This window comes from Elephas maximus, chromosome 24 (assembly GCF_024166365.1).
Source record: "Elephas maximus indicus isolate mEleMax1 chromosome 24, mEleMax1 primary haplotype, whole genome shotgun sequence".
Classification (NCBI taxonomy): Eukaryota; Metazoa; Chordata; class Mammalia; order Proboscidea; family Elephantidae; genus Elephas; species Elephas maximus.
The window spans coordinates 35360618-35648975 of NC_064842.1; the positions used below are offsets into that span (position 1 = coordinate 35360618).

The following is a 288358-nucleotide window of genomic DNA, read 5'->3' on the forward strand; positions in this document are numbered from 1 at the left end:
GATTTTATATTTGGCAAGAAGAAAAGCACACAGACATAGTTATGGCATTGGACTAGCAATTAAAAAAAAAAAATGAAAGGCCGGGAAATAGAGACCTTAGGGGAATATTTCAGGAAAGCATCAAGTGTGGGGATGCAGGTGAGCTGGAGCTTTTTAGGAAGGTTACTAATAAGAAAAAGAGTTGGAAGTGGATGGTACAGATGCAAATAAAGAAATATAAAACCTTGACAATATTTATCTTGGCTCACATATCTTAATCATCATAGAATAAAATTCCATTTTTTAAATTTATATTGATTAAGGTACATGTAAATTAGAAAAAAAAAATTAGAAGTGAAGAAAATTCTATAACAATGTAGAGAATTATATAAATGCTTTCATGACAATTTTACAAGTGATTGTTCTTTATGTTAAAAAAGGTTGGGGCATATAGATAGAAGGAGTGTGGCAGATTCATCAATGAGTAGACTGTGAGGACATTCTCTGGGGTGCATCTCTGTTTAGATGAACTAGATACCATGGCAATAGAAAAATCATTTATCCAAAGTTGCACACTCTTGGATCTTCAAGACTCTGGCAAGCAAGCTAGCTTCTCCCCGTTAGCTATAGACTCAAATGAAATGTGTGAACACTATGCTCATTAAATTTGCTCATTTCCCTCTGCCTAAGCTCTAAGTCACTGCTGATCTTCCCAGAGACCTACACCATAACTACCGACAAATGAGAAGAGCAAATGTTGACTGTATTCTGCTTTAAGATGGTTTAATACATGCTGAAGGAGTCCTGGTTGTGTAATGGCTGCTAACCAAAATTTTGGCAATTCAAAGCCAACAGTGGCTCTGTGGGAGAAAAGAACCATGATCTGCTCCTGTAAAGATTACAGCCTAGGAATCCCTATGGCACAGTTCTACCCTGTCATATATGAGTTGGAATTGACTCAATGACACACAACAACAGTACTTGCTGGGACAAGGTTCATTTTTTTTTGTTGTTGTCAGCGTTCACAAACTACCATTTCCTTTTCTACCTGCAAGGCCTAACAATCACTTTTAAAACCATTGTTTCCTTCATGTATTCACCACACATCCTGCCCTCAGATGTAGGGTCTGAAAGCTTGCTGAGAACCTGCCTCCAATTTTACTCCCTTGACTCTCGCTGTGGAAAAATCTTCAAGAAATTGACTGATACTCTTTGATGGAAGGACAAAGAACTAGGTAAATTTCTTGCCCTTAATAAGCCTTCAGATTTTTTTACTTTACTGACATCCTAGAAAGATAAAAATGAGAAAGAGGATTGCACAAAGTTTCTTATGTTATTGAAGGTTTTTTTTTTTTTTTTTTGCCGTAATCATTTTCCTTTATATACTTACCAAAATGTCTCTGTTGTGGCTTGGCAGATCCCCAGGATTTTCCTAGGTAGTTTCTGTTCTGGCTTTCTGGTGGGAATAAATTTTAACTGGGGCTGGGGCTTTTAACTCAAGTCCAGATTACAAAATGTATGTAGAGCTGGAAACTGTTGGTGGTGCAAGGCGGCGGACAGGAGGATGTGGAAAATAGAAAGGGAGACTGCTAATCTTGGTTCAGTATCTCAATCAGAGTGCGAATACAGAGGGTTTAATTTTCACTGACAGCAAACATCCTAAAGCTATAATTCACTGAGGATCAGCAAAACTGTTAATTCAAGCCAGGAGTGGCTCCTCACAAAAATGTAATTTGTCTTGACTTGATCTAGAGTTGTTGGAAAGGCCTACCCTCAAGGATCCAGACTTGATTATTTTGGACAGAATAGGACTGAACCCCACAAAACCCAAGAAAAGGATAAGTGTAAATTGCCCTGTCCAATGACTCTGCAGGGACTTTCAAAATTTGTAATTGAATGCATTTGCCAGAGCTGTGAGCAAAGTTGCCATGATTTATGCCAGAACCTCAAATGCAGCATTGCCCTTCCTAAACTTCCATGGAAACCCCCTCTCATCAACCTTGGTCTTTGTTTTATTCATATGTTCAGAGGTCAGAATCCTTTCCTCACTCTTCATGTTTTCCCTGTAAACTAAGGTCACGTTTGGCACCAGAGAGACTGTTGGTCCCAAAACTGCCCATGATGGAGGATTAATGGCTCCAGGGCTATCCCACCTACATCAGTGCAAAGGGTAGCACAGCTGACCTGCAGGCTGGGGTATGGCTAGAGCTTGCTGTAGAAAACACCAAGAAGTCCACCCTGCCTAGGGAAGGACTGCAGGCAGCTGCAGACAGAGCCCTTCTACTTCTTGTCCCAGGTTTCCATCAGCCTGATCTCTGAGCTATGCTTGGAGAAGCCTGTTGCTTCTTAGAATGGTCACAAAGTACAGCACCTATTGCTGTTTTTATTACTTTAGTATGGAAAGTCTTACCAAATTATCTACCTACTAGAAACCACAGGTTGTCAATTCATAGTTGGGCATGTAACTCTTCAAGTGCATCACAATTAGCTTCACTCACGGAAGGGGACCAACAAACTGTTACACTTGGAGGAGTGGACATGGTTCTGGGCCTCTCAGCTAAAACAAAGTGAGCCAGTAAACAATTAATAGTGTCCACTTGTTCCCTAATGCACAACCTTTTTTCCTCCTCACTCTGGCTCTCATACTTCATGCTTAATCATTTTGTTCATCTTTTTGGCATTGTTTATGCTGTTTCTTCATATTATACAGTAAAAACTATGAAAGCAGAAACTGTGTAAGGTGGAAACCCTCCAGAGAAGGAAAACGTAAATGTTTTCCATTAAAACAAGTGATAGAAAAGTGGTAAGACTGCACCCTGTCATTGAGGGAAACTTGCAAGACCCAAAAAAACAAGGCAGTCCCATTGAGTTCTGGCTGTCATAGATTTCACTGTACTAATTTCCATGAGTATTTAGGTCTATCTCTAGATTCTGTATGCTATTCCATAGACTTTTCTATCTCCATCAGAATCAAATAGTTTTCATCATTCTGGTTTATAGTTCATTCGTTTATGCCCTTATCTACCATACTGGAGTACCTGCTGTGGCATTCTTCTCTGTGTTGGTAATATAGCAGTGACCACAATGCATTTTAGTGTCTGACAGTGCTACTTTCCCTCATAATTTCTGTGGATCAGAACTCTCCCAGTGGATCACTTTTTGTTTGTGTTCATATAACTTTTAGAATCAATTTGCCATGTTAAAGAAACTCTTCTTGGTATTTTTATTGGAAATGTTTTATATTTACACATTAAGGTAGGGAAGAGTTGCATATTCCAGTCCAAAAGTGAATTCCTTCCTGCCAATTCAAGTCCTCTCGTATGTACCTCTGTAAAGATTAAAGCTTTCTTTAGGTAGGTCCTACATTTTCCTTGTTAGGTTTATTTTTAGGATTAATCTCATTTGTTTTTGTAATAGATGGTATCTTATTCCCATTGTATTTTATTGTTTATTTTTATTTTGGAAAGCCACTGATTGTTGTGAATCAATTGCCTGACAAGACACTATGCTGATTTCTTTCGTTTGAAGTAATAGTTTCTTAATCAATTCTAAGATTTTCCAGATATATACACCTATCTATCAACTGCAACCCCCACGTGTCTGTCAGTTTGTCGTACTGTGGGGGCTTGTGTGTTGCTATGATGCTGGAAGCTATGCCACTGGTATTCAGATACCAGCAGGGTCACCCATGGAGGACAGGTTTCAGCTGAGCTTCCAGACTAAGACAGACTAAGAAGAAGGACTCAGCAGTCTACTTCTGAAAAACATTAGACAGTGAAAACCTTATGAATAGCAGCAGAACATTGTCTGATATACTGCTGGAAGATGAGTCCCCCAGGTCGGAAGGCACTCAAAAGATGACTGGGGAAGAGCTACCTCCTCAAAGTAAAGTCGATCTTAATGACGTGAATGGAGTAAAGTTTTCGGGACCTTCATTTGCTGATGTGGCACGACTCAAAATGAGAAGAAACAGCTGCAAACACCCATTAATAGTCGGAACCTGGAATGTACGAAGTATGAATCTAGGAAAATTGGAAATCATCAAAAATGAAATGGAATGCATAAACATCGATATCCTAGGCATTAGTGAGCTGAAATGGACTGGTATTGGCCACTTTGAATCAGACAACCATATAGTCTACTATGCTGGGAATGACAACTTGAACAAGAATGGTATTGCATTCATTGTCAAAAAGAACGTTTCAAAATCTATCCTGAGGTACAACACTATCAGTGATAGGATAATATCCATACGCCTACAAAGAAGACCAGTTAATACGAATATTATTCAAATTTATGCACCAACCACTAGGGCCAAAGATGAAGAAATAGAAGTTTTTTATCAGCTGCTACAGTCTGAAATTGATCGAGCATGCAATCAAGATGCATTGATAATTACTGTCGATTGAAATGCGAAAGTTGGAAACAAAGAAGAAGGATCGGTAGTTGGAAAACATGGCCTTGGTGATAGAAACAATGCCGGAGATGGAATGATAGAATTTTGCAAGACCAATGACTTCTTCATTGCAAATACCTTCTTTCACCAACATAAACGGTGACTATACACAGGGACCTAGCCAGATGGAACACACAGGAATCAAACTGCCTACATCTCTGGAAAGAGACTATGGAAAAGCTCAATATCATCAGTCAGAACAAGGCCAGGGGCCTACTGTGGAACAGACCATCAATTGCTCATATTCAAGTTCAAGGTGAAACTGAAGAAAATCAGAGCAAGTCCACGAGAGCCAAAATACGACCTTGAGTATATCCCACCTGAGTTTAGAGACCATCTGAAGAATAGATTTGATGCATTGAACACTAGTGACCGAAGACCAGACATGTTGTGGAATGACATCGAGGACATCATCCATGAAGAAAGCAAGAGGTCACCGAAAAGACAGGAAAGAAAGAAAAGACCAAGGTGGATGTCAGAGGAGACTCTGAAACTTGCTGTTGAGCATTGAGCAGCTAAAGCAAAAGGAAGAATTGATGAAGTAAAAGAACTGAACAGAAGATTTCAAAGGGCCTCTCGAGAAGACAAAGTAAAATATTTTAATGACATGTGCAAAGAGCTGGAGATGGAAAACCAAAAGGGAAGAACACGCTCGGCATTTCTCAAGCTGAAAGAACTGAAGGAAAAATTCAAGCCTCGAGTTGCAATAGTGAAGGATTCCATGGGGAAAATATTAAATGATGCAGGAAGCATCAAAAGAAGATGGAAGGAATACACAGAGTCATTATACCAAAAAGAATTAGTCGATGTTCAACCATTTCAAGAGGTGGCATATGATCAAGAACCAGTGGTACTGAAGGAAGAAGTCCAAGCTGCTCTGAAGGCATTGGTGAAAAACAAGGCTCCAGGAATTGATGGAATATCAACTGAGATATTTCAACAAACAGATGCAGCGCTAGAAGTGCTCACTCATCTATGCCAAAAAATATGAAAGACAGCTTCCTGGCCAACTGACTGGGAGAGATTCATATTTATGCCTGTTCCCAAGAAAGTTGATCCAACTGAATGTGGAAATTATAGAACAATATCATTAATATCACACGCAAGCAAAATTCTGCTGAAGATCATTCAAAAAAGGCTGCAGCAGTATATCAACAAGGACCTGCCAGAAATTCAGGCCGGTTTCAGAAGAGGACGTGGAACCAGGGATATCATTGCTGATGCCAGATGGATCCTGGCTGAAAGCAGAGAATACCAGAAGGATGTTTACCTGTGTTTTATTGACTATGCAAAGGCATTTGACTGTGTGGATCATAACAAACTATGGATAACACTGCAAAGAATGGGAATTCCAGAACACTTAAGTGTGCTCATGAGGAACCTTTACATGGGTCAAGAGGCACTTGTTCAGACAGAACAAGGGGATACTAATTAGTTTAAAGTCAGGAAAGGTGTGCATCAGTGCTGTATTCTTTCACCATACCTATTTAATCTGTATGCTGAACAAATAATCTGAGAAGCTGGACTATATGAAGAAGAATGGGGCATCAGGATTGGAGGAAGACTCATTAACAACCTGCGTTATGCAGATGACACAACCTTGCTTGCTGAAAGTGAAGAGGACTTGGAGCACTTACTAATGAAGATCATAGACCACAGCCTTCAGTATGGATTACACCTCAACATAAAGAAAACAAAAGTCCTCACAAATGGACCAATGAGCAACATCGTGATAAACAGAGAAAAGATTGAAGTTGTCAAGGATTTCATTTTACTTGGATCCACAATTAACAGCCATGGAAGCAGCAGTCAAGAAATCAAAAGACGCATTGCATTGGCCAAATCTGCTGCAAAGGACCTCTTCAAAGTGTTGAAGAGCAAAGGTGTCACCCTGAAGACTAAGGTGCTTCTGACCCAAGCCGTGGTATTTTCAATTGCATCATATGCATGTGAAAGCTGGACAATGAATAAGGAAGACCGAAGAAGAGTTGACGCCTTTGAGTTGTGATGGTGCCAAAGAATATTGAATATACCATGGACTGCCAAAAGAACAAACAAATCTGTCTTGGAAGAAGTGTGGCCAGAATGCTCCTTAGAAGCAAGGATGGCGAGACTGCGTCTTACATACTTTGGACATGTTGTCAGGAGGGATGAGTCCCTGGAGAAGGACATCATCCTTGGCAGAGTACAGGGTTAGCGGAAAAGAGGAAGACCCTCAACGAGGTGGATTGACACGGTGGCTGCAACAATGAGCTCAAGCATAACAACAATTGTGAGGATGTCGCAGGACCGTGCAGTGTTTCATTCTGTTGTGCATAGGGTCCTATGAGTCAGAACCGACTGACGGCACCTAACAACAACAACAACATCATCTGGAAATAATTGTAATTTTATCTCATCTTTGATGCTTTTTTTTTTTTAATTTATTTCTTTTGCCTAGTCACATGAGTTAGTAATTCTAGAATAATCTTAAGTAATGTTGATGATAATAGTTACATTTGTCCAGTTCCTAATTATAACGGGAATACTTTTTAGTGCCTCACCATGATGGTGGTTCTAGATGTTAGTTGTAAAACTTTTTCTCACATAAGGAACTAACCCATCAATTTCTATTTTGAATTTTATTAACATGAAGTTGAGCTAATTATTTTTCCTTTTTTAGTTATGAGTATAGTGGACTATATTCATAGATTTCATATTTAAACCACCTAACATTTCTGGAAATAAATCTCACTTTATTGTGATGTATTGTTTTCTAATAGGTGTCTGAATTTTATTTGCAGATATCTCAATTTGAATTTTTTGCACTGTTATTCACATATCATTGCATCAAAATTAATCAGAAAGATTTTCCTTTCTTTGTGAGGTTTGGTATCAGTGTTTCCGTGGCTTTCCAAAAATAAATTGCAAGTTTTTTTTTTCTATTTTAAAGTTCTCAAATAACGTTAGAATCTTCTACTATCATGATTTCAAATTATCATACTTAGCCTTGTATCTTAACTAAAATTTTCAGGCAAGTCACATTTTTTAAATATATTCTGAAATAAGAATGAATATTAATCTATTACCAGTACTACATATTATCATATTAAAATGTGAATTAAAGAACTATTAAATGTAAAGGAATTTAAGAATTATCTGCTACGGTGCAATGAGAGGAGTCTTATATTCTTATTCTGACGACTTAGTTCTGTGACTTTGGGAAAGTCATTTAACTTCTCTGGACCTCAATATTTTCATAGGCAGTATAAATATTAGATAATCTCTAAGTTTTTTCACAACTGCAATATGTCTAGTTTTAAAAGGTCGTATCTGTAGACTTTCATTTATAATGATATTTTAGGTTAAATCATCGGGGAAGTAAATCTTTGGACTCATTCATCTAGATTTGAGTTTCTCAAAACCGAGCTTAAAAAATTGGCCAGGTAGTCTAATATTGTTCCTCACCTCATTTGGCTTTCCCAATGCCCGGAATTGGAGAAAGAGGAGTATGGTGGAAAAATAAGAGAGTAGGTCTAAATAAGAAAAAAAAAAGTACTTTTCATATGTACATATACACGCACACACACACACATAAAGTATTAAAATTGTTTTAATTATTATTTTAAAATAATTATTTAATTAAACTTATTTTAATTCAGACTTCAAAAGTCACAGTAAAAAAAAAAAATCTCATGAGGGAAAATTATTATTTCCACTGGAGAAAATGTCATGAGAGAGAATTCTACAAGAATTCTCTGGTTCAGAGCTGACTGCCCAACAACTGAGAATCACTCGTTGAGAGTAGGCATTTCAAATGTGTTTACTCTTCTTGGGCTTGGATCAGAAAGTAAATTTGGTTTGAATGATTATTTAACCAGTGTAAAAACAGACCAGTTGTCTTGGCCCTTGAGCCAAATCACTATAGGCGTCACTTATAAAGAATCATCATCCAACTCCTACAACCTTAAAAATATCTTACAACTTCACTGAAGCCTGGAACCGTGGCTGCTAATCAAAAATTTGGTGGTTTGAACCCACCGAATGGCTCTGTGAGACAAAGACCTGGAAATCTGCTTCCATAAAGATTATAGCCTGGAAAACTCTATGATGCAGTCTTACTTTGTCACATGGAGTCACTATGAGTCAGAACCAACTCAACAGCACTCACAACAACTATCACATCCACACTTCTCAGGACTTAATGAGGAAAATGATGAACTTCCACCTCATAGGAGGAACTTATCAAAGGGGAAAAAATGCTTAGTATCATGAAGGGAAGGAAGAATTCTGTACAAACACCTATTCTTGCTCCTTTCTCAAAGCACCAAGAGTTTTTGGAGGTGATTTTTCAAGAGGTTATTTGTACAGGTATTATTCTGATTACATAAAACTATTGCTTCTATATGCTGCCCACACTGCGGCAAAGATATAGCTTTATAAGGTACCATTTTACTTACTGATATTCTTATTACTCATTGATGAAGCCTCTGCGATCCCAAATACGACTTTTATGCAAATAAATATATTATTGTCCTAACATTTATGCATAGTCTATTTTGGAAATTCTTAGTGGAGACCTCTAAATTCTACATGGAAGGTGTAGTATGTGAGACTGTTTGAACTCTTTGGCATGTAATCAACTGACTTGCTTTCTCATCATGAATTTATAATCAAATATATAAAAAATTGCAGAAGAAAGACAACTTGGATTTTTTTGGTCACATCTCCTCAAAAACAGAACAAAAAAGAGCATTTTTCCCCCCAACACTTCTTTACTTTAGGGTTTCTACTGCAGAGCAGAAAGATGACAACTAAGCTGGAAAAAATAATGCTTTAATGAGAAGCTGGGCTGGAAAGGATGACGAAGCTATTTGGATAGTTGAGCTCCCCTTTAGAGAAACTGCTTCTAAACCCAAGGTCCTTCCTTTTCTTCTCACTAGAGTTTGGTTTTTTAAGGAAAGAGGCTTCCTATGCAAGTAACTCACCCTCCCCCTTGCCATGAGTGACCTCATTACAGGAAAGGCCTTCCATTATGTCATTCAGGGTTACCAGGCAAAGCAGTACCAAGAAATGGTTGATTGCAAAATGAAAACTGAGGTATTCTGAGGTAGAGCAGGGGACCTCTGGGTGCAGACTTGGCTGTTCTCCCAGACACTTTGTTTATTTCCCAGATGGGGAGCATCTATTTCTGTAGCTCCATCAAGGAAGTGAGAACTCTAAATATTGCTGTTCTTACAGGTTTAAAAATAGAATCATAGGAATTGAAAGGATTTCCCGGGGTTTTTTCTTTTTTTTTTTTTTTTTTTTGGACATCCCCCTATTTCATGGTGGCTACACTTCCCCAAGTGTCTCCTGTTTGTGAAGACCTTGAGAAAGAGATGTCCCAGTCTATTTCAGAGTTGGTCATTGTCCAGTCAGAAAACTCCGCTTCCCAGCCAACCCAAGGGCATTCAGCCCAAGTCTGTAATTTTTCTACCTCAGTGACACAATGTGAGATTAAGTACATTAATCTTAAGTCATAAAGTCTTAGAGTAAAAGAAAAAAAACCTTCAAATATCACGCAGGCCAATTAATCCCAACCAGAATTACACTCCAGACTGGAGTGTGTAGTAAGAATCTGATGGGAATTCCTAAAAGGTGTACCTCATTCTCTTCAAAGTGTGGTTTGATACTTGTAAAAGCATTTGTGCAAAATCATGAGGGAACTTTTCCCGAGAGATTATATGCCTACAAAAGATGCAAAATCTACTTTGCCCCTGCTCAGCCGGTGTAAGAACCCCAAGAGGAATCTAAGGAAGAATAGGAACATTGCTTAAGGTGAGAGTTGGAGAAGGTGAGGGGGTCTGGTCACATTCTTTACAAAGACTCATTTCATAGCCACAAAATTTGGTGTGCGCTTTTCAATGCAAATTCTAATTTTCACACGTATCTAATCTACTGTCAGGGGAAACTGTCAGGTGATTAGATATCACTGAGTCAGAACTTAAAAAAAAGAACTCCATTAACATAACATGCATTTGGTCGAGTTGTTTTCCAAAGTCATGCACTTATTTTAAGAAGATACCGTTTCTGGGAGTGTGTTAGGAACCTTCCTTTTGGATTTCCGTCAGAGTCAGTTTATGAAACAGGAAGGGTTATCTTACTATTTCATAACTTAAACCTTGTTTTGGTCTAAAAGACCTTGCTCATCTCTCGGACCTTGCTCATCATTTTAGGCTCCAAATGACTTTCAGCTTCTTTTAACCATCACGTTTAAAAACCAAAGATTTGCCATCTGTGGAGGAAGTCAAAATAATATTCCACAAATTTCAACCACCATTTAACAGACCTTACTCAGTCTTTCCCCGCCTAACCCTCTCCCTCATCTTGCTTCACTCTTCCCCTATGCTCTATAATGTGTCCTCTGCCTTTGCATGTGGTGTTTGCTATACTTGGAATTCTCATCTCTATTCTCTTTATCCACCTAATTTCCTAATCTTTTAGGTCCTGGTCTAAACACCACCTGTCAAGGGAAGAATTTTATTATCTGGCTCCAACTTTCATCGTTGAATGTATAATTTCAGATTATCTACTGAAAACACTTGTGTCAATGCATGTTCCCTTAGATCAGCACCCTCATTGCTTTGGGGTTAAGTGGACTGTAAAGCCCCATGAAGCCTCTTGCTTCTGCAGAGTCCACTGGGACCTGAGCCGAGTTACATCTCCACCAGTTGTAATTTTTGCCCAGCGATGAACAGCACATCCTTGTTTTATCTCAATATTATTCCTTCTTGTCTCTCCTCTCCATTACCCCCTTTATATCCTAGCATGGATATTATTTCTTTAAGAAACTTACCCTTACCCCACACTGGGTGAGGTTCCCCACAGCATCATGTGTTCCCATAGCAGCCACCACATAGCATAGAAAGTGCTGGAGTAGTTGTTTGGCTGCTTGTTAAATTATAAATTAACTCATTGAGACAGGAACTGTGTCTTGCTGACCTGTGAGCCATAGCCAGACCCATAGTAATTGCTCAGGAAATGATGCTAAATGCATAATTAGGTGGATGAATGGATGGATGGACAGATGGACGGAGGGATGGATGGATGGATAGATTAGACAGGCCCTCTAAAGAAACTTGGAGGATTCTGGATGAACACTCTGATTTGAACATTTACCTTTTGGGTCATTTCTTAGTTTTTTCTCAAAATGATCACATTATTTGTTTCCATCCTTGCTTTCAGGGGATGTTATTTGATTTCTTTTTTTTTTTTTTCTCCAGACCCAGAGACTACCAGGGAAGACTGACAGTACAGTTCACAAGCTGAGCTGGGAAAGGGGCCCCATTGATGCTATTAGTTTCTTACCCTTGATACTGAAAGTTGTCCTATTTTTCAGTTGATATATCAGTTGGGAAATTTTAAAACTTTATTCAAAGCCTTGATCTTGGCATTCCTGGCCTTAATAAAATTCTACAAAGGCCCCTGTCTCCTGGAAAAATGTGTTCTCTGGAAGCAGCACCACTTTTCTGTGATAAAGTCAGGTATGCAATATTTATTCCAATCCTACTTTGCCTTCTCCCCAGCTGCACAAAGAAATCTGGTATTTTGTCATTGGCAAGTACTTTCCCATCAGTCCTTTTTACTAGAGGGTTGCATTCTTCTTTTATGAGTCAAACATTCTTTTGATTATGTTTTGCTGGTGAATCACAGGGACCCCATACAGCAGAGGGGAGCAGTATAGAACTGAAGTTGAGCATGTTATTTCCAAATATCTGGATTTATGTTTTACTTTGTGACTAAATAGACTCAGGGCACATTCCAGCAGAAGGTATTTCTGCATTCTATTATGGGCAACTTTCCACCTCCTCCACCCAGCGAAAAGAAATGGGACTTGGGCCTTTCTCATTTATTTATACCTGGTGTCTCCTTTCCAAAGTGACTTCCACACAGCATTTTCTCATGTTGAAATGATGGTGTAAATTACAGTTTAATTCAAGAGAAGGATTATATACAAGCAGGAAAATGACACATACATGGAATTTATGATTAAGAGTTAAGGAGTAATTTCTCAAGTGAGTTTTGGGGATCACTCCCATTACTTCACAATCTCACCTCAATCAGTCTCATTACTTAATTGAGAAAATAACCAAATCTTGACAAACATTCCTAGCTTTGCTCTTGGGGCAGGCAACACCATGTACTTGAAATAATATAGACTTTGGCTTGGGTCTACTTCATTATGAATCCTGATTTTGCCACACTAGCTTGGAAAATTTAGGCAACTGTTCAACTTCATTAAGTTTTCCTCCCTGTCACCTATAAAACAGACTTAATAATGCCTTATTATGAAGAACTCTTGGAAGTTGCTATAAAGTACTCTATTATATGACCTTATAGCACCCTATTCTTAGTCTTTACACTCATTGTCACAATTGGATATTATGTGTTTTGGAGTTTGTTTATTTCTTAAATATCTCCTCACTAAACTGTAAGGTTCATGAGGACAGCTGCTCTCTTTGTTTACCCAGAGCTTAGCACAGTCCTCTGTTCATTGTAGGTGTTCCATAGATAATCGATGAGTGAATAAAATTAATTATTGATTAGCATCTATTTGATTGGAAGGCAGCCCCTAAAGCTTCTTGTGAACTTCTTCAGTTGTCCCACAGCAGAATTGAAAGGAGGCTCACAGAGCTCTGTACACTTCTGTTGAGGACCCCATTATCCCTTTCAATCCCTGTAATCTCTTCACTCAATACTCCTCATCTCACTACAACAAACTGCCTAAAGACTAAACACAAAAAGACACTGAGTCAGACTTGCCCTTGTGTTATTCCACCTCTCTCCTCACATTGCTCCGTATATTCCCTCCTTTGATCCCACCTCCCATCTCTTCCCCTGGCTCTCTGGTTCTCACAGTTGAGCCTCAGCAAAATCTCCTATATACTCGACCTTTTTTCTCATTGCTGTCTTCATTAGATTGTCCTAACTGAAACCAGGATATCCTTTAATACACTGCTTCTTTCACAGCTCTTTCAAGTGAATTTTTTTCTTTCACAACCCTTGTACCATAGGCCTGGAGGTGAGGTGTGTCCTTGATTCTCATTGTGTTTTCTAAACACTGCTAACCCCTCTTTAAAAAATATCCCCAATTTCTGGAATACAACCGAACGCCTTGAAGACCAGAGCAGAAGGGACTCAGGTCTGGGGACCATGGCTTCAGGGGACATCTAGGTCAATTGGCATAACAAAATATATTAAGAAAATGTTCTGCATCCCATTTTGGTGAGAAGCGTCTGGGGTCTTAAATGCTAGCAAGAGGCCATCCAAGATGCAACAATTGGTCTCAACCTACCTGGAGCAAAGGAGAATGAAGAACACCAAAAATACAAGGTAAATATGAGCCCAAGAGACAGAAAGGGCCACATAAACCAGAGCCTACATCAGCCTGAGACTGGAAGAGCTAGATGGTGCCTGGCTACAACAAATGACTGCCCTGACAAGGAACACAACAGAGAATTCCTAATGGAGCAGGACAACAGTGGGATGCAGACTTCAAATCGTCCTAAAAAGAACAGACTTAATGGTCTGACTGAGACTAGAGGCATCCTGGAGGTCACGGTCCCCAGACCTTCTGTTAGCCTAAGACTGGAACCATTCCTGAAGCCAGCTCTTCAGATAGGGATTGGACTGGACGATAAGACAGAAAATGATGCTGGTGAGGAGTGAACTTCTTGGTCAAGTAGACACACGAGACTATGTGAGAAGCTCTTGTCTGGAGGCAAAATGAGAAGGCAGAGGGGGACAGGAGCTGGTTGAATGGACATGTGGAATACAGGGTGGAGAGGAGGAGTATGCTGTCTTGTTAGGGGGAAAGCAGCTAGGAGTACACAGCAAGGTGTGTATAAGTTTTTGTATGAGAGACTGACTTGATTTGTAAACTTTCACTTAAAGTACTATAAATATATTTAAAAAAAAATTCTGAAAACCCCTGCCAAAAGATTCTATTACATCATCCACCTACCTCCTAACCTCTAGGTCTTCCCTCTCTTTTCAATTACATTTTCAACCTCTAGCTTACCATCTTTCTCCTGCACCCATGACTTGTTGAATTTTTCATGACCTCAGTATTCACACAGGTGATCCATCCTGTACTTCGTCTCTCAGTTCCTGGTTCTCCTTTCCAATGCTCTTGTCCTCCACCCCACCTCATCTCAGTCATCTACTCCTATGATTATACTCTAAACTATATCATTTACAATAACTGGACCTCTCTCGGAACTCTCTGATCATTACTCCTATGTTTCCAGTTCTGTTCCTTTAGTAACCACGTCCCTGCCCCACTCCACTCCCCAAGGGGTCTTTTCCCATTCACCCTTCCTCTTTTCACTGCCTGATTTCTTCCGCATGGTTTCTTTTCCCTCCTTATTCAGCTTGCTTTTTTTTCCCATTCTATAGTTACTCCCTTGCATACACTCTTAAAGCCCATGTGCCTTTATATGTTCACTATATTCACCTGGTTAAACTCAATTCTTCACCCACTTTTCTTTGCACTTGAGCAGCTGAGTGGGGTTGCAGAAAAACATACAACTAGGCAGACTGGTATATTAGAATCTCATGAGTACTTACTCCAAGACGTAGCAATCACAGTGCACCTACCAGCTAGTCCCTCTTGAACTTTCTGAGGTGGAGTTCACACCTTTTCCTCTTCCTTCTCACCTTCAACAACTCATTTTTTTTTTTTAATTTTTTATTGTACTTTAGATGAAGGTTTACAGAGCAAATAAGTTTCTCATTAAACAATTAATACACTTCTTGTTTTTTTTTTTTTTGACATTTGTTGCCAATCCCATGACATGTCAACATCTCCCCTTCTCAACCTTGGGTTCTGCATTACCAGCTTTCGTGTCCACTCTTGCCTCTTGTCCTTGCCCCTAGGCTGGTGTGTCCATTTAGTCTGGTTTTGTTTTATGGGCCTGTCTAATCTTTGGCTGAAGGGTGAGCCTCAGGAGTGATTTCATTACTGAGCTATAAGTGTGTCCAGGGGCTATGCTCTCAGGTTTTCTCCAGTCTTTGTCCATCCAGTAAGTCTGGTTTTTTTTTCAAGTTAGAATTTTGTTCTACATTTTTCTCCAGCTCTGGCTGGGTCCCTCTATTGTGATTCCTGTCAGAGCAGTTGGTGGTAGTAACCAGGAACCATCTAGTTGTGCTGGAATTAGTCTGGTAGAGGCTGTGGTAGTCGTAGTCCATTATTCCTTTGGACTAATCTTCACCCTTTGTCTTTGGTTTTCTTCTTTCTCCTTCTCAACTGATTACTTTGCTTAGTATTTCATTGAGAAAATAAGATCAATCAGAAAAGCACTTCATCATCCTTTCACCACCAAATCTCCTACCTCCTTGTGCCTGTGTTCCTACCATCTGACTCCCTCTCTATTGAAATGGATGAATTTTCTGTGTCCTTTTGAGAAGTCAACCCCTTTGCTGTGCCTTGGACCTTGTCCCCTCCTCCCTCCTCAAGGACATTGGACAAGAGTGGGAGCAGGGAGACCACTTATGGAGACCACTTATAAAGACTTCGTAGTGGCCAGAGTGGCCATTAAAAATATCTTAGATCACAACACTGACTCACTGAAAACCCTCCTCTAGTTCCCCTCTCTCCTAGAATAAAATTAAATGTCATTATCATGACCTATAAACCCTATAGTTTTGATCTATGTTTATTTATCTGACCTTCTGCTTTCCTACTCTGTTCTAGGCATGTCAGTCTTCTTGCTGTTCCTTGACCATGCCAAATAGACTTCCACCTTGTCTTAGTTATATAATGCTGCTATAACAGAACTACCACAAGTGGGTGGCTTTAACACAGAGAAGTTTATTTCCTCACAGTTTAAGAGGCTAGAAGTCCAAATTCAGGGTGCTGGCTCTAGGGGAAGACTCATTCTTTCTGTTGGCTCTGGGGGAAGATCCTTATTCCTTGACTCCTTGGTAATCTTCATGTAGCATGGCCATCTCTACTTGCTTATTTAACCTCTTTTATATCTCAAAAGAAATTGACTCAAGAACACAGTACACAAATTCTGTTTTATTAACATTAAAAAGAAAACTCATTCCCAAATGGAATTATAACCACAAGCATAGAGGCTAGGATTTACAACACATATTTTTTGGGGACACAATTCAATCCATAAACTACCGCATAGCATTTTTACCCTCTATTGCCTCACTCCTACAGACATTTGTGTGATACTCTGTGGCTTCATTCAGCTTTCTGTTGCAAGTGTCATTTCCTCAGAGAGGACTTCTTGACCCCCTGACCAAAAGAGACCCCTTGCTCACTTATACTTTATCTCCCTACCCTGCTTTATTTTTCTTCATTGTACTTATTACAATCTGACATTATGTTTTATTTTTTGGCTGTTTGTTGTTTCTCTCCCCAACATGAGTGCAGACTTTATGAGGGCAAGACTTTGCATGATAATGTTGTTGCTGTTGTTAGCTGCAATCGAGTAGGTTCTGACTCATGGTGAGTTACCCTATGTACAAGAGAGGGAGACGCAGCCCAGCTCTGCACCATCCTTGCCTGATAATAGTAGACTCCTAATTAAATAATTTTATATAAATAAATCTATTATCAGAAATATTGTCAAAAGATGATTACAGTGTGATACACCAAATATATTTGGGAACAGGAACCTTTATTACACAGTTTGATTAAGGATGTATATTTCTAAAACAATTCTAGAAATTTTCTTGGCTTTATGTCTGTACGGTTTTTAAAATGGACAAGAATGATGCCATTTTCAGGTACTTTTAATTTATCAAATGTTATCTGTCATATGCTTTCTAAGACAAAAAAAAGGTTTAATCCCTTGAAGATTGGTGAGAGACATAGTTCTGATTAGAAGAGGAACAGAATAAAATATTTTCATGTTACCAAGCATCAGTGACACCAGAAAAATAATGGTAAATATAAAACAGAAAGGACATTTGTTCTTACGTTTTCCAAATACCATTGTTCCAGTCACATTGTGTCAGACCAATTGAAGCTTTGCTGCCTTTAGAGGGAACAGCCTTAATTCTGAGATGAGGATACCAAATCTTGGAGATGATTAATGTTATTTAAAGAGCTTGAACTTTATTCTGCATGCAATGAGGCAATTCTGAAGGTTTTTAAATGTTACAGTTTATATTTATGACAGTTTTCTGTGAAGGGAGTCCATTTAGCAAGTCTAAGAAAGAGAAGGTGAGGCTCTAACCTAAAGCAGTGGGAGTGGGGAGTGGTAGTAGAGACGGAGATCTCTTTCAAGTAGGTACTAAGGAGGATAAATCATTAGGTCTTAATGACCAATTAGATGAAGAAAGGAGATGGAATCAAGGATGACTTTTATGTTTCTTATTTGGTTGACTAGCTAGATGGGAAAGAAACATAACTGAAAGGAATGAACAATGAGTTTTAATTCTGGAATGTTCAGTGGGAAGTGTTTAGACTACATCCTTTTTTTTTTTTTTAAGATTAATATTAGAGGTTAACTCTTCCCTGAAAAATATTCCTTTGTGGCCTTTTTTCTAAACTAGATTGATGACTGGTATGACCCAACATTCATAGTGTGTGTCATAATGATTTTTTAAAAAGTAAATAAAACTGTTTTCTGGAAACAAGTCTATTTCCACCATATCCTAGCAGTTAGTGAAGATGTGTCCTGAAGAATCTTTTCAGAGCTCACACCCAGACAAATATGCTTGGAAAAATTACATTCAAATTCTTTCTTACTTCTATTAGCCTAATAACATTGACTGTTTAACTCAATATTCCAGCAAAGATACCATAGTCAGGTTTATGAGAACATGGTGAAATAAGAAATACCAAATAATGTCAGTCTTTCTGAATTATCAATTAGAGAGTTCTATGATCTCAGGACTATTATTTCCAATGGGGAAAATCGAACTATCTAAAAGATTTTAGTTGTATCTACAGCGATTGTCTAGATTTAGCCCACATAATTGGTCCTATGACTACTGGTTTTGAGTCATATAACTTGAATTGATAATCAAGTGTATCATCTTCCTATCCATTTATGCCATTATTCTTTATTAGGAAGATAGAAGGTAACACATAAATGATAATCTCCATATGAATTGGTTAGGTGTATGAATAAGATGAGAAAATGAAGCAGTTATGAAGTTATTTGGGATTTAAAGACAGTGAAAATTAGAACAATAACACTAATAATAGTGTCGACTATATTCCAGGCAGCGTTGAACACTATGCATGTGTGATCTCACTTAATCCTTACAATAATCCCATGAGCTAAGTATTATAACATCAGTTTTAAACACAGAGCTGCTAGGTTTAGGGACATTAAGTAATTCATCCAAGGAAATAGATCCAGTAAGTGGCAGAACTGGAATTTGACTGAAAGGTCAGTGGAAACCCCTAGAACTTAAGTAATGTGGCTAACCCTGGACTTGCACCTAAAAAAAAAAAAAAAAAAAAAAATGCACCTAGGTCTTCTGTAAATTAAGTCTTTCTTCTGGGCTTACAGTGGTGAGTTATACCTAAGGCTAATCTTAGGATGGAAACCCTGGTGGCGTAGTGGTTAAGTGCTACAGCTGCTAACCAAGGGGCCGGCAATTCGAATCTGCCAGGCGCTCCTTGGAAACTCTATGGGGCAGTTCTGCTCTGTCCTATAGGGTCACTATGAGTCAGAATCGACTTGACGGCACTGGGAAAATCTTAGGACAATGAAGTTAGTCCCCAGGAAGCACAGCAGAGATGAAAGACGCAGAGATGTTATTTAGCATTCTTTAAGAAGTACAAAAATATATACGTAACATGATAGCTTTTATTCTAGGAAGTATGGCAACCCTAAATGCTGGCCATTTATCATCCCACAGCATCCAAGTGCTGGTCTTGAGTTGTTTACTAATATACAGAAAGGTGCTTAAGTACAGTAGTCTTCAAGCATTTTGCCCACATAACACCTGAAAGACTTTTGTAAAATCATGTAAAACTATGTATCCCCTCTCACACTTTTAACTTCTCCGCTAAAATTTTTCACCATAAGTTCAAATAGTTACAGAATATGTAATTTCCAGCATATTGTAAATACTGGCATTGTCAAAGTGTCAAATCATTCTTTTGAATATATCCAATGGAACCCAAACATCATAATAATTTGATACAATCACCAAATAAATAAATAAAATAGATGAACATGCTGTCATGTACTATTCGAAAATTTTGTTATTCATTTTCTTCTTTGAATTAATATTTCCATTCCTACAGAATTTTATCCTAATGTAATATATTTTAGTCCATTATTTTTCTCTTTGTTGTAAATTAACCACTACCCACTGCCGTCAAGTCAATTCCGAATCATTGCGATCCTATAGGACAGAGTAGGACTGCCCCATAGAGTTTCCAAGGAGCACCTGGCGGATTCAAACTGCCGACCTCTTGGTTAGCAGCCATAGCACTTAACCACTATGGCACCAGTGTCTCCTTTGTTGTAAATATATGTATATAAATTGAAATTTTAATATTTAAAATTTTTTCTGAATTTCATTACCATATACACTTTCCCCATTTGCATTCATGACACTAGTGAAAAATCTACTGACTATTTTTTGCATTAATGGCTTCTGGCAGTAAAGAGCACCTAGTTGCGAGGCAAAAATAAAGCAGATTGTGTGTCAACTTGGCTGACCATGATTCTCAGTGGTTTGGCAATTATGTAATTGTCACAGATTGACTTGTGTCCCTCAAAAATGTCTGTCAACTTGGCTAGGCCATGAGTCCCAGTATTGTGTGATTGTCTGCCATTTTGTCATCTGATTGCTTTTCCTGTGTGTTGTAAATCCTATCTCTATGATGTTGATGAGTTGGGATTAGTGGAAGTTATCCTAATGAGGCGGAACTCTATCTAAAGATTAGGTTGTGTCTTAAGTCAACCTCTTTTGAGATAAAGAGAGAAGCAAGTAGAGACAGGGGACCTCATACCACCAAGAAAGAAGCAATGGTAGCATAGCCCATCCTTTGGAACCTGAGTCCTCATGCGGAGAATCTCCTCAACTGGAAAAGATTGATGACAAGGACCTTCCTCCAGAGAGAGAGAGAGAGACTTCTCTTGGAGTTGGTGCCCTGAATTCGGACTTTTAGCCTACTAGACTATGAGAGAATAAACTTCTTTTTGTTAAAGCCATCTACTTGTGGTATTTCTGTTATAGTAACACTAGATAACTAAGACAGTTATCATATAATTTGGCAGTTATATAATGATGTCACTTGGCAGTTATGTAATGATGTAGTCATTCTCCATTTTATGATCTGATGTGGTCATCCTTCATTTTAGCATAACACCAATTATGCATAACGACCTGGTCTTTGGACACTAACCATGTCAATGAGTGAGGAGAGGGTGTAATTTATTAGTACACAATGGATCAAACATGAACATACAACATGTGTAGAGTAATGTAATTTGATAAATTTTTAAACTTAAAAAAGTAAACAGGACTTTTTTTCAATTACTTCAAGTATCCATGGATGAATATTTCTTATTAAAAGAATAAGATAAAGTTAAACATCAATTTTGTTCATATTTTTTCATTTTTGTACATCTACCAAATAAACTCACTCTGCCATTGAGTTGATTCTGACTCATAGTGACCCTACAGGAGAGAGTAGAACTGCCCCACAGGGTTTCCAAGTCTGTAATCTTTACAGAAGCAAACTGCCACATCTTTCTCCCACAGAGTGGCTGATGAGTTCAAACCACTGACCTTTCAGTTAGCAGCCAAGCGCTTCAGTACTGTGCCACATATAGACACTGAGAGACCTTATTCACGTAATTAAATAGATGGAGTGAGAATGGATTGTCAATTAATCACTCTCCTTTTGTGTTAAGTGCCACACTCACATCAGGAGTTTGAATAATAATGAGTTTGTTTAATGATGTCAATGGAAAAATCAATTAGATCCTCCCTCAATATTTTTTGACAGCAAAGAGCTGGAAACCACCTGACTTGCAACAAATTTCCAATTAGTAAAGTCATTTGCCTTCTCAACACCAATATTAATATTTTGAAATGGCTGTGTCACTCAATAGATTTTTACAGTCTAGAACAATGAACCAAAACAAGTGTAGGATAGTTTGGAAGTGGCCCTTTCCTTTGTAAAGGAGGAGAAAAATTACTGTGAAAGGGCAGATGGGAAAGAAGAAGCTGTGCTCCATCTCAAGGATCTCCTCTAGATTTTTATGGAAGCTGAGGATCTGGAAATTTAGTCCCTTAAAGTCATTCACGTATGCATATCTCCTAGGAAGTTTTTACACACCACCAGAATTTGTACGACAATTTGAACACCACTGCTTTATTGCCCTTGCTTATGTACATGGAACTTACAGAGGTCACCTGGGATGCTGTTATTCCTAAGTGATAGATAAGTGACTAATTCTACTGACTTAAAGGGCACCAGAAAGGAACACTGGTGGTACAATGGTTAAGTGCTCAGCTGCTAACTGAAAGGCCATCAGTTCAAACCCACCAGTGGCTCTGCAGTAGAAAAGATCTAGTGATCTGCTTCCGTAAAGATTACAGCCTAGGAAACTCTATGGGATATTTCTGTTCTGTCCTATAGGGTCACTTTGAGTTAGAATTGACTCATACACAAAAGGTTTGGTTTTGGGTTTGAAGAGCACCAGAAGATTTTTCCAGATTTCTTATTTCTGCCAAAGCAGTGGTTTCTGGAATTCTTACCATTACTCATCTGAACGAAGGTCTCTAAAGTGTTTAATTGGTAGAGTTGACTGAAATGAGTAATACTTAGTGTTTACTGAGCATATATTATGTGTCAGATACTTTTTAAAGTGTTTTACATAAATTTAATATTCATAATGACCCTACAAAATAGATATTATTAGCCTTATTTTATAGATGAGAAAACTGAGCACAGAAAGTTTGACTAACTTGCCCATGATTTCACTAGTAGATAGTGGAACTGGGCTTCAAACCCAGACAGTTAGTTCCAAAAGCTGGTATTCTTAACTAGTAGGATAACAAGCTATTACTGTTTTTCCTGTTGTTGAACAACTAGATTTCTTGGATTAGTCTTTTAGACATATTTTGGGGTGCTGAAAGCGAGGGATACAGGATGGATAGGTTTATTTGGGGGGGGGAGGGGCCGTAGGTAATGCTGTGTAATGCAATTCTGAGTGGGGAGTCCTATAGCACAAAGACTGAAGGCATTGCAGTCCCTAAAGGGGAAGGCAGGAGACTCAGAAACAGGGAAGGCAGACGTCAAAGAGAAAAAAGGATATGACTTCATTATGATGGCCCTCTGCCAGGCCCCTTCAGGGATTCTATGGACAGGGCACAGAATTGGTCCATTTTGTCAGTGGTGAATTTTGAGTATCCTGAACACCTAGGCCCCTCCAGAATCTGAAAGAAGTTTATACTGCCAATTGCTTCATTCACTGGGCACACGCCTATTGATTACATTCTTTGTGGATAAACAGCACCATGCAAAGGATATGCAGAAGTGATTTGTTGTTAGTTGCCCTTGAGTAGATGCTAACTCATGGCGACCTCACGTGTGCAGAGAAGAACTGTGATCCACGTGGTCCTCAAGGCTGTAAACTTTTGGAAGTAGATCACCAGGCCTGTCTTCCAAGGCACTCCTGGGTGGGGTTGAACTGCCAAACTTTCAGCTAGCGTTTGAGCACTTAATCATTTGTGCCACCCAGGGACTCCACAGACACAACCAGGGCTCTAAATACCCTAGATAGTAAAGTGCTATAATCTTAGTACATCACAGTACATGCCCAAGTTAGGAATGTTCCCAGCCTTAGTTTCACATTATTTCCCATCTTACTTGCCAAAGGCAAGTTTAATGTAAGGCAGAAAGGATCCAGGTTGATTACTACATCGTGTAGCATCTTTGGATGAATATTGAAAACCATGAACCTAGACATGCCTTGAAGGTCAGACAGTCAGTACTTGTTAGAACAAGAGGAGTGGGGAATTCCCAGGAAGCAGGGTTTTGGCAGAAAATAAATTAAGGCATCTGAACTACTACAATTCTTTCTTTGCTCCTGAGCACGTTTTTCTGAAAGCCAGCAATAGTGTAAGACTATTTGCTGATAAAGACTAAGGCTTAAATTCAAGAGTAAACCCTTCAGTCCACATGAAAAGCATTAAGTAAGAAGAATTTCTTGTCCTATCTTCGTAACTACACTGAAAATATTAAAAGTCTAGGAAATCCTAAACTGTAACAGCACTAATTCTTCCCTTGGTATTGTATATCCTCTTATAATATCTGGCAGAGAATTTGGGACATCTGTAAAGCAGGAAAATCTTTTTAAAAATTTCTAAAAATGAGTGAACTGTGATACAGCTGCCAAAACACTAACTCAATCTTAGGCTGGGCACAGAACCAAAATAAAGGAAATATTAGCCATAGTGTGCTATGAGCCAGTCAAGCCACTTGCTAACTGTTGTGTTCAGCTCAGGAGTTTACATTTTGAAGTGGGGCACTGATATATTGGAGCATATACAGAGGAATGTAACCAGAATGATCAGCATTCTGGAAATAATTCATAAACAACTAAACACAATGAGAAAAGTTGGCAACAAAAGAGAAAAGGGAAGAAATGTTTCTTCTTTTTTGAAGAAAAATTCCATGTTTGAAGGAATGTCATCTAGGATAGGGAACGGCCTCATTTTGTGTTGGTCTATAGGGCAGATGTATGGTGGAAATTTTAGGGAGGCATAGTTAGACACAGTATTAGATAGAATTTTCTAATAATTCAGGTGTTTCAAATGTAGAGCCTACCGCCTTATGAGATAACTGGTTAGAAATGACCAAGGAAGCTGTTGTGGATGTTACAGAGTGGTTTCGACACTCGATGGAAGTTTGGGGCAGGTGACTTCTACAGTTCTATATCTCGAATTCTGGAATCTTCTCTTTTGAACCACTTAACTCTGGCACGTGTCTCTAAAATGGAAGTTGCACTTGGAAATTCCCACCCCCCCTTTTTTTTTTCTTAAAGATATATCCACCTTGTAAGCTAAATATGGTAACCCACCTACTTACTGAGTTACAATAATTTGTTAGAAAACATGACCATGGTTTTCAATGTAGCATCTGTGGTAAACTCTTTGGAGGAGTGGTCTGAATGTGAATATGGCTGTCATACTATATTCCAGCATTCCAGGTGCCAGAGATTTGATTGTGGACAGAAGGACAAGGTCCATGATTTTCCTCAAAAAGCAAAAGACATTTTTTAATTTGATGGTTGAAAAACATTCCTGTCCTGAGAAAAGGGTGTGACCCAGATACACTTTTAATACCTCTTTGAGTGCCAATACTTTATGTTGAAAATATATCTATGTTTCCTGCTTACTTTTTCCTAAGTAATTCAGATATTATAGTAGGATACTATATAATAATTCAAGCTTACCTTTGTAGAATCTTAAAAATGATGGATTAGTTTTTGTTATTGTTTTACTTTTTAAGAAAACTTCTTATACTACTATTCTTCTAAATATTCTGTATGGCATATACATTTATTCACTAATTCATTCAGAAAATTGTTATTATCCAAGTATATCTGAAAACACAGGATGGATTAAGACACAAAAAGTCCCTTTTTTTAATGAAACTTAGATCCTAAGTGAGAGAAGATAGACAAAAAATCAAAGTACTGTACAAAAGACACAAAAATAAGTAAATAAGTAACTATGTTCATTTAGCTGGTGATGAGTTCTGTAAAAAAAGGAATGAGATAGTAACGATGTAGTGATTGCTAATGTAGAGTAGATGTTCACATTCCCTCAAGGTGGTAATATTTGACCTGAGACCTGAAAGACCAAGAGAAGCCAGCCATGTGAAAACGGGGGAAGATCCTTCTAGGCAAAGGGAAGAGCAAGTGCGAAGTCCTTATGGTGAGAAGGAGACTCACTTGTTGAACAGCAGCAGGGCCTCGGTGATAGTGATCAGAGCCTGGTGAGTATGAAAGGGGAGGAAGTAGGCAAGCACAATTGACCAGATCATGAAGACTCTCACAGGCTATATAGAAAGAGATCTGGGTTTTAGTTCCAGTGCAATTTGAAGCCACTGGAGAGTTTTAAGGAAGGACGTAATGGAATGGCATTTCCTTTTTTGAATGATCTCTTTGGCTTCTGTGTAGTAGGCGGATTGGAAGGAGGCAAGTGAAAGCTAGGAGAAGGGTTACTAGGTCATTGCTGGACACAGACTTTTAAAAGTAAAACTAAATCCAAATAACTTAATGAACACGTTAGGCCAGTTGTTAACAACATCTACCATAATACTTGTACTCACAGAATAAATAAGTATTTGTTGATGGATTAAAAGTGTCGATGAAAAAAAAAAAAGTTTTTTTTTTTTTTTAATGGACTGAAGCCAAGCTTCTTTTTCTTTCTGTGAACTATGCTAATTTATTTGGCTCTAAGGTAATGAAATTAAAAGCACTTTGTTCATATTTTGGATTCATATTTTGAAAGACTTGAGAGAGAGTTACTGCCTCATGGGAGGAACAATGTTCTACAGGTCTTAGGGACATGAATATTCCCACAGGTTTCCAACCTACTGAAACAAAATCCCCACACACAGAGGAGACATAGAAGTTAGTTGCCTTCAGTGGCCCTGTTAATAGACTGACTCTCACCTGATTGGAATAAAAAACAAACCAAACCTGTTGCCATCAAGTCAATTCCAACTCATAGTTACCTTAAAAGACAGGGTAGAACTGCCCCATAGGGTTTCCAAGCAGCCCCTGGTAGGTTTGAACTGCTGACCTTTTGGTTAACAGACATACCTCTTAAGCACTATGCCAACAGGGTTTCCCCTAATTGGAATAAAGATAGCATAAAGAGACTCAAGGGTTATGGTCCTGCTTAGGTTGCTACAGTTATTTAACCTAAATGGGTCTTTTGTGTTCTATCCCAATATCAGTTGTAGATCCTTTGCCCTCATCCTAAAGGCTCTGTGCTATCTGGTTGGCTTTGAGCTTCATAGTAGGAGGCATAAGGTGTTATCCGATGGATTCCCAGAGCAGTGGTTCTCAAGGTTTAGCATGCATCAGAATCACCTTAAGGATTTGTTAAACCACAGATTGCTGAACCCCATCCTCAGAGATGATAATTCAGAAGGTCTGGGATGAGGCCCAAGAATCTGCACGTCTACGTATTCCCAGGAGATGCGGATACCACAGGCCTAGGAATCACATTTTGAGAATCATTGACCTATAGAAATAGAATGATAGGTAAGAACTGGGAAAGGAGGTGCTAGTGATCAAATACCTGTCTGTTAAACTTATGTTTTAGTTGTATAAATATAAAATTCAGTTAACTTGAACTTTAAAGGCATCTTAAATGAGGAAATGTCAAAAGGAGGAGTTAAAGCTTAAAGAATGGGATACAGGGAAGGGCAATTCCACTCTCTGCTTGTGTATGGTGGCAGGGCTGGGAAGTTGGAAGTTCTGGGATGATAGCGTGGAATCAAATCTCATGTGACTTCGAGTTCTGGATATGAAGAGTGCTCTTCTGATTCCTCTGATCCAGTTGTTCTCAACCTTGCTGTTCATTGGAACCCCTTAAGGAGGTTTTTTTTTTTTTTTTTTAATACTGATTCTTGGATCCCACACCCAGAGATTTTTGTTTAATTGGCCAAGAAGTGGCTGGGGCATCAGGATGTTCAAGTGCATCTGAGGTCATTCTATGGTGCAGCCAATGCTCTAGCCCTTGCTTCATTTTGGTTGAAATCACTAGCTTTTTTTTACCCTGAGACCAATTCTTCAGTTTCCAATGTGGGACACAGAGGGCTGAGTGGAACAGACAAAGGTAGATTTCTCAGGACTCCTGGGGGAATTTATTGTCAGCCTAAGATCAGGAGAAAACAGCCAGGGAGAAAAAGTTGGGTACAAGTGGACAACTGGACCAGAAGTGGCTCCCAGACAGTGGCTCTAGGAAAAAAGATACTTTTAGATATTGGTAGGGGGTGGGGGATTTCACTCTTTTTTCTTTTAACATTGCAAAATTTAATTTTTAAAGAAATCCTTGTTATTTTGTGAAAATGGTAGAAGCTTAGATTTCAGGTCATTCAAAAATTAAAAAGCTTTCAGTAACCTTGTTTTCTGACTGGTTCTCACCTAACTGGAACAGAGACAGGAGGCTTGGCACATGCTTTTGAATCTTGTTTCCCCTGTGACATCACTTTTTACAGCTGCCCATTGGGAACATTTAAAGTTTTGTTAGCCTGTCCTTGTCAGATCTCAGGCTGCTTGAGGGATAGGGGGTAACGGACAGAAGGGGTGTTGTAAAGTCCTGGTAACTCTCATGGACTCTGGCTAACATTAAGGTGAAAATATATATATATATATATATATTTTTTTTACTAGCTGGAAATACACCAGGGAATGGAAGGTGAGTCATAGCCATGCTAAGACATGTTAGCAGAAGAATTTCCTGATTGTCACTGAGGAACACAGAAGATAAAATATTTTTTTTTCTCTGATTTGACCCATTTGTGTTGCAAAGATGGTTTATCCTTTGATGCTCCTTCAGGACTATCTTGCTTTGTTCTTCCAAATACAGAAGGAAAGATGAGCATCAGGGTCCATGAGCGAGTTTGTATCTTAATGGGTGAGCTTGGCACAAGAAGCTTTGTCCCCAAGTAGAAAGGATGGCCGTATCTTTCACATGGAGTGCCTGGAATGGGGCTGGAAGACTTCTTTGTGTACATCCCCTGGTACTGGAGCATCTAGATGGTCACTAAGAGACTAGGGTTAAATTGTATCTGGGGAGAAGAAAGCACAGCCACAAAGGGAACAAAGTTAATGGTAAATTCAGAAGTCTAGGGAAGGTGACTCTAGACCATGATTATCGTAACTGAGTGAATAAGCAAAGGACCTACACCAAGTCTTGCTCGATCCCTAGAATTGGGGTTCTCAAACTTGGGTGTGCCTAAGAGTCTCCTGGTATATCTGTCAACAAGGCAGATTCCCAGTTTAGATGCATAGGCCTGTAACATGCACTTTCTAAAAGCATCACCCCAACTCAGTGACCCAGTAACTTGGAAATATCTTGAAAAACATGGCCTTGGATTCTGGGCTTAGCCACTGAACACGTTGAATAAGAATATTTAGAATATGGAAATGTAAAACTAAAATTTATACTAAGAATTACTTGTATATGTGGTAGAGGAAAAAGGTGTAGACAGGAAAAAAGGAAGAGAGGAGAAGAAGAGCACCCTGAAATAAAAGAATATTTTTAAGGTACCGGGAGAAGAATTATCATGGCTTGCTGCTTCAAATCACAAGTACGTCTATGGCCAGCAGACACGTTCATCATACCTGTGCCTAAACCCTGGTGGAGTAGTGGTTAAGTGCTACGGCTGCTAACCAAAAGGTTGGCAGTTCGAATCCTCCAGGCGCTCCTTGGAAACTCTATAGGGTCGCTTTGAGTTGGAATTGACTTGATGGCAACCATTTGTATTCTTCTATCAGGGAAAATTTAGATGATTTAGACTACTCTTGATATTTTTAATGAGATATTTTTTTAACTCACACATCATAAAATTCACTGTCTTAAAGTGTAGAATTCAATACTTTTTAGTATATTCACAAAGTATATTCACAACTATCACCACTACCTAATTTCAAAAAATTTCTATCACCCCAAAAACAAACCCCCTGCTTCTTAGCAGTCATTCATTCCCCCTTCTCTGCTTCCCCACCCCCTGGAAACCATTAATCTATTTTCTGTCTCTATGAATTTGCATATTGTAGACATGGGTTTTTTTGGGTTTAGACATGTCATATAAATAGTTTCATATAGTATGTGGTCTTTTGTGGCTGGCTTCTTTTCACTTAGCATACTGTTTTCAAGATTTACGTTATTTATCTATGTTGTAGCATATATTAGTACTTCATTCCTTTTTATGGCTGAATAATACTTCATTGCATGGATATAGAGATTTTATTTATCCATTCATATGTTTGTGGGCATTCGAGTTTTTTCCATTTTTTGGATATTATGAATAATACTGCTATGAACACCGGTGTACAAGTTTTGTGTAGACATACATTTTCATTTCTCTTGAATACATAGTAGGAGTGGAATTGTTGGGTCATATCATAATTCTATGTTTAAATTTGTGGAGAACTGCTAATCTATTTTGTAAAGTAGCTGCACGCTTCTACATTCCCACCAGCAATATATGAGTGTTCCAATTTTTTTGTCATATTTTTCTAACACTTGTTATTGTCATCTTTTGATTAGAACCTAAATCAAAAACCTGCTGCTGTCAATATGATTCCAACTCATGGCGACCCTATCGGACAGAGTAGAACTTCCCCAGAGAGCTTCCAAAGAGTGCCTGGTGGATTTGAACTGCCGACCTTTTGGTTAGCAGCCGCAGCACTTAACCACTGCACCACCAGGGTTTCCACAGGGTTTCCAAGGCTGTAATAGTTGTAGAGGCAGACTGCCACATCTTTCTCTCCCAGAGCGGCTAGTAGGTTTGAACTGCCAATCTTTCAGTTAGCAGCCGAGCACTAACCATTGTACAGCCAGGGCTCCTTGCTTATTGCTTACAGCCTAGTGGGTGTTAAATCTCATTGTGGTTTGATTTGCATTTCGCTAATGACAAATGATGCTGAAAATGTTTTCATGTGCTTGTTGGCCATTTGTATATCTTACGGAGAAATGTCTATTCAAAGCCTTTGCCCATTGTTTTAGTTCTCTAGTGCTGCTATAACAGAAATACCACAAGAGGATGGCTTTAATAAACAGTTTATTCTCTCACTATTTAGGAGGCTAGAAGTTTGAATTCAGGGCACCAGCTCAAGGGGAAGGCTTTCTCTCTCTGTTGCCTCTGGAAGAAGGTCCTTGTCATCAATCTCCCCCTGGTCTAGGAGCTTCTCAGCACAGTGACCCCTAGTCCAAAGGACATGGTCTGCTCCTGCCTCTGCTTTCTTTGTGGTGGGACATTCCACTCTTCTCTGCTTGATTCTCTCTTTCATATCTCAAATGAGACTGACTCAAGATACAACTTAATCCTGTAGATTGAGTCCTGTCTCATTAACGTAACTGCCTCTAATCCTGCCTCATCAACATAACAGAGGTTGGGATTTACAGCACAGGATAAATACATCAGATCACACAATGGAGAACAACCACACAATTCTGGGAATCATGGCCTAGCCAAGTTGACACTTATTTTGGGGGGACACAATTCAATCCATAACACTTATTTTTAAATTTTTATTTTTTTGAGTTATAAGAGTTCTTTATACAAACTGAGAAACCCTGGAGGTGCAGTGGGTAAGAGCTTGGGTGCTAACCAAAAGTTTAGCAGGTCAGATCCACCAGGTGACCCTTGGAAACCCTACGGGGCAGTTCTACTCTGTCCTATAGGGTTGCTATGAGTCAGAATCAACTTGACGGCAATGTGTCTGTTTTTTTTTTTGTTTGTTTGTTTATACTAAAGAGAGAATATATCCTCTCTTTATCAGATATATGATTTGCAAATATTTTCTCCCATTTGGTGGGTTGTCTTTTCAATGTCTTAATGGTCTTGTTAGCAGCACAAAGGCTTTTACTTTTGATGTGGTCCAATTAATCTATTTTTTTCTTTTGTCGCTTGTGATTTCAGTGTAGTATTTGAGAAACTATTGCCTAACACAAGGTTTAATCCCATTTTTATTCTAAAAGTATTACAGTTTTAGCTTTTACACATAGATCTATGACCCATTTTTAGTTAATTTTTACGTATGGTGTGAGGAAAGGGTCCAACTTCATTTTTAATTATGTGGCTATCCGTGTGGCTATCTAGTTGTCCCAGCACCATTTGTTGAAAAGACTATTCTTTCCCCCACTGAATTGTCTTGGCACATTTGTCAAGAATCAACTGACCATGGCTGTGGGTTTATTTCTGGGTCTTTTGCATTGCTATATGAATTTTAGGCTCAGTTTTTCAGTTTCTTCAAAAAAAAACTCAGCTGGAATTTTGATAGGGATTGCATTGAATCTGTAGACCAATTTGAGGTGGTTGCTGTCGTTATTGTTGTCAGGCGCCGTCGAGTTTGTTCCGACTCATAGAGACCCTATGCACAACTGAATGAAACAGTGCCTGGTCCTGTGCCATTCTTACAATCGTTGTTATGCTTGAGCCCGTTGTTGCAGCCACTGTGTCATTGAGGGTCTTCCTCTTTTCCGCAGACCCAGTACTTTGTCAAGCATGATGTCCTTCTCCAGGCACTGATCCCTCCTGACAACAAGTCCAAAGTATGTAAGACACAGTTTCACCATCCTTGCTTCTAAGGAGCATCCTGGTTGTACTTCTTCCAAGACAGATTTGTTTGTTCTTTTAGCAGTCCATGGTATATTCAATATTCTTTGCCAATACCACAATTCAAAGGTGTCAATTCTTCTTCAGTCTTCCTTATTCATTGGCCAGCTTTCAGTTTGAGGACTATTACCATATTAACAATATTGTCCTCTAATCCATGAACATAGGATATCTTTCCATTTGTTTAGGCTTTCTTTAAACTTTCCACAATTTGCAGGTTTTAGTTTACAAAGCTTACTCTTCTTTTGTTAAATTTATTCTTAAGTACAGTAAATCCTGCAAAAGCCAGAATGTGTGTAAGGTGGAAACCTATCAAAAAAGAAAAACTCAAATATTTTTCACTAATAGACAGTGAAAAAAAAGTGGTAAGACTGCACCCTGTCAAAGGCAGAAAACTTGGGAGACCTGGAAAAACAAGACAGTCCTGTTGAATGCTGGCTCTCACAGGTTTCACTGTATTTTATTATCTGGACATGCACACAACCCTAAACATAAGCGTGGCTTTTTAGATTTTCAGGAATATGTTGGAGTGTTTCAAAACCCCCTATGAACATCTTATTCTCCAGTTTTTGCTTTCAAGCTTTTGGTTAGCCGATCATTTGCTCCAACTGTTATTCACAGCTCAGTCAGCTATGACTGTAAATAATTACTGTCGTATGTTTTTGAAAACTGCCACTGCAGAAAAGACTGTTTATACTGAGCAATCTCCAAGTCAGGTCAAATAAAAACAAGTTTTGTGAGTGGAGTCTTCCTGAGGACCGCCAGACAGGTCAAATAGTGACAATTCTTTCAGAATGAGATGTGAAGAAGCTCCACCCTCTTTCTGCCCTTGCAGTGGAGGCCAACCTTCTGGTTTTCACTATGATTGCAGCCCACCATGACTATGTGCTGTCGAAGGGGGAGATGGCAATAGAGAAAATTTAAATGCCACAAAGGTCATTGTTTTTACTAAGGCTAAGCCACTTTTCTTGAATAAACACACCCTACATTGCTGTGAGCATTTGATTAACTCCAGAATTCTGAAAAACTTGGTTCTGACAATTTTCCTCAGTGTTCTCATTGCTTTTATGGAGAAGAAGATTTTTTGAGGCTCTTTCTCTACCATTCCTGTTGAGGTCACCTTGGTTTTAATTTTTATAACACAAGAAACCAGTTTTTTTTGGTAAATGCATTATTTCCTTTGTAATAATTCTATGATTATGGGATAAAATAATTATTCATTTCATTAATCATTCCTTTATTAATCTCATAAATACTTATGAGTACCTACTACATGACATAGGAGGGTTGGTGGTGCAATGGTAAAGTGCTCAGTTGATAACTGAAAGGTTGGCAGTTTGAACCCATCAGCGGCTTCATGGGAGAAAAGACTTGATGATCTGCTGCCATAAAGATTATAGCCTAGGAAACCCTATGGGGCAGTTCTACTCTGTCCTATACGGTCACCACGAGTCAAAATCGACTCGAGGGCACACAACAGCAACTACATGACTTGTACTTTTTAGGCATTTTCTATTCAGCAATAACAAGACATATAACCCTGGTGGCATAGTGGTTATGAGCTATGGCTGCTAACCAAAAGGTCAGCAGTTCAGATCCACCAGGCACTCCTTGGAAACTGTATGGGGCAGTTATACCCTGTCCTATAGGGTTGCTATGAGTCAGAATTGACTCAATGACAACAGGTTTTGGTTTTTTTTGAAATAAGATCCTTTGCTCCCCACCCCGGACCTTACATTTTAGTAGGGAGAGGCAGAAAATGGACATGTAAATAAATAACTAAATTAGTTTCAGATAGTGATTAAAGCTATCCAGAAAACAAAACAGTTTTAAGACAGAGAGTTATCGGAGGTGATCTAAAGGTTGAACCTGAAAGTCTTTCTGACAGGTTTGAACTGAGATCTAAAAAATGAGATGTAATCAGCCATGGGAAGATCTGAAGTAATATCATTTCATGCAGGTGCCCTTGAACAGGAAAAAGATCAATGCGTTTCAGTAATGGAGAAAGGCTTCTATGGCTGTATGGTATGCAAATGAGAAGGCATAGGAAACGAAACTGAAGAAATAGAAAGGGGCCAGATTAAAGAAGGAATTTTGATTTAAAGTAAGGAATTTAATTTTTATTTCAAAGAGATTATGTTGAATGGCTCTAAGCATCTGAGTGGTATAATCTTGTTTGTATGTTTAAAAGATCATCCTGGCCCACAGTATAGCAAATGGACTGTGGGTTACATGAGGCAAGCATGAAAGCACAGAGATTCATTAGATGTCCATTGCAGTAATCCTGGTGAGAGCAGAACATAGCATGGACTACAGAGGTCAAAGTATGAAAATTGATTGAATTTAAGATTGATTTTGATTGGTAGGCTACAGGACCCGCTGACTGATTAGAATTGAGTTAGTAAGAAGTCATGGATGACACTTGGATTTCTTTAATTAAGTAACTGAGTGGATGGTAGTGTTATTCACTGAAATATGGAATCTTGAGGTAGTAGCAGGTTGGGGTGGGGTCTATTTTGGACATGTTAAGTGTGAGTACGTTGTACATACAAGTGTGAATCGTATATTCAAGTCTGAAGCTGAGAGGAGGAGGTTGGAGCTAGGAATATAAACTTGTGACTCGTGAGTACAAAGATGGTATTTGAAGACATGTGACTGGATGAGATCATGTAGAATAAAATATAAGCAGAGAAGAGAAGAGGGTTGAGGGCAAGACTGGGAGGATAGATAACAGAGTTCAGGATGACATCACAGTATGGATCAGCCTGAATGATAACTGTTCTGGAAACTTTCTTAGTTCTCTAGCGCTGCTATAACAGAAAGACCACAAGTGGATGGCTTTAACAAATGGAAATTTATTCTTTCCAGTTTAGGAGGCTAGAAGTCTGCATTCAGTGTGCTAGGGAAAGGGTTTCTCTCTCTGTTGGTTCTGGAGGAAGATCCTTGTCATCAAACTTTTGCTGGTCTAGTAGGAGTTTTTCCATGCAGTGACCCTGGGTCCAAAGGACTTACCCCACTCCCAGCCCTTCTTTTTTGGTGGTATGAGGTCCTTCTCCTCTCTGCTTGCTTCTCCTTTTTTTATCTTAAAAGAGATTGACTAAAGATACAACCTACTCTTGTAGATTGAGTCCTGCCTCATTAGCATAACTGCCTCTACTCCTGCCTCATTAACATCATAGAGGTATGATTTACAACACGTAGGATAAATACATCAGGTCATAAAATGGAGGACAACCACACAATACTGAGAATCCTAGCCTAGCCAAGTTGACACACATTTTTGGGGGACACAATTTAATCCATAACACTTTCACAGAGCTTCCTTGCCCACCTAGCTCAAATAGTTCTACCCATCCAAGTCTTCCAGTCACTGTCTACCCTATTATATGTATTATGTATTATTTTTGTAGTAGCACTTCTCATAGTGGTCTTCCAGTGAAGAGCATTTTCCATATAACTTTTAGTATTTTTCTTTTTGATACTTCACCAAAGTGGTATTATATATGTGTGTGTGTGTGTCTTAATCGCTAATCTATATATATATATGTATGTATATGGTTGCTATGAGTCAGAACCAACTCAAAACCACTTAAGAACAACACACACACACAGATACATATATATACATATACATACAGAATTTTTATAAATTAAGCAAATCTATGTAACCACTACCTGGATCAAGAAATAGAAACAGATTATAACCAGTGTCCCAGAAGCCTCCTTGGTGGTCTCTTTCAGAAACTACTCCTCCACTTTTAACATCTAAGTTAGTTCAGTATGTTTTGTAATTTCTATAAATGAAAATATATGGTATGTACTTCTTTTGCTCAACATTTTGTTTCTGAAATTCATCCATAATTTTAATGCAGCTGTAGATCATTTAAGTTTTTTTGTCGTATGTTATTCTGTTGTGGCATAGTGGTTAAGTGCTACAGCTGCTAACCAAAAGGTTGGCAGTTTGAACCCGCCAGGCGCTCCTTGGAAGCTTTACGGGGCAGTTCTACTCTGTCCTATAGGGTCGCTATGAGTTGGAATTGACTCGACGGCAGTGGGTTTTATTCCGTTGTGTATGTGGTAGGCTCAACAATGGTTTTTCAGTTGTCTGTGTCCTAATTTCCACAACCTAGGTTACACGGCAAAGACAAATTAAGGTTGAAGCTGAGATTGTTGTTGCTGTTGTCAGGTGCCGTCAGGTGGTTTCAGTTCATATCTACGTACATACGACAGAACAAAACACTGCCCACCCTGTACCATCCTCACAATTGTTGCTATATTTGAGCCAAATGTTGCAACTGCTGTGTCAGTCCATCTCCTTGAGAGTCTTCTTCTTTTTCGCTGATCTTCTACTTTTTTTTTTTTCAATTTTATTGTACTTTAGGTGAAAGTTTACAGCTCAAGCTAATTTCTCATTCAAAAATTTATACACGTATTCTTTTGTGACCTTGGTTGCAAGCTCCACAATGTGACAATGTGACAGCACGCCCCCTTTCTATCCTGGATTCCCCGTGTCCATTCATCCAGTTCCCATCCCTTCCTGCCTTTTCATCTTGCTTTTGGACAAGATTTGCTCATTTGGTCTCATATATTTGATTGAGCTAAGAAGAACTTTCCTGCGTGTGTTAGCTTTGTCTGAAAAGTGGGCTTTGAGAATGGTTTCATTTCTGAATTAGCAGAGTGTCTGGGTGCCATAGTCTCGGAGGTTCTTCCAGTTTTTGTCAGACCAGTAAGTCTCGTCTTTCTTCATGAATTTGAATTCTGTTCTACATTTTTCTCCCATTCTGTCCAGGACTCCCTGTTGTGATCCCTATTAGAGCAGTCATTGGTGGTAGCCAGGCACCATCCAGTTCTTCTGGTCTTAGGCTGGTAGAGTCTCTGGTTCATGTGGTCCTTTAGTCCTTTGGGCTAATATTCTCCTTGTACTTTTGGTTTTCTTCATTCTCCTTTGCTCCAGATGGATGGGACAAATGGATATGTCTTAGATGGCTGCTTGCAAGCTTTTAAGACCTCTAACACTACTCACCAAAGTGGGATGTAGAACGTTTTCTTTACGAACTACTGATCTAGATCTCCCCTGAGACTATGGTCCTCAGCCCCCAGCCCCAGCTACTCAGTCCCTCAAAGTATTTGGATGCGTCTAGGAAACTTCAATGCTTTTGCTCTGAAAGACAGTTGTGCTGACTTTCCCTATATTGTGTGTTGTTCTTGCCTACACTGAAGTTGACACTTGTCTACTATCTAGTTAGTGATTTTCCCTTTTTCTCCCCCCAGCATCGTGTAAAAGAATTTTTTTTTTTTCTGTGTGTAAACCTCTTCTGGAGTTCTTATAATAGCGGCCTCATACAATATTTGTCCTTTTGTGATTGATTTATCTCACTCAGCATGATGCCCTCCAGATTCATCCATACTGTGAGATGTTTCACAGATTCATCATTATTATTTATTGTTGAGTAGTACTCCATTGTGTTTATGTACCATAATTTCTTTATCCATTCATCTGCTGATGGGCATTTAGGTTCTTTCCATTTTTTGCTATTGTGAATATTGCTGTAATGAACATGGGTGTGCATATGTCTATGGGTATATTCCTAGGAGTGGGATTGCTGGATGGTATAGTATTTCTATTTCTACCTTTTTAAGGAAGTGCCATATCATTTTCCAAAGTGGTTGTACCATTTTAGATTACCACCAGCAGTGCTTGAGAGTTCCATTCTTACCAAAATCTCTCTAACATTTAATATTTTGTGTTTTTTGGGTTAGTACCAGTATTATCAGAGTGAGATGGCATCTCGTTGTAGATTTGATTGGCATTTCTCTAATGGCTAATGATAGAGGGCACTTCCTCATGTGTCTGTTGCCTGAATGTCTTATTTGGTGAATTGTGTATTCATATCCTTTGTCCATTTTTAGTTGCGTTTTCTCTTTGTTATTGAGGGGCTGAAGTATTTTGTAGATTTTAGAGATTAGACTCTTGTTGGGTATGTCATAACCAAACAATTTTTCCCAGTCCATTGTTGTTGTTGTTCTTGTTGTTAGGTGCTGTTGAGTCGGCTCGGACCAACAGCGACCCTATGCACAACAGAATGAAACACTGCCCGGTCCTGAGCCCTCCTTACAATCATTGTTATGCTTGAGCTCATAGTTGCAGCCACTATGTCAATCCACCTCATTAAGGGTCTTCCTCTTTTCTGCCAACCCTGTACTCTGCCAAGCATGATGTCCTTCTCCAGGGACTGATCCCTCCTGAGAACATGTCCAAAGTATGTAAGACACAGTCTCGCCGTCCTTACCTCTAAGGAGCATTTTGGCTGTACTTCTTCTAAGACAGATTTGTTCATTCTTTTGGCAGCCCATGGTATATTCAATATTCTTCGCCAACACCATAATTCAAAGACGTCAATTCTTCTTCGGTCTTCCTCATTCATTGTCCAGCTTTCACATGCATACGATAGGATTGAAAACATCATGGATTGGGTCACGTGCACCTTAGTCTTCAGGGTGACATCTTTGTTCTTCGACACTTTGAAGAGGTCCTTTGCAGCAGATTTGGCCAATGCAATGCGTCTTTTGATTTCTTGACTGCTGCTTCCATGGCTGTTAATTGTGGATCCAAGTAAAATGAAATCCTTGACAACTTCAATCTTTTCTCTGTTTATCATGATGTTGCTCATTGGTCCAGTTGTGAGGATTTTTGTTTTCTTTATGTTGAGGTGCAATCCATACTGAAGGCTGTGGTCTTTGATCTTCATTAGTAAGTGCTTCAAGTCCTCTTCACTTTCAGCAAGCAAGGCTGCGTCATCTGCATAACGCAGGTTGTTAATGAGTCTTCCTCCAATTCTGACGCCCCATTCTTCTTCATATAGTCCAGCTTCTCGTATTATTTGCTCAGCATACAGATTAAATACGTATGGTGAAAGAATACAACCCTGGTGCACACCTTTCCTGACTTTAAACCAATCAGTATCCCCTTGTTCTGTCCAAAAAACTGCCTCTTGATCTATGTAAAGGTTCCTCATGAGCACAATTAAGTGTTCTGGAATTCCCATTCTTTGCAATGTCATCCATAGTTTGTTCTGATCCACACAGTTGAATGCCTTTGCATAGTCAATAAAACACAGGTAAACATCCTTCTGGTATTCTCTGCTTTCAGCCAGGATCTATCTGACATCAGCGATGATATCCCTGGTTCCTCATCGTCTTCTGAATCTGACCTGAATTTCTGGCAGTTCCCTGTCGATATACTGATGCAGCCTTTTTTCAATGATCTTCAGCAAAATTTGCTTGTGTGTGATATTAATGATATTGCTGTATAATTTCCACATTTGGTTGGATCAACTTTCTTGGGAATAGGGATAAATATGGGTCTCTTCCAGTTAATTGGCCAGAAAGCTGTCTTCCATATTTCTTGGCATAGACGAGTGAGCACCTCCAGCGCTGCATCTGTTTGTTGAAACATCTCAGTTGCTATTCCATCAATTCCTGAAGCCTTGTTTTTCGCCAATGCCTTCAGAGCAGCTTGGACTTCTACCTTCAGTACCATCGGTTCCTGATCATATGCCACCTCTTGAAATGGTTGAACATCGACTAGTTCTTTTTGGTGTAATGACTCTGTATATTCCTTCCATCTTCTTTTTTTTTTTTTTAATAAAATAAAGTTTATTTTCAGAGATTTAAAAACCCTCATCTTTCTAGGAAAAAGGACATGTGCCGAAAAGCTGATGAATAGTCTGCAGTGATATGATTCTGAGTCTTGACCCCAAGTACTTGAGATTTTCTTCCAGCTGCTGCTAACTCCAGTCATCCACAGGATGGGGCTGGGGAGGGAAAAGGATCTGGTTCTCCCAAGAGTATCTGTGAAAGTAGCCATTGGTGCCCTTTAGGCAGCTATCACATTAGGAGACTGAGGGGTTGCGGTTTCTGCCGTGAAACCAGCTGTTTGGAGTAAAAATCCTCAGTGGCTCTGATGTCCGATTTTCATCTTGCTTTCAGATTTGGAATTTCTTTCTTTTTTTTTTTTTATTAACTTTTATTGAGCTTCAAGTGAACGTTTACTAATCAAGTCAGACTGTCACATATAAGTTTATATACACCGTACTCTGTACTCCCGCTTGCTCTCCCCCTAATGAGTCAGCCCTTCCAGTCTCTCATTTCATGGCATTTTTGCAAGCTTCTAACTCTCTCTATCCTCCCATCCCCCCTCCACACAGGAGATGCCATCACAGTCTCAAGTGTCCACCTGATACAAATAGCTCACTCTTCATCAGCATCTCTCTCCTACCCACTGTCCAGTCCCTTTCATGTCTGATGAGTTGTCTTCGGGAATGGTTCCTGTCCTGTACCAAGAGAAGGTTTGGGGACCATGACTGCCGGGATTCCTCTAGTCTCAGTCAGACCATTAAGTATGGTCTTTTTGTGAGAATTTGGGGTCTGCATCCCACTGATCTCCTGCTCCCTCAGGGGTTCTCTGTTGTGCTCCCTGTCAGGGCAGTCATCGGTTGTGGCCGGGCACCAACTAGTTCTTCTGGTCTCAGGATGATGTAGGTCTCTGGTTCATGTGGCCCTTTCTGTCTCTTGGGCTCTTAGTTATCGTGTGACCTTGGTGTTCTTCATTCTCCTTTGATCCAGGTGGGTTGAGACCAATGGATGCATCTTAGATGGCCGCTTGTTAGCATTTAAGACCCCAGACACCACATTTCAAAGTGGGACGTAGAATGTTTTCAGAATAGAATAATTTTGCCAATTGACTTAGAAGTCCCCTTAAACCATGGTCCCCAAACCCCCGCCCTTGCTCCGCTGACCTTTGAAGCATTCAGTTTATCCCGGAAACTTCTTTGCTTTTGGTCCAGTCCAGTTGAGCGGACCTTCCGTGTATTGAGTATTGTCCTTTCCTTAACCTAAAGTAGTTCTTATTTACTAACTAATCAGTAAAAAAACCCTCTCCCACCCTCCCTCCCTCCCCGCCTCGTAACCACAAAAGTATGTGTTCTTCTCAGTTTATACTGTTTCTCAAGATCTTACAATAGTGGTCTTATACAATATTTGTCCTTTTGCCTCTGACTAATTTCACTCAGCATAATGACTTCCAGGTTCCTCCATGTAATGAAATGTTTCACAGATTCGTCACTGTTCTTTATCGATGCGTAGTATTCCATTGTGTGAATATACCACAATTTATTTACCCATTCATCCGTTGATGGACACCTTGGTTGCTTCCAGCTTTTTGCTATTGTAAACTGAGCTGCAATAAACATGGGTGTGCATATATCTGTTTGTGTGAAGGCTCTTGTATCTCTAGGGTATATTCCGAGGAGTGGGATTTCTGGGTTGTATGGTAGTTCTATTTCTAACTGTTTAAGATAACGCCAGATGGATTTCCAAAGTGGTTGTACCATTTTACATTCCCACCAGCGGTGTATAAGTGTTCCAATCTCTCCGCAGCCTCTCCAACATTTATTATTTTGTGTTTTTTGGATTAATGCCAGCCTTGTTGGAGTGAGATGGGATCTCATCGTAGTTTTAATTTGCATTTCTCTAATGGCTAATGATCGAGAGCATTTTCTCATGTATCTGTTAGCTGCCTGAATATCTTCTTTAGTGAAGTGTGTGTTCATATCCTTTGCCCACTTCTTGATTGGGTTGTTTGTCTTTTTGTGGTTGAGTTTTGACAGGATCATATAGATTTCAGAGATCAGGTGCTGGTCAGAGATGTCATAGCTGAAAATTCTTTCCCAGTCTGTAGGTGGTCTTTTTACTCTTTTGGTGAAGTCTTTAGATGAGCATAGGTGTTTGATTTTTAGGAGCTCCCAGTTATCTGGTTTCTCTTCGTCATTTTTTTTTTTTAATTAATTTTTATTAAGCTTCAAGTGAACATTTACCATTCCAATCAGTCTGTCACATGTAAGTTTACATACATCTTACTCCCTTCTCCCGCTTGCTCTCCCCCATTGAGTCAGCCCTTTCAGTCTCTCTTTTCGTGCCAATTTTGCCGTCTTCCCTCTTTCTCTATCTTCCCATCCCCCCTCCCCTCAAGAGTTGCCAACACACTCTCCAGTGTCCACCTGATTTAATTAGCTCGCTCTTCATCAGCATCTCTCTCCCCCCCACTGACCAGTCGTTTTCATGCCTGATGAGTTGTCTTCGGGGATGGTTCCTGTCCTGTGCCATCAGAAGGTCTGGGGAGCATTGCCTCCGGGACTCCTCTAGTCGCAGTCATACCATTAAGTATGGTCTTTTTATGAGAATTTGGGGTCTGTATCCCATTGGTCTCCTGCTCCCTCAGGAGTTGTCTGTTGTGCTCCCTGACAGGGCAGACATCAATTGTGGCCGGGCACCAACTAGTTCTTCTGGTCTCAGGATAATGTAGGTCTCTGGTTCATGTGGCCCTTTCTGTCTCTTGGGTTCTTGGTTGTCACGTGACCTTGGAGTTCTTCCTTTGCCTTTGCTCCAGGTGGGTTGAGACCAATTGATGTATCTTAGATGGCCGCTTCTTAGCATTTAAGACCCCAGACGCCACATTTCAAAGTGGGATGCAGAATGTTTTCATAATAGAATTGTTTTGCCCATTGACTTAGAAGTCCCCTCAAACCATGTTCCCCAGACCCCCGCCCCTGCTCCGCTGACCTTTGAAGCATTCATTTTATCCCGGAAACCTCTTTGCTTTTAGTCCAGTCCAATTAGGCTGACCTTCCTTGTATTGAGTGTTGTCTTTCCCTTCACCCAAAGCAGTTCTTATCTACTGATTGATCAATAAAAAACCCTCTCCCTCCCTCCCTCCCTCCCCACTTTGTAACCACAAAAGTATGTGTTCTTCTCAGTTTTTTCTATTTCTCAAGATCTTATAATAGAGGTCTTATACAATATTTGTCCTTTTGCCTCTGACTCATTTCGCTCAGCATAATGCCTTCCAGATTCCTCCATGTTATGAAATGTTTCAGAGATTCGTCACTGTTCTTTATCAATGCGTAGTATTCCATTGTGTGAATATACCACAATTTATTTACCCATTCATCCGTTGATGGACACCTTGGTTGCTTCCAGCTTTTTGCTATTGTAAACTGAGCTGCAATAAACATGGGTGTGCATATATCTGTTTGTGTGAAGGCTCTTGTATCTCTAGGGTATATTCCGAGGAGTGGGATTTCTGGGTTGTATGGTAGTTCTATTTCTAACTGTTTAAGATAACGCCAGATGGATTTCCAAAGTGGTTGTACCATTTTACAATTCCACCAGCAGTGTATGAGAGTTCCAATCTCTCCGCAGCCTCTCCAACATTTATTATTTTGTGTTTTTTGGATTAATGCCAGTCTGGTTGGTGTGAGATGGAATCTCATTGTAGTTTTAATTTGCATTTCTCTAATGGCTAATGATCGAGAGCATTTTCTCATGTATCTGTTAGCTGCCTGAATATCTTCTTTAGTGAAGTGTGTGTTCATATCCTTTGCCCACTTCTTGATTGGGTTGTTTGTCTTTTTGTGGTTGAGTTTTGACAGGATCATATAGATTTCAGAGATCAGGCGCTGGTCAGAGATGTCATAGCTGAAAATTCTTTCCCAGTCTGTAGGTGGTCTTTTTATTCTTTTGGTGAAGTCTTTAGATGAGCATAGGTGTTTGATTTTTAGGAGCTCCCAGTTATCTGGTTTCTCTTTGTCATTTTTGGTAATGTTTTGTATTCTGTTTATGCCTTGCATTAGGGCTCCTAGGGTTGTCCCTGTATTTTCTTCCATGATCTTTATCGTTTTAGTCTTTATGTTTAGGTCTTTGATCCACTTGGAGTTAGTTTTTGTGCATGGTGTGAGGTATGGTTCCTGTTTCATTTTTTTGCAAATGGATATCCAGTTATGCCAGCACCATTTGTTAAGAAGGCTATCTTTTCCCCAATTAACTGACACTGGGCCTTTGTCAAACATCAGCTCCTCATATGTGGATGGATTTATATCTGGGTTCTCAAGTCTGTTCCATTGGTCTATGTGCCTGTTGTTGTACCAGTACCAGGCTGTTTTGACTACTGTGGCTGTATAATAGGTTCTGAAATCAGGTAGAGTGAGGCCTCCCACTTTCTTCTTCTTTTTCAGTGATGCTTTGCTTATCCGAGGCTTCTTTCCCTTCCATATGAAGATGGTGATTTGTTTCTCTATCACATTAAAAAATGACATTGGAATTTGGATCGAAAGTGCATTGTATGTATAGATGGCTTTTGGTAGAATAGACATTTTTGCTAAGTTAAGTCTTCCTATCCATGAGCAAGGTGTGTTTTTCCACTTAAGTAGGTCCTTTTTAATTTCTTGTAGTAGTGCTTTGTAGTTTTCTTTGTATAGGTCTTTTACATCTTTGGTAAGATTTATTCCCAAGTATTTTATCTTCTTGGGGGCTACTGTGAATGGTATTGATTTGGTGAATTCCTCTTCGATGTTCTTTTTGTTGATGTAGAGGAATCCAAGTGATTTTTGTATGTTTACCTTATAACCTGAGACTCTGCCAAACTCTTCTATTAGTTTCAGTAGTTTTCTGGAGGATTCCTTAGGGTTTTCTGTGTATAAGATCATGTCATCTGCAAATAGAGATAATTTTACTTCCTCCTTGCCAATCCGGATGCCCTTTATTTCTTTGTGTAGCCTAATTGCTCTGGCTAGGACCTCTAGCACTATGTTGAATAAGAGCAGTGAGAAAGGGCATCCTTGTCTGGTTCCTGTTCTCAAGGGAAATGCTTTCAGGTTCTCTCCATTTAGAGTGACGTTGGCTGTTGGCTTTGCATAATTTTTTTTTTTTTTTTAGATGCCCTTTATTATGTTGAGGAACTTTCCTTCAATTCCTATTTTGCTGAGAGTTTTTATCATAAATGGGTGTTGGACTTTGTCAAATGCCTTTTCTGCATCAATTGATAAGATCATGTGGTTTTTGTCTTTTGTTTTATTTATATGGTGGATTACATTAATGGTTTTTCTAATATTAAACCAGCCTTGCATACCTGGTATAAATCCAACTTGGTCATGGTGGATTAATTTTTTGATATGTTGTTGAATTCTATTGGCTAGAATTTTGTTGAGGATTTTTGCATCTATGTTCATGAGGGATATAGGTCTGTAATTTTCTTTTTTTGTGATGTCTTTACCTGGTTTTCGTATCAGGGAGATGGTGGCTTCATAGAATGAGTTAGGTAGTATTCCGTCATTTTCTATGCTTTGAAATACCTTTAGTAGTAGTGGTGTTAACTCTTCTCTGAAAGTTTGGTAGAACTCTGCAGTAAAGCCAGCCGGGCCAGGGCTTTTTTTTTGTTGGGAGTTTTTTGATTACCGTTTCAATCTCTTTTTTTGTTATGGGTCTATTTAGTTGTTCTATTTCTGATTGTGTTAGTTTAGGTAGGTAGTGTTTTTCCAGGAATTCATCCATTTCTTCTAGGTTTGCAAGTTTGTTAGAGTACAATTTTTCATAATAATCTGATATGATTCTTTTAATTTCAGTTGGTCTGTTGTGATGTGGCCCATCTCGTTTCTTATTCGAGTTATTTGTTTCCTTTCCTGTATTTCTTTAGTCAGTCTGGCCAATGGTTTATCAATTTTGTTAATTTTTTCAAAGAACCAGCTTTTGGCTTTGTTAATTCTTTCAATTGTTTTTCTGTTCTCTAATTCATTTAGTTCAGCTCTAATTTTTATTATTTGTTTTCTTCTGGTGCCTGAAGGATTCTTTTGTTGCTCTTTTTCTATTTGTTCAAGTTGTAGGGACAGTTCTCTGATTCTGGCTCTTTCTTCTTTTTGTATGTGTGCATTTATCGATATAAATTGGCCTCTGAGCACTGGTTTTGCTGTGTTCCAGAGGTTTTGATAGAAAGTATTTTCATTCTCGTTGCATTCTATGAATTTCCTTATTCCCTCCTTAATGTCTTCTATAACCCAGTCTTTTTTGAGCAGGGTATTGTTCAGTTTCCAAGTATTTGATTTCTTTCCCTAATTTTTCTGTTATTGATTTCCACTTTTATGGCATTGTGGTCTGAAAAGATGCTTTGTAATATTTCGATGTTTTGGATTCTGCAAAGGTTTGTTTTATGACCTAATATGTGGTCTATTTAGAGAATGTTCCATGTGCGCTAGAAAAAAAAGTATACTTTGCAGCAGTTGGGTGGAGAGTTCTGTGTAAGTGAATCAGGTTAAGTTGGTTGATTGTTGTAATTAGGTCTTCCGTGTCTCTATTGAGCTTCTTACCGGATGTCCTGTCCTTCTCCGAAAGTGGTGTGTTGAAGTCTCCTACTATATATGTGGAGGTGTCTATCTCACTTTTCAATTCTGTTAAAATTTGATTTATGTATCTTGCAGCCCTGTCATTAGGTGCATAAATATTTAATATGGTTATGTCTTCCTGATCAATTGTCCCTTTTATCATTACATAGTGTCCTTCTTTATCCTTTGTGGCGGATTTAAGTCTAAAGTCTATTTTGTCAGAAATTAATATTGCTACTCCTCTTCTTTTTTGCTTATTGTTTGCTTGATAGATTTATTTCCATCCTTTGAGTTTTAGTTTGTTTGTGTCTCTAAGTCTAAGGTGTGTCTCTTGTAGGCAGCATATAGACGGATCGTGTTTCTTTATCCAGTCTGAGACTCTCTGTCTCTTTATTGGTGCTTTTAGTCCATGTACATTCAGTGTAGTTATAGATAAGTGTTTAGTGTTGTTATTTTGATGCCTTTTTATGTGTGTTGTTGACAATTTCATTTTTCCACTTACTTTTTTGTGCTGAGATGTTTTTCTTTGTAGATTGTGTGATCCCCATTTTCATAGTATTTGACTTGATGTTTGCTGAGTCATTACATTTTTCTTGGTTTTTAATTTGAGTTATGGAATTGTTATACCTCTTTGTGGTTACCTTAATATATACCCCTATTTTTCTAAGTAAAAACCTAACTTGCATTGTCCTATATCGCCTTGTATCCCTCTCCATATGGTAGTTGTATGCCACCTGTATTTAGTCCCTCTTTTTGATTGTTGTGATCTTTTACATATTGACTTCAATGATTCCCTGTTTTGAGCATTTTTTTTTTAATTAATCTTAATTTGTTTTTGTGATTTCCCTATTTGGGTTGTTATCAGGATGTTCTGTTCTGTGACCTTGTGTTGTGCTGGTATCTGATGTTTATTGGTTTTCTGACCAAACAGTTTCCTTTTGTATTTCTTGTAGCTTTGGTTTGGTTTTTGCAAATTCTCTAAGCTTGTGTTTATCTGCAAATATCTTAATTTCGCCTTCATATTTCAGAGAGAGTTTTGCTGGATATATGATACTTGGCTGGCAGTTTTTCTCCTTCAGTGCTGTGTATATGTCATCCCATTGCCTTCTTGCCTGCATGGTGTCTGCTGAGTCGTCTGAACTTATTCTTATTGGTTCTGCCTTGTAGGAGACCTTTCTTTTATCCCTGGCTGCTTTAAAAATTTTCTCTTTATCTTTGGTTTTGGCAAGTTTGATAATAATATGTCTTGGTGTTTTTCTTTTTGGATGAATTTTAAATGGGGTTTGATGAGCATCTTGTGTAGATATCCTTTCGTCTTTCATGATGTCAGGGAAGTTTTCTGTCAGCAGATCTTCAACTATTCTCTCTGTGTTTTCTGTCATCCCTCCTTGTTCTGGGACTCCAATCACATGCAAGTTATCCTTCTTGATAGAGTCCCACATGATTCTTAGGGTTTCTTCATTTTTTTTTAATTCTTTTATCTTTCTTTTTCAGCTATGTTGGTGTTAATTTCCTGGTCCTCCAGATTTCCCAGTCTGCATTCTAATTGCTTGAGTCTGCTCCTCTGACTTCCTATTGTGTTGTCTAATTCTGTAATTGTATTGTTAATCTTTTGGATTTCTGAATGCTATCTCTCTATGGATTCTTGCAACTTGTTAATTTTTCCACTATGTTCTTGAATAATCTTTTTGAGTTCTTTAACTGTTTTATGAGTGTGTTCCTTGGCTTTTTCTGCAGTTTGCCTTATTTCATTTCTGAGGTCATCCCTGATGTCTTGAAGCATTCTGTAAATTAGTTTTTTATATTCTGTTTCTGATAATTCCAGGATTGTATCTTCATTTGGGAAAGATTTTGATTCTTTCGCTTGGGGGGTTGTAGAAGCTGTCATGGTCTGCTTCTTTATGTGGTTTGATATTGACTGCTGTCTCCAAGCCATCACTAAGATATTGTAGTGATTTATTCTATATTTTCTCACTGAGTCTTATCTTGTTTTGTTTTCTTTCAATATACGTGGATGGGCTACTAGATTGTGCTGTCTTGATTGTTGTAGCCCTTGACTTACTTATGACCTATTATCAGCTGATTTGGGCTGTTACCAGATATATATGCCTGAGTCCATTGACTATTCTTGAGTAGAATCTGATTTTGGGTCATCTAAAAAAAAAAAAATTTTTTTTTTTTTTAGTGTGTGATGCCCCCTAACACCTATCCACTTCGAGAAGTAGTGGTGATAGTTGTGTGCTCCAGATTCTATTAGCAGCTGGGGTTCACACTCCGGGGGGGGCAGGATGCTGACAGGCTTCCCCCAAGTGTCAGTGAGGTAGGTGTGTCTCTATTCCTAAAGCACCTTGGTGGGAGGGCTCTGCAGCTGTACCTTAGGCCCCCAATGCAAGTACCTCTACAGATTGGTAGGTGTCACCCTCCTTAGACCCCTAAGGCAGGAGGTTAGGTGGTCTGGGGGGAGCTTCAGCCCTCAGTTCCCTGTTGTGGGTCAGTGATGGCTCTGTTGAATACACAGAGATATCAGACCTGGGAAACTTGTTTTTCCAGTAAATCCGCTAAAAAAAATGCAGTCAGATCCCTATCAGAAATGGCTTTGCATTATACTAGCCACCTTGTTCCCTGTAGGAATGAAAGCCCAAGATATGGATCACATATGCTTGGCTGGAGCTGGGTCTGTGTTTTTAGTCCAATTAGGGAAGGATTTTTGGTCCCTGGGTTTTTTGTGGTTGCTTCTCTCAGGCCAGAAGAATGGGTTAGGAAAAGACCAAAAAAAAGGGGGGGGGGGGAAGAAAAGCCGCAGAGCATTTCTCCCTCTGGCTCAGGAAATTCCAATGTTAATGAAGCCACCTGGGAAGGGGAGGGGAGGGTTCAGAAAAACAGGAGAGAGTAGCACCCCGGAATACAGACAAAGTTACTTATCTTGCTTGGGATGACTATTTTATCTGAGATTCCCGAGGGGCGTGTGGCCTATGTGTGCTGGCTGGGTAGAGATTGCCCCCAAGGGTCAGGCCCGCAGAAGCTGCGGTCAGTTCCTCCGCTGCCAGTCCAAAGCCCAGCATCAAGGTTCCCCAGCTGGAACTCTGCACTCCCGTCTCCAAAACCAGTCGCTACCTCCCGGGGACTTCTCCTCCCTCCAGCCACGTCACCGCGCCGCCTGTGCGGACTGCCTGGACCCCCTCCCGGGGTCAGTTCAGGGGCGTAGGGCTGTGCCCCTTGTTTGCACTGTCACAGGATGTGGTGCTCAGCTCCCCTGAGCCCAATCCAAAGCCCCGCGCCAAGGTTCCCGGCTGGGACGCCGCACTCCCATCTCCAAAACCAGTCGCTGCCTCCCGGGGACTTCTCCTCCCTCCAGCTGCGTCGCCGCGTCGCCGCGCCGCCCGCCGTGACCAGCTGGGCCCCCTCTGGAGGTCAGTTTAGGGGGGTAGGGCTGTGCCCCGTGTTTGCGCCGTCACAGGATGTTGTGTTCAGCTCCCCTGCGTCCAGTCCTAAGCCCGGCGCCAAGGTTACCTGACTGGGACGCTGGCTCCAGGCTCTGAAAACAGTCTCTCCTTCCCTGTAGTTGTTCATTCTCCATCTCTGTCGCTCAGGTCAACTCTTTAAATTTGTGTTTGTTGTTCAGGGTTCCTAGATTGTCATGTATGTGATCGATTCACTTGTTTTTCCGAGTCTTTGTTGCAAGAGGGATCCGAGGTAGCGTCCACCTAGTCAGCCATCTTGGCCCCCCCATCTTCTTTTGATGCTTCCTGCATCTTTTAATATTTTCCCCATGAAATCCTTCACTATTGCAATTCAAGGCTTGAATTTTTTCTTCAGGCCTTTCAGCTTGAGAAATGCTGAGTGTGTTCTTCCCTTTTGGCTTTCCATCTCCAGCTCTTTGCATATGTGATTATAACACTTTACTTTGTCTTCTCGAGGCGTCCTTTGAAATCTCCTGTTCAGTTCTTTTACTTCATCAATTCTTCCTTTTGCTTTAGCTGCTCGACGTTCAAGGGCAGGTTTCAGAGCCTCCTCCGACATCCACTTTGGTCTTTTCTTTCTTTCCTGTCTTTTCACTGACCTCTTGCTTTCTTCATGGATGATGTCCTCGATGTCATTACACAACTCATCTGGTCTTCTGTCACTAGTGTTCAATGCATCAAATCTATTCTTCAGATGGCCTTTAAATTCAGGTGGGATATACTCAAGGTCATATTTTGGCTCTCGTGGACTTGCTCTGATTTTCTTCAGTTTCAGCTTGAACTTGCATATGAGCAATTGATGGTCTGTTCCACAGTCGGCCCCTGACCTTGTTCTGACTGATGATATTGAGCTTTTCCATCATCTCTTTCCACAGATGTAGTCACTTTGATTTCTGTGTGTTCCATCTGGAGAGGTCCATGTGTATAGTCACCGTTTATGTTGGTGAAAGAAGGTATTTGCAATGAAGAAGTCATTGGTCTTGCAGAATTCTCTCATTCGATCTCCGGCATTGTTTCTATCACCAAGCCCGTATTTTCCAACTACTGATCCTTCTCCTTTGTTTCCAACTTTTGCATTCCAATTGCCAGTAATTATCAATGCGTCTTGATTGCATGTTTGACCAATTTCAGACTGCAGCAGGTGATAAAAATCTTCTATTTCTTCTTCTTTGGCCCTAGTGGTTGGTGCATAAATTTGAATAATAGTCATATTAACTGGTCTTCCTTATAGGCATAGGTTCATAGGTTCTGTTTTTAATCTTTTAGTGAAGTCTTTTGATGAGCATGTGTTTAATTTTCAGGAGCTCCTAGTTATCTAGTTTCTCTTCTGGTGTTTGTGCATTGTTCATATGGTTTGTTACTATTTATGCCATGTATTAGGGCTCCTGGCATTGTTCGTATTTTTTCTTCCATGGGCTTTATCGTTTTAGTTTACATTTAGGTCTTTGATCCATTTTGTGTGTGGTGTGAGGTATGGATCTGGTTTCATTTTTTTACAGGATGACATCCAGTTATGCCAGCACCATCTTTTAAACAGACTGTCTTTTCCCCATTTAATGGACTTTGGCCTTTTGTCAAATATCAGCTGCTAATAGATGGATAGATTTATGCCTGGGTTCTCAAATCTGTTCCATTGGTCTATGTGTCTATTGTTGTACCAGCAGCAGACTGTTTTGACTACCTGGCTGAAAAATAGGTTTAAAATCAGGTAGTGTGAGGCCTCCCACTTCACTCTTTTTTAGTAATGCTTTATTTTTCTGAGAACTCTACTTTTACATGTAAAGTTGGGGATTTATTTCTCCATTTCATTAAAGAATGCTGTTGGAATTTAGATCTAGATTGCAATATATCTGTAGATCACTTTAGGTTGGGGATTTATTTCTCCATTTCATTAAAGAATGCTGTTGGAATTTAGATCTAGATTGCAATATATCTGTAGATCACTTTAGGTAGAATTGACATTTTCACAATGTTGAGTTTACGTACCCATGAGCATGACATGTTTTTCCACTAATGTAGGTCTCTTTGGGTTTTTGCTGTAGTGTCTTGCAGTTTTCTTTGTATAGGTCTGTTAAATCTCTGGTTAGATTTATTCCTAAGCACTTTATCTTCTTGGGGACTATTGTAAATGGAATTGATTTGGTGGTTTCCTTTCTGAATTTGTCTTTTGTTGATGTAGAGGAATCCAACTGAATTTGTATGTTAATCTTGTATCCTGCTACTTTGCTGAAATCTTCTATTAGTTCCAGTAGTTTTCTTGTGGATTCTTTGGGGCTTTCTGTGTATAAGTTTGTATTACCTGCAAATAGCAGGTTTTACCTCTTCCTTACAAATTTGGGTACTCTTTATTTCTTTTTCTTGCCTTATTGCTTTAGCTAGAACTTCCAGCATAATGTTGAAAAAGAGTGGTGATAAAGGGCATCCTTGTCTGGTCCCCATTCTCAAGGGGAATGCTTTCAGTCTCTCTCTGTTTAGAATGATGTTGGCTGTTTGTTGTGTATAAATGCCCTTTATTTTGTCGAGGAATTTCCCTTCTATTCCAATTTTGCTGAGAGTTTTATTTATCAGGAATGGATGTTAGACTTTCCAAATGTCTTTTCTGTGTAGATTGGTAGCACTTAACCACTACACCACCAGGGTGTCCACACTCTTAAATAGCTTGAGTAATGTTGGTGTTAGCTCTTCTCTGAAAGTTTTGTAGAATTCTCCAGTGAAGCCGTCTGAACCAGGGCTTTTTTTTTTTTTTAATTACCTCTTCAATTTCTTCTTTTTTTGTGGGTCTGTTTAGTTTTTCTATCTCAGTTTGTGTTAGTTTAGGTAGGTAGTGTGTTTCTAGAAATTTGTCTATTTCCTCTAGGTTTTCAAATTTATTGGAGTACAATTTTTCATGGTATTTTGTTACAATCCTTTTTATTTCAGTTGAGTCTTTTGTGATATCACCTGTCTCATTTCTTATTCAGGATGTTTGCTTCCTTTCCTGTTGTTCTCTTGTCGGTTTGGCTAATGGCTTGTTGATTTTGTTGATGTTTTCGAAGAACTAACTTTTGGCCTTGTTGATTTGTTCAATTGTTTTTCTATTCTCTATTTCATTTCTTTCTGGTCTGATCTTTATTATTTCTTTTTTCTGGTGCCTGAGCCTTGCTTTTGCTGCTCTGTTTCTAGTTGTTCAAGTTGTAGTGTTAATGTTTTGATTTTGGCCCCCTCTTCTTTTTTGATGTGTGATTTTATTGCTATAAATTGACCTCTAAGCACTGCTGTTGCTGTATCCCAAAGGTTTTGATAAGATGTGTTTTCATTCTTATTTGATTCTATGATTTTTTTTTTTTATTCTATCCTTGATTTTTTCTGTAACCTAGTAGTTTTTAAGCAAGGTGTTGTTCAGTTTCCATGTATTTGATTTTTTTTCCTTGCTGCTTCGGTTATTGATTTCTACTTTTACGGCATTATGATCAGAGAAGATGCTTTGTAATATTTCAATGTTTTGGATTTTACTAAGGTTTGTTTTGTGGCCTAAAATATGGTGTATTCAGGAGATTGTTCCATGTGCATTGGAAAAGAATGTACGCTTTGCTGCTGTCGGGTGGAGTGTTTTGCATACATCTACGAGGTCCAGTTGGTTGATTGTGGCATTTAGTTCCTCTGTATCTTTATTGAGTTTCTTTCTAGGTGTTTTCTCCTTCACCAAAAGTGGTGTACTGAAGTCCCCTAAAATTATTGTGGAACTATTTCTCTTTTCATTGCTGTTAGAGTTTGTTTTATGTATTTTGGAGCCCTGTCATTGGGTGCGTATACATTTATTATAGTTACGTCCTCCTTGTGTATTGACCCTTTAACCAATATATAGTGTCCTTCCTTATCCTTTATAGTGGATTTTGCTTCAAAGTCTATTTTATCAGAGATTAATATTGCCACTCCTGCTCTTTTTTGATTATTGTTTGTTTGATATATATCTTTCTTTCTTTGAGTTTAGTTTGTTTACGTCTTTGTATCTAAGGTGTGTCTCTTGTACACAGCATATAAATGGGTCATGTTTTTTTATCCTTTCTTCCTGTCTCTTTGCTAGTGCATTAGGCCATTTACATTCAGTGTAATTATTGATAGGTATGAGTTTACTGCTGTCGTTTTGCTGTTGTTGCTGTTGTTTTTGGTTGTCTCTCTTTGTTCTGCTTAATTTTCTGTGCTGGGTTCTTTTTGTTTATGTATTTTCTTTTCACGTCTTTCATTATCATTGATATTGTGTTTGCTGAGTCTTTATGTTTTTCTTCTTTTTTATTTTGATGGGTAGGTTTGTTAGCTTCCTTTGTGGTTACCTTGAAATTTACTTTTATTTTTCTAAATTTAAACCAGTTTTGTATTTCTTGATATTGGCTTGACTTCCTCTCCACATGGAAGTTCTAACTACACTGTTTATTCCCTCTTTTTTGTCTTGACATTGTCTTCATTTACATATTGATGTCTCTAGCTCCCTATTTTCAGGATTTTAGCTTTGTTCTGTTTTATGAATTCCAAATCCGAGTTGTATCTTGTTGATCTGCCCTGTGTCCTAGTCTTGGGTCGTTGTCTGATGTTGGTTCTCTAACTAGAAGACTCCCTTTCATATTTATTTTAGTTTTGGTCTGGTTTTTACAAATTTTTGTTTATCTGGAAATGGCTTAATTTCACCATCCTACTTGAGAGACAGTTTTGCTGGATATATAATTCTTGGCTGGCAATTATTTTCCTTCAAGCCTTTATATATGTCATCTCAATGCCTTCCTTCTTGCCTGCATGGTTTCTGCTGAGTAATCAGAACTTAGATATTGGTTCTACTTTATATGTGACTTTTTCATTTATCTATAGCCACTCTCAGGATTCTTTCTTTGTCTTTGGTTTTGGAAAATTTTGTTATATGTGTTGGTGACTTTCTTTTGGGGCATATCCTGTGTGGGATTCGTTGACCTTCTTGGATGGATATCATCTTGTGTTTCATGATATTAGGGAAGTTTTCTGCCAGCAAATCTTCAACAGTTCTCTCTGTGTTATCCATTATCCCCTCCTGTTCTGCTACTCTGCTCACTTGTAGATTTTTCCTCTTGATACTACACCACAAAATTCTTAGGCTTTCTTCATTTTTCTTCGTTCTTTTTTCTGAAATCTCTCAAATTGTTGTTAAGGGATTTATCTTCAGTCTCAGTAATTCTGACTTCCATTGTCTCAATTCTGCTCCTATGGGTTTTCTAATTCTGAAATTTTGTTTTTAATCTTTTGAATTTCTAATTGATTTTTTGAATGGCTTTTAGAAACCTGTTTATTCTGTTGTTTAGTTCTTGTATTGTTTTCCTGAATTCTTCTATTGCTTTTGCCTATGGGCTCCTTGGTTTGTTCTGTGTTTTGTCTGAGCCCTTCTTGATGTCTTGGAGAGTTCTGTATATTAGTCTTTTGAATGCTTCATCAGGTAGTTCCATTGTCTTATCCCCTGGAAAGTTTTCTGGCCCTTTATTTTGGTCACTTGCTGGAGCCATCTTGTTTTGCTTCTTTATGTGATCTGACATTGTTGTCTCTGAGGCATCAGTAAGTTACTATATTTATTTGTTGTATTTTTGTTTTGTTTTGATACATTCAAGTAGGCCAGGTGTGTATGCTACTGTGGTTGTTGGCATCCTTGAAGCTCTCACCTCCTGTCTCCAGGTGTTTGGAGCGGCTACTAGATGTGTGAGCCTGGGAATCTGATCACTGCTATTGCAGGGATGCTGAAAATGTAGGCAAAACTGGTGGCACAGCTTCCAGCACCACAGCAACACACAAGCCACTATGGTTTGACAAACTTAAAGAGGGATTTTAGTAACAAAGAATTTAACAAAGGTAATATGAATATAACCACGAGAATGTGCCTCTTCTGCTCTTGTTGTTGTTGTTAGGTGCAGTTGAGTTGGTTGTATGCAAAAGAACTTAGCACTACCCAATCCTGCGCCATCCTCATAATCATTATTATGTTTGAGCTCATTGTTGAGGCAACTGCGTTAGTCCGTCTTGTTGAAGGTCTTCCTCTTTTTTCGACCACACTTTACCAAGTGTCATGGATTGAATTTTGTCCCCCCCCAAAATATCTATTACTTTGGCTAGACCATCATGCCCAGTATTGTGTGATTGTCCACCATTTTGCCAGCTGATATGATTTTCCAATATGATGTTAATGAGGCAGGATTAGAGGCAGTTATGTTAATGAGGCAGGACTCAGTCTACAAGATTAGATTGTGTCTTGAGTCAATCACTTTTGAGATATTAAAGAGAAAATCAAGCAGAGAGATGGGGATTTTATACCACCAAGAAACAAGAACCAGGAGAATAACACATCCTTTGGACCCAGGGTCCTTGTGCTGAGAAGCTCCTAGACCAGGGGAGGATTGATGACAAGGAACTTCCTCCAGAGCTGACAGAGAGAGAAAGCCTTCCCCTGGAGCTGTCGCCCTGAATTGGAACTTCTAGCCTTCTAGGCTGTGAGAGAATAAATTTCTCTTTGTTAAAAGCCATCCACTTGTGGTATTTCTGTTATAGCAGCACTACATAACTAAGACAGAATTTGGTACTGGTTGTAGAGTGCTGCTCTAACAGATACCTAAAATGCAATAGTGGTTGCCTTGAAGAGGCTGTTGATGGAATTATGGACATCATACCGTTCCAGTGAGGGCTCAGAAGGAAGTGAAGAGAGCTGTTACACTGGAGATGGCACAGACTTCGACAAGCAGCAGCAGAGGAACAGCAGCAGCAAAACCAGGAGACCAGCTAAAGATGGCACTGGAGCTAACCCATGGAGCAAGGCAGCTGAGTGTCTTTTTGAAGCAGGCTTCCTGTTGGAGTGGGGTGCCTCTGGGCACTTATCATTGGAGCTAGGCTTGCCAACCCACTGAGCAGGAGAACTTACCTTCCAGCTGAAGTTTATTGGCAGAGTGGCGTGCCTAGCAGCACTTACCAATGGAGCTAAAGAGTTTTGGAACACTTGCCCAAGCAGGGCAAATGCAGGTGGCAAAGCCTGAAGGGCCAAGAGGCCAACGAAGCAGAAAGTGAACAGACAAGGAACACAGGAAACAAAGCTTCCTCAGTCTCAAAGGATATGGCCATGAATTCTGGGGCCTCAAAGGGTAAAATTATCACTCAGACGGACTAAGAGAATGGGGTCACCCAAAGCCAAGGGAACAGAGTTGCTGTTCCCGTGGGTCTGGAAGGCAGAGCTGAAGCCCAGGGCTGAGGGACCTCCACTCAAAATCCAGAGAGAGTAGCCAATACCCAGAGTCAGGAGTTCAGAGCCATTACCTAAATAGTCTCAGAGAACAGAGGATTATTTTCAAGATTTGAGGGCTAAAGTAATGCGTCCTTTTGACTTACTTGGTGCCTGTTACCCCTTCTTTCCCTCCAATTTCTCTTGTGCCTGTTCCACCATTGTACTTTGGAAGTGGATAACCTATATTCTAGAATTCACAGATGAAGAGGAATTTTTGAATTTTGGACTTGGAGTTGATTTAAGACTTTTGCTATGATATGATGGGGTGAATGTGTTTTGCATGTGGCAAGGAGATGAATTATTGGGGACCAAAGTGTGTGGAATGTCATGGATGGAATTGTGTCTCCCCAAAATATCTGTTAACTTGGCTAGGTCATGATTCCCAGTACTGTATGATTGTCTGCCATTTTGTCATCTGATATGATTTTCATATGTATTGTAAATTCTACCTCTATGATGTTAATGAGGCAGAATTCAGTCTACAAGATTAGATTATGCCTTGAGTCACTCTCTTTTGAGATACAAAAGAATCAAGTAGAGACAGGTGGACTTCATACCACCAAGAAACAAGAGCCAGGAGAATGATGCATCCTTTGAACCCAGAGACCCTGTGCTAAGAAGCTCCTAGTCCAAGAGAAGATTGACGATGAGGACCTTCCCCCAGAGCCAACAGAGAGAGAAAGCTTTCTTCTGGAGCTGGCGCCCTGAATTCTAACTTCTAACTTCCTAGACTGTGAGAGAATAAATTTCTCTTTGTTAAAGCCCCCCCCCCAAAAAAAAAGATGTAGGCAAAATTTTTGGTGAGGCGGTGAATCTGTCCTGCTGGTCACCTGGCCATGAGTGCAGGAGGTGTTCTCCTGGTCATTGGATTGGGTGTTCTGTGCATGCTCCACTGTTTACTGGTTGGTTGGAGCACAGGCACACAGGTCGTTGATCACCAAGTGTATGGTGTGGAGACTCTCACCTACAGTCCTGGGCAGGCAGGGCTGTGTGGGGTTTTTGGAGCAGGCACAGGCCTCTGGTTGCAGTGGGGGGAGATGTAGGGAGTAAGGCAGGGGGCTCTTGGCTTCCCCTTGGTGCCTGGATGTAGGGCTTGCCCTTGTCCACTACAGCGAAGTTGATGGGGTAGCGTAGCAAGTTCTTGGGTGCCCAGTGCCATTGGCTGGAGGGATTGGGGGGGTCCCACTAATTCTCAGGTACCTGTCATGGGCAGCTAGCTGGAATGGATTTTACCACCAGCCCTCAGGCCCCCCGTGAGGTGTCAAATGTCGCAATTCTGCAGCTCCCTCTTGGCTGCTGCAGGTGAAAATGGGATTTAGGTGGATACACTGCCCATTTTGTCCTGATGAGGGCATGCCATGTGGAGTCTGCCCACAAGGCACTGTTGCGGGTGGTCAGTGGGGGTAAAGGGTGCTGCAGTCTGTGGGCCCCATATGCCAGTGGCTGGGCAAAGGAGCAGGTGCCTCCAGGCCTTACTATGAGTTCCCAACTTAGGGGGATTATCAGCATTGAATGCCACTGGACTGGTGTCAGAGTAGGGAGGGGAATGGATGAGGAGAAGGATGTGCTCCTTGGCCATGGAACTCTGGTGAGGAAAGGGTCATGGTACGCACGCAGTTTTTTGGGAGGTTGCTCTTAACTTTCGTAGGTCTGGTGTCACCCCTGTTTAGTTCTGGAGGTACCTGCCGGTTCACTGTTGCTTGGCAGCACCAGATGGGGTGGATTTCGCCTTGGGATGTTGCTGCTTGCCTGTACAGATTCAGCTAGCAGGACACCAGCAATCCTATTACCCATAATTCCTCTTTTCTGGTGCTTTTGAATTTTCTCTCCATCCACCTATTAATCAGTCCGATTCTTCATCTTTGTCTTTGATGATTAGGGTTCCTAGATAGTCATCTATATCTGATTCACTTTTTTCGAGTCTTTGTTTTAAGAGGAATGACACGAAGTGTCTGACTATTCTGCCGTCTTGCCCCCTCCTCCTGACCGTCTACTTTACTAAGCATGATGTCCTTCTTCTGGGACTGGTCACTCCTGATAACACATCCATAACTACATGGGACAAAGTCTCGCCATCCTTGCTTCTAAGGAGCGTTCTGGATGTACTTCTTCTGAGACAGATTTGTTCATTCTTCTAGCAATCCATGGTTATTCAGTATTCTTCACCAACACCATAATTCAAAGACATCAGTTCTTCTTTTGTCTTCCTTATTCATTTTCCAGCTTTCATATGTGTATGAGGTGACTGAAAAAACACGGCTTGTGTCAAGCTCACCTTAGTCCTCAACGTGACATCTTTGCTTTTCAATAGTTTAAAGAGGTCTTTGGCAGCAGATTTGCCCAATGCAATATGTCATTTGATTTCTTGACTGCTGCTTCCATGGGTGTTGATTATGGATCCAGGAAAAATGAAGTCCTTGACAACTTTAATATTTTTTCTGTTTATCATGATGTTGCTTATTGGCCCAGTTGTGAGGATTTTTTTGTGTGTGTGCGCGTGTTGAGGTGTAATCCATACTGAAGGCTGTAGTCTTTGATCTTCATCAGTAAGTGCTTCAAGTCCTTTTCACTTTCACCAAGCTAGGTTGTGTCATCTGCATATCACAGGTTGTTAATGAGTCATTCTCCAATCCTGATGCCGTGTTCTTCTTCATATAGTCCAGCTTCTTGAACTATTCGCTCAGCATACAGATTGAATAAGTAGATTAAAAGAACACAACCCTGATGCCACTTTTTCTGATTTTAAGCCATATGGTATACCCTTGTTCTGTTCAAACAACTGTCTCTTGATCTATGTACAGGTTCCTCACGAGCACAATTAAATGTTCCAGAATTCCCATTCTTCACAATGTTGTCTATAATTTGTTATGATCCACACAGCCGAATGCCTTTGTGTACTCAATAAAACACAGGTAAACATCTTTCTGATATTCACTGCTTTCAGCCAGGATTCACCTTACATTTACAATGATATCCCTCATTCCGTGTTCTCTCCTGAATCCAGTTTGAATTTCTGGCAGTTCTTGTCAATGTACTGCAGCAATCGTTTTTTAAATTATCTTCAGCAAAACATTACTTGTGTTTGACATTAATGATATTGTTTGATGGGCACAAATATGGACTCTTCCAACCATTTGGCCAGAGAGCTATCTTCCAAATTTTTTGGCATAGATGAGTGAGCGGTTCCAGTATTGCATTCATTTGTTGAAGCACCTCAATTGGTATCCCTTCAATTCCTTGAGCCTTGTTTTTTGCCAATGCCTTCAGTGCAGCTTTTACTTCTTCTTTCAGTATCATTGGTTCTTGATCATATGGTACCTCCTGAAATAGTTGAAGGTCAACCAATTCTTTTGGTACAGTGACTCTGTTTTCTTCCATCTTCTTTTGATGCTTCCTGCATCGTTCAATATCTTGCCCATAGAATCCTTCAGTGTGCAACTTGAGGCTTGAATTTTTTTCTTCAGTTCTTTCAGCTTGAGGAATGCCACATCCTGTAACGGTTGAAAATCAAACAATTCTTTTTGGAACAGTGACTCCATATATTTCTTGTCTTCTTTTGATGCTTACTGCATCATTCAATTTTTTGCCATAGAATCCTTCAGTAATGCACTTGTAGTTTTGAATTTTCTGTTCAATTAATTCAGTTTTAGAAATGTTAATTGTGTTCTTTCTTTTTGGTTTTTTAAACTCTAAGTTAAAAGAACCATACATAGATAGTCCAGCCCATATATTTCACCAGAGAGAGTTCCTCCTTTTATTCTGTTACGCAGTGATTTTTAAGGTAGTAGCACCTTAATACGGTCATGGATTGAACTGCTTCACTCTTAGGTTTTAATTTTAGAAAATCTCAGTGTACCTTTCTGGCTTAGCCCTGTTCCTAAGGCAATGCCCAATTTTCATTGGCAGCCACGTGGGTCCCCATCTCCCCATAATGGAAATATTTCAAGGGATCAGAGTTTCTGAATCCAGTTTTCCAGGTTCCCATCCCTTCTAGCTTTAAAACCCAGTAAATGTCCCAAGGGGGGAGCTCTTCCATGTGTTTGAGTCAGGCCTGCATCCCTTTGGTGGGGCTTTTTTTTTTTTTCCCTAAATTCCATGAGACTGTGGAAGATTTAACTCTGCCCCAGATCAGTAAATGTCTTGTGGGGAAAGCAAGCTGTACATTTGAAATCCTTTGAATTTTACAAATTGTCATTCTAGCCCTCTGGGACTGTCATGGATTGAATTGTGCCCCCCAAAAATATTTGTCAACTTGGCTAGATCATGATCTCAGTATTGCATGATTGTCTACCATTTTGTCATTTGAAGTGATTTCCCTATACGTTGTAAATCCTATCACTGTGATGTAATGAGACAGATTAGTGGCAGCTATATTGATGAAATCTACAAGACTAAAGAGTGCCATAAGCCAATCTTTTTTGAGATATAAAAGAGAGAAGCCAGCAGAGAGACATGGGGACCTCATACCACCAAGAAAGCAGTGCCGGGAGCACAGTGCGTCCTTTGGACCTGAGGTTCCTACACGGCGAAGCTCGTAGACCAAGAGAAGACTGATGCATCACAAGGACCTTCCTCCAGATCTGACAGAGAGAGAAAACTTTCCCCTGCAGCTGGCGCCCTGAATTTAGATTTCTAGCCTACTGGACAGTGAGAGAATAAAATTCTCCTTGTTAAAGCCATCCACTTGTGGTATTTCTGTTATAGCAGCACTAGATGACTAAGGCAGGGACCAATAAACATTTTTCTGGGTTCTTTTCACCTGCAGTAGAGGTTTTCTGCCTGGGCTAAGTCTGATTCCCAGCCCAGCACCCCAAATTGGCAAATGTCCTTAGAGGGAAGACAGTTGGCAAACATCACATTACCATGAAATGAAATGAATTCTCCCTCTCTGGAATCTTAACACATTTTCTCCTCTTTGCTTCCATAGCTCCCTGATGTTTACAATGTTTGTTTTGTATCCTATTCAGTTTTTCTAAATTGTTACAGTGGAGGTTTTTTTCTGCCTTTACCCACTGCATCCTTGGAAGTAGAAGTTCTAAGTTCACTTTTGAGGTTGTATCAGTATCTCTCATGTGCAATGATCAACGAGCCAGTAGACTTTTAATTTCAAATATAAATATTCTGTTCTATTTTAAGCTGATGTCTGGAGGTGGCACAAATGGTTAAGTGCTCGCTGCAACCAAAAGGTTGGTGGTTCAAGTCCACTCAGAGGTGCCTTGGAAGAAAGGCTTGGTGATCTACTTCCAAAAAATCAGCCGTTGAAAATCCATGGCGTACAGCTCTGCTCTGGCACACATGTGGGTGCTATGAGTCTGAATTGACTCCATGGCAGTTGGTTGATTTTTTTTCTTTTTTAAAATCATGTGTCTTCATCTAGGGCATGAAAAATGTGTTCTACATTTTGCAGGCAAGCCTTTCCTCTTATCAAGAAGATATAGCAATTAATAGATACTTCCTCTTCTCACTTAAAGACATATGATTTAATCATTCTTCATATTTTTCCCTTTGGGCTATAAAACCACATTCCCTAGGCTATCCAAAAAATAATCATGTTTTCTTAGTGGGAAAAGAAGTTAGAGGAGCTAAATTTTTGAGAGGGGAACCATTGCTGGTTTCAGGCTTTGAAAGTCATTTTCATCCTGAGATTAAGATTTCTTAAACCCTAGATTTTCTTCTACTTTTCCCCCCATGAGGGAATCACAACTCAACAACATGCTTTGCACAGTACTATTTAATATGTGTGGATAATGTGCAGTGTTCTAGGTATCGGTGAATCCTCCCAGTCCTCATAACACCCTCAAATGTACTATTAAAGAGGTTAAATTCTGGAAAATTCCACAGAAGGAACAAACCCCTAATTATTTCTTACTTGTTATTATTTGAGCTTTGCTTTTGAGTTCAAGTATTTTCTCCACAAATCCCTTTATAACATGCAAATAATATATCAAAGACAGGTACTATATTTATTCAGTGGAATTGTTAATTTATTCTGTTGTCAAATTCATTCATTCATGCATGCAATAAAATATTTATTGAGTGTCAGGCACTGAGTTAGGCACATATAGTTTGAAGATGAATAAAGTTTAGCTCATTCCCACAAAGAGTTCATGATTTATTAGGGGGAATAGACAAATAAACATGCAATTTTAAAGTAACAGTAAAATCAATAATAGTACAAGGCACTCATAGATCATTGATGAGTGACAAGAGTACCAAGGAGAAAAATAGAAGCATAAGGCAATGTGACATGGAAAGGTAAATTTTGATTGGCAGGAAGGAATAGAAGCAAGAGAGAAAGGATCAAAACATTCTTAGAGATAGAACTTGATAGGGAAGCAGGTTATGTTATCATGGATGCCTGGTGAGAGCCAAGTAACAGAAAAAAAAAAAAATCACCCATTATTTTTTCAACTTCTTCACAAGATTTTCCTGGGCCCATTTATTAGTCAAGTCTCTCTCTTTCTTTGACCAAATCTTTCCAACGCCAAGTGCACAATTCTCTGATGCAGGGGGACATCCCTTATTTGTAGCAGTGATTGACAATAAATTATTATAATGAAAAAGAAGAAAGGAAGGAAAGAAGGGACTCCTCTTTGTTGAATCATTCTTACCTTACATCATTCTCAGTGTATGTGACTTCTCTTCTGCCACTAGGGGGAAATGTCAACATTTTTCTTCCTACAACGCGAAGCAATCTTCCTAAAGAAGAGGCCCTGCCCCCACCCAGCTAGAGCCGATTTCTCCTGGAGAGCATGGAGCATGAATCACATTTTCAGTCTTCCTTTGGCTAGGCTCTTAAAAAGCTAAAGCAGCATCTTAATCTTAATAATGTGTGGAATTTCCTGAAGAGACTCAAAGCTCTGCTGTTGATAGAGCCCATTTTCTCCCATTAGTCCTTAGAATCCAAATCCTATTATAGCTACTCTCCCTGTACTCAAACATACACACACACCACATTACAGGCTAATGAAAAGATATTTCCCGTGTGATATTCTCTCTTTAAAAATAATGATAATAAGCTGGGAACTCTAGGGTTAAGAATGGAAAGTTTTCTCTGGGACTGGCGAAACCCCAAGAGAACGGCCCCCCACCCATACCCTTTTAACTTAGTACTGAAGTCACTCTTGAGTTTCACCCTTCAGCCAAAGATTAGACAGGCCCACAAAACAAAACAAGACTTAATGGGCACACCAGCCCAGGGGCAAGGACAAGAAGGCAGGAGCGGACAGGAGAGCTGGTAATGAGAAACCTGAAGTTGAGAAGTGGAGAGTGTTGACACGTCGTGGGGTTGGCAACCAATGTCACAAAACAATATATGTATTAATTGTTCAATAAGAAACTAACTTGCCCTGTAAACCTTCATCTAAAAACTCACTGCCGTCGAGTCATTCTGACTCATAGTGACCCTATAGGGCAGAGTAGAACTGCCCCATAGAGTTTCCAAGGAGCGCCTGGCAAATTGGAACTGCTGACCTTTTGGTTCGCACTTATCCACTACACTACCAGAGTTTCATCTAAAGCACCATTAAAAAGAATGGAAAGTTTTCTTTTCCATGTATTACTACTTAAAATGAACAGATTTTAAAATAAGTCAACCTAAGTTTTAAGAGTTCCATTTCTTAAGAATTTCTTAAGAATTATCCTATGCAGTAACTGGGGTAGTATTTGCAGCAAGGATAGGAAGGGAAGGGCTCTTCCTCAAAAAAAGGGATCCCCACTGTTTGAAATTGAGTGCTATTGTTTCCCCACCCCTAGCATCATCAGGCCTCCCAGGGGCAAGAGTAGCCATTCCCCTTCTAGTAGAATGGGCTGTGTTCAACAAGATACCACAGTCCCAGGCAAAATTGTTGGTTGACCAGATGTCTCAAGTCAAGGCAAACCTGGAATACCCATCTCTGGGAAATACATAGTTTTAAATACGTTTTGGTGGTGTAGTGGTTAAGTGCTATGGCTGCTAACCAAAAGGTCAGTGGTTCAAACCCACCAGGTGCCCCTTGGAAACTCTATGAGGCAGTTCTGCTGTGTCCAATAGGGTCGCTATGGGTCGGAAATTGACTTGACAGCAATGGGTCAATGGGTAAATATGTTTTAGAGGCCACTGTCTTAGAGACAAATCACAGAATCTGTCTCCCTACTTTGCTGAATCTATTCTGTAGTAACAGGAATATCTGTTATATGTAATGCTGGGTTATAATAAATAAAACAGTGAGAAACCATCACCTTGTTAGAAAACTGAAATCTAAAACAAAGGTAAATGAAAGAAAAGATCTTACTGGTGATAAGTTGGCATTGCACTACTGAGCAGAAGGAAGAGAAATGCCTGAAAGGTCAACATGTTCACTCTTTTTCTACCATTAATGAATGTTTGTATTTGCTATACACTGGCCTAAGTTTATATGCATTATTTCAATACTTACAATCACCCTGTGAAGTAAGAACTACTGTTTTCTCTTGGGAGCTGAGGCTAAGATATGTTAAAGTAATTCAGGTAAGTTTCCACACCTAATAATTTAGTGAGCTGAGATATGACTTCAACTAATCTGAGACCATTAGCCATGTTCCTATCACTATGTGTATTGTCTTCTATTTACAAAGAAATTTTTTGGATCTAAATTAAAGGAACTTCTGACCGGACTGCAAAAGTGCTCCCAACTGAATCATTTTCTTTACTCCAGCGAATGGGTGGAGGGGAGGGGAAGGTCAGGTGTGCTTGCATGCTACCATTTTCTTATCAAGCCTTTAATCTTTGACTATGATATGGTCATGGAAACCCTAGTGGCACAGCGGTTAAGTGCTATGGCTGCTAACAAAAAGGTCAGCAGCTCCAGTCTACCAGGTACTCCTTAGAAACCCAATGGGGCAGTTCTACTCTGCCCTATAGGGTCACTATGAGTCAGAATTGACTTGACAGCAATTTTTTTCTTTTTTAATGAGCTGGTCAAAGCAACCAGTTACTTTAATGTCTGATCCTCAGTTTTCTAAGCCATAAAAATTTGGTTTAATGCCTACCATTAATTGGATTGCTGTTAGGCACAAATAAGAGAATTTAGGTAAAATACTAATACAGTTTCTTTTTCTTCTGTCCCACGTGCCCCCCCAACACCCAAGTAACATTAGAAAGCCTCCAAGTAGGTTAGATAGAATTCCCATGGTGCTCAATCAAAACTAAGATATCTGACAGCACATTAAACCTCTCTATTTAGGTTTAGATACTTCCCAGGAGTGGAATGCCCCAGAAAATACCACAGACTAGGATACCCACCCACAGCCGTCGAGTCAATTCGGACTCATAGCGACCCTATAGGGCAGAGTAGAACCGCCCCATAGAGTTTCCAAGGAGCACCTGACGGATTCAAACTGCCAACCTTTTGGTTAGCAGCTGTAGCAATTAACCACTACGCCACCAGGGTTTCCACACACTAGGATACTGGGGTAAAATCCTACCTGTCTCTTAAAACACTGTCCAGTCCTTCCCTGTCTATCCTACCTGGTGTTGGTTGCTCCCTTATAACTATGCAAACCTTTATTTTACAATTTGATGGTGATCTTTTAAGGATCTAGTTCTCAAGATGGGAATTTTTCAACTTTAAAGGTATCATCATTTCCTATTATTGTGGTTTCATTTTGCGATGCCCAAAATTTTCACATACAAATATTGTAAAAAAAATTAGGTATTGAATTCTAAACAACTAAATCTTATCTATGGGATCTTTGAAAGCTTTATGGCGACCTGCCCACATTTCTGATCACTGAAAACACCCTAGTATGCGCCTCAGAAATGAGGATGGCAAGTCTTCATCTTATGTACTGTGGACGTGTTATCAGGAGGGACCAGACCCTGGAGAAGGATATCATGCTTGGTAATGTAGAAGGTCAATGAAAAAGAGGAAGACCCTCAATGTGATGGATTGACCCAGTGGCTACAACAACTGGCTCAAACATAGCAAGGATTGTGAGGATGGTGCAGGACGGAGCAGTGCTTCGTTCTGTTCTACATAGGGTCACTTTGACCTGGAATCAACTAAATGGCACCTAACGACAACATACTGCAACACCATTGGAGCCCATTGCTTTGGAGTCCCAATCAAAGAAGGTCCCTCACCGTTCTCCATGGCAAAGTTACAGTCAGCAAGAAAAAGACATGTCAACTAAGAATTATTACTTAGACTCTTAACATAGACTACAAATGGGATTGCTGACATTCTAGGATGAAGTAGAAATTTATGGAGTAGGTTTTTCTTTTATTAATAATTTCAGGAACTTTTGATTACTCTGGCTTTACATTCCTAAGCATCTCTCCCTATCTCACTGTCAGATTTCCTTATTTGATCCCCAAGCAGAAATTGGATTATTTAGTAGGGTATTTCCCTAGGAACCTATGGGAAAAATCTATGGTTAGGCATTATTTATTTGTTTCACCTGAGTGGGGTTATTGTATCTTGATCTGAGGGGATAGCTGGCAAGTCCATAGCAGAATGAATTTTTGTTGGGGTAGAGGTTGTGACTCAGGGGGTGCTTTTTAATGCGGCCCAACTGCAGAGGTGTCAGGCTGGACTAAGTGACCTGTCTTCTTCAAACAGAAACAAAGAATTTGAATTTACCTAGTTTCTGTAGTGGGAGCCAGAGATGAATCTATTCAGTGACTAGTAATTGTCTTAGGTCAAGTTCCCTAGGAGTGGGGCCTGAAACAGGAATTTTTGTGAAGACAATTTAACAAGGAAGCACTCTCAGGAGAAGGAGAGGGAGGGAAGCTAAATAGAGGAGGAAAGACAGTAAGAATATGTTCTCAGCTGAGCCTAGCTTCAGCTTGTGTCCTATGGGGGAATTTTGGAGCATGAATTATACATTAAAGTTAGTCCCGGTTTGAGGCAAGGGAGCTGGCATTCTATATCCCCTAAGTCAGTCACTAGTAACTGGCTGCCTGGGGGCAGAGCAACCTCTCAAGTGAGGCAGCTTCTCTCAAGCTCTCCAGCTCTCTGGAGAAGGGGCAGCTGTGGGCCCTCAGCAGTGACACTCAATGCTGTTTGGGGGATGGACATGCTCTGTCAGTGAAGGGGATCTGGGTAGGATACCAATATCACTCACTACAGTAAGAAATGTCTTCCTCTTTTCACTCCATCGTAAGAATCAAGGAAAAAAAAAGGAAAGTAAGTCAGTTTCCTTCTTTTATATAAGGGAAAAAGAAAATGAAACTGAATAAACAGTTTTCTTAGTTGGCAGCCAGAGAAAGTTTTGGTTTTCAACTGCATTTGGAATCTTTTGGTTTGCTTGTAATTTGTGGTGAGATACTTACTTGTGAGACTTCCCAAAGCTTTCATGTAGGCTGCTTTCCACAAAACCATAGCAAGAATTAGTTGTATGCCAAAAATGTTAAAACAAACTTGCCCTGTGATATTTAACTTTGAACCTGCCAATCTGCATTTTTCATTTATCATTTCTCACTCATATGATCAGCATAGATTTTAGTTAAAACTTGCTTGGTTCAGAGAGGTCAGCAGGTAACCAAAGGCTGAAATTGGCTTGGAATGGAATGATAAATACCAACAGATACTCAGAGGATGATCAGCCTGTGGCTGACTCCAACAGGTAAAGAAAAGCCACCTCTCAGCTTTAGCCCCTATGTTGCCAGGAGAAGAGGAGCCCTGTGGCACAGTCATTAAAGTGCTGGGTTGCTAACTAAAGGGTTGGCATTTGGAACCCACCAGACAGTCCTCATGAGAAAGATGTGGCAATCTGCTTCCGTAAAGATTTATAGCCTTGGAAACACTGTGTGGGCAGTTCTCCGCTGTCCGGTAAGTAGCTATGAGTCAGAACCGACTAGATTGTAGTGAGTTTGTTTTGGTTTTGTCATATGAGAGTGCAAACCAGTGATATTAGTCTTCAGTTTTTTAAGAGAAGATGGAAATTTGGGTTTTCTATATTAATAATGCAATTTGAAAATGTTAGAATAAATTCAACTTTAAAATACTGTGAAGGCCAGGGCAATTTTAAGGCAGTGAAACTACCCTGTAGTATATTATGATAGTGGACATACAACATTACGCATTTGTCAAAACCCATAAACCAAAACCCAAACCAAACCCAGTGCCGTTGAGTCAATTCCGACTCATAGTGACCCTATAGGACAGAGTAGAACTGCAAAACAAAAAGCAAACCTAATGCAAACTATGGACTTTAACAATAATGTGTCAATATTGGTTCATCAATTATGGTATATGTGCCACAGGAATGGATGATGCTAATAGTAGGGGAAACTGGGCAGGGGAGAAGGAGCACACGGGAACTCTCCGTATTTTCTGCTCAATTTTTCTGTAAACTAAAACTGCCCTTAAAAAAAAAAAAGTGTATTGGATAGCCCCAAGCCACTGGATTTCCTTTGGAGGTGTGGATACATGCACGTTAGTAGACGTTAGGCTCCTGGAATACAAAACTTATTCTTATTTATCTTTTTATCATGCAGAGAGGAGAGCCTTGAATTTAATAGAAACTCAATAAATATATTAAATGGTTGACTGAAAAATTGTGAAGGCAGTTAGTATTAAAACCCAGTGCCGTCGAGTTGATTCCTACTCATAGCGACCCTATAGGACAGGGTAGAACTGCCCCATAGAGTTTCCAAGGAGCGCCTGGCAGATTAGAACTGCCGACCCTTTGGTTAGCAGCCATTTAGTAATTTTTAAAAAGAGGTACAATTGATTTGGAGTTCCTGGATAATGCGAACAGTTAATGCGCTCCTCTGATAACCAAGTTGGAGGTCCGCCTAGAGTCACCTTGAAAGAAGGGCCTAGCAATTTACTTCCAAAAAGCCAACCACTGAAAACTCTTTGGAGCACAGCTCTGCTCTGACACACATGGGGTTTCCATGAATTGGATTTGACTCAGTGGCAACTGATACAATTGTGCCAGTACAGATCACTATACTAGGGCTGGGGTAGGAGGGACAGTTAGCATGATTCATTCAGGGGGAGTACATTTTAAAAGGAATTAAAATGTATGTAAATAATAGAGTAGACAATAAGAAAAATGAAATGTTACCTTTCCTACAGAGTTGCTCGCTAGTCCATAATGTCTTTGAGATGAGAATATTTGCCCCTGTCGGATTCGGCTTTCCTATAACTCCTCGTGTGTTGGGCACCACTACCACCGCTTTTTTTTTCTTTTTTTAATATAAGCAAATTGTCTGGGGTCAATTTGAGTAAAAAACCAAACAAAATAAAACTTTTATTTGGTCTTTAAAAATTAAAGATGCTTAAAAAAAAAAAAAAAATTTTTTTTTTTATGTGACTGTTGTATCAGTCACATAATGTATACACAATATGTGACTGATACAACAGAATACAACTCAGGGCAGCAACATGAATACGGGAATTACGCAGGATAACAAACTTAGTGAACTATGAAAGGGCCTAACTTGTCAACGAGGCTGAGTTTTGACTAAATGACATGTTGTTGTGAAACCCATCTACAAGTTAAGCAAGAAAATTTCCCCGGGAGTCAAACCTGTTTACAGATGACAATTTTATAAAACTGTGCCAGTCATGTGCAGCAGAAATGATATGTCCTGATGGGAAATGACCATTCAAAATAGAAGTCTAAAATAGACATAATGTTGCTTTGCATTTTGAAGACATAGCTAAGAACCTATAAAACAAACTTTGTGAAAAAATATAATCATTTGGAGTATTTTCTGTTGCAGCTGAGGACAGCAGAGGTTTAAATAGTACCTTCTTACTGCTTTCGTGGTGTTGATGAATATTTTAACACTACTGAATAACTTTTGGACTTAGTGCCCAATAGAGACATAACCACAGGAAATGACTCATTTTTATGTGTTGAAAAATTCTTGAAAATTTTAATGCAGACTAGTCGCAAATAGTAAGTGTGACTTCAAATGGTTCTCTTGTGAGTACAACTGGTACTTGGTGTTAACAGTAGTTTAGGATGAAGTTTAAATCCAGGGTGGCGTTGCTTTTCCGGAACCTGGAACTCTACTCTTCCCATTATATCATTCACAGAAATCACATTGCGCTCGGAAGTTAAAAATTTAGCCTAACATAAATGTCGTAATTAGCTCCAGGGAACCAGTCATCCTCCTGTGCCTGAACCACAGACAGTGCAATACTTTGCTTAATGAAAAAAATGGCCAATATCTAGAGTGCTATAGAAAATACAAATGAGGCATCTTAGCCATTCATTACTTGGTGCAAAAGATATTTTTTCATTTGTTGAAAAAAAAAAATGGACTGGACTATGTTATTCAAAGGGAAATTCTAGTAATAGCTTGTGGTAAAGATTAGATCAAAAGTTAGCCTTTTTGTTTGTTATTATAACCCATCTAAATACTTTAAATATTCCTTTATAGCAGTATTCATTTGTAGGTTCCCAAATAAGTTATTTAATTTTCTCTTAAAAAAAAATAATGTCTTTGAAAAACTGATTTGGCAAGGAATAGTATGACCCACTTTCGTAAACTCAGATTGGTCTCTGTCCCCCTAAGTAAAAATATGGCCTAAACTACTGCCCCAAAATTAGGGAACTAAAGACTGAATTTCAAAAATAGTTTTCTGGTTTCAGACGGTTTGAAAATGAACTAAAATTGTTTAAGATGCTACTTCTAATTAATATTACTGGCCTGAGTACAGAAATGAGGAGCAATTGTCCTGATGATAAAAAACAGTTATGAAAATTCTGTTTGGAAGAACACATGTTTGTGACCAGCTATGATTATGAGTTAAACATCATTCCCAGTTAAAAAAAGTACACACACACACACACACACGACTGACATCTTTATACCGTACACCACAAACATGATACAAGATCTGACATTGCCAAGTTTCTGGTTCCTAATCAGAGAACTCAATTAACGTACTTGTTTGTCATGTAACACACAATGTAGGTTAGTAAAAATAGGTATACTTTAATTATATTTCAGGCAACTGATTTTCCTTACTCCAAATGGCTTCTTTGTTGTTGTTGTTATTGTTGGCTTCCTGGCTCCTCTCAACATCTGAGTTGCGATGCTCGGTCCAAATTACGTGTCTTTAATTGGTCCTATAAAACTGCCTTAGGTTCTTTCTGGAAAAAGATGAAGTATGAATAAATGGATAAGTGGGTAGACTGGAGAAAAAGACTCTCAAAAAATTCTCAAGCAGGAATGACTCTCAAACCACAAAAAGATGTTCAGGAAATGTAAATTATTTGTATATTTGTTAATCCCCACTTAATTTCTATTTTTAGTTTACAATTCTATCATTGTAAAGGATGCTTAAACTCAGTCAGCTTAAGATTTCCCCTTTTCTGCAGGGCTTGTGACTAAGTTCTGAAGAGCTTACTTAGAGCCAGGCATTGAGTTGGAAAAACACATCCAGTTCTCACATCATTTGTCCTTACAGATTTTTACCAAGACCTTTATGGTCCAGCCTCAATGTCAGTCATTCATTGAGTGAACTGCCTCTTACCTAAAGACTGGTGGATCTTCTCACAGATTCTGGGCCCCATCTGAGTCATTTTTCTGCTTCTGGGTCATCATGGGTTATGGTAATCTTGTAAGTTGTCCATGGCCCTCTCTTGTCTTAACTACCACATTGTCATTCCTTCTCTGTGGTTCTGTTCCTTCCCCTGCAGGGTACAGGTTCTTTCTACTCCCCTAAATCTTTCTGGACTGTTTTCACCTCATTATCATTCTTCCCAGGAAGCAGGGCATAGAGCCCCTCTTTCTGGAATACCCACTTAGCTATTTTCATCATATCTTCTCTTTCTTACATCTTCCTCAGCCTGGAGAAACATTTTCTAGTGTATAGAAAGTGTTCTCCTCCAACATTGTTCTTCATACATTTTGGACGAGCCCCAAACTATCTCTTTCACCTACATCACTGAGGATTTCAGAACTAAAGCAATAGCTCTCAGGATATTTCAACATTCTACCAAGCCACATTTCCCCCCTCCGCCCCAAAGGCAATAAACACAGAGTTGTAATTGCTTAAATGAGGTACAGATATGAGGATACAGGAATGACAGTTTGGAAGAAACACCATGAGAGTAAAAAGAGAAATCTGCTAATATTTCAAATATATCAGTGGGGCATGGGAAAGAAGAGAGAAATCGAGAGGGAGTTGTAGGACAAAAGGCAAAGCTGAGAACCATTTTTCTAGGAAAGAGCATTTAAAAATCACTCCGAACCAAACCCATTGCCATCGAGTCGTTTCTGACTCATAGCAATCCTATAAAACAGAGTAGAACTGTCCCCCAGGGTTTCCAAGGAACAACTGGTGGATTTGAACTGCCGACCTTTTAGTTAGCAGCCAAGCTCTTTATCCGTTGCATCACCAGGGCTCAAAAAAAAAAAAAAAAAATCACTCCAGGTGGTTTAAATAACTAATCAAAGGGCACATTTTCCAAATATTCTGGATGCTGATCTTTCGTTGGCCTTTTCTGGGACACCTGCATATCCAGAGCTTAACTCATTCTACAGTATTGTTACAATTACAAGTCAAAGGATGTAATTGTGACTTGTCTTCCTTGAAAAAATTTTTTTCTAAAACCTCGTAAGTACTTTCTCAGTGAATTACTCATTTGATTGCCAACACACACTCCCTAGTCAGTGTACCTGAGATGCCTCATGGAAATGAATTCCTTTGGTGACTTCCTTCTACTGCCAGGTTTTTGTTGCTTAAGTGGTGAGTGTGATGATTTCTCTCTACCCATCTACCTACCCACCTACCGATTTACCCACCCAGCATATGAGGGCATCTACTATGTGCAAGGCAGTAGGAATATAAATAGTAATAAAATACTATCACCACCTCTAATTACTCAGTCTATTGGGGTTGGCAGACCTGCACATGGACAAAAAATTACAATACAGTATGGTAAGGGCTCTAATAGAACACCGGCAAAGGGTCTTAGAAAATCTTTGGGAAGTGGTACCTACCTCTGTTTTCCCTACTTAAAAGATACCAAAAGAACCAAAATAGCCAATTATTCTATCTCTAGCCACCAGTAGGGCCCCTATACTCATTGCCCTGGCAATTGCAGCCTTTCTAACAGTATTTTATCCTTGTCAACTTCCTAGCATTTTTCCTTCCTTCCTTTTTTCTTTCTTTCCTTCCTTCCTTCCTTCTTTCTTTCTTTCCTTCCTTCCTTCTTTAAGTTTGAATTTCAGATGCAGGAGATTGAGTTACTCATGCCCCTCAGTTTACAACTCATAATCACCTTAAGTTCCTGCAATTAACTGCCTAGTCACTTGGTGAGGCTAGGCCTGAGTAGGAGCCAGGAGCACATGGAAATTGGAACAGTAACTCTATATGAGAAAATTAGTCTCTTCCATTGCATATTGCTTACTTGCTTGATTCTGTTGATTTACAACTTTATTCCATAAAGGATCAGAGACAAATGAGAGTAAATTATATCAGCAACGATCCTTCGTGGGTTTTCCTTTTTGCCTTGGTTTGAAAAACCTGAAAAGAATACATACCTTACAAAGACCATGAATGTTGAACTGCTTTTGACAGAAACTTCCATTTCTGAAAATCTGGAATGTTTCTAACTGTAAGAAGATTATCAGCTTAATTAGTAGATTTTGAAGTTAAGTAGCTCTGCCTTTCCTTTCCTTTCTAGGTCCCCATTCTCCCTCTCTCTCTCTTTTTTTTTTTTTTTTTTAGGGGGGAGGCATTTCTTCACCTTCAGAAATTGCCAGTCTGTGCTTTGAACAGGATTATGTCACTACTACCTCTGTCTTTGAAAAAATAACACGCCCATGTGAGTTCCTTTAGTGACTTCAGTTCAGGAAGTGGATATTTTTCTAGAAAGTGATGTTGCTTCCTTTTTTTGAGGTGTCATGGAAAGTCCAACTAAAGGAAAATGAAAAGTAATGGAACAGCTTTCAATTTAACAAACATTTGTTATATCATAGTTACTTGTTTACATGCCTATGACTCTTATGAACTTGTAAGACAGAGGACTGTGGGAAAAGGAAAGTAAGCTTTGGTGTCAAGTAGCTTATAACCTAAAACAAGTTAGTTGGACTATCTGAGCCTCAGTTTTCTTATCTGTGAAAACCAGGAGTAATAGTGACCTTGTGCCTTCCTGTTTCATTTGTACATGGCGTTTCCCTCCACCCAGCAAATGCCTCCTTTCCTTTCTCTCTCCTTTCCACTTAATCTGAACCCTAGTCACCCAAGACCAAGTTCTAGTCACCACTTTCAGGGTTGTTCCAATCCACTGTGGTTGTGAACTCTTTATAGTAATTACTCTCTATACTACTCAGAAGGTCTCTGGGTGGTACAAACAGTTTACATACAACTATTAACTTAAGGGTTGGTGGTTTGAACTCAGCCAGTGGCACCGCAGAAGAATAAAAAGCCTGGTAATTTGCTTCCATAAAGATTACAGCCAAGAACCTATGGAGCACAGTTCTATGCTGTAACATATGGGGTCACCATAAGTCAGAAGTGACTCAATAGCAACGGGGTTATATAACTCAGTCAACACTTAATCATTCACTATTTTTGTGAGACATTGTTCTCCAGGAGAAAGAAAGAAAAAAAAAAGCCAAAGAAGTAGGTTTAAACCAAACCATGTTGATTTACCAAATCTCTGGTTCAAGCCTCCATTTAAGCTTTCATCCTTCATCAGGAAAATAGACTCCCTTGGAACTTCTTAGATATTCATTTGTACATTCTCTGTCCATTCATCTAGTTTCGGTTTAGGAGAATAAATAAACACAGGTGAAAATGCTACTGGACACTACTATTTCCCCTGGGGCATGACCCTGCTGACTCCGACCATTTTCCTCCCCTCCCACTGGGCCAGAAGAAGCATGGCTTTTCCTCAAACAACTGAGATCAGCACCCTCCTTCTTGCTGAATGACAAATCGTTACAGGGATTTCTCACTAGCAGTGCAGAGTGTTTGGCTAACACAAGGCCCAAGTTGAAATCTCTTGCTTAGAGTGTTTTCAACAGATCACTTGCCTCCAGCAATAACCTTCTCCAAATCATGCCTAACACTATGACCAACATTGTTTCTTGCTTCTAATACTTTCACCAGACTCTGATTCCAATGTTCTATCTCATATTTACATGTATATTCTTATTTATAGGTCCCACTTTGAGGTTTAGAAAATAGAATTCTTAGAATATGGTTCCAGCTTTCAAGGAAACTTCCATTCTTTTAAGAAGGCAGAACCACAAAATAAAAAGTACCAGTAACTAGTTGCTGTCAAGATGGCCCCAACTCATGGCGACCCCATGTGTGTCAGAGTAGAACTGTCAATTTTCAGCGGCTGACTTTTTGGAAATAGATCACTAGGTCTTTCTTCTGAGGCATTTCTGGGTAGACTTGCACCACAAACCTTTCAGTTAGCAGCCAAGGGTGTTAACCTTTTGAACTACTGAGAGATCCTTAACAAAACCTATACCCATTACAACAACCTAGAAGACTGTAAATAAAAAATGCCAGGCTGATTAATACAAATAAATGCATTGTATCATTTCAGAGCAATTTAGGGCCAGGAAGGCAGCGAAATCTCTGACATCATATAACATGTTTGACCTTAGCAGACAATTCTACCCATTCTCATTTTTAAAATAATATATTTGCTAAAGTCCTAAGGAATATATTATCTGGAGTTGGGCGGAAGGAGGGGAGGACTTGATAGGCCTGCAGGAGAATGTTCTGAGTGTGGTGAGTCAACTTTCTGCAACTCTGCAGGTTGTGAGTCCATGGTTACGGTGTTGCATAGTTTAGTCCATGTGGGCATGCACAGAGCGTCATCAGTATAGAGTCATGTGCTTCCAGCTCACGATAAGTCCCAAGTAAAGTGGAAGCAACAACAGAGATGGTAAAGCCCCAAAGATGGCTCACTCATCAGGAGAGTGAAATTGAGGTCAGTCAGTTTCCTTTATCTCACTCCCCCCGCCCCCAACTTCCTCTTGGCTAATAGAATCGCATAACATATAGGGTTTGAGCAGGGAAAGGACTGGAAATGTTGGCATAGAAGAAAGAATACTGGAAAGGGGGTTAAAAGGAATAGGTTCTGATTCTGGTCTTGATGTATACTGAGATTCCTGGCCAATCTCTTTATTTCACTGGACCTTAGCTTTGCCACCTGCAAAATAGATGATTGGGTGAGATGGGTGAGAAAATTCTTACAGGCTATACTTAAGATAAAAGGAAATTTTAACATTCAAGAATATCTCCTAATAGAAGAGAACTAGAATACATAATTCTAAATCAGTAGGGAGGAGAAAAGAAATGCAGAAAATCAGTGCAACAGAGGCAGGAAAGGATTGTTTTAAAAATTATAGAAAAAGCAGAACAAATAAAACAAGATGTAAAACTCTAAATTATTAATAATAACAGTAAGCATAAATAGCATAAAGTTGCCAGTTAAAAAGCAGGCATTCTTATATTGGACAAAGAAAATGAGCAAAAAACCCACAGAAAGGTTGGCAGCAAAAATTTGGAATATAAGTATATTTCTCACAAATCTAGCCAAAAAAACTGGTGTCACTGTATTGACATTAAACAAATAATGCAAAGGCATTATTTGCAATAAAGAGGATCACTAGATAATATTCAATCAATTAATAAAAAATGACAGCAATTTGAAAAGTACCTACCTGATAACATAGCTTCAAAATATGCAAAGAAAAATTGACAGAACTGCAGAGAGATTGACAAATCTACAACTTCAGTGAGAAATTTTTAACAACCTATTCTGTTATTAAGGAGCCCTGGTGACACAGTGGCTAAAGCATTCAACTGCTAACTGAAAGGTTGGTGCTTAGAAGCCACCACAGGCTCCAGGAGACAAAAATGTTGCGGTCCACTTCCAAAAAAGATTTACAGCTTTGGAAGCCCTATGGGATGGCTATGAGTTGGAATTGACTTGATGGCAGTGGGTTTGGTTTTTGGTTTAATTCTGTTGTTTATAAACAAGGAAGAAAAAGATTAGTAAAAATATATACATTTATTCAATAGTCAACAAATGATTATGAAGAATCTGTCATATGCCAGACACTCTTCAATGAAATACATCATTGAAAAAAATAGAGACAAAGATCCTTGTTCTCATTTAATTTACATTATAATGAGAGTTAAGGGCCAGACATAATGAAAATAATAAATACTTTACGTAGTATGTTAAAAGAACCAGAGGAGGGGGAAAAGATGAAGAGCAGAATAAAAGGGATAGGGAGTATCAGGGCCATAGAATAAGATCATAATATTAATTAAATGGAGTGGCCAAGTATTGCTTTCATTGAAAAGATGAGATTTGCGGAGGAAAATAAGACAGTAAGTCAAGAAAACGTCTAGCCCAAGGGGCAGCAAACTTTTTCAGTAAAGGATCATATAGTAAATATTTTAGGTTTTATGAGCGATATTGCAACTGCTCAACTCTGCAATTGTAGTGCAAAAGTGACCATAGGCAATAAGTTAAAAAATGGGCATGGCTGGGTCCAAATAAAACATTACTTACAAAAATAGTTTGAGGGGCATAGTTTGCTGATCCCTGATTTAGAAGAAGGGTATTCCAAATGTGGGGACATAGACAGTGGAGAATCCCAAAGGAGGGAGTGTGCTGGTATCATCTGGGGGACAGGAAGACATGAAGTCATTGCGAGTCTGGTCATGTAGACCCTGGAAACAAATTTTACTTTTACTATGAACAAAAGGGAGAGCCATTGCATGGTTTTAGAATGACACGATCTGACTTACGTTTTAAAAGGATCACTTGACTGCTGGATTGAGAATAAATTGTATAGGTGATAAGGACAGTAGTAGAAAGACCATTAGAAAACTGTGGAAATAATCCAAGTGAGAGATAATGGTAGCTTGAACAAGGTGGTAGTATTGTAGACAGTTACAAGTGGTCTGATTCTGAATACAATTTGAAGGCATAGCCAAAAGTGTTTTCTGATGGATTAGATGTTAAGGTATAAAATAAAGAAGTCAAGGATGACTACAAAGTTTTTGCCTTGAACAACTAGAAGAATGGGGTTTTTATCAACTGAGATGAGTAGGTTATGTGTGAAACATGTTTCGTGAGGTTAAGTATAGGGGGAAGTGACAGAGTTCAACTTTGAATATGTTAAGTTTATATATTAGATATCTAAGTGGATGTGTTGAGTAAACAGTTGAGTATATGAGCCTGGGATTTGGAAGAGTGGTTTTGGCTACAGATTTGAGAGTCATTGACATACAGATGGAATGTAAAGTCTTGAGACTGGATATAATTAATAAGGAATGACAATAGATAGGGAATAGAAGAGGACCACAAATAGAGACTTGGGACACTCCAATGTTAAGAAGTTATACAGAAAAGGAGGGACCAGAAAATGATATTAAGAAGGAGATACTGAGCTAGGTAGAAATAAAAGCAAGACAGTGTGATATTCAGCAAGCCATGTGAAGAAAGTATATCAAAGAGAATCAATTGTGTCAAATGCTGCTGATAAGTAAGATGAGAATTCAAGTTTGTCCATTGGATTTATTAATGTGGAGATCACTGGTGACCTTTACATAAGCAGTTTCAGTGGAATGGTAAGGGTAAATCCTAACTGAAGTAATTTAAGAGGAAAGGAATTAGGGAGGAGAACAGATAACTATTTTAAGGAATTTTGCTACAGAGGGAAGCAAATGAATGGAGGTATAGCTGAAAGAGGAATCTGAAGATTTGTTTTAAAAATCAGTAATAGAAAAATAACAGCATATTTGTATGCAAAATGACTGACCCATCACACATTTTGCAAATATCGATTATTTGAACGAGAGAAGGGAGAAACCCTGGATCAATGTCCATGAAGCTAGGATCAAGTGTACAAGTAAAGAAATTAGTCTTTTATAGGAACATAGATAATTCACATATGGTAACAACAGAAGGAAAAAGGAAATGCTGCATATGATCACAAGTGGGTAGATGTGGAAGTTCTCTTCCTACTGATGCAACTTTCTCAGTGATAGGAAGTAAGGTCATCAGCCTAGAGTGAGAACGGGGGAGGAAATGTTAGAACGCCTGATGAGAGGAGATAGCGTGAAACAGTCCGGTCATCTCGGAGAGTGGGAATATATTATGAATATAAAGTACTTTTGATGGCAACATTAAGGGCCCATGTGAGGCTCATGGTCGTACATTTGAAAGGATATTAATAACATGATCATGAGTTTTTCTCAGCCATATTAAGCTACATGGGTGTTGATAGAGAATAGACAGAAACTTGTATTTAAATGGGATTGCGGTTTTGCCAGGTGAACATGACAACAAGAAGGAGGGCTAGGTAATCAATCAATGCTGTACAAAGCAATTATGATGATTGACCATGGGCACAGAGGGAGTAATAATTCTAGAATCCCAAAGAACAGTGAAAGGGTGGTAAGATCAAGGGATTAGAGGTTCTTGTATAAAGCCCAAGCATTGTTGGGTACTATTGACGATGAGCAGGAAACACAGGAGATGATGGTTAGATACTGGCTTGCATGAAATTGAGATTATGAAAGGGCTGCGGCTGCTGTCACTGCTAATGAAAAGGTGAGTGATTTGGCTGTCGCAATGAAAGGTTGATTTAGGGTGGAAGACAAGATAATTTCCTTGGAAGAGAGGAGCTCAAAATCCTGAGAGGCAAAAGAATTGTAAGGATCATCTATGTTCATATTGAAATTTCTAAGAATTAAGGTAGAACTAGTAATACTGGAAAGAATGGCATTGATCCACTCATCGTGAATGAAAGGACCTGGAGATTGATAAATTATAACAACAATGACGATTACTTTAAGATATAATCTAATGATGTTTCTAGTTATCAATTGCTGGTATAACAAGCTATGCCAAAATCTAGTAGTTTAAAATGACAATCCTTTATGTCACTTGTGAACCTGAAATTTGGGCAGGACTTGGTGGGGAAGGCTCCTCTCTGCTTCATGTGGCATCAGCTGGGGCTTCTTGACTGGGGGCTGGAGAATTCACTTTCAAGATGGGTCATTCACATGGCTGGCAAGTAGATACTGGCTGGCATATTGGCTGGGGGCTCAGCTGGGCTAAAGGCTGGGAGTCTCTGTTCCTCTCTATTTGGCCCCCTCTCTATTGGCTGCATATTGGCTGGGTTCTAAAAGTCAGAGTCCCAAGAAAGAAAAAGTGAAATCTGCTGGTTTCATAAGACCTTGATATGGAAACAATCACAGCATCACATCCACTGAATTCTATTGGTCAAACCATCTCAGAAGCATAATTCAAGGGAGAGGACATAGACTCCGCCTCTCAATAAAAGGAATATCAAAGAATTTTGGAACTACATTTTATAACTGTTATAACATGAGATACAGAGTTGGTGGGTGTCTTAGTTATCTAGTGCTGCTATAACAGAAATATCACAAGTGGGTGGCTTTAACAAAGAGAAATTTATTCTCTTGCAGTAGTTTAGGAGGCTAGAAGTCTGAATTCAGGGTGCCAGTTCCAGGGGAAGGCTTTCTCTTTCTGTCGGCTCTGGGGGAAAGTCCTTGCCATCAATCGTCCCCTGATCTAAGAGCTTCTCAGCACAGGGACCCTGGGTCCAAAGGACATGTTCCCCTCCTGGTTCTTCGCTCTTGGTGGTATGAGGTCCCCTTATCTCTCTGCTCCATTATCTCTTTTATATCTCAAAAGAGATTGACTCAAGACATGGTCTAATCTTGTAGATTGAGTCCTCCTCCTTAACATAACTGCCTCTAATTCGGCCTCATTAATTATAGAGGTAGGATTTATAAAACATAGGAAAATCACATCAGATGACAAAATGACAATCACACAATACTGGGAATCATGGCCTAACCAAGTTGACACATATTTTGGGGGGATACAATTCAATCCATAACAGAGGGATTGTTAGAGAAAGGATAATAATTATCTGAAAGCAACAAGGGGGAGCCTTGTGGACACATACCTGCCTCTATCCCAGTGTATGAAAACAGCAAAAGATAAGACAGCTACCACTTGAATGGGCTTCCGGGGAAGCAGTGTCCTCAGGGTGAGCCAAATTGCTCTTAGAAGAAAGTAAAAGGAATATTCAGGGAAGAAATTTAAGAATATAAGGAATTTTGCAGATCATGACTATGAATTACATAGGACACAGTGGAAGGATTTTGAGATTTGGGAAAAAGTAGGAAAAAGAGACAAATTAGGTAATATGTGTAGCCTAGTGGGGATTGGAGCCCTGGTGGTGCAGTGGCTAAGAGCTATGGCTGCTGATTAAAAAAAAAGTCGGCAGTTCGAACCCAACAGCCATTCCTTGGAAACCTTATGGGGCAGTTCTACTCTGTCCTATAGGGTCGCTGTGAGGGCAGTGGATTTGACTTGGGTTTGGTTTCATGGGGATTAGAAGGAGCCATGGTGGGGCACTAAGTGCTTGGCTGCTAATCAAAAGGTCGGCAGTTCCAACCCACCAGCCTCTCTGCAGGAGAAAGATTAGCAGTCTGCTTCCACAAAGACTACAGCCAACCTTGGAAAGCCTATAGGCCAGTTTCAGAAGAGGGCATGGAACCAGGGATATCACTGCTGATGTCCGATGGGTCCTGGCTGAAAGCAGAGAATACCAGAAGGATGTTTACCTGTGTTTTATTGACTATGCAAAGGCATTCGACTGTGTGGATCATAACAAATTATGGATAACATTGCAAAGAATGTGAATTCCAGAACACTCAATTGTGCTCATGAGGAACCTTTACATAGATCAAGAGGCAGTTGTTCATACAGAACAAGGGGATACTGATTGGTTTAAAGTCAGGAAAGGTGTGCATCAGGGTTGTATTTTTTCACCATACCTATTCAATCTGTATGCTGAGCAAATAATTGAAAAGCTGGACTATATGAAGAACAGGGCATCAGGATTGGAGGAAGACTCATTAACAACCTGCACTATGCAGATGACGCAGCCTTGCTTGCTGAAAGTGAAGAGGACTTGAAGCACTTACGAATGAAGATCAAAGGCCACAGCCTGCAGTATGGATTACACCTCAACATAAAGAAAACAAAAATCCTCACAACTGGACCAATGAGCAATGTCATGATAAACAGAGAAAAGATTGAAGTTGTCACGGATTTCATTTTACTTGGATCCACAATCAACAGCTATGGAAGCAGCAGTCAAGAAATCAAAAGACGCATTGCATTGGCCAAATCTGCTGCAAAAGACCTCTTCAAAGTGTTGAAGAGCAAAGATGTCACCCTGAAGACTAAGGTGCACCTGACCCAGGGCATGGTATTTTCAATCGCATCATATGCATGTGAAAGCTGGACAATTAATAAGGAAGACCAAAGAAAAACTGACCCCTTTGAATTGTGGTGTTGGCAAAGAATATCGAATATACCATGGACTGCCAAAAGAATGAACAAATCTGTCTTAGAAGAAGTATGACCAGAATGCTCCTTAGAAGCAAGGATGGCGAGACTGCATCTTACATACTTTGGATAGGTTGTCAGGAGGGATGAGTCCCTGGAGAAGGACATCATGCTTGGCAGAGTACAGGGTCGGCAGAAAAGATGAAGACACTCAATGAGGTGGATTGACACAGTGGCTGCAACGATGAGCTCAAGCATAACAACAATTGTAAGCATGGCTCGCAGGACGGGGCAGTGTTTTGTTCTGTTGTGCACAGGGTCGCTATGAGTCGGAACTGACTCAACGGCACCTAACAACAACAACAGCATAGGGTCGCTATGAGTTGGAATAACTTGACAGCAGCGGGTTTAGTGGGGATTACAGTACAGGAGATATAGAGTGATTTGAGAATCTGGGAATGTATTAGCCGCTACTGAACAGGAATAAAGAGCACAATGAGATTGTTGTTGTTGTTGTTAGGGTCGCTGAGGGTCTTCCTCTTTTCCGCTGACCCTGTACTCTGCCAAGCATGATGTCCTTCTCCAGGGACTGATCCCTCCTGACAACCTATCCAAAGTATGCATAGCATAAGGTCTACAAGTGTTACTTATTTATTGTTGTTGATATTATTGTTGACATATATAAAATTGGCACAGGAATGGTAAAAACCTATCAACCTATCTCATGATTGTGATTGTCTTTGGAGAGGGCTGCACAGAACATTTCAACTGGACCCGTAATATTTTATTTCTTTAAAAAAATGCTTGAATCTAGCATGCTGAATCTCAGAGGGGGATACACAGACACTGTGGATACAAATACTCCTAGCATTCCATGCTAACATTTGTGACACCCTCCAATGTTGTAAAGAACAGAATTCAACCCCAGGACTTTTCCTGTTTCTTAAGAAATGGCTTCGTGTCCTCCTTCTTGCTTTCTAAAAATTGGAGAAGCAATTACATCACATGTTTGGCTGATCAGCAAATAAGTAACCAGGGACCATTTTGAGCGGCAGTCTTTCAATTCAGTAGAAATTATAAAATTTACATAATCTCCTCTTCCCCCCAAAATGTAAGATCATCAGATTAGTCGTAGGGACCATAGGTGCTTATACCACCATATTATAAAGGAACAGCTTCTAAGCTCCCCTTCTGGGTCTCATTCCCAGAAACAGATGTTGAACTCATAGTGATCTGGGTAGCACTGTTCAGAATCTCAGAAGGAAAACTGACAGCAAGGTGCTACCCTAAATGGGACCATCTCTGTGGAAGCTTTTAGTAGTCCTGCTATAACGAGAATCCTTTTAGTTAAGAAAAATGGGGCCTGTCTTGGTTAGGATTGTGACATTTGCTTTTGGAATGTTCACTGGAGAAAAAGTAAACAGTCACAGTCTGACAGGAGAAATTAGGTCAAATACTGAGAATTTGGCTTAATCCCTCAGCAACAGGAACAAACTTTCCTCCTTTGCACTTGGGTTCAGAGCCCACTCTATGCCCAACTCAACCTTGAGTCCTGACCAGTGTCCTCCCTGAGAGGATGACTGTTGTCAATAGACACAGGCTTGGGTGTCAAGTAGGCCGGGCCTTGAGGCCATCCCCAAGCCCTTTCCAAAGGGCCCACAAATATCCTGTTGTCACAATCCTCGGGTTGGGCCTGAACCAAGGGGGAGAAACAAAGAAAGTCATGGTGCAACTTAGAGTGGCTTCCTACATGGTTTCCCCTCCCACACACCAGCTTCACTCGCCTCCAGAGAGCATGATTCATTTCCTCTGGTTCCCGCCTGAGGGAGTGAAAGAGGATCAGTCTGTATATCTACTGCCCAAAGGTACTCCTGCTTCATTGCAGTGAAAAGCAAATTATTAAGACACGAGGTTTACTCTGAGCAAAGTGTGTACACTATTTCCAGTGCTGGTTTTATCCTCTCCTGTAGTTCCTCCTTCTTAGCCCATTTCTCTTCATCTTCCAAAGAACACTGTTAAGTTAACCTTTATTGAGTGTGTAAACATGGCCTTTATATGTTTTAATTCATTTAGTCCCCAAAACAACCCTATGCAATAGATACTATTATTATCAGCTCCATTTTAAAGATGGATAGATGTCTTGGAGAGATAATAAAACTGTCCATAGTTACATAGGATGTGGTAGAGTGAGTGTTTGAAGTTGAGGGTGTTGGTCTCATTCTAAAACTTGTGTTTTTTTTGTGTAATTTCTTTGTGGCTAAGTATATAAGTAACAAAAATTTGCCATTTCAACAATCTTCACATGTATAGTTCAGTGACGTTAAGTATGTTCATCATGTTGTTCAGCCATCACCATTAGCCATTCCCAGATTTTCCCACCACCCTTCACAGAAGTTCAATGTCTCCTAAGCACTACGTCTTCCTTTTCCCCTCCCTCCTCCTGCTCCTGGCAAACACTAATAAAACATGATCTCTATACACTTTCCTATTCTAGCTATTTTATATAAGTGGAATCATACAATATTTGTCCTTTTAAGACTGTGCTCTTAATGACTAAATTGCACTCTTTAGTCACAACTGTCCTATGAAGCTTTCCCTAGTTACTCTGAGGAGTGGAAATTACAGAAAGAAGGAACAGAGGAAAGTACTTCATCAATGCATAAGCAGTTACAATCCATTTTATATCATGTGCCAGACCTATAGGGAAAAAAAAGTCATTGTCAGAAATTATTTGCCTGGTCAGGAAGAGATGAAGAAAGGGATGTGAGCAAGATTAGGGGAAAGTAAAGCTGAGACCTGCTTTATTTCCAGGGTTTCTAAGAAATTTTTTGTAAATGTTGTTTCCCAATCTTTTCAACAATGTGTCACTGCTTATCTTGCACAAAAAGGTCATGATAACTGTCAGGATGTGGCTTCCAAACAATACCATTGAGAATTCCTGGTATTGTAGCAGCCTGGGATTGGGAGCAACCACAACAGAGAAGATAAACACAATGGCTACACAGAAAACGAATCAGGAAGGTGAGCAATTTGGTGATGCCCATGCTGGGTCTCGAAAGATGCTTAAGAGTCAGAGAAAAGGTGAAGAGCATTCTAGACTTGGTGGAACAGCATGGGCAAATACATGGGAAACAAGAAACAGCCTGGTGTTGTGGATAACTACAGGTAGCTTGGTTTTTCTGCAGCATAATATTCAAGGTGGAAAGTGAAAAAACCTGAGGACGGAAAGACAGACCAGGACCAGAAAAAGGATAAATATTTGTAAAGGAGTTTGGATTTTAGCTTGCAGGTAGTGGGATATCGTCAAATGGTCATAAACAGGCAAGTGATATGGCCAACTTTGCATATTTTAGGCAGATTGCTCTGAGAGATGAGCAAGATATTTTGGTAGAAAACCAGTATAGAGACTATTGCGACAGTCCAGGTGAAAGATGATGAGGAACTGACTCAAATCAGTGACAATGAAATTGAAAGAGCAGACAGGATAACAGGAGTTATTTGAAAGTTGGAATCATCAGGATCGAGTACCTGACAGGAAATAAGAAGTAAGAAAAGATGTTTACTCTTTCCCCCCTGGAAGAACTCAGGGATCCTTAGGCAAGTTGCCATACCTCCTACCCAAGAGGACTGAATCCTGTGAGGCTGGGACAACTTCAATAAGTCAAATGAAGAGGGGCATAACACCTTTTCCCAGGGCAGGAAACTTCCTGCTATACATCTGCATACCCAAGAAGATACTCAAGATCTGTTTCACGGTGACCTTTTAACACCGCCAGTAGACAAAGTAATTGTACTTTATTTAAAAAGGAAAAAAAAATGTTACATCAGGTATATCAGCTTCTAGGTAACAGCTAAAACCATGAAAGTGGATGAGATTGCCCAGGGAAATAACATAGAATGAGAAAAGTAGGATGAGGACAGACCCCAGGGAAATACCAGTTTTAAAAGATGGGTGGAAATGAAAGCTAACATTAAAACTGAAGTAAACAGAAAAACAACAGAATCTTTTACCATACAAATCCAGGGGTAGAGCATTTTAAGGATGGAGTGGTAATGAACTGTGAAACACATCAGAGTTCTTATAAGACAATGTCGCTATGATATCTCTACTGGAATTAGAACCCATCCAGAGGTGCCTTGAAAGACAGGCCTGAGGATGTATTACCAAAAGGTTACAGCCTTGAAAACCCTGTGGAGAAGTTCTACTCTGCACACATGGGTTGCCATGAGTCAAAATTGACAACAACTAACAAAATTGGAATTAGATAGTGACGTACTTAACAGGAGCTGTTTCCAAGGATTTGGGGGTATAGAAATCAGATTATAGTGAACTGAAGTTTGAACTGGAAGTAAGTGGCTGAAAAGAAAATGAATTGTGAGGTAAATAAAGGGAGAGAGGTTCTTTATAAGCATGGGTATATGCTGAAGGAAATGAGCCAGTGAAAAGGGCAGATGGAAGACAGGAGGGATTAATGGAGCTTGGTCCTGCAGGAGATGGGAGGAGCTGGGATCCAAAATACAAAGGAAAGTGTTTTGCTTTGAACCAGAGAGAGAACAATTCATTTTATTCTACAAATGAAGAAGAGGAGAAGATGAAATGTGTGACTATAGACATTATGTGGATAGAAAGACAGAAAGTTAAGATATTTCATGACTGATGTCCTCAAATTTCTCAGATAAGTAAGTAGTAAAGTTATCCATTGACATGGGCTGGAAAGAGGTGAAGCTTTGATATCAAATATGAGGATTTGGGATCAAAGACAAATCAAAGAGCCAATGTTACATATTGAGCATCCCATTGATATTTTATAGCGGCCCCCATTCATGGAATTGGGGGGTTCTCTCCAGTGATGTCCAGACCCCTGGTGCAGGAACAAGGTAACCTCAAGCCTTGATCCAGGGTTGTCAAATGGATGCAGCAGCAGACATGTGAACGTGGTCAGTTTGTCATATTGTGGTGGCTTTCATGTTGCTATGATGCAAGGAGCTATACCACTGGTATTTCAAATATGGTCACCCATACTGGACAGATTTCAAGTAGAGCTTCCAGACTAAGACAGACTAGGAAGGCCTGGCAATCTACTTCCAAAAGTTAGCCCATGAAAACTTTATAAATCCCAACAGAATTTTGTTTGATATAGTGTTGGAAGATGAGCCTCCTATGTTGGAAGGAGCTACATTAATAGCCACAACAATGGACTTGAGCTTACCAACTATCATGATGATGATACAGGACCGGGCAATATTTTGTTCTGTTACACATAAGATCGCCATAGGTCAGAGCCTACTTGAGGGCAACTTACAACAAAGTTGCTGATTCCATACCCTCAAAATAAATCACATGGTGGCCCATCACTTATACTCTTTACACTTTACATACATGTGATATCTTAGTATTTTTTATGCGTGTGTATGCTCATTTTATGATGTCATAGACCATAATTCAATCATTCTTATTTTCACATGTTCTCATATGAAAACAAAACATAAAGCAGAAAAAAACATGATGAAAAGTAAAATACAAGAAGAGTATTCGAGGTCTGGAAGATAGTTTTATTTTAAATAAGTTTATGCTTGCTGTTGAGTTTCAGCAAGCTAATCTAGGATATTGTCGAGAACACACTCCTTTTAGTGTATAGCTGCTTGTAGTCATTTCTGGGTCAAAGACCAACTCACAAAAGAGGGGTTGGCAACCTCTAGGATGTGATCCACCTGGTTTCTGACCTTGTCCTTCTGGGGTGTTAGAAATGTTGTAGGGAGAGTGGTGACCTGAGATAACCCCTGCAAGGCTCAGAGGAAGGGAAGGGAGAATGCGTGGACAGGTTTTAGTGACTTGTCTTGTTAGTTGCTGTTGAGTTAGCTCTAACTCATAGCGACTTATGTATAACAGAATAAAACATTGCATGATCCTGTGTCACCTTCATGATATTTGTCTCATTTGAGCCCATTGTTGTAGCTATTGCATAGTGCCTTCCAACCTAGGAAAATTCATCTTCCAACACTATAAAAAATCAAGGCTGTAGCCATTGAGTCAATTCTGACTCACAGCAACCCTATACGATAAAGTAGAACTGGCCCTTAGGGTTTCTAAGGAGCAGGTGGTGGATTCAAACTGCCAACCTTTTGGTTAGTAGCTGTAGCTCTTAACCAATGTGCCACCAGGGCTCCTTCAACAGTGTATCTAACAATATTCTGTTGTGATCCATAAGGTTTTCACTGGCTAATTTTTGGAAGTAGATCGCCAGGACTTTCATTTTGGTCTGTCTTAGTCTGGAAGCTCCACTGAAACCTGTCCACCATGGGGGGCCTATGGTGGTATCTGAAATACCAGTGGCATAGCTTTCAGCATCATAGCAACATGCATGCCACCACAAAAAGACAAACTGACAGATGGGGGGGAGGGAGATGGAGTGACTTGCCTAGGCACCAATTATTTGAAACCCCAGGTAGGGGGATTATAATCTTGATGGTCTGATGCAGAGCAGGAGGAAGCATCGTGGGGAAAGTGCTGACAGATGTCAGAGAGTGAACTGACAAAGTTTGGGGCAGCAGTCCAACTGGCATCATCAGGGGAACATGTTTTCTGGCCCTCGTTTTTAACATATGTCTGCCTAGACTAGGTTAGGTGTTAACTTGTCTGGTGATATCTTTCAAGGACTTTTCCAAGAACCAGATGTCTTTCGAGGTCTTTTCCAGCTCCGAGATTCTTCCCGTGACTTTCTGCCAAGAGAAACCACAGTATGAGCATACTCGTCATCTTCTGACCATTACAGTAAGCATACCGGTAGCTTACTTGCCGATATGAACAATCATCAGATTGGAGTTTGAGGAATGCCGTAGAACTAAAACATAAAGAGTTCCCTAGGAAAGTTGCCTTGGCTCCTTCAGAGAGAAAAATTGTTTCAATACTTCATATTTTAGAATACCTAAAAGGATACATGTGTCAAGGATTGAATTATGTCCCCCCCAAAATGTATGTATCAATTTGGCTGGGCCATGATTCTCGTTATTATGTGATTTTCCTGTATGTTGTAAATCCTGCCTCTATGATGTTAATGAGGAAGGATGGGCGGCAGTTGTGTTAGTGAGGCAGGACTCAATCTACAAGGTTGGATTGTGTCTTGAGGCAATTTCCTGAGATATAAGAGAAGCTAGCAGAGAGACAGAGGGACTTGCAAGCCACCAAGAAAGTAGTGCCGGGAGCAGAGTGCATCCTTTGGACTCAGGGTCCCTGCGTGGAAAAGCTTCTAGTCTGGCGGAAGATTGATGAGTAAGCCAACAGAGAGAGAAAGCCTTCCCCTGGAGCTGATGCCCTGAATTTGGACTTTTAGGCTACTTTACTGTGAGGAAGGAAATAAGCTTCTCTTTTTTAAAGCCACCCACTTGTGGTATTTGTGTTATAGCAGCACTAGCCTGGGTGTCACATTAAGGGAAGTCAGTTTCAATGGAATTCAAATCAGGTCAGGCTTCTCTCACTGAAGTGGAAAATTGTATAAGCCACCATGAGGCTAGGACACTGGGATAGGAGTTGGTTTTCAGTCCTGGCAGATCTGGGAACACAATGGGAGTGCACCCTCAGGGCAAATGGAACACACATAAGCCTACTCTAACTTCCTTGCCCTGGTTATTACTTCATCCAAAGCGGCAGCTTTTTCTCACTCAGCATTCTCCACATGGCACCATTTAAATTCATCTTTACAGCCCTCGACTGTCTCTCACACATCACTCTCGCTTTCCCTTCTACAACATATATTCAAATCATTCCTCTTGGTTCTATTTCCCTTGGGCACTTTGGAACATGCCTTGCCAGGGAAATACACCAAGACAAACTCTTCCTTTTAGAAAAATCCATTTAAATGGTTTAATAAGCAATTCAAATATTCACACATGAAACTATATCATAGTAACACCCTATTCTTCTCAACCAAGATAAATCTCATAGAGTTTCTTTCTTTTTTCAAGATTAACGATTTGCATCTTCCCTACTTTCCCTTTATTGCAATCATGATGGCAGGCTTCCCTTGCCAAATCACTAGAGGCCTGGGGAAAGCTGTTGACGTTCAGTGTTACATAATCCTCAGGTAAACTTGGAGAAATTGGTATGGTAAAAACAGAGTGAAGAGAAATACATGATTTCCTTTCAGATGTACATGAATCCAAGAATTCCCTGAAATAGAGTTGGCAAGAGACTGCCTGAAGAACCTTCTAATCTCATTCACATTTGGATAAACGGAAGTCTCTTGAACTTTGGGCACTTAGTCCTCTAATTCTCAGACCTACTAACCCACTAAAGGTTATACTTCTTTGAAAGGAAGTTCCCTCTAAACACTGATTTCATTCCTAGTGTGTGCCTAATACAAATTATTATGAGGCTATATAGATGAACTAGAGTTATATAGATGAACTAGAGTTTAACCAATACAGATTAAGTGCATAGGTCTCTGGAGAGTCATGGTGTTTCTCTCCCAGAAACTCTTCATTTCAGCAAAATGAATTCAAATTTTGGCTTTTCTTTGCCAAGATCTTACCTCTTAAGACATTGCTTCTTTTTTTTTTTTTTTACATTGCTGAAGAAAAAAATATAAGTAAGCACTTTTCTCAACCAAGTCTTTTCTTCCTCAGAATTGAAGCCCTGTGAGTATATGGCAGCAAATTCAGTGACATTTGTATTATTACTATTAATACTATTAACATTATTGACAGGGAGAAAGGTGGATTATACACTTGCCCACAATGCTGGCAACTGGCACGTAGTAAGTGCTCATATAAAGCAATTAGAATAAGTGAAAATAATACCATGGAAATAAGGTATGCAACTTCTTTGGTGGTGACAACCTTCAGGACTCTAGAAACTAGGTAACTACAGCTTTCTCTGTTGTTCTATTTGTGCTCCTGTCCTTCTGGGCTTAGCTATAAGACCACGTTCTAAGTTTGTTTGGGTTTAAATTTACTGTTTATTGTTAAGTTTTCTTTCTTTAGGGGAGACAAAGTAGCTGAATGGAAAAGTGATTTCAAATATTATACCAACTAATATAAGAAAGCATGATTTAAGATACTTGTAATCTTGCAAAAAGAGCAAATTAAAACTTGGATTATAAGTGGCCAGGTATGAACATTGAAGTGCCTCCTGAACATTGCATGGGCTGTAAACTACAAGGTACAAAGCTTAACTCTAAACGTACTAGCTTTATGACTACAGACAAGTTATTTAATCTCTTTAAACCTTCAGTTCCTTATCTGTAAAATTCAATAATACCAGTACCTGTGGTGAATACCTATAAGCCCTCAATGTAGGTACAGAGTACATTTCCAAAAAATGTTAACTATGTACACCCTTTCTTCAACTTTCTAGGAAATTCAAACAAAAACCGGTATGTTTTCCTGAATTCTCAAGATAATTGTGGCTATTTAGATGTAGCCACAGAATATAGGAAAGAGGGAAGCAATGAAAAAGAAGTGAGAAACTGGAGAGAATGATATTATTCTCAGAATTCCCTTGTAGCTTCTTCAGAGCAGTAGATACAGAGAAGATTTGAAAGCAACCCACCAGGTGTATTAGTTTCCTAGGGCTGCTGTGACAAAACACCATTATATGGGTGGTTTGAAATAACAGAAATTTATTGGCTCATAGTTCTGGAGGCTAGAAGTCTGAACTCAGGGCATCAGCAGGGCCATATTCTCTCCGAAGACTCTAGGAGAAGATCTTTTCTTGTCTCTCACAACCTGTGATAGTTCCAGGCTTTCCTTAGCATGTACAAACATCTTCACATGGCTGTCTTCCCTCTGTGTGCCCCTCCTCCTCTTTTATAAGGACACCACTTAGATAGGATTAGGACCCCCCTTCAGGTTGCCTTAACTGATAACATCTTTAAAGCCCCTATTTCCAAACAAGGCCACGTTCATAGGTATACAGATTAGCACTTCGACATATCTTTTTGGAGGACACAATCTATAACACCAAGTCTTCCGGGCTGAGGTGAAGGGCTTGGTTTGGATGAGCTGTCAGTCTGTTTTATTAAAGAAGCTTCCATGGTGAAAAGCATTGCCTGGAGCTCTGGAAAGGTGAGACTAGCACTGACTGCAGAACTTCCTCAAGTAGCTTAAGCAGCACTTTTCTATGAGGAAGATACCTCCTTTGAGCCTGTACAAATGCCGCCTTCCCTAATCACCCTTTTTGAAACTGCAGTTCTTACCTCCTCCTTCCTACCACCGTTTTCACTCTCAATCTCCATTTCTTGCTGTAGTATTTTCTCCATAGTACTTACTGCCTCCTGTGTGCGTTTATTATTTAAGGTCATTATGCCTCTGCTAGAATTTCTACAAGGGCAGGGAAATTTGCCTATTTTGTTCACTGACGTATTGCAAATACCTAGAACAGTCCCTAGCCCCATTGCCATCGAGTCAATTACAACTCATAGTGACCCTATAGGACAGAGTAGAACTGTCCCATAGGGCTTCCAAGGAGTGGCTGATTTGAACTGTCGACCTTTTGGTTAGCAGCCTGAGCTCTTAACTTCTATGCCACCAGGGTGGAGCTCCCTGAATATTTGTTGAAAGAATGAAGGAATGAAAGTATGCATGATTCATTAAATAAATAGAATGGAGAGAAGTAGACACAGTTCCTTACTTATTCTAATTACTTGGACCACCCCTGTTTCCAAGACTTACCCTGATACAGTAGCTCATAGAGAGAGAAAGGAGAAAACTGAAATAAACAACAACAACAGAAAGAAGATAAGTAGAAGTTCTGGTGTATACTGTTTTTAGTCTCATTTGAAAGCTGCTGCTTGGATTTGGACCCTAAAGAAAAGCCTTGCGTCCCAGCCTCACCCTTGAAATCCCTGGACCAAGTAGGATAAAAGGCATTGTGGCCATCTCTTGTTGCTGACAGCATTCAAAATGCCTGTACAAGAATGTGTGGGAAGAGAGCCTGAGGAAAAAATTCCTCTCCTGCACACCACTTCCTTTGGGTGGGGATTGGTGTACATGGTGAAATCTTTATACCTCATTGAACAGAGATGTGTGGGCACTGCTACAGTACGCTCTCATATTATCAGAGTCCTGTCTTAGCACGCTTTACTCATTGACTCTATCAACCTACAAGTAGGTTTCAACCATAGTTTCAATTGTGTTAAGTGGTGACAGAAAAGCCTAGGATAGATCAGTCTGGTTGTTTCCAGAAGATGGGGTCTGCCCACCTCTGACTAATGGAAAAACCATAGCCAGGAAACAGTATCTGTTTAAGACATGCGGCCCTAAACTAACCAACTAACTGACTGACTAACCCTTCATCTAAATACCTAGTTAATAAACCACTTATGATAACCAGAATAGAGTGATAGATAGTAGTGATTTAGAGTAAAAATGTTGTTAACTCAAGAGTCATATTTATCTTTACAGGCCCTATTGCCTTCTAGTCCCTAAACCATGGCCAGCACACACACATACACACACACACAGTAATTTGCCTATGACTTTCACTGTTTTAGCTCCTGCTTAGAATGCCTTCTCTTTCTTTCAGCCTATTCAAAGACCTTGAATCTTTTTAACCAGCTCAATCCTTCCTTCATCCATGATTCCATTCTGAGTAACTCTGGTTTCTCTAGTCTCACCTTCTTTAAACTGCACTTACACCCATATCCTATAACTTTAAATTCAATAGTCTTGTCGTGCTCCACAATTGTGTAGTAATGGGATGATGACTGGCTAGCCCCGTGATATTGTACAAGTTACTCTATCTTCCTGGATCTCTTTCCTCTTCTTTGTTTCTCCTCTTTAACGCCAGCTTCCTCCATTCCAGTCAGCCATTCCAGTCCTCCATGCCACTCCTATAGTAGAATAATCCCGCAGAGAGAATAAAAGTGATCATTTCATTCCTTATCTTAAAAAACCTCTGTTAATCCTATGTTGTCTATGGGATAGAATCCAAACATTTTTACCTTAGCAGTAAAATCCTTCAAATTCTAACCAAATTCCACCTTTCTACACTCTTCTTCTGATACCTGATCCCTTACATTTTGCTCTTTGAAATGTCCCTTACTTCTCCGTAAACAACAGGTCTTTTTAGATGCAGTTCACTATTCTTTTGGTATCCTTCTCACCATCTTCACTTGGAGAACTTCTATTCATCCTTTAGAACCCAGTTCAAAACTCACATTCTCAGTATTTCTATACCATTTTTTCATAGCTCCCTAATAATACTTAATGCGTATTTTGTTCATTTATAGAAATGTGTTGGGCATCTATTATCTTTTAGGGACTAGTGCTAGGTGCTGGAGACAGAAGTAAAAAAAAAAAAATACCTCAAGAAACTCTTAGTCTAGTAGAGAAAGTGACAAGAAATGGATAAACACAATGCCACAAAGTAAACAAAATGTAGGAGCTATGTATAGGGTGCTACAGGAACACAGAGGGAGTCCACAAGTCTATTTTAAGTGCAGAATGAAGAAGTTAAGCCGTGATGAATAAAATAATGATTATTAACATGTCTGTTTCCCAATTTAACTTCGAACTCATCAAGGGCAGGAACTATGTCTTAATCATCTTTCTATCCCACATGACTAGAGGTATACCTGAATATAGTGCGTGCTCAATACATGTTTATTGAATGAATGAAGTAATTTATTAATATGTAAATTGAGAGGGCTGGACTAAAGGGACTTAAAGTAACTTTCAAACTCTAAGACCATAAACTTCATAAATTTCATCTTTGTGGAAGTCACTGAATATTACAAAAACAATATTTTAAAATTTGGGAAGTAAAATCAAAGACTACTAAATAAAATAGATCTTTTAGAGAATGTTTTCTTCCCTAATTCAAAGTAATCTTGAAAATAAGGGTATTAAGACTATACTGTAGGGATGCAGAACTAAAAGGTAGAACCTGGAGAAAAGACCAGTGGGCCTAGGAAGTGACTGGGTAAGAAAAGTAAAGGGGAGAGAAAGGAGAAAAAGATGTCCTCTGCCATAACTAAGTTCATCTCCTTTTAAAAAAAAAAAAAAAAACCAAACATGGTACTTCAGGGATATTTAGCCCTAACTTTCACTTTACAAGAAATACAGGGTTTAGAGCTACAAGAAAAACATTGCCACAATGAAACAAGCAGATAAATCCAGAATGTGGATTTAGCCTACCTTCTCTTCTGTTCAGACTATCCAAAAATCTTGAATCTTTTTAACCAGCTTAATTCCATCCTCATTCAGGATTCCATTCTAAGTAACTTGTTTCTCTTGTCTCATCCTCTCTGAACTGCACTTACACCCACATACCATAACCTTAAATTCAAGACAATGTACCTGGTTTCGTCAAATGTCATAAAAAGTCAACTGTCATAAAAACAAAGCTAAAATGGCATAGGACTGTTCTAAATGAGAAAAAATTGAATTTCTAGTAAAAAATACATTTTGGAGATAACTGGGTTGATTTCAATATTGATTAGATATAAGAAGATATTAGGAAATTACTGTAAATATTTTAGGTGTGCTAACAATATTCTGTTTATGTAGGAGAATGTTCTTATTTTTTAGAAATGCCAGCAGAATTAGTTATGTTGAAGAGTCATGATGTCTGCAATTTACAACTCGCTTTCAAATATCAAATGGGTTTAGGAGAGAGAAAAACGGAGAGAGAGAGAGGGAGAGAGAGAGCCCCCGAAAAAGTGAATTTTCCAGAATCTGAATAATTATTGAATCTAGATGGTTTAAACCAAAAATAAACCAGTTGCCATCGAGCTGGTTTTGACTCATAGCAACCCTAAATGACAGAGTAAAACTGCCCCATAGGATTTCCAAGGAGTGCCTGATGGATTCGAACTGCCAACCTTTTGGTTAGCAGTCGTAGCTTTTAACTACTATGCCACCCGTGGTTTCCCTATATGATATATGGTACATGTAAGAGTAATCTCTGTATTAGCCTTTCATATTTTTGGTATTTTTCATAGTTAAAAGATGGGATAAAAAGGGAAAATTTGTAAAGAATATTTCTTAATTCAAAAAAGAAAAGCCAAGTACGCAACCCACTAAAAAAAAAAAAACTAGCTCCACCTTAATCCATGGCGTCTTAGAAGGTAATGGTAATAACTCTAGCTGCCGAAACTCAAGCCTCCAGGAATTCTCTGGCACTAAATAGAAAGGACGTTTTGGTGGTCAGGACTAAACTGAGCAAATTCTGTGGAGTTTCACAAATGGGTAAACTCTGAGCCCTAAATTATAAAGACATATCTCCAGTTCTGGCTGATGAGTAAGGTAAATAGGTTTTGCAGACTCAAGTAACCTAAGAACTTTCTGTCTGTATATACAGTTTCATCAAACCGTAAGTTGGTATATGTTATATGGTATTTTCTTATTAGTTAAGCTACTTAATATAACTTGGTGGAGGAATGCTTATTCTAGAAATCCCTAGGAGTCCTGAAAAGTTAGGAAAGGTGAGATATGCCAGCCAGCAATATTCTCTGAAAGCAGTTACCTTGAAAAAGTTACAGAAATGTGTTTGAATGCTACTTAATCTAGGCTCCCACAACCTAAGAAAAATTGAGTCTGCTTAATGAAAATTTATATTACCTTTAATTGGGTTTGGTTTTTCCTTCAGGGGACTGATCATGTATGCTGTCAGAGACACTTATGACACTTATGATTCCTTAGTCTTGGAATTACGATACTAGGACGAGTTTCACTCTGGAATGTCCTTCCATCTGACCTTGGAACTGGCCTTGATAAAACGGGTGTTGGAATCCCTACCCCCATAGAAAGCCACCAAGACTCTCTGCTAACCTCACATGTTCTCTAGAACTGAAGTTTTTTGGGCCTGCCCAGCTCAGTCAATGATCCGTCTACCCAAGGGACATTCATTCTGTGGAAACAATCAAGGGAACTGCCATAGATGCTTTTCTTAGACCAAAGATACATATATGTTAGCATTATCATTCTGTCATGAGAAACTGGCAGATCAATATGTCCCTTTAGAACTGTAATGTTCAAGAAATAGATTAATGCGCATACGACATAATCCAATCCAGAAAGCTAATTCCTTCTCATGAAAGCTAATCCACTTTCCTATCATTTTGAATTTACCGTCAAGATAAAATGCTTGTGGTTCTGTATATATGAAAAAGAAGCCCTTGCAAATAGTCAAGCACTCGACTACTAGCCGAAAGGTTGGCAAGCCTCTGCCAGATCCCCACCCACTCTACCTCGAGCAGCCCACAACTTACCCTGTGTTCATTTTCCATAGCTTCTTTTAACCACTCTATTTTCTTTTCCTGCTTTCCATAGGACAAATTGAGTTTTTCCTTACTATTTAAAAAGTTATATATTCTCTTTTTTCTTATAGAACCATACTTACGTTTATATACTCCTGTTATCTGCTTAAGGAGCCCTGATGGTACAGTGGTTAAGAACTTAGCAGCTAACCAAAAAGTTTGGCGGTTCGAACCCACCAACCACTCTGCAGGAGAATGATGTGACAATCTGCTTTGGTAAAGATTTGCAGACTTCAGAACCCTATGGGGCAGCTCTGCTCTGTCATATACGGTCCCTATGAGTTGAAATCAACTCGACAGCAAAGGGTTTTGGTATTGATTGCTTAAATGTATCACTACCTTTATCTTGCCTTTAAAAAAAATGTTTATGTTTGGTCTCCATATTCATGTTCATATTTATATTGTCTAAGTTTTAATTCTGAATTAAATACTATACCTTTTGCTCTTCTTTTGTCCTAGATTTTTTAAGAGAATAATAAACTTCACAAAGATATTTGATCACTCTTATTTTCTCATCTTTTGCAGCAGCTCCTAGATATGTTTCTCTTATTTAGAACTTTGTCTTAATATATATTAAATGTAGTACCTTTATGAGGCAAACTTGAGGCCTTATGGGCCTAAGAATATTTCTTACTAAGCCCCCCTTTTGAATGAAAATGTAATTGAATGTAAATTTCTTAGTCCAAAGTTCTTTTCCTTCAGTGCTTTAAAAATAGAAGTTCATTGTCTTTTACATCCACTATTGCTGTTGAGAAGTCTGATCACCCCTTCGGGGAGAACTCATGTTGTTTTTCTTGCAACATGATACATCCAGCCACCCCCTGACTCTCAACTGAATTGGGCTGCCAATATGACCCATGTCATTAGTCACTTAGGCGAATGCTTTGCTCTCACAACAAATCCCTCCATACACATTAACTACCTATTTTGACTTCAGCTAGGCATTGTCCTGGTCTATAGGTGAAAGTTTTAAGCTTGTTGAAACAAGCTCAGACAAGAGCAACTGATGAGCAGAGACTGCTAATATGATGCCAGAAAGCAGCACATGGTTCACATCCAATCCACTGTGGCAAAGCTAGTGTGTACATGCCAATAGAGACAGTTACAGGTAAGATAAACACTTGACTTCTAGCTCAGTTTTCTCCCTCAAACCAATTTCAAGACTGAGACTGAGGGGATACACTTTTCAGAATGTCTTGTTTTCCTTCCTATAAGACTATGTGGATCTTGAACAAGGAAGTATGGATGATGAGGTGCAAATCAATGACTACTGCCAACTACTTAAATAGCAGGAAGGCCTACTAATGTGGCCAAACTGCCATTCATTCATGAAAATTGTTCTTGAGCCCTTGCTGCATACCAGGCCTGTGCCAAGTGCATACCACGATTATAATGGAGAACTTGCCAATATGGACCTGATCAAATGGTGGGAGAAGATAGGTATTAGTCAGAGTCCCACAGATAACTACAAGGCTGTATCTAGGAGGAGAGTTCTAAAAAAGAGTATTTTGCTCTTCTAATCTATATAAAGGGAAGCCCTGGTGGTCAAGAGCTACACTGCTAACCAAAAGGTTGACAGTTCGAATCCACCAGGTGCTCCTTGGAAACCCTATGAGGTAGCGCTACTCTGTCCTTAGGGTCACCATGAGTCGGAATCGACTCGATGGCAACAGGTTTTTTCTTTTTTAAATCTATATAAGTAAGATATGACCTGCTCAGGGAAGTCTTCCTTGAGGAGGTGATGACTGAGCTGAGCTTTGAAGGATAAGCAGGAATTAACTAGACAAAGCTGAAGAAGGAAGAGTGTTCTAGGCAGAGGGAACAGTGTATAAAAAGAGTTGTGGCAGGAGGGATGGTTGGAAATATATGGAACTGAAAGAAGGCTAACATGGCCGAAGTACAGAACTCATCAGGGAGCACGATCTGACACAAAGATGGAGAGACAGGTGGGGGCCAGGATGTATGGGGCCTCCTAACCACATTAGAAATTTTGGTCTTTGGCCTAAGAGTAGGAGTGACACAATCAGTGCTGCCTGTGAAAAATTTTCCTTTGGCTGCAAAGTAGTGGACCAATCACTGTGGGAAAGGACTACCAACTGCAGCAGCTGAATAACATTTCCAGGAATTAGGAACATGGAATCATGTGCTCAAGTGGAAGCAAACCTTTTAACACATGACAGGCTAGCTTGCTTTGGGAATGTGGAATGGTCTCTGAGAACACTAATTTAATCTAAAAATAGATTCATGGCTCAGAGCTGGCTCATCCAAATTCTGTTTACCAGCAGTCTACAGATGTGCAGCAGCACCAAGAAAATTTTCTTTCTGTATTCACTTTTTAAAATTTCAGAAGCTTTTGATTACTTTGACTTCTAGAATACCATACCTGTTGCCATCGAGTCGATCCTGACTCATAGCAACCCTACAGGACAGAGTAGAACTGCTCCATAGGGTTTCCAAGGAGCACCTGGTGGATTTGAACTGCTGACCTTTTGGTTAGCAGCCATAGCTTTTAACCACTACACCTCCAGGGTTTCTGACTTCTAGGTCAGTCTGATAGCATATGGAGCTCTGAGTAGGGCTTTTTAAGTAAGTTTCCTGTGATTCATCACCTGAAAACTGATGGGGTTGTTTCCGATGAGTTCCTGGTGTACTATTTCTTAAACTTTAGACTGCATCAAAAATCACCTGGAGGACTTGTTAAAACACAGACTGCTGGGCTTTATTCCCAGAGTTTCTAATTAAGAAGATCTAAGGTGAGGCCCTGAGAGTTTGCCTTTCTAACAAGGTTCACAGGTGATGCTGATGTTGCTGGCCAAGGAACCCCAGTGAGAAACATCACCCTTCGGGCATTAGACCGCCTCTGTAGCTGCACATTAGAATCAGCTGGGAAACTTTAAAAATACAAACTTGGGGGACACCAGACAAATAAATCAGAGTATCTCCGGTGACTCTAAGACACCACTAATCTGGTGCATTAGGCATTAAAAATTAAGCTGAAAATTGGATTGCTTTGTCTCTTTTCCCTATATTTAAGCTGCCTAGTTAAGGCCTATTATGGTCGCTATGAGACGGAGTTGACTCGAAGGCACTGGGTACTGGGTTTTAGTTAAGGCCTATTGTTGTTATTGGGTGCAGTCGAGTCAGTTATGGCTCATAGAGATCCCATTTGACAGAGTGAAACTGTCCGTTAGGATTTTCTTGGCTGTAATCTTACAGAAGCGGATCACCAGCTCCTTCTATCACAGTATGGGTTTGAGCCTCCTACCTTTTAGTTAGCAGCCGAGTGCTTAACTGCTGTGGCTGCTTAATTAAAGCCGCCCTTGGGGAAAAAAAACCCAAACCCATTGCCGTGGATTCCAAATCATAGTGACCCTATAGGACAGAGTAGAACTGCCCCATAGGGCTTCCAAGGAACAGCTGGTAGATTCAAGCTGCCGATCTTTTAGTTAGCAGCCAAATGCTTAACCACTGTACCACCAGCTCTCCACAAATTCCCACCAGGGCTCCTTAATTAGGGTTTAGCCATAAATAAATTTGGAGCTTCTCAACAAAATAATTTTGAGATGCACACTGCTTTTAAAACACTCATCTGAGTTTACTTTTTAAAAGTTGACTAACCAACATGCATTTATTTCTCAATCAGCATATTTCATAAGAACACACAATATATGCTGTGTGTGAACACCATTTTGATCTCTAGATTATCATTTTTGTGCATATATTGTGGCACTTGGCTGGTCTTGAAGGCTGCGTAGTCTTTTGTCTACATCATTCCCCTCCCCCCCTTATCTTTTAACACCAGAATGAATGTCTGTCTTGAAATTCGTGGTCCCCAAAAGACAGTATCATCTAGACTTTTCTTTTTTTTAAGTTATAACTCAAAGTCCTAGGAAGTGAGCCACGTTGGATTCTGTAACCTGAATGCTGATGAAACCTCAATTATGTAAGTTTCTACAGCTGGATTGCAATCAGAAGGGCAGGGTTTCCCTTCTTCTTCACTCCCTGTCCCAACTTCTTCCCACAAAATGAACAGCTTCTAATTTTTTTTTTACCATGCCATGCCATGCCATGCCATGGCCAGTTCGTACCCATTTCAAATTTGGACCTGCTGCAGACAAGAGAAGCCTTCACTTCCTACTTGGCCTTGGTGTGCCTCCAAGAGAAGGCAGGAAGAAAAGTCCCTGTGGTTCAGCAACCTCCTTGTCCCAGTTTATGCGCTCCCATCCATGCTGTTGTTGCCACATCACGCTGTTGAGACACGCCAAAATGCACCGTCAGCACAACCTGAAAGGCTCAGTTGGGTGTGTGATCTTGCTTAGAGCATTCTTGTGTGTGTTATCTTTATGCCATCTCTCCAAAAAACATTTAATAGGTGTTGTCCAAGCTAATATTATGTAAAATTCTTCCAGATGTGGAGCAACTCCCAGGTTGGAAAGATCTAGGATCTGTGTTGGCATACTCCCTTCCTTCTATTGGAAATACACCTTCTCAACTCATATGATAGTTCCCCTTTTTGTAAAATATCAGAGAATAATGAGTTGGTGGTGGATCTCATCTTCCTATGGAACACATGTTTTGGTGCTTTTGACCTTGCTGTGGCAAGTCATCCCTTAAGTTTAACCTAAATCCTTTTTGGCTTGGCTGCCATGCCATCTTAACCAAAAAAAGTCAACCAAAATCATGTGGAGACATCTAGAAGAGTGATCAGCTCCCAAACCCACGTAACCAGACTCCATGCCACAGGAGAGCAGCATGTCTTACAGGCTATTATGAAAGGAGTTTGAACAGCATGATCTTTAAATCCATTCCCATGCTAAGATTCTATGAGTCTAGAACTTCATGTTAATTTGGGGGAAATGGGGAGAGTTGTCTCTCTTCCCTATCCCCAATTCTACTTCTAACATCTTTTTCACTGATGTATGACTTACATACAATGAAGTGTACAGATATTGAATGCATAGCACTTGTTATGGATTGAATTGTGTCCTCCAAAAAGACATATTGAAGTCCTAGCCCCTGGAAAGGTGAATACGAAAGTCATACTGGAGTAGGATGGGCCCTAATCCTAATCCTCTCTGAGTGGCATTTGATAAAAGAAAAGGACAGACACGAAAAGAGAGTCACATACAGGGGGAAGATGCACGTGACAATGAAGGAATCTGCATCTATAATCAGCAATGGAATGCCAAGAATTGCCAGCAGCCCCCAGAAACTAGGAGAAACATAGAACAGTTCCTCTCTCAAAGCCCCCAGAAGGCATCAACAGAGCTAAGACTCTGATTCTAGCCTTCAGAACTGTGATAAAATAAATTTTTGTTCTGTTCAACCACCCATTTTGTGCTGTTTTGTTATAGCAGCCCTAGAAAATACTTAAGCACTTGAGCGCTACCCAGATCAAGATATAGAACAATACCAGTGCCCAGGAGGGACCCCCTCATGCCCCTTCCTAGTCACTATCTGCCCAAAGATAAACTTCATTCTTTACTTTATCACCATAGATTAGTTTTCCCTGTTTTTGAACATTATATAAATGGAATCATACATTATATACTTTTTGTCTGGCTTTTTTTTCCCTTGAGATTTATCCATTTTTTTAGTGTAACAGTAGTTTATTATTTTTCATTTCCATCTTGTATTCCATTATATGCACATACCACAATTTATTTTTCTATTCTGTTGTAGATGGATATCTCAGTTGTTTCCAAGGTTTGGCTATTATGAATAAGGGTAGTATGAACAAATATTTTTATACATGTCTGTTGCATTTAAACACTTATTGCCGTTGAATATATAACCAGGAGTGAAAATGTTGGCTACAAAACAATTTTCCAAAGTGGTTTTACCAATTTTTATTGCCACAAATGATGTAAATCTCCATACACTCACCAATGCTTTTAATCCCATCACTCTTGTGGGTTGTAGTGGTGGCTCATGCCAATAAAATCCAAACTCACTGCAGCTGAGTCAGTTCTGACTCATAGTGACCCTATAGGACAGAGTAGGACTGCCCCAAAGAATTTCCAAGGTTATAAATCTTTACAGAAGCAGACTGCCACATCTTTCTCCCCCAGCAGTTGGTAGGTTCAAATCATATCCTTAGGTTAGTAGCCAAGCTCTTTAACCACTGTACCACCAGGCAGGGGCTATCTATGGAAAATAGCCCTAGGGCAATTAGTGTTAAATTGCTGAATGATCTCTCACAGCTGGCAATGGAAGCTGTGATGGCCAACAGAAATCGTGCATTGGCATCCTGCCTCAAGTGGCACCCAGGGCATGCACCCAATGCCCAGGGCACACACTCTACCTGCTATACCTTAGTTACACCTCTGCCACCAGGACTTCTTGGTAACTCATTACTGCTTGAATTTTCATTTTCCTTGTGACTAATGATGTTAAACCTTTTCATATGTTTTTCTCATTATTAACTCCATTTTTTTCTCCTTCACCACTCCAGTGAAACCGCACTTGTCAAGTAATAAATGGCCCCCATGCTGCTAAATCCATTCTCAGTTCTTATCTGATTCCTCTGCAACATTTAACACATTTCACTGCTGCCTTCTTAACTTCCTAAACCACACACCTCTTATTTTCCTGCTACCTTGCTGGCCATTCTTTCTCGATCTTCTTTGCCAATCATTCCCAATCTTTCAACATTTCAACATCAAAGTGCCCTATTTAAAATTAGCCCCACCCTTTCTTATAGCCCCAACCTCCATGTTCTCCTTCCCTGCTTTATTTTTCTTTGTATTGATTATGACCATTTAAAATAATATATAATTTACCAATGTATTTATTGCCTTTCATCCCCTACTAGAATGTAAGCTCCATGAGGGCAGGGATGTTTGTCTCTTTTGTTCTCTTATATAGTCTCCATACCCAGAAAAGTCTGCGCACATAGCAAGCTCTCAATCAATATATGAGAAGTAATTGAATGATTAATTGAATGAATGAAATGATAGGGGAAAAGTGGCAAGAGGCAGTGAAAAAATATATTATCCCAAGAAATATTTATTGAATGACTACTACAGAATTAGCCCTATTTGGACCTAGCTACCCTGGACTTCATGCAACTTGCATCATGAGAGTTCAAGTTTCAAAGGCAAGTGCCTTTGAGTTTATGACTGGGATAGAGAAAGGGTGGAGGGAAATGGCTTTGATTTTGCAGCAAGTGTCAAGGTCTCTCAGAGGAAATCACCACAAATAATACTATAATCAGTTTATACTGCAATGTAAACTAAGGAAGGATGTAGCTTGGCAGCACTGACATCACATCACGTCATCCGGTTCTACTGGAAACTTCCTAGAAACAGGACAGCTGTTGGATTAGTAGATAAGGTATAGTTAGAGCCAGCTACCAATCTGGCCTAAACCTTGGGGTATAAAATAAAAGCATTTGGTGGGCTAGACTGAAATCTCTGTGGCTACAGCAAAGAGTCAAACTTAAAATTAGCACAAGAAAAAGCCAAAGCCAGCAAGTTTGGTAGATATTGTCAAAAACACCAAGAGCTCTGGGCTTTGGCCCAGGGCAGGCCAGTTTATATCTAAGATTCTTGGTCACTGGGCAGATTTTTCAAAGGTAGTAAATGTCGACTGCCCCCCTCCCCTTCCTCTAGAAGTACGAAAAGACGTTTTGGCCAATAAACCACTATATGAGTGTTTCTGTTCTTGGATCACTAACTATATTTTGCCCTGTATGGTGGTGGTATGGATTGCAATCGCATACCAAAAAAAAAAAAAAAAAAAAATTGCCATCAAGTCAATTCCAACTCATTGCAACCCTGTAGGATGGGGTAGAACTGTCTCACAGGGTTTCCAAGGAGTATCTGTCTGGTGGATTCACACTGCCGACCTTTTGGTTAGCAGCCATAGCTCACCGTAGCTCTTAACCACTGTGCCATATGTTGAAGTCCTAACCCCTGTACCTGTGAATGCGACCTTGTTTGGAAAAAGGTCTTTGAAGATGTTATCAGTTAAGTTAAATTAGGTCATAACAGAGTAGGGTGGCTCCTAATCCAATCTGAGTGCTTCCCTTATAAAAAAACAGAACAGACATAGAGGGAACACAGACTTGTGAAGATACATCTACAAGCTAAAGAATATCAAGAAAAACCTGAGGCTACCAGAGGCTGGAAGAGATGAAGAATCTTCCCCCAGACTTGATAGAGAGAGTGCAGCCCGGTCAATGCCCTGAGTTCAAACACTTAGCCTCCAGAACCTATGAAACAATAAATTTCTGTTCTTTAAAGTCACCCACTTTGTGGTATTTTGTTATGGTGGCCCTAGGAAAGTAACACAGATTGGTAATTCTGTACTCCTTTTAATCTTTAATCTAGATTATAACTACCTGGAAAAGTAGAGGCTATGGTTTACATATCTCTAAACCTTCCCTCTCATGACTATCTCCACCCAGACCAGTGCCTTGAAGACGGTAGGATCTCAATAAATATTTGTGGGTGAATGGAATTTCTCTCAAATACGTGAGAAATCATACCAGCAATTGGGCATACTGAAACTCTCCTATAGTGCAATTTCCTTCTTACCACCACCAGCACAACTGGACCAAACTGGTTTGTCCACACTTCTTCCCTGGGTAACTTGAGACAAACATTTCGCTGACCTTAAAATATTTTCCACGCTATCTTAAGTGAAAATCCTTGCATCCCCCCCACAGTATTAATGAAATACATAGACTTTAGTCATTGAGATATAAGCAATTGATAACTGGGCCCAGAAATATTTGAACATGGCCTGCACCGCGTTCTGTGAACCTCACGCATCTCCCTATAATCATTAAAAGTATTCTGCTTTGAAAATAAATAAACCTGAGGATGCATTCTGATAATTGTTTTAGTAATCATTTGCTACATTTGGTTCAAATTAGCCAATTCCTTCCAAAGTCATTGAGGAGTAAACAATAAACTGCTGTGCAATGGAGCTGACCTGGAACTCTCACATTCCCCATCATTTCACAGCTGTGAGTCAGTGGCAACCAGATAATCCTGTTTGAGGAAAAGGAGTTGGGCAGGAGCCCAGAGTGGGGTTTCATCGTTGCCCTCTTCTGTCCCCAGCAATAATTACCAGCATGTATGTGATGACTGGTACTGTCCCTGGAAATTTGCTCTTTTCTGCTTATAATCTGTTTTCTTCCTTGCAAACAAGGGCAGGTTATCCAACAGGCAAGGTATGCACAGTGCTTACCAGAGAATGTGTAGTTTACAAGATCACATTTTTTCACTACACCAAAGATTCTGCTTCTAGGTATGGTTGGCATCTGTCTCTCTCCCAATCCCACAGCACCTTCCTACAGAATCAAAGCCTCTCTTCAAATTTACGGTGTCTGACCAGGGTGGATGACCCACTAAGCAAGGTAAGCGCAGGCTCACTTGTGCTTGCTTACTGATCTTTAGTGAAGAGTTTCACATAGATTTCACCCAGGGGTGGATTATAAAAGAAGCAAGGTGAGCACAGTACTGGCAAACACTTTTCTTTTTAGAGTCCTTATACCTTGACTTCTTCACAGATATTTGATAACATAGGAGTTAGGTAGAAGTAAGGGTAGGTAGAAAGAAAGGTTGAAAAATTAAGAAAACTCTAAGTTTCAGAGAACCTGTGGGAAAACAGGGAATGATTGAAGAAGCTGATATGGTATGAATTTTCCCTACTTCGCAATTTTAATAATTGAGGTTTCCTCTTGTACAGATTGCCTGGGGATTTTTTTTTTTCCTGTGATATAGAATAAACAGCATCATTTTTTGTGACATTACAAGGATTAACACATACAAAAAAATGCTAGCATTGGCCTTCTTGGAGCCAACAATACAAGTTCAGTGCTAGTCCAAGATTAAACAAACTTCCGGTTGATCAGAAGCCATTGCCTTGACTCTGAAAAGAAATGCTAACCTATTATTATTTCCTGAAACATCACTTTGATTAAAGAAGTTTCAGCTGGAGCCCTTTCATTTCACATGAACAATTACTCAGATTGCCTTACAGTTAGACCTACATTGTAAATTCAGTAGACAATAATAATCACTGTACATTGATACCCACTCCGTGCCAGGTGCTTTCCATACACCCATTCTTATTGTTACAACAACCCTGCAAGAGGATACTATTATACTCATTCCATAGAAGAGGAATTGCCCAAGTACTTTGCCCAAGGAGGTCCTCAATCATCATTGAAAGGTTAGAGAATATCAGTAGGATAAACTAATGATCAATCATCTAATTAATAAGCATACATATGTGTACTGTATTGGGTTATGAAGGGCTAAGACAGGTCACCAGAGGTACATTTTAGAAAGATTTTCTAAAATCAAAAAAGATGTCTCGTCAGCTCTTAATTCTTCAGAAAAAATAGTGAGCCATAGCATGCCACTCTCTAAGCATTCTCACTGGTTTATAATTATTTTCCCAGCTCTCAACTTAACAAAGATCTCTAACTTTGTTAAGATAGCCAACTGCCTATTTGACCTCTCCACTTGATGGTATAATATATTAAATCTCAAACTTGGCTTGTCCCTGACTTCTCTCTTTCCCTTACACACCACTTCCAATCTATCAATCTTCCAAAAATGTATCCTGAATTAGATCACAATTCACCATTTTTACTAGCAGAATCTTAACCCAAGTCACTATAATCTCTCACCTGGGCTACAATAGGAACCTCCTAACTTGTCTCCTTGCTTCCATTCTTGTTTTCTGCCTCCAGAAGCCATAACGATCTTTAAAAGTATAAGTAAATTATGCTACACACCCCTGCTTAACACGAATCATTGCACTTATAATAAAATATAATACTTTCTAATAGCCTATAGGAGTCCTGGTGGCTCAGTGGGTAAATGCTCAGCTGCTAACTAAAAGGTCAGCTGTTCAAATCCACCAGCCACTCCTTGGAAATCCTATGGGGCAGTTCTACTCTCTGAGTTAGAATCTCTATGGCAATGGGTTTTAATAGACTACAAGGTATAATATAATGCTTGTCTTCCTCTTGGTCATCAATTTTTACCACTTTCTATCTTGTTCGATCAATTTCAGACTGCAAAAGTTGATGAAAATCTTCAATTTTTTCATCTTTGGCTTTAGTGGTTGGTGCATAAATTTGAATAATAGTCATATTAACTGGTCTTCCTTATAGGCATATGGATATTATCCTATCACTGACAGCGTTGTACCTCAGGATGGATCTCGAAATGCTATTTTTGACAATGAATGCAACACCATTCTTCAAGTTGTCATTCCTGGCATAGTAGACCATAAGGTTGTCCAATGCAAAATGACAATACCAGTCCATTTCAGCTCACTAATGCCTAGGATATCAATCTTTATGCCTCCCATTTCATTTTTGGTGATTTCCTATTTTCCTAGAGTCATACTTTGTACATTCTAGGTTCCGATTATTAATGGATGTTTGCAGCTGATTCTTGCCATTATGAATCGTGCCTCATCAGTAAAGGGAGGTCCTGAAAGCTCGACTCCAACCACGTCATACTTTGAGTGCCTTCTAACCTGGGGGGCTCATCTTCAAGCACTATATCAGACAATGTTCTGCTGCTATTTATAAGGATTTCACTGGCTAATTCTTTTCAGATGTAGACCACCAGTCCTTTTTCCTAGGCTATCTTAGTCTGGAAGCTCAGCTAAAACCATCCACCATGGATGACCCTGCTGGTATTTAAATACCGGTGGCATAGCTTCCAGCATCACTTCAACACAGAAGCTGCAGAGTATGACAAACTGACAGGATGCACTAATAATTACTAGTGATTGGAATGTGAAAGTTGGAAACAAAGAGGAAAGATCAGTAGTTAGAAAATATGTCCTTGGTGATAGAAATTCTGCTGCAGATCGCATGATTGAATTTTGCAAGACCAATGACTTCTTCACTGAAAATACCTTTTTTCACCAACATAAACGGCGCCTATACGCATGGACCTCACCAGATGAAATACGCAGGAATCGAATTGACTACATCTGTGGGAAGAGATGATGGAAAAGCTCAATATCATCAGCAGAACAAGGCCAGGGGCACACTGTGGATCAGGCCATCAATTACTCTCATGCAAGTTCAAGTTAAAACCGAAGAAAATTAGAACAAGTCCATGACAGCCAAAGTATGACCTTGAGTACATCCCACCTGAATTTAGAGACCATCTTAAGAACAGATTTTACATATTGAATGCTAAGGACCAAAGACCAGAGAAGTTGTGAGATGACATCAAGGACATCATACATGAAGAAAGCAAGAGGTCGTTAAAAAGACAGGAGAGAAATATAAAAGACCTAATTGGATATCAGAAGAGACTCTGAAACCTGCTCTTGAACATCGAGTAGCTAAAGCAAAAGGAAAAAATAATGAACTGAAAAAGCTGAACAGAAGATTTCAAATGGTGGCTTGAAAAGACAAAGTAAAGTATTATGATGACATGTGCAAAGACCTGGAGATAGAAAACCAAAAGAGAAGAACCATGCTGAGCATTTCTCATGCTGAAAAAACTGAAGAAAAAATTCAAGTCTTGAGTTGCAGTACTGAAGGATTCTCCAGGGAAAATATTAAACAATGCAGGAAGCATCAAAAGAAGATGCAAGGAATATATGGAGTCACTATATCAAAAAGAATTGGCCAACGTTCAACCATTTCAGGAGGTAACATATGATCAGGACCCTATGGTACTGAATGAAGGAAGAGGTCCAAGCTGCGTTGAAGGCACTGGCAAAAAAACAATGCTCTGAGAATTGATGGAATATGCCAATTGAGTTGTTCCAACAAACAGATGCAGCACTGGAAGTGTTCACTGGTCTATACCAAGAAATTTGGAAGACAGCTACCTGGCCAACCGACTGGAAGAGATCCATATTTATGCCTATTCTTAAGAAAGGTGATCCAACCGAATGCGGAAATTATCAAACAATATCATTAATAAAACACACAAACAAAATTTTGCTGAAGATCATTCAAAAACAGCTGCAACACTATATCAACAGGGAACTGCCATAAATTCAAGCCAAATTTAGAACAGGATGTGGAACCAGGGGTGTTATTGCTGATGTCAGATGGATCCTGGCTGAAAGCAGAGAATACCAGAAAGATGTTTACCTGTGTTTTATTGACTATGCTAAGGCATTGGACTGTGTGGATCATAACAAATTAAAGATAACATTGTGAAGAATGGAAATTCCAGAACACTTACTTGTGCTCTTGAGGAATCTGTACATGGATCAAGAGGCATTCGTTCAAATAGAACAAGGGATACTGCATGGTTTAAAGTCAGGAAAGGTGTGCATCGGGATTGTATCCTTTCACCATACCTATTCAATCTTTTTTGCTGAACAAATGATCAGAGAAGCTGTACTATATGAAGAAGAACGGGGTATCAGAATTGGAGGAAGACCCAATAACAACCTGCTTTATGCAGATGACACAACCTTGCTTGCTAAAAGTGAAGAGGACTTGAAGAACTTACTGATGAAGATCAAAGACCACAGCCTTCAGTGTGGATTATGCCTCAACATAAAGAAAACAAAAATCCTCACAACTGGACCAATAAGCTACATCACAATAAGTGGAGAAAAGATTGAGGTTGTCAAGGATTTCATTTTACTTGGGTCCACAATCAACAGCCATGGAAGCAGCAGTAAAGAAATCAAAAGATGCATTATATTGGGCAAATCTGCTGCAAAAGACCTCTTTAAAGTGTTAAAAAGCAAAGATGTCACCTTGAGGATTAAGGTACCCCTGACCTAAGCCATGGTGTTTCCAAATGTGTCATATGCATGTGTAAGATGGATGGTGAATAAGGAAGACCGAAGAAGAACTGAAGACTTTGAATTATGGTGTTGGCAAAGAATATTGAATATAGCATGGACTACCAAAAGAACTAACAAATCTGTCTTGGAAGAAGTACAGCCGGAATGCTCCTTAGAAGAAGGATGGCGAGACTATGTCTCACATACTTCGGGCATGTTATCAGGAGAGATCAGTCCCTGGAGAAGGACATCATGCTTGGTAGAGTAAAGGGCCAACGAAAAAGAGGAAGACCCTCAATGAGATGGATTGACACAGTAGCTGCAATAATGGGCTCAAGCATAGCAACAATTGTGAGGATGGCGCAGGACCAGGCAGTGTTTCATTCTGTTGTGCACAGGGACGCTAAGAGTCAGAACTGACTCGACAGCACCTAACAACAGCAACAACTATCTTGTTCACTGTGCTTCAGCTTCCTTATATGCCAATCCTGATTCACTTGCTTCCCTCTCCCAAGAACACCTTTCCTGTCTATCTTCGCATCCTTTCATCATTCATTTACAGCTCAAATGCCAACTCCTCAGACAGGCGTTCTCTAATCTCTCTAGCTAAAGTAGTCACAGCTACCTAAACATACTCTCCCACTCTTGACCTTTCTCCACTTATTTCTTTTACTCTTTTCCTCCGTGGTGCTTAATGTTATGTGAAATCTTATTAAATTGCTTGTTCTCGCATTTCTTGTCTGTCTGATCATATTATAATACAAAGAACTCGCTAGTCTTGTTCACAGTTCTGAGAACAATGCCTGGACAATGAGTTGCTCCTTGATATGATTTGGATAAATGACTGAAAGCCCTAGAATATTTCTTCTGAGCATTCATTACTTCAGTCAGGGAGTAGGAAGGCGATTGTGATTTGTTTTATCTAATCCCAGAGCAGTTATAGTAAATGAGACTTTATCCCTTAGCTAACATTTCAGATACTTTTGGACTCTGCTTCTTCAGTTTGATATTACTGATTCATATGATCCAAATTTTTAATCAAGCTATTAAACAAATACCAAAGTGGGGGGGGGGAGGGAAACAAGTTGTGTGAGAATGGTATTTGTTTTTTCCTGTTCATAACATTTTCCAATCCCAAAGGAAACCAATCCATCTGCTTTCGTGTCGGTGTCTGTCTACTTATGTCAGAAGCAGCTGACATAAATAAATACCATTTATTTTTGCAAGACAGTTTTTTACAAGGAACAATTTATTTTCCCTCTCTAGAATTTTAAACTAGAAAGCCAGCTTCCTTTGCTTAGGTGCCAAAAATTGGAAATCAGATGCAATTTACGTTAATCAGAGCTTAAATCTACATTTTACTAGAAGTTTTAAAATCTTCTCCAAATGAACTGTAAGCCAAGGAAAACACCACAGCATCCTGAGCATGTTTCTGACTGACAACAAAATATTCCATGAAATCAGCTAGAATTTAGTCTGTCTCATGTACTATGTTTAGTCTCCACAATGTTCATCAAGAAGCTTGATTGTACTTCAAGTAAACTAATTGGTTTGCCTGGAAATTGTGTTGTTATTTTGTGAGAATAGCAAATTTATTTCTAACCCTGCACTTGGTTTTATTTTTTTTCTTTCATAACTGAGGCGTTCATACTCATTAATTTTAATTATATCAATAATATTTAAATAATGACTTTTTAAGTCTGTCTGTCTGACTTCCTTTCTTTTTTTTTTTTTTGGAATTGATGTGTATTCCCAGTTAAGGAACCAGAGTTTGAAGAAAACTCTTCTAAAAAATCAGAAGGCATGAGACTACATAAAATTCAATCTTGAATGGCTCCTACCAAAATGAATAATTTGTGATTCCATTCTGAGTTGAAATGTTCACGTCCCTTTACCTTTCTCTCCTTCTCTCTCTTCTTACCCCTGTTGCTACCTCTATCTATATATGTTTCTTTAAATATATATGAGTTAATCATACTCCTCAAATGTACATTATTATCACAGATCCATGCTGGTTCCTCTCAATTTCTTTCGTTCATTCTTTTTTTACTTCATTCTCAGTACTATTCTCCTGTCCCCATATCATAGGCAACCATCCTAATGTGTGTCCTTTTGTTTGTATGTGTTCTTACAAAATATGCATTTTTGTATGCATGACTTTTTAAATCTGTGCAAATGGAATTATTTATAGATCTCATATCTGTTTCTTTCTTTTTAAAAATTGAACCATGTTTTTTTAAAGATTCCTTCATGTAGCTCTGGGCATACGTAGTCTATTCTAATCATTTCCTAGTTCTTCATGGCAGGAATCCTCCACTTTTTAACCTACCTTTCCCCCAGAATTAGGTGAGGTTTGCCTCAAATTCTCACCTCCAAGAGCAACACTAGGATGAACTTCCTTGAAAATGAAAATGTTCCTTTATGGAACTCTGTGAGAATGTCTTTGGGTTGATTATCCAAAAGTACAATTATTTGGTCCTGAAGTCTGGGAATATTTATTTGGACTCAGTACTGCCATATTGTTCTCTGCATAAGTCTCCAGTCTCCCAAAAAGGTGTCCCCACATTGCTGTCAATACTTGGCAAGGCCCAGCTTTCTTATTTTTTGCCAGTTTGACAAGTGTAAAGTAATGTCTCCGTGTTCAATTTGCATTTCTGATTACTAATGAGTTTGATTAACTTTTTATAATGCTTATTAGCTCTTTGGATTTCCTCTTCTGTAAATTGCCTGATTATAGCCTTATCCATCTTTTGACTGGGGATTTCTGTCTTCTTGTTGTTGTCAATTTGCAGGTGTTCCTTTTATTAAATATTAGTCTTTTATAGTTTTAGACATTTATATATCTTCTCCCAATATGTAATCTATCTGTATACTTTATTCATGGTGTCCTTCACTGGCATAAGAATGATATAATCAAATTCATCAATTATTTTGCTCATGACTTGTAAGATTGTAGAAGAGTCATTGTTTAAGAACTTCTTTCCCCAACCCTCGGTCACACAGATAATCTTTGACATTTTGGGTATAACCCATTGCTGTCAAGTAGATTCTGACTTACAGTGACCCTGTAGGACAGAGTAGAACTGCCGCCATGAACATTACAAATTTGGTTTTAGCATTTGATTCTGATTCCATCTGCAATGCACTTTTTATGTTTACTGTTCAAAAAGGATCTGATTTTATTTTTCATATTGCAAGCCAGTTTTCTCAATGCCATCCACTAACTACCTGTCCTTTCCTTACATACTTGTGGAGCTCTCTTTGCTGTATACACATGGGTCTGTCTCTGGACTCCATGGTCTAGGAAATTTTTTATTACTTGAACTTGTAGTATTCTTAACAACTGGCAGGATAAATCTTCTAAGATGCTAGAATAAGGTGTTTTGGTTTCTCAAACCCATAAAAAACCCGTTGACATCAAGTTGATTCCAACTTATAGCAACCCTCTAGGACAGAGTCAACTACCCCATAGTGTTTTCAAGGAGTGGATGGTGGATTCGAACTGCAGGCCTTTTGGTTAGCAGCCGATCTCTTAACCATTGCTACCAGGGCTCTAGTTTCTCAAAAGGTTCAAATAAATTTTTATTGGGTTTGTATTTAATTTATAGATAAAAGCGGAGTAAGTTTGGTAACTTTATAATATTAAGTCCTTATATACAAGATAATGAAATGCTTCTCCATTTCTTCAGATCATCTTCTAGATATTGTTATATTCTTGGGTAAGTTAACTTCTGATAACTTTTTTTGTTGTTACTGAGAAAAAAAATTTTTTACTGTATTTTTATTAGATTACTGCTGGTGAAGAAAAGTCCTCTTTATTTTTGTGGAGTAATCTTAAATCCAGCAAACATGTTATATTCCTATTTGTTCTAAGTGTTGGTCTGTATCTCTGGTTTTTTTTTTTTAGATAATCATCAAAAAAAAAAAAAAACCCATTGCCTTCGAGTTGATTCTGACTCATAGTGACCCAATAGGACAGAGTGGAACTGCTCCATAGGATCTCCAAAGAGCGGCTGGTGAATTTGAACTCCCAAACGTTTGGTTAGCAACTGTAGCTCTTAACCACTGCACCACCAGGGCTCCTAGATAATCATATAACCTGAAAATCATGAGTTTTACTCTTTACTTCCAACACTTACAACTCTTTATTATTATTATTATTTTTCCTGGTAACATTCATCAGCACCTCTAATACTGTGTAAAATAGTAGCTTTTGTAGAGGTCATCCTTGTGTTATTCTCAATTTCTAAAGGAATGCATCTAAAGTTTCTTCATTAACCACAATGTTTGTTCTAGGTTTTCGGTATATAATTTTTCCAAGCCCAAAAATCTCCTGGCTGTGCTTAGTTCAGTAAAAAAAAATTAAAATTAAAATTAAATTATAAATAAGTTTTGAATCATCCTTGTCTGCTTTTGGAATCAAGGTTACACTAGATTCATAAAAATGTGTTGGGCAAAGCTCTCAATTATCTGGAACAATGTATATAAAATGGAAATTAAGAAGAAAATCAGTATCCCTTTCCAATATGGGGAGTTTCAGCTCTTTGGAGGGACACAGATTTTGTTACACCTCCAGACAAAAAAAGATTCATCTGGTTCAAATTCAACATCAGTTCTTTTTGGTGTTTCTGCCTTGGTAAGAGTATATCTGGTTTTTCAGACATTGTAGGACTGAAAATGGATAGGGCTCTTACTGAAAGAAGAATCTGCTACTACTATTCAAACTCAGGTTCATTTCTCTTTAGGGTATAAGCAGTGGGAAGGAATTCCAAAGCTACCTTTTTAAAAAATAATAATAATAATTTTTATTGTGCTTTAAGTGAAAGTTTACAAATCAAGTCAGTCTCTCACATATAAACTTTTATTCACCTTACTACATACTCCCACTTACTCTCCCCCAATGAGTCAGCCGCTCCCTCCTTCCAGTCTTTCCTTTCGTGACTGTTTTGCCAGTTTCTAACCCTCTCTACCCTCCCATCTCCACTCCAGACAGGAGATGCCAACACGGTCTCAAGTGTCCACCTGATACAAGTAGCTCACTCCTCATCAGCATCTCTCTCCAACCCATTGTCCAGTCCAATCCATGTCTGATGAGTTGTCTTCGGGAATGGTTCCCGTCCTGGGCCAACAGAAGGTTTGGGGACCATGACTGCCAGGATTCTTCTACTCTCAGTCAGACCATTAAGTCTGGTCTTTTTATGAGAATTTGGGGTCTGCATCCCACTGTTCTCCTTCTCCCTCAGGGGTTCTCTGTTGTGCTCCCTGTCAGGGCAGTCATCGGTTGTGGCCGGGCACCATCTAGTTCTTCTGGTCTCAGGATGTAAGTCTCTGGTTCACATGGCCCTTTCTGTCTTTTGGGCTCATAATCATCTTGTGACCTTGGTGTTCTTCATTCTCCTTTGATCCAGGTGGGTTGAGACCAATTGGTGCATCTTAGATGGCCGCTTGTTAGCATTTAAGACCCCAGACGCCGCACTTCACACTGGGATGCAGAATATTTTCTTAATAGAATTTATTTTGCCAGTTGACTTAGATGTCCCCTGAAGCCTAGTCCCTAAACCTCCGCCCTTGCTCCACTTACCTTCGAAGCATTCAGTTTATTCAGGAAACTGCTTTTGGTCCAGTCCAGTTGAGCTGACCTTCCCTGTATTGAGTGTCGTCCTTGCCTTCACCTAAAGTAGTTATTATCTACTATCTAATCAGGAAATAACCCTTCCCTCCCTCCCCCCTCTCTAACCACAAAAGAATGTGTTCTTCTCAGTTTAAACCATTTCTCAAGATCTTATAATAGTGGTCTTATACAATGTATGTCCTTTTGCATCTGACTAATTTCACTCAGCATAATGCCTTCCAGGTTCCTCCATGTTATGAAATGTTTCACAGATTCGTCACTGTTCTTTATCGATGCGTAGTATTCCATTGTGTGAATATACCATAATTTATTTATCCATTCATCCATTGATGGACACTTTGGTTGCTTCCAGCTTTTTACTATTGTAAACATGCTGCAATAAAAATGGGTGTGCATATATCTGTTCATGTAAAGGCTCTTATTTCTCTAGGATATATTCCGATGAGAGAGATTTCTGGGTTGTATGGTAGTTCTATTTCTAACTTTTTAAGGAAACGCCAGATAGATTTCCAAAGGGGTTGTACCATTTTACATTCCCACCAGCAGTGTATAAGAGTTCCAATTTCTCCGCAGCCTCTCCAACATTTATTATTTTGTGTATTTTGGATTAATGCCAGCCTTGTTGGAGTGAGATGGAATCTCATCTTAGTTTTAATTTGCGTTTCTCTAATGCTCTCTAATGATCGAGAGCATTTTCTCATGTGTCTGTTAGCCACCTGAATATCTTCTGTAGTGAAGTGTGTGTTCATATCCTTTGCCCAATTTTTAATTGGGTTGTTTGTCTTTTTGTGGTTGAGTTTTAACAGAATCATATAGATTTTAGAGATCAGGCGCTGGTTGAAGATGTCATAGCTGAAAATTTTTTTCCTATCTGTAGGTGGTCTTTTTACTCTTATGGTGAAGTCTTTAGACCAGCACAGGTGCTGGATTTTTAGCAGCTCCCAGTTTCTTTTTACCCAGTTATCTGGTTTCTCTTCATCATTTTTAGTAATGTTTTGTATTCTGTTTATGCCTTGTATTAGGGCTCCTAACATTGTCCCTATTTTTTCTTCCATGATGTTTATCGTTTTAGTCTTTATGTTTAGGTCTTTGATCCACTTGGAGTTAGTTTTTGTGCATGGTGTGAGGTATGGGTCCTGTTTCATTTTTTTGCAAATGGATACCCAGTTATGCCAGCACCATTTGTTAAAAAGACTATCTTTTCCCCAATTAACCGACATTGGGCCTTTGTCAAATATCAGCTGCTCACATGTGGATGGATTTATGTCTGGGTTCTCAATTCTGTTCCATTGGTCTATGTGCCTGTTGTTGTATCAGTACCAGGCTGTTTTGACTAATGTGGCTGTGTAATATGTTCTAAAATCAGATAGAGTGAGGCCTCCTGATTTCTTCTTCTTTTTCAGTAATGCTTTACTTATCCGGGGCTTCTTTCCCTTCCATATGAAGTTAGTGATTTGTTTCTCTATCACATTAAAAAATGTCATTGGAATTTGGATCGGAAGTTCATTGTATATATAGATGGCTTTAGGTAGAATAGATATTTTTACTATGTTAAATCTTCCTATCCATGAGCAATCCTGATGGATTCCTTTTTGTGTTTTTCCACTTATGTAGGTCCCTTTTAGTTTCTTGCACTAGTACTTTGTAGTTCTCTTTGTATAGGTCTTTTACATCTTTGGTAAGATTTATTCCTAAGTATTTTATCTTCTTGGGTGTTACTGTGAATGGTATTGATTTGGTGAATTCCTCTTCGATGTTCTTTTTGTTGATGTAGAGGAATCCAAGTGATTTTTGCATGTTTATGTTGTAACCTGAAACTCTGCCGAAATCTTCTATTAGTTTCAGTAGTTTTCTGGAGGATTCCTTAGGGTTTTCTGTGTATAAGATCATGTCATCTGCAAATAGAGATACTTTTAGTTCTTCCTTGCCAATCCGGATGCCCTTTATTTCTTTGTGTAGCCTAATTGCTCTGGCTAGGACCTCTAGCACAATGTTGAATAAGAGCGGTGTTAAAGGGCATTCTTGTCTGGCTCCCGTTCTCAAGGGAAATGCTTTCAGGCTCTCTCCATTTAGAATGATGTTGGCTGTTGGCTTTGTATAGATGCCCTTTATTATGTTGAGGAACTTTCCTTCAATTCCTATTTTGCTGAGAGTTTTTATCATAAATGGGTGTTGGACTTTGTCAAATGCCTTTTCTGCATCAATTGATAAGATCCTGTGTTTTTTGTCTTTTGTTTTACTTATATGGTGGATTACATTAATGGTTTTTCTAATATTGAACCAACCTTTCACACCTGGTATAAATCCCACTTGGTTGTGGTGGATTATTTTTTTGATATGTTGTTGAATTCTATTGGCTAGAATTTTGTTGAGGATTTTTGCATCTATGTTCATGAGGGATATAGGCCTGTAATTTTCTTTTTTTGTGGTGTCTTTATCTGCTTTTGGTATCAGAGATATGCTGGCTTCATAGAATGAGTTAGATAGTATTCCATCATTTTCTATGCTTTGAAATACCTTTAGTAGTAGTGGTGTTAACTCTTCTCTGAAAGTTTGGTAGAACTCTGCCGTGAAGTCGTTTGGGCCAGGGCTTTTTTTTGTTGGGAGTTTTTTGATAACCTTTTCAATCTCTTTTTTTGTTACAGGTCTATTTAGTTGTTGTACTTCTGATTATGTTAGTTTAGGTAGGTAGTGTTTTTCTAGGAATTCATCCATTTCTTCTGGGTTTGCAAATTTGTTAGAGTACAATTTTTCATAATAATCTGATATGATTCTTTTAATTTCAGTTGGTCTGTTGTGATGTGGCCCATTTCATTTCTTATTCAGGTTATTTGTTTCCTTTCCTGTATTTCTTTAGTCAGTCTAGCCAATGGTTTATCAATTTTGTTAATTTTTTCAAAGAACCAGCTTTTGGCTTTGTTAATTCTTTCAATTGTTTTTCTGTTCTCTAATTCATTTAGTTCAGCTGTAATTTTTATTATTTGTTTTCTTCTGGTGCCTGATGGATTCTTTTGTTGCTCGCCATCCATTTCTTCAAGTTGTAGGGACAGTTCTCTGATTTTGGGTCTTTCTTCTTTATGTATGTGTGCATTTTATAAATTGACATCTGAACACTGATTTTGCTGTGTCCCAGAGGTTTTGGTAGGAAGTGTTTTCATTCTTGTTGCATTCTGTGAATTTCTTTATTCCCTCCTTAATGTCTTCTATAACCCAGTCTTTTTTGAGCAGGGTATTGTTCAGCTTCCAAGTATTTGATTTCTTTTCCCTGATTTTTCTGTTATTGATTTCTACTTTTATGGTCTTGTGGTCTGAGAAGATGCTTTGTAATATTTCGATGTTTTAGATTCTGCAAAGGTTAGTTTTATGACCTAATATGTGATCTAGTCTAGAGAACGTTCCATGTGCACTAGAAAAAAAAGTATACTTTGCAGCTGTTGGGTGGACTGTTCTGTATAAGTATATGAATTTAAGTTGGTTGATTGTAGCAATTAGATCTTCCGTGTCTCTACTGAGCTTCTTACTGGAAGTCATATCCTTCTCCGAAAGTGGTGTGTGTTGAACTCTCCTACTATAATTTGGAGGTGTCTATCTCACTTTTCAATTCTGTTAAAGTTTGTTTTATGTATCTTGCAGCCATGTCATTGGGTGCATAAATATTTAATATGGTTATATCTTCCTGGTCAATTGTCCCTGTAATCATTATGTAGTTTCCTTCTTTATCCTTTGTGGTGGATTTAACTTTAAAGTCTATTTTGTTAGAAATTTGTATTGCCACTCCTGCTGTTTTTTGATTGTTGTTTGCTTGATATGTTTTTTTTCCAACCCTTTGAGTTTTAGTTTGTTTGTGTCTCTAAGTCTAAGGTGTGTCTTTTGTAGGCAGCATATAGACCGATCATGTTTCTTTATCCAGTCTGAGACTCTCTGTCTCTTTTTTGGTGCATTTAGTCCATTTACATTCAGCACAATTACAGATAAGTATGAGTTTAGTGCTGTCATTTTGATGCCTCTTTGTGTGTGTTGCTGACAATTTCATTTTTCCACTTACTTTTTTGTGCTGAGAAGTTCTTCTTTGTAAATTGTGTCTTCCTAATTTTCATAGTAGTTGAATTTATGTTTGCTGAGTCGTTATGTTTTTCTTGATTTTTATTTTGAATTATGGAATTGTTAGACCTCTTTGTGCTTACCTTAATATTTACCCCACTTTTCTAAGTAAAAACCTAACTTGTATCGTCCTATATCGCCTTGTTTTTCTCCCCATATGGAAGTTCTATGCCTCCTGTATTTAGTCCCTCTTTTTGATTATCGTGATCTTTTACATAATGACTTTAATGATTCCCTGTTTTGAGCATTTTTTCTTTTTAAAAGTAATCTTAATTTGTTTTTGTGATTTCCCTATTTGAGATGATATCAGAATGTTCTGTTCTGTGACCTTGTGTTGTGTTGGTATCTGATATTATTGATTTTCTGACCAAAGAATTTCCTTTAGTAATTCTTGTAGCTTTGGTTTGGTTTTTGTAAATTCTCTAAGCTTGCGTTTATCTGTAAATGTTTTAATTTCACCTTCATATTTGAGAGAGGGTTTTGCTGGATATACGATCCTTGGCTGACAGTTCTTTCAGTGCTCTATATATGTCATCCCATTGTCTTCCTGCCTGCGTGGTTTCTGCTGAGTAGTCTGAACTTATTCTTATTGAGTCTCCTTTGTAGGTGACTTTTCTTTTATCCTTGGCTGCTTTTAAAATTTTCTCTTTATCTTTGGTTTTGGCAAGTTTGATGATAATATGTCTTGGTGATTTTCTTTTTGGGTCAATCTTGTATGGGGTTCGATGAGTATCTTGGATAGATATCCTTTCATCTTTCATGATGCCAGGGAAGTTTTCTGTCAATGGGCCTTCAACTATTCTCTCTGTATTTTCTGTTATCCTTCCCTGTTCTGGTACTCCAGTCCCACACAAGTTATTCTTCTTGATAGAGTTCCACATGATTCTTAGGGTTTCTTCATTTTTTTTAATTCTTTTATCTGTTTTTTCTTCAACTATATTCATGTCAATTGCCTTATCCTCCATCTCCCCCACTCTGCATTCCAATTCCTCGATTCTGCTCCTCTGACTTCCTATTGAGTTGTCTAATTCTGTAATTTTACTGTTAATCTTTTGGATTTCTGAATGCTGTCTCTCTATGGATTCTTGCAGCTTATTAATTTTTCCACTATGTTCTTGAATAATCTTTTTGATTTCTTCAACTGCTTTATCAGTGTGTTCCTTGGCTTTTTCTGTAGTTTGCCTTATTTCATTTCTGAGGTCATCCCTGATGTCTTGGAGCATTCTGTATATTAGTTTTTTATATTCTGCATCTGACAATTCCAGGATTGTATCTTCATTTGGGAAAGATTTTGATTCTTTAATTTCGGGAGTTGTAGAAGCAATCATGGTCTGCTTCTTTATGTGGTTTCATATTGACTGCTGTCTCAGAGCCATCTATAAGATATTGTAATGATTTATTTTATATTTGCTCACTGAGTCTTATCTTGTTCTGTTTTCTTTCAATATGCCCAGATGGGCTACTAGATCGCACTGTCTTGATTGTTGTAGCCTTTGAATCACTTATGTCCTATTACCAGCTGGTTTGGGCTGTTACCAGACATATAAGCCCGAGAGTCCATTTGCTATTCTTGAATACAATCAGCTTAGGCAGCTTAGGTGTTCTGATTTTGTATCACCAAGTGTGTGGTGTAGACTGTCACCTATTCACTTAGAGGAGTAGTGGTGATAGTTGTGTGCAGCAGATTCTAGTAGCAGCAGGGAGTCACACTCCGGGGGGGGGGGGACAGGATGCTGACAGCCTTTCCCCACGTGCCAGTGAGGTAGTGTGTCTCTATTCCTAAAGCACTTTGGTGGGTGGGCTCTGCAGCTGTATCTCAGGCACCCAATGCTTGTACCTCTAAAGATTGGTAGGTGTCAGTATCATCAGACCCCTTTGGTAGGTGGCTAGGTGGTTTGGGTGGGGTTTTAACCCTCAGTTCCCCGTTGTGGATCAGTGAGGGCTCTGTTTAATAGGTAGAGGTATCAGACCTGGAAAACTTGTCTTTCCAGTGATCCACTAAAACAATTACAGTCAGGTCTCTATCAGAATTCCCATTGCATTATAATAACCACCTTGTTCCCTGTAGGGATGAAAGCCAAAGACTGTGGATCTCATATGCTTGGCTGGAGCTGGTTCTGTATTTTTATTCCAGTTTAGGGAAGTCAGGGAAGGATTTTTTGTCTCTGGGTTTTTAGTAGCTGGTTCTGTCAGGGTAGGAGAATGGGTTAGGAAAAGAAAAAACAAAACAAAAACGGCAGAGCACTTCACTCCCTGGCCCAGGAAATTCCAATGTTAATGAAGCTGTCTGGGGCAGGGAGGGGAGGGATAAGTTAGATAGAAGAGGGTAGCATCCGGCAATATAGACAAAGTTATTTATCTTGCTTAGTGATGACTATTTTACCTGAGATTCCCGAGGGGCGTGTAGTCTGTGTGTGCTGGCTGGGTCAAGGTTGCCCCCAAGGGTCCGGTCCTCATCCTGTGCTTGTGCTGTCTCAGAAGCTGTGGTCAGCTCCTCCGCTCTCAGTCCAAAGCCCAGCACCAAGGTTCCCCAGCTGGGACATTGCACTCCAAGCTCCAAAGCCAGTCGCTCCCACCCAGTGACTTCTCCTCCTGTCAGCCGCGTTGTTGCGCTGCCTGCATGAGCTGGCTGGGCTTCCCCTGAGGTCACTTGAGGGGGCTAGGGCTGCGTCATATGCTTGTTCCATCTCAGGAAGCCATACTCAACTCCCCTGCACCCAGTTCAAAGCCTGGTGCCAAGGCTTTCTGACTGGGACCCTGGCTCCACGCTCCAAAAACAGTCACTCCTTCCCTGTGGTTGCTCATTCTCTCGCTAGCCGCATCAGTGTGCAACCTGCTTGCAGTGGCTGACTCTCTACCGAGGTTGCCCCAGGGGGCTATAGGTTAGGGCTGTGTCCCGTGCCTGCCCCACCTCAGCAAGCCACAATCAGCCCAGCCACTCAGCCCCAGGGAACCATGAGGGTTCAAGACTGTGGAGCGGGACTCCAGTTCCAGAGGTGGTTGCTGCTTCAGGGCGTGGCTTTTCACTCCCTTGTCACTGAGATCAACTCTTTAGATCTGTGTTTGATGGTCAGGGTTCGTAGATTGCCATGTATGTGGTTGATTCACTTGTTTTTCTGAGTCTTTTTTGCAAGAGTGATCCGTGGTAGCTTCTACCTAGTCAGCCATCTTGGCCCCGCCTCCCAAAGCTACCTTTTTGTAAGGTGATTACTTTTACTTCTTTGTTGTTTTTGGGCTTAATTACCCTGAGGGTCAAAGGTAAGAAACAGAAGTGAGCATATAAGAAAACTGAGTGGGTTAGGTTGTATTTGTCAAAATGCCATCAGGGGAACAAAAATGGTTGAGTGAAAATGCTTGAAGGGGAACTATGGCAATATTAGGGTTAAGCATTCTGAATTCCCCAGTGCCACATCAAAACCAAGTAGGGTCTCATGAAGAGCAAGGGATAGTTAAATGACTCTGATGATTTAGCTTTAATTTTAAGACAGATTTACCCTTTCAAATTTCCATTAATAACCAAGAGGTGGAAAGTACAAATATGAATCAAGGAAAATTGGAAGTTGTCAAAAATGGAATGGAATGCTTGCAGATAGATATCCTTAGGCATTAGTGAGCTGAAATGACTGGTTTTAGCCCTTTTGAATCATACAATCATATGATCTACCATGCAAAGACCTAGAAATTAAAGAGGAACAGCATCACATTCATTGTAAAAAGAACATTTCAGGATCTATCCTGAAGTACAATGCTGTCAGTGATAGGATAATGTCCATACGCCTACAAGGAAGACCAGTTACTATGACTATTATTCAAATTTACATATCAACTACTAATGCCAAAGATGAATAAACTGAAGATTTTTCCCAACTTCTGCAGTTCGAAATTGATCAATTATGCAATCAAGATGCACCAATAATTGGTGATTAGAATGTGAAAGAAACAACAGAACATCAGTAGTTGGAAGATAGGGCCTTGGTGACAGAAACAATGCAGGAGACCACATGATAAAATTTTGCAGGACCAATGACTTATTCATTGCAAAAACCTTTTTTAAACAACATAAACAAGACTCTACATGTGGACCTCACCAGGTGGAATACAAGAACCAAACCAACTACTGTATTTTTAGGCAAATGTGCACCTCTTCTACTTTTGCCAGAGACTCCCTCCCCTCACAAGGTATTTTCATAAGTTCCCCATGCCAATTTTTTTACTTTTCTGTTAAAAAAAAAAAATAGCTTAGCATGCTTATGATATGTAAAAAAAAAAAAAAAAATTGGCATAGCAGCACTTACGAAAATACCTTGCGGGGGAGGAAGCAGTTGACAAACAAACATAGAAAGTGTGTGTTATTTGCATAAAAAAAATATGGTACATCTGTGGAAAAAAATGGAGAAGCTTAATATCATCAGTCAAAACAAGGCAGGGGCTGACTGCAGAATGGACCATCAATTGCTCATATGCAAGTTCAAGTTGAAGCTGAAAAAAGTTAAAACAAGTCCATGAAAACCAAAGTATGGCCTTGAGTATATCTGAACTGAATTTATGGACCATCTTAAGAACAGATTTGATGCACTGAAGACCAGATGAGTTGTGAGATGATATCAAGGACATTATACATGGAGAAAACAAAAGGTCATTAAAAAACAGAAGAGGAAAAAAAGATCAAAATGAATGTCTTTAAAACTTGCTCTTGAATGTAGAGTAGCTATATTCTCGAACGTAGAGTAGCTAAAGCAAACCAAAGAAATGATGAAGGAAAAGAGCTGAACAGCAGGTTTCAAAGGGCAGCTTGAGAAGACAAAGTAAAGCATTATAACAAAATGTGCAAAGATCTGGAGTTAGAAAACCAAAAGAGAAGAACACACTCAGCATTTATCCAGCTAAAAGAGCCAAAGTTGCAATATTGAAAGGTTTTACGGTCAAGAAATTGAACGATATAGAAAGCATCAAAAGAAGATGGAAAGAATACAGGGTCACTGTACCAAAAAGAGTTGGTGAGGGTTCAGCATTTAGAAGGTAGTATGTGATCAAGAACCAATGGTACTGAAGGAAGAAGTCCACTCTGCACTGAAAGCAATGGTCAAAACAAGCCTCTAGGAACTGATGGAATCCCAGTTGAGATGTTTCAACAAATGGATGCAACACTGGAAGCACTCACTCATCTATGCCAAGAAATTGGGAAGACCAACTGACTGGAAGAGATCCATATTCTTGCCCATTCCAGAGAAAGGTGATCCAGCAGAGTGCAGAAACTATCAAACAGTATCATTAAGATCACACACAAGTAAAATTTTGCTGAAGATAATTTTTAAAAATGTTGTAGCAGTACATTAACAAGTAACTGCCAGAAATTCAAACCAGATTAGGAAGAGGGCATGGTATGAAGGATATCATTGCTGATGTCAGGTGGATCTTGGCTGAAAGCAGAAAATACCAGAAAAAGGTTTACCTGTGTTTTATTGTCTATGCAAAGGCATTCAACTGTGTGGATCATAATAAATTTGGATAACATTAACCGTGTTCATGAGGAACCTGTACATAGACCAAAAGGTGGTCATTCAAACAGAACGAGGGGATACTGCGTGGTTAAAAGTCAGAAAAGGTGTGGGTCAGGGTTATATCCTCTCACCATACATATTCAATCTCTGCTGAGCAAATAACCTGAGAAGCTGGACTATATGAAGAAGAACGTGACATCAGGATTTGTGGAAGACTTATTAACAACCTGCAATATGCAGGTGACACAACATTGCTTGCTAAAAGTGAAGAGGACTTGAAGCACTTACTGACAAATATCAAATACTACAGCCTTCAGTATAGATTACACCTCAACATAATGAAAACAAAAATCCTCACAATTGGATCAATAAACAATATCATGATAAATAGAGAAAAGATTGAAGTTGTCAAGGACTTCATTTTACTTGGATCCACAATTAACAGCCATGGAAGCAGTGGTCAGGGAATCAAATGATGTATTGCAATTGGCAAATCCACTGCAAAAGATCTCTTTAAAGTGTTAAAAAGAAAAGGTGTCACTTTGAGGACTAAGGTGCTCTTGACCCAAGCCATGACATTTTTGATTGCTTCATATGCACGTGAAAGCTAGACAATGGTTAAGGCAGATAGAAGAATTGTTGCCTTTGAATCATGGCATGGGCAAAGAATATTGAATATATCACGGTCTGCTAGAAGAAAGAGCAAGTCTGTCTTGGAAGATGTACAACCGGAGTGCTCTGTGGCAGCGAGGATGGCAGGACTTCATCTCACGTACTGTGGATATTTTATCAGGAGGAACCGTCCTCTGGAGAATGGCATCATGCTTAGTAATGTCATCAAAAAAGAGGGGAAAAAAAAAAAGCCATTGACACAGTGGCTGCAACAATGTGCTCAAACATAGCAATGATTCTGAGAACTAGCACAGGACCAGGCAATGTTTCGTTCTGTTGTATATACGGTCACTATAAGTCGGAACTGACACAACATTGCCTAACAACAAGGTGGGTTTGGCCTGATGGTGGGAGTTTATGGAGCAATTAGCTAGAAGAAGGCAGAACCCAAAAGGCAGAGACATTTCGCTTGTTGAGTGCAGTTCACTTTTCCCAATTTTTTCCCCTGCAGAAAACATCAACAACTCTCAGATTTTAGCACAGTATTAACAAGATCAAAATAGAGATTTAAGACACTTCCAAAGTTTCTTTTTTCTGTTTGCTGCCAGCTCATTACTATATCAGAAATTGTCATCATCATCAAGTATTTGCTAAGATAGCACCTACATAACCCAGGTATTAATAACACAAACAGCCATACAACATGATCTCCACCACATCACAGCTGAGAAATCCAAAGGAAGGCCAAGCAACGGATAGACCATACTGCATTCAGATGTTAGTCTTTTGAATTCTTTTGAAAATATCCAGGATCCAATTTGCAGAAATTGTCAGATTCTTCTTTTTTATATTGAGGTTGCAGAATCCTCCAAATAGTTAAGACTCCCACAGGTCTGAAGATAAAGCTCAGCATCTCGATTCTGGCCCCAAAAGGTAAGGCACGTGACATCCCTTTGCTCACCCAAATCTGAACCACATACATAATTAAGTGAACGAAAAGCCCCATTCCCATGAGCATTCATGAATTGGGGCTCATTTTCCCGTGTGGCAATTTGATGCTGAATGGAGGCTGCGCATGCTGAATGACAGTGATGTTGAGATGAGTTTGGGAGTGAGTGCCTAGTTTTAGGTCAGGTTTGCTATGTGATATTCTGGTCTTATTCCTGTTTAATCTCCACCCCTTTTCTCTGCCCACTCCTACCTTCCAGGTAATGCCATTTACACCACTGTGGAAGTGGGAAAGGGAGGGGAGAGTCTGAAGAAAGAGTTTCTTTAGGTCATTGCCAGCCCTGCTGAGGCAATAAATTCAGAGTAAGTTTCTCATACCTACAAATCATTATGAAATGCTGCAGGATTTGGGCTCTTGCCAAATTGCCCACACTTATCTCTGGCATCTAGGTCTGCAGGTGGAATCTGACATCATTCTTTGGAAATGCTTGAAACCTGTACAGGGCCAGGCAGTGTTTCATTCTGTTTTACATGGGGTCTCCGTGAGTCAGAGCCGACTCAATGACAAGTAATGATAACAACTAACAAGGTTATTTTTATCTTGTGGTTACTTAGCAAGCTTCCTTTGTCATTAATTTGCAAAATAAAAATTGTCTTTGCTCCACATTGCAGACAGGAAAACAGAGTGATAAGCTAAATTTAGCAATATGTTGAGAGTCAAGTGTCTGATGGTCTTCTCCTTGTTTCCTACCCCTGACTCCCATACTCATTTAATTACTCAATAAATATTTAGTGAGCCCTGATCTGCAAAAAGCACTGATATCTTGACAACGATATGATATTTATCAGTTGAAGCTGGTATTGTTTTTGCTTTGCTTTTCCAACTGAGAATCCCTTCAGACACTTCCACATAGAACCAAAAACAAAACCAAACTCAGTGCTGTCAAGTTGATTCCTACTCATAGCGACCCTATAAGACAGAGTAGAACTGCCCAATAGAGTTTCCAAGGAGTGCCTGGCAGATTCAAACTGCCGACCCTTTGGTTAGCAGCCGTAGCACTTAACTACTACACCACCAGGGTTTCCGTCCACATAGAAGGTAGAGTGTTTTCCCACAGTTACACAGCGTGGAACAGAAACAGACTCAGGATTTGAACGCAGCCTTCTAGAGTCCTCTCTGTACCTGGTCACACTGCAGCTAATTGTGACCTTAAAAGAGCAAAAAAAAAAAAATTTTTTTTTTTTTAGATCACCAAAACTCTTAGGCACTTTTAACAAGTGCATCCATATTAACAAATTTGGCTGTAGATTTTTTTTTTTTTTTTTGGTTCTTTTTCCCCTCCTTTCATTTTTCTCTCTTTTTTTTTTAACCTGGATAAAACTTATAAATTTGTATGTTATCAGCCAAATTATGACAAATTCTTATAGAAAACCATCTACCCGATTCACAAACTCAGCAGACAAAATGTAATAAACATACTCACACCCTTATTACATCTTAAAACCCAATGGCTGAAAATTAATATAAAGCAAAATATAAAACTTCAGAAAAAAACGACAATTTGAGTTTACCTCAACCTCATTCTATGAAGGAGTTGTATCCATTCTCTGGTATTAATGACTCACATTTGAACATAATGAACTTAACATGTTGCAAAATAGCTTCACACACAACTCGTTTGACTATTTCACATAGCACTTTGAAGACCGCAAGGCAAGGCAGGATAATTCTTGAGACTTTTCAAGAGATTAAAGAGATGTGGAGTTTGGTGATTGATGATCTAAGATCACTCAAGTACTATTGGGGAAATCCAAGTCTTCTTACACTACTAATGTATTTTCAGAGGACAATGCTTCTATGCAAGGAATTAGGTTGTGCTAAACAAAACTGAATTGCTTATAAAACACACAAAACAGAGCCATGTGTTGCACACACAAGTAGTAGAAACAGTTTGATACACCACTTTCTCATCATTGAGATGAACTTGACCAACCGTGAGCAAAAGTGAAATGTCTAGTGTTATGGATTGAATTGTTGTTGTTGTTGTTCGGTGCCGTCGAGTGAGTTCCGACTCATGGCGACCCCATGCACAACAGAACGAAACACTGCACGATCCCGCACCATCCTTAAAATCGTTGCTATGCCTGAGCTCGTTGTTGCAGCCACTGTATCAATCCACCTCGTTGAGGGTCTTCCTCTTTTCCGCTGACCCTGTACTCTGCCAAGCATGATGTCCTTCTCCAGGGACTGATCCCTCCTGAAAACATGACCGAAGTATGTAAGATGCAGTCTTGCCATCCTTGCTTCTAAGGAGCCTTCTGGTTGTACTTCTTCCAAGACAGATTTGTTCGTTCTTTTGGCAGTCCATGGTATATTCAATATTCTTTGCCAACACCACAATTCAAAGGCGTCAATTCTTCTTCGGTCTTCCTTATTCATTGTCCACCTTTCACATGCATGTGATGCTATTGAAAATAGCATGGCTTCGGTCAGGCACACCTTAGTCTTCAAGGTGACACCTTTGCTTTTCAAAACTTTAAAGAGGTCCTTTGCAGCAGATTTACCCAATGCAATGTGTCTTTTGATTTCTTGACTGCCGCTTCCATGGCTGTTGATTGTGGACCCAAGTAAAGTCAAATCCTTGACAACTTCAATCTTTTCTCCGTTTATCACAATGTTGCTCATTGGTCCAGTTGTGAGGATTTTTGTTTTCTTTATGTTGAGGTGCAATCCAAACTGAAGGCTGTGGTCTTTGATCTTCATTAGTAAGTGCTTCAAGTCCTCTTCACTTTCAGCAAGCAAGGTTGTATCATCTGCATAACACAGGTTGTTAATGAGAATTCCTCCAATCCTGATGCCCTGTTCTTCTTCATATAGTTGAGCTTCTCAGATTACTTTCTCGGCATACAGATTTAATAGGTATGGTGAAAAAATACAACCCTGACACACACCTTTCTTGACTTTAAACCAATCAGTATCCCCTCGTTCTGTCCGAACAGCCACCCCTTGATCTATGTAAAGGTTCCTCATGAGCACAATTAAGTGTTCTGGAATTTCCATTCTTCGCAGTGTTATCCATAGTTTGTTATGATCTACACAGTCGAATGCCTTTGCATAGTCAATAAAACACAGGTAAACATCCTTCAGTATTCTCTGCTTTCAGCCAGGATCCATCTGACATCAGCAATGATACCCCTGGTTCCACGTCCTCTTCTGAAACTGGCCTGAATTTCTGGCAGTTCCCTGTCGATATACTGCTGCAGCTGTTTTTGAATGATCTTCAGCAAAATTTTGCTTGCTTGTGAAGTTAATGATATTGTTCTATAATTTCCACATTCGGTTGCATCACCTTTTTTGGGAATAGGGATAAATATGGATCTCTTCCAGTCAGTTGGCCAGGAAACTGTCTTCCATATTTCTTGGCATAGGTGAGTGAGCACCTCCAGCGCTACATCCGTTTGTTGAAACATCTCAATTGATATTCCATCAATTCCTGGAACCTTGTTTTTTGCCAATGCCTGCAGAGCAGCTTGGACATCTTTCTTCAGTACCATCGGTTCCTGATCATATGCCACCTCTTGAAATGGTTGAACATCGACTAATTCTTTGGTATAATGACTCTGTGTATTCCTTCCATCTTCTTTTGATGCTTCCTGCATCGTTTAATATTTTCCCCATGGAATCCTTCACTGTTGCAGCTGGGGCCTGAATTTTTTCTTCAGGCCTTTCAGCTTGAGAAATGCCGAGCGTGCTCTTCCCTTTTGGTTTTCCATCTCCAGCTCTTTGCACATGTCATTATAATACTTTACTTTGTTTTCTTGAACGCCCTTTGAAATCTTCTGTTCAGTTCTTTTGCTTCATCAATTCTTCCTTTCACTTTAGCTGCTCGACATTCAAGAGCAAGTTTCAGAGTCTCCTCTGACATCCATCATGGTCTTTTCTTTCTTTCCTGTCTTTTCAATGACCTCTTGCTTTCTTCATGGATGAAGTCCTCAATGTCATTACACAACTCGTCTGGTCTTCGGTCACTAGTGTTCAATGCATTAAATCTATTCTTCAGATGGCCTTTAAATTCAGGTGGGATATACTCAAGGTCATATTTTGGCTCTCATGGACTGCTCTGATTTTCTTCAGTTTCAGCTTGAACTTGCATATGAGCAAGTGACGGTCTGTTCCACAGTCGGCCCCTGGCCTTGAAAGAAGGTATTTGCAATGAAGAAGTCATTGGTCTTGCAAAATTCTGTCATTCCATCTCTGGCATTGTTTCTATCACCAGGGCTATATTTTCCAACTACTGATCCTTCTTCTTTGTTTCCAACTTTCACATTCCAATTGCCAATAATTATCAATGCATCTTGATTGCATGTTCAATCAATTTCAGACTGTGGCAGCTGATAAAAATCTTCTGTTTCTTCATCTTTGACCCTAGTGGTTGGTGCGTAAATTTGAATAATAGTCATATTAACTGGTCTTCCTTGTAGGTGATGGATATTATCCTATCACTGACAGTGTTGTACTTCAGGATAGATCTTGAAATGTTCTTTTTGATGATGAGTGCAACACCACTCCTCTTCAAGTTGTCATTCCCAGCATAGTAGACTGTATGAATGTCCAAATCAAAATGGCCAATACCAGTCCATTTCAGCTCACTAATACCTAAGATATCGATGTTTATGTGTTCCATTTCATTTTTGATGATTTCCAATTTTCCTAGAGTCATACCTCATGCATTCCAGGTTCTGATTATTAATGGGTATTTGCAGCTGTTTCTTCTCATTTTGAGTCATGCCACATCAGCAAATGAAGGTCCCAAAAGCTTTATTCCATCCACGTCATTAAGGTCGATTCTACTTTAAGGAGGCAGCTCTTCCCCAGTCATCTTTTGAGTGCCTTCCAACCTGGGGGGCTCATCTTCCACCACTATATCAGACAGTGTTCTGCTGCTGTTCATAAGGTTTTCACTGGCTAATGCTTTTCAGAAGTAGACTGCTGGGTCCTTCTTCCTCATCTGTCTTAGTCTGGAAGCTCAGCTGAAACCTGTTCTCCATGGGTGACCCTGCTGGTATCTGAATACTGGTGGCATAGCGTCCAGCTTCACAGCAACATGCAAGCCCCCACAGTACGACAAACTGACAGACACGTGGGGTGGATTGAATTATGTCCCCCCAAAATTCATGTCATCTTGGCTAGGCCATGATTCCCAGTATTATGTGATTGTCCACCCTTTTGTCTTCTGATGTGATTTTTTTATGTGTTGTAAATCTTAATTGTATGATAGTAATGAGTCAGGATTAGAGGGAGCTATGTTAATAAGGCAGGACTAAATCTACAAGATTAGGTTTTCTCTTAAATTAATCACTTTTGAGATATATAAGAGAGAAGCAAGCATAGAGACAAGGGGACTTCATACCATGAACAAGAAATAAGAGCTAGGAGAATAGTGCTTCCTTTGGACCTGTGGCCCCTGTGCTGAAAAGCTTCTCCACCAACCACAGAATACTGATGACAAGGACCTTCCCCAAGAGCCAACAGGCAGAGAAAGCCTTTCCCTGGAGCTGGCATCCTGAATTTGGACTTCTAGCCACCTAGACTGTAAGAGAATAAATTTCTCTTTGTTAAAGCCATCCAGTTGTGGTATTTCTGTTATAGCAGTGCTAGATAACTAAGACATCCAGAAATTTGTTATTTGGTATTCTATCATTCTCCTTCTTTGCCCATTCCCCTCCATCGTGGCTTTCCCTTCCTACCTTCAGAAAGTGTTTGACCTTCTGCTTGCTTCATACTTTTCCACCTACCCAAAAAGAAAAATACATTTCAAAGATCAATATGCTATACTTCTGTGCGTAAAAGGCATAAAGGAACAGTCAGAAAGGAGAGCCTCTGTGTGTCCCTAAGAAATGTCTCCCTCTTTGCCTAGGAGAAATTGTTATGCATATGTGTCTATGTGTGCACGTGTCAAGGGGCAGGTTGAAGTACAGGAATAAGTTGAAGAATGGTCACAAGTATCTAATCTGCCCCCTAGCACACAATTTCCCTAGAATTTGTATCCTAGGTTTTCCCAGAAACTAGAATCTTCCTGATATTGGTGGAGATCCCCTTCCTCTACCTTCCTTGAATGAGAACAACCCAACCTCTTCTCATTCCAAAATCCACAACATGGTACCCACATTCTCTCACTTTCCTCTGCCTCTAAAACTTCTCCAAAACTCCCAAACTAGATACTTACTTTTGCCAGCACAATTGGTGTTTTAAATAGGGTTACATAACAGCACACACCCCACTGCACACACACACACACCCATACATATTTTCTGAAATACCAGAAAAATATATAAGCTTTATACATTATTTGTAGCCGTTGAGCATCCGCTCAACATTTATTAATGAGCTAATTTATTGAATACTTATTCTGTGCTTGTTTTACATTTTAGAGATTGAGTAGAATTTTCCAAGGCTATTGGACTAGACAGACACATAAATGAATAACTGAACCATAGAATGATAAAAGCATAATAAGATGAATAAGTACTATGTCTGATAGTGTGGCACAGAAGAGACAGCAATCAGCTTGTGAGATGGAGGTCAACAAAAGCCTCTCAGAAGAGATATTTCAGCTGGATCTTTAAAGAGGAATAAAATTTAGCCAGTCAGGCATTCTAGGCAAAGAGTATAGCACCTGCAAAGGCATGAAGGCCTGAAATAGACTAGCATATTCAAGCCACCACAAACAGTTCAGTGGGTGAAGGGAAAGAGTGGTGACCAAAGAAACTGACAGTAGCCAAAATTACAATGAGATGTGTATGTCATGGGTAGTGTACATAGTGTTTTTATCTGAAAAACACCTCTTCCCCCTTCAAGTAATAATAGCATCCTGATTTTCTTTAGGCAACCACATTTACCAACTGCTTGTGATTTTGTTTGGGCTTTCTTTCCTGGCAACCTTCTAGTGGTAAACAATGACTCAGGCTGGACTGTCATAGGATTCAACCCTGCTTGGCTACAGTGATTCATTCAAGACATACGAGCTAAGCTAGGCCAATCAAAGCCTTTCTTAAGATATACATGTATAGAAATTGGCATAAAAGATCCTTCCTCCTTTGGAATCTTCAAGTGTATGAATAATGCAAGCCTGGAGTTGTAAGTAAGTACCTTTCCAGGCTGCCTAGTAGTTGTGCAAAATGAGGCAAATACACAGAGGAAAGGAGAATTCAGGGATGTAATGGAGGAGAGCAAAAAGAAGGGAAAGATAGAGTCCTGGTAATATTATCTGAGTCCTGTGCCTGAAGTTTGATCAATCCCAGGACTTACTAGATACATGGGTTAATAAATTCTCTTTCTGCTTTGAATTCAGTTTCCATCACTGGTAACCAAAAAAGTTCTGTTTGGTTGGATAGAACAACCAGACAGAAGATCAATAATAAAAGACTTGAATATCATAGACCTAATAGATATAAACAGAACATTAAAAGCAAAAGAATACACATTCTTCGCAAGAGTACATGGAACGTTTTTCAGGATAGACTACGTGTTAGACCACAAAACAAGCCTTAATAATTTTAAAAGATTAAAATCATGCAAAGTATCTTTTCTGACCACGTTGGAATGAGACTAGAAATCAATAACAGGAGACCTGGAAAACTCACAAATAGGTGGAAATTAACAGCACATTCTTATACCGCAGTAGGTCAAGGAAGAAATCACAAGGGAAATTATAAAATACTGTAAGGTGAATGGAAAAAAAAACTCACAATATACAGAAGCTAATGGTGTTTTAGGCTAGTTTGTCTAGCAAAGCAAAAATAGCAAAGCATGTAAAATATATAGAGAGAGAGATTTATATCAAGGAAATGGTTCATGCAGGTGTAGAGGCTGTAACATCCCAAGTCCATGAGTCAGGATAGAGGCTTCTCCTGATTCACTTAGCCACAGGGGCTGGTGAACCCAGTATCAGCAGGTCAGGCAGCAGAGCTCTTGCTCACAGGCCGCAAAGATCAAAAAATCCCAAGATCAGCAGGCAAGACCGCAGGTAAGCTGCTAGTTCATGTCGCAAGAGCCAGAGGTCAGATGAACAGGAGCCAGCTGCAGGATCCAGAACAAGCAAAAAACTCCGAGCCTTGCCAGAATGTCCACGTATATTAGATGCAGGCCACAAGTCTAAGGAAACACCCTCTCAACTGATTGGCCACTCATAGCAGATCCCATCATGGAGGTGATCACATTATATCACATCTCATCATGGAAGTGATCACAACATCATATAACTGCCAAACCACTAAGAATCATGGCTCAGTCAAGTTGACACACAACCTTAACCATCACAAATGAGATGCAGCAAAAGCAGTGCTCAGAGGAAAATTTAAAGCTGTAAACACCTACTTTAAAAAAGAAGAAAGATTTCAAGTAAATAATCTAACTATACTCCTTAAAGAACTAGAAAAAAAGTCACACTAAACCCAAAACTAGCAGAAAGAAGGAAATAATAAAAGTTAGTGCAAAGGTAAATAAAAAGAGAATAGAAAAACAACAGAGAAAATAAACACCACCGAAAGTTAATTATTTGAAAAGAGCAACAAAATTGACAAACCCTTAGCTACATAGACTAAGACAAAAAGAGGGAAGGCTGAAATTATTAAAATCAGAAGCAAAAGAGGAAATACTTCTACCAACATTATAGACATTATAAAAGAATAATATGAACAACTGCACACAAACAAGTTGTATAACCTAAATGAAATGGACAAATTCCCAGAAATACACAAGCTCCCAAAACTGACTCAAGAAGTAGAAAATCTGAGTAAAACTATAACAACATTAAATAGTAATCACAAAGCTCCCAATAAAGAAAACCCCCAGAACCAAATGGCTTCAAATATTTAAAGAATTCTGTCAAACATTTAAAGAAGAACTAAAACACAAATCCTCCTCAAACTCTCCCAAAAATTAGAAGAGGAGAAAACACTTACTAACTCTGAATGCAGCATTACCCTGATACCAAAGCCAGATAAAGACACCAGAAGAGGAGAAAATTATAGACCATTATGCCTTCTGAATATAGATGCAAAAATCCTCAACCAAATACTAGCAAACCAAATTCAACAGCATATTAAAAGAATTATAACCAAAAAAAAAAACCACTGCCGTCGAGTCGATTCCGACTCATAGCAACCCTATAGGACAGAGTAGAACTGCCCGATAGAGTTTCCAAGGAGCGCCTGGTGGATTCGAACTCCCAACCTCTTGGTTAGCAGCCATAACACTTAAGCACTACGCCACCAGCGTTTCCAAAAAGATTATACACAATGGAATTTATCCCAGGAACACAGATGTGGTTCAACACGAGAGAATCAATCAATGTAATACACCATATTAAGAGAAGCAAAGAAAAAAAAAACTATCTCAGTTGATGAGGAAAAGCATTTGACAATCCAACATCTCTTCCTGATAAGAAAACTCAACAAACCAGGAATAGAAGAGAACTTTCTCAACATGGCAAAGACTATATATGAAAAACCCAGCTAACATCATACTCAATGAAAAACACTGAAAGCATTTTATCTATAATCAGGAACAAGACAAGGATGCCCACTTTTGCCACTTGTTTTCAACATACTACTGGAAGTTCTGTTGTTAGGTGCTGTCGAGTAGGTTCCAAATCACAGCAACCCTATGTGTAACAGAATAAAACATTGCTTGGTCCTGTGCCATCATAGCGATAGTAGATATGTTAGAGCCCATTTTTGCAGCTGCTGTGTCAATCCATCTCTTTGACAGTCTTCCTCATTTTCGATGACCCTCTACTGTACTTAACATGATGTCCTAATCCAAGGATTGGTCCCTCCTGATAACATGTCCAAAGTAAGGGACATGAAAGTCTCGCCATTCTTGCTTCTAAGAAACATTTTGGCTGTACTTCTTCCAAGACAGGCTTGTTCTTTTTTCTGGCAGTTCATGGTATGTTCAATTTTCTTCACCAACACCATAATTGAAAGGCATCAGTTCTTCTTCAGTCTTCCTTTTCAACTGGAAATTCTAGTCAATGCAATTAGGTAAGAAAAAAGGAATAAAAGAATCCAAATAGAAGAGAAAGAAGTAAAATTATCTCTATTCACAGATGACATAACATTATGTGTAGAAAACCCTAAAGAATCCACAAAAACTCTTAGAATTAACAAATTCAGCCGTTTCAGGATAAAAAATTAACATACAAAAATAGTGTTTTTATACACTAGTAATGAATGATCAATTAATAATCAGAGCATGGAATACACTAAGTATGAATCTAGAAAAATTGGAAGTTGTCAAAAAATGAAATGAAACACTTGAAGATAGATATCCTAGGCATTAGTGAGCTGAAATGGACCGGTATTGGCCATTTTAAATTGGACAATCACTTGGTCTATTATGCCAAAAATGACAAATTGAAGAGGAACGGTATTGCATTCATCCTCAAAAAGAACATTTCAAGGTCTGTCCTGAAACACGACCCTGTGATAGGATAATATTCATAAGCCTATAAGGAAGACCAGTTAATACAACTATAATTCAAATTTACACACCAACCACTAATGTGAAAGGTGAATAAATTGAAGGTTTTTACCAAGTTCTGCAATTTGAAATTGATCAAACATGCAATCAAGATGCATTGACAATTACTGGTGATTGGAATGCAAATGTTGGAAACAAAGATGAAGGATCAGTAGTTGGAAAACACGGCCCTGGTGATAGAAATGTCACCAGAGACTGCATGATAGAATTTTGCAGGACCAACAACCTATTCATTGGAAATACCTTTTTTCAGCAACATAAGTAGCAACTATAGATGTGGACCTCACCAGATGGAATGAATACACAGGAATCAAACAGGCTACATCTGTGGAAAGAGACAATGGAAAAGCTCAGTATCATCAGTCAAAACAAGGCCAGGGGCCGACTGCAGAGCAGACATCAGTTGCTCATGTGCAAGTTCAAGTTGAAGCTAAAGAAAATTAAAACAAGTCCACGAGAGCCAAAGTACAAACGAGTATATCCCAACTAAAATTAGAGATCATTTCAAGAATAGATTCGACACATCGAACACTAATGACCAAAGACCAGACAAGTAGTGGGAAGACATCAAGGACATCATACATGAAGAAAGCAAAAGGTCATTAAAAAGAAAGGCAAGAAAGAAAAGACCAAAATGGATGGCAGAAGAGACTATGAAGCTTGGTCTTGATGTAGAGTAGCTAAAGCAAATGGAAGAAATTGAAATAAAAGAGTTGAGCAGAAGATTTCAAAGGAAGGCTCAAAAAGACAAAGTAAAATAATATAATGAAATATGCAAAGACCTGGAGTTAGTAAATCAAAAGGGCATCTCTCAAGCTGAAAGAACTGAAGAAAAACTTCAAGCCCTGAGTTGCAATTTTGAAGGATTTTTGTGGGCAAAATATTGAATGACACAAGAAGCATCAAAAGAAGATGGAAGGAATACACAGAGTCACTGTACCAAAAAGAATTGTTGGCATTCAACCATTTCAGGAGGTAATATATGATCAAGAACTGGTGGTGTTTGTGGAATGATGGATCTCTTTTGTGTGGCCTTTTTCACCATGGTCTTGTAACTCCCACCCAAGTGATTGGGTAGGACTGGGTGATAGGGTAATTTGGCCCCCCCAAAGGATTAGTCAGTTTTGCCATCCCTCTGGGCTTGAAATGAGCCACACCAGAGGTGTGAAAGAGAGGATCCCGCCACCACAAAGGAAGAAGAGCCAGAAGCCAACTTATCCTTTGGACCCAGGATCCCTGTGCTGAGAAGCTCCTGGAACCAGGAGACAGACAGAGATATCTGTAACACTGAAAGCAGTGAGAAGCTGCGGCAGCAGGGGACTGTGTAGCGGGCTTTCTGGACACAGAAGGAGAAAGTTGAGTACCTTTGGGCAGAGGCTGAGGGTCAGAAAGAGGCATGCCTGCGAACACTGCTGGGAAAAGGCTGTCCTGATAGGAGAACTATATCCTGAGTGTTCCTGAGCCTGAACTGTAACTGTTACTTCCCTAACAAACCCCATAATCGTGAGTGTTGTCTGTGAGTTCTGTGTGGCTGTTGCAAGGAATTATCAAACCCAGCAGAGAAAGAGAGGCTGCCATGGGAGGGACAGTTGGTGTCAGAATTGGTAAAGATGGTGAAGAGAGAGGAGGAATGTCTGACCTCCACCTCTGAAGAATCAGCCTTGGGCTATTGATCTTGGTTCTCTCCCCCTCTTGTGAAGAGAGAGGAGGTCAGACTCCACCCCCATGCCTTTTTTTTTTTTTTTTTTACTGTATTGAAGGCAAAAGTCCAAGCTGCACTGAAGGCATTGGTGAAAAACAAGGCTTCAGGAATTGACAGAACACCAATTGAGATGTTTCAACAAATGGATGAAACACTGGAAGTGCACACTTGTCTATTGTAAGAAATTTAGAAAACATCTACCTAGCCAACTGGCTAGAAGAGATTCATATTTGTGTCCATTTCAAAAAAAGCCAATCCAACAGAATACGGAAGTTATCAAACAATATCATTAATATTGCAAGCAAGTGAAATTTTGCTAAAGATAATTCAAAACTGTTGCAGCAGTACATCGACAGGGAACTAACAAAAATTCAAGCCAGATTCAGAAGACGAGATGTTACATGGGATATAATTGCTGATGTCAGATGGATCTTGGCTGGAAGCAGAGAATACCAGAAGAAGCTTGCCTGTGTTTTATTGACTACACAAAGGCATTCGACTATGTGGATCATAACAAATTATGGATAATATTTTGAAGAATGAGAATTCCGGAACACTTGATTGTGCTCACAAGGAACCTGTACATAGACGAAGAGGCAGTTGTTCAAACAGACCAAGAGGATACTGCGTGGTTTAAAATCTGGAAAAGCGTGCACCAGGGTTGTATCCTTTCACCATATTTATTCAATCTCTATGCTGAACAAATAATCTGAGACACTGACTACTTGAAAAAAGAATGCACAATCTGAATTGAAGAAAGGCTTGTTATCAATCCGGAATATGCACATGACACAACCTTGCTTGCTAAAAGTGAAGAGAACTTGAACCACTTGCTAATGAAGATCAAAGACTACAACCTTCAGTATGGATTATACCGTAACATAAAACAAAAATACTCATAACTGAACCAATAAGCAATATCATAATAAATGGAGAAAAGGTTGAAGTTGTCAAGGCTTTCATTTTACTTGGATTTACAATCAACACCATGGAAGCAGCAGTTAAGGAATCAAACGACATATTGCATTGGGCAAATGTACTGCAACAGATCTCTTAAAAGTGTTGAAAAGCAAAGACGTCACCTTAAATACTGAGGTGCACTGACCCAAGCCATAGTATTTTAGTTGCCTCATACGAAAGCTGGACAATGAATATGGAAGACTGAAGAATTGATGCCTTTGAATTTGGTGTTGGCAAAGAATCTTGAATATACCATGAACTGCCAGAAGAATGAACAAATCTGTTTTGGAAGTAGTACAGCCAAAATGCCTCTTAGCAGCAAGGAAGGCAAGACCTCCTCTCACATACTCTGGACATATTATCAGGAGGGACCAGTCCCTGGAGAAGGACATTACGCTTGGTAAAGTAGATGGTCAGCAAAAAAGAGGAAGACCCTCAATGAGATGGATTGACACAGTGACTACAACAATGGATTTAAGCATAGCAACCATTGTGAGGATGGCACAGGACTGGGCAGTGTTTCATTCTGTTGTACACAGGGTCACTGTGAGTTGAAACTGACTTGACAGCACCTAACAACAACAAAAACAATGAAGTATCCTAGAATATTAAGAAAATAATTCTATTTACAGTGGCATCAAAAATTTTAAATAATTAGGAATAAATTTAACCAAAGAGGCATAAGACTTGTACACTGAAAACCATAAAACATTGCTGAACAAAATTAAAAAAGGCTAAAATAAATGGAAACACAATCCATGTTAATGGATTGGAAGACTTAATATTGTTAAGATAACCATATTACTCAGGATGATCTATATTTCCAATGCAATTTCCATCAGAATCCCACAGTGTTTTCTGTAGAACTGGAAAAATTCGTCCCAAAATTCTTATGGAATTTCAAGGGACCAAAACTGGGTGGGTCTGGGAATATAAAAACTGCCGACCCGCCCAACAAGAAAACAACTTAAAAAGGAAGAAGAAAATTGGCAGACTCACATCTCCCAATTTCCAACACACTATAAAGCTTTTTTTTTTTTTATAAAGCTACAATAATCAAAATGGTTTGGTACTGACATAATGATAGACATATAGACCAATGCAATATAATTGAAAGTTTAGAAATTAACGCTCTCATCTATGGTCCGTTGATCTTGACAAGAATGCCAAGATCATTAAATGGGGAGAGAGTAGTTTCTTGAATAAATGGTGCTGGGAAAAACTGAGTATCTATATGCAAAAAAAATGAAGTTTGTACTCTTACCTTACACATGTTCAAAAATTAACTAAAAATGAATCAAATACTTATATTTAAAAACTGAAAGTATAGAACTCTTAGAAGAAAACATAGGGGCAAATCTCTATGACCTTAGATTTGACAGTGATTCATAGAGACAGAAAGTGGTTACCAGCAGGTGGGGAGAGGAAGGAATGGGGAATTATTGCTTAATGGGTACAGAGTTTCTCTTTGGGGTGATTAAAAAAAATGGAAATAGATTTTGTAGTTTCACAACATTGCAAATGTAATTAATGTCACTGAATTGTACACTTAGAAATGGTTAAAAAGGCAAATTTTATGTTACATATACTTTGTATTTATATTCATAAATACATTATATATATTTTACCATAATAAAAAATACCCCATTCCCTGTGATAGGGGCTGAGAAGATGTTGAAGAGGTAGGAGAGGAATCACGAGAAAGTGGTGTTTCAGAAGCCAAGCTATTTAAAAGGAGGAAATGGTCAATTGCGAAAAGTACCACAAAGAGGTCAAGTAAGGTAAGGACTGCTAAAAAAAAAAAAAAAAAGGAAGGTTAAGTGTCCTTTATATGACTATTCAGAAGTCCTCAGTAGCTAAAACCTGAGCACTTTCCTGAGTACAGGAGCTGGAAAGACAAAACTATACATGCAGAGTAAATAAGAGGAAGTGTGCCCATCCAACTCCATCTTTTTAGTATTGTCGGATACAATATTGATCATACGTTGAATTTGTGTGTATTATTCCATATGGAGGTGATAGCAAGCAGGATTTTTTTTTTTTAATTGTACTTTACATGAAGGTTTACAGAACAAACTAGCTCCTCCTTAAACAGCTGGTACACATATTGTTTTATGACATTGGTTAACATTAGTCTTTGGCTGAAGGGTGACCCTCAGGAGTGACTTCATTGCTGAGATAAAAGGGTGTCCAGGGGCCATACTCTTAGGGTTTCTCCAGTCTCTGTCAGGTCAGCAAGCCTGGTCTTGTGTGTGTGTGTGTGTGTGTGTGTGTGTGTGTGTGTGTGTGTGTGTGTGTGTGTGTGTGTGACTTAGAATTTTGTTCTACATTTTTCTCCAGCTCTGTCCGGGACCCTCTATCGTGATTCCTGGCAGAGCAGGCAGTGGTGGGAGGTGGGCACCATCTAATTGTACTGGACTCCGACTGGTACAGGCTGTGGTAGAAGTGGCCCATTAGTCCTTTGGACTGATCTTTCCCTTGCGTCTTTAGTTTTCTTTATTCTCCCTTACTCCCGAAGGGGTGAGACCAGTAGAGTATTTTAGATGGCCACTCACAAGCTTTTAGGACACCAGGATCTACTCACCAAAGTAGAACGTAGAACATTGTCTTTACAAGCTATGTTATGCCAATTGAGCTAGATGTCCCCTGAGACCATGGCCCCCTCAGCCCCCATCCCAGCAATTCAGTCCCTCAGGGATTTTGGATGTGTCTGTGGAGCTTCATGACCTTGCCTTGTACAGGTTGTGCTGGTTTCCCTACAATTGTGTACTGTCTTACCCTTCACCAAAGTTGCCACTTATCTATTGTCTATTTAGTGTTTTTTCATCGCCACCCCTCCCCTCCCTCATAACCATCAAAAATTGTTTCTTTTTGTGTGTAAACCTTTCTATGAGTTTTTATAGTAATGGTCTCATGCAATATTTTTCCTTTTGTGATTGTCATTTCACTCAACATAATGCCCTCCGGATTCATCCATGTTGTGAGATGCTTCTCAGATTCATCATTGTTCTTTATCGTTGTGTAGTACTTCACTGTGTGTATGTACCATAGTTTGTTTATCCATTCATCTGTTGATGGGCATCTAGGTTGTTTCCATCTTTCTGCTGTTGCGAACAATGCTGCGATGAACATGGGTGTGCATATGTCTGTTCCGGTGATGGCTCTTATTTCTCTAGGATATATTCCTAGGAGTGAGATTGCTGGACCATATGGTATTTCTGTTTCTAACTTGTTAAGGAAGCACCATATCATTTTCCCAAGTGGCTGTATCATTTTGCATTCCCACCAGCAGTGCATAAGAGTTCCAGCCTCACTACAGCCTCTCCAGTATTATTTATTTATTTATTTATTTTTATTAATGCTGGGATGAGATGGTATCTCACTATGGTTTTGATTTTCTTTTCTTTTTTAATGGCTAGTGATCAGGAGCATTTCCTCATGTGTTTATTAGCCACTTGAATGTCTTCTTTGATAAAGTGTATGTTCATTTCCTTTACCATTTTTTAATTGAATTTTTTGTCTTTTTGTTGTGGAGGTGTTCGATTTTCTTGTAGATTTTAGAGATTAGACCTTTGTCAGATTTGTAATAGCCAAATTTTTGCCCCAAGTCTGTAGGTTTTATTTTTACTCTTTTGGTGAAGCCTTTTTTTTTTTTTTTTTTTTTGATGAGCATAAGCTTTTAATTTTTAGAAGATTCCAGTTACCTAGCTTACCTTCTGGAGTTTGTGCATTGGTTGTTATAAGTTGTATCCTGTTAATGCTGTATATTAGGGCCTCTAGTGTTGATTGTATTTTTAATTCTCTTTATAGTTTTGGTTTTATATGTAGGTCTTTGGTCCATTTTGAGTTAGTTTTTGTGTATGGTGTGAGGTGTGGGTACTGTTTCATGTTTTTGCAGATGGACCTCCAGTTTTGTCAGCACCATTTGTTAAAAAAACCATCTTTTCCCCATTTCATGGACTTTGGGCCCTTTTCGAAGATCAGGTGACCATAGGTGAATGGACTTACATCTGGGTTCTCAATTCTGTTCCATTGGTCAATGTATCTGTCATCATACCAGTACTAGGCTGTTTTGACTACTGTAGCTGTACAAAGTAAGGTGGTGCCAGTCCTCCTACTTTATTCTTCTTTTTCAATAGAGCTTTACTTTTCCAGGGCCTCTTCCCTTTCCACATAAAGTTAATGATAAGTTTTTCCATCTCTTTAAAGAATGTTGTTGGTACTTGGATCAGAATTGCATTGTATTTATAGATTGCTTTGGGTACAATTGTCATTTTCACAGTGTTCAGTCTACCTATCCATGAGCATGGTATGTTTTCGCATTTTTATGTAGGTCTCTTTTGGTTTCTTGCAGTACTGTTTTGTAGCTTTCTTAGTATAGATCTTTTACACCCCTGGTTAGATTTATTCCTAAGTATTTTAATTTTTAGGGGCTATTATAAATGATATTGTTTTCCTGATTTCCTTTTTGTCATTCTGTTTATTGGCACATAGGAATCCAACTGACTTTTTTATGTTTATCTTGTATCCTGCTGCTCTGCTGAGTCTTTCTATTAGTTCCAGTAGTTTTCTCGTGGAGTCTTTTGGATTTTCTATGTATAGTATCATATCATCCACAAATAGGGACAGTTTAACTTCTTCATTAACAATTTGGATGCCCTTTATTTCTTTTTCTTGCCTTATTGCTCTAGCTAGGACTTCTAGCAAATGTTAAATAGGAGTGGTGATAAAGGGCACCATTGTCTTGATCCTGTTCTCAAGGGGATAGTGTTCAGCCTCTTTCCAATAAGAATGATGTTGGCCGTTGGCTTTGTATAGATGCCCTTTATTCTGTTGAGGAATTTCCCTTCTATACCTATTTTATTGAGAGTTTTTTTTTAATCAGGAATGGGCATTGCCAAATGCCTCTTCTGTGTCAACTGAGATGATCATGTGGTTCTTTTATTTTATTTTATGTATGTAGTGGATTATGTTCATTGATTTTCTAATGTTGAACCATCCTTGTAGGCCTGGTGTGAATCTTACTTGGTTGTGGTGTATTATTATTTATTTATTTTGATAAGATGCCGAATTCTGTTGAGAATTTTTACATCTATATTCATGAGAGATATTGGTCTGTAATTTTCTTTTTTTGTGGTGCATTTTCCTGGTTTTGGTATCAAGGTTATGATGGCTTCATGGAATGAATTTGGAAGTGTCTCTTCCTTTTCTATGTTCTGAAATAGCTTGAATGGTACTGGTATAATCTCCTGTCTGGATGTTTGGTAGAATACTCCAGTGAAGCCACCTAGGCCAGCCGTTTTTTTGTTGTTGTTGTTGGGAGTGTTTTTTATCACCTTTTCAATCTCTTCTCTTATTATGGGTCTGTTCAGATTTTCAACATCATTTTGTGTTAGTTTGGGTAGGTAGTGTGTTTCTAGAAACTTGTCCATTTCCTCTAGGTTTTCAGATTTGTTAGAGTATAGTTTTTCATAATACTCTGTTATGATCCTTTTTATTTCAGTTGAGTCTTCTGTTGTAATGTTCCCCCATTTCATTCCTTATTTGGGTTACTTGCATCCTTTCCTGCTTTTCTTTTGCCAATTTGGCCAGTGGTTTATTGATTTTGTTGATCTTTTCAAAGAACCAACTTTTGGTTTTGTTGATTTTTTTCTATTGTTTTTCTATTGTCTATTTCATTTATTTCTGCTCTGACCTTTATTATTTCCTTTCTTCTGGTGGCTGTGGGCTTCTTTTGCTGTTCTCTTTCTACTGGTTCAAGTTGTGTAACTAATCTTTTGATTTTGTCCCTTTCTTCTTTTTTGATGTGTGTATCTGTTGCTATAAATTAACCTCTGAGCACTGCCTTTGCTGTGTCCCGAAGGTTTTGGTATGATGTGTTTTCATTCTCATTTGATTCTAGGAATTTTTTTATTCCATCTTTGATTTTTTCTATTTCCCAGGGGTTTTTAAGCAGAGCATTATTCAGTTTCCATGTAATCAATTTTTTTTTCCTTGCTCTTCCTTTTGTTAATTTCTAATTCAACGGCATTGTAATCAGAGAAGATACTTTGTATTATCTCGATGTTTTGGATTTTTCTGAGGGTTACTTTGTGGCCTAAGATATGGTCTATTCTGGGGAACATTCCATGTGCACTGGAAAAGAATGCGTACTTTGCAGCTGTTGAGCGGAGTGTTCTATATATGTCTATGAGTTCAAGTTGGCTGATTGTGGCCTTTAGAGCTTCTGTGTCTTTGTTGAATTTATTTCTAGATGTTCTGTCCTTTATCAAGAGTGGTGTGTTAGTCTTCTGTTCTTATTGTGGAACTTTAAATTTCCCTTTTCATTGCTTTTAGAGTTTATCTTATGTATTTTAGAGCCCCGTCATTGGGTGCATAGATATTTATTATAGTTATGTCTTCATGCTGGACCATCTGTTTAATCATTATATAGTGCCCTTCTTTGTCTTTTATGGTGGATTTTGTTTTAAAGACTATTTTATCTGAGATTAGTATTGCCACTCTTGCTCTTTTTTAATAGTTATTTGCCTGTTATATTCTTTTCCATCCTTTAATTTTTTAATAAATTTATGTATTTGGTTCTAAAGTGTGTATTTTGTAGACAGCATATTGGTGGATCCTGTTTTTTTACCCATTCTGACACTCTCTGTCTTTTTATGGGTGCACTTAGGCCATTTATATTCAGTGCAATTATTGATTTAAAAAAAACCTAACCAAACCCATTGCCATCGAGTCGATTCCAACTCATTGTGACCCTATAGGACAGAGTAGAACTGCCCCATAGAGTTTCCAAGGAGCACCTGGTAGCTTCGAACTGTTGACCCTTTGATTAGCAGCCATAGCACTTAACCACTACGCCACTAGGGTTTCCGTAATTATTGATAGCTGTGAGTTTATTGCTGTCATTTTGAAGTGCCTTTTTTTTTTTTTTTTTTGGTGGTGCTCACATATTCTTTGTTTCTTTTACTTTCCTGTGCTGAATTCCTTTTGTTTGTAACTTTTTTTTTTTCATTTATTTGGCTTTTGTAGATTTTGTTTTTACTGAGACTGTATGTTTTTCTTCTTTATTTTGTTGAGTAGGTTTAACTTCGTGGTTACCTTCAAATGTACCCTTACCTTCCTAGGTTTGAACCAGTCTATTATTATATAATATTGCTTTGCCTTCCTCTCCATTAGAAAGTTCTGTACCGACACCATTTATTCCCTCTTTCGTTATTCTGGCATTGTTGTCTTTTACAGGTTAACCTTTCTGGTTCCCTGTTGTAAATCTTCTGGTTTTGAATAACCTTGAGAGTTCATTTCCCAGGCTGGTATCTGGCTGGTGCTACCTTGCCATCTTGAACTCTTGTCAGAGATTGGGAGACAGGGAGTATGGGAGACCAGATTCATGGAGCTCCCAGCAGGAGACAGAGCTCCTGGTAACCAGCGATACATACATGTTTTCCCACCCCCCACTCTCCCCTCCTTCTGCTCAGCCTCTGCTGCTTCTCCACTGGCCTACGGAGGTGCCAGCTTAATGCTGTGCAGATTTGCTGTGCCCACACTGGCTGCCCCCTTCAGTGCCATTTCTTTGTTGCTTGGGTTGCTTTTTTTTTTTTTGGCTGCTTTCAGTTTCTTCCCTGCCTCTCACCTCCTCCCCCTCCTTTCTCTTGAACACCTGATTCCATGTACCATCTTTGCTTCTTCCTGACAGGCTATGAAGTACCACTTGGCTGGGGAACTGCTTCCCTAGTCTGTGCCACCATGCCGGTGGATAAGTAGAGAGAGACAAGAAATGAAGAAAAAGAAAGAGAAAACAAACAAAAAAAGCCTCTAAAAATCCCACCAGCATGGTGGTACAGACTAGGGAAGCAGTTCCCCAGGCAAATGGCACTTTACAGCCTGTCAGGAAGAAGCAAAGATGGTACATGGAATCAGGTGTTGAAGAGAAAGTAGGGAGTGAGAGGCAGGGAAGAAACCAAAAGAAGCCAAAAAAAAGCAACCCAAGCAACAAAGAAATAGCACTGAAGGAGCCAGCCAGTGTGGGCACAGCAAATCTGCACAGCATTAAGCTGGCACCTCCCTAGGCCAGTGGAGAAGCAGCAGAGGCTGAGCAGGAGGAGGGGAGAGTGGGGGGTGGGAAAACATGTATGTATCGCTGGTTACCAGGAGCTCTGTCTCCTGCTGGGAGCTTTCCCATACCCCCTGTCTCCCAATCTCTGACAGGAGTTCAAGGTGGCAAATCTGTGCTGCGTTAGCTGATAAGGGACCTCTACTCCTATCTCTCCTCACTCTCTGTCCTCTGTCAGTTTCTTATTCCATTCAGTGCTTGGTTGAGTTCTTTATCTCCTCATTTGGCACTTAGGGTTCCAGAATTGACGTTTATCTTTATTTTACTGAGTTTTTCAGGTTTTTGCCGTGGAGGGGTGGCATGGTGCTTCTGTGTATAGTGTCATGTTTGCTCCGTCTTCCAGCAAACAGTATCTTAATGAAAATATTTACATATTTTCTTTAGTTGCAAGTTCTAGGCTTCTACCATGGAAAATACCTTGAGAGCAGAAGTAAAAGTCATAGGTGAGTCCAGAAGTCCAAAGGACACATCTTCAAGATCATCCAGTCACTGTGCTTATGTCTGGTTAGACTGTTCGTTGCCTCTGTCAGTATCCTGTGATTCTCATTCAGGGTAAATGCTCTAATTGTGATTGAATAATAACAGTCTACTTGTGAAGAAGATTTTTAAAATGATGTGCTTTCACCTTGTCTGGTGCAGTTAAGTGCTCAACTACTAGCTAAGGGGTTGATGGTTTGAATCCAGCTAGAAGCACCTCAGAAGACAGGTCTAGCAATCTATTTCTGAAAAATCTGTCATTGAAAACCCTATGGAACACAGTTCTACTCTACACACACAGAGTTGCCAAAAGTTGAAATCAACTCAATAGCCAATAATAACAACATATTTTCCTCAATCTAAGATCACTTGGGCTGAGAATCAGGCTGGTGTTTGTAGCTATATGGCTGTCTATCCTCTTTAGAGATCTTGTGTGTGTGAATCACACAACTTCAGAATTAGGCCTGAGGACTAAAAAATATATGACAACAGCTTTACTGAGCTATAAATAACTATGGCTGTAATAAAAAATGAATAGAAAGTTAAAGGGAGAGGAGAGAAGAAGAGGAAAGATAAAAGAATAAAAGACCCAAAAGAAAAAAAGAGAGAAAGAAGAAAAGGGAAAAAACAATCAAACAACAACAACAAATGAAAAGGTAGTCCTCATCAGAGCACGTTCTTAGGATCTCATGTGAAAAAATCCCTGAAACCAAGCAGAAAATTGGCTATAATATGGCTGGAATGTACAGCTTCCTCTCTTTTCCATTCTCTCTGTACTTTTTTCTAGCCTAGCAAATACATAGATGGAAATAAATGTCCCTATGGCTCTTGAAACCATTTAGGGTTCTCATGTCATGGGAGCTTATACTCCGTACCACCTGGGTATAAATATCACCACAGCAAGAAGAGCACATGAAAGAGCAAGTCTCTGATTGCTTTGCCATTTATTCACTGATCCTGTCAGCCACAAGATGCATATTTATTAAACTTCTGTGTCAGGCCAAGCACTATGCAAGATCCTACAGATACTGAGATGAAAGGCTTAGATCCCATCATCTGGTAGCTCAAGGACCGTCTTAGTTATCTAGTGCTTCTATAACGGAAATGCCTCAAGTGGATGGTTTTAACAAAGAGAAACTTATTTCCTCACAGTAAAGTAGGTTCAAAGTCCAAATTCAGGGTGTCGGCTTCAGGGGAAGGCTTTCTTTCCCTGTCAGCTTTGGAGGAAGGTCCTTGTCCTCAATCTTCCTCTGGTTGAGCAGTTTCTTAGGTGCAGGGACCTCGGGTCCAAAGGACCTTCTCTGCTCCCAGTGCTGCTTTCTTGGTGGTATAAGGTCCCCAACTCTCTGCTTGCTTCCCTTTCTTTTTATCTCTCATATGATAAAAGGTAGTGCAGCCCATACCCCATGGAAACTTCCTCTATGTTGGATAAGGGCTGTGACTTTAGTAAGAGTATTATAATCCCACCCTAATCCTCTTTAATATAAAATGGAAGACGACCACACAATACTGGGAATCATGGCCCAGTCAAATTGATACACACATTTTTGAGGGGACGCAATTCAATCCATGACAAGGACTCATCTTTATTTTGCATATATTTGAGCAGACTCTAGAGCCTGAAGTCTACCTCCTTCACTAACATGCTCTGTGACTTTAGGCCAGTCCTTTATTCATTCCGTACCTCAGTTTTCACATCTGTAAGATGGGAGTAATATAGGAACCATTTTACAGAGTTGTTGTGAGGATTAAATGAACTAGACTGTGTAAAGCACCAAGAACAGTGCCTAGCACGTAGTAATTACTCAATGAATATTAGTTGCTATTACTTTTATCAATGTCATTATTAATGTTTTCATCTAGCGGAAAGGGACTTTTTCTTGGAACTTTTGCCTGGGACCCTATGATTTTATTTCCACCAATGGGATGAAACTGCTTGTAGGTGTTGTGATACAAAGCCCACACCAAGTCACAGATTCTCAAGAAATTCTTAGCCTGGCCAGGCTCTGGTGAGTATAACTTCCGGAATCTTGACCTTTCCTTCACTCCCTGTGGATGCTCAGGAAATGAGAGGATTTATAGAATGTCCTCCTTACTTTTGCTGATTATGATTTTGTTTCTTGGTAAGGGAGAATATGTTTCCACTCACACACACGCTCATCTTTGACTCATTTCTCAAGATAAATCATAGCAATTATTCTTATTTCTCCAAATGTTAGCTCCTATCTGGATGGTTTGTTGCATGTTTTTGATCCTTGTGGTTAGCATCTCACCACCAGAAACAATATTATGAGGGACTAGCCAGGATAAGCCCCTCATTTCCCGTCTCTGCTGGGTCCTGGGTATTCCAGTAATTTCACAAGTGTGTTACAGACTTCAAAATGGTAGAAAATATGTTTTATTATTTTACAAGGTTTACCAAGATCCATATGAATGAAGCACCATGATTTCAGTGCTATAAATACCCGAGCTGATTAAGACAAAGAGTGGGATGAATCAGCCAAGAGCTGAGCAGGGAGGTGCTGACAAGCATATTTTGCTATCTAGCCTGTCTCTGTCTGGGAAACATGGAGATCATCCATGTCCATTCCTCTGTGTCCCTGAGGAGAGAGCCTCTTCTTAAGCAATTTAATGAAATGAGAATTTCCACGGAACACCCATAAGCAAGCTATGATATGCAGGTGTCTCTCTGAGGGTTCCACCCCATCATTACCCTCATCCTGCTTATCCTTGAATCTTCTCTCAATAGTCTCTACAACTCCACCCATTCCAGTTGTCTAACGGTACAGGCCACCAGAATAAACCGACCAAGCAACTATAGGGGTCAGCTCTGGGCTGAGTGCATAAACTTCCAGTGTGGATACAAAAGAATTCTGTGACTTGGCCCTTTTATGTGCAATTAGGAAGACAAATTGAATCATCCAAAGCAATGACATAAAAAAAAAAAAAATGTTACCATCAGGTAGACTCCAACTCATAATGGTCTCATGCATTTCAGAGAAGAACTGTGCTCCATAAGGTTTCCAAGACTGTGATCTTTCAAAAACAAATTACCAGGCCTTTCTTTTAAGGTACCTCTGATTGGGATCAAACTCCCACCTTTTGCTGAATAGTAAAGCACTTTACCAGTTGCACCACCCAGGAACTCCTAATTCAGAACAAAGGAAGAGCCATGACATATCTATATACTAATGCAAACCTCAAGGATGGGAGTTCTGAAATAACAGTGTCCAAAGTAGACTGTAGTTACATGACAGAGAAGATCTAAGGAAGAGGAATTCAGCTGAATCTTAGAGAATTGGTAGGTTTAGAGAAGGAAGGCAGGGGAACAAGTATTTCAAACAGTGGGAACGAAAAACATGAAGGTCAAAGTGTGCAGAGTGGGTGTGGAATTGGGGCCATGGTAAGATCAAATAACAAGAACAAAAAGTTTTAGAAAATTAAATTGGCCTCCCCCAGATTCTAGCTATCCATCATTCTTCATTGAAGTTCATCTATGAATCTAAAGACCTGTTTTGAAGGAGGCAACTGGAAGAACAGAAAGTATTGTTCAGGGCACTGCATGAAGCCAGAAGGGAAGAAGAGTGAGATAGATAATTGCTTTACCTTCTCGTTAGGGCTGTACTGAGAGCTTGGTACAGAAAACTCTCATCTCTCCATACTCCTCTCTCTCACTGCCACCCAACACCACCACCACTACCCCATCATCAAGAAGAGTTGTTTACAGCAGTCAGGGTATGGGTGGACTGTGCATATTACCAACCAGGAGCAAAAGTGCAGGCTCTCAAATACTCTTGTACATTAAGTGCATAGTCAATGAGAGATGGCTTTCTAGAGAAGCTTTTGTCAATAGCTTTTCTGCTTCAAGACAGTAAAACCAACATTCACACCTTTTGCCTTTAATTTTAGTTTTCTTTTGACACTCCCTCAGTGAAAGAGGCAGAAGAGTGAATCATCTTTTTTAATATTTACTTTTCTCAGGAAAAGGTCAACAAAAACCAAACCAGTTGTCTTCAAGTCATTTTCAACTCGGGGTACTTAATTACCAGAATGCAGATTCTCACTTGTTCCATGGTCTGGTATAATCCAGAAGGAGAATTTACTTGTATGCCTTTCTGACTGGACTGTGAGCTGTCTTAGGACAGGCTACTGCGCCATGTTTTCTTTGCACCCCATTGCTTAACATTGTGGCTGATACTTATTTTCAACAAATGAAAAACAAGGAAAGACCCCAAAAGAATTTCTAACCACCTGAAATTCTTTCTAGGACATAACAGACCATGAAGGAAGGAAGGAGGGATGCTGCTTATACTACCCAACCCAGCACCATTAAATTCTTTCAGGTTAATGATTCCTTTCAATTGGAAAAAAAGTGCATATCCCTATTAAAGTATTAGGTCTATTCCAAAGTGTCAGCTAGATATCCACAATATCTTATGGCCACACAGGGTAATTTTGCTAGAGTTTAGGGTATTTCTTGGGAAAGTAGAAGATAGTGTCTTCTGTGATGGAGGAAAGGACCCAGGCTGGGGAAAGTGTGCTAAGGCGGGAGATGAAAACATAAAAAAGATCACCATTAGTTGTTTGTTCAACCTACCAGTTAACCAAGTTGCACAGTTTTGCCACATTCAAGGAAGAGAATTTGTTTTCATCCCTAGAAAGCCATCCCTTCCTCTGAATACAGAATATATCTATTTTCTTTTATTTTTCCACAAAAATTAATCTTTCTGTGAGGGAGATACAATAATGAGCATTCTTAAACCAGATAGGAACTAGAGAAGGATGAAAACAAGACACTACATGGGCTTATTAAGAAAATATGTGTCATCAGACCAATTTCCAAGAAACTGCAGTATGGCCTTTAAGAAAATTCCCCAAGCTCCCTGAGAATTGGCCAGGATAAATCTGACAATTTGGTGGCCTCCTCTAGAGGCCAACTGTCTAAACATTGAGAGAATGCCTCAAGGTACTTGCTCAGCTCTCTCCAACAGGTCCACTACCTATTTTTATATATTTTTCTTTGGACTTTAATACTTTTTATCACCAGTTCATGTGCTAACTAAAAAGAATTTATCTTGTCCCAATTTGTTACAGTGTTTGGGCACATCATTCAGTGACATTGTGTTTAGGTCATTTGGTAATTCCACAAAGAAAAGAGCAGAGAGGTAGAATGATTTAGCCAAAGTGACAAAAGAAATACTTGAGGCTGGAGACCACAGGTGCTTCCTTTGGCTTTTATACTACAGCAAGACAGCCCTAAGCCTCATGCTCCCTAAAATCTAATGTGCCTCATTCCCACCCCCCACAACATACTCGTACACCCTCATCCCGTCTTCCTTTTTGGGGCTTTCCCTGGCTACCCAGCTCTCACTCACCTCTCCTTTCTGTAAACATCTCTATATAGCACTACTTAGTTTGCATTTTATTATCAGGGTCTTCCAGGGTTGATATGAGTTGGAATCAACTCAACGGCAACAGATTTTTTGTTGTTGTTTGGTTGGTCGGTTTTCTAGAATTTTATATAAATACTTTCTGTCTCTTTAATCAAACTTTCAAGTCTTTCTAGATTTGGGACTGAGTTTATATAGCACCTTTCTTGGGGCCTTCACCTGGTCCTTACACTGTGTCGAACTTGTCCTAAGCACTTAGAAAGCAATGGTTGATAGATTGTTCTAGATGGAGCTCCTCTCCCTGAAGTCCCATTTAGCATCTCTATCTTTTTTTTATCTTAAGAGAAATCTTTTCAAACAATGTCTTCTGAAGCCCATAAGAGAAAAGAGATATTAGATTTTACTATCACTTTCCCTAGTGTGACCAAAAAAAAAAGTGACAAAACAAGTCATACTCAAGGAAAATTTCCCCGAATTTCTTGTCTGATTTTGTTTCCCTCACTGGAATATATTCCCTGTGTCATGGGATGACTGTGTCATTGAGACTCAAAAGCACTCCAGAAAGGAAAGAAAACAACAACGAGGTGTGCATCCGCAGACTCTGGTATCACTCCCACCGAGGAAAGTCTGAGTGTCAGATATCACGTGAGAACTCCATTCCCTAGTCATCACAGACATACCGGAGTCCCTGGATGGCACAAAGGGCTTAGCACTCGACTGCTAGCCAAAAGGTTGGCTGTTAGAACCCCCAGAAGCACCTCAGAAGACAGGTCTGGCAATCTGATTCCAAAATGTCACAGCTTTGAAAACCCTATGGAGCAGTTCTACTCTGTATACTTAGGGTCACCATGGGTTTGACTCAACTTGACAGCAACTAAAAATGACAATGACAGACCTATTGTACAACCATAATAACAGACATATTTCATCAATGGACAATTTCCAAAGGACACGTCCTCCTTGATATCTCTTGTATTGCCTTTAGTTTGAAAGTCCCTTCAGGCCAAGGTCAAGTTCCCATTCTTTTCAGCCCCTTCAGTGTCTCCCAGTGATCAATTATGCTGTCCTAAGTAAATACTTGATTAAACGATACCTTCTTTTGAAGTTTTTATGTTGATCAACAGTATGCATCGTGACAGTAACTCTCAGACTAGGCAGTAATTCTCTCTCCCTGTTAACATGGCAACTTGTAAGGATTTTATGCCTTAAACCAGGCTTGTATCAATGCGTGCACCAATATAGCAGAATGGTGAAGAGTTCAGTCTCAGGAGTCAAACTACCTAGGCTTGTAGCCTGGCTTTGCCACTTACTTGTTACTTGAACTTGAATAGGTTTCTTATCTTCTCTGTACCACAGTTTCCTTATTTGGCATATGTAGATAATAGTAGCTGCCTCACTGACTTGCTGTGAGGCTTGAATGAGATGGTACACACAAAGTGCTTAGAACAGTGCCTGGTACACTAAGTGCTCAGTAAAAAGAAAACTCGTTGCTGGCAAATCGACTCTGACACATGGCAGCTCCATGTGTGTCAGAGTAGAATTTTGCTCCAAAGGATTTTCAATAACTGATTTTTTGGAGGTAGATCACCAGACCTTTCTCCCTAGGTGCCTCTGAGTGGACTCAAACCACCAACCTTTTGGTTAGCAGCTGAGCATGTTAACTGTATCATCCAGGGATTCTAAGCCCTCAGTAGGTATTAGTTATTGTTAGTTATTCTTATTGTTAGCTCCAGAGAAGGTGCCCTGGTGGTGAAATGGTTAAGCACTCAGCTGCTAACTAAAAGGTCAGGGGTTCAAACTTACCAGCAACTCCATGGGAGAAAAGACCTGCCATATGCTTCGGTAAAGATTACAGCCTAGAAACCCTATGGGGCAGTTTTACTCTGTCCTGTGGGTTGCTATGAATCAGAATCGATCTGACAGTACACAGCAACAACAAGCTCCAGAAGGTGTGTCAGCCACCTGGAGTTGCAGACACATTCACTCTCTACTCTGAATCATAGGTATTTACACTGAAGTAGAGACATTTATTCCACCTTATTGGCCTAGGGAAGGTACACACTGCTACACCAGCATGGTCGTCTGTGGAAGGACAATGAACATTCTACTACTCTATGAAGCTGGAGCAGGAAGCAATGTGTGGGCCAGGGCTGCTGACTTGCCCAAGTTCAAATGAACATCGCTCATCCAGGACACATTCTATAACATGTCATCAACTTGCATTTGTTTCCTCTTTCCTCTCTGCTTCCCTTTCAGTAAAACACTAGTACAAGCCAGAGCTACTGTACAAAAAGAAATTCCTAGGGCTTCACTTAGATGGTTTATGTTTTAATGTTATCTAATCAGACCGAAGTTCAGTATAAAAAGTAAGAATTGGGTGGTACTTTGGGATCTGTTGTAATCAAACATGACCCGTGAAAACAGTGGCAATTAGCTTCTTAAAGTGGATGTCAAGAAATTATCTTAGTTCTATTTTTAATTCTGAGACTGACTCTCTGGAGAAATTTAGGCAAAATACTTCCTTCTTGGATTTGAGTTTTCTCCAAGATAAACTCTAGAAAAGGTAGTGGAGTGGTTAAATAGCTTGGCTGCTAACCAAAAGCTGGACAGTTCAAACCCACCAGCTGCTTCTTGGAAGCCCTGTGGGGCAGTTCTACTCTGTTCTATAGGGTCACTATGAGTTGGAATTGACTCGATGGCAATGAGTTTGGTTGGTTTTTTTCTTTTGTCAGAGAACATTTAAAAGCACTCTATGAGTACCCCCCAAACCAGTAGCTGAATGCAAGGAAATAAAGATCCTTCCTGATTCAGTAACTTTTTAAACCTGTCTTTCTGTGTCTCCATGAGGAAAAAAAAAAAAATTAACAAGAAAGATAAATTTCTGGGATCAAAAATAAAGAAAATTCAGAAAAAGGATCCTGTAGTGCAAGAAAAGGCATTGTTCAATATGAACTCACTTTCACGATAGAATAACTTCAGGTAGGAATTATTATTTTGTTAAAAATTTCCTGAGTTAATATTGCAAAAAGTAAATCACAGATCATCCTGAGAACCCTCTACAAGTGTGTCAATGATTTTACAATTCTCATCCAAGTCCTCCTGGTCTTTGGTTAACCAAAATAACAAAAATTCACCCAGTCTAAGAAGTCCTTGGGAATTCCAATATAGGCATTTCTGAAGGCATTCTTCATGACAGAACAAAGACTAAGTCTTGCTAGTGAGGGAACAATAATAATAGCAAGTGCCATTTTAGTATATCTCTTTATAAGTTATATATAAAGAGATATGCTAATTCATAAATTTGTATAATTTATAAGTAAGTCATTATATATACATATATAACCTCATTTAATCCTTACAACAAAGCCGTGAAATTAATTATGAGATATAATTACCTCAGTTTTTATACATGAGAAGATAGAAAAAAAGAAAAGGCCTCAGTATAGATGATAGAGAAGGAATGGCCACTTGTTCATTTATTCATTCATTCTACAACCACTAGTAATTGATTACATGTGCCAAGCTCTGGGAAGATATAGCGATAAACAAAATTTTTACAAAGCCTATAGTCCAACAGAGCTGTCGAACAGTTAAAGAGATAATAGCAATAAAATAAGATAAATGTTGTGATATGGATCTATGGAATCATGGAGCAGAAAGTTGGACCTACTTTAAAGGTTGGAAAAGCCTCCTTGAAGAACTTACATTTGAGCTGGTGCATAAGGTATAAGTAAGGAATTAGTCTGATGAAGGAGAATTAAGGATGATTACTCCTGAGGTAGAGACCAGCATGTCCCAAAGACCAGAGTTGAGTGAAAATAAATAGCACTTATCAAGAAACCAAAACAATTTTGGCATGGCGAGTGTAAAATGTAAGATGGAAAATGGCAATCAATGGAGCTAGAGATTCAGATAAGGACCAAAATCTTTTTTGACCTTATAAACCATCATAAGTAGCTTGGAATTTAAGAGCAATGGGAAGACAAAAACTATGGCAACACAAAAGCTAGGATAGTAAAGAATTTTGGAGGTCAAGGGACAGAAAGAATTTCAGAAACATAGTCAACTGGGTTAATGCTTCAAAGATGTCACAGAGTAAGAGAATTAGACTAGACCATTTAAGATAAGGCATCATAGATGACCTTAACATTTTCAGTTTGATGGTAGAGGTAGAAGACAAATTCCAAGGAATTCAAGCATGACTGAAAGGCAAGAAAGTAGAAGCAAAGGGTGTGTGTATAGCATGATCTGGAAAGTCCAACTCATCTATTGCTGGGGTGGGTTTCAGAGTCAAACAGTTGTTACAAGACAGAAAAATTTAAACATGCTTGAAGGCACAGGGGAAAGTTGACTATAAAGGTGGAAATTAAAAATGTCATGAAATCATTGAAGATTAAGGAAATGAGATACATGGAAAGAGTTAAAATGAAACTCTCAGGTGATCAAGAAGACTCAGAAAAAGATACATATACATATTTTCAAAGCCCAAGTACCAACACCAATCCTTGGTGGCTACTTAATCTATCATCTTACTCCAGAAAAGCTTTATTTTTTAAAATCACTTGATACGTCTCTAGTGGGACATTTTCATGATGGGCTCAAGATTGGACTTTTAGTTCCCAACATATCAATCAAAGTGTAACATCTAGAACTATAGGTATTTTCCAAGAAGCCAGACTATATGAAGGAGAACGGGGGCATCAGGATTAGAGGAAGACTCATTAAGAACCTGCGACATGCAGATGACACAAGCTTGCTTGCTGAAAGTGAAGAGTACTTTAAGCACTTACTGATAAAGATCAAAGACTACAGCTTTCGGTATGGATTACACCTCAACATAAAGAAACCAAAGTCCTCACAACTGGGCTAATAAGCAACATCATGATAAAAAGAGAAAATATAGAAATTGTCAAGGATTTAATTTTACTTGGGTACATAGTCTACACCCATGGAAGCAGCAGTCAAGAAATCAAACAACGTATTGCATTGGGCAAATCTGCTATGAAGGACTTCTTAAAAGTGTTAAAAAGCAAAAATGTCACTTTGAGGACTAAGGTGCTCCTGACCCAATTCATGGTCTTTTCAATTGCCTCTTATGTATGTGAAAACCAGACAATGAATAAGGAAGACTGAAGAAGAATTGATGTCTTTGAATTACGGTGTTGGCAAAGAATATTGAATATACCATGGACTGCCAGAAGAATGAAAAAATCTATCTTGGAAGAAATACAGCCAGAATGCTTCTTACAAGAGAGGATGGTGAGACTTTGGCTCAGGTACTTTGGACATGTAATCTGGAGATATCAGTCCCTGGAGGACATCATTCTTGGTAAAGTAGAGGGTCAGCGAAAAAGAGGAAGACCCTCAATGACAAGGACTGACATAGTGGCTGCAGCAATGGTCTCAAACATAGCAATGATTGTAAGAATGATGCACGACCAGGCAATGTTTCTTTCCATTGTACATAGGGTCGCTATGAGTTGGAATTGACTCAACAGCACCTAGCAACAACAACATAGGTATTTTCATAATATATTTTTTTAATATACAGGCGAAATCAGCCTAGGCAAATTATCAACATATCAAATTTGTAAGCATGGTCATCCTCTTTTCACACAAGGAAACTAGAGTTCTGAGAAATAATCTTCTCTGCTTGCCACCAAGATTTTTAAGCAACTCATTGTTCTATACTCTACAGAAAGTTAGATTTTTATAGTCCCAAAGCTGGGAAGTTGTGGCTGAAACTTCCTAACCTTGATCGCTGTTTCAGAAGGTAAGATGGAGATAAGTGAATTGTTAAGTCACATGTTGTTCGGATGTGAGAAGAAACATAAAAAATAAATCCTAGCAAATAAACATGTTCTTCTCCATTTCCATAATAAAAAGGAAGTGTTCATATACAGTAAATGGGTGTGGAAAGGTTTTCAGAATTTGAAGTGAGATGAGTCAGACCACAAGCTGTTTTCTTTCATCACTGGAGCAACCAAAATGGAAACTTTCCAAATAATTATCTTCCACTAGAGCATTCTCAGTCCTTCATCAAAGAACAGAGACCTCTTTTAAGCAGTGACAAGAAAAATAAGCAACTTAATTCTTATTTCTCATCATCACCAACCCAATCCAAAAATTCCAGCAATGGACTTTTCTTATGCCTTTCAAGGGGTTATAAAAAGTCAAGTATCCTGGATGGTCCCATCACAGAATAATTCAGGACCTCCTTCATTTATAGGTACAAGTTCTTCCAGTCCTATAGTGTAAAAGTAGAAGACAAACTTACACAGGCCATAGGCAAAGAATATTGGAAAGAAAATGATTGATTTGCAGACGCTGCAAAGTTGAGAAGGAGAACTCACCCAGAAGACTTACTCAATTACTGTAAATAGCCTCAACAGTCAAGCATTGGATCAAGACCAACAGTGTGAAATTTAACTGACACAAAGGTAAATTCCTGTATCTAGAGTAAATGTCATGATAACATACAAAGTGGAGTACAACTGAGAAAAAAAAATGGGAATTTTAGATGACTGTAAGAATTTTTTTTTTTTTTTAGCATAGCTGCTAATAGTATCCACTGCTATTTTAGGTATACACATAGAATAGTGTCTTCTTCAAGAGAGCATATTATCTCCCTATACCCTTTATGGGACAATCTCATTCTGAAATACATTATTGCAGTTTGAGTGTAAAAACAATGAAACTGTGAGCAGAAGCAGGGCGGCCATGATCATATTTACATACCACTTTACCTTATGCAAGTCTTGGACACCATCTTGGATACTAATTTTGATCTCTGCAACCATCCTATTATTTAAATGTTATTATATCCATTTTTATAAATGATGATACTGTATAAGTGCCTTGACCAAGCTGACGCAGTTAATAAGTAACAGAGCCAGGTTATTGATTCCTAGACTTCTATTCCATCTCTAAACAACTTTGATGTTTTAGCTTAGGGAGAGAAGACAGCGATTCATGGCAAATATCTTCAAACACTGGCAGAACCATTATGTAAGAAATTAATTACACTTACTCTCGAATGAATTAGCAGATAAATGTTAAGAGAACTGGATATCAAAAAAGGCTAGATGGCTATCTGTATCGAAGGGGTAGAAAGCTAAAGAAGAAGGAGGAAAGACAAAACCCATGTAACTGAAAGGGGTTAGTAGACTAAACTGTATTCCTTGATAAATTTTGGATCTTAGAAAAAAATCTCCAGAGAAAATTCCTGAACAAGAGTTTGTATAAATTTTTCCCTTACTCTCAATTTTTTTTTTAAATAAATGTGTCTCTACTTTCATTATGGAAACCCTGGTGGCATAGAGATTAAGTGCTATGGCTGCTAACCAAAAGGTCGGCAGTTTGAATCCGCCAGGCGCTCCTTGGAAACTCTATGGGGCAGTTCTACTCTGTCCTACAGGGTCGCTATGAGTTGGAATCTACTCCATGGCGCTGGATTTTTGGGGCCTTTCATTATGAAAGCAGAAGTAGAAAAATAACTTCTAAGTCAGTGTTTGGTCTCTCTACCCTATTCCAGCCATGAAAGATGTCATGACAGTAGAAAAACACTCAAAAAAACAGACAGAAATTTCTCTTACAATTCTAGTTCATCATACATGAAGAAAGCAAGGGATCATTTAAAAGGCAGGAAAGAAAGAAAAGACCAAAATGGCTGTCAGAAGAGACTCTAAAACTTGTTTTTGAATGTCCAGCAGCTAAAGCTAAATGAAGAAATGATGAAGTCAAAGAGCTGAACAGAAGATTTCAAAGGGTGGCTCGAAAAAACAAAGTGTTATAATGACATGTGTAAAGACCTGGAGATAGAAAAACAAAAGGGAGGAACACGCTCAGCATTTCTCAAGCTGAAAGAACTGAGGAAAAAATTCAAGCCTCGAGTTGCAATATTGAAGGATTCTATGGTGAGAATATTAAACAACGCAGGAAGCATCAAAAGAAGACGGAAGGAATACACAGAGTACCTATACCAAAATGAATTGGTCAACATTCAACCATTTCAGGAGATAGCATATGATCAGGAACCGATGGTATTGAAGGAAGAAGTCCAAGCTGCACTGAAGGCATTGGCAAAAATCGAGGTTCCAGAAATTGACAGAATACCAATTGAGACATTTCAGCAAACAGATGCAGTGCTGGAGGTGTTCACTGGTCTATGCCAAGAAATTTGGAAGACAGCTACCTGACCAATTGACTAGAAAAGATCCATATTTATGCCTATTCTCAAGAAAGATGATCCCACGGAAAGTGGAAATTGTCAAACAATATCATTAATATCACATGCAAATAAAATTTTGCTGAAGATCATTCAAAAGCAGCTGCAGGAGCATATCGACAGGAATCCAGAAATTCAAGCTGGATTCAGAAGAGGACTTCAAATGAAGAATATCATTGGTGATGTCAGGTGGATCATGGCTGAAAGCAGAGAATACCAGAAAGATGTTTACCTGTGTTTTATTGTCTACAGAAAGGCATTCGATTGTGTGAATCATAACAAATTATTAATAACATTGCAAAGAATGGGAATTCCAGAGCACTTAATTGTGCTCATGAGGAACCTGCACGTAAATCAAGAGGCAGTCATCTGAACAGGACAAGGGATACTGCATGGTTTAAGGTCAAGAAAGATGTGCATCAGGGTTCTATCTTTTCACCATATTTATTCAATCCGTATGCTGAGCATATAATCTGAGAAGCTGGATTATATGAAGAATGGGGCATCAGGATTCGAGGAAGACTCATTAAAAACCTGCTTTAAATGACACAACCTGGCTTGCTGAAAGTGAAAAGGACTTGAAGCACTTACTGAGGAAGATCAAAGACCACAGCCTTCAGTATGGATTACACCTCAACATAAAGAAAACAAAAAAAAATCACAACTGGACCAATAAGAAACAACACGATAAATGGGGAAAAGATTGAAGTTGTCAAGGATTTCATTTTACTTGGATCCACAATCAGCACTCATACAAGCAGCAGTCAAGAAATCAAAAGATCCATTGCATTGGGCAAATCTTCTGCAAAAGACATCTTTAAAATGTTGAAAAGCAAAGATGTCACTTTGAAGATTAAGCTGTGCCTGCCCCAAGCCATGGTGTTTTCAATCATCTCATATGCATTTGAAAGCTGAACGATGAATAAGGAAGACCGAAGGAGAATCGATGCCTTTGAATTGTGTTGTTGGAGAAGTATACTGCCAAAAGAATGAACAAATCTGTCTCAGAAGAAGTATACTTTGGACGTGTTCTCAGGAGGAATCAATTCCTGGAGAAGGACATCATGCTTGGTAAGATAGAGGATCATCCAAAAAGAAGAAGACCCTTGATGGGATGGATTAACACAGTGGCTGCAACAACGGGTTTAAGCATAACAATTATGAGGACAGCGCAGTTCCAGGCAGTGTTCCATTCTGTTGTACACAGGGTCACTATGAGTTGGATCCTAAAGGCACCTAACAACAACAACAACAGTGAGGCATGACATGACTGGCCACTGACAAGTCACTTCTTATTTTGCACTCGGGTTTCCCTTAAAGCAATAGGGTTTGCGAAGCTCTGCTGCACCTCACGTAGGACCTATGAGGATACACTGAGCAGCACCAGTTAAGAGCACAGCCTTTAGCATCATACAGACCTGGCTTTAAGAAAGTCTCTCACACTTAGATGTCTCACTTTGAGCACTTTGCTAATTTCCGCAAACTTCATGTTAAAGTTATGGATATAAAAATGCATATGAAAGCATCATGGAAATTATGCCAGTGAAAAGAGTAGTGAGCCATAAACCCCATATTTTGGAAAAGGCAGATTTCAAAAACCTCAAAAAAGTTCAGATGAAATTCAGTTAGGTGCAGTTGGAAGAGAAAGGCTATGTGGATCAGGAGAGATAAGAAAGTAATACAGATAAACCCTTGGGATTACAACAGCATATCACCCAGACGAGTAAAGAGGGGCATGTATAGAGATATATATGGCCACACAAAGAGCTTTACTGAGGGGCTCAGACCAAAAGCATATAAATAAAAATGAGAGATGGGATACATAATCAAGGTGATTTACAAAGAGTGGCACAAACCTCTCAGACCAGAGCCAGGAGCTGCAGTCCACAAAGAACTGAGGCTTGTGAGGAAAAAAAAATGCCGAAGCAAGAAAAAAGACGGACTCATTTGTGGTTTGTTTTTTTGTTTTTAGCTTATTTGTATAAAGAAGATTAACAGAGAAAAATAACCTGACTCCTTGGGAATAAAGTGCCGTGTTAACTTTTAGGACAGAGTAACCTGAGTTTCTCAGGACCTGTTTTGCTTTCCTCCCATTTCCATCAGTAATATTTATTGGAAACCAACTATGTTTGATAAAGTATAGGGTCAGCAAAAATGAAAAAAAACCTCAATGGGGTAGGTTGACATGATAGCTCCAGCAATGGGCTCAAACGTATCAAAGGTCATGGAGATGGCTAACCACGGCCCTGTCACAGCCCTGTTATACATAAGGTCGCCATGAGTCAGAGCTGACTCCATGGTAATTATCAATACCACTACCACTATGTGTCAGACATTATACCAAATGCTAGGAATATTACAGTGAAAGTTGTGAGAGCTGGAACTCAGCAGGACTGCCTTGTTTTTCTGGGTCTCACGAGTTTTCCACCTTTGACATGGTGCAGTCTTATCACTTTTCTATTGCTCATTTTAGCGAAAAATATTTGAGTTTTCCCTCTTTGACAGGTTTCTATCTTACCCAGGTTCCAGTTTTTGCAGATTTTATTGTATAATAAAAAAGATTTGAACTCCTGTATCAAGAAGTTGATAATCCCATAGTGAGATAAAAAAAAAAGTTGAGATAGACATGCAAATAAATAAATATCCAATATATAATAAAATATAGTATAATAATTATCACAGTAAAGGTGAGGACAAAACACAGAGGGAACATAAAAAAAAAAAATACCCAAATCTGTCTGAGGGGTCTAGAGCAGGGTACACAGACAGCATAGCATTTAGGCTAAGACATTTCCCTCAATGAAATGCTGGGCAAACTAGAATGAGTAACACAGATAAGAGATAAGAATACACTAGAGCTTCCCATCATTTTGAATGAATTAAATTCTGTCGATCCCAGTAAATTCTTTCTAAGTTTGCTGAGAGAATTTGCCAATACTTCATGAAGCCTGGAAAAACCCTGGAGACCAGTACAGAACTAGAAAAATTCCAGAAGCTAAAAACTGGTAAATGTTATTTATATTTTCAATTTTAAGAGAAAGGACTTGATGAAAGACAATGTTGTGGAGTGTTTTAGAGAATGAGCTCTGGATTTAGGCTCCTAAGACTGAATCTTCACTTCGCTACTTACTAGCTGCGTGACCTTAACCAAGTTATTGACCATCTCTGTTCTTCAGTTTCCTTATCTATAAAATGGGAGAATAATAAGATATATTTCAAGAAATCGTTGTGAAAATTACATGGAAAGTCCTCAGCAATGTACCTGGCACATGGTAAGCTCTCAGTAAAAATAATTCTACAAATAGTAGACTTAACTCATTGATGTCAGTCACAGAAAAGTTTCCAAAAATAGAAGATTTAAAAGACTTGCAACATAGAAAAGAAAGGGGTGATATATTAGGCCCAAGTGGGTTCACTGCTATCAAATCCTTTCAGACCCCAACACATTTCCTCTTTGGCACATATGTTTTGTTGGCATATAAGAGGTGCTCTATACATCCAGCTCATATGGATTTTACCAAGGAATTTTGCCCTCCGGGTATAAAAAAAGGGAGAATGTGTACAGGTGTACTGATTAGGCCTATCTATAACTAAGTGTAAAAAAAAAAAAAAAAAATTTTTTTTTTTTTCTTTTTATAACTAAGTGTGGATTAATGGAGCTTGCCAAGTACCCAGGAAAGGAGTGTACACAGAGTACTTTAGTAACACACCAGAGGAGGAACTACGCCAGACACTGGAGAAGCAAAATAAAATCATATTCCTATTCTCTTTTTTTTTTTTAGATTAAGGAAAATCAGTTTTATACAAATAATTAAGAAAAATGTTAGAATTCTATAACAATTAAGAAAAATGTTTATACAAATAATTACTATAATAACAAATATATATTCAGTACCATAGTGAGTGTGGAAGGCCAAGTCCTCCCAAAAGGGAAATGCTTGACCTAATTTTGAAGGCTGAATTCTTGGCCTTTTTCAATGATTTTGAAAAACATCTTCTAATATTCTTAAAGTTACCAAAACTTCAAAAGGCATCTGGTTGTTTTGATGAAAATAATTCTCTCCATTTGTTGCTAAAACAAAGCAATCCAAAATGTTTACGTGACTGCGTTAGTTATAATGAACGCCATTATGGTATCATTTTTGAAGATCAGTGTTTTCTTAGTATTGCTACTACAACAGAGTCTCTTATTCATCCATAGCTTCTGCCAGAGCAGTCTATTTCTCACTTGGGCTGTCTTGTTCTGTCTCTCCCATCCATCTTTCACCACACCACCTGAGCTACTCTCTCTAAAACAAAGGTTCACTCAAGCCTTGTTGTTGTTGTTGTTATTGTTAGTCGCTGTCAGGTCGACTCTGACTCATGGTGACCTTATGTATAACAGAATGAAACATTTCCCACTCCTGTGCCACCTCCACAATCGTTGGTATGTTTGAGTCCATTGTGACTATTGGGTCAATCCATCTCATTGAGGGTTTCCCTCATTTTTGCTGATCTTCTGTGTTACCAAACATGATGTCCTTTTCCAGCAATTGGTCTTTCCTGGTGACATGTCAAACGTAAGCTAGCTGAAGTCTCACCATCCTTGCTTCTGAGAAGCATTCTTGTATTTCTTCTAAGACTGATTTGTTTATTCTCCTGGCGGTCCGTAGTATATTCAATATTCTTTGCCAATACCATAATTTAATCTAAAAAAATAAATTAAAAAGGAAAGAAAAAACATAAATAGCAGAGCCCAGATTCCATGAATGAGTGCTCTAGTTGTGCTAGATTTGGCCTCCTTTTTGTCCAGTGTAAGTTCCCATCTCATCTCTCCACACTTCATCTTCACCAAGCCACGGGACCACACACATTTGCTTCCACACCTCCATGCCTTTGTTAGCACTTCACCCTCTGCCTAGAGGGCCCACCTCCTACTCTTTCATCAGACATAAATTGAAATACTACCTTCTTCTCCCATTTGGTTAGAATTTTTTTTTTTATTATAGCCCTTTGTTTATTGTAGCATTTGCTTCATTTTTATTGTATTGGATGATCTAGTGGAAAAAGAACTTAGGTAGAATTTAGACAATCCAGATTGCAATTACTGCTTCAGTACTTAACCTTATGATGTCTCAGTTTCTCCATTTGTAAATGAGAGGTTTGGAGTTAATTACCTTTGTAACTTTTAGCTGTATAATTCTGTGATTTAAATCCTTCTATCTCCCTTACTAGACGTGGCTTCTTGAGGCAGCTACAATATTTTATAAGTTTTTGCATAGCCTTTAGCACCTAACTGTGCTTTGTACATAAAGAACCCTGTAAATATTGCAGAGTGAAAAAGTGAATAAATGAATGATTACTTATTTACTTTATATAAAATAGATTAAAATGAGTCACTACTGTTTTGTCTTTTAAATAAATTTTATTTAAATAAAGTATACCCTCTACCTGACTGTATTTATTTCTACAGAAGATCAAAGAAAAGACAACAAATATGAACAGGCCATGGAGATTAAAACTCTTCAATCTTCTCTTTCTAAGCACCATGCAAATATCCAATATGCAAATATATAAAGTATGAGGAGATTAAGTATGTACTTGGTTGGTAGAAGAAATCTGTTGAAGCTAAAAAAAAAAAGAAATCAGAAATTTAAGACAAACATAGAAGTCTACCTATCATAAAAAAAAACCTATTATAGCTAATTGTAAAGTGATAATAATATAATAAAAATTGACATATATCGAACTCTTTCTATATGCCAGACACTGAACTTTTTCTTTACATTCTTTTATTTAACTCCTTAAACTATCCCATATGGTAGAAATAATCACCCTCACTTTACAGATAAGGATGTGGAGCCCCAGAGAATTCACACAAATTTCCCACACTTACACAAAATCAGGATTTAAATGCAGGCCAATCTAAACCTAAACCCATCTTCCTAGGCACTGTACTTCATTGCCTCCCCAAAGGTGGTGCAGCCTAGAAATAACAAATGATTTTACATATCTTGGACAGAAATCTTATAGAGTTGATATGGTTGTTTTAGTAGAACTAATTTTGTTGAAAGGAAAGAGATCCATTTACTTTAATTCAAGGAGAAAGTGCAGTTTGTTAAAACGATTTACAAGGCTTGAACAGGAACTAAAATTATGTCAGAAACAGAAGCAGTTCTGTGCACTGACTCCTTTTCGATGCTTTCTGCCTCACGAGCTACACAGTCATTCCCTCTCTTTCCCCGTCTGTATGACAGTCCCCGCTTATTCTCTTTCTTCAGCTCTATTCTTCCCTCCTATCAACAGATTCATAGCACCATTTAACTTTTCTTCACTGCTAAATGATAAAAATTTCTTCTATGTTCTAGTTCAAATTCCTAAGAAGGGGAATCGAATGTACTAAGCTCACTTTGTTGTACCAGACCATGGATCACAGGGCCTGGGGTCTCTGGCTAATGAATTGATTGGCTACTCTTGGATCAAGTGGCTGTTCCTGGTCTAATTAGTTGTTTGAGGAGAAGACAGGGTAAGTAGATATCTCACCATGATACTCATGGTATAAAACCTGGACAGCAGAAACTGCAAGGTGGCTTCTTAAGGAGGGTCGAGAGCAGGGCAAGATTCAAGGATTTTATCTCTCAGGTCAAAAAAAGAATGAAGGATAGTACTTAATTGTAGCCTTGTCAATAAAATTGACATAAATAAAGATCATATTTGTAGTTTCTGCTACTTGTCTGTCAGTTTGTTGTACTGTGATGGTTTGCATGTTGCTGCGATACAGGATTGACTCGATGGCACTGGGTCTGGGTGATACTGGAAGCTATACCATGGGTAATAAAATACCAGCACTGTCACCCATGGTGGACAGGTTTCAGCAGAACTTCCAGACTAAGATAGACTAGGAAAAAGGACCTGGGTACCTACTTCTAAAAATTTTGCTAGTGAAGGCCTCAAGAATGCAGAATACTGTCTGATATAGTGCTGGAAGATAAGCCCCTCGGGTTAGAAGACACTCAAAATACGACAGGGGGAGAGCTGCCTCCTCAAAGTAGAGTCAAACTTAATGATGTGGATGGTGTAAAGCTTTTGGGATCTTCATTTGCTGATGTCGCACAACTCATAATGAGAAGAAACAACCTCAAACATCCATTAATAATCAGAATGTGGAATGTATGAAGTATGAATCTGGGAAATTCGGAAGTCATCAAAAATGAAATACAATGCATGAAGATTAATATCCTAGGTATTAGTGAGCTGAAATGGACTAGTATTGGCCTTCTTGATTCCAGCCTTTTTTCAACAACATAAATGGTGCCTATACATGTGGACCTCACTGACTGGAATACACAGAAATTAAATCCTCTACAACTGTGGAAAGAGACAATGGAGAAGCTCAATATCATCAGTCAGAACAAGGCCAGGGGCTGACTGTGGAAAGGACCATTAATTGCTCAGATGCAAGTTCAAGGTGGGCTGAAGAAAATGAAAACAAGTCCATGAGAGCCAAAGTACAACCTTGAGTATATTCCACCTGAATTTAGAGACCATCTCAAGAACAGATTTTATGCATTGAACACTAATGACCAAAGACCAGAGGAGTTGTGGAGTGACATCAAGGATATCATATATGAAGAAAGCAAAAGGTCATTAAAAAGACAGGAAAGAAAGAAAGGAACAAGATGGGTGTCAGAAGAGATTCTGAAACTTGCTCTTGAATACAGAGTAGCTAAAGTGAATGGAAGAAATGATGAAGTAAAAGAGCTGAACAGAAGATTTCGAAGGGCACCTTGAGAAGACCAAGTATTACAATGAAATGGGCACAGACCTGTAGTTAGAAAACCAAAAGGCAAAAATATGCTCAGCATTTCTCAAGCTGAAAGAACTGAAGAAAAAATTCAAGCCTTGAGTTGTAATATCAAAAGATTCTATGGGCAAAATATTGAAAGACACAGGAAGCATCAAAAGAAGATGGAAGAAATACACAGTCACTGTACCAAAAAGAATTGTTCAGTGTTCACCCATTTTAGGAGGTGGCACATGATCAAGAACCAATGGGATTGAAGAAAGAAGACAAAGGTGCACTAAAGGCATTGGTGAAAAACAAGTCTCTGGGAATTGACGGAATACCAATTGAGATGTTTCAACAAATGGATGCAACACTGGAAGCACTCACTTGTCTAAGCCAAGGAACTTTGAAGACAGCTACCCGGCCAAGCGACTGGAAGAGATCCATATTTTTGCCCATTCCTAAGAACAGTGGTCCAACAGAATGCAATAATTATCAAACAATATCATTAAAATCACACGCAAATAAAATTTTGCTGAAGATAATTCAAAAGCTGCTGCAGCAGTACATCTACAGGGAACTGACAGAAATTCAATCTGGATTCAGAAAAGGACATGGAAGGAGGGATATCATGGTTGACGCCAGATGGATCATGGCTGAAAGCAGAGAATACCATAAAGAGGTTTACCTGTGTTTTATTGACTATGCAAAGACACTGAACCATGTGTATCATAACAAATTATGGGTAATATTGCAAAGAATGGAAATTCCAGAACACATAATTGTACTCATACAAACCTGTACATAGACCAAGAGACAGTTGTTTGAACAGAACAAGGGAATATTACATGGTTTAAAATCAGGAAATGTGTTTGTCAGGGTTGTACCCTTTCACCATACTTACTCAATCTGTATGCTGAGCAAATAATCCGAGAAATTGGACTACATGAAGAATAACAGGGCATCAGGATTAGAGGAAGACTCACTAACAACCTGTGTTATACAGATGACACAACCTTGCTTGCTGAAAGTGAAAAGGACTTGAAGCACTTACTGATGAAGATCAAAGACCACAGCCTTCAGTATGGATTACACCTCGACATAAAGAAAACAAAAATCCTCACAACTGGGCCAATAAGGAACACCATGATAAATGGAGAAAATATAGAAATTGTCAAGGATTTAATTTTATTTGGATCCACAATCAATGCCCATGGAAGCAGTAGTCAAGAAACAAAATGATATATTGCATTGAGCAAATCTGCTGCAAAAGGCCTCTTTAAGTGTTAAAAAGCAAAGATGTTACTGTCATGGATTGAATTGTGTCCCCCAAAAAATATGTTTATCAACTTGGTTAGGCCATGATTCCCAGTATTGTATGGTTGTCCTCCATTTTGTGATTGTAATTTTATGTTAAGAGTATTAGGGTGGGATTGTAACACCACCCTTACACAGGTCACCTCCCTGATCTAAGGTAAAGGGAGTTTCCCTAGGGTGCGGCCTTTGCCACTTTTTATCTCTCAAAAGATAAAAGGAAAAGGAAGCAAGCAGAAAGTTGGGGACCTCATACCACCAAGAAACCAGCACCAGGATCACAGCGTGTTCTTTGGACCTAGGGTCCCTGCTCCTGAGGAGCTCCTCAACCAGAGGAGGATCAATGACAAGGAATCTTCTTCCAGAGCTGACAGAGAAAAAGCTGTCCCCTGGAGCTGACACTCTGAATTTGGACTTGTAACCTACTACACTGAGAGAATAAATTTCTCTTTGTTAAAGCTATCCATTTGTGGTATTTTTCAGTACTGGATGACTAAGACAGTTACTACGAGGACTAAGGTGCACCTGACCCAAGTCGTGATATTTTCAATCATCTCAGAGGCATGAGAAAGCTGGACAATGAATAAAGTAGATGGAAGAAGAATTGATGTCTTTGAATTATGGTGTTAGGCTGCCAGAAGAATAAACTAATCTGTCTTGGAATAAATGCGACCAGAGTGCTCCTTGCCAGTGAAGATGGAGAGATTTCATCTTAGGTACTTTGGACATGTTATCAGGAAGGAACACAGTCCCGGGAGAAGGACGTCATGCTTGGTAGAGGGTCATCCAAAAAGAGGAAGACCCTGAATGAGATGGATTGACACAGTGGGTGCAACAATGGGTTCAAACACATCAACCATTGTGAGGATGGTGCAGGACCAGGCAATGTTTTGTTCTGTTGTATGTAGGGTTGCTATGAGTTAGAAGCAACTTGGTGGGACCTGACAACAACAATAACAATGGTGAAACCTGCGAGAACCAGAACTCGATGGGACTACCTTGTTTTTCAGGGTCTCAAAAGTTTTCTGCCTTTGACAGCGTAGTCTTACCATTTTTCTGTATCTAGTTTTAGTGGAAAATGTTTGAGTTTTCCTTCTCTCACGGGTTTCCATCTTACACAGGTTCCAGTTTTCACAAGTTTTACTGTAAGGCAGTCCCCAGATTATGAATGAGTTCCATTCCTAAGTCTGTCTTTAAGTCGAATTTATACGTAAGTCAGCACAGTTAGGTACGATTCATATCTAACATCAGTTAGTCAAATAGTGTACCTTCCTATGCACAAAAAAATTTAAGAAATACTTCCAGATACACTAAAATGTCTTTAACGTGTAATAATAATATTTTAATGTACATTGCAAAGTGGCACCCATTTGTTATTACAAACCATTGTATGCAATTTGAATTTTTAACATAATAGGCTTTACGGAAGTTGGTTTGTAACTATGGGTTTTATGTAAGCCAGACCTTCCTAACCTGGGGACTGCCTGAATATCCAGCCAAACATTCATCCATTCACAATTTCTACATGTACAGTTCAGTGACATTGGTTACATACTTCACATCGTGTCACTATTCTCACTATATTTACCCATATTCTTTCATCACCAATTTAGACTCTCTGCCCCTTAAAAGTTCTCATCTGTGCTTTAGATGAACTATTGTCAATTTGAACTTGCATAGATACTTCTTTAAAAGAGCTCAGCACTTTAGGCAAACATTATTTATTAATTAAGCTAAAGTGTTATTTAGTTTAACAGTGGCATCGTGGAACAGCTTTGGTTCAAGGTTTAAAGATTATTTCCTGGCAATAGATTCAAGGATTACTCCATTCTCAGTGGATCTGTAAGTCTGATTTCCAAATGAACTTGAAGTTCTGTTTCATGATATTCCTCCTTTTGATCAAAATACATCTACTGAGTGCTTGATCAAAATGTTCAGTAATGGTAGCTAGGCACCATCCATTATTTCTGGTCTCATGGCAAATGAGTTCATGGAAGCAGTTGGATCTGGAGTTCATTTCTTTTTCTGATCTCTGGATCTCCTCCTTCTGCTGCTACTCCAGTATCCTATGGCGTTTTAAAAGCTCAGACACATTATAAGGGAACTAGGCTGCGAAAATAGTATTTGGTTACTGGCGTGCTCTAAGTATCTGTCCACAGGCCTAGGCCTGCCCAGATGCGGTCCTTTTCAATGCCTTTCCTGTCCAGTTCTTAAGCTACATCCCCGCTTAACTCCCAACCTGCCTTGTTGTGGCAGAGACTGAATTTTCCTCAACAGTTGGGATTGCCCTCAAATACCAAAGAGATAAAGAATTTTTGGTTCACTCTAACCTCAGGCCCACCTCCCAAGCCTTCATTTCCAAAGAATCTTCTTCATTTCAGAGTGATTGACAGTGGAAAAGTCTACTTCTTTCAGAAGAGACCCCAGACCATATTTAGAGACTGAATTAGTTGGTTTTTAACAGCACTGTACAGCAAGAGGAGCCCTGGTGGCACAGTAGTTAAGAGCTCGGCTGCTAATCAAAAGATCAGCAGTTCAACTCTACCGGCTTCTCCTTGGAAACCCTATGGAGAAGTTCTACTCTGTCCTATAGGGTCACTATGAGTTGGAATCAACTCGATGCCCGCAGGTTATACAGTAAGTGCTGTGTAAAAAAACAGACAGACATCAAGCACAACTCCATGATTCAGAAGTTTTGGGTTTCAGCAACTCAACTGAGATGGACAGGGCTTCAATAAACACTGGTTTGGAGAAACATTGGGAGATCTGTTTTGGAAATGTTGGGCAGGAGGTGTCCATTATACCTCCAAGTGAAATTCTTGAGTAGGCAGTTAGATTTACAAGTCTGAAATAAAGGAGAGCAACTTGGGCTAGAGGTAAATATTCGGGACTTGAGAGTATACAAGTAGATAACGCAATGTTGATTGCAACGAGGCTCATATAACTGAGATGGCCAGCATTCAAGTGGCAAAGTTGCCATTAGGTTATAAAAAAATGAAGGACCTTATCTTTGTTCAGACTCAAAAAGAGAATAGAGGGTTACTTGTTTTTGTGGTGAGAAATAGGTTATGGGAAGTCTTGTGGGTAGCAACAACTGTGGATTTTGTTTGTTTTGTTCTGTTTAGAAATTTTTGGCTCTTTTTGAATACTTGGAGAAATGTTCAGCTGAGATCCAGAGCTGCATACCATAAAGCAGAGGTTCTTGAATTGCAGTGTGCATAAGAATAAATCAAAGGTTAAGGCTTGCTAAAAGTTTGATTCCTAGGCCTTACTTCTAGAAATGTTTACACAGGAGATTGTAGATGAGGCCTAGGAAATGACCATTTTTATCAAGTCTCCCAGGTGAATCTAAAGTCAAGTCCATGGAACTCACTTTGAAAAACTCTGCCATTAAGTATTGAAGAAATTGTTTAGCCTTAGGAACCTGTAAGGGAAGTTGCTTCTTGGTGCATCTGCCCAGTCAAAGCTTAAACGAATTGGGTACAGTCCTCTTTTAGGTGAAGGACAAGGTAACTTATTGGCCACTTTCCCTTAATTTAAATGAGTTTATAAGGTTCCTTCCCTTAATTACATTAACAATGTTCCTCAGAACAAATTTTAATGGAGGGGGGTGGGGTAGGAGAGCACTTGAGAACAACAGATGGTGGGGTGGGAGAAAAAGAGGAAAGAGAGGCTGAAGGTTCTGCCCATTGGACTCTTTTGTCCAGAGTACACAAGATAGTGCTAAATTCACACCGCCCTCAAGTAACTTTATAAGTCATTGATTTGTTCATTCAACAAACAGTAGGGATTATGAACCAGGCACTCTGTCAAACCCTAGACTCTAGGTCAGAAGTTTCTCTTCAAAGACTAGAGGTCAAAAGGGACAATCCAAGAGCAAGCAGGGGGAAGAGGCTCTTTTTGTCTTGCATTCTGACAAACAAAACCTGTCAGTTCCCCTTAGTCCCACCCAGGCTCTGCATGCTGGGGTATTGTCTGAAGTTTATGCCACTTCTATAGTGTCCCTGGACAACACCAAAGCTGGGTAAAAACATTAACTTTGGATGCTGAAATCAGAGCTTTGCATTCTGATTATGCTATGGAAAAGATGAAAAATTTGGTTGAATCTAATGGACTCCATTTGTTGAATTTTCATTTTTCTATTGTCAAACACTTCCTGATTTACTTTCCCAACAAATAAAATGGGATTCATTAATACTGCTGTCTGGCTCTGGAGTGATAGCTCAACTAACCTGTTTTTAACCCCTTAAATTTATCAACTGCTATCAGAAACCAATAGGTTCAAATAAGCTGAATGGAAGAGTCTGTATTTTGGGGGAAAAGCTGCTGTCTGGATCATTCAGTGTGGACTTGGGACAGAGTCTGCTTAGAATTCTGCACTAGGATAAAGTTCCTTTCTCCCATTGAAATGGTATGCTTTATTCTCATTCGGTAAAACAATTTTATTCATTTATTTATTCCTTCATGCTTCTCTAATATTCCTTGGCTATCAAAAAGTTAAAAGCTATGTTTTATGTTCATTTGTAATAATGTTCTTTTTTTTTATTTTTTATTTTTATTTTTTTTAAATTTTTATTAAGCTTCAAGTGAACATTTACCATTCCAATCAGTCTGTCACATGTAGGTTTACATACATCTTACTTCCTTCTCCCACTTGCTCTCCCCCTATTGAGTCAGCCCTTACAGTCTCTCGTTTCGTGCCAATTTTACCATCTTCCCTCTCTCTTGTAATAATGTTCTTAACAATGATTTTTCTTTCCTTCTGCTTTTCTTTGTAATTATTATTTAGCTCTAGTTTTATTACTCTTGTGATGTTGGTTTGGGCCCTTTTGTATTTCTGCTTTTTATTATAAGCCTCCCAATATCCTAATTTTTAGGCATATAAAAGTATAACCGGATGTTAAAAATGGGACTCTTCCTGACCCAGTTTCAACTCAAACACCAATATATTGGTACCTGGATATCAATGTGAGAGTCAGATACCACCTCCAATATGCAGAATCTACAAAAGGACTGAAGCTAAATCCCTCTTCTACCCTTGGACAGCTCAGTCAGATCAAGGATATAAAATGAGGCCAAAGGGAGAAAAAGTAGAGTTCAGTGACAACACTTGAAAAGAGAGATCTGTGGCCATACTGTGAGTTCACACCCACTCCCTTTGCAGGAGGAATTGTGTCTTAGATATCTACTGTTGCAATAACAGAAATACCACAGGTGGATGGCTTTAACAAACAGAAATTTATTCTCTCACAGTCTAGGAGGCTAGAAGTCCAATTTCAGGGCCACCAGCTCCAGGGCAAGTCTTTCTCTCTCTGTCGGCGCTGGGGGAAGGTCCTTGTCATCAACCTTCCCCTGGTCTAGGGGCTTCTCAGCAAAGGGATCTCAGGTCCAAAGGACACACTCCACTCCTGGCTTCTCTTGGTTGGTGGTACTGAGGTCCCTTTAGTCTCTGCTCAATTCTCTCTTTTATATTTCAAAAGAGATTGACTCAAGGATACAACCTAATCTTGTAGACTGAGTCCTGTCTCATTAATATAATTACCTCTAATCCTGCCTCATTAAGGTTATAGAGATTAGGATTTACAACACACGGGATAACCACATCAGATCACAAAATGGTGGACAACCACACAATACTGGGAACCATGGCCTGGCCAAGCTGACATACATTTTTGGTGGACACAATTCAATTCATCACAGATGGGAAAGAAGCAAACTTTCTAACTCAAACCTGGTAGGGGACTTCAAGGGAATCTTTTGGACTCCATTGTCATAGGGTTAATTCCAAGTCATGATGACCCCCATGTTTCGGTGTAGAACTGCACTCCATAGAGTTCCAACAGCTGTAATCTTACAGAATTAGACCACCAGACCTTCTTCTGTGGCACTGTTGGGTAGATTAGAACTGCCAACCTTTTGTTAGTAGTCGGGCAGAAACCATTTGTGCTACCCTAGGGCTTCTTGTAATTGGGAGATACAGAGGAACTGGCATCTGACTTCAATCTGAGAAAGCTAAAGCTATCAGTGGGCTGAAGTCTGACCCCAGCCAGGAAATCTGACAGGAAGAACAGGGCCAACTCACCTCAGGAGACTTTTGCTACTTGATGATGTGGTGAAACCCATGTGAAATTGTTCGCTACAGATGATCTGGTAAGCAAGGTAAGCACCGTGCTTACCTTGCCTATTAAATAATCCACCCCTGCCTCCTAATTTTGCTCTCAGTTTTGCCTAATTCTTGCCAAGAAAGGTATCATATGGGCAAGGATTTCTCTGATGCACCTCTGTGTTCTATAGATCACTAACTGTAGTCTGATAACCCACAAATAAATCAGTTCCACTATAGTTATGAACATATATTTTATTATAGGTTTGAAATGTAGACAACAGGAGAAGCAAGGAAACAGAGCATACATTGAAAACAAAGGCAGAAATTACAATACCAGGAGAATGCAAACATTGCCTGTTGGTAGCTATCTCTCTGGCTACAGACAAAGGCAATTTTACTCTCCCCCTTAGCCTGCCTTGATTCTGCCAGGAACAAGGCAGAGGCAGAGAGGAATCAAAGGTCATTAAGAAGGCAAGTTTTACAAAGAGTAGTGAGTTGCTGAATAGGTTCTTCAGACAGAGAAGCCCTGATTTACAGCATTTGCCTATTTCCATGGTAGTAGTTCTCCCACCAAGGCCATTTTCAAGGATGGCAGTATTTAACAACTGAATTGCAAATTCTTGAGAATTTAACCATCAGCTCTCATGAGCTAGTGCTAGAAAGCTCCAGCACACTGCTGCTTACAACACAATATCAATATCACAAAGTCTCTATAAATATACAAGTGACAAAACTTTAATTTCCTGAGAAAATATGCAAATGCAGGAGAAACAAGGCATCTAAGTCTTTTGCTGCACAACCCATCAGCATATGCTTAAAAAAACAAAACAAAAAAATTACTAAGAAGCATCTTGGTTTCAAACCCTTAGATTGCTCCTGAGCAGTTTTTGTTGCAAACAATACAAATATTTTTAAATTAACTTTGTATGTGATAATAATTAACATAATGTAGCTTTTCACAAGTATCTACAAATATTTTAAATTGTGTTAACATGTAATCATGTATACATCTTTTAATAAGAACTCACAAGCAGCTAATGTAACACAGTCCAAAACTTTAGTAGGCTTTCATTGAATCGAGTGCTATTGACTAATTTTAGAAGTTAACACATTTGACTGAGACAGGGTTTTCAAGGTGGGAAAGGGGATTTGGTTGAGTAAGCCCTGAGCAGCACCTTAGAGCTCCCTGCTCCAGGCAGGGAAAGAAACTTTGCTGAGAAAGGAAAAGACATGTGTGGTCTCCCTCTACCCACCTGGGGGTGAAGAGGAATATGCCTTCTGAAAACTGAATCTGCTAAACTCTCTACATGTATAACTTAATAGCTGGAACACCAACTCTAATGCCAAGATACTGTGATACAGTGGAAAGAGCTCTGGTTCAGGTCTTTATGAGTCAGAATCGAAACAACAGCAACAGGTTTGGAGTCCAGGTAAATTACTTATGCTCCATCTGCCTCAGTATTCGTATTGGTAAACTGTGCCCAAAATACCTGCCCTGTTGATGTCATAAAGTTGTCACAAGATTTACGAAAGCATTTTTGAAACTGTGGAGAGCTAGCTAAAAATATGAAATCATTACATGATATAATACAACATTGGTAACACCAATTTCTGAGGTTAAACCTAATGGTCACTGATGATAACTCTTTGTAATCGGAAATGTTTAGATACACATACAAAGTTTTCATGAAGCCCTAGTGAAAGTTCAGAATAACCTCTTAACCCTAATTGGCTTTATAAAGCACCCTGAATTCTAAGCATGATGAAACCAAGGAAAATTCCCAGATAAAGTACATTCCATTCCATGCCACATGTACCTCCGTCCCAATAGCTCCATGGAGTGTTCTCTACCCTCTAACATCATCACATCTAAAGAAGGGTACTGATGGCATATCTATGACCACACTACCAGTCTGACTACTTTTTATGAGGAGGGCCTCAGAAGATGGGCATGTGGGAAGGATTAAGTGAAGCAGCCCAAGTACATGAGAATAAGACACTGTTACTACCAGGGACCATTGTCTTAGGCTGGGTTCTCTAAAGGAGCAAAATCAGTGAAACTGGTTAAAGAGAGAGACTTATTTCACTTAGTTGCAGAGGCTGGCAAGTCCCAAATCCATGGGTCAGGCGTCAGGCTGGGGGCTTCTTCTGACTCATGTGGTGGCAGAGGATAATGAACCCAAAATTGGTAGGTCAGGTGGGAGACTGCTAGCTCATAGGTTTGCAGCAGCTGGCGAATTCCAAGATCTGCAGGCCAGGCAGAAGGTTTCTGGCTCACAGAGTTTCGGGAGCTGGTAAATCCCAAGACATGCTGTCAGGTGGCAGGCTATTGGCTCAAGTCCCGAGAACCAGAGATCAGAGGATGACGTGTCAGATACACACAAGCTTTGCCGTAACATCCGTATATATTGGATGCAGGCCACACTCCCAAGGAAACTCCCTTTTCAACTCATTGGCTGCCCACTTCAGATCACAAAATAGAGAGTTATTACATCACTACATAAGTGGCAAATTACATCATTACATAACTGCCAAACCACTGAGAACCATGGCCCAGCCAAGTTGACACACACCTTTAACCATCACACTAGGCAAGGCTCCCATGGTAATAGGACTTCATTTTTCCAACCAGGGATTCAAAGATTAGACAAAGACTCTTTGAGGAGCTTCTGTCACCCATATTCTAACATTCATTTTATCATGGATTAGTGAAGTGTCTTTGTGGATCCAACAATAGGGGTAACGAAATATCTTTAGCCAAATGTCTGGGTCTCCTTCAGATAGCCATGAGCGATGAAAATTCACCACACAGAGGAGGTTTCTTTGTGTTGATTTGTGTACCTAGACAAACCACAGGCATTGAAACTCTGCCTCTTCCACCTCACCCCTCGGCATCCCTGCACGTGCTGAGGAGGATGAGGAGACCCAACCAAGTTACTAGGAGACAAATGGGGGATTTGCTAGCAAGAAGATCCCCCAGTATGTATCATTTTTTAGAAACTGATATTTATAGTTGAATCTCAAGGCTACTGTGTCTCCGGCATGCAATTCATAAGTTCCTCCCACACTCTGAGTTTTTGAGTTGTTTGTGAGAGTTTGTATGGTGGCATCGTTTTTACGTAGCTGCACCTCAAAAGGAGCTTTTTCCTTGTAGGTTGTATTGGGCACCACTTGGCCGTAAATTATATACAAGCCACTGTGACGTATTTTCAGCTTCCAATCATATATCTCATCCATATCCATGTCCATATCCGTATCCTTATCCACGTGCACGCAAAGAGACTCAGGTGTTATTTGCCATTTTGAGGGTAATGGTCCTATAAGGAATTTACAAGGGAGGAAAAAATGAAAAGTATAGTTATTTCATTTTCTTCCTGGTTATAGCAAATTCTTTTCTTTTATGTGGCCTATACTAGTGCTCTGCAATGTCAACTGTAATATTTTAAGTGTCTACTCCTTGTTTCAGAGAAGTTGCAAATCCTAAGGGTATCTCTTGCTTCAGGTGGTACCACGCCTCTTGTTAATTAAAATCTGTGGAAGGAAAAACAAGAATGAAAAGGAGGAAGAAGGGAGGGGAAAGAGAGGGAGGACTCACACACACACACACACTCTACCCCGAGATAGGCAGGGCTGGCAGTCCAAGACACATATCACTTCACAGGTATATATCATTCCAGATCTGCCTGGGATATCTTTATCCAAACTCCACCAAAACCACAACTACAATAAGTTCATGAGTTTATAAATGGAAATTACTTGACTATTTCAATATAAGTATACCTAGTGTAATACTGTCACAAGGCAGTGGGTACAGGATTAAGGTCTAGTTATTTATTATCATAGGTATACATGAAATTTAAATATTTATCTGTCAATTGTTCGGTTTTACACACTAGTGTGATTTCAGGGCCCCAGGAAGGGCTTTAACCACCCAAAATACTCACCTGGATTGTCTCTAATTCTCCATAATTTTTGTTATAGGTGGCAAGGTCTTTGTCCCATAATTAAAAAGAAACCTTGTTAAGAAAATACCCTAGAAGAGGTAACACTTTGACTTAAATTCTCATTCCTGTGTGAATGACTGATAAAACTCTGAGAGAAGACTCCGAAGGAGAGAGAGAGAGATCTCTAGGACAAAAGGAAATGTTTCCATGTGTCTCCAATGGGCCCAGGAAATGTCTTCCTGCTTGACGTGTTGTAGGCAAGGCAAGTCACTAGGAAGAAATGTCACTGGTTCTCCAACTTAATTCTAGGGGTTACTTAAAGACCACCTTCACATCACTTGAGGTTCTTAACTTTTACCACATCAACGGGGAATTTTAAACATATGAGTTTCATTCCACTGACTGAAACACGCACACACACAAAGGAAGAGACAAATAAAAAGAAATGCCTAAGTCTCACAAGACTAGGAAACCTGACTATTTGAGCTATATGCGTAGAGAGGGGCTGCAGGGTTAACCCTAGAAACTTTCTGCTCTTAGCGGGAAAGAGTGTATTTAGTCTGAAACCTGTAAAAAATGCAGAATGTACTTATTTAAGGATTTGTGCATATTCTAAGAAATGCTCTAAGGCTCAGTGTATTTGTAAACTTCAGTGTGTTTCTCTGCAAATACAAGGTCGCAATAAGAGAAAGCGAGTCAGAAGCTAAGAGAAAGAATGAGAAGGAGTGGCCATTCCCCTCTCATTCTCATTTCCTATAAATTTGGAAACAATACCAGCACCACCACACCTACCCGATGGGACGTTAGCAATGCAGGATATGAGAGCTTGTCAAAGAAAGAAGTTTTGGAAATCTGTGGATTTTTATGCTTATTAAAATATAGAATTTTAAAAGTAGATTCCTGGGTCACATATCCCCAGGCCTATAAGAGTGATAGGCATTCCTGCCCAAAGAAGGGACCTTGAATGTGAGCTGCATCAGGCTATGGGCTTGTCTGTCTAGTTCATCTGCAAAACCCCAGATCCTAGAATACTGCGTGGCATGTGATAACCCAAACCCATTGCCATTGGGTCAATTCTGAAGAGCTTGGCTGCTAACCAAAAGATGGGCTGTTTGAATCCAACAGCTGTTTCTTGGAAACTCTATGAGGCAGTTCTACCCTGTCCTACAGGATTGTTATGAGTCGCTGCAGCAATTAATAGTAGCTGAAGAATGAATAAAAGATAATTCAGGCTTTCTTGACCTTTCTGGAGCCTTCTTCTTGCATTGAAAACTAAGAAAAGTAAAAGAGAAGCATGCAAGAAAGGTTACTCACCAAACTTAGCTACGCAGGGCTTGTTGACAGTCTGCTGGGGGAGAAAAAGAGAAACAGGTCAGGATAATAGCAGTGTCACTGCTTTGTTGATTGATTTATTTAGAGCTTCAGATTCCTGAAGCAATAGACTCTTCTGTAGCTAAGAATCCCTGCCTCCTATCACTTCCATATATCTTCATTACCTAGCTTCCCTGGGTCTTTTAGGCAAAAAATGGGATTTATTCCATCCACCTAACCTCCACCCACAAGAGAACTGTTCATTCCTGGACTCTTCTGCTACTGGGCTATAGTGGTTTTCTATCAACAGTGGTTTCCACACCCCAGTGACTGCACAAGGTGATATATTCAAACGTGGGAAGAAAATAATGGAACTTCTATTTATGTTTATTTTAAGTAATAAAAAATCAAGCTATACAAATATTTACAATTCAAATTGATACAGCTACCCTCACTCAATATTCAGACAATTCTGTGTCATAAACAGTAACTGAGATGCCCTTAGGAGACCTCACTTTTAATCTGTTGCAACATAGCACAGTTTATATGCTACAGGATGCCATCAGTGTGGTTAATTTTATAAATATAAGTATTTAAATGGTAAATGCTCTAAAACACTTTGTAAGAGGATAGAAGGTATCCACTTTTTTTTTGTACCACACAGAGTTCATTGATTTTCTTGTGGCTAAGTTCTTAAGAGATGCTGCACATTTTTCTTTTAGAATGTTCTCTGCGTGCCATGCTGAGAATAAATTAAAGGGAGGCAAGAGCAAAAGCAAGACACCAGCTAAAAACAATTGCAGTAATCCAGGCAAGAGAGCATGGTGCCCCTAACCAAGGTGCTAGCAGTGGAGACGGAAATAAGTGATTGGAAAATAGAGCCAAAAAGAGTTTCTAACATGGATAAGAGAAAGAAATGGGTGACAAAATGAGAAGAGACAAACATGACTCCAAGATTTTTTGGCCTGAGAAATTGCAAGGATAAAGTTGCTATTTCCTGAAATGGGCAAGATTTAAAAGGTACTGTTGTTGCTGTTAGGTGCCGTTGAGTCGATTCCGATTCATAGCAATCCAATGTGACAGAGTAGAATTGCCCCCTGGGGTTTCCCAGGCTATAATCTTTATGGAAGCTGTTCACCAGGTCTTTTTTCCATGGAGCCACTTTGTGAAAGTAGTGGATTGGGGGGGAAAGAAGCAATCATGAGCTTTTTTTTTGGACATGTTAAGTTTGTAATGTTTATTGGATATCTAGGTAGAGGTGTCAAGTAAGCAGTTGGATGAATGAGGCTGGAATTTAGGGAGTTCTGAAGATATACAGTTAGTAATCTTCAGCTTATATGAGATGCTTTAATACATGAGACTCACAAGATCATAAAGTCAGTGAGTGTAGATAGACTGAAGTGGCAGTACTGGGACACTGAAATGTTTAGAGGTTGGGGAGATGAAGAGGAACCAGAAAAGGAAACTGAGAAGGAACAGCCAGTGAGTCAGAAAGGAAACCAGGAGAGTGTGGTATTGGAAATCCAAGAGAAGAAAGTATTTAGGGAAGAGGATTGACCAGCTATGTCAAATGCTGCTGATGGGTCAAGTAAAATAAGGAAAGAGAATTAACTGATAGATTTGGTAACATGATAGTCATTGGCATTATTGACAAGACTAGTTTCTGAGTGTGATGAGGACAGAAGCTTAAAGGGAATGGGTTTAAGGGTAAATGGGAAAGAGAAATTGGAGGAGTTTTATTGCAATGAAAAGCAGAAAAACTGAGTGGAGCCTGGATGAGGATGTCAAGTCAAAAATATTTTGTGGTTTTGTGTGTGTTTGTTTTAACATGAGAGAAATGGTGACATGTTTATATGTTGATGGGAATACTCCAGTAAGTGGAAGGGGAGGTTGTAAGAGAGTGTGTAAGAGATAGAAGAGAAATATTGGAGCTTTGGGTAGGCAAGAGGGGTTAGAATCTAGTGTATAGGTGGTCTTGGATAAGCACATGAACAACTCACCCATAGTAACAAGAAGGAAATGCACTTAAAAAAAACCCATTGCTGTAGAGTTGATTCCTACTCATACTGACCCTATAGGGCAGAGAAGGGTTTCCAAGGCTGTAATCTTTACAAAAGCAGACTGCCACATCTTTCTACTATGGAGCTGCTGGTGGGTTAGAACTGCCGACCTTTTGATTATCTGCCAAATGCTTAGCCATTGCACCACCAGGGCTCCAAAATGCAGTATATATAGACAAAAATGCAAGTGAGTAGTAGACATGATGTGGGCCTTTGGAAGTTCTTTTCCTGTCTGCTTCTGCTATCTCACAGAACCTGGAGTGAGAAACATTAGCTGAGAGTGAGAATGGGCAAAGAGGTACCGGATATGTAAAAAGAAGTAGAAGATATGAAATAGTCTGGTAGAGAAGCAGGAGAGTAAATAGACTGGAGAAATGTAGGTTGTTTGCATAGCAACAGTGACGTGTCACTCGTGGTTAGTGGTCATGACCCTTCAGCAAGGTCATGTGTTTTTCTTTAGCTACACTCAACTATGAAAGACATAGAGCAGTTGGATTTAAGCAGGGTGGGGGGTTTTCCAGGATTGGGGTATTGCCAGTAGAGTATGATCAAGAAAGAGAGAAGTAAGTAAGTGGGTTTATGCAAAGGAAGGATTATAATTATAGACTGTGGAATAATAAGTTGTATGAGGAAGGAAATGAAATTTCAGTGGTATAAGGAAGGAAAGACATGAATGGGGGGTGGAACAATGTTATTTTAGGAATGATAATGATTTGGCATCATTGAATAAAGAATTGAAAATTGAGTGTCATGATATGGTAAGCACACTCAAACATGCAGTGTTCTGTTTTGATCTCTATTTATGAGGTAAATTTCTCAGTTACGACAATCAATAAAACCATGAATTAAGAAAAATTAGCAAGGAACATGACCTTCAAATTGCTGTATCACAAAGTGTTAAACTAACATTAAAAAAACAAAAGAAACATATTTGCCAGATTTTCTACTAAAATATCCATTTATTTTATAACGTTAATATATTAATATATAAAATATATTAATGTTTTAGCAAAATCAAAGTGGTTTTTTTGCTTTGAATAAATAATATGCTTAATGAGCTTATCCTTACAAATTTCTATTTTTTATCTTTTTTGTATACATATTATTAACATTTAATTATAATTTATAAAAATAAGTATACAAATACTGGAATTGGACTTTATTGATAGAGAGGTTCAGTCAATAAATTTAGAAGGCACTACTCTCTTAAAATTATTGCTCTTAAAATTATTTCATTCTCATTTTGGCATTTCTTAGAAGATTTACTGAAATTCAATTTAATTCAACCCATGGTAGGCATGTGACAGAGACTCCCTTAACCTCAATTTCCTCATCTATAAAATGGGGGAAATAATAGTAGCTATCTTTTTTTTCTTTTTATCTCATTGAGATTGTTGTTGGACTTCAATAAGGTAATTCTTGTGAAGTGCTTTGCCCAGATATCAGGGCCTGCTCAATAAATATTAGCTATTTTGATAATGATACTGATGATGGCGAAGAATTGCACAAAAAATTGAAGCACATAGATTTCCAACATTATACTCGTGTTGTGAGTGAGAGAAACAACTGTAATTTATGGTCCTTACCTCTCGAGAAGTTTATAATCCTTCCAGAAAGGCATGATTACACATATGAAGTAATTAAAGAACAATCTAAATGTAAACGGTGCCAAATATCTGTTCCATCTACCATAATGTGTAACGTGTGTGTGGAGAAACTGAAGACCACAGACAAATTATTGGCCAGAGCCAAAAATTCCAGATATTATACTGTGGGCTCCTTTAAGGTCTATTTAGAGCTATAGAAATCACCATTGTGTTAGTCTCTACTTATTGCCACAAATTAAAATAAATAATTTAATCACAAAAACCATCAATTTGGCAGTGACATATAGTCTCTGGTTGAGTAAGTGAAGCAGATAAGTAAAGAAATTCATATTTTTAAAATATCTTTTTATCTTTACTGTAATGTCATTAATACTAAAGGTGAAATATTAAACACTACCAACTATTAAAGACCTACTATGTACCAGGCACTGTACTGTTCCATAAAAAAAAAAATCCTTACAGCAGTTATATGAGATACGTATTACCACACTCATTTTGCAGATGGGGAAATGAGAATGAGAGAGATTAAGTAACTTGCCTAAAGTCATGCAGCTGATAAAAGCAGTGGCCTCTCTAGGGGAGTGAGGGGGGTGCAAAACGCACCAGGTGGTAGTCTCAGAGGGTGTGAGACAAAAATAACTGTCTATAAAATTTTCGTGCATTGTTTCAGTAGAGATTTATTATTTTTTATAAAAATACCCCCATAGGTAGTTATAACAATGAAAACATTTTTCATAAGCCCCGCTTACACATATCAATATACCTACAAGGCTACAACTCTGTGCTAATTTATTTTTGGAACCTTCTAAATGTGCCTGAGTGAGAGCTGTCATTATTACCCAATTACAACGACACTTCAAATCGTGTTTTTGTCTGAAGACACTACAAGCAAGCGCTTTTGTTTTCGTTGCTGCCAGTGTTTTTATAGTCACTGATTTTGTTGAATGTTTTGGGGTTTTAGCTACAATACTCTGGTAATTAGCATGAGGGGTAGGGGTGGATTAGCCAATAAGCAAGGTAAGCACAGTGCTTACCTTGCATGCCAGACCACCTATAGTAAACAATTTCACATTTTTCACCACATCAAAGATTCTGCTTCTAGGTATAGCTGGCATCTACTGTCTCTCTCCCAACCCTACAGCATCTTCCTATAGAATCAAAGCCTCTTTTCAAATTTACAGTCCCTGTCAGGGGTGGGTGATCCAGTAAGCAAGGTAAGCACAGGCTTACTTGTGCTTACCTACTAATCTGTAGTGAACAATTTCACATGGGTTTCCCAGTATGTGGAGATGTGGTGAGACCCAAGTGAAATTGTCCACTACAGATTAGCAGGTAAGCACAAGTAAGTCCATGCTTACCTTGCTTATTGGATAATCTGTCCCTGCGGGGTGGGGGGGGGGGGTTTGACACCATGAGTTACCACACCGTGTGACGCCAACCCAAGAGATGTCACTGGATAAGAGACCAGGCTAAGAGCCAAACCCACCCTGTCTGACTCAAGAATCTCACCAGTGAGAGAGTTTCTATTTATAACTCTGGTGACGTTTGCAAGGGGTACATACCCCCTTATAAAAAAAACACGAAAGAGGACTTCCAGTTTAGTTTAGTTCATTTTTGCTTAGAGGGATCAGTTGGTCCTGTAATTCCATTTGATCTAAGCCAAAATTCACATAATTGGGCTGAAAGAGGCCAAAACTTAATAATTCTTGCTTCGAACCAATCTTAATCAAATCATTTTGAAATAGAATCTACTGTCCTTTTAAGTACAGCTACAGATCCCCATTTGGAAGTATCCTTCATTTCATTGAAACAAAGGACTCTCCTAAACACTAAGTTTCTTAGAGACAACTTCTGTGAGGTTATTTTCACTGAGAAATAAGCCAAATTCCTTAGATTCCTAACCTACCCCTTTAGTTGAATGTGTCCTGGAGGAAGAAAAAAAGAAAATTATCCCCAGGAAATTTCTCTGTTGATCTAGAAGGAAGCCAGGCTTCCTATCTTACACTTTTTGAATTAGTACCTAGATAATCTGGAAAATGTACAGTAAAAGCTAGAGTGGAGACCAAGATAACATAAAACCCCAAGGATCATGGATATTGTGAAGAGGCAGAAGCAGCCACCTCATAATGACTCATCACCCACAGGCTGCTCAATCCTCTTTCCCAAAGATACTTTTGTGTGGTCACCATAGGAAGGGAAGTGCAGGCATGTGAAAAGTGGAATGCATGAGCTAATTTCATCACGCTGGAAGCCAGGCCACTGGCCTTTCTCCAGAGGAACTACAGCCTCCATGGCATCCTGTCAGGACAATACCCTGAAAACCTTTTAAACTCCCCCAAATTTGGCACAAACTCTGAAATATATCTTTGGAGACAGAAACTTTCAAGGAAAAGCTGCCTGTTCACTAGGAGAAAGAATCCAGGATCAGAGCTTAAAGACATGAGGTTGCTTAAATTCAGTTCTGGCAAGAGATGTCCTAGATGCCTCAAGCTTTATTAGACTTCCTCTCTTCCTTTCCAGGAGCTACGGTGTGCCCTTGAAAAAGTCATTTTCCTCCTCTATGAATTGGTTTCTTAGTCAAATGACAGAACTAAGGAGACTTATATCCAAGTTCATCTGGCTAACAAAATGTCAGATGGCTTTTAGAAGGAAAAAGCACCTCCAAGTTTAAGCTAATATTATCACACTACACATTTTTCACAAATTTAAATGCTCAGAATATCTAATAATTCTTTTCCTTCTGCTCAAAACTTCACTGCCCATGAAAGCTCAGACTTCACTTATCCTCTCTCTGTATTACCCTTCGATAAACTACTGATCACTATATTTTACAGTTGGAAAGGAATGTTATGATAAACAAATCTATTCCCCCACCACCATCTTTTCAGATGAAGAAACTTGCAATCAGAAAAATTAAATGGCTTTCTGAAATTCATAAACTGGTTCTTGGAAGACCTAAAACCAGAATCCAGATCTTCTTGCTCTAGTTCAGTTGTCATTTCCCCCGCAAATGATACACTAACCATTTGTCATCTTATTCTGTCTTGAGTTATTATCTCTTTATGTATTCTCCTTCAATAGTGGTGCAGTGGTTAAGAGCTAGGCTGTTAACCAAAGGGTCAGGAGTTCGAATCCACCAGCCGCTCTTTGGAAATCCTGTAGGGAAGTTCTACTCTGTCCTATAGGGTCACTATGAGTCAGAATCGAGTCAACCACAATGGGTTTGGCTTATTTATTGTTATTATTATTATTATTTAGTACTGTCAGCATACATTTTATTCCTTGAGGGAAAGGATAATGTTTGATACCTTTCTCATTCCACCAAGAGTGTTTAGCGGAGTTCCAGGAGAGGAGAAAATACTTCACAGGCATTTGTCAATTGACTCATTTAATCAAGTCATTCCATCTAACTCAGTTCTATAACTAACTCTTAGTCCTTTCTGACACCTTCCCTCTCAGGACACTTAGATAAACTTCTAAATCCATATTTCATGACAAGACTGTAATCATATTTACATTATTTGTGCCCACATGTCTCTTCCTTCCAACCAGCTATAACAATACTGAGTGACAATGATAACAACTAGAATAAAAAAAGAAAAAAGGAATTATAATAAACAGCAACCTAATATACTGTTTCCTCCTTACCTTGAGTGGGAGAAAAATAAAGATTAGTATAATGAAGAGGCAAAGCAATAGAAAAGTTATTGTTGAGCAGAGGAGCCATAGCTTCCAGGATGATCTCTGTGCTCCTTGAGGACTTGAATGGTTTAAAGGCATATTTTCCAAGTGGCTCAAGCTCATTTTCTGGAAGAACGAGAGCTGTGAAAAGCAGATATTCATGAATGGTAGGTGAACGATGCAACATGTCATGTTTTGTAGCATTATGGTAATTAGTAGTGGGTGTAGAGGTGGAGTTTTCCTTCTGACACTGTATTGGAAAATGATACTTCTAGGCTAAGCACTGACTCTCATTTGGAGCCTGGCCAACTGGAAGGAACGGTCTGAAGGCTAAATGCCAGCACAAACACACGGGATAAAAGAACCAACACTAAGGAAGTTGTCAGAGGGAAAAAAAAATAAAACCTCTTTCAAGAAGCCAGAGGAAGTGCAATGGAGCTCAATACTCTCAGTGCTGTGCAGGGCTCCAAATGCATTTCCAGATAAGAAAATTACATTTTATAACAAAAAATAAAGTTCAAGATCAGGTTATAGATACTCCAAATATTTAATGTACATGTGGGGTAAAGAGTTTCGGGCTGGAGAGACAAGTACATGGTTTGGAAAAATGAAGAGCTTCATCGATTTCTAGGATATAAAATGTGTTCATTCTGAGGTTTTCTCTAGGAAAGATCAAATATATTACTAGAATTTAATAAAAATTTATAAGTACAGTGAGCTCAATTTGCTCATATCTCACAACTTTAAAAACCTGAAAATTCAATGCTGGTATCAAATAAAAATAGAATTCTCAAATAAAAGGATATTTGTCTGCACCTTTACCACAGGCCTGAGCTTATACTCTATACCAAAAAAAAAATAGGATTTCTTCTTGGCACCCAAAACGCTGATTTACCGCAAAATTGAGGCAGTCCTCCCGGTTCGCTGTACCTCAGTTTCTTCATCCGTTAAAATGAAATACTTACCATTTTACCACTTTACAGAATTTCAGCATCATATGCAAGAAAGAATGTGATTTTTAAATTGGGTGGACCTGACAGTGGAACCTAGTGCCGCCCAGCCCTCACCCGCTCTGTGTGTGGCCTTAGACACATTCCTTGACTTCTCTGAGCTTCAATTTCCTGAGTTATAAAATGGAGAAGTGAAACTTTTCACTTCGTAATGCTTTTGTGAGTGAAAATTACGTATATGTGAAAGCTTTGGCTCATACCAGGTATTTGACAAGTGTTAATTTTTCTCTCCCTGGCCCCCTTAGGGATTTTGTGAAGATCAAATCAATTACGAAATCCTAGAAAAGAAAGATCATTCTTTATTGTTATATACCACACAGGGTAATTCAATTGAGATGCATTTAAATGAAAAGAGGTAAAATGAAACTATTTTGAAGAAAATAATTTTTTTTAATCAAAGAGAGAATCAAAGATTTTTTTAATTAAAAAAAAAGTCTAGGGATTTATTGTCTTCATTTATAGAAGAGGAAGCTAAGGATAATAGAGGTTAAGTGGTATCTCAAACCACAAATAACTGGTTAATGGTGGAGTGGGAACCCAAGCCCATACTGTTTAGTTAACCCACCATCTTCTCTTGGAACGTCATTGTTTGCAGTAATATTTCTTGCTTAGTTTCACAGTTTAACTTGATACTATTTGACCTTGATCCATAGACTACCTCTGAAGAGAGGAGTCATACAGGAGTAATTTTTCTAGACAATCACTTCTGTGGCTTTGTACACTCGATGCTATGATGCAGGGCTGGGAACTGAGCTCACTTTAAATGATGTCTTGCCGCTATAACTCTTGCACTTGTACCTGGACCGCAGATAAGCAAAGAACACAATTTAAAAGTAAACACTGTTAGGCTGGACTATTTCCTTCCTGTTTATCTGGTCTGCTCCTTCTCCTGTCTCCTCTCCAAATCTTAGATGGAGCTACCCCTGCTTGCTCACTTTAGTAAACATTTATTCATTTGAGGGTCTTGTCCAAATAAAACCCAGTTCCTTCTTCTGCCTTTAACCCAAGGTTAAGCTCTGGTATTTCCTGATTTATTATTTTGACCTTATGAAAGTATCTTTAAAATGATAACATGCTTACCTCAAGAAGAATATATTCCAGGGCTCTGAAATGAGGAAGAAACTTCAAGTTAAGACAGGTGGAAGTGGAAAGATTCTTTGAAATTCTAGAGTAATGAGTCACAATTTGTACATCTTTGGTGTAAGCTGTCAGAATTTCATGTGCCATCTCAGAGCTTGACAAGAAGTAACAAGGCCACCAAATCCAAGATGTGTATTTATGATCTGTCACTGTCTTAGGTACTTGGAAAGAGTTTTTTTTTTTTTTTAAATTAAGTTCAGTTAGCAAATCTATGTTGAATATCTACTGCCCACTCGCCACCGCGCTAACAGCTATGAGGGAAACAAAAAATACACAGAGTCACAGTTGTGAAGGAATTTGTCACCCAACTAGATTAAAACCTTATAAATAGAAGGGCAGAAGTCCCAAATACATCATATGGGACAGAGCCTCAGACAAACAGAAAGATTTAGATAAGCTGAAATAGTTGAAAAGATGGGTTAAAATTAGATTTAGAGGGAAAAGGAGGGAGCTCTTTCTTGAGGGAGTGGTGAAACATGGGAAATAAAGATACAGGGGTGTAAACGAGTGACTAACATATGCAGTGTCCTCACACATCTGGAAATGCTAGAAATGTAAACGAGAACTCAGTATGAGAAAAGAACTAAACACCAAAATGAAGCGTTTCAGAAAGAGCAGTAAAAGAAAACCTTCCGTCTGTATTTTTCCAATTTAAAAAAAAAAAAGCAGCAAGATATGCTTGACTGAGAAATTATAACTGTATTCACTGTTGCTTTAATTCAGAATGAATTAGTTATACATCAACCTACCCTTAGTTTCACTGTTGACTAGATTATCCTAAAATGAATTGGGCACCTTCTGGCTGGCTTCTGGGTGCACAAACAATTACATTGAACACCAGGTAGCCCTGTATTGATATCTCCGTTCCTACAAATGATGAAACCGGCCCTTGGGAGCATAAATGATTGGCTCATAGAATCGGAACAGGGATTGAATCCCTATCTGTTGGATTCCAAAACCCCACCCATATTATTTCCACCTCTCATGTTGAACTGTATGAGTTAAGGAAGTTCTGTGTGGAGTAAACAGAGTGAGAAATGTATTAAAACCTGGGAGTGTGCACTAGGTGGGACTCCAGTTTCCTACAAAATCCTGTGTTTCTCAAGTCTGCACTCCTCACCACATTCCCCTTATACGACTGTGATGATTTTATCCTTGTGATACTGTTTGGTGCAGTATATTCATCCAGAAGTATCCAATACATAAGAACTCAATAAGGAATGCTACAAATCTGATTTGCCTACTGTGGATATCAGAATATTCATTGTCACCACAATTAGGGTCCTTTTGGCTTGATGATAGGCACTTGATAGAGAGAGAGAGAGAGATGATTGATAGATTAAAAAAAAAAAAAAAAAAAACCAAACCCGTCGAGTGGATTCCAACTCATAGCGACCCTATAGGACAGAGTAGAACTGCTCCATAGAGTATCCAAGGAGTGCCTGGTGGATCCGAACTGCTGAACTTTAAGGTTAGCAGCCTTAGCACTTAACCACTACGCCACCAGCATTTCCAGATTGATAGATAAACATAAAATATAAAGAGGGTTTTAAACTTAGGATTTGATGAAAGGGACAACAGTGTCTGTTAAGATTAGTAAATGCCTACTCTCCTTTTTACTCTGTGAAAAGAATTATGTACAGTTCATTATAACTCTTCCACTACCATTGCTGTAACAGTATGCCAGCCACTTTTTATGCCTTTGGACCTCATTCCAAAACCAAACCAAACCCATTGCTGTCTCACAGCTATTCCAACTCACAGCAACCCTAGGCGACAGAGTAGAAATGCCTCATGGAGTTTACAAGGAGCAACTGGTAGGTTCAAACTGCCAACCTTTTGGTTAGCAGCTGAGTTCTTAGCCGGTTGGCCACCAGGGCTCATCGCTAGTATGTTATTCCAGTTCTAAAGCATTTAGTGCGAAGATGAGTTCGTTTTGAAATGCATGAAGTTCAGCAGACCAGAGCTGGGGCCTCACTGTTATGTAGGTGATGCTTCCTGGATGTGTTAGTTTCATAAACTTTTGTAACTTTTGCCTTTTTTTCCTTTATTTCTGTGAGATAAGGTTTGCAAGCAGAATTGACTTTTCTGTGTGATAGTTAGTGAGCCCCGATGGGTTTGTTTTGGTTTTTTGGTGTCATACTTAGAAAACCACAGGTTTCCCAAGTAACCTAACAGAAATGGAAAGGTACTCGCAGTAAATTCTCTATTTAGCTCTTATTGGTATATTGTGATACCACAGATCACTGGCACCAAAGTGACGCTAGTCTCATTGGTAGATTGAATTACAAGATTATATTTCTCAAAAGCCGTATTACCGACCAAAAATTTAAACACAATCAATTGGTAAGTATGCATTCCAATACTGAAGACACATGCCATCAAAATTTTTTTTAAAAATTAAAAATTTGGTAACTAAAGGGTTGTACATAAATAGACATATGTACATATATACATCTATTTATATACGATCTATACACATATATACATATTATATGTATAATAAATTCTAAAAGAGATACAGGAGCCTCTCATATCAATCTTAACATCATCGTCTCTAAAGAAATACTAATAGTTCTTAATCGGGGTGGTCTAGGAAATAGTTTGAATCTAAACCATGTTTTTTCTTCCATGACCTGGGGACCCTTTTCTGTGCCCCACATTGTCTTGCTTTGTGCTATTTTTGTATTCACTTTTTGGAACCCTTACCAAATTCTTCATTAGTTGTCTATATTTTATTGTCTCAAGTACAGCCCTTAAGTAGCAGGTCTATCGGCCCATTGGTATGGAAGCCTTTCTGTTCTAGCTACCTGTCTTACCACTAAGATTCGAGGATGACTATGTGATATTCTAAATCCCCATCTCACCAGCTTGAGCCCTCTGTGTCTATGGTTGGTTGTTTTTGTTTTATGTATAAGTATGTACATGTCCTCTCTTGCCTAGTCAGCACTCTGTCAGTATCCTGGCCAGGGGAGGAGCATCTTAAGTACTTTTTGATGGGAAGAGTGACTTACTGCTCAGAATCTGAACTAAAAACAGATTTTCCATTGCACAATATGGCATGACATCAACAGCACCCTAGAAGGCGTAGTGAATGGGCATTGCTTAAAACTCTCTCTTGCCCAATATCATGTAGATTGCCAGAGAACTGTGTATTTCACCTACCAACCTAGTAGCAATAAAAGGGTCTTAAGACTGCTGAGACTGCGTATTTCCCTAAAATATCCTGGGTTTCCTTAAGCAGCACTGGTGGAGGAAAGTGAGGAGATATTTTGCTTTTATCCGTTACTTGATCTCTCCATTTGACAGGATGCTAGTTACCCCCTCCAAGATACTACTGTACACCAGCTCCGTTAGATAACAATCAACTCATTCACTGCTTTCAACACTCAACTATGACGTACTCATGTAGACATGTAGAGGATATTTTGCTCCTGTTTTTCCATTTTTAGCACTGGCCTTGCACTATTCAATTTAGACATTTAGGTACAGATGACACAAGGCTAGATTTGTTGGTTTTGGCATTGAGAGCTTGAATAAGTAAAGAAAGGTTTTGGATTTTCTATGATGAAATGATTCCTGTATATACCAAAAGGCCATTGTATTCCCCTTGTTTATTTAGAAAACATTATTGAATGCCTGCTATGTGCCAAGTACAATGTGAGGAGCTTGAATCCTGCCAGATAAGAGTCAGTTCCTGTCATCAAATTTTTATTGTTTTCTTTTTGTTTGTCTATTTATTTCATTTTTTATGTTTTTGTAGGTAGCTGGGAAAAGAGACAAATGTACAAGGCCAATACAGACAGAAGTGTGGTAATAGGGTAAGCAACAAATACCTGAATTTGCTCAGGGGGAGGGGAAGCTTTTGAAGGAGAAAATACCTAGGCTGAGATATGAAGTCTGAACAGAGGTAAAAAAAAAAAATAATAAGCCAGGTGAAAAAACTTCATAATATTCTATTCCCTTAAGCCAATCAATTACTGTCCCATAAATTCATTAATATATAATACATAATACTTAATATTGAGTAAATGAATTACTGGGTACATATTATATATACTAAATATAGCATAAATGATAAGTAAATACTTAAATATACATGTGTTTGTATTTCTATATAGGGGTCTCTGTCATTGTTGTGTGCTGTTGATTTTGACTCATAGTAACGCTATATAACAGAGTAGAGCTGTCCCATAGGTTTTCCCAGGCTATATTCTTTATGGGGGCATATCACCAGGCCTGTTCTCCTGCGAAGCCACTGGTGGGTTTGAACCATCAATCTTTCAGTTAGCAGCCAAGAACTTTAATCATTACACCACCAGGGCTCCTTATAGAGGTCCCTGGGTGGTGCAAATGGTTAAGTATTCAACAACTAACTGAAAGGTTGGCAGTTCAAATCAACCGAGAGTTGTCTCAGAAGAAAGGCCTGGTGATCTGCTTCTGAAAGGTCACGGCTTTGAAAATCCTGTGGAGCACAGTTCTACTATGCAGCACATGGGCTCGCCAAGAGTTGGAATCAACTAGATGGCAACTGGAACTGGCGGTGTGTATATATAGACAATGTTATATATTATGTATACGGTATACAAACTACAATGCTTCAGGCACTTTACTAGGCAGTGAAGAAATAAAGAGGAATAAGACAAGGTCTCTGATCTAAGGAACTCATTGTCCAGTTACTGCTTGTCCTCGTACATTCAAGCTTTCCAAAACTGCATTGAAAATGTAAGTTTTCAAACACTAATATTTTTTGTATGATTGTATGTAACTTCCCCGGAGTTACCAGGTAATTCAATTCAGGTAAGAATTGGCAAAGTATCTACAGTTGATTAGGCCAGACTACTTGCCCATCCAGTTCTGTGACTCTAGCCCTGAATACAGGAGGATGTCCCACTACAAGAACGAAATCTCAGGCTGGTATGCCAATGAGAAAGAAAACCACTGAATCGCAGACAGCATTTTGGGATGCTGCTTGATGAAATGGTGCCAGCTGGAGGTGAAAAGGCAGTTTCTATTTGCTAAATAAAGAACAAACAATCTCGAGGAGTTAGATATGAAAATTATGCTAAGGTAAAATCCAAACTATTTCAAGTCTTTCTTCACTCAACAAGCCTAAGGGAAATCTCTTTGGCTGAAAGTAGGGATATTCTACTTCACCACACATACACAGCCTCATACATCCCACCCCCATATCCCAACCTTCCAATCCCCGTCCCTCATCCCAAGAATTCCTAGATCATGTCAGGCACCTGCTTCTCTGATTGCAACACCACTAATCGGTGATTTCAAATATCAACCATAAAAAAAGAAGATAATAAATGATGGAGAGTAAAAACAAGGAAACAAATATATATTAAAAGCCTGCTCTCTTCCAAACACTGTTTTTAAAGAATAACCTTTAATGCATTATTTTATTTATTTAATCCTCACAACATTGCAAAGTAAGTTTTATTAGTCCCATTTTACAGATGAGAAAATTGAGGTTAAGAAATGTTTAACAATACACTCAAAGTCACACAACTAGTAAAATTCAAATCCCGATCTGTTTAACTCCAAAACCTATTCTTTCTGTTGTGCTTTAATGCATAAATGAGTAACTGAATTTGGCTTGGGTAGGGAAAGGATTTTAAAATGAAAAAAATTAAAAATATTAAACATGTGCCCTACTTCTGAATGTGACATTTACCAGTATATCTTTCACAGGAAAAGCTCTTACTAAATAAATTTATCTTTTTTAAACAGGCATAGAAATTTTTTTGTTGTTTTCAATTTCATATACTTCTTCATTTTCTTCTTTAATCTGAAAATGACTTTGGTTTCCAGGTGAAAACCTGATTTGAAATCAAATTTTAAATTAGGATGAAGATCCTGAATGCAGAGGAAATACCACACCTATTTTTAGCCACAGATGTTTCCCACAGTGCATAATTTTTATTAGCAGAAAATGATGCCAATTCAGAGGAAAAAAAATTTTTTTTATATCCCAATATTCTATATATAGCCTCCATTTATCTTTATTCTTACCTACCGCATTAATTTAAGAATGAGAGTAATAGTAAATTTGTGGGCAAACGTAGAGTCTGAGGAAGTATTAACTGAAAAAGTAGTCTGTATCTAAGCAGAGCTGTGGGAACCAAATGGAGAGGTTAATGGTGGTAGTTTTAAAGTAGAAGAAAATGGAGGTATCAGAGTGTACAAAGGGAAGGGAGATAGACAGTAATTGTGGGGTGGGGAATGACAGATGATCTGGACAACCATTTGAGTCACTCATGAGATATGCTGGAAGCACAAACCTGGTGTGAAGATTCTGTTAGTAATGGCAATATCAACAGCAACCACGGAAGCAACAACCACAGCTAACATCTATTGAGCACTTTCTCTCTATTGAACAGCAGTTAATCAGCCCAAAATAAAGACTTGACCCTGATGATTGAAAGACAGCCAATGTGGAAGACCATTTAACGTTCAAAGCAGGGAATCTGTAAATTCTCACCAACAATTTTATTTATCATGAACCCATAAAATGCTTGGTTTGCCAGTGACTGGAGGTCCAAGAGGAAACCCTGGTGGGGTAGTGGTTAAGAGCTACAGCTGCTAACCAAATGGTCGGCAGTTCAAATCCACCAGGCGCTCCTTCAAAACTCTATGGGGCAGTTCTACTCTGTCCTGTAGGGTGGCTATGAGTTAGAATAGACTCAACGGCAACAGGTTTTTTTTTTTTTTTTTCAGAGATCCAAGAAGACTAAATAGCATGGACTATTAAAATGAGTGGGCTAATGCAAGGAGAGCTGGGTTCTGACCCCATCTTTTCCCTTTTCTAAGCTCAGACTGCCTTCATCTACCTCAATCTCACACAGTGGCTTGGAACTAGTGGACATGGAGGGAAGGCCTTCTTAGTTTGTATTGCTCCACTGTGTGAAATAGGATTTTCAGGTAGTGGAGAGAGCCCCATGGTAGCATCTCGTTGAGGTGAAAAGACCCCAGCCCAAGGATCCATTGTCCTAGGTCCTAGGTTTGATTCTTTCCACTTAGCTGCCTTATCTCTTTGGACCTTAGGTTCCTTATCTGTAAAAGAATGTAAAGGAAAGTGTATCTCAAACTCTAAAGCTCTATACAAATGTAAACTCTCCCGCCATTGCTATTTAATTTGACAGGTCACTCGATAGTTCACCGTTAATTTTATTTTTCTCAGTGTTACAAGAAATTTGATATGTGTTTCCTTAGAGAACCCCTCCACATTTCCCACCACACCCATCATTATGTGATGAGAAATACATGAAATTATAAAGCGGCCAAATATTTGACTGTTTATTTGGCGGCTGTGAATACTTATCTGAAAATACTGGCAGAGCATTTTGGACATTTGTTGAGTCTAAAATATGAGTGTACAGATGAGACACTTAGAATGTTCTTTCGTCATCTGTAATCACAGAATGTAAAATCTGGACGTGATTAACTACACCTTCATTTTACCAATGAGGGAAATGATTTCAGATTGATGATGAACAACTATGAATCTGCTATGTAATTATTTACTTAGAAATACTTAAAATGATTACAATAACATAGTGACTGATAAGAATGAAGTCACATGCAAGGTTTACTGATATAAAAAATTCGAATGATAATTTTTTTCTCAAATTTTCAAATAACAAAGGTTATGAAAAGCACTAAGTACTTTGGAAAACAGAAAAAAAAATATTTAAGAAAAAAAGAAAAAAATGCACAGTCATTAGTGGAAACAAAAATTGAATTTCTTCAACAAATATGCATTCTTTAAAATAATAGTTTAATAACGTAATGGTAAAAAAAAATTGGAAAATCCAGGGAAGTACTATAAATAATTAAAATCATACATAATTATACATCCCAGAGACAGTCACTGTTAACCTGCATATTTCATTAGTTTCCTACTTTTTTATATCTGTAAAACAAATATGACTAAGAGTCCAAACTCATCAATATACACACATAGAAAGTTTTATTGTTCCGATAATTGTCACTGAATTCTGCCCTTTTTGTAGTCAGATATAGACACACACACACACACACACACACACACACACGAGCTCATAGCAATTGAGGAAGGGAAGGTATGGATTTGACCTGCTTTCTCTCACATTCCCTGTGCCTCCGTCCATCAGCATTGGCAGGCAGGGGACAGGGATACACATGAGGTGTTGGAGGTGGAGAACGGAGACTGCATAGACTAGTGAAGGCCATTAGTGGAGTTCTGAAGTAGCTTTACTGGACAATGATCCCTCTGGGTAGCCCATTAATTTGTCTTGGAATGTACATTAGTCTCCTATTGCTGCTGTAACAAAGTACCACAAGTTTAGTGGCTTAAAACAAACACTCATTTATTATCTCACAGAACTCCAGTGGGCTCTTTTGGGTACTCTGTTTAGGGGCTCATAAGGCTGAAATCTAAGTGTCAACCTCCCTCTCCTCTTATCTAAAGGCTCTGGAGGCTCAGTAAATACTGGATGGATGTATGGATGGTTGGGTGGATGGATGGATGGACGGGTGGATGGAGGAGTGGACAGATATAAAGCTTTACTGACATTAGGCTATCACAGACCAGCAACAGACCAGATTTAGTTCCCAAATCGTGAGTGTGTAGATAGTATGTTTACCCCATTGAACCCACACTAACATGCTATCATCAGGCCCAAGAGTATGTTTAATTTTTTGCTCCATGTTGAACTCCATGATTATTTACCCCCTAAACATCATACCACTAATACAACATTTTTTATGTATGACTAAGATCTGGTGGTCTTATGCCAGCTATAATACTCCACACTCTCCTTCTGTGAGTTTGTGATTGCTGAGGGCTGTGAGGTATGACAAGGAACGGAAGGAGAGCACCGTTGGTACTCATCATGTTGCCTAAAGCCTGTTGTATAAACAGCCTGACTCACATTGCTCTTGTCCATACTGGAGGCCCAGTAGCACCTTGCCTGTGGTTTGTAATTACCAGGATCTTGCTAAACACCCTGTAGGCATTGAGTTATTACTCCATACATCTGTTTCCTGATGTATATCAAGCCATGTTGTAATGTAAACCCTACCACAAAACCACATCCTTGTCGAAGAAGTAAATATAGTGGGTAGATTCTTACCAAGAGGGATGACAGTGATCAGTCATTTAAAATGGACTGAGCAGCTGGCATGCTTCCCAGCAACTCTTGAGTTCACTCTCAGCTTGTTATTGTAGAATTTCTCACTGCTTCCTTTCACATACCACAGTGCATTGTACCTGTATCTATAATAGTATCTATGCCTCTGTATTAAATTGCAAGCTCCCGAGAGACTAGGACTAAGTTTTATCTCTATATCCACAGTACCTGGCATAGTGTGGATGCTCAATAAATGTGTATAGGAACAGTGAGTGAATGAGTGAGTGAATAAATGAATGAATATGTTGACTCTTTTTGAATAAAATATTACACATAATTTGAACTATCTTTCCAAGTAGGAATGGGCTTGCCCATCACCATTCACACATTCACAAATATTGCTTTATGGCCAAAAACATATATTGGTGAAGCCACAGGCTAGGGTTATGAGACAAGTGCATTCTCTGGCTTTGGATCAAAACATATTTAACTGGCCCCTACTGTAGTAAGACTCAACATCTTGGCCTTCTGAGGACCACATCTTTGCTTGTTTCTTTTAATTCTGACTGAACAAGTATATAAAGATGAATTATTCAATTAGATTTAGATAAGAAACACGAGAATCTGACACCACCGAAGGAGAAATCTCTAATGCCCCTAAGACACAGGATGGGATACAAAGAGAAGTTCAGAAAATTAAAGTGATTAAGTGGAATTCATATTATAAAGAAAAGGGAACTCTGGCCTTCAATTTCTTAACCACAAAAGCATCACTTGAAACAGCAGCAGTAAACAAGAGGTGACACATGATTAGAAGACAGACTTCAAAGAAATGAGTACAGTCAAATAGAAAGAGAGCATTTTGTTGGAATTGTTTTGGAAACCAGTTTTCTGATTAGCTATGCAAATGATTTCATACAGCCTAGATGTTTCAGCCCTCTGCTGAACACACTTTGGAAAAGTGGCATTCAAGTTTCACTTTTTTGAAACCATAGTAATTATTCTATGCAGCTTGACTGTTAAGGTGGTCTCTCTTCATCGACACACACAATGCTGCTTCCACCCATCATTCTACAGTACCAAATCCAGTCATCTTACCTCAGTCATCATCTCAATTGATATTGCAAGCTTTAACACTATGAACCAAACATCTCTTGAGAATACATCTCATTTTGGCTTCTAGAATACCATTCTCTTCTGATTCTCTCCTACTTTTTTCACCTCATCCTTAGGCATCTTTATAGATTCTTCCTCTTTTCACCTTAATGCCAAAGTCCCTTGAGGTTCAATTCTTAGTTCTCTGTTTAGATTAAAAAATAGTTCTGGATGATCTCCCTTTTTGTGGTTTCAGCCATTACTATCCACTGCAGAATCTATCTTTCACACTTCTCTTCTGATTTCTTGATCTGTGTTTCCAAATTGTCCACTGGACCTCTCCAATCTTTCTGTTCCAAGGCTTCTCAAATTAACCTGTTCAAACTTTCTATTATTTTCTTCACCAACATCTTCTGTGTTCCAGAACTTTGTCCTTGGCCATACTATCCACCCATTTATCCATCCTGAAACCTTGGAATCAACTTTAATTCTTCTCTTTCTCTCAGACTTCAAGTCCTATCAGTTTCCTATTCCCGCACATTTAGCCTATAAGTTGTACCTCTCCCCACCATCCCCAGTGACACTGCCTTAGTTCAAGCCTTCGTTTTATCTTTGCTGACTTATTGTAGCAAACTCTTCATTGGTCCATTTATCATCACTTTGTTTTCCTGTTCCCCCTGGAGTATCTTCTTGAAAAGGTGGTCATGTTGTTTCCTTCTTCAAAATTTCCATTAACTTCCCAATTCCTAGAAGGTTAGGTCTGAGCTCTTTCTTTAAGAGTTTCTCGCAACTAACTGCTTTGACAGACTCTTTCCTGCCACTGGTCTACAGGCCTTGTCAGGCCTCCAAGTCACTGAACATCTCTCTGTATCCCTAAAGGTTGTGCCCACCCAGCCCTTCAAGTTCTTCTCTCTGCTTGGAAGCCATCACCCTTCTCCATCTGAACAATATAAATTCCTTCTTCAAGCCCAGAGTGAAATTTGTCCTTATTCTTGAAGCCTTCCCTGATGTTCTTAAGAAAACTTAGACACTTCCCATTCTATAATCCCACAGTGTTCTGCTCCTTTCTCTATTCCATTCCAGCACATCAGTATTGCCTGGCGATTTTTTGTATGCATGTCCCTCTCCTTCATGATGAAGGATCTGGAAAGCAGGACTATAATAATTACAAAGAAAGTTCAATTTTCAACTTCCATGCAGGAGATTGCGAAATACCCAGACTTTATTTCTCTTTTGTATGAAATGGCTTTCAACTCTTGCTGGAAAGATGCACTTGTTCTTTCCAGTTGGCACCCAGCACGCACAGGTTTAAAATCAACAAAGCATTTAAGAATAAAACTCAAAGGGGTCCATCTTAGAGAAAGGAAACTAATGTATCTTGAGTTCCTACTGAGGGCCATGAACCACAGCATAGTTTTCATTTAATTCTCACACATGACTTGATGAGATGAGGATAAGTATGTCCATTTTGCATATAAGGAAAATGAAACACATAGAGGTCAAGTGGCTTGCCAAGTTCACCCAAGTGGCAAGAGGCAGAGCTGAGATTCAAATTGTGGTCTGACTGTGGGCAAAAAGCCTTGCTTATTTCCAGTACTGGAGCCCATTATGACACAGAAAAGATGGAACATTATCGGTGAAGGATCAACTACCTTATGGCATTTGAGCCATATGTTTGACTCTGAATTCTCTGAGAGCTACGGCAAAAAAGCAAGTAAACACATTAAGTGATATAGTTTCATTTTCTAATTTTAAAAAAAAGGTCTCAGTTCATCTGCAAAAAAAATAAAATAAAAAGATTTCCTGGAGCTACCTCTGTGTCATGAAGATAATATTGTCTACTATGGTTTTACCTAACACTGTAAAATGCTCCCAAATGCATCAAATGACCTCTTATAAAGGCAGAGGACACTGTATAAAATGTCACATAAAGGTCAGAAAACCATTTCTATAGAAGCTCATAATAATGAGGCCCAGAAAACTTAATTCCTAGAAAAAAGGACGAGAACCCACTCAGCCTCAGACAAATCAAAAAATGAGAAGGCCTCACTTGTGCTGACAAAATGTTTTATGCCATTTCACAGGCTGACATTGCCTAATGGTGGGTGAGAAATATAAAAGGAGGAAAATAAGGTTTCAGTCATCTAATTGCACTCTGAAGAACAATGAGCCAAGCAAACAAATATGTTTTGATGCAATCTAGCAATCGTTTCTAACTTGTATACAAGACTGGATTTCTCAGCACATCTTGAAAGTGAATGGACTACTTTCTTTTGAGGCAGGACTTTGAGATCATTCAATATTGTATTATATTGTACTGTATTGTGTTATAACAATTGTATTATAATACCCACCCTCTATAAACTCAGCCCAGCTGAGTTTCCTCTTAAAGAGATATACAAGTATGGCTGCCAAAGCCACAGATTTTCTTATAGGCTTTTGGGTGTTTTTCTATGATTGAAATTAGCCCAAGTGAAAACAAAACAAAAAAGAAATAAAGGCAATTTCCAAGCACTCACAGCCTGAGCAGATAAATTTCACACCAGTTAAGAGAAATGAAAGCTTTTTTTTTTTCCTGTTTTTAACTACAAGATGTATTTTTCCCAATTTATTTTTCCTTTCTCTGCACAGTTAGTGGGATATCCCATTTCTAGAAATGTGACCAGACTTAAAGTCAGTTGATTCAAAGTGCTACTGAGTCCAAGTGGAACTTCTTCATGGACCCCCAAATCAAAACATCCGTGAAACTTTAGTACCCGTACCTGTTGCCACCGGGTCAACGCTGACTCATAGTGATCCCATAGGGCAAAGTACAACTCCCCAATAGGGTTTCCAAGACTGTAAATCTTTATGAAAGTGGACTGCCACATCTTTCTCCTGCAGGGCAGCTGGTGGGTTCTAACCACTTTTGGATTAACCCTGAGATCTTAACCACTGTACCACCAGGACTCCTTTCCTTAGCTCTAGGAAATTATATGATGCCAACCATGCTTTGCAGTATATAACCTAAGAGGCTGACTTTTGACCACATACAAAACCAAACCCAGTGCTGCCGAGTCGGTTCTGGCTCATAGCAACCCTATAAAAAAAAAAAAAAATTTTTTTTTTCTATACACAGTATCAATTTCCTGTATTTATCAACAAATAATAAATTATTTAAGTGTTTTGTTGCCATAGGAATATGAGATTCACTCAGAGACCCTAGTAGGCAGTAAAACAATGTTAGGAGAAGAGTCACTCTTTCCTAAAGGATAGGGCATTTGCCATGTAATGAGACAGCATGCCAGAAGATTAATTGCTGCTCTATCTGTGCAAAGTGCTCAATTTGCAACTTTCAGGCAGGAGGCTATTAAAAAAAAAAAAAGCCTTAAATTAAAATTAGAAATTAAGTTCTTTCAAGGCAATGACTAGTTTTCTTCACAAAGGAAAACAATGTCTGTACTATCAGAAGAGTATGGATTGTTGGTGTTCTCTAGAGGAGCAAAATCAGCATATATGTCGTCGTTGTTGTTGTTAGGTGCCATTGAGTCTGTTTTGACTCACAGCATATGACAGTAGAAATGTCCCATAGGGTTTTCTTGGCCATAATCTTTATGGAAGCAGATCATCAGGTCTTTCTCCTATGAAGCCACTAGGTGGGTTTGAAAGTCATACATCCCAAGATCATAGGTCAGGCAATGAGAAAAGTGCAGGGTCAAAAGAGAGAGAGCAAGCTCTGCCAGAATATCCATTTACATTCTGGACATAGATCACATTCCCAAGGAAACTCCCCTTTCAAATGATTGATTGATCACATCAGATCACCTATGGAAGATGATTACATTATCTTACGGTACACCAACCAGTTCAGTATCCGACCAAACCACTGAGAATTATAGCCTAGGCAAGCTGACACACAAAATTAACTATCACAACTTGCGATGTTTGTGTTTTGGGAGGGAGAGTGTGCTGTCAACCAAGAAGTATTTATTGAGCACTAATCTCAAACATGCCAAGAAATTTGGAAGACAGCTACCTGGCCAACTGACTTGAAGAGATCCATATTTATGCCTATTCCCAAGAAAGGTGATCCAATCAAATGCAGAAATTATCGAATGATATCATTAATATCACATGCAAGCAAATTTTGCTGAAGATCCTTCAAAAGCAGCTGCAGCAGTATATCAACAGGAACTGCCAGAAATTCAGGCCAGAGTTAGAAGAGGATGTGGAACCAGCGATATCATTGTTGATGTCAGATGGATCCTGGCTGAAAGCAGAGAATACCAGAAGGATGTTTACCTGTGGAGCAGGACCGGGCAATACTTCATTCTGTGGTGCATAGGGTCACTATAAATCAGAGCCGACTCCACAGCACCTAGCAACAACAACAACAAACTCAGCAATGGCACAAGAAGCTTATAACCAAGTCACAGGAACATTATTCACAGGAGCACTATTTCTAGAACACGTCTCTGAGCTATGACAGGACTGACTGCTCTCTTCTTTAAACACTCTTAGCCCTTTAAAGTATTGAAGAGCAAAGATGTCACCTTGAAGACTAAGGTGCACCTGACCCGAGCCATGGTATTTTCAATTGCATCATACGCACGTGAAAGCTGGACAATGAATAAGGAATACCAAAGAGGAATTGACACCTTTGAATTGTGGTGTTGGCAAAGAATATTGAACATACTATGGACTGCCAAAAGAACAAACAAATCCGTCTTGGAAGAAGTACAACCAGAAGGCTCCTTAGAAGCAAGGATGGCAAGACTGTGTCTTACACACTTTGGACATGTTGTCAGGAAGGATCAGTCCCTGGAGAAGGACATCATGCTTGGCAGAGTACAGGGTCAGTGGAAAAGAGGAAGACCCTCAATGAGGTGGATTGACATGGTGGCTGCAACAGTGAGCTCAAGCATAACAACGATTGTAAGGATGGCTCAGGACCGGGCAGTGTTTCATTCTGTTGTGCATAGGATCACTATGAGTCGGAACTGACTCGATGGCACCTAACAACAATAATACTTAAGTTTTCTGTCACCACATTATCCTACTTTCCACATTTCTATTCCATCTTCTTTAGTCTTTATAGTGGGTCCTCTCTCCTAGCCCGTTCCTAAAATATGGTATTTTTTGACATTTGGTACAAAGCCCTTTTCTCTTCTTGTGTGTCCACTCTAACTATATTATATTATCCACACCAGGGGCATCAATTACCACATATTTCCTGGTGAGCTATGTCTCAGGATAGATACATTTTGGGCTCCAGATGCATGTAGCCAACTTCCCACTGATCATCTCCATCTGGGAATTTTATTGCTCAATATGTCTATGATAGTTAAGGTTGTGTGTCAGCTTGGCTGGGCCATGATTCTTAGTGATTTGGCAGTTATGATGTAGTTTGGCAGTCATATGATGTTGTGACCACTTCCTTGATGAGGTCTGATATAATGTGACACCACCATCCCCATGATGGATCTGCTGTGAGTAGACAATCAGTTGAAAGGGAGTTTCCTTGAGCATGTAGCCTGCATTGAATATAAGTGGACATTTCGCCAAGGCTCAGGGGCTTTTGCTTGCTCTGGACCCTATAACTGGTTCCTGTTCATCAGACCTCTGATTCTTGGGACATGAGGTCTTCCTGCTGATCTTCGTGGCCTGTGAGCAAGAACCCTTCTCTCTGATATGCCGATCTCGGGTTCACCAGCCCCTGTGGCTACATGTGAATCAGAAGAAGCCTCTATCCCATGGACATGACGTGATTAATTAATCAATTGAAAGGGAGATTCCTTGAGGATGTGGTCCTGTTGCAGCTTCTACAATCTCATGAGCCATTTCCTTGATATAAATCTCTTTATACACTTTACTGGTTTTGCTTCTCTAGAGAACCCAGCCTAAGACAATGTGCAAAATTGAATTCAAAGTAATTCCTGCATTTGGATTCCCTATTCTAGTGAATCCCTCATCCCACCCCCAATCCATCCAGTAGCCCATTCTTTATGCCTCTTTCTTCCTCATTGCTTCCCTGCCACCCAATCTTGAATAACTCTTGAATCTATTCACTTTTCTCCAGCCCCACTGCCATTATCCAAGTTTAGAATATTCTCTGGGCTACAGAAGTAACTTCTACTCTTGCTTTCCTCCAATTCATTCTTCACACTATAGCCACCAGAACTTTGTTGAAAGAAAGAAAAAGAGGGAGAGGAAAGATGGGAGAGAAGGTGGAAGGGAGGAGGAAAGGAAGGATGGAAGGGAGGGAGGGAAGGAGGGAGGAAAGAAGGAAGGGAGGAAACTTTGAGTACAATGGTCCCTACTTAAAACTATTGAGTGAATCTTCACTGCCATAAGAATCAGTCTTGATTCCTTAGTCTGGATGCCAAGACTTTTGTCTTAGTTACCTAGTGCTGCTGTAAGACCAATACAACAAGAGGGTGGCCTCAGAAATTTATTTTCTCCTAGTTCTGGAGACTAAAAACCCAATTAGAGTCCCAGTGGTTCAGTGGTGTAGATTCCTTCCTTGTCAGTAGCCCAGTGTTCCTTGGTTACTTCACTTGTAGAGGATCCTCATATGGCATCTGTCTTTCCCAGTATGTGCCTCCATCTGCGGTTCATCTACTGTTTTTATAACTCAGAAATGTTCAGTTTTAGGACACATTCTACACTGATATGACCTCATCGACATAACAAAGAAAATTCTGTTTCTAATCAAGCTTACACCCACAGATATAGGTGTTAGGATTCCAACACATATTTTGGGGGGACACAATTCAATCCATAACAACCTTGCTCACTTTTTCTTATCTCTTGCCATTCTCTTTACCAATCTTTAATCTCTAATAATAAGAAGCCCCAAAACTATTTTGGGACTTCTAAATAGGCATTCTTTTATCCCAGGGCTTTAGACTAGGCTGTTTGCTTAGAACACTTACCATTCCCTCCATCCCCTTCACCCGGCCCAGTTCTCCTAATCCTAAAGATTTCAATGTAGAGTTTGCACCTCTGCTGGACATCCCCTCCACACACACCCCACACCCTCTACCGCAGTCTAAATTAGCTGCCTATCCTATGTGCTCCTACTGCATGTTGTACTCTCTGCTAGTACAGCATAGAGAGAAACAAATTTTTAGAGCAATATTAGATTGTAGCAACCTCCACATATTAGGATGGTGGCACAATTCACAACAGATGAGGGGCTCCTTGTCATAGAAAATGTTTTGAAATCTTTTGGATGTGAAACATGCTCTTTACTCACCCATCCGTCACCCCCAAATTGCTAGGTCCAGTTGGGGAGGATAGAGCTAATACAGAGAGCAGAATTACTCTTCATAGGAAACACAAAAAGATTTTAGGGTTTGGAATAGGTCTTGAGAAAAAGGAAGAGACTGAGCATCTGGCAGCAAACTAGAACTAACTGTTCAAAGGGCCTCCCAAAATGGTTGATGGACTTTTGAGACAATAACATCTAATATTCGATTTAAGTTGATGCCTGTGCTGAGCTGCTCTGCAGACTTCTCCCATTACTCCCAAACTGTTAGAATAACTCTGCTGCAAATATATTTTATAAACAATGTTGGAGCAGAGTCCAGGATTTCAAGGAGCAGAAGGAACCAGATAGTATTTCATGCCAGGGTTGATAAAGGCAGAGAGGAAAGACAGAGTGGGGAAGTTGCTGCAGTACTGACTGACCAGGAGAATGTAGATTCACCTACTTCCTCCCGCCCACAAAAGACTTGGAAATCATGGGAAATACACCAGCCTTCCTACAGCCCTGGTGGTGCAGTGGTTAAGTGCTCAGCTGTTAACCAAAAGGTTGGCATTTCAAACCCTCCCAGCAGCTCTGCAAAGAAAGACCAGGCAACCTACTTCTATAAAAGTTACATCCTAGGAAGCCCTATGGAGCAGTTCTACTATGTCACATGGGGTCACTATGAGTTGAAATCAACTCAATGGCACCTAACAATGTAACAACACAATAGACTTCCTACAGTTTCTGGGATGGGACTTAAACCAGGCCATCTGATAATAAATTAAAAGGTGACTGGAGGATTTGGAACATTTGGATTGCATTAATGCTTATCTTACACAGTACATTGCCTGTTTATAAGCAAGTATAACAAGTGATTAAGTCAGTGGATGTGTGGGCTCTAGAGCCACACTGCTGGAATTCAAACTCTGGCTTTGCCACTTACTGATTTTGTGGCCCTGTGCAAGTTAGTTAGCCTCTCTGTGTCTGAATTTTGTGATGCCTAACAATAGCCCTCACGATAACACTATGGAGGGAGATTTTGCTGTTGTTTTGTGCCACCGACTCACCTGTCAGTTTGTCATACTGTGGTGGCTTGAATCTTGCTGTGATGCTGGAAGCTATCTACCAGTATTTCAAATACCAGCAGGGTCACCGATGGTGGACAGTTTTCAGCTGAGCTTCCAGACTGGCACACTAGGAAGAAAGACCTGGCAGTCTACTTCTGAAAAATTAGCCAGTGAAAAGCCTATGAATAGCTGCAGAACATTGTCTGATATAGGGCTGGAAGATGAGCCCCTCAAGCTGGAAGGCATTCAAAATACAACTGGGGAAGAGCTGACTCCTCAAAGGAGAGTCGACCTTAATAATGTGGGTGGAGTCAAGCTTTCAGGACTTTCATTTGGTGATGTGGCAAGACTCAAAGTGAGAAGAAACAGTTGCAAACATCCATTAATAATAAGATCATGGAGTGTAAGTATGAATCTAAGAAAATTGTAAATCATCAAAAATGAAATGGAATGCAAAAACATCAATATCCTAGGCATTAGTGAGCTGAAATGGACTGGTATTGGCCATTTTGAATTAGACAGTCATATGGTCTACTATGCCAGGAATGACAAATTGAAGAGGAATGGTATCACATTCAATGTCAAAAAGAACATTTCAAGATCTATTCTTAAATACAACACAGTCAATGATAAGATACTATCTGTACACCTACCAGGAAGATGAGTTAATATGACTATTATTCAAATTTATGTACTGACTAATAGGGCCAAAGAAGAAGAAACTGAATATTTTTACTAACTTCTGCAGTCTGGAATTGATCAAATATGCTATCAAGATGCACTGATAATTATGGGTAATTGGAATACTAATGTTAGAAACAAAGAAGAAGGATTGGTAGTTGGAATATATGGCCTTGGTGTCAGAAATGTTGCTAGAGATTGCATGATAGAATTTTTCAAGACCAATAACTTCTTTATTGCAGATACCCTTTTTCAACGACATAAATGGCAACTATACACGTGGACCTCACTAGATGAAATACACGGGAATCAAATAGCCTACATCTATGGAAAGAGACAATGGAAAAGCTCAATACCATCAGTCAGAGAAAGGCCGGGGGCCAACTGCAGAATAGACCATCAATTGCTCATACGCAATTTTGAGCTGAAGTCGAAGAAAATTCGGATAAGTCCATGAGAGCCAAAGTACAACTTTGAGTGTATTCCACCTGAATTTAGAGACCATCTCAAAAATAGATTTGACACACTGAACATTACTGACTGAAAACTGGATGGGTTGTGGAATGATATCAAGGACATCATACACGAAGAAAGCAAAAGGTCCTTAAAAGACATGAAAGAAAGAAAAGACCAGAATGGATGTCAGAAGAGACTCTGAAACTTGCTTTTGAAAGTAGAGTAGCTAAAGCAAAAGGAAGAAGTGATGACGTAAAAGAGCCAAACAGAATATTTCAAAGGGTGACTTGAGAAGACAAAATAAAGCATTATAATGAAATGTGCAAAAACTTGAAATTAGAAAATCAAAAGGGAAGGACATCCTTGGCATTTTCAAGGTGAAAGAACTGAAGAAAAAATTCAAGCCTTGAGTTGCAATATTGAAGGCTACTATGGGCAAACTATTGACTGATGTAGGAAGCAACAAAGAAGATGGAAGGAATACACAGAGTCACTGTACCAAAAAGAATTGGTTGACGTTCAGCCATTTCAGGAGGTAGCATGTGATCAAGAACCAATGGTACTGAAGGGAGAAGTCCAAGCTGCACTGAAAGCACTGGCAAAAAACAAGACCCCAGGAATGGATCGAGTACCAATTCAGATGTTTCAACAAACAGATGCAGCACTGGAGGTGCTCACTTGTCTATGCCAAGATTTGGAAGAGAACTACCTGGCCAACTGACTGGAAGAGATCCATATTTGTACCCATTTCAAAGAAGGGTGTCATGGATTGAACTATGTCCCCCCAAAATATCTGTCACTTAGCTGGTCCATGAGTCCCACTATTGTATGATTATCCACCTTTTTGTCATCTCATGTGATTTTCCTATGTGTTGTTGATTCTATCACTATGATGTTAATGAGATGGATTACCAGCAGTTATGTTGATGAGATCTACAAGATTAGTTTGTGTCTTAAGCTAATCTCTTTAGAGATACAAAAGAGAGAAGTGAACAGAGAGACATGAAGACATTGTACCACCAAGAAAGCAGTGCAGGGAGCAGAGCGCATCCTCTGGACCTGGGGTTCCTGCAAGGAGAAGCTCCTAGTCCAGGGGAAGAGTGATGAGAAGGACCTTCCTCCAGAGCTTATAGAGAGAGAAAGCCTTCCCCTGGAGCTCACACCCTGACTTTGGCCTACTAAACTGTGAGAAAATAAATTTCTTTTGGCTAAAGCCATCCACTTATGGTATTTCTGTTACAGCAGCACTAGAAGAAGAGATCCATATTTATGCCTATTCCCAAGAAGGGTGATCCAACCGAATGTGGAAATTATAGAACAATATCATTAATATCATACCCAAGCAAAATTCTGCTGAAGATCATTCAAAAATGGCTGCAGCAGTATATCAACAAGGACCTGCCAGAAATTCAGGCTGGTTTCAGAAGAGGATGTGGAACCAGGGATATCATTGCTGATGCCAGATGGATCCTGGCTGAAAGCAGAGAATACCAGAAGGATGTTTACCTGTGTTTTATTGACTATACAAAGGCATTCGACTGTCTGGATCATAACAAACTATGCATAACACTGCAAGGAATGGAAATTCTTTTTTAATTGTGCTCATGAGGAACCTTTACATAGATCAAGAGGCAGTTGTTCGGACAGAACAAGAGGATACTGATTGGTTTAAAGTCAGGAAAGGTGTGTGTCAGGGTTGTATTCTTTCACCATACCTAGTTAATCTGTATGCTGAACAAATAATACGAGAAGCTGGACTATATGAAGAAGAACCGGGCATCAGGATTGGAGGAAGACTCATTAACAACCTGCATTATGCAGATGACACAACCCTGCTTGCTGAAAGTGAAGAGGACTTGAAGCACTTACCAATGAAGATCAAAGGCCACAGCCTGCAGTATGGATTACACCTCAACATAAAGAAAACAAAAATCCTCACAACTGGACCAATGAGCAACATCATGATAAATGGAGAAAAGATCGAAGTTGACAAGGATTTCATTTTACTTGGATCCACAATCAACACCCATGGAAGCAGCAGTCAAGAAATCAAAAGACGCGTTGCATTGGGTAAATCTGCTGCAAAGGACCTCTTCAAAGTGTTGAAGAGCAAAGATGTCATCCTGAAGACTAAGGTGTGCCTGACCCAAGCCATGATATTTTCAGTCACATCATATACATGTGAAAGCTGGACAATGAATAAGGAAGACCGAAGAAGAGTTGACGCCTTTGAATTGTAGTGTTGGCAAAGAATATTGAATATACCATGGACTGCCAAAAGAACAAACAAATCTGTCTTGGAAGAAGTACAGCCAGAATGCTTCTTAGAGGCAAGAATGGCGAGACTGCGTCTAACATACTTTGGACATGTTTTCAGGAGGGATCAGTCCCTGGAGGACATCATGCTTGGCAGAGTACAGGGTCAGCGGAAAAGAGGAAGACCCTCAGCGAGGTAGATTGACATAATGGCTGCAACAATGAGCTCAAGCATACCAATGATTGTAAGGATGGCTCAGGACCAGGCAGTGTTTTGTTCTGTTGTGCATAGGGTCGCTATGAGTCGGAACCAACTTGATGGCACCTAACAACAACAACAGCAGCACTAGATGACTAAGACAAAGGGTGATCCAATAGAATGCAGAAATTATCGAACACTGTAACTAATATCACACACAAGTAAAATTTTGCTGAAGATCATTCAAAAGCAGATGTAACAGAAAATTAACAGGGAACGTTCAGAAATTCAAGCTGGATTCAGAAGAGGATGTGGAACAAGGGATATCATTGCTGATGTCAAATGGATCTTGGCTGAAAGCAGAGAATACCAGAAAGTTGTTTACTTATGTTTTATTGAGTATGCAAAGGCATGCAATCCTTGCCTAAGTATGAAATCCCACTGCAGAGAATGGGATTTCCAGAACACTTAATTGTGCTTATGAGGAGCCTGTACATAGACCGTGAAGCAGTTGTTCAAACATAACAAGGGGATACTATGTTGTTTAAAATCAAGTAAGTAGTTCATCACGATTGTATCCTTTCACCATACTTATTCGACCTGTACTGCTGAAAGTGAAGAGGACTTGAAGCACTTATCAATGAAGATCAAAGACTACAGCCTTCAGTATGGATTACACCTCAACATAAAGGAAACAAAAATCCTCACAACTGGACCAATAAGCAACATCATGATAAACAGAGAAAAGAATGCATTTGTCAAGCATTTCATTTTACTTGGATCCACAATCAATGCCTATAGAAGCAGCAGTCAAGAAATCAAAGAACACATTGCATTGCCCAAATCTGCTGCAAAAGGCCTCTTTAAACTGTTAAAAAGCAATGATGTCATTTTAAGGGCTAAGGTGAGCCTGACCCAAGCCATGGTGTTTTCAATCTGTTCATATACATGTGGAAGCTGGACAACGAAAAAGGAAGCCTGAAGAAGAATTGATGCCTTTAAATTATAGTGTTGACGAAGAATATTGAATATACCATGGACTGACAGAAGAATGAATGAATCTCTCTTGAAAGAAGTACAGCCAGAATACTCCTTAGAAGCAAGGATGACAACACTTCATTTCACATACTTTGGACATATTATCAGGAGGGACCAGTCCCTGGAGAATGACATCATGCTTGGTAAAGTAGACAGAGAAAAAGAGGAAGACACTCAACTATATGATTAGACACAGTGGCTGCAACAATGGGGTCAAACATAATATCAATTGTGAGGATGCCCAGGACAAGGCAATGTTTCGTTCTGTTGTACGTGGGGTTACTATGGGTCGGAACTGGTTCAACGGCATCTGAGAACAGCAACAACATAACAAGTGACTAAGTCAGTGGGTGTGTGGGCTCTAGAGTCACACTGCTGGAATACAAACTCTGGCTCTGTTGTTGTTGTTGTTAGGTGCCATCGAGTCAGTTCCGACTCCTAGCGACCCTATGCACAACAGAACGAAACACTGCCCGGTCCTGTGACATCCTCACAATCCTTGTTATGTTTGAACTCATTGTTGCAGCCACTGTGTCAATCTACCTCGTTGAGGGTCGTCCCCTTTTCCACTGACCCTGTGCTCTGCCAAGCATGATGTCCTTCTCTAGGGACTGATCCCTCCTGAAAACATGTCCAAAGTAGGTAAGACGCAGTCTCACCATTGTTGCCTCTAAGGAGCATTCTGGCTGTACTTCTTCCAAGACAGATTTGTTCGTTCTTTTGGCACTCCGTGGTATATTCAATATTCTTTGCCAACACCACAATTCAAAGGCGTCATCTCCTCTTCGGTCTTGCTTATTCATTGTCCAGCTTTCACATGCATATGATGCGATCGAGAAAATACCATGGCTTGGGTCAGGCGCACCTTAGTCTTCAAGGTGGCATCTTTGCTCTTCAACTCTTTAAAGAGGTTTTTTTTTTGCAGCAGCAGCAGATTTACCCAATGCAATGTGTCTTTTGATTTCTTGACTGCTGCTTCCATGGGTGTTGATTGTGGATCCAAGTAAAATGAAATCCTTGACAACTTCAATCTTTTCTCCATTTATCATGATGTTGCTCATTGGTCCAGTTGTGAGGATTTTTGTTTTCTTTATGTTGGGGTGTAATCCATACTGCAGGCTGTGGCCTTTGATCTTCATTGGTAAGTGCTTCAAGTCCTCTTCACTTTCAGCAAGCAGGGTTGTGTCATCTGCATAATGCAGGTTGTTAATGAGTCTTCCTCCAATCCTGATGCCCGGTTCTTCTTCATATAGTCCAGCTTCTCGTATTATTTGTTCAGCATACAGATTAACTAGGTATGGTGAAAGAATACAACCCTGACACACACCTTTCCTGACTTTAAACCAATCAGTATCCTCTTGTTCTGTCCGAACAACTGCCTCTTGATCTATGTAAAGGTTCCTCATGAGCACAATTAAAAAAGAATTTCCATTCTGTGCAGTGTTATGCATAGTTTGTTATGATCCAGACAGTCGAATGCCTTTGCATAGTCAATAAAACACAGGTAAACATCCTTCTGGTATTCTCTGCTTTCAGCCAGGATCCATCTGGCATCAGCAATGATATCCCTGGTTCCACGTCCTCTTCTGAAACCAGCCTGAATTTCTGGCAGGTCCTTGTTGATATACTGCTGCAGCCATTTTTGAATGATCTTCAGCAGAATTTTGCTTGGGTATGATATTAATGATATTGTTCTATAATTTCCACATTCGGTTGGATTACCTTTCTTGGGAATAGGCATAAATATGGATCTCTTCCAATCAGTTGACCAGGAAGCTGTCTTCCATATTTCTTGGCATAGATGAGTGAGCACCTCCAGCATCTGTTTGTTGAAATATCTCAATTGATATTCCATCAATTCCTGGAGCCTTGTTTTTTGCCAATGCCTTCAGAGCAGCTTGGACTTCTTCGTTCAGTACCATTGGTTCCTGATCATGTGCGACCTCTTGAAATGGTTGAATATCGACTAATTCTTTTTGGTATAATCACTCTATGTATTCCTTCCATCTTCTTTTGATGCTTCCTGCATCATTTAATATTTTACCCATGCAGTCCTTCACTATTGCAACTCGAGGCTTGAATTTTTTTCTTCAGTTCCTTCAGCTTGAGAAATGCTGAGCGTGTTCTTCCCTTTTGGTTTTCCATCTCCAGCTCTTTGCACATGTCATTATAATACTTTATTTTGTCTTCTCAAGAGGCCATTTGAAATCTTCTGTTCAGTTCTTTTACTTCATCAATTCTTCCTTTTGCTTTAGCTACTTGACGCTCAAGAGCAAGTTTCAGCGTCTCCTCTGACATCCACCTTGGTCTTTTCTTTCTTTCCTATCTTTTCACTGACCTCTTGCTTTCTTCATGGATGATGTCCTTGATGTCATTCTACAACTCGTCTGATCTTCGGTCACTAGTGTTCAATGCATCAAATTTATTCTTCAGATGGTCTCTAAATTCAGGTGGGATATACTCAAGGTCATATTTTGGCTTTCGTGGACTTGCTCTGATTTTCTTCAGTTTCAGCTTGAACTTGCATATGAGCAATTGATGGTCTTTTCCACAATCGGCCCCTGGCCTTGTTCTGACTGATGATATTGAACTTTTCCATCGTCTCTTTCCACAGATGTAGTCAATTTGATTTCTGTGTGTTCCATCTGGCGAGGTCCATGTGTATAGTCGTCGTTTATGTTGGTGAAAGAAGGTATTTGCAATGAAGAAGCCGTTGGTCTTGCAAAAATCTGTCATTCCATCTCCAGCATTGTTTCTATCACAAAGGCCATATTTTCCAACTACCGATCCCTCTTCTTTGTTTCCAACTTTCACATTCCAATCACCAGTAATTATCAATGCATCTTGATTGCATGTTCAATCAATTTCAGACTGCAGCAGCTGGTAAAAATCTTCTTTTTCTTTATCTTTGGCCCTAGTGGTTGTTGTGTAAATTTGAATAGTAGTCGTATTAACTGGTCTTCCTTGCAGGCGTATGGATATCATCCTATCACTGACAGCATTGTACTCCAGGATACATCCTGAAACATTCTTTTTGACAATGAATGCAACACCATTCCTCTTCAAGTTGTCATTCCCAGCATGGTAGACTATATGGTTGTCTGATTCAAAGTGGCCAATACCAGTCCATTTCAGCTCACTAATGCCTAGGATATCGATGTTTATGCATTCCATTTCATTTTTGACGATTTCCAATTTTCCTAGAGTCATACTTCGTACATTCCAGGTTCCGATTATTAATGGATGTTTGCAGCTGTTTCTTCTGATTTTGAGTCATGCCACATCAGCAAATGAAGGTCCCGGAAGCTTTACTCCATCCACGTCATTAAGGTCGACTCTACTTTGAGAAGGCAGCTCTTCCCCAGTCATCTTTTGAGTGCCTTCCAACCTGGGGGGCTCATCTTCCAGCACTATATCAGACAATGTTCCGCTGCTCTTCATAAGGTTTTCACTGGCTAATGCTTTTCAGTAGACTGCCGGGTCCTTCTTCCTAGTCTGTCTTAGTCTGGAAGCTCAGCTGAAACCTGTCCTCCATGGGTGACCCTGCTAGTATCTGAACACCAGTGGCATAGCTTCTAGCATCACAGCAACACAGAAGCTCCCACAGTACGACAAACTGACAGACACGTCACTTACTTATTCTGTGTCCCTGAACAAGTTGTTTAACCTCTCTGCATCTTAATTAGGAGCCCTGGTGATGCAGTGATTGAGAGTTTGGCTGCTAACCAAAAGGTCGGCAGTTTGAATCCAATAGCCGCTCCTTGGAAACCCCATGGGGCAGTTCTACTCCCTCCTATAGGGTCGCTATGAGTCAGAATCGACTTGATGGCAACAGGTTTAACTTTTTTGTGTGTGTGTGGTGTCTTAATTTTGTGATGTCTCAGTATAGTCCTCACAAAAACCCTATGGTGAGAGATGTTGTTGTTACATGCCATAGAGTCAATTCCGACTCATAGCAAACCTATAAAGAAAAAAAAAATTTTTTTTTTCTATAGCAACTATTATATCCCCGTCTTAGACATTGACCCTAAACTTGCCAGGCACAAAGTGTGTGATGTATTTGATATAGTCCTCATAATAACCCTGTGAAAGAGAAATGTCCCTGGCAAGCTTAGGCTCAATGTCTGTCTTGTTTACTGTCATATCCCTAATGTCTAGCACTGTGTTAGATGCTGTATAAATACGGATTGAATTCATTAAAAAGTGAATAAATCTTATTATACCATGCCCCCTGCCTACTATATTCTCCTATTCTTTCCCCCAGTTAAGAAAAATCTCTCCCCATTTTTTGTTTTGTTTTGGGCCTCAGGTACATTATCATTACTGGCCCTTAGAACACCCTCTCTCACTCTCTCTCTCTTTTTTTTTAATGTCCAGTCTCCATCCCTATCCCTTTTACCTCCTCAAGGACTTAATGTAATATGTCCAATATACATACACATGTGAGTGCGTGTATGTGAATGTGTGAGAGAAAGTATATATGTGTGTGTGGTGTTGCTTTGGGTATGTCTATGTTTTAAATTTACTTAAATAAATCTCCATCTGAATTAATCTCTTACCTACCCCCAGGGAAATGTGCAGAATGCCAGCCCACATGCACAAGATTTTAAGATGATGGCAGAATGTAAAATCCCCAATTAGGAAGGGAAGAAAAGATTTTTGCAAAGGTGTTCAGAGGACATGGATTATGTGGCTGGTGCCCTACACAGGTGGGCACCTAAGATAGGAAGGAATACTTAGCAAAGAGGCCCAAAGCTCTAGAAAACACTTGCCAACTTATATTTCGACATAAAATTTTCAACTGGAAGTATTAAACATTGCTCTCTTTTTTTTTTTTTTCCTCAAGTGCAAAGGGGCACTAAATACCACAGAGGCCAGGGGTTACTGAGAAAACAAATACTAGGACTCTAGGCACTACACAGAGATCCAGCCAGCCACAAACCAGGGCCTGATCAGGTCTTCTGGGAGTGGCAGGTTCCCAGCAGAATAATAACTAGGAAGCTCCCAGTTATTATTGCCTAGAGGTTTGTGGACTCAGAGTCCGGAATTACTTCAATTGCACAGAACCTTCTTGTAGTTGAGTCTGCCCAGACAAATTGCTTCTTCGTTTTCCTACCTTCATGGAACAAAGACTTCCAGGCCCTATTCCACTACTTCCTATTTTTGTTTCTCCAGGAGAGCTTTGTGAGTTTGTAGGCCCGTTTATTCCAGAAGCAGAGCTTTGCTGGCCACGCTTGCCTTTTTGGAATGTTCATGTTGGCTCATAAAGTTTTTGCTGTGTGTGTTCCTTCATGAGCTGTATTCATTTATATCCCAAAGGCGAGCCTCAGAAAACACCGATATACAAATGTAGGGCGCTGCCCCACCAGTCTTCTACCTTCCTCTCCTGCCAGAACAGCAAACCTTCTGCCAAAGCTCTCTAGACAAAACGGATATTGGGGTTTCAAGCCAATGGTATAGCTTCCACTCAAGCACGTGGTGGAGACTGTAAGCATGTAAGGCCAACTGGTGTCCCCAATGTCCAGGGCTGAATTGTCAGCCACCAACTCAGGCTTCAGAAAGCATTGCCTTCGGATTCGTTACTCAACATTTAAGGATATAAATCGATTAATGATGTCATGGGGACTCTGGCCCTTTGGAAAAATGACCAGCACCCCAGTAGACATATTGAGAATAAGGAAGACAAATGATGGAGGTTTATGCATTAAAATGGAAATGTGGGGTCTTAAATAATTTCTAATATGCTGATGTAACTGGCAATCCCTGAAAAGAAATATGCTGAACAGGTGAGTCAGGCAAGAATATGATTTCAGGGGCAGTGCTGTGCCTTAATAAGAGGAAGTTTACCATTGGGTTTCCTACACTGAGGGGAAGCATAAGAAGAGGAATTTTGAGAGCAGAGAGGAAGAAGGAAGGGGCTGCTGGAGAACCAGGAGGAGAGTTGGGGGAGGGCCTGGGTGGGTGGTAGAAAACAAGATTCCTAATGACAGGACCAAACATGTGAGTCTATGCTTATGGCTTAGCATTTTTGGATGTAACTTGGCCCTGGAATCATCAGGAAGTTTAATTTTCAGAGACGGTGTTTCCTGGAATATGAGGAGGAAAAAAGGCTACTTCTGAAAAAGAATGGTGAAAGGTCATGATTTAAAGAGAAAACTGCCACCCTTTTACCTTAATCCACAGGTGGTACCTGTGGAACATTAGCCAAAAGCTGAGACAAGAAAAGGGACCCAAATGAAGGATGTTAACCCTAGTTTCTGTGGTTAGGACAGTGTAAGGGAGGGGTATTATTGGAGACTAATCTGAGTCTGGAAACCCTGGTGATGTAGTGGTTAAGAGCTAAGGCTGCTAACCAAAATGTTCGTGGTTCGAGTCTACCAAGCACTCCTTGGAAACCCTATGGGACAGTTCTACTCCATCCTATAGGGTCGATATTAGTCGGAATTAACTCTATGGCAATGGGTTTGGTCTTTTTTTTAAAAAAAACCTGGGTTTAGAAGGAACAAGAAAGTTGTAGAACAAGAAGGCAAGTCTCCCATCTTTTCTTTCAAAGACACAAATTCTTCACTAAATTGAGGAAGGGCAAGAGAGTTGAAACATCTCCGTTAACAAAGGAACATTTTTGCTCGACCCAGTTTTACTTCCAGTTTAATGCTTTCTTAGTACATCAGCATTCTCTGGACCATTCATTCACTACAAATATATTTATTGTCACCCTATACGTACTTTTTTTTTTTTTAATGTACTAGGAATGCCTAGATGGTACAAATGGTTTACACGCTTTACTGCTAACTGAAAGGTTGGAGGTTTAAGTCCAGCCAGAGGCACCTCAGAAGAAAGGCCTGAATATCATCTCCTGAAAAAAATCAGCCATTAAAAACCTTATAGAGTGTAGTTATAACTCTGACACACATGGGGTAGCCATGAGTCAGAATTGACTCAAGATGGCAACTGGTTTTTACCATGTGCTATACTCTGGAGAATCAACAGAGAAAGTCAGGGCTTTCATCTCTGCAATCTACAGCTGGCAAGAATTCTCTGCTTGAAGAAAGTTGGTGAGTAAAACTTTCTGGTTTTGCCTTTCTCAGCTTGCTCCGTATGTAATAGATTCCTGAGGTCCTATTTCTCAAGGGAACCCTGATCTGGCTGCTGGACTTATTACATTGCAACCCCAGTGGAATTAGTTAACTGCCCAGATAGTCAGTGGAAGATGCTGGCAGTGCTATGGGTCAATGTAATGTTGTTAGTGGATGGTCTCAGTATCTGAGGTCTAAAGGAGGTTAAAAGTCAACTCAAATCAAGTTGTGGCCTGACCCTGTGAAAATAGGTTTTTCTCCAGCCTGTGCCCTTCCAGCTGCTTTATTATTATTATCATTACTATTATTTTTTCATGAATGTAAAGGAGTTGCCTCACTCTATGTTGTTTTTGTTGTTAGGTGCCTTCGAGTTGGTTCGGACTCGTAGTGACCCTATGTACAACAGAATAAAACACTGCCTGGTCCTGTGCCATCCTCACCATTGCTGCTATGTTTGAGCCCATTGTTGCAGTCATTGTATCAATCCATCTTACTAAGGGTCTTCCTCTTTTTTGCTGACCCTCTACTTTACCAAGCATGATGACCTGTTCCAGGGACTGGCCCCTCTGATAACGTGTCCAAAGTACGTAAGACAAAATCTTGCCATGCTCCCTTCTAAGGAGCATTCTGGCTGTACTTCTTCCAAGACAGATTTGTTCAGTCTTCTGGCAGTCCCTGGTATATTCAATATTCTTTGCCAACATTACAATCCAAAGGCATCACTTCTTCAGCCTCCCTTATTCATTGCCCAGGTTTTGCATGCATATGAAGACATTGAAAATACCATGACTTGGATCAGGAACACTTTAGTCCTCAAAGTGACATCTTTGCTTTTTAACACTTTAAAGAGGTCTTTTGCAGCAGATTTGCACAATGCAATATGTCTTTTGATTTCTTGACTGCTGCTTCCATCGGTGTTGATTGTGGATCCAAGTAAAATGAAATCTTTGACAAATTCAATCTTTCTCCATTTATCATGATGTTGCTTATTGGTCCAGTTGTGAGGATTTTTCTTTATGTTGGGGTATAATCGATACTGAAGGCTGTAGTCTTGTTCGTCATCAGTAAGTGCTTCAAGTCCTCTTCACTTTCAGCAAGCAAGTTGTGTCATCCATGTATTGCAGGTTATTAATGAGTCTTCCACCAATCCTAATGCCACATTCTTCTTCATATAGTCCAGCTTCTTGGATTATTTGCTCAGGATACAGATTGAATAAGGATGGTGAAAGGATATAACACTGATGCACACCTTTTCTTGATTTTAAACCATGCTCACTGTTGCAGCCACTTGTTCTATTCAAATGACCACCCTCTTGGTCTAAGTACAGGTTCCGCGTGAGCACAATTAAGTGTTCTGGAATTACCCTTCTTCACACTGTTATCAATGATTTGTTATAATCCACACACTCAAATGCCTTTGCGCAGTCAATAAAACACAGGAAAACATCTTTCTGGTATTCTCTGCTTTCAGCCAAGATCCATCTGACATCAGCAATGATACCCCTGATTCCACGTCCTCTTCTGAATCCAGCTTGAATTTCTGGTAGTTCCCTGTCAACATACTGCTACAACCATTTTTGAATTATCTCCAGCAAAACTTTACTTGTGTGTGATATTAATTACATTGTTCAATAATTTCTGCATTCTGTTGGATCATCTTTCTTTTTGGAATGGGCACAAATACGCCAGTCAGTTGGCCAGGTACCTGGTTTCCAAATTTCTTGGCATAGATGAGTGAACACTTCCAGTGTTGCATCCATTTGTTTGAATATCTCAACTGGTACTCCGTCAGTTCCTGGAGCCTTGTTTTTCACAAATTCTTTCAGTGCAGCTTGGACTTCTCCCTTCAATACCATTGGCTGTTGATCACATGCTATCTCCTAAAATGACAGAATGTCAACCAATTCTTTTTGATACAATGACTCTGTATATTCCTTCCATCTTCTTTTGATGCTTCCTGCATCAGTCAATAATAGTTTTCCCATAGTATCCTTCAATATTACGACTTGAGATTTGAATTTTTCCTCAGTTCTTTCAGCTTGAGAAACGCTGAGCATGTTCTTCCTTTTTGGTTTTCTAACTCCAGGTTTTTGCACATTTCATTATAATACTTTACTTTGTCTTCTCAAGTCACCCTTTGAAATATTCTGTTCAGCTCTTTTACTTCATCATTTCTTCCTTTCACTTTAACTACTATACTTACAAGAGCAAGTTTCAGAGTCTCTTTTGAAATCCATTCTGGTCTTTCCTTTCTTTCCTGTCTTTTTAATGACTTTTTGATGTCTTCATGCAGGATGTCCTCGATGTCATCCCACAAGTCTCTGGTCTTTGGTCAGTAGTGTTCAATGTGTCAAATCTATTCTTGAGATGGTCTCTAAATTCAGGTGGGATATACTCAAGGTTGTGCTTTGTCTCTCATGGACTCATTTTAATTTTCGTAAGCTTCAGCTTGAACTTGCATCTGAGTAATTGATAGCCTGTTCCACGGTCAGTCCCTAGACTCTTTCTGACTGATGATATTGAGCTTTTCCATCATCTCTTTCCACAGATGTAGTCAATTCGATTCCTATGTATTCCATCTTGCAAGGTCCACATGCATAGTCACCATTTATGCTGTTGAAAAAGATATTTCCTATGAATAGATTGTCAGTCTTGTAAAATTCCATCATGCGATCTTCCACCTTGTTTCTCTCACTGATGCTCCCTGTTGCATGGTCATCTAGTGCTGCTATAACAGAAATACCACAAGTGTATGGCTTTAGCAAAGAGAATTTTATTTCCTCACAGTAAAGTAAGCTAAAAGTCCAAATTCAGGGCAGCAGCTCCAGGGGAAGGCTTTCTCTCTCTGTTGGCTCTGGAGAAATGTCCTTTTGATGCATCAGTCTTCCCTTGGTCTGGGAGCATCTCAGAGCAGGAACCTCAGGTCCAAAGGATGCGCTCTGCTCCTGGCACTGCTTTCAGGGTAATATGAGGTCCCCAACTCTCTGCTTACTTCCCTTTCCATGTAAGATAAAAGGTGGTGCAAGCCATACTCCAGGGAAACTCCATTTACATTGAATCGTGGATGTGATCTTAGTAAGTGTCTTACAATCCCACCCTAATCCTCTTTAACATAAGATTACTAACACACAATGGAGGATAACCATACAATACTGGGAATCATGGCCCAGCCAAATTGATACACAGATTTTTGGGGGGACATAACTCAATCTATGACAACATATTTTCCAACTCTGATCCTTCTTCCTTGTTTCCAACATTCTCATTCCGATCACCAGTAATTATCAGCCCATTTAAATTGCACGTTTGATCAAGTTCAGACTGCAGAAGTTGATAAAAATCTTCAATTTCTTCACCTTTGGCATTAGTGGTTGGTACATAAATTTGAATAATAGTCATGTTTACTAGTCTTCCTTTATCACTGACAGTGTTGTGCTTCATAATAGATCTTGAAATATCCTTTTTGTGAATGAATGCAACACTGTTCCTCTTCAATTTGATTGTGCAATTCAAGATGACCAATATCAGTCATTTCAGCTCACTAATACCTAGAATGCCTAGAATATGTATTTTTAAGTGTTCTCTTTTATTTTTGACAACTTCCAGTTTTCCTAGATTCATGCTTTGTATACTCCAAGTTCCAATTATTAATGGATGTTTGCAGCTGTTTCTTCTATTTTGAGTAGTGCCACATCAGCAAATGAAGGTTTCAAAAGCTTACTCCATCCAGGTCATTAAGGTCGACTCTATTTAAGGAAGCAGCTCTTCTCCGGTTGTATTTTTTTTTTTTATTAATTTTTATTGAGCTTCAAGTGAACGTTTACAAATCAAGTCAGACTGTCACATATAAGTTTATATACACCTTACTCCATACTCCCACCTGCTCTCCCCCTAACGAGTCAGCCCTTCCAGTCTCTCCTTTCGTGACAATTTTGCCAGCTTCCAACTCTCTCTATCCTCCCATCCCCCCTTCAGACAGGAGATGCCAACACAGTCTCAAGTGACCACTTGATATAATTAGCTCACTCTTCATCAGCATCTCTCACCTACCCACTATCCAGTCCCTTTCATGTCTGATGAGTTGTCTTCGGGGATGGCTCCTGTCCTGGGCCAACAGAAGGTTTGGGGACGATGACCGCCGGGATTCCTCTAGTCTCAGTCAGACCATTAAGTCTGGTCTTTTTGTGCGAATTTGGGGTCTGCATCCCACTGATCTCCTGCTCCCTCAGGGGTTCTCTGTTGCACTCCCTGTCAGGGCAGTTGTCGATTGTGGCCGGGCACCAACTAGTTCTTCTGGTCTCAGGATGATGTAGGTCTCTGGTTCATGTGGCCTTTTCTGTCTCTTGGGCTCTTAGTTGTCGTGTGACCTTGGTGTTCTTCATTCTCCTTTGATCCAGGTGGGTTGAGACCAATTGATGTATCTTAGATGGCCGCTTGTTAGCGTTTAAGACCCCAGACGCCACATTTCAAAGTGGGATGCAGAATGTTTTCATAATAGAATTATTTTGCCAAGTGACTTAGAAGTCCCCTTAAGCCATGGTCCCAAAACCCCCGCCCTTGATCTGCTGACCTTTGAAGCATCCATTTTATCCCGGAAACTTCTTTGCTTTTGGTCCAGTCCAGTTGAGCTGACCTTCCATGTATTGAGTATTGTCCTTCCCTTCACCTAAAGCAGTTCTTATCTACTAATTAATCAGTAAAAAAACCCTCTCCCACCCTCCCTCCCCCCGCCCCTTGTAACCACAGAAGTATGTGTTCTTCTCAGTTTATACTGTTTCTCAAGATCTTATAATAGTGGTCTTATACAATATTTGTCCTTTTGCCTCTGACTAATTTCACTCAGCATAATGCCTTCCAGGTTCCTCCATGTTATGAAATGTTTCATAGATTCATCACTATTCTTTATCGATGCGTAGTATTCCATTGTGTGAATATACCACAATTTATTTAACCATTCATCCGTTGATGGACATCTTGGTTGCTTCCAGCTTTTTGCTATTGTAAACAGAGCTGCAATAAACATGCGTGTGCATATATCTGTTCGTGTGAAGGCTCTTATTTCTCTAGGGTATATTCCGAGGAGTGGGATTTCTGGGTTGTATGGTAGTTCTATTTCTAACTGTTTAAGATATCGCCAGATAGATTTCCAAAGTGGTTGTACCATTTTACATTCCCACCAGCAGTGTACAAGAGTTCCAATCTCTCTGCAGCCTCTCCAACATTTATTATTTTGTGTTTTTGGATTAATGCCAGCCTTGTTGGAGTGAGATGGAATCTCATCGTAGTTTTAATTTGCATTTCTCTAATGGCTAATGATCGAGAGCATTTTCTCATGTATCTGTTAGCTGCCTGAATATCTTCTTTAGTAGGTGTGTGTTCATATCCTTTGCCCACTTCTTGATTGGGTTGTTTGTCTTTTTCTGGTTGAGTTTTAACAGAATCATATAGATTTTAGAGATTAGGCACTGATCAGAGATGTCATAGCTGAAAATTCTTTCCCAGTCTGTAGGTGGTCTTTTTACTCTTTTTGTGAAGTCTTTAGATGAGCATAGGTGTTTGATTTTTAGAAGCTCCCAGTTATCTGGTTTCTCTTTGTCATTTTTGGTAATGTTTTGTATTCTGTTTATGCCTTGTATTAGGGCTCCTAAGGTTGTCCCTATTTTTTCTTCCATGAACTTTATTGTTTTAGTCTTTATGTTTAGGTCTTTGATCCACTTGGAGTTAGTTTTTGTGCATGGTGTGAGGTATGGGTCCTGTTTCATTTTTTTGCAAATGGATATCCAGTTATGCCAGCACCATTTGTTAAAAAGACTATCTTTTCCCCAATTAACTGACACTGGGCCTTTCTCAAATATCAGCTCCTCATATGTGGATGGATTTATATCTGGGTTCTCCATTCTGTTCCACTGGTCTGTGTGCCTGTTGTTGTACCAGTACCAGCTGTTTTGACTACTGTGGCTGTATAATAGGTTCTGAAATCAGGTAGAGTGAGGCCTCCCACTTTCTTCTTCTTTTTCACTAATGCTTTACTTATCCGAGGCTTCTTTCCCTTCCATATGAAGTTGGTGATTTGTTTCTCTATCACCTTAAAAAATGACATTGGAATTTGTATCGGAAGTGCATTGTATGTATAGATGGCTTTTGGTAGAATAGACATTTTTACTATGTTAAGTCTTCCCATCCATGAGCAAGGTATGTTTTTCCACTTAAGTATGTCCTTTTTAATTTCTGGTAGTAGAGCTTTGTAGTTTTCTTTGTATAGGTCTTTTACATCTTTGGTAAGATTTATTCCTAAGTATTTTATCTTCTTAGGGGCTGCTGCGAATGGTATTGATCTGGTGATTTCCTCTTCGATGTTCTTTTTGTTGATGTAGAGGAATCCAAGTGATTTTTGTATGTTTATCTTATAACCTGAGACTCTGCCCCACTCTTCTATTAGTTTCAGTAGTTTTCTGGAGGATTCCTTAGGGTTTTCTGTGTATAAGATCATGCCATCTGCAAATAGAGATAATTTTACTTCCTCTTTGCCAATCCGGATGCCCTTTATTTCTTTGTCTAGCCTAATTGCTCTGGCTAGGACTTCTAGCGCAATGTTGAATAAGAGCGGTGATAAAGGACATCCTTGTCTGGTCCCCGTTCTCAAGGGAAATGCTTTCAGGTTCTCTGCATTTAGAGTGATGTTGGCTGTTGGCTTTACATAGATGCCCTTTATTATGTTGAGGAATTTTCCTTCAATTCCTATTTTGGTGAGAGTTTTTATCATAAATGGGTGTTGGACTTTGTCAAATGCCTTTTCTGCATCAATTGATAAGATCATGTGGTTTTTGTCTTTTGTTTTATTTATGTGGTGGATTACATTAATGGTTTTTCTGATATTAAACCAGCCTTGTATACCTGGTCTAAATCCCACTTGGTCGTGGTGAATTATTTTTTTGATATATTGTTGAATTCTATTGGTCAGAATTTTGTTGAGGATTTTTGCATCTATGTTCATGAGGGATATAGGTCTGTAATTTTCCTTTTTTTGGAATGTCTTTACCTGGTTTTGGTATCAGGGAGATGGTGGCTTCATAGAATGAGTTGGGTAGTATTCCGTCATTTTCTATGCTTTGAAATACCTTTAGTAGTAGTGGTGTTAACTCTTCTCTGAAAGTTTGGTAGAACTCTGCAGTGAAGCCGTCCGGGCCAGGGCTTTTTTTTGTTGGGAGTTTTTTGATTACCGTTTCAATCTCTTTTTTTGTTATGGGTCTGTTCAGTTGTTCTAATTCTGATTGTGTTAGTTTAGGTACGTAGTGTTTTTCCAGGAATTCATCCATTTCTTCTAGGTTTGCGAATTTGTTAGAGTACAATTTTTCATAATAATCTGATATGATTCTTTTAATTTCAGTTGGGTCTGTTGTGATGTGGCCCATCTCGTTTCTTATTTGGGTTATTTGTTTCCTTTGCTGTATTTCTTTAGTCAGTCTAGCCAATGGTTTATCAATTTTGTTAATTTTTTCAGAGAACCAGCTTTTGGCTTTGTTAATTCTTTCAATTGTTTTTCTGTTCTCTAATTCATTTAGTTCAGCTCTAATTTTTATTATTTGATTTCTTCTGGTGCCTGATGGATTCTTTTGTTGCTCACTTTCTATTTGTTCAAGTTGTAGGGACAGTTCTCTGATTTTGGCTCTTTCTTCTTTTTGTATGTGTGCATTTATCAATAAAAATTGGCGTCTGAGCACTGCTTTTGCTGTGTCCCAGAGGTTTTGATAGGAAGTATTTTCATTCTCGTTGCATTCTATGAATTTCTTTATTCCCTCCTTGATGTCTTCTATAACCCAGTCTTTTTTCAGGAGGGTATTGTTCAGTTTCCGAGTATTTCATTTCTTTTCCCTAGTTTTTCTGTTATTGATTTCTAGTTTTATTGCCTTGTGGTCTGAGAAGATGCTTTGTAATATTTCGATATTTTGGATTCTGCAAAGGTTTGTTTTATGACCTAATATGTGGTCTGTTCTAGAGAATGTTCCATGTGCACTAGAAAAAAAAGTACGATTTGCAGCAGTTGGGTGGAGTGTTCTGTATAAGTCAATGAGGTCAAGTTGGTTGATTGTTGTAATTAGGTCTTCCATGTCTCTATTGAGCTTCTTACTGGATGTCCTGTCCTTCTCTGAAAGTGGTGTGTTGAAGTCTCCTACTATAATTGTGGAGGTGTTTATCTCACTTTTCAGTTCTGTTAAAATTTGATTTATGTATCTTGCAGCCCTGTCATTGGGTGCATAAATATTTAATATGGTTATGTCTTCTTGATCAATTGTCCCTTTTATCAGTATGTAGTGTCCTTCTTTATCCTTTGTGGTGGATTTAAGTTTAAAGTCTATTTTGTCAGAAATTAATATTGCTAGTCCTCTTCTTTTTTGCTTATTGTTTGCTTGATATATTTTTTTTCCATCCTTTGAGTTTTAGTTTGTTTGTGTCTCTAAGTCTAAGGTGTGTCTCTTGTAGGCAGCATATAGACGAATCATGTTTCTTTATCCAGTCTGAGACTCTCTGTCTCTTTATTGGTGCATTTCGTCCATTTACATTCAGCTTAATTATAGATAAATAAGTGTTTAGTGTTGTCATTTTGATGCCTTTTTATGTGTGTTGTTGACAATTTCATTTTTCCACATACTTTTTTGTGCTGAGATGTTTTTCTCAGTAAATTGTGAGATCCTCATTTTCACAGTGTTTGACTTTATGTTTGTTGAGTCGTTACGTTTTTCTTGGATTTTATCTTGAGTTACGGAGTCGTTATACCTCTTTGTGGTTACCTTAATATTTACACCTATTTTTCTAAGTAAAAACCTAACTTGTATTGTCCTGTATCGCCTTGTATCCCTCTCCATATGGCAGTTGTATGCCACCTGTATTTAGTAACTCTTTTTGATTATTGTGATCTTTTACATATTGACTTCAATGATTCCCTGTTTTGAGCGTTTTTTTCTTTTTAAAATTAATCTTAATTTGTTTTTGTGATTTCCCTATTTGAGTTGATATCAGGATGTTCTGTTTTGTGACCTTGTGTTGTGCTGGTATCTGATATTATTGGTTTTCTGACCAAACAATTTCCTTTAGTATTTCTTGTAGCTTTGGTTTGGTTTTTGCAAATTCTCTAAGCTTGTGTTTATCTGTAAATGTTTTAATTTCACCTTCATATTTGAGAGAGTGTTTTGCTGGATATATGATCCTTGACTGGCAGTTTTTTTCCTTCGGTGCTCTATATATGTCATCCCATTGCCTTCTTGACTGCATGCTTTCTGCTGAGTAGTCTGAACTTATTCTAATTGATTCTCCTTTGTAGGAGACCTTTCTTTTATCCCTGTCTGCTTTAAAAATTTTCTCTTTATCTTTGGTTTTGGCAAGTTTGATGATAATATGTCTTGGTGATTTTTTTTTGGATCAATCTTCAATGGGGTTCGATGAACATCTTGGATAGATATCCTTTCATCTTTTATGATGTCAGGGGAGTTTTCTGTCAGCAGATCTTCATCTATTTTCTCTGTGTTTTCTGTCCCCCCCTCCCTGTTCTGGGACTCCAATCACACGGAAGTTATCTTTCTTGATAGAGTCCCACGTGATTCTTAGGGTTTCTTCATTTTTTTTAATTCTTTTATCTGATTTTTTTTCAGCTATGTTGGTGTTAATTCCCTGGTCCTCCAGATTTCCCACTCTGCATTCTAATTGCTCTAGTCTGCTCCTCTGACTTCCTATTGCATTGTCTAATTCTGTAATTTTATTGTTAATCTTTTGGATTTCTGAATGCTATCTCTCTATGGATTCTTGCAACTTATTAATTTTTCCACTATGTTCTTGAATAATCTTTTTGAGTTCTTCAACTGTTTTATCAGTGTGTTCCTTGGCTTTTTCTGCAGTTTGCCTTATTTCATTTCTGAGGTCATCCCTGATGTCTTGAAGCATTCTGTAAATTAGTTTTTTATATTCTGTATCTGATAATTCCAGAATAGTATCTTCATTTGGGAAAGATTTTGATTCTTTTATTTGGGGGGTTGTAGAAGCTGTCATGGTCTGCTTCTTTATGTGGTTTGATATCGACTGCTGTCTCCGAGCCATCATTAAGATATAAAAAAAAAAAAATAGTAGTGGTTTATTCTGTAATTGCTCACTGAGATTTATCTTGTTTTGTTTTCTTTCAATATATGTGGATGGGCTACTAGATTGTGCTGTCTTGTTTGTTGTAGCCCTTGACTTACGTATGACCTATTACCAGCTGGTTTGGGCTGTTGCCAGATATATATGCCTGAGTCTATTCACTATTCTTGAAGAATCTAAATTTGGGTCATCAAGTGTGTGCTGCACCCTAACACCTATCCACCTCGAGAAGTAGTGGTGATAGTTGTGTGCACCAGATTCTATTAGCAGCTGGGGTTCACCCTCCAGGGGGAGCAGGATGCTGACAGGCTTCCCCCAAGTGTCAGTGAGGTAGGTGTGTCTCTATTCCTGTAGCACCTTGGTGGGAGGGCACTGCAGCTGTACCTTAGGCCCCCAATGCAAGTACCTCTACTGATTGGTAGGTGTCACCCTCCTTAGACCCCTAAGGCAAGAGGCTAGGTGGTCTGGGGGGAGCTTCAGCCTTCAGTTCCCTGTTGTGGGTCAGTTAGGGCTCTGTTGAATAAGCAGAGATATCAGACCTGGGAAACTTGTTTTTCCAGAAAATCCCCTAAAAAAAAAAAATGCAGTCAGATCCCTATCAGACCTGCCTTTGGATTATAACCGCCACCTTGTTCCCTGTAAGGATGAAAGTCCAAGATTTGGATCATATATGCTTGACTGTAGCTGTTTCTGTGTTTTTAGTCCAATTAGGGATGGATTTTTGGTCCCTGGGTTTTTTGTGGTTCCTTTTCTCAGGCCGGAAGCATGGGTTAGGAAAAGACCAAAAAAAAAAAAAAAAGGGAAAAGCAACGCCACTCCAGAGCCGGAGCGTTCTCCCTCTGGCTCAGGAAATTCCAATGTTAATGAAGCCACCTGGGAAGGGTGGGGGAGGGTTCAGAGAAATAGGAGAGTAGCACCCCGGAATATAGCTGAAGTTGCTTATCTTGCTTGGAATGACTATTTTATCTGAGATTCCTGAGGGGCATGTCGCCTATGTGTGCTGGCTGTGTGGAGATTGTCCCTGGGGGTCCGGTCCGCTGAAGCCGCGGTCAGATCCTCTGCTGCCAATCCAAAGCCCAGCATCAAGGTTCCCCTGCTGGGATGCTGCACTCCCAGCTCCAAAATCAGTCGCTGCCTCCCGGGGACTTCTTGTCCCGCCGGCGCGTCACCGTGCTGCCTCCGTGGACCGGCTGGGCCCCCTCCCGGGGCCCCCTCCCGGGGTTAGTTCTGGGAAGTAGGGCTGCACCCCATGCTTGCACCGTGACAGCGCCCAGTCAAAAGCCCAGTGCCAAGGTTCTCCAGCTGGGACGCTGCACTCCCGGGTCCAAATCCAGTCACTGCCTCCTGGGGACTTCTCCCACCAGCCGCGTCCCCATGCCGCCCGCGCGGACAAGCTGGGCCCCCTCCTGGGTTCAGTTCAGGGGGGTAGGGCTGTGCCCCTTGTTTGCACTGTCACAAGATTTTGAGTTCAGCTCCCCTGGACCCAGACCTAAGCCCAGCGCCAAGGTTACCTGACTGGGATGCTGGCTCCAGCCTCCGAAAACAGTCGCTGCTTCCCCGTATTTGTTCGTTCTCCGTCTCTAAATCTGTGTTTCTTGTTCAGGGTTCGTAAATTGTTATGTATGTGATCGATTCACTTGTTTTTCCAAGTCTTTGTTGCAAGAGGGATCCGAAGTAGCGTCTACCTAGTCTGCCATCTTGGCCCCGCTTCCTCCGGTTGTATTTTGAGTGCCCTCCAAGCTGAGGCACTCGTCTTCTGGCACTATATCAGACAATGCTCTGTTGCAATTCATTAGGTTTTCACTGGTCAAAATTTTTAGAAGTAGATTGCCAGGTCCTTCTTCCTAGTCTATCTTAGTCTGGAAGCTCTGCTGAAACCTGTCCACCATAGGTGTCTCTGCTGGTATTTGAAATACTAGTGGTGTAGTTTCTAGCATCATAGCAACACACAAGCCATCAAAGTGCAACTGACTGACAGACGAATGGTGGCTCTTTGTTGTAAATACAGTAGCCTCACTCCATAGGTGTAGCTTTATCTTATCAAGTGACTAACTCTTTGAGAGAAACTTAAACTCATATAAAAGTCATATAGAGGATAAAAAAGGAATTTGGAGTATTACTAAAGAGGCTTGTGGGTGTGAAAGTGAGTTTTAAAAAATTGTTTCCCATGCTGCTTTCTCAATGCTTCTGTTTTTCAAGTCTCAGGAGCTCTGAACTCAGGCAGAGGAGCCGCTATCACTTCACATCCAGGATGCTATTTGCACTGTGATACTCTGGGAATCCCCTCCTCTCCCCATGGTGAGTCCACCAATATCTTCCCAGAGCCAGCTGAAACGCACAACCCTTGAAGCCTTCCCAAAACACTCCAGGGAACCAGTCATTCCGATATCCCGATTGTTTACACCATTACAGTATTATTTGTCTTGCTGAATTGGAATTGCCTGTGTATATACCCCTCCTACTATATTGCGAGCATTTCCAGACAAAGAACCTTGTCTTATTCCCTTTTGTGAAATTCCCATCTTCTACCCCACAGAACATAACGAAAGTTTAATTTATTTAGGAGAATAAATGTATAATATTTTCTGTATATACAGTACTTTACAGCTTTATTTATAATAATAGTACACATATGGATGGTGCTTCAGGAGCTTACAGAGTATCTTTGAATACATTATTTCATTTGATTCTCAAAATCTTATAAGATAGGGCAGGAATCTTTAGCATCTCTTTTTTACAGAGGCAAAGAACTCAGCAAGGGTAAGAGAATTGTCCAGATCACATAAAACTAGTAAAACAAGTGAAATGGGCACTTGAACCCAGATCTTTTGATTCCAAATATAGTGCTTATGCCATCACACTTGGCACTCTGTGAGATAACAGGGAATATTTGAAGGAGGGACCTTACTCTGAGACTCATTCCTATGTAGGCTGACCAGATTTCAACCTGGACTCACAGACGGTGGTCTGAACTCCTTTCCAGAAGATAAGGTAGCTCCCTTTTTGTTTGTTCATTGGTTTGTTTGTTTTTGTTTTTTAAGCAGTTTAGAATTTGAAAGTCAAGGACTTCTGAAGTTAAGCTATGTTCTGAGGCAACAAAGAAAATCACTTGTAAAGAGAGAAGAGAATGTGGCAGGATAAATACAGTCCAAAATGCCATCATCAGACTTTGAGTGAGGGAAGCCGGTAGTATTGAGCAAAAGACAATAAGAGTCATTGCTTAGGGGGGCACTAAGTTTCTGTTAAAGGTGATAGGAAAATATGGAAAAGGATAGTGGTGAAGGTTGTGCAAGTACCGTAATGAACATAATTAATGTCACTGAACTGTATATATAAAAAAATATTTTCAAAATAGGAAATGGAAATCTAGCCTGAAGCACAGTGAAGATGGAAAAGGAAACACAAGAGAGGAGCGGTCGTTCAGGTAAGATGGTGCTGACTGGGGAGGAGGCTATAATAGTTCAAAGAGAAAACTATTTCCCTCAACCATGGCAGAGACACCAGGATGATCAGGAAACCCATGGTACAGTTAACTAGGAAGAAGAAACTGGATTTTACTGGAAAGAGAGTGTGGGTGTAAAAAGGACCTTTTTTTTACTAGAGAATAATAAGAAAGTCATGATCTTTGGTATTTCTTTCAAAGATAATTAGTTTCTTTTGAAATTTGATGTGGCCATAATTTTATCCAACCCAATCTACTCATGCGCCTGAATTCCCTATAGTTCACTAGCACATCAATATATTTTTTAAGAAGGGATTTATAATTCCTAACCCCTCACAGTTAAAAGAGGAAATGTACAATTTCACACATGCAGGTTTCTCAGATGGTGAGTATCTTAATCTAGTACATATGTTCCTGGTCCTCTGCTGTCCCTAATTAATTATATTTGATTTTTGTCATGTAGTTCGTAACTGCAAAGAGCTGGAAACTGGATCACCTAAAATATGTTAACATGTATTTCATATATTTCAAGGACTAAAAATGCAGCTTGTGTATGATTCAGGCTATTTGTATATGCTGCTTCTTCTCGACTCTATGTCTTTCAGCATTTCCATTAGAAGAGAGATGTGGGTAAATGTAGACATATTCCACAAGTATGTTCTGCAGAATTTTTAGGCATATATCTTGAAGTGGTTATTCCTTTATTAAATAAGTTGAGGAATAGTTAAAACAGATTACAACGCAGGCTCCACAATGGTAAGAATTTTGTCTGTCTTGTTCCCTGCTAGAACCCCAGTGCCTAGAGCAGCGCCTGCCATTCAGAAGGTGTTGCATGAATATTTAAGTGAGCGAGTAACATCTCAGAGCCTTTAATATTCTCCAGTTCATTGTGAATTTCCAAGAAAGAGATGCTGCAACTAGCTTTCAAAACATTTTTGACTGTGGTGCTTGTTCTTTTTTTTTCTCCCCAAAGCACTTGGCAGAGCTAATGTTCCTTGGCACACATTCAGGAAAATACTGTTGAAAAACCTCACATATCAATTATTTGAGCCTCTGGTTATAATTCTCATAAAATGCTTTGTTGAAGAGAAAATTTTAAATTTCTTGGACCATTAATAATACCTACGTTCCTGGCACTTTGTGCTGTGTAGGATACCATGTTAAGTGATATCATTTAGCTTAGTAGTTTAAACTGAGTGCCTAGAAATATAGAAATGTGGATTCTTAAATAGATATTAGCAAGAGAACTCGCCATTTTTGGTGTGTTATAGACTTTCCAATAGCACCTTGTTAACAGAGCCATGCTCTCTGAGGTGGTAGGCACTATTTAGGGAACCTGAGATTTCATGCCTCCCTCTTCCTACATGTGATATATAGGAGGCTGTGCCCTATCCCCTGTCCCCCAAGATAGTTTCATAAGTGCAGTATGCTAATTTTTTACAGCAACACATGAAAGAAGGTTGGCATGTGGTGCTTGTAAGGGTGCCTCAAGGGGGGACAGCATGGTTGTCAAACAAACTCAGAGGGCACATGATATTTGCATAAAAATATGGTGAAAATACGGTGTGTGTGTATGTATATATATGCACATATATATGTACATGTATATATATAACTCTTTTCTTTTTAACAACTTTATTGAGATATAATTCACATGCATAAAATTCACTCATTTAAAGTATACAGTTCAGTGATTTTTAGTATATTCACAGAGTTTTGCAATCGTGACCACAATTTAGCTTTAGAACATTTTTATCCCACCAAACGGAAATTCCAAACACATTCAAAATCACTCTCCTTGGCTCCAACCCATGACTGCCCTGACAGAGAACACAACAGAGAACCCCTGAGGGAGCAGAAGATCAGTGTGATGTAGACCTCAAATTCTCATAAAAAGACCAGACTTAATGGTCTAACTGAGGCTAGAAGGACCCCAGAGGTCATGGTTCCCAGACCTTGTGTTAGTCCAAGACAGCAACCATTCTGAAAGCCAACTCTTCAGATAGGAATTGGACTGGACTATGGCATAGAAAATGATACTGATGAAGAGTGAGCTTCGTGGACCAAGTAGACACATGAGCCTGCGGGCAGCTCCTGTCTGGATGGGAGATGAGAAGGCAGAGGGGATCAGAAGCTGGTCGATTGGACATGGAAATAGAGAGTGGAAAGGAGTGTGCTGTCTCATTAGCAGGAGAGCAACTAGGAGTATATAGCAAGGTGTACATAAATTTTTGTATGAGAGACCAACTTGATTTGCAAACTTTCACTTAAAGCACAATAAAAATTAAAATTAAAAAAATCACTCTCGGAGGCGGGGCCAAGATGGCTGACTAGGTAGAAGCTACCTCGGATCCCTCTTGCAACAAAGACTCGGAAAAACAAGTGAATCAATCACATACATGACAATCTACGAACCCTAACCATCAAACACAGATCTAAAGAGTTGACCTGAGTGTCAGAGACTGAGAACGAACAACCGTGGGGAAGCAGCGACTGTTTTCGGAGCCTGGAGCCAGTGTCCCACTCAGAAAACCTTGGCACTGGGCTTTGGACTGGGAGCAGGGGAGCTGAGCACGGCATCCTGAGACGGTGCAAACATGTGATACAGCACTAGCCCCCAGAAGTGACCTCGGGGGAAGCACAGCCAGTGCACGCAGGCAGCGCAGAAGCCCAACTGACAGGAGAAGTCACCAGGGGGCAGCGACTGGTTTTGAAACCAGGAGTGCGGCATCCCAGCCAGGGAACCTTGGCGCTGGGCTTTGGACTGGGAGCAGAGGAACTAAACACAGCTTCTGAGACAGCGCAAGCACGGGACATGGGTCTGAACCTCAGGGGCAATCTCTACCTAGCCAGCACACACAGTCGAAGTGCCCCTCGGGAATCTCAGATAAACACAGTCAACCCAAGCAAGATAGGTAACTTTGTCTATATTCCAGGGTGCTACTCTCTCCTATTTATCTGAACCCTCCCCTCCCCTTCCCAGGCAGCTTCATTAACATTAGAATTTCCTGAGCCAGAGAGTGAACTGTGCTGCGGTTCTTCTTTCTTTCTTTTTTTTTTTTTTTTTTGCTCTTTTCCTAACCCATTCTCCTGGTGTGAGAGAAGCAGCTACAAAAAAACCCAGGGACCAAAAATCCTTCCCTAATTGGACTAAAAACACAGAACCAGCTCCAGCCAAGCATAGGCGATCCATAGTCTTGGGCTTTCATCCCTACAGGGAACAAGGTGGCTATTATAATGCAAATGCAATTCTGATAGGGATCTGACTATAATTGTTTTAGCAGATTACTGGAAAGACAAGTTTCCCAGGTCTGATATCTCTGCATATTCAACAGAGCCCTCACTGACCCACAACAGGGAACTGAAGGCTGAAGCTCCCCCCAGACCACTAGACTCTTGCCTTAGGGGTCTAAGGAGGGTGACACCTACCAATCTGTAGAGGTACTTTCATTGGGGGCCTAAGGTACAGCTGCAGAGCCCACCCACCAAAGTGCTTTAGGAATAGAGACACACCTACCTCACTGGCACTTGGGGGAAGCCTGTCAGCATCCTGGCCCTCTGGAGTGTGAATCCCTGCTGCTACTAGAATCTGGTGCACACAACTATCACCACTACTTCTCTAGGTGGATAGCTGACAGTCTGCACCACACACTTGATGACCCAAAATCAGATTCTACTCAAGAATAGTGAATGGAGGGCGGGGGCCAAGATGGCGGACTAGGTGGACGCTACCGCGGATCCCTCTTGCAACAAAGACTCGGAAAAACAAGGGAATCGATCACATACATAACAATCTACGAACTCTGAACAACAAGCACAGACTTAGAGACGGAAAACGAACAAATACGGACAGACAGCGACTGTTTTCAGAACTAGGAGCCAGCGCACCAGGCAGGTGACCTTCGGAGCTCGATCTGGGGCAGAGCCCAGGGGGGCAGACGGCACAGAAAGGGGGCCCACCCCTTCCCCCCCGAACCCATCCCGGGAGGAAGTCTAGCAGGTTGACGCGGGCGGCGTAGGGGCGCAGCCGGAGGGAGAAGCACCCGGGAGGCAGTGACTGATCTGGGAGGGGGGAGAACAGCGTCCCAGCTGGGGTGCCGTCCCGCCGGGAGTCAGGCGAGAAGCCGACGGGGCGCGAGCGGGGGGGGGTCAACTATATTTCCCTAAAGTGACCCCAGGGCGGGGCCCACACGTTCGTGCGGGAGGACGCACACCCAGCCCGCGCGTGTGGCACGGCACACCAGAGGGAGGAATCCCCGGAAGTGTCTGGTCTCAAAACAGGGAAAGCAGCATCCCAGACGGGGAGCCATTCCACTGGGATCTGGGCACGCGTGCGCGCGCGCGGGCGGGGCATGAGCGCGGGGTCCATTTTTATTACCCTGAATTGACCCAGGGGGCGGGACCACCTGGTCGTGCGAGTGACGCCCTCCCAGTTTGCGCGAGAGGTGTGGCACACCGGAAGGAGAAGTCCCCGGGAGGAACTGATTGGTCCCGAAGCGCAGAAAGTAGCGTCCCAGACGGGGTGCCGTCCTGCCGGGGCTTGGGCGCGCGCACGAGCGGGGCGTGAGCGCGGAGTCCATTTTTATTGCCCTGAATTGACCCAGGGGGCGGGCCCACCTGGCCGTGCAGGTGACGCCAAACCAGTTCGCGCGAGAGGTGTGGCGCTCTGGAAGGAGAAGTCCCCGGGAGGAAGTGACTGGTTCCGGAACGGGGAAAGCAGCGTCTCAACCCGGAAGTCATCCCGCTGGGATTTGGGCGCGCGCACGGGCGGGGCGTGAGCACGGGGTCCATTTTTATTACCCTGAATTGACCCAGGGGGCGGGCCCACCTGGCCGTGCAGGTGACGCCAACCCAGTTCGCGCGAGAGGTGTGGCGCTCCGGAAGGAGAAGTCCCGGGGAGGAAGTGACTGGTGCCCGAACAGGGAAAGCAGCGTCTCAACCCGGAAGTCATCCCGCTGGGATTTGGGCGCGCGCACAGGCGGGGCGTGACCGCGGGACCTAATTATAATCGCCTGAATAGACCCTGGGGGCGGGCCCACCCGTTCGTGCGGGAAACGCCCACCCAGTGCCCATGAGTGGTGCCACGCACCAGAGGAAGTCCCCAGGAGGAAGTGACTGGTTTCTGAGCGAGGAAAGCAGTGTCCTAGCCAGGGACCCGTCCAGCCTGGATTTTGGCGAACGGGGGCGGAGCGTGAACGTGGTGTTCAGCTCTATATTCTGTGGTGCTACACTCCTAGCTCTCAGATCCCTCCCCCACCCTCCCCAGGCGACCCCATTAACATCCGAATACCCGGAGCCAGAGAGAGAATTCAGATAGGGATCTGACTGCATTTTTTTTTAGCTGACTACTTGGAAAATCTAGTTTCCCAGTGATGGCTCGGAGACAGCAGTCCATATCAAACCACATAAAGAAACAGACCATGACAGCTTCTCCAACCCCCCAAACAAAAGAATCAAAATCTTTCCCAAATGAAGATACAATCCTGGAATTATCAGATACAGAATATAAAAAACTAATTTACAGAATGCTTAAAGATATCACAAATGAAATTAGGATAAATGCAGAAAAAGCCAAGGAACACACTGATAAAACTGTTGAAGAACTCAAAAAGATTATTCAAGAACATAGTGGAAAAATTAACAAGTTGCAAGAATCCATAGAGAGACAGCATGTAGAAATCCAAAAGATTAACAATAAAATTACAGAATTTGACAACACAATAGAAAGTCAGAGGAGCAGACTCGAGCAATTAGAATGTAGACTGGGACTTCTGGAGGACCAGGGAAACAACACCAACATAACTGAAAAAAAATCAGATAAAAGAATTAAAAAAAATGAAGAAACCCTAAGAATCATGTGGGACTCTATCAAGAAGGATAACTTGCGAGTGATTGGAGTCCCAGAACAGGGAGGGGGGACAGAAAACACAGAGAAAATAGTTGAAGAACTCCTGACACAAAACTTCCCTGACATCATGAAAGAAGAAAGGATATCTATCCAAGATGCTCATCGAACCCCATTTAAGATTGATCCAAAAAGAAAAACACCAAGACATATCATCATCAAACTTGCCAAAACCAAAGACAAACAGAAAATTTTAAAAGCAGCCAGGGAGAAAAGAAAGGTTTCCTTCAAGGGAGAATCAATAAGAATAAGTTCAGACTACTCAGCAGAAACCATGCAGGCAAGAAGGGAATGGGACGACATATACAGAGCACTAAACGAGAAAAACTGCCAACCAAGGATCATATATCCAGCAAAACTCTCTCTGAAATATGAAGGAGAAATTAAGATATTTACAGATAAACACAAGTTTAGAGAATTTGCAAAAACTAAACCAAGACTGCAAGAAATGCTAAAGGAGATTGTTTGGCCGGATGACCAATAATATCAGGTACCAGCACAATACAAGGTCACAAAACAGAACGTCCTGATATCAACGCAACTCAAACAGGGAAAGCACAAAAACAAACAAATTAAGACTAATTCTAAAAAATAAATAAATAAACAAAATAATACACACAACAGGAAATCATGGAAATCAATAGATAAACGATCAAAATAATCAAAAAGAGGGACTAAATATAGGAGGCATTGAACTGCCAGATGGAGAGTGATAGAAGGCGAAATAGAAGGATACAAGTTAGGTTTTTACTTAGAAAAATAGGGGTAAATAAAAAGGTAACCACAAAAAGGAATATCAATTCCATAACTCAAGAAAAAAGCCAAGAAAAACATCACGACTCAATAAACACAAAGTTAAACATTAAGAAAATGAGGATCTCACAAGCTACTAAGAAAAACGTCTCAGCACAAAAAAGCATGTGGAAAAATGAAATGGCCAACAACACACATGAAAAGGCATCAAAATGACAGCACTAAAAACTTACTTATCTATAATTACGCTGAATGTAAATGGACTAAATGCACCAATAAAGAGACAGAGAGTCAAGGACTGGATAAAAAAACACGATCCATCTATATGCTGCCTACAAGAGACACACCTTAGACTTAGAGACACAAACAAACTAAAACTCAAAGGATGGAAAAAAATATATCAAGCAAACAATAAGCAAAAAAGAAGAGGAGTAGCAATATTAATTTCTGACAAAATAGACTTTAGACTTAAATCCGCCACAAAGGATAAAGAAGGACACTATGTAATGATAAAAGGGACAATTGATCAGGAAGACATAACCATATTAAATATTTATGCACCTAATGACAGGGCTGCAAGATACATAAATCAAATTTTAACAGAATTGAAAAGTGAGATAGACACCTCCACATATATAGTAGGAGACTTCAACACACCACTTTCGGAGAAGGACAGGACATCCAGTAAGAAGCTCAATAGAGACACGGAAGACCTACTTACAACAATCAACCAACTTGACCTCATTGACTTATACAGAACACTCCACCCAACTGCTGCAAAGTATACTTTTTTTTCTAGTGCACATGGAACATTCTCTAGAATAGACCACATATTAGGGCATAAAACAAATCTTTCCAGAATCCAAAACATTGAAATATTACAAAGCATCTTCTCAGACCACAAGGCAATGAAGCTAGAAATCAATAACAGAAAAACTAGGGAAAAGAAATCAAATACTTGGAAAATGAACAATACCCTCCTGAAAAAAGACTGGGTTATAGAAGACATCAAGGAGGGAATAAGGAAATTCTTAGAAAGCAACGAGAATGAAAATACTTCCTATCAAAACCTCTGGGACACAGCAAAAGCAGTGCTCAGAGGCCAATTTATATCGATAAATGCACACATACAAAAAGAAGAAAGAGCCAAAATCAGAGAACTGTCCCGACAACTTGAACAAATAGAAAGTGAGCAACAAAAGAATCCATCAGGCACCCGAAGAAAACAAATAATAAAAATTAGAGCTGAACTAAATGAATTAGAGAACAGAAAAACAATTGAAAGAATTAACAAAGCCAAAAGCTGGTTCTTTGAAAAAATTAACAAAATTGATAAACCATTGGCTAGACTGACTAAAGAAAAACAGGAAAGGAAACAAATAACCCGAATAACAAACGAGAAGGACCACATCACAACAGAACCAAATGAAATCAAAAGACTCATATCAGATTACTACATAAAATTGTACTCTAACAAATTTGAAAACCTAGAAGAAATGGATAAATTCTTGGAACAATACTACTTACCTAAACTAACACATTCAGAAGTAGAACAACTAAATAGACCCATAACAAAAAAAGAGATTGAAACGGTAATCAAAAAACTCCCAACAAAAAAAAGTCCTGGCCCAGATGGCTTCACTGCAGAGTTCTACCAAACCTTCAGAGAAGACTTAACACCATTACTATTGAAGGTATTTCAAAGTATAGAAAAAGATGGAATACTACCCAACTCATTCTATGAAGCTACCATCTCCCTGATACCAAAACCAGGTAAAGACATTACAAAAAAAGAAAATTTTAGACCTATATCCCTCATGAACATAGATGCAAAAATCCTTAACAAAATTCTAGCCAATAGAATCCAACAACACATCAAAAAAAAATTCACCCTGATCAAGTGGGATTTATACCAGGTATGCAAGGCTGGTTTAATATCAGAAAAACCATTAATGTAATCCATCACATAAATAAAACAAAAGACAAAAACCACATGATCTTATCAATTGATGCAGAAAAGGCATTTGACAAAGTCCAACACCCATTTATGATAAAAACTCTCAACAAAATAGGAATTGAAGGAAAATTCCTCAACATAATAAAGGGCATATATGCAAAGCCAACGGCCAATATCACTCTAAATGGAGAGAACCTGAAAGCATTTCCCTTGAGAACGGGAACCAGACAAGGATGCCCTTTATCACCGCTCTTATTCAACATCGTACTTGAAGTCCTAGCCAGGGCAATTAGGCTAGACAAAGAAATAAAGGGTATCCAGATTGGTAAGGAGGAAGTAAAGCTATCACTATTTGCAGATGACATGATAGTATACATGGAAAACCCTAAGAAATCCTCCAGAAAACTACTGAAACTAATAGAAGAGTTTGGAAGAGTCTCAGGATATAAAATAAACATACAAAAATCACTTGGATTCCTCTACATCAACAAAAAGAACACCGAAGAGGAAATAACCAAATCAATACCATTCACAGTAGCCCCCAAGAAGATAAAATACTTAGGAATAAATCTTACCAAGGATGTAAAAGACCTATACAAAGAAAACTATAAAACTCTGCTACAAGAAATTCAAAAGGACACACTTAAATGGAAAAACATACCCTGCTCATGGATAGGAAGACTTAACATAGTAAAAATGTCTATTCTACCAAAAGCCATTTATACATACAACGCACTTCCAATCCAAATACCAATGTCATACTTTAAGGGAATAGAGAAACAAATCACTAATTTCATATGGAAGGGAAAGAACCCCCGGATAAGCAAAACATTACTGAAAAAGAAGAAGAAAGTGGGAGGCCTCACCCTACCTGATTTCAGAACCTATTATATAGCTACAGTAGTCAAAACAGCCTGGTACTGGTACAACAACAGGCACATAGACCAATGGAACAGAATTGAGAATCCAGATATAAATCCATCCATTTATGAGCAGCTGATATTTGACAAAGGCCCAGTGTCAGTCAATTGGGGAAATAATAGTCTTTTTAACAAATGGTGCTGGCATACCTGGATATCCATTTGCAAAAGAATGAAACAGGACCCATACCTCACACCATGCACAAAAACTAACTCCAAGTGGATCAAAGACCTAAACATAAAGACTAAAACGATAAAAATCATGGAAGAAAAAATAGGATCTACCCTAGGAGCCCTAATACAGGGCATAAACAGAATACAAAACATTACCAAAAATGATGAAGAGAAACCAGATAACTGGGAGCTCCTAAAAATCAAACACCTATGCTCATCTAAAGACTTCACCAAAAGAGTAAAAAGACCACCTACAGACTGGGAAAGAATATTCAGCTATGACATCTCAGACCAGCGCCTGATCTCTAAAATCTACATGATTCTGTCAAAAATCAACCACAAAAAGACAAACAACCCAATCAAGAAGTGGGCAAAGGATATGAACACACATTTCACTAAGGAAGATATTCAGGCAGCCAACAGATACATGAGAAAATGCTCTCGATCATTAGCCATTAGAGAAATGCAAATGAAAACTAAGATGAGATTCCATCTGACACCAACTAGACTGGCATTAATTCAAAAAACACAAAATAATAAATGTTGGAGAGGCTGCGGAGAGACTGGAACTCTCTTACACTGCTGGTGGGATTGTAAAATGGTACAACCACTTTGGAAATCCATCTGGCGTTATCTTAAACAGTTAGAAATAGAACTACCATACAACCCAGAAATCCCACTCCTCGGAATATACCCTAAAAATACAAGAGCCTTCACACAAACAGATATATGCACACCCATGTTTATTGCAGCTCTGTTTACAATAGCAAAAAGCTGGAAGCAACCAAGATGTCCATCAACGGACGAATGGGTAAATAAATTGTGGTATATTCACACAATGGAATACTACGCATCGATAAAGAACAGTGACGAATCTCTGAAACATTTCATAACATGGAGGAATCTGGAAGGCATTATGCTGAGCGAAATGAGTCAGTTGCAAAAGGACAAATATTGTATAAGACCACTATTATAAGATCTTGAGAAATAGAAAAAACGGAAAAGAACACATACTTTTGTGGTTACAAAGGGAGGAGGTAGGGAGGGAGGGAGGGAGAGGGCTTTTTATTGATCAATCTGTAGATGGGAACTGCTTTGGGTGAAGGGAAAGACAACACTCAAAACAAGGAAGGTCAGCCTAATTGGACAGGATTAAAAGTAAAGAGGTTTCCGAGATAAAATGAAAGCTTCAAAGGATAGCGAAGCAGGGGCTGGGGTCTGGGGAACTTGGTTTGAGAGGACTTCTAAATCAATGGGCAAAACAATTCTCTTATGAAAACACTCTGCATCCCACTTTGAATTGTGGCACCTGGGGTCCTAAATGCCAACAAGCAGGTATCTAAAATACATTAATTGGTCTCAACCCACCAGGAGCAAAGGCAAAGGAAGAACACCAAGGTCACACGACAACTAAGAACCCAAGAGACAGAAAGGGCCACTTGAACCAGAGACCTACAATATCCTGAGACCAGAAGAACTAGTTGGTACCCGGCCACAATCGATGTCTGCCCTGTCAGGGAGCACAACAGACAACTCCTGAGGGAGCAGGAGACCAATGGGATGCAGACCCCAAATTCTCATTAAAAGACCACACCTAATGGTATGATTGCGACTAGAGGAATCCCAGAGACAATGCTCCCCAGAACTTCTGATGGCACAGGACAGGAACCATCCCCGAAGACAAATCATCAGGCATGAAAAGGACTGGTCAGTGGGGGGGAGTGAGATACTGATGAAGAGTGAGCTAATTAAATCAGGTGGACACGGGAGAGTGTGTTGGCAACTCTTGACTGGAGGGGGGATGGGAAGATAGAGAGAGAGGGAAGAAGGTAAAATTGGCACGAAACGAGAGACTGTAAGGGCTGACTCAATAGGGGGAGAGCAAGTGGGAGAAGGGAGTAAGATGTATGTAAACCTACATGTGACAGACTGATTGGAATGGTAAATGTTCACTTGAAGCTTAATAAAAATTTAAAAAAAAAAAAAAAAAGAATAGTGAATGGACTCTTAGGCTTATATATCTGGTAACAGCCCATACCAGCTGGTAATAGGACATAAGTGATTCAAGGGCTACAACAATCAAGACAGAGCAATCTAGTAGCACATCTACGTATATTGAAAGAAAATAAAACAAGATAAGACTCAGTGAGCACATATAGAATAAATCACTACAATATCTTAGTGATAGCTCTGAGACAGCAGTCGATATCAAACCACATAAAGAAGCAGACCATGACAGCTTCTACAACCCCCCAAACGAAAGAATCAAAATCTTTCCCAAATGAAGATACAATCCTGGAATTATCAGATACAGAATATAAAAAACTAATTTACAGAATGCTTCAAGACATCAGGGATGACCTCAGAAACGAAATAAGGCAATCTACAGAAAAAGCAAAGGAACACACTGATAAAACAGTTGAAGAAATCAAAAAGATTATTCAAGAACATAGTGGAAAAATTAATAAGTTGCAAGAATCCATAGAGACACAGCATTCAGAAATCCAAAAGATTAACAACAAAATTACAGAATTAGACAATGCAATCGGAAGTCAGAACAGCAGAATCGAGGAACTGGAATGCAGGGTGGGAGATCTGGAGGACCAAGGAATTGACACCAATATAGCTGGAAAAAAATCACATAAAAGAATTTAAAAAAATGAAGAAACCTTAAGAATCATGGGGGACTCTATCAAGAAGAATAACTTGCATGTGATTCGAGTCCCAGAACAGGGAGGGGGGGACAGAAAACACAGAGAGAATAGTTGAAGATCTGTTGGCAGAAAACTTCACTGACATCATGAACGACAAAAGGATATCTATCCAACATGCTCATCAAACATGAGCATCTTGGATAGATCCAAGATTGATCCAAAAAAAAATCACCAAGACATATTATCATCAAACTTGCCAAAACCAAAGATAAAGAGAAAATTTTTAAAGCAAACAGGGATAAAAGAAAGGTCTCCTAAAAAGGAGAATCAATTAGAATAAGTTCAGAATACTCAGCAGAAACCATGCAGTCAAGAAGGCAATGGGATGACATATATAGAGCACCGAAGGAGAAAAACTGCCAGCCAAGGATCATATATCCAGAAAAACTCTCTCTCAAATATGAAGGTGAAATTAAAACATTTACAGATAAACACAAGCTTAGAGAATTTGCAAAAACCAAACCAAAGCTACAAGAAATACTAAAGGAAATTGTTTGGTCAGAAAACCAATAATATCAGATACCAGCACAACACAAGGTCACAAAACAGAACATCCTGATATCAACTCAAATAGGGAAATCACAAAAACAAATTAAGATTAATTTTAAAAAGAAAAAAACGCTCAAAACAGGGAATCATTGAAGTCAATATGTAAAAGATCACAATAATCAAAAAGAGTTACTAAATACAGGTGGCATACAACTGCCATATGGAGAGGGATACAAGGCGATATAGGACAATACAAGTTAGGTTTTTACTTAGAAAAATAGGTGTAAATATTAAGGTAACCACAAAGAGGTATAATAACTCCATAACTCAAAATAAAAACCAAGAAAAACATAACGACTCAGCAAACATAAAGTCAAATACTATGAAAATGAGGAACACACAATTTACAAAGAAAAACGTCTCAGCACAAAAAAGTAAGTGGAAAAGTGAAATTGTCAACAACACACACAAAAAGGCATCAAAATGACAGCACTAAACACGTACTTATCTATAATTAAGCTGAATGTAAATGGACGAAATACACCAATAAAGAGACAGAGAGTCACTGACTGGATAAAGAAAACACAATCTGTCTATATGCTGCCTACAAGAGACACACCTTAGACTTAGAGACACAAACAAACTAAAACTCAAAGGATAGAAAAAATATATATCAAGCAAACAATAAGCAAAAAAGAAGAGGAGTAGCAATATTAATTTCTGACAAAATAGACTTTAAAGTTAAATCCACCACAAAGGATAAAGAAGGACACGACATAATGATTACAGGGACAATTGACCAGGAAGATATAACCATATTAAATATTTATGCACCCAATGGCAGGGCCGCAAGATGCATAAAACAAACTTTAACAGAACTGAAAAGTGAGATAAACACCTCCACAATTATAGTAGGAGACTTCAACACACCACTTTCGGAGAAGGACAGGACATCCAGTAAGAAGCCCAACAGAGACACGGAAGACCTAACTGCTACAATCAACCAACTTGACCTCATTGACTTATACAGAACACTCCACCCAACTGCTACAAAGCATACTTTTTTTTCTAGCGCACATGGAACATTCTCTAGAATAGACCACGTATTAGGTCATAAAACAAACCTTTGCAGAATACAAAACATCGAAATATTACAAAGCATCTTCTCAGACTATAAGGCCATAAAAGTGGAAATCAATAACAGAAAAATTAGGGAAAAGAAATCAAATACTTGGAAACTGAACAATACCCTCCTGAAAAAAGACTGGGTTATAGAAGACATTAAGGAGGGAATAAAGAAATTCATTATTTAATGCAACGAGAATGAAAACACTTCCAATCAAAACCTCTGGGACACAACAAAAGCAGTGCTCAGAGGTCAATTTATATCGATAAATGCACACATACAAAAAGAAGAAAGAGCCAAAATCAGAGAACTGTCCCTACAACTTGAACAAATAGAAAGTGAGCAACAAAAGAATCCATCAGGCACCAGAAGAAATCAAATAATAAAAATTAGAGCTGAACTAAATGAATTAGAGAACAGAAAAACATTTGAAAGAATTAACAAAGCCAAAAGCTGGTTCTATGAAAAAATTAACAAAATTGATAAACCATTGGCTAGACTGACTAAAGAAATACAGGAAAGGAAACAAATAACCCGAATAAGAAACAAGAAGGACCACATCACAACAGACCCAACTGAAATTAAAAGGATCATATCAGATTATTAAGAAAAATTGTACTCTAACAAATTTGCAAACAGAGAAGAAATGGATGAATTCCTAGAAAAACACTACCTAACTAAACTAACACGATCAGAAGTAGAACAACTAAATAGACCCATAACAAAAAAAGAGATTGAAATGGTAATCAAAAAACTCCCAACAAAAAAAAATCCTGGCCCAGATGGCTTCACTGCAGAGTTCTACCAAACGTTCAGAGAAGAGTTAACACCACTACTTCTAAACGTATTTCAAAGCATAGAAAATGACGGAATACTACCTAACTCATTTTATGAAGCCACCAAAACCAGGTAAAGACATCACAAAAAAAGAAAATTACAGACCTATATCCCTCATGAACATAGATGCAAAAATCCTTAACAAAACTCTAGCCAATAGAATTCAACAACATATCAAAAAAATAATCCACTACGACCAAGTGGGATTTATACCAGGTCTGCAAGGCTGGTTCAATATTAGAAAAATCATTAAAATAATCCACCATGTAAATAAAACAAAAGACTAAAACCACATGATCTTATCAATTGATGCAGAAAAGGCATTTGACAAAGTCCAACACCCATTTATGATAAAAACTCTCAGCAAAATAGGAATTGAAGGAAAATTCCTCCACGTAATGAAGGGCATCTATACAAAGCCAACAGACAACATCATTCGAAATGGAGAAAGCATGAAAGCATTTCCCTTGAGAATGGGAACCAGACAAGGATGCCCTTTATCACCGCTCTTATTCAACATTGTCCTAGAGGTCTTAGCCAGAGCAATTAGGCTAGACAAAGAAATAAAGGGCATCCGGATTGGCAAGGAAGAAGTAAAAGTATCTCTATTTGCAGATGACATGATCTTATACACAGAAAACCCTAAGGAATCCTCCAGAAAACTACTGAAACTAATAGAAGAGTGGGGCGGAGTCTCAGGTTATAAAATAAACATAAAAAAATCACTTGGATTCCTCTACATCAACAAAAAGAACATCGAAGAGGAAATCACCAAATCAATACCATTCACAATAGCCCCCAAGAAGATAAAATACTTAGGAATAAATCTTACCAAAGGTGTAAAAGACCTATACAAAGAAAACTACAAAGTACTACTGCATGAAACTAAAAAGGACCTACTTAAGTGGAAAAACATACCTTGCTCATGGATAGGAAGACTTAACATAGCAAAAATGTCTATTCTACCAAAAGCCATCTATACATACAATGCACTTCCGATCCAAATTCCGATGTCATTTTTTAATGTGATGCAGAAACAAATCCCCAACTTCATATGGCAAGGAAAGAAGCTTCAGATAAGTAAAGCATTACTGAAAAAGAAGAAGAAAGTGGGAGGCCTCACTCTACCTGATTTTAGAACATATTATACAGGCACAGTAGTCAAAACAGCCTGGTACTGGTACATCAACAGGCACATAGACCAATGGAACAGAATTGAGAACCCAGATATAAATCCAACCACATATGAGCTGCTGATATTTGACAAAGGCCCAGTGTCAGTTAATTGGGGAAAAGATAGTCTTTTTAACAAATGGTGCTGGCATAACTGGATATCCATTTGCAAAAAAATGAAACAGGATCCATACCTCACACCGTGCACGAAAGCTAACTCCAAGTGTATCAAAGACCTAAACATAAGGACTAAAACGATAAAGATCACGGAAGAAAAAATAGGGACAACATTAGGAGCCCTAATACAAGGCATAAACAGAATACAAAACATTACCAAAAATGACGAAGAGAAACCAGATAACCGGGAGCTCCTAAAAATCAAACACCTATGCTGGTCTAAAGACTTCAGCAAAAGAGTAAAAAGACCACCTACAGATTGGGAAAGAATTTTCAGCTATAACATCTCTGACCAGCGCCTGATCTCTAAAATCTGTATGATTCTGTTAAAACTCAACCACAAAAAGACAAACAACCCAATCAAAAAGTGGGCAAAGGATATGAACACACACTTCACTAAAGAAGATATTCAGGCGGCTAACAGGCTTATGAGAAAATGCTCTCGATCATTAGCCATTAGAGAAATGCAAATGAAAACTAAGATGAGATTCCATTTCACTCCAACAAGGCTGGCATTAATCCAAAAAACACAAAATAATAAATGTTGGAGAGGCTGCGGAGAGATTGGAACTCATACACTGCTGGTGGGAATGTAAAATGGTGCAACCACTTTGGAAATCTATCTGGCGTTATCTCAAAAAGTTAGAAAGAGAACTACCACACAACCCAGAAATCCCACTCCTCGGAATATACCCTAGAGAAATAAGAGCCTTCACACGAACAGATATATGCACACGCATGTTTATTGCAGCTCTGTTTACCATAGCAAAAAGCTGGAAGCAACCAAGGTGTCCATCAACGGATGAATGGTTAAATAAATTATGATATATTCACACAGTGGAATACTACGCATCGATAAAGAACAGTGAGGAATCTGTGAAACATTTCATAACATGCAGGAACCTGGAAAGCATTATGCTGAGTGAAATTAGTCAGAGGCAAAAGGACAAATATTGTATAAGACCACTATTATAAGGTCTGGAGAAATAGTATAAACTGAGAACACATACTTTTGTGGTTACGAGGGGGGTGGGAGGGAGGGTGGGAGAGGGTTATTTACTGATTAGTTAGTAGATAAGGACTACTTTAGGTGAAGGGAAGGACAATACTCAATACATGGAAGGTCAGCTCAACTGGACTGGACCAAAAGCAAAGAAGTTTCCAGGATGAACTGAGTGCTTCAAAGGTCAGCGGAGCAAGGGCAGGGGTTTGGGGACTATGGCTTAAGGGGACTTCTAAGTCAATTGGCAAAATAATTCTAATATGAAAACATTCTGCAACCCACTTTGAAATGTGGCATGGGGTCTTAAATGCTAAGAAGCGGCCATCTAACATGCATCCCTTGGTCTCAACCCACCTGGATCAAAGCAGAATGAAGAACACCAAGGTCACACAATAACTATGAGCCCAAGAGACAGAAAGGGCCACATGAACCAGAGACTTACATCATCCTGAGACCAGAAGAACTAGATGGTGCCCGGCCACAACCGATGACTGCCCTGACAGGGAACACAACAGAGAACCCCTGAGGGAGCAGGAGATCAGTGGGATGCAGTCCCCAAATTCGCATAAAAAGACCAGACTTAATGGTGTGACTGAGACTAGAGGAATCCCGGCGGTCATGGTCCCCAAACCTTCTGTTGGCCCAGGACAGGAACCATTCCCGAAGACAACTCATCAGACATGGAAGGCACTGGGCAATGGGTTGGAGAGAGATGCTGATGAAGAGTGAGCTACTTGTATCAGGTGGACACTTGAGACTGTGTTGGCATCTCCTGTCTGGAGGGGAGATAGGAGGGTAGAGAGGGTTAGAAACTGGCAAAATTGTCACGAAAGGAGAGACTGGAAGGAGGGAGCAGGCTGACTCATTAGGGGGAGAGTAAGTGGGAGTATGGAGTAAGGTGTGTATAAGCTTATATGTGACAGACTGACTTGATTTGTAAACATTCACTTAAAGCTCAATAAAAATTATTTAAAAAAAAAAAAATCACTCTCCTTACCCCTTACTCCCAGCCCTGGTAACCAGTATTCTACTTTTGATGCCTATTCTGGACATTTCATGGAGCCGCAGTGGTGCAGTGGTTAAGAGCTACGGCTGCTAGCCAAAAAGTCAGCAGTTCGAGTCCACCAGCCACTCCTTGGAAACCCTGTGGGGCAGCTCTACTCTGTCCTACAAGGTCACTATGAGTCTGAACAGACTTGATGGCAACAGGTTTTTGGTTTGAACATTTCATATAAACAAAATCTTACAATATTTGGCTTTTTGAGATGGGTTTCTTTCACTTAGCAATTATTCAAGGTTCATCCACATTGTAGCAAGTGTTAATACTTCATTCCTTTTTTATTAATGAATAATATTCTGGGTGGTTGGGTTATTCATTTGTATGGATATATCACATTTGGTTTATCTATTCATAAATTGACAGATATTTGAGTTGTCTCCGCTTTCTGGCTCTAAGATGAGTGCTGCTATGAACATTCCTGTTTGGATTTATGCTTTCAATCCTCCTGGGTATATAAACCTAGGAGTAGAATTGCTGAGTCATATAATGCTGTCATTAACAATTTGAGTAACTACCACATTGTTTTCCAAAGTGTCTGCTCCATTTTACATCCCTATCAGCAATGAATGAGGGTTCCAATTCTACAAACCCTTCTCAACACTTGTTACTGTTTGTCTTTTTATTTTAGCCATTTAAAAGCACTGCAGCAGTGCATCATCAGGGAACTCCCAGCAATTCAAACCAGATTCAGAAGAGGATGTGGAACAAGGGATAGCATGCTGATGTCAGATGGATGACGGTTGAAAGCAGTGAATACCATAAAGATGTTTATCTTTACCTTATTATTTTTTTTATTGAGTACGCAGAGACATTTACTGTGTGGATTATAACAAATTATGAATAACATCATGAAGAATGGGAATTTCAGAACCCTCAGCTGTGCTCATGAGGAATGCGACTATGACCAAGAAGCAGCCATTCCAGCAGAACAAGGGAATACTGCATGGTTTAAAGTCAAGAATGATATTCGTCAGGGCTGTATTGTTTCACCATACTTATTCAATCTGTATGCTGAGCAAATAATCTGAGAAGCCGGACTGTATGAAGAAGAACATGGCATCAGAATTGGAGGAAGACTCATTAAGAACATGCAATACGCAGATGAAACAACTGCTTGCAGAGAGGGAAGAGGACTTGAAGCACCTACTGATGAAGATCAAAGACCACAGCCTTCAGTATGGATTACACCTCAATATAAATATAACAAAAATCCTCACAACTGCCTGATAAACAGAGAAAAGATTGAAGTTTTCAAGGACTTCATTTTACTTGGATCCACAATCAACATCCATGGAAGCAGCAGTCAGAAATCAAATGATGCGTTGCATTTGGCATATCTGCTGCAAAATATCTCTTTAAAGTGTTAAAAAGCAAAGATGTCACTTTAAGAAAAAAGGTGCACCTGACCCCAAGCCATGGTATTTTCAGTCCCTTCATATGCATGTGAAAGCTGGACAATGAATAAGGAAGACCAAAGAATTGATGCTATTGAATTATGGTGTTGGTGAAGAATATTGAATACACCATAGGCTGCCAGAAGAATGAACAAATCTGTCTTGGAAGAAGTAGAGCCAGAATGCTCCTCAGAAGCAAGAATGGCAAGACGTTGTCTCACATACTCTGAACATGTTATCAGGAGGGACCAATCCCTTGAGAAGGACATCATGCTTGGTAAATTTGAGGATTAGTGAAAAAGAGGAAGACCCTCCACAAGATGGATTAACACAGTGGTTGAAACAATGGACTGAAGGGTAACAACAATTGTGAGGATGGTGCAGTGTTTCCGTCTGTTGTACATAGGGTCGCTATCAGTTGGATTCGACTCATTGGCACCTAACAACAACACAGTGGGTATGAAGTTGCATCTCATTAGAGTTTTGATTTGCATTTACCTAATCACGAGTGACGTTGAGCATCTTTTCATGTGCTTATTGGTCATTTGTATATTTTTACTGAAGAAATGACTATACAAATTTTTTTGCCCATTTTTAGTTGGCTTATTTGCCCTTTTATTAGTATACCATCAGAGTTTCTTAATACTCTGAATAGGAATCCTTTATCAGTTATATGACTTGCAAATATTTTTTCCAGTCTGTGGGTTGTCTTCATTTTCTTGACAGTGTCCTTTGAAGTACAGAAGTTTTTCATTTTGATGAGATTCAATTTTTTTTCTTTTGTCACCTGTGCTTTTGGTGTCATATCTAAGAAACCGTTGCCTAACCCACTGTCACAAAATTTTACTCCCAAGCTTTCTGCTAGGAGTTTTGTAATTTTAGCTCTTATATTTAGATCTATGATTCAATTTTAGTTAATGTGTATATGGTGGGAGGTAGGCATCCAACTTGATTCTTTTCCAAGAAAATGTTCAGTTATTCCAGCACCATCCATTGAAAAGAATATTCTTTCCCCGTTGAATTTTCTTTGCACACTTACTGAAAAGCAATTTACCATAAATGTAAGAGCTAATATCGAGTCTCTCAATTCTAGTCTATTGATCTATATTTCTAACTTTATGCCAGTACTATACTGTATTGATTACTGTTTTGAAGTAAGTTTTGAAATCGTTATTTTTCAATGTTATTTTGATTATTCTGTGTCCCTTGATTTCCATTCAAATTTTAGATTCAGCTTATCAATTTCTGCAAAAAAAGACATCTGGGATTTTAGTAGAGATTGCAGTGAATCTGTACGTGAATATGAGGAATGTTACCATCATTTTCTTAAGTCTTCCAATGCGCAACCATAGAAGTCTCTCTGTTTATTTAAATCTTTATTTTTTCAGCAATGTTTTATAATTTTCAGTGTACAAGTCTTGCACTTTTTTGTTAAATTTATTTGTATTTCACTCTTTTAGATGCTATTGTGAATGGAATGTTTTCTTAATTTCATTTTTGAATTATTAATTGCTAATATATGTCAATTGATTTTTATACGTTGATGTTATATCCTGCAACTTTTCTGAACTCATTTATTCGTTCCAACTGGGGTTTTGTGTGTGTGTGTGTGTGTGTGTGTGTGTGTGTGTGTGGATTCCTTGGGATTTTCCTTTTTGTGTGCTTTAGGTGAAACTTTACAGAGCAAATTAGTTTCTCATTAAACAGTTAATACAATTTTTATCATAAAAAGGTGTTGGATTTTGACAAATACTTTTGTTGAATCTATTAAGATGAGTTTTTGTCCTTTATTCTATTAATATGGGGTATTACATTTATTGATTTTCATGTTAAATCAACCTGATCATGGTGTATAATCCTTTTTATATGTTAGTATGTTGTTGTATTCAGTTTGCTGGTATTTTGTTGTATATTTTTGCATTTATATCTATAAGGGATATTTATCAGTAGTTTTCTTTTCTTGTGACATCTTTGTCTGATTTTCATATCAGGGTAATACTGGTCTAATAGAATGAATTAAGAAGTGTTTCATCCTATATTTTTTTTTTTAGAATAGTTTGTAAAGATTGCTATAGTTTTTTTTTTTCTAAAGGTTTGGTAGAATCCATCAGTAAAGCTATCTAGACCTGGGCTTTTCTTTATGAGAATTTTAAAATTACTGATTCAATTTCTTTACTTGTAATAGATCAGATATGCTATTTCTCCTTGAATCCATTTTGGTAGTTTGTGCCCTTGTAGAAATTTGTCCATTTTACCTAACTTGTATAACTTGTTGTCACACAGTTGTCCATAGTATCCTCTTATAACCCATGGGTAGGTTGGGTACTGGCACAACTACCCTTGGCACACTCTTTCATTCCTTATGTTATTAATTATGGTTTCTTTGATTTTCTCTCTTGTTTTCAACTGTATTTCATTTATTTCTAGTCTTTATTATCCCATTCCTTCTGCATGCTTTGAGTTCAGTTCTTCTTTTCCTAGTTTCTTAAGGTAGAAGATTAGATTACCGACTTGATATCTTTCTACTTTTTTAATGTAGGCTTTTCCAGCTATAAATTTTCTTCTGAGCTTTTTTTTTTAATCTGTATTTCATAAGATTTAGTATGTTGTGTTTTTATTCTAATTCACCTCAACGTATTTCTAAACTTCCCTCATGATTTCTTTTGACCCATTGGTTATTTAGGAGTATGTCATTTAATTATCACATATTTGTGAGTTTCCCAAAACTTTTATCATTTTTAATTTCCAAGGAGGTCAGAGAAAATACTTTGTATAATTTCAATCCATTGAAACTTACTGAGGCTTGTTTTATTGTTTAGCATATGATATATTCTTGCAATTGTTTTATGTGTTAATGAGAAATGTATATTCTGCTGTTGTTAAGTGGAGTGTTTTATAGATATCAATCATGTTTACTTGATTATAGTTTTGTTCAGCTCTCTATTTCTCTGTTGATCTTTTGGAGTATTGAAGCCTCCAACTGTGATTGTTTAATTTCTTTTTACAAATTTCCCTGCAATTCTTCCAAGTATTTTGGGGCTCTGTAAGGTGTATATATGCTTCTAATTATCTTGTTTTCCTGATTGATTGATGATTTTATCATTATAAAATATTCCTTTTTTCTCCCCTAGTAACAATTTTTGTCTTAAAGTCTCCTTTGTCTGATATAGTGTAGCCGTTGCAGCTCCTTTTAGTTACTGTTTCCTTGGCCTATCTTTTTTCTTCCTTTTACTTCCAGCCTATTTGTGTCTTTGAATCTAAAGTGTGTTTCTTGTAGACAACATATAATTTGGTCGTATTTTCTTACATATTCTGCTAACCTATGCTTTTTATTAGAATTTTTAATCCATTTACATTTAATGTAAATACTGATGAGGTAGGATTTGTGTCTGCCATTATACTATTTGTTTTATATGTCTGTATCTTTTTGTTCCTCTGTTTCTCTATTGCTGCCTTTTTGGAGTTAAATTCATGTTTTCTACTGTACCATTTTGACTCTCTTGTTTTTTATTACAATATTGACTATATTTTTAAATATTTATTTTCTTAGTAATTGCCCTGGAGATTAAAACTAGCATCTTAACTTAAAATAATATACTTCGGATTAATACCAACTGTATTTCAATAGTATACAAAATTTTTGTTTGAATATACCTCCTTTGTGTTATTCTCATCACACAAATTACATCTTTATGGATTATAAAACCATCAACTCAGCTTTATAATTATTCTTTAATGTATTTGTCTTTAAACTCACATAGAAAAAGAAAAGAGAAACAAAACGTGTTTACACTGTGTTTTATATTTATCCATGTAGTTGCTGTTTCTGGTGCTCTATTATTTCACGTAGATTTCAGTTATAATCTGCCACACTTTTATGCATAATGTGCACCTTCTGCGCTTGTTTACAGGCTGTGCCCTCCCCCAGCAAGGTACCCACAAAGCATCACCATGCCAATTCTTTTCCACATGTTGCTTTAAAAAAACAAATAGCATACTGTGCTTGAAACAAAAGCACCTCATGGTGGTGAGAGAGGGGAGGGGAGCATGACCAGCAAACAAATGCACAAAAATATGAAAGTATCCTTTCATTTTAGCCTGAAGGTCTTCCTTTAGTATTTCTTATTGAGCAGTTCTGTTGCTGTTTTCAAGTGCCACTGAGTTGATTTCAACTCACAGCGACCCCACATACAACAGAATAAAACACTGATCCTGTGCCATCCTCATAATCATTGCTATGTTTGAAGCCCATTGTTGTAGCCACTGTGCCAGTCCATCTCATTGAGGGTCTTCCTCTTCTTCACTGACCCTCCACTTTACCAAGCATAATGTCCTTCTTCAGGGACTAGTCCCTTCTGATAACGTATTCAAAGTACGTGAGATGAAGTGTTGCCATTCTCACTTCTAAGGAACATTCCGGCTGTACTTCTATCAAGACAGATCTGTCCATTCTTCTGGCACTCCATGGTATATTCAACATCTTTATCAACACCATAAATTAAAAGCATCAGTTCTTCAGTCATCCTTATTCATTGTCCAGCTTTCACATACGTTTTGTTGTTGTTGTTTTTAGGTGTCATCGAGTCAGTTCCAACTTATAGCAACCCTATGCACAACAGAATGAAACACTGCCCGGTCCTGCACCATCCTTATAATCGTTGCTATATGTAAGCCCATTGTTACAGCCACTGTGTCAATCCATTTCATTGAGGATCTTCCTCTTTTTCACTGACCCTCTACTTTACCAAACATTATGTCCTTCTCCAGAGACTGATCCGTCCTGACAACATGTCCAAAATATGTGAGACACAGTCTTGCCATCCTTGCTTTCAAGGAACATTCTGGTTGTACTTCTTCCAGGACTGATTTGTTCATTCTTCTGGCAGTCCATGGTATATTCAATATTCTTTGCCAACACCACAATCCAAGGACATCGATTCTTCTTTGGCCTTCCTTATTCATTGTCTAGCTTTCACATGCATATGAGGCAAATGAAAACACCATGACTTGGGTCAGGCTCACCTTAGTCCTCAAGGTGATCTCTTTGATTTTCAACACTTTAAAGAGATCTCTTGCAGCTGATTTGCCCAATGCAATGCATCTTTTGATTTCTTGACTGCTGTTTCCTTGAGTATTGATTGTGAATCCAAGTAAAATGAAATTCTTGACAACCTCAATCTTTTCTCCGTTTATCATGATGTTGCTTATTGGCCCAGTTGTCAGAATTTTTGTTTTCTTTATGTTGAGGTGTAATCCATACTGAAGGCTGTTGTCTTTGATCTTCATCCGTAAGTGCTTCAAGGCTTCTTCACTTTCAGCAAGCAAGGTTGAGTCATCTGCATAACCCAGGTTATTAATGAATCTTTCTCCAATCCTGATGTCCTGTTCTTCTTCATATAGTCCAGCTTCCCGGGTTATTTATTCAGCATACAGATTGAATAGGTATAGTGAAAGGATACAACCCTGAAGCACACCTTTCCTGACTTTAAACCATGCAGTATTCCCTTGTTCTGTTCCAAAGGCTACCTCTTGATCTCCGTACAGATTACTCATGAGCACAATTGTTTTGAAATTCCCATTCTCTGCAATGTTATCCATAATTTCTTATGATCCATACAGTCGAATACCATAGCATAGTCAGTAAAATATGCATGCATATTAGGAAATTGAAAATACCATGGTTTGAGTCAGACAGCCCCACCTTAGTCCTCTAGGTGACTTCTTTGTTTTTTAACCCTTTAAACAGGTCTTTTGCAGCAGTTTTGCCCAATACAATAACACTTCTTTTTATTTCTTAGGAAACCCTGGTGGCGTGGTGGTTAAGTGCTACAGCTGCTAACCAAAGGGTCGGATGTTCGAATCTGCCAGGCACTCCTAGGAAACTCTATGGGGCAGTTCTACTCTGTCCTATAGGGTCGCTATGAGTTGGAATCGACTCGACGGCACTGGTTTTGGTCTGGTTTTGGTTTTTATTTCTTAACTGCTGCTACCATGAGTGCTGATTGTGGATTCAAGTAAAATGAAATCCTTGACAACTTCAATCTTTTCTCCTTTTATTATGATGTCGCTTATTGGTCCAGTTGTGAGGATTTTTGTTTTCTTTATGTTGATGTGTAATTCATACTGAAGGCTGTAGTCTTTGATTTTCATCAGTAAGTGCTTGAAGTCCTCCTCACTTTCAGCAAGCAAGGTTGTGTCATCTGCATATTGCAGATTGTTAATGAGTCTCTCTCCAATCCCGATACCACATTTTTCTTCATGTAGCCCAGCTTCTCAGATTCTTTGTTCAGTATACAGATTGGGTAACTATGGTGAAAGGATATAACCCTGACGCACACTCTCCCTGATTTTATACCATCCGGTATCCCCTTGTTCTGTTCAAACAACTGCCTTTTGGTCTATGTACAAGTGCCACATGAGCACAATTAAGTGTTCTGGAGTTCCTATTCTTCCCAATGTTATCCATAATTTGTTACGATCCACGCAGCCGAATGCTTTCGTACACTCAATAAAGCACAGGTATACAACTTTCTGGTATTCTCTGCTTTCAGCTAAGATCCACCGGATGTCAGCAGTGATATCCCTCATTCCATGTCCTCTTCTGAATCTGGATTGAATTTCTGGCACTTGCCTGTCAATGTACTACTGCAGCCATTTTTTAAATTATTGTCAGCAAAATTTTACTTGCATGTGATATTAACAATATTGTTTGATAATTTCAGCATTCTGTTGGATCACCATTCTTTGGGACAGGCACAAATATGGATCTCTTCAAGCAGTTGGCAATGTAGCTGTCTTCCAAATTTCTTGGCATAAACAAGTGTTGCATCAGTTTGTTGAAACATCTCAATTGATATTCTGTCAATTCCTGGAGACTTCTTGTTCATCAATACCTTCAGTGCAGCTTAGACGTCTTCCTTCAGTACTGTCAGTTCTTGATCACATGCTACCCCCTGAAATGGATGAACATTGACGAATTCTTTTTAGTACAGCAACTGTTTATTCCTTCCATCTTCTTTTGATGCTTTCTGCATTATTCAATACTTGCCCATAGAATCCTTCAATATTGTAACTCGAGGCTTGAATTTTTTCTTTAGGTCTTTTAGCTTGAGTAATGCCGAGTGTGTTCTTCCCTGTGGTTTTCTAACTCCAGGTCTTTGCACATTTCATTATAATTCTTTATTTTGCCTTCTGGAGCCAACCTTTGAAATCTTCTGTTCAGCTCTTTTGCATCATCATTTCTTCCATTAGCTTTAGCTAGTCTGTGTGCAGAAGCAAGTCTCTTCTCATATCCACCTTGATGTTTTGTTTCTTTCCTGTCTTTTTAATGATCTTTTGATTTCTTCATGTATAATGCCCTGATGTCATCCTTCAGCTCATCTGGACTTTGGTCATTAGTATTCAACATGTTGAATTTATTCTTGAGATAGTCTCTAAATTCAGGTGGAATATACTCAAGGTCGTACTTTGACTCTCGTGGACTCACTTTAATTTTCTTAAGCTTCAACTTGAACTTGCATGTGAGCAACTGATAGTCTATTCCACAGTCGGCCCCTGGCCTTGTTCTATTTGATGACATTGAGCTTCTCCATCATCTCTTTCCACAAATGTAGTTGATTTAATTCCTGTGTAGGCCATTAGACAAGTTCCACATGTATAGTTGCCATTTATGTTGTTGAAAAAAGATATTTCCAATGAATAAATCATTGGTCTTGCAAAATTTTATCATGCGATCTTTGGCATCATTTCTATCACCAACGCCATATTTTCCTATTATTGAGCTTTCTTCTTTGTTTCCAATTTTTGCATTCAAATAACCAGTAATTATCAGTGCATCTTGCTTGCACGTTTGATCAATTTCACAGTGCAAAAATTGGTAAAAATCTTCAATTCATCTTTGCCATTAGTAGTTGGTGCATAAATTTGAATAAAAGTCATGTTTACCAGTCTTCCTTGTAGGCATTTAGATATTATGTAATCACTGACAGCCTTGTATTTCAGGATAGATCTTGAAATGTTCTTTTTGACAATGGATTCAACACTATTCCTTTCAATTTGTTATTCCCAGCACAGTAGACCATATAATTTTCCAATTCAAAATGGCCAGTACCAGTGCATTTCAGCTCTCTAATGCCTATCTTTAAGAGTTCTATTTCATTTTTGACAACTTTCAATATTCCTAGATTCATACCTTCCATGTTCTGACTTTTAGTGGGTGTTTGCAGCTATTTCTTCTCATTTTGAGTCATGCTACATCAGCAAATGAAGGTTCCAAAACCTTACTCCATTCACATCATTAAGGTTGGCTTTCCTTTGAGGAGTCAGCTCTTTCTCAGTCGTATTTTGAGTGCCTTCCAACCTCAGGGGCTCACCTCCGGCACTATATCAGACAATCTTTCACTGCTGTCCATGAGGTTATCAATGTCCAGTTGTTTCAGAAGTAGACCTCCAGGTCCTTCATCCTAGTCTGTCTTAGTCTGGAAGTTCCACTGAAAATTGTCCACCATGGGTGAACCTCCTGGTATTTGAGATACTAGTAGCATAGCTTCCAGCATCATAGCAACTCACAAGCCACCACAGTATGACAAATTGACAGACAAGTTGTGGTGATCAGCTCTGCTATTAACAAATTCTCCCCAAGTTTGGTTATCTGGGAATGTATTAATTTCTCTGTCCTTTTTTGAAAGACAGTTTTTCTGGATATAAACTTCTTGATTGACAGACTTTTTCTTTCAGCACTTTGAATATGTCACCCCACTATCCTCTAACCTCTATGGTTTCTGAAGAGGATCTTTTGTATTTTATTAGTTGCTTCTCTCTGTCTGTTTTCAAGATTCTCCCTTTTTCTTTGGCTTCTTACAGTTTGTAATGTATCTTAGTGTGGATCTTTTTGCACTTGTCTTAATTACAGTTCATTGAGCTTCATGGATGTGTATATTAATGTTTTTCATCAAATTTGGTAAGGTTAGGCCATTATTTCTTCAGATTTTATATCTATTTCTTCTCCTGTTTGGCAATCCTCAGTTTTTGTGTGTTCACACACTTGTGTCAACTGAGGTGATGTTCCTTTTTTTCTCTCTCTGTTTCTCAGACTGGATAATCTTGATTGACCTATCTTCAAATTCACTGACTCTTTCTTATGTGAGCTCACATCTGCTTTTGAACCTTTTTAGTGAACTTTTTATTTCAGTTATTATATTTCTGAACTCCACAATGTCTGATTTTATGATTTCAATCTCTATTGATATTCTCTAATTGATAGGACATTGTTGTCAACTTTTTCTTTAATTTCTTAGTTATTTGGACATATTTGTAATAACTGATTTAAAGTCTATGTCTACTAACTCGATCATCAGGGCCTTTAGGGATATTTTTCTTCACTGCCTTTTTTCCTGTGTGTGTGGCATATCTCATTTTTCTTTGCACATCTCACAATTTTTCTTGAAAACTGGACATTTTAAATAATATATTGTAACAACTATGGTATCAACTTCTGCTCCCACCCACCCCACCCCCCAAGTTTGGTATTGCTGATGGATTTTTGTTGTCATTGTTGTGGTTTTCCTTGTTGCTGCTTATTTGTTTAGCAACTTTGCTGAACTAATTATTTAATGTGTGACCACTGAGTTATCTGCTAGCTTTTCTTTTTTTTTTTCTTTTTTAAGTTCTTGTTTTTATTTTTAAGCCTGAATTTTTAGGGATCATTCTTGGGTCAGCCAATGATCCATTGAAAGATTTCCTTAAGTTCTTTGCCTGTATCCCTTTCACCCTTTGCCAAAGGGATCTGTGTGTAAAAGTATGCCATCAAACTCCAGGCAGTTTACAAGACAGATTTAGCTTTCACTTCTTACTTGTGCAAAACCTCAATGTGAGTCAGAAATGACCTGGAGTGACTGGAGCCTTCTCCTTTCCCAAGCCCATCCTTATACAAGCACACTGCTTTCTAGATCCCCAGAAATATGTGGGAGCATTTGAAATTTCTCTATATTTGTCTATTTCTTCAGAATATCATTTTAAATTGTTGGCCATGCTCTTTTTTTCCAACTATGATCACAGCCTTTGCACAGTGCCTGTGAAGTTGCCAGAAAATTACTATTGTTTTGGGTAATATCCTGAAGATAGGATTTTTTTTTTTTCTCTCTGAGCTGAGCTCTAAATCAAATCAAATATCCCCAACACCTGGGAGTGAAAATTTTCCAGCTAGCTGTTAGTTTGGACTATATATTGGCTGTGTTCTGTGAATGGGCTTTTAATAGAGGTCCAGAAGAGGTCGATCCTTTCCACTGGCTGTAAGACTGCTGGCCTTTCACAGCTACCGCACCACCGACTGAGCTAGAGAGGGAAGGGGAATGGGAATAGCTCCAAGTAAAATGACAGACTCTGTTGTCTAACAAAGGTTCAGTAGTCTCTCTTGGATTGACAATTTTCAGTGTATTTTGTGGCTTTGGTTGACTTCTAGAGTTCTGAAATAGTTGTTTTGCCGGTATTTTCTGTATTTGTTAGAGAATAGGTTCACTGATGTCCTCACTCTGCCATTCCAGAATATCTCTCTGTTTTAAGTACTGCTTTATACCATGGCTGTGCTTTTTTTTTTTTTTTAATAATTTTTATTGAGCTTTAAGTGAACGTTTACAAATCAAGTCAGTCTGTCACATATAAGCTTATACACACCTTACTCCACACTCCCACTTACTCTCCCCCTAATGAGTCAGCCCTTCCAATCTCTCCTTTCGTGACAATTTTGCCAGTTTCTAACCTTCTCTACCCTCCTATCTCCCCTCCAGACAGGAAATGCGAGCACAGTCTCAAGTATCCACCTGATACAAGTAGCTCACTCTTCATCAGCATCTCTCTCCAACCCATTGCCCAGTGCCTTCCATGTCTGATGAGTTGTCTTCGGGAATGGTTCCTGTCCTGGGCCAACAGAAGGTTTGGGGACCATGACCGCCGGGATTCCTCTAGTCTCAGTCACACCATTAAGTCTGGTCTTTTTATGAGAATTAGGGGTCTGCATCCCACTGATCTCCTGCTCCCTCAGGGGTTCTCTGTTGTGTTCCCTGTCAGGGCAGTCATCGGTTGTGGCCGGGCACCATCTAGTTCTTCTGGTCTCAGAATGATGTAAGTCTCTGGTTCATGTGGCCCTTTCTGTCTCTTGGGCTCATAGTTATTGTGTGACCTTGGTGTTCTTCATTCTGCTTTGATCCAGGTGGGTTGAGACCAAGGGATGCATGTTAGATGGCCGCTTCTTAGCATTTAAGACCCCAGACACCTCATTTCAAAGTGAGTTGCAGAATGTTTTCATAACAGAATTATTTTGCCAATTGACTTAGAAGTCCCCTTAAGCCATAGTCCCCAAACCCCCACCCTAGCTCCACTGATCTTTGAAGCATTCAGTTTATCCCGGAAACTTCTTTACTTTTGGACCAGTCCGGTTGAGCTGACCTTCCGTGTATTGAGTATTGTCCTTCCCTTCACCTGAAATAGTTCTTATCTACTAACTAATCAGTAAATAACCCTCTCCCACCCTCCCTCCCTCCCCCCCTCGTAAACCACAAAAGTATGTGTTCTTCTCAGTTTGTACTATTTCTCAAGATCTTATAATACTGGTCTTATACAATATTTGTCCTTTTGCCTCTGACTAATTTCACTCAGCATAATGCCTTCCAGGTTCCTCCATGTTATGATATGTTTCACAGATTCGTCACTGTTCTTTATCAATGCGTAGTATTCCATTGTGTGAATATATCACAATTTATTTAACCATTCATCCGTTGATGGACACCTTGGTTGCTTCCAGCTTTTTGCTATGGTAAACAGAGCTGCAATAAACATGCGTTTGCATATATCTGTTCCTGTGAAGGCTCTTATTTCTCTAGGGTATATTCCGAGGAGTGGGATTTCTGGGTTGTGTGGTAATTCTCTTTCTAACTTTTTAAGAAAACGCCAGATAGATTTCCAAAGTGGTTGTACCATTTTACATTCCCACCAGCAGTGTGTAAGAGTTCCAATCTCTCCGCAGCCTCTCCAACAATTACTATTTTGTGTTTTTTGGATTAATGCCAGCCTTGTTGGAGTGAGATGGAATCTCATCTTAGTTTCAATTTGTGTTTCTCTAATGGCTAATGATCGAGAGCATTTTCTCATGTGTCTGTTAGCTGCCTGAATATCTTCTTTAGTGAAGTGCGTGTTCATATCCTTTGCCCACCTCTTGATTGGGTTGTTTGTCTTTTTGCGGTTGAGTTTTAACAGAATCATTTAGATTTTAGAGATCAGGCGCTGGTCGGAGATGTCATAGCTGAAAATTCTTTCCCAATCTGTAGGTGGTCTTTTTACTCTTTTGGTGAAGTCTTTAGATGGGCATAGGTGTTTGATTTTTAGAAGCTCCCAGTTATCTGGTTTCTCTTCGTCATTTTTGGTAATGTTTTGTATTCTGTTTATGCCTTGTATTAGGGCTCCTAAGGTTGTCCCTATTTTTTCTTCCATGATCTGTATTGTTTTAGTCTTTATGTTTAGGTCTTTGATCCACTTGGAGTTAGTTTTTGTGCATGGTGTGAGGTATGGGACCTGTTTCATTTTTTGCAAATGGATATCCAGTTATGCCAGCACCATTTGTTAAAAAGACTTTCTTTTCCCCAATTAACTGACACTGGGCCTTTGTCAAATATCAGCTGCTCATATGTGGATGGATTTATATCTGGGTTCTCAATTCTGTTCCCTTGGTCTATGTGCCTGTTGTTGTACCAGTACCAGGCTGTTTTGACTACTGCGGCTGTATAATATGTTCTAAAATCAGGTAGAGTGAGGCCTCCCACTTTCCTCTTCTTTTTCAGTAATGCTTTACTTATCCGGGGCTTCTTTCTCTTCCATATGAAGTTGATGATTTGTTTCTCCATCACTTTAAAAAATTTCATTGGAATTTGGATCGGAAGTGCATTGTATGTATAGATGGCTTTTGGTAGAATAGACATTTTTACTATGTTAAGTCTTCCTATCCAGGAGCAAGGTATGTTTTTCCACTTATGTAGGTCCATTTTAGTTTCCTGCACTAGTGCTTTGTAGTTTTCTTTGTATAGGTCTTTTACATCTTTGGTAAGATTTATTCCTAAGTATTTTATATTCATGGGGGCTACTGTGAATGGTATTGATTTGGTGATTTCCTCTTCGATGTTCTTTTTGTTGATGTAGAGGAATCCAAGTGATTTTTGTATGTTTATCTTATAACCTGAGACTCTGCCAAACTCTTCTATTAGTTTCAGTAGTTTTCTGGAGGATTCCTTAGGGTTTTCTGTGTATAAGATCATGTCATCTGCAAATAGAGATACTTTTACTTCTTCCTTGCCAATCTGGATGCCCTTTATTTCTTTGTGTAGCCTAATTGCTCTGGCTAGGACCTCTAGAACAATGTTGAATAAGAACAGTGACAAAGGGCATCCTTGTCTGGTTCCCATTCTCAAGGGAAATGCTTTCATGCTTTCTCCATTTAGAATGATGTTGGCTGTTGGCTTTGCATAAAAAAAAAAAAAAATTGCATAGATGCCCTTTATTATGTTGAGGAATTTTCCTTCAATTCCTATTTTGCTGAGAGTTTTTAATCATAAATGGGTGTTGGACTTTGTCGAATGTCTTTTCTGCATCAATTGATAAGATCCTGTGGTTTTTGTCTTTTATTTATATGGTGGATTACATTAATGGTTTTTCTAATATTAAACCAGCCTTGCATAACCTGGTATAAATCCCAGTTGGTCATGGTGGATTATTTTTTTGATATGTTGTTGAATTCTATTGGCTAGAGTTTTGTTGAGGATTTTTGCATCTATGTTCATGAGGGATATAGGTTCTTTTTTTGTGATGTCTTTACCTGATTTTGGTATCAGGGATATGGTGGCTTCATAGAATGACTTAGGTAGTTTCCATCATTTTCTATGCTTTGAAATACCTTTAGTAGTAGTGGTGTTAACTATTCTCTGAAAGTTTCATAGAACTCTGCAGTGAAGCCATCCGGGCCAGGGCTTTTTTTTTTTCTTGGGAGTTTTTTGATTACCGTTTCAATCTCTTTTTTTGTTATGGGTCTATTTAGTTGTTCTACTTCTGATCGTGTTAGTTTAGGTAGGTAGTGTTTTTCTAGGAATTCATCCATTTCTTCTCTGTTTGCAAATTTGTTAGAGTACAATTTTTCGTAATAATCTGATATGATTCTTTTAATTTCAGTTGGGTCTGTTGTGATGTGGCCCATCTTGTCTCTTATTCGGGTTATTTGTTTCCTTTCCTGTATTTCTTTAGTCAGTCTAGCCAATGGTTTATCAATTTTGTTAATTTTTTCAAAGAACCAGCTTTTGGCTTTGTTAATTCTTTCAATTGTTTTTCTGTTCTCTAATTCATTTAGTTCAGCTCTAATTTTTATTATTTGTTTTCTTCTGGTGCCTGATGGATTCTTTTGTTGCTCACTTTCTATTTGTTCAAGTTGTAGGGACAGTTCTCTGATTTTGGTTCTTTCTTCTTTTTGTATGTGTGCGTTTATCGATATAAATTGACCTCTGAGCACTGCTTTTGTTTTGACCCAGAGGTTTGGATAGGAAGTCTTTTCATTCTCGTTGCATTCTATGAATTTCTTTATTCCCTCTTTTATGTCTCCATAACCCAGTCTTTTTTCAGGAGGGTATTGTTCAGTTTCCAAGTATTTGATTTCTTTTCCCTAATTTTTCTGTTATTGATTTCCACTTTTATGGCCTTGTGGTCTGCGAAGATGCTTTGTTAATATTTTGATGTTTTGGATTCTGCAAAGGTTTGTTTTATGACCTAATATGTGATCTATTCTAGAGAATGTTCCATGTGCGCTAGAAAAAATAGTATACTTTGCAGCAGTTGGGTGGAGAGTTCTGTATAAGTCAATGAGGTCAAGTTGGTTGATTGTAGCTACTAGGTCTTCCATGTCTCTGTTGAGCTTCTTACTGGATGTCCTGTCCTTCTCCGAAAGTGGTGTGTTGAAGTCTCCTACTATAATTGTGGAGGTGGCTATCTCAGTTTTCAATTCTGTTAAAGTTTGTTTTATGCATCTTGCAGCCCTGTCATTGGGTGCATAAATATTTAATATGGTTATATGTTCCTGGTCAATTGTCCCTGTAATCATTATATAGTGTCCTTCTTTATCCTTTGTGGAGGATTTAACTTTAAAGTCTATTTTGTCAGAAATTAATATTGCTACTCCTACTCTTTTTTGCTTATTGTTTGCTTGATATATTTTTTCCATCCTTTGAGTTTTAGTTTGTTTGTGTCTCTAAGTCTAAGGTGTGTCTCTTGTAGGCAGCATATAGACGGATCGTGTTTCTTTATCCAGTCTGAGACTCTCTGTCTCTTTATTGGTGCATTTCATCCATTTACATTCAGTGTAATTATAGATAAGAATGTGTTTAGTGCTGTCATTTTGATGCCTTTTTATGTGTGTTGTTGACAATTTCATTTTTCCACTTACCTTTTTGTGCTGAGACGTTTTTCTTTGTAAATTGTGTGTTCCTCATTTTCATAGTATTTGATTTTATGTTTGCTGAGTCGTTATGTTTTTCTTGGTTTTTATTTTGAGTTATGGAGTTATTATACCTCTTTGTGGTTACCTTAATATTTACCACTATTTTTCTAAGTAAAAACCTAACTTGTATCGTCCTATATTGCCTTGTATCCCTCTCCATACGGCAGTTCTATGCCTCCTGTATTTAGTCCCCCTTTTTGATTATTGTGATCTTTTACATATTGACTTCAATGATTCCCTGTTTTGAGCGTTTTTTTCTTTTTAAAATTAATCTTAATTTGTTTTTGTGATTTCCTTATTTGAGTTGATATCAGGATGTTCTGTTTTGTGACCTTGTGTTGTGCTGGTATCTGATATTACTGGTTTTCTGACCAAACAATTTCCTTTAGTATTTCTTGTAGCTTTGGTTTGGTTTTTGCAAATTCTCTAAGCTTGTGTTTATCTGTAAATGTTTTAATTTCACCTTCACATTTTAGAGAGAGTTTTGCTGGATGTATGATCCTTGGCTGGCAGTTTTTCTCCTTCGGTGCTTTAAATATATCATCCCATTGCCTTCTTGACTACATGGTTTCTGCTGAGTAGTCTGAACTTATTCTAATTGATTCTCTTTTGTAGGAGACCTTTCTTTTATCCCTGGCTGCTTTAAAAATTTTCTCTTTATTTTTGGTTTTGGCAAGTTTCATGATAATATGTCTTGATGATTTTCTTTTTGGATCAATCTTAAATGGGATTCGATGAGCATCTTGGATAGCTATCCTTTCGTCTTTCATGATGTCAGGGAAGTTTTCTGCCAACAGATCTTCAACTATTCTCTCTGTGTTTTCTGTTATCCCTCCCTGTTCTGGGACTCCAATCACACGCAAGTTATTCTTCTTGATAGAATCCCACATGATTCTTAGGGTTTCTTCATTTTTTTAAATTCTTTTATCTGATTTTTCTTCAGCTACATTGGTGTCAAATACTTTATCCTCCAGCTGCCCCACTCTGCATTCCAATTCCTCGATTCTGCTCCTCTGACTTCCTACTGAGTTGTCTAATTCTGTAATTTTACTGTTAATCTTTTGGATTTCTGAATGCTGTCTCTCTATGGATTCTTGTAGCTTATTCATTTTTCCACTATGTTCTTGAATAATCTTTTTGATTTCTTCAACTTCTTTATCAGTGTGTTCCTTGACTTTTTCTGTAGATTGCCTTATCTCATTTCTGAGGTCATCCTTGATGTTTTGAAGCATTCTGTATATTAGTTTTTTATATTCTGCATCTGACAATTCCAGGATTGTATCTTCATTTGGGAAAGATTTTGATTCTTTAATTTGGGGAGTTGTAGAAGCAATCATGGTCTGCTTCTTTATGTGGTTTGATATCAACTGCTGTCTCTGAGTCATCTATAAGATATTGTAATGGTTTATTTTTTATTTGCTCACTGAGACTTATCTTGTTTTGTTTTCTTTCAGTGTACGTAGATGGGCTACTAGATTGCGCTGCCTTGATTGTCGTAGCCACTGAATCACTTATGTCCTCTTACCAGCTGGTTTGGGCTGTTACCAGATATATAAGCCTAAGAGTCCACTCACTATTCTTGAGTAGAATCTGATTTTGGGTCACCAAGTGTGGCGGGTAGTCTGTCACCTATTCACTTAAAGGAGTAGTGGTGATAGTTGTGTGCACCAGATTCTAGTAGCAGCAAGGGTTCACACTCCAGGGGGGGCAGGATGCTGAGAGGCTTCCCCCAAGTGCCAGTGAGGTAGGTGTGTCTCTATTCCTAAAGCACTTTTGTGGGTGGGCTCTGCAGCTGTACCTTAGGCACCCAATGCACGTACCTCTACAGATTTGTAGATGTCACTATCCTCAGACCCCTATGGCAGGAGGTTAGGTGGTTTGGGTGGAACTTCAGCCCTTAGTTCCCCGTTGTGGGTCAGCGAGGGCTCTGTTTAATAGGTAGAGATATCAGACCTGGGAAACTTGTCTTCCCAGTAATCCGCTAAAACAATTACAGTCAGATCCCTATCAGAATTTCCTTTGCATTATAATAGCCACCTTGTTCCCTGTAGGGATCAAAGCCCAAGAATATGGATCTCAAATACTTGGCTGGAGCTGGTTCTGTATTTGTAGTCCAATTCTGGGAAGTCAGGGAAGGATTCTTGGTCCCTGGGTTTTTTGTAGCTGCTTCTCTCAAGCCAGGAGAATGGATTAGGAAAAGACAAAACAAACCAAGAAAAAAAAACTGCAGAGCACTTCACTCTCTGGCCCAGGAAATTCCAATGTTAATGAAGCCGCCTGGGAAGGGGAGGGGAGGGATCAGATAGATAGGAGAGAGTAGTACCCTGGAATATATACAAAGTTACTTATCTTCCTTGGGATGACTGTTTTGTCTGAGATTCCCAAGGGGCGCGATGACTGTGTGCGTTGACTGGGTAGAGATTGCCCCCGAGGGTCAGGCCCATGTCCCGTGCTTGCGCTGTCTCAGAAGCCATGGTCAGTTCCTTCACTCCCAGTCCAAAGCCCAGCGCCAAGGTTCCCCAGCTGGGACACTACACTCCAGGCTCCAAAACCAGTTGCTGCCTCCTGGCGACTTCTCCTCCTGTCAGCCGCATCACTGCGCTGCCTGCTGCACTGCCCGGGCTTCCCCCGAGGTCACTTCTGGGGGCTAGGGCTGCGTCCCGTGTTTGCGCCGTCTCAGGATGCCGTGCTCCGGTCCCCTGCACCCAGTCCAAAGCCCAGCTCCAAGGTTTTCTGACTGGGGTGCTGGCTCCAGGCTCCGAAAACAGTCACTGCTTCCCTGTGGTTGTTCATTCTCTCGTTAGCCCTGTCAGTGTGCAGCCTGCTTGTGCTGGCTGAGTCTCTATGGAGGTTACCCCAGGGGACTAGGGGTTAGTGCTGTGTCCCGTGCCTGCCCCACCTCAGCAAGCCTCAATCATCCCCACCACTCGTCACCAGGGAACTGCCAGGGCTCAAGGCTGTGGGGTGGGTTGCGGGTTCCAGGACGCAGCTTTTCGCTCACCTGTCACTCAGGTCAACTCTTTAGGTCTGTGTTTGATGGTCAGGGTTCGTAGATTGTCATGTATGTGATTGATTCACTTGTTTTTCCAAGTCTTTGTTGCAAGAGGGATCCGAGGCAGTGTCTGCCTCGTCAGCCATCTTGGCCCCCTCCCATAACAGATTTTGTAAAGAAAATATTCTACAGCCTATTTTGATGAGTAGCATCTGGGGTCTTAAAAGTTTATGAGCAGCCATCTAAGATACTCCACTGGTCTCACCCTATCTGGAGCAAGGAAACGTGAAGAAAACCAAAGACACAAAGGAAAGATTAGTCCAAAGGACTAATGGACCACAACTACCACAACCTCCATCAGACTGAGTCCAACACAACTAGATGGTGCCTGACTACCACCACCAACTGCTCTGACGGGGGTCACAATAGAGGGTCGTGGACAGAGCTGGAGAGAAGTGTAGAAGAACATTCTAACTCACGAAAAAACACCAAACTTACGGGTCTCTCAGAGACTGGAGAAGCCCTAAGAGTATGGCCCCCAGACACCCTCTTAACTCAGCACTGAAATCACTCCTGAGATTCACTCTTCAGCCAGGGATTAGACAGGCCCATAAAACAAAACAAGACTAAATGGGCCCACCAGCCCAGGGGTAAGGACAAGAAGGCAGGAGGGAATAAGAAAACTAGTAAGGAGGAAAACAAGGTTGAGAAGAGGAGAGTGTTGACATATCGTGGGGCTGGCAAACAATGTCAGAAAAGAATATATGTACTAATTGTTTAATGAGAGACTAATTTGCTCTGTAAACCTTATCTGAAGCACAATTATATATATATATATATAGTGTGTTGACTGCTATAAGAAAAAAGTGTTGTGCGAGGTGAAAGGACAAATTTTCAGAGGAGATAAGGGTATGTTTCATAGAGAAGGAGACATTTAATTTAATCTCAAAAAAAAAATCTCAAAAGATGAGTCAAATTCTACAAGAAAAATAGTGGGCTGGTATTGAACAGTGTGTGAAAAATAAGTAGACATAATTCAAGTTTACATGTTTAACGTTTCTTATTCCATCCAAGAACTTAAAAGTTGGATGTAGATTTACTTAACTCTATTTATTTTATTAGCTGAAATCTACGAGATATTTGAGTTGCAATTCCATATCTTAGACCTGAGAGTTCATCACCAACTTAACTTCTAAGTAAAACTATAGGCTTAATTGTTATTTTTAGATTTCTGGGTTTTTAGTGGCTTTCGTTTACCCATACCATCATAGAGTGGGAAAAGTTTTCTGGTATTGTCTCTTCTAATTTCTCTGAAAATGTGGAATCATTTCTGTAGTATCCATGTCTGTTAGTACTCTGGCCACCCATTCTCTACCTGTAACCTGGGTGTGGTTCTTCTAGAATAAAATGTTAAAGAAAGACATCTACTACTTGGTCCTAAATGCCTTCTTCACTCATACCCAATGGTATTAACCCTATGAAGGTTATATCAAAAGCATATCTAAATTTTCTAACATCTGCTCTGGTCTGAGGAAGTGAATAATAGGGGAAAGGGAAATAGTGATTTTTTTTCTGTGTGTGAAACACTTTAATATTCATGTGCACGATATTGAAACAATATCTGCCATTTCACTCTGTGTGTGTGTGTGTGTGTGTGTGTGTGTGTGTGTGTGTGTGTGTGTGTGTGTGTGTGTGTGTGGACTCTGCTATTTCCCTCTTTCTGGTCAGGTAAATCTCTGCCTCATACAGGATTGATGTGATTGTCATCCATTCAATCATTGATTATTCACTCAATAAATATTCATTAAACGGGCGCTGGGCAATGAGATCTTCACTATAAGAGAAAAATGCAGAATATAGACATCAAAAAATCTATTTAAGCAAATAAAGATACCTACAGCAAATTCAAAATAATGTAAGGCAATGCAAGAAGCTTATCATAAATGTAAATAAATTTATTAAGCACATTGTATTTTATATGAGATGCTGTGGGTGACTAGATAACAAATGAATGCTAAAGGAAATAAGTTCTTTGAAGATCAGAGAAAGAGCCTTGAGAAGCCTGTATGACATAGCAGAAAGATCAAAGAGAAGAAGTGGGATGTGGAGTTTGTGTCTTAAACTAAGAATGGATGAAGTGATGTAATGAGTAATTACTTTTGACAGGAAGAGGCAGGATGTGATTGGGAAAAGGGATTCAGAGGGCTTCTAGAGAGGCAGCAAGGTTCTATTCTTTAGCTGTTCAAACTTTACAAAAGTGTTCTTTTTACAGTATTCCATTCTACTGTTTATTTGTGTTATGAAATTTTCTATACGTATTCAATTTCACACTAAAATTGTTTTGAAAAAAAATTGATGAATGAAGTCTCTGTTGATTAAAAATTTAGCAGTCATTAAGCCTCCCATAGGATACTGGGGAGTCAAAGATGAGTAAGACATAGTCACAGCTCTCAGGAAGCTCCCATTCTAGACACAAGAAGGAGGGGTGGTAACTGGAGATGAGCCCAGAAAAGTGGACTGTGGCAAAATAATGAACATTTTGCATGCAATGCCAAGAAACTTCGATGCTTTCCAAATAAATAAGAGAGCCATGAAATGGCTTTAAGCAGAAGAGTTATACGATGAAATTTTTATTTTAGAATGATAACTATGACTGTAACATCAAATATGAATTGGGAAGATGGAGGTTAAATGAGGATACAATACCTGATATAGTCTCGTACTTTTTCATAGACATGCTTTCTATCCCTCAAAGAGTTTTGAGCTGCTGAACAGTTGTGCCACAATCTTATATTCTCTAGAATAGTCTACACAATCCTTGTCATATAAGCACAATAAATACAACTTAGCTGCTTTAATCCTTTTTTGTTAGGGTAGAAAGAAAGAAATAGAATATTAATTGAATAAATGAATGAGGAATTATCTTAATGTCTTGAGCCTCCTATGCCCAATTTTACCAACATCAAGTCAGCTCTTACATTTGGATTTGCTCCTTATTACATTTATCCCATCCCTATCTCTTTTAACCCTCTTTGCATACCAGGAAAATTTAAAGAGCTATTTACAGCAAATAAATCCTTAAACATTATATATCTTTATAAAAATATAAATGCAAGTTTAAAAGGGGCCATGGCTCTAGAGTTTCCTGTAGATAGCTGTGGGCATTTCTTTCTGAAGTTCCATTCAAGAGTCACTGCCCAAAACCTGAGTTTGAGAAAACATTGACGGGAAAGAAGGAGAATGGCTAAGGACCAGAAATCATGTAATTGGTGTCAGCAGTTCCTGAACTTGATAATGCTTACATCATGTCTGTAGGGGAATATGAGGTTTTTTTTAGATTTTTTTTCTGTGTTCTGACAAGAATTCTTCCCCTTCCTTTTTTCTTGAGGGTAATTTTTTTTTTTTTTCTTTTAAATCGATGGTTTGTTACAAGTATTGGTCTCCTCCCATCTGGAGCAAAGGAGAGTGAAGAAAACAAAAGACACAAGGAAACAACTAGTCCAGAGGATTACTGGATCCCAGGAACCACAGCCTCCACCAGCCTGAGACCAGAAGAACTAGAAGGTACCTGCTACCACACCAACTGCTCTGACCAGGATCACAATAAGAGGTCCCAGTTAGAATGGGGGGAAAAAATTCAAACTCATAAAAAAGACCAGATTACCAGTTCAAGAGAGACTAGAGGAACCCCCAAGACTATGACCCTTTGATACCCTTTTAACTTGGAACTGAACCATTCCTGAAGATCACCTTTCACTAAAATAATAAACAGGCCTATAAATAAATAATAGCACCCATGAGAAAAGAGCTCCTTAGACCAATCAGCTATTGAGACCAAATGAACAGTATACACCCAAAGGCAAAGATAAGAAGACAAGAAGGGGCAGGAAAACCAGACAAATGGAAATGGGGAACTCAGGGTGGTAATGGGAAAGTGCTGCCACATTGCAGGGATTGCAACCAATGTCAGGGAACAATCTGTGTATAAGCTATTGAATGGAAAACTAATTTGCTCTGTAAATCTTCACCTAAAGCAGAATAAATAAAATACCTCATGAAAAAATAAATAAATAAATGCTTTTGAGTGGAAAATGCCTAGGGCAGTAAGAGGAAGAAGGAAGCTCCAGAAAACCTCAGCAATGAGAATGGAGGTCTCAATTTTTACAGGAATGTTTTGTGACTGTACATGTGTGTGCACGTGTTTTCAAGGCTGGAGTAAAGAGAGAGTGGGATGCAGAGGACTTTATCTTTCTCTGCTAATTTTAAAACGTATCCAAGATAGGGGAAAGTTTCAGGAAGGATCTCAGAAAACATGGAAGGGCAGGTGCAAGCTGAAGCCTTATTGGAAAGCTGTATAAAACCCTTCTGCCTTAAACTAGCAAGAAAATAAAGATCAGCCAGTGGTCATGTTTGCAAGTGTTCTCTAACCTAACCTCAGACAATGGACTCTATGATGGAACCATCGCCAGGCCTTTTTCCAGAAACAAGAGAAATACAAAACCAAACCAAACCCAGTGCCATCGATTCCAACTCATAGCGACCCTATAGGACAGAGTAGAACCACCCCATAGAGTTTCCAAGGAGTGCCTGGAGGATTCGAACTGTCAACCCTTTGGTTCGCAGCCATAGCACTTAACCACTACACCACCAGGGTTTCCCAGAGAAGTTTAGACAATGCAAAATTTCATTCTAAGTAAGTCTGTTCCTAACACATTCTCAGGTCCAGGTGTGAAAAATAAATGGAAATTCACACGTATGTCTATTTTAAAGATATAAATCAAGCTAAAAGAGTTTTAAATATGTTTTCTTCTCTTACACTGATTGTAATGATTTGGAAGATTCCAAATTCAGAATTTGCAAACTCCTCAGAGTTCTACACTTTAATATGGCAGCATGGGAGAGCTGGCTCCTAGAACCCCAGCCCATAGCCTGCTCTCCCTCTCCATCCTTGTCTCTGCTTGGCAATGTGATGAGCCATTGTCCTAGTCATCTAGTGCTGCTACGACAGAAATACCGCAAGTGGATGGCTTTACCAAAGAGAAGTTTATTCTCTCACAGTCCAGTAGGCTAGAAGTCCGAATTCAGGGTGCCTGCTCCAGAGGAAGGCTTTCTCTCTCTGTCAGCTCTGGAGGAAGGTCCCTGTCATCAGTCTTCCCTTGGTCTGGGAGCATCTCAGCACAGGAACCTCAGGTCCAAAGGACGCGCTTTGCTCCCAGTGCTGCTTTCTTGGTGGTATGAGTTCTCCGTGTCTCTCTGCTCACTTCTCTCTTTTATATCTCGAAAGAGATTGGCTTAAGACACTACCTAGTATAGTATCCTCATCAATATAGCTGCTGCTAATCCACCTTATTACATCATAGTGATAGGATTTACTATCATATAGGAAAACCGCATAAAATGGTGGACAATCACACAATACTGAGAATCATGGCCCGGCTAAGTTGACAGATATTTTGGGGGGACATAATTCAATCCATGGCAGCCATGAGCACATTTGTGTGGACAGTTCAGCCTTCCCATCCAAGTACTGTCCGTACCCTTAAAAACAACCACCCTTTGGTCATCCCTTGGGCCTTCGGGTAGGACTTCCCTCAGGAAGACAGATGCAGGGGAAGAGGCCCATGCAGGCCCTGGAAAAGGGTTTGTGACCATTTGTGCAGGAAATCCTAGACACCTGGAGAGAGGTCTCCAAGGAGGGACCCAAGCTAGGTAAGCACATCCTCCAGGCCTCCTGTACTCCTCATCTTGTGGGTGTCTATCTGTCTGTCTGCCTGTCAATCTATCATCTATCCGTCTATTATTCATCAGTATATCATCTATCTCCTTAGTAGAACTTAAGTCTAAACAAGTTTTTCTGAGATAAGACCTAGACTTTCCTAGTTTTTATAATATAGTGCCAAATTGTACCAACTTCCTAAATGGCAACATAGACTGGCTGCTGCCTTAAATCTATAAAATCACTTAGCTTTATTTCACAGTGAATCAATATAGAACTTCTGAGGTCTTTCTGAGCCCAAGAGTCATTAATAGTATATTGATCCATTAGCTTTTCCTACTCTCATCCTTTTCAAATAGAGTACTGTGTCAGGATAAAATAGGCTATGCTTCAGTAACAACAAAAATCTCAACGGCTTAACATTAAAAAAAAAGAAAAACTTAATTCTCATTTATGCAAAGTCCACCGAAGATCTGAGCAACACTCCAGGGCCCTGGCCTCCACTCAGTGACTCAATATTGAAGACTTCTTCCTTTTCATCCCACCATCTCAGAGACCTCTGTATTTGCTGTGGAAGAAAAAGAGGAGGAGAATGAGTCATACACTGACAATCAAATGCTTCAGCCCAGAAGGTAACACCTGTCGTTTCTGCTCATGACCCTTTGTACCAGAGCTAATCACATTGTCCAACCTAACTGCAAGAGGACTGAGAAACATAGAGAAGCACACGGAATATTTGGTACGAAATACTGTTTGTGCCACAGATTCAGATTTCAATTTTCAACTAAGAAAGGGGGGAGGAGGCTTATTCTTTACCTGCTTTTATTTGTAGTGAAGAAATTTTATAGGACTATACAATCTCAGAGTCAGAAGCAATTTTAAAGATTTCCCAAGTTCTGAAATTAGCGTAATTTTTTCCTTCATCATCTCTGGATATGTAACCCCTGGCTGAATGTCTACTAGTTGGGGAAGCCACTAAATCTACCCCCATGCAACCACTCCAATTTGAATAACCCAACCACTTTTGGTGGATGGAAGTAAGTGAAGCCCACCATCAATCTGTCAGTTGAACATGCCTTGGTGGCTTGCGTGTTACTATAATGATGGAAGGTATGCCACAAGTATTTCAAATACCAGCAGAGTCATCCTTGGGAAACAGGTTTCAGTACAGCTTTCAAACTACGACAGACTAGGAAGAAAGACCTGGAGGTCGACTACTGAAAATTAGCCAGTGAAAACCCTATGGATCGCGACAGAGTATTTTCCGATATAGTGCTGGAAGACGAGCCCCCTAGGTTGGAAGGCGCTCAAAATACACAGTGGCTACAGAAATGGACTCAAGCATATGAATGATCTTAAAGACGGTGCAGGATCAGGCAAGGTTTTGTTTGGATGGCTTTAACAATAAGAAGTTTATTCTCTCACAGCCTAAGAGGCTACAAGTTCAAATTTAGGGTGCCAGCTCCAAGGGAAGAATTTCTCTGTCAGCTCTGGGGAAAGATGCTTGTCGTCAGTCTTCTCCTGGTCTAGGAGCTTCTCTGTGCAGGAACCCAGGGTCCAAAGGACATACCCTGCCCCCAGCATTGCCTTCTTGATGGTATGAAGTCTTCATGTTCCTCTGCTGGCTTCTCTCTTTTATATCTCAAAAGGGATTGGCTTAAGACCCAATCTAATCTTGTAGTTTGAGTCCTGCCTCATTAACATAACAGCCACTTATCCCACCTCGTTAACATCATAGAGGCAGGATTTATAAAAAATAGGAAAATCACATCAGATGACAAAATAGTGGACAATCACACAATAGTGGGAATTGTGGTCTAGCCAAATTGATACACATATTTTGGGGGAACACAATTCAAACCATGACAGTATCCTCAGACTCCTCAAAATTGATGTGGAAAATGGTGATGCTAAAGAACCTGTCCCTGACCCCCATTACCTGCCCCACTCCCGCACCCCTTCTCATCCAACTCTTGGCTCCTTTTTAAACATCGAAGGGCTCACATGCATGTGTGTCAACCCCCTATCCTACACATCCAAGCTCTGTCCACAGCACTCCCCAAGCCCCACTCCACTTCACCCCTGTGGCAAACTGCTGCCCCTTGACCACCACACTTCTTTCCCTTCCTCCCCAGTGTGGTTCATCCTCTGGAGGTTGGACCCAGTGAAGAAACTTATGCAAGCCTTGGAGGCAGATAATTCTGGAAGTCCAAAGGCTTCTGGTAGGCACTTCGCTTTCACTCTACCAACTCCTTGTCAGGGAATGTTGCAGCCAACGAAAGGCTAACATGGGGCCCAAGGCTGGCCATATTGGTGGTGGGGCCCAAGAGCTGCCAGCACTACCTAAATATGTACTACTTGGTCCCCAGGAACAACCTACTCCTGGCAGCCCTTATCAGGTATCTGGACCTTAACTTTGACCTAAAGGAGGAGAATCTGAATGAGATATTGCTTTGAGGGCCACTATGACTCAGGCTTCATGGCCTCCTCACACCCCGAACACCAGTCCATTAGGGACAGAAAACCATAGCAGTAAAAGCCTGGCCAACCCAGGTAGTTGTCCTCAGCCATTGGGGACCATACCCTTCCAGATTTCAGGGCTGGAGTTCTCTGAGGTCTTATCCTTGGGCAAGAAGTCACAGCTGTGACATTACCAATAACAAGCAGTGAAAGTGAAAGAAATGATCCCAGTTATCATTAAAAAAAAAAAATGTTGATCAGCTACGCCAGATGAAAAACAGAATTATCTTTTCATGCTCTGTAGATATTTCCCATACATTGCCACATGAAGAAATAATGAAAACTATGAAAAACACACAGCATGATAGCATAATGCTATTCAATAAGTGTTCGTTTCCTCCTTTCCCTCTTTCCTTCCTTCTTTCTTTCTTTGGCCACTCGGAAGCTCAGCATTCACTTAACTACTCAACTTGAAGTTTTAATAATGATGTTTTTCCTTTTGGCATATGTGCTAGCTAAACACTTCCCTCTGCCTGTCTTTGATCTTCCATTTCTACTGAGATCGCGTGATTTCTCACTTTGTTTTTGTAAGCCATGAAAATCTTTCTTTTAATAAAAGGCCTAGGTATAATATAAAGTATAATATAAATTAAGTAAATGAAAGTACAAGTCTCTATGGATCATCATAAATCTGTTATTCCCAGAAATGTTCTTACAAAGCACGTGTCCTTTTCACCCAAGTCAGCAGTTCTGTCTTGCCACAGAGAGACAACATACCCTCCTGAGGAAGTCAGTCCTCCAATTCCCGCACATTCTGTTAAGGGCAGGCATTTATTTAGTCTGGTCCGCCTTCTACTTTCTATAATTTCAGGCCTCTTGTGATCTGCAGCTTCCTGATTTGCTGTTGAGTCAGAAATAAGCTCTGTGAAAATAGGTGCTACCCCAGGTCTTGAGATCAATTTCTTTGTTTAAAATGGCCAAAGGCAACACCCCTCCCATAGAGAAAAATACCTGTTTCTTAAAACAGACGGGCATGTGGGACCTTGCCCATATGCCAAAGACATCAACCATGTCAAAGTGCAGACCTGGTGGGTCCTCTGGTGCACAATTCCAGATTTCCCCGGATCTTCCTGTAGGAGCCATGACCAATTGTACTGACAACCCATGAGCCAAAAATCTGTATCTCATGCCTGTGAAAGGGACCAAGAGATGGCTGAACAGACTTCACACGGCTGATGTGGGTGACATGGTGGCGCCACAGTCCAGAAAGGCAAACTAGAGCTCAGAAAGAAGGTCCATCCAGCAGTCGTAATTCAACAAGGAGAGTCACATCAGAAAAAAGATGGTGTGTTATTTTGAAGACAATGCAGGAGGTCATAGTTAACAATAAAGATGAGATGAAAGGTTCTGCCATCACAGGACTAGTTGCGAAGGAGTGTGCAGACTTGCGGCCCAGAATTGTGTTGATTGTTGGCAGCATGGCATAATTCTCCACCGTATTTGTGGGGGGGGGGGGGAAGGCCCATTAAAAAAATTATTTGATCAAAAAAAAAAAAAAATCAGCCAGACGGAGTGAACAGGAACATGGATTTTGTCCCCCACAGCTGTGTCTCCATTCAGCGGGCAGACTCAAGAAAGCAAAAGTCTTAGCTGCTTTCTTCTCCCACTGGGCAGGGATGCTAGTTTTTGTCCTAACTGGAAGAAAATCCCCTCAGACTGTTCCACCCACTAGAGATTCCTCCTGGGTGGGCTGGCCCAGGCTATTTGCATCACAGCTGGAGCTTTTCTCTGCCAGTTTCTCCGGGTTGTAATTACTTTTAAAAGTGAAACTAACCGCCTGCTCCCATCACTCAGCAGGTTCCTGAGAAGCCGCAGCTACTTGCTGGATTAGCCAAGCGAAGGAAAGAGCCTTGGGGCGTAGCAGTGATAGACAGCTTCCTACTTTCTGGTTTCACACAGCCCAGTTCCACCCTCGAAGCCTTTGTTAACCCTGACTTTAATTTACTCAACCGCTTGGTTCTTCAGTGGCTTGATGAATTTCCCCCCCTAAATACCCAAATGGAAACCCTGTTGGTGTAGTGGTTAAGTGCTATGGCTGCTAACCAAAGGGTCGGCAGTTCGAATCCACCAGGCGCTCCTTGGAAACTCTGTCCTATAGGGTCACTATGAGTCGGAATCAACTCGACAGCACTGGGGTTGGTTTTTTGGTTTTTTGCAAATACCCAAATAAGGAGAGTGCGGCTGGTTCCTAGGAGCCCTGGTGGCGCAATGGTTAAGTGCTGGGCTGCTAACTCAAAGGTGGGCAGTTCAAACCCACCCAGGGGCTCCTTGAGAGAGAGATTTGGTGATCTGCTCCCATAAAGATTACCAAAAAACCCCGCTGCCATCGAGTCGAGAAAACCCTATGGGGCAGCTCTACCCTGTCCTATAGGGTCACTGTGAGTTGGAATCCACTGGTGGGCACACAACAACAACAGGTTGGTTCCTGCTCCTGGAGACACTGGGGGACCCAGGATTAGGTCCAGAGGTGACCCTGGCACCCATGGATATGGGACCTGACACCTGCAGACTATGAGACCAGTGCTGAAGATACTGAAAGACCACCATCATTCTGAATGTGTTAACTGGTCGTGTGCACTATGAGGAAGGGTTAGAATTGTCAAACACTGGACCCTGGCCTATCTCTTTCCATCTCTTCCTTTGAAGAACCTCAGAGAGCCTGAAAAAATTGTGCCACTCCTAGGTGCCTGGGATTCCCACTTCTCACTCCTTTCCCTTTCTCCCTCAGGCATGGTTCTCTTGAATTTCATCAATCCTGAGTTCTTTCATTTGGCTACTGCTGCACCCCCTGCATTTCTTCTGAAGAGATGATCTCTTATTTATCACTGCAACATCCTATACCCTGGTGCCTTACGTATTGTGAGTTAAATAGGAAACTCCTTGCGTTGACTGCTAACCTAAACATTGGCAGTTCGAATTCACACAGCAGTATCACGGAAGAAAAGTCCTGGGGATCCACTTTCTTTAAGATTGTTGTTGTTGTTAGGTGCTGTGAAGTCTATTTCCAACTTGTAGTGACCCTAAGAGAGAGAGTAGAACTGCCGCATAGACACAGATAACCCAACAAGCAAAGTAAACAGCAGGTCTCTCGGGAATATACTATTTCTTTCTAACAAACAAGAGGTGCAGGTGGGTTGTTAAGTCTAGTTCTTGCTACATTCACCCAATATGCAACTGAGTGCAACATGAGCAGTTACTGAGCAAGGATGGATTATATTAATAGATAACAGATCTTTGATCCATTTTGAGAGAACTGTCTTGTACATTCATGTCTGCTGATCCAACGACTCCAGCCAGGAAAGTCAGCAATGCTCTTTGCCATTATACAAACTCAAGGGTATGCTCTTGCTCATGTCTTAGTAAACAAACAGTCAACGGGAACTCCAGTCCCAGATGACAAGCAAAAACAAAGGATTCAAATAAGTAAACCATTGCAAGGAATTCAATCAAGTTGCTTTTTACCTGTATAGCATTTACGTACAGTTATTTCCTAAGTTTAGTAAACAATATTTATGATTTTAACTTTACAATACATTTGATATACATACAGATGCAATCTAGCATACATTTACTATAATGCTAACATGGGTAATAATTTAATATAGTACTAATATAACATATGTCAAAAATACTGGAAATATTAATATTTAACAAAAGTTTTAACTTATGTATCCAGTGAGTTTCATTTTTTATTGTCTGTTGCATAAAACACAGTGCTTGATATTACTCTATATATGCTAATAAATTAGGTATCAAGCACATTAAGAGGACCTAAAATTCAATACTTATTTGTCACGCAAAATATGTTTCTGTTTTGCAACAATGAGTGTGTTTCTAAATTCGTCTTCCAAAGGACCAATCCATTTATCAAGACATTACATTTCTATTTTATCAGAATATTTACATACCTCCATGTAAGGAAATTGAACAATTCCTTGAGGAAATAAATTAAATGAATATTTAGATAATAAAAATTATA

The 288358-nt window shown here is 39.4% G+C and overlaps 1 protein-coding gene, 1 long non-coding RNA gene and 1 pseudogene across 4 annotated transcripts; 2 read left to right on the forward strand and 1 right to left on the reverse strand.

Annotated features, from left to right (window-relative positions):
• The first annotated feature begins 31673 nt into the window (after positions 1 to 31673).
• On the forward strand, positions 31674 to 237928 carry LOC126067070 (uncharacterized). Of its 2 annotated transcripts, XR_007515320.1 has the most exons (4): positions 31674 to 31702; positions 236704 to 236802; positions 237435 to 237495; positions 237860 to 237928. It is a non-coding gene; the product is annotated as an uncharacterized LOC126067070 (long non-coding RNA). The 2 variants fall into 2 exon arrangements; XR_007515319.1 differs by lacking the exon at positions 237435 to 237495.
• TNFSF18 (TNF superfamily member 18) lies at positions 181213 to 192159 on the reverse strand. Of its 2 annotated transcripts, none has more exons than XM_049868667.1 (3): positions 191973 to 192159; positions 184661 to 184691; positions 181213 to 182719 (listed from the first exon to the last, which is right to left on the reverse strand). In XM_049868667.1, exons 1-3 carry the CDS (start codon positions 192126 to 192128, stop codon positions 182340 to 182342), a joined length of 567 nt encoding a protein of 188 aa, XP_049724624.1. In that variant the 5' UTR covers positions 192129 to 192159; the 3' UTR covers positions 181213 to 182339. The 2 variants fall into 2 exon arrangements, 1 of the variants encoding a protein (XP_049724624.1); XR_007515318.1 differs by having other exon boundaries at positions 182670 to 182719; positions 184661 to 184694; positions 191973 to 192028.
• A 47460-nt stretch (positions 237929 to 285388) lies between the features above and the next one.
• LOC126067068 (60S ribosomal protein L23-like) lies at positions 285389 to 285806 on the forward strand (annotated as a pseudogene).
• Positions 285807 to 288358: the final 2552 nt, after the last annotated feature.

Excerpts from the sequence above, each read along its gene's own strand:
- TNFSF18 (XM_049868667.1), bottom strand. The coding sequence starts at position 192,128 with ATGAGCTTGAGCCACTTGGAAAATATGCCTTTAAACCATTCAAGTCCT. Across the intron at positions 184,692-191,972 it reads TTATTTTTCTCCCACTCAAG|ACTGTCAACAAGCCCTGCGT; the intron begins GTAAGGAGGAAA and ends CTCCCCCAGCAG. Across the intron at positions 182,720-184,660 it reads GCCCTGCGTAGCTAAGTTTG|GACCATTACCCTCAAAATGG; the intron begins GTGAGTAACCTT and ends AATTCCTTATAG.